The sequence below is a fragment of the Astyanax mexicanus genome, chromosome 6 (genome assembly GCF_023375975.1).
Source record: "Astyanax mexicanus isolate ESR-SI-001 chromosome 6, AstMex3_surface, whole genome shotgun sequence".
Lineage (NCBI taxonomy): Eukaryota > Metazoa > Chordata > Actinopteri > Characiformes > Acestrorhamphidae > Astyanax > Astyanax mexicanus.
Genome location: NC_064413.1, coordinates 40,545,498 through 40,777,524, shown reverse-complemented (window position 1 = coordinate 40,777,524; position 232,027 = coordinate 40,545,498). Strand labels below are relative to the sequence as shown.

The 232,027-nt window shown below is 38.2% G+C and overlaps 4 protein-coding genes across 20 annotated transcripts; 3 read left to right on the top strand and 1 right to left on the bottom strand.

The window, feature by feature from the left end:
- The first annotated feature begins 1,628 nt into the window (after window positions 1-1,628).
- Window positions 1,629-27,613, top strand: dennd3b (DENN/MADD domain containing 3b). The gene is made up of 24 exons (XM_007249717.4): window positions 1,629-1,737; window positions 4,909-5,107; window positions 5,879-6,149; window positions 6,448-6,563; window positions 6,791-6,918; window positions 9,393-9,504; window positions 9,713-9,832; window positions 10,620-10,838; window positions 12,105-12,208; window positions 12,598-12,753; window positions 13,065-13,161; window positions 13,249-13,352; window positions 13,465-13,646; window positions 15,301-15,819; window positions 17,009-17,268; window positions 19,045-19,215; window positions 19,941-20,070; window positions 20,393-20,500; window positions 20,750-20,889; window positions 21,977-22,137; window positions 22,813-22,952; window positions 23,154-23,272; window positions 24,751-24,888; window positions 25,797-27,613. Exons 2-24 carry the CDS (start codon window positions 5,024-5,026, stop codon window positions 26,001-26,003), a joined length of 3,786 nt encoding a protein of 1,261 aa, XP_007249779.3. The 5' UTR covers window positions 1,629-1,737; window positions 4,909-5,023; the 3' UTR covers window positions 26,004-27,613.
- Window positions 27,614-29,507: 1,894 nt separating this feature from the next.
- On the top strand, window positions 29,508-125,001 carry ptk2ab (protein tyrosine kinase 2ab). 14 transcript variants are annotated; one of them, XM_049480187.1, is made up of 35 exons: window positions 29,508-29,822; window positions 45,413-45,439; window positions 67,948-68,174; window positions 70,477-70,643; window positions 77,318-77,405; window positions 79,010-79,089; window positions 79,184-79,246; window positions 80,600-80,654; window positions 82,927-83,067; window positions 83,411-83,488; window positions 83,666-83,764; window positions 84,631-84,748; window positions 84,952-84,991; window positions 86,871-86,929; window positions 87,929-87,946; window positions 89,561-89,617; window positions 92,854-92,874; window positions 93,649-93,746; window positions 94,425-94,509; window positions 96,195-96,295; window positions 97,178-97,293; window positions 97,543-97,643; window positions 98,355-98,444; window positions 100,299-100,503; window positions 106,132-106,243; window positions 109,205-109,534; window positions 111,120-111,206; window positions 112,517-112,666; window positions 112,953-113,084; window positions 115,154-115,216; window positions 119,053-119,092; window positions 119,324-119,427; window positions 122,314-122,469; window positions 123,698-123,778; window positions 124,148-125,001. In XM_049480187.1, exons 3-35 carry the CDS (start codon window positions 67,980-67,982, stop codon window positions 124,358-124,360), a joined length of 3,543 nt encoding a protein of 1,180 aa, XP_049336144.1. In that variant the 5' UTR covers window positions 29,508-29,822; window positions 45,413-45,439; window positions 67,948-67,979; the 3' UTR covers window positions 124,361-125,001. The 14 variants fall into 14 exon arrangements, with proteins under 14 accessions (XP_049336144.1, XP_049336146.1, XP_049336145.1 ...); XM_049480189.1 differs by having other exon boundaries at window positions 29,508-29,849; XM_049480188.1 differs by having other exon boundaries at window positions 29,508-29,853.
- Window positions 125,002-127,212: 2,211 nt separating this feature from the next.
- On the top strand, window positions 127,213-214,761 carry ldlrad4b (low density lipoprotein receptor class A domain containing 4b). Of its 3 annotated transcripts, none has more exons than XM_022673552.2 (6): window positions 127,213-127,402; window positions 154,670-155,358; window positions 171,182-171,322; window positions 203,987-204,132; window positions 205,757-205,807; window positions 207,392-214,761. In XM_022673552.2, the coding sequence occupies exons 2-6, from the start codon at window positions 155,319-155,321 to the stop codon at window positions 207,929-207,931; spliced, it is 918 nt and encodes a 305-aa protein (XP_022529273.2). In that variant the 5' UTR covers window positions 127,213-127,402; window positions 154,670-155,318; the 3' UTR covers window positions 207,932-214,761. The 3 variants fall into 3 exon arrangements, with proteins under 3 accessions (XP_022529273.2, XP_049336286.1, XP_007249782.3); XM_049480329.1 differs by lacking the exon at window positions 127,213-127,402 and adding an exon at window positions 127,608-127,754; XM_007249720.4 differs by lacking the exons at window positions 127,213-127,402; window positions 154,670-155,358; window positions 171,182-171,322 and adding an exon at window positions 192,089-192,297.
- A 3,456-nt stretch (window positions 214,762-218,217) lies between these two features.
- Window positions 218,218-225,412, bottom strand: fam210ab (family with sequence similarity 210 member Ab). Of its 2 annotated transcripts, none has more exons than XM_007249728.4 (4): window positions 225,294-225,412; window positions 222,764-223,157; window positions 221,785-221,896; window positions 218,218-220,180 (listed from the first exon to the last, which is right to left on the bottom strand). In XM_007249728.4, exons 2-4 carry the CDS (start codon window positions 223,117-223,119, stop codon window positions 219,848-219,850), a joined length of 801 nt encoding a protein of 266 aa, XP_007249790.3. In that variant the 5' UTR covers window positions 223,120-223,157; window positions 225,294-225,412; the 3' UTR covers window positions 218,218-219,847. The 2 variants fall into 2 exon arrangements, with proteins under 2 accessions (XP_007249790.3, XP_049336508.1); XM_049480551.1 differs by having other exon boundaries at window positions 225,260-225,405.
- Window positions 225,413-232,027: the final 6,615 nt, after the last annotated feature.

Genomic DNA, 232,027 nt, shown 5'->3' with positions numbered 1-232,027 from the left:
CATTTCCAGGTCCTGAGAACAATGCTACTGTGACTTCACTTCAGTTTTGTTTCTTTCTGTAAATCACTAACGGTACATAAGACTTAATTTTCTGGAATTTAACATTTTGTTCAGTTTAGGAATGCTGTGTGTGGTACTGCGGTGACTTTGTTTTGTACCGTTGGACCAAATGGGCTGTTTTTACAGTTTTATTTTTGAATGTTTGTACAATTTGGATACAAAACAAAATTTTATGATAATCAGTAAAAATGCCTGTGTGTTTTTATTCTTTACCAATACACTGTTAACACACCAGTAAAAAAAACAGTTCTGGAGAAGCATTTTAAGTTACTTTATATCTAATGCCAGGCTTGGGCTAGAAACAGTGGAACTGTGTTCTCTGGAATGATGTTGCTCCATTCAATATCTTTGGGATAATTTGGGAAGTTGCAGGGGTGCTGATCATTTAACATTCTGACTCATGAGGAAAGCTCTTGAAACCCTACCTGGACATTAGAGACAGTTACTCCAACAAAAATATAAACTCTTTTAAGCTTTTTTTAACTCCAAACTGTTAAATAAATACCCTTTATTTTAGAAGAAATTATGAATAAGCAGGGGTCCCTATACTTTAGTCAATGTGGAGTATCAGATCTGGTCATGCATGGTTCTGAAGGACAAAATATTACCAAAATACATTCTTTGTATGCGTCACTATTTTAATATATGATTACATATTTACACTGTTTGCTTGTGTAACTCAAATCAACTTGTGTTTCAAATCAAACTACTCCCTGCTATGACCAGATGGTAATCCGAAGAAAAAAAAATCTAGTTCCTAACCAGCATAGGGTATTTTTTTTCCTAGATGACCAGCTGGCCTTGAGCTAGAGCAGGGCTCTCAGTGATAAATCCTAACTTTGGACTAAATCATTTTGATATAGTAAATAATTCCATTACATACCTATTCCTTAGAATTCCCATTTAATATCTGTACCAAATCCTGTACCAGATCACTAGATGGCGCTGTTTAACAAAGTAAAAAAAAAGTCAAGAAAACAAGGCATCAGCATTTAGTGGTGCCCATTATATAAAAAAAGATAAAATAATAAAAAATAATTCTTTAACTGCTGATTTTTTTACTACAAGTTATTTTAATGAAATCAATCAATCAACCTTTATTTAGAATAAGCTAAGGACAGCTAAAACAAACAAAAAACTTAACTAAAATTAAATAAGACCAGGAACAGCTCAAAAACATGCCATAAATAATAAATAAATGAACTATAGCAGTTGCTGGCTGTCTGAAGGTGATTAGAGACTAGGAATTTACAATTATTTACCACTCCATAGCTGAGTTTTTATTGTATACTATCATCTTTTTATCTGTATTTGTTTATGCGCCGTATTTTCTGTAAGCTGAAGCGCCGCTGCATACAGAGGACAAAAGAGTCGGTTCGGTGAATCACCGAAGTTTGGCCGTTATATTGTAGCTAAATTAAATAAAACGTCTAATAGACACGGGCAGCTCAAAAGATTCGGTTCGATGATTCAGGTTCATTTTGAAAATGGAACTTTGAAAGAATCGATTCTGCGAACTGAATCAAATTTGCCTGAAGCGCACAGTTCTGACGAATCGGCTCAGTGAACTAAATCAGACTTTCCTGTGCTGCTGCTGGTGCTGCTGTTCACAGGCATGTTTCAGATCCGGATATCAGACAGACTCCAGAGCTCAGACTCTTCCACAGCTCTCAGCAGGTATGTGTGCTCTTATTTCCACTTCTGGAGTTAAATGAAGTAAACATTGAGCTTTCTGTGAGCAGTTTTCTGTGGGTGAAAATGTCTCTTATTTAGCTAGGTTATGTGTCACGCGCTGGAGTTCAGGTGATATCATAAAAACTAGCTGTTACTCTGAGCAGTAGATACAGCTAAGTAACTCCAGATATACAGCTCTGAAAAAATGAAGAAATCACTTCAGTTTCTGCTCTTTATAGGTAAATGTTTGAGTAAAATGAACATTGTTGTTTTATTCTACGGACAGCATTTCTCCCAAATTCCAAATAAAAATATTGTCATTTAGAGCATTTATTTGCAGAAAATGAAAAATGGCTGAAATAACAAAAAATATAATGCAAAGAAAACAAGTTCATATTTATAAAGTTTTAATAGTTCAGAAATTTATATTTGGTGGAATAACCCTGGTTTCTTGGCATGTTCCCCTCCAGCAGTCTTACACACTGCTTTTGGATAATTTTATGCCACTCCTGGTGCAACAATTCATCCATCTTCCTCTTGATTATATTCCAGAGATTTTAAAATCTTGAAAAATAAAAGAAACTCATCATTTTTAAGTGGTCTCTTAATTTTTTCCAGCGCTGTAGTTTTTTTTAGCAGTTCAGTGTAGATAAAATTATTTATTTAGAGCAGGAACTTATGTAAATATGTTACCATTTCTTAAAATATATGGATGTTATGTTTCTGTTATGTGTTTGATAGGAAAAAGACTGAAGAAAAAAGTGTCATTTATTCATTCAGCTAAGATCCACTTCCTCCTCTGGTTTTCTTTGATCTGTGTTTTTCACATTCATATTGAGTTTTTAATCTTTGTCCTTACAATACACATGAGTCCAATTTAGAGCAGGAACTCCCAAAAGCAGGCTAATGTGATTACACACACACACGCACACACACACACCCCACCTCTGCTGCTCAGCTCTATAGTGTGAATAGTTACATATTTATATAGGCTACAAGTTGATCTTTATAACAGTGTCTTATACTTTGTTTTCAAACCTAAACAGTACATGTATTGCAGCTGTAACAAACTGCATTTAATGTAAATGCAGATTGTGTTTAGTTATAGCTGTAAGATGTTTAATTTGAAAGTCGCCCTGAGTGTTGATTTCTTCATGTTTTGAAGTTTAATACCCTGCAGGCCTTTACTTGTACAGACAAGCTACTTTCAGCCTTTCAAGCTTCAGGATTTCAACAGCACTTCAAAACACATGCTTCTTAAAGAGCCACTAAACCCTAAACCCTATTTTTTTCATTAATAGGTGTTATGTGTTCCTTAGAAATAATGAAACATACCACTTCTGCCCAAAATTTATATAAACCTTTACTAACTTAAAAAAAACTTTTATTGTGATCATTTCTGCCTCTGTTAGGGCAGTTAGGGTTAACTGTGCTATAGGCGCAGATGATAAATCTGTGTATTTTTTTGGTACGCAGACACTCACAATATACAGATCAGACAATCAATAATACCCTCACCCTGCTGATATCCAACCATCTTCATCAGAGACACACCTGCTGCTGCAGCTCAGCCAATCAGCTCTCCTTTCTGCCCTGCCTCTAAATCCATACATCACCCAGGTGAGGGTGGAGTCAGCTAAAAACAGGGGGTTTAGTCCCCCTTTAACCCTTTCAGACTTGAATTATATTCCAGTGATGGAAAAATATAAGAATATAAGAAAGCTCTTTTTTTCTGTGCTGGATATAAAACAGGACCATAATATTTGAACATAAATTCTATATTTAAAATTATACAATATTTAATTGCTTTATAATATCCATTGCATTTTGCATCCATTTGGCATTTTTATTTTGCAGAAAAATAAAAATTTTAAAAAGTGTTCTAAACCACATAAAATTAGTTAAAATTTACAGGTGGAGTAAATAACATTGATTATTATTGATGTATTGGCTGCAAATGTCTGTCATGATAACTGTTGTTTTGGACAATATTTTGTCCCAGAAATAATTGTGATAAATAAAATCATACCCATTTGTATTCCAATGATAAAATGAATTAGGGGTGTGCCATATCATATATCATATCATATCATATCATACACAAAAATATCACCAACATTTTTTAATATTGTCATCGCAAAAATAACATGAAATATTGCGAGATTATTTTAGGACCATATAGGTAATCAGGGTGCAACTTTTTTGCTGTTTGATGCAAAAGGAAAATTCACACTGTTCACATTTCCCATTAAATATCTACTAGATATTCAATGTTCACATTTGTTTTGCTTCAATATATATGGATATATGGAGTGCATTATTAGACTTGTGACATATTGGGTCAAGGACGTCTATTATAATCTGGTGAAAATCTCAATTACGGGTGTGCAATATCATATCACATGCAATAATTTCACAAAATAAAATTGAATGGTAATTTTATTTCAATACTGTTGTTTAGTCATATCGCCAAGAATATAGTTATCTCCAAAATACCCTGAGATATTGTGATGTTATTTGCGGCCAAATCACCCACCCCTATAATTAATATAATAGCATGATAAGGCAATAACAGAGAAGTAAACTTTATTATGATTAATAATATTCAGACATTCAGACAGGAATATGAAAAAGTCAACATTCTGGCTTGTTCTTGTTAATGGGCTCTCCTTGGCAAATTACTTTAACGTCATGTCTACATATTGTGCAAAGGTTAATAACTTAATTATGATAAAAAGCATAAAAGTATGTGCCACAGCTTGTAATGGCTAGATGGTATTTTCTTGTATGTAGTGGCCAGTTCCTTTCCAAAAGTACTCCAAGAAAGCACAAACAGTGAAAGAGAAACACGGTCATGGGCACCTGTGATTCATTGATGTGATCCATGGAGGCCTCACCTCTCATGTTACTGTAGGTAAATGATCTGCTGCTATCAATAGTCTTGGTGTGTATAAAAACAGGACACCTTTAGAGGTCTTGTGAAGTCATCTCTTTCACATTAGAGTTGTTTTGGTGAAACCTGGGATCCCACACATGATTAGACAGGTGGCTTTAATGTTATGGCTGATTGGTGTATAAGATACTGCAGTTCAGCATGGTGATGGATAGGCTGGTCATGTTTAAGGTTATCATTCTGAAAACAAACTGTTGTGTTTCCTTTTCTGTGTTTCACAGGTTTTGAACTGTATCAGCACAGCTGAGATGGAAGTATCTAAAGTGCTATCAGTGTATCAGTGAGGGCTACAGCTCTGTAGGATCTTATGTGGAGGAGAAATTGCATTGTGCTTCAATGGCAGAAAATCTACCCTCTGGTTTACTGGATGCATGTGTTGTAGTTGGCGCTTCAAATGACAAGCTGAAGGAGGTGTGTGAGGTAAGATGAGTTGGGTACGCAGTTTCATGTGTTAAGTACTGTGGTAAATTTACACAGTACATAGTAAGTGCAATAAAGCATATCAGTGAGTAGTGTCTTAAAAGTATTCATATAATTTAGATAAACAGTTCACATAAACAAACATACAGATCTGGAAAAATAATTAAGAGACTACTTCAATTTCTGAGTCAATCTCTGTTTGAGTAAAATGAACATTGTTGTTTTATTCTATAAACTACAGACAACATTTCCTCCAAATTTGAAATACAAATATTGTCATATAGAGCATTTATTTGCAGAAAATGAGAAATGGCTGAAATAACAGAAAAGATGCAGAGCTTTCAGACCTCAAATAATGCAAAATAAAACAAGTTCATATTCATAAAGTTTTAACAGTTCAGAAATCAATATTTGGTGGAATAACCCTGTTTTAATCACAGTTTTTATGCATCTTGGCATGTTCTCCTCCACCAGTCTTACACACTGCTTTTGGATAACTTTATGCCACTCCTGGTGCAAAAATTCAAGCAGTTACATCCTTGAAGGAGAGCCCTAACTGCCAGTTACATCAGATACCATGACGAGAGAGGGAGGGTGTCTTTTAGTCACACATTTTATTACCAAGTGTAAATGAACATGGATACAAACTACATACTACATAAAACCCAGATGATAGTAAGATGAAGTCACTAAGTGATTTTAGATTAAGTGATTTCAGAAAGACAGATGCCACTACTTATCCTACCATGTGTGTGTGGTGTGTGTTATCAGTTTCACCAGCAGGAGAATGGGGTTCCTTTTCCCATGCTTGACCCAGAGGTCTTACAGGTGCATGTGCCTCCCTTCGTGATGAAGGAGAATCATGCAGAACCTGGCATAGGAAACTTCAGCCGGGTCCAGCGGAGACGTTCTTTCATCAAGAAGAAGCATGACAGGCGAGCGGCTTCCTCTGGGAACGCGAGGACAAGTGTGAGCTCCACTGAGGATGTTTCTGTGCCCAAAGACCTGGACCTTGTAGCTCTGCCTCAACTGTGCTTTCCAGGTAAAACCTTCTTATAAACAGTTATCAATTAAAAACACATTCATAAATAGGCATGAAAAACGATAGTTCAGAAAAACGTCCACTTAGCAGTTTTTTTTCAAACCTTTAGTTGTTTTTTGCCATTGTTGCAAAGAACCATTTAAGCAGCTTAATTTAATGCATTATAAATAGTGTTGTGTGTAAAAAAATTAAAATATGTAAAAGTCACATGACCGAAAGCAAGTTGAGTACCGGTAAATGTAAAGAGCATGGTTTTGCAGTAATGATGTTCTTCTCAGTACTCTTTCTTTTTACCCAGGAGGGCTTCAGGTTTCCAAGGAACCAAAGGATGATCATTTCCACTTTCTGGTCTTCACCGATGTCTTTGGAAACCAGACACATGGAGTGGTTGTTCAGTATTACAGACCGATACAGGTTAGACTCCTCAGCAAATAACTTTAAATACAGCATTTAGGATCCAGAATCTGTGATTTTCACAATTTTTCTACAGTAGTATGATAAAAATAAGAAATATGTAATATTTTAAAATAGTGTCTGGATTATTAAAACCTTTTAAACATTTCTACTAAAATACACTTTGAATTTATTCTGTCATTACTCATTCATTACTGCTTATTTTATTATTCTTTCTAAAATATCAGTTATTCCAAGACGGATCAACGCACCAGAATGGCCATGTCTACAAACATTCTCGACTTTACTCACCTTATGGAGTTTGTATAATATCGAAACACCCCTATTACACGGCTCTGAGGGACTCGCTGTCCTGGTAAGGGTCACTTTTATTGACCGTGCTTACACACTGTATGTTGTTTTAGTCAGTTTATTCAACTCACAAGTAGAGAGTAGAATGATTCCAGTAATTTTGGTAAGAGTTGGGGTGGTGATCATCCATAATGCTGTTGTCTTGGGTGATCCGGCGGGCTGAGTGGTCCAACGGGCTAGGCGCTGCCACTATGATTAAGGGATCGCTGGTTCGAATCCTGTTCATGTAGCTTGCCATCGGCTGCCAGAGCCCTGAGAGAGCACTATTGGCCTTGCTCTCTCTGGGTGGGTAAGTGGCGCCCTCTTCCCACATCATTCCAGATTGGTGTTGTCTGCAGCACAAGGCGTCTTTGAGCTGATGGATTGCAACCAAGTCACTGCTCTTTCCTGCTGCTTTAGCAGCAGTTTAAAAAGAGGCGGAGTGATAGTGACTAGTGATAGGGGGAGTCCTAAGGAGTGGGTTGGGTATTTGGCTGTGTAAATTGGGGAGAAAATGGAAAAGAAATTTGAAATATAATTATAAAAAAAAGCTGTTGTCTCTGAACACAATCACATCCTCACAACAAAGCTCAATAATCTAGTAAAAAGCTTTTTATAGGCAACAAAACAGGATGAACAGGACCCTTGGTTTTGGAAGAAACAATGAAGTAGCAGCTGTCACAATATTCTTTTTAATATATATATACACTGCTCAAAAAAGTAAAGGGAACACTCAAATAACACAATATAACTCCAAGTAAATCAAACTTCTGTGAAATTAAACTGTCCACTTAGGAAGCAACACTGATTGACAATCAATTTCACCTGCTGTTGTGCAAATGGAATAGACAACAGGTGGAAATTATTGGCAATTAGCAAGACACACTCAATAAAGGAGTGGTTCTGCAGGTGGGGACCACAGACCACTTCTCAGAACCTATGCTGTCTGGCTGATGTTTTGGTCAGTTTTGAATGTTGGTGGTGCTTTCACACTCGTGGTAGCATGAGACGGACTCTACAACCCACACAAGTGGCTCAGGTAGTGCAGCTCATCCAGGATGGCACATCAATGCGAGCTGTGGCAAGAAGGTTTGCTGTGTCTGTCAGCGTAGTGTCTAGAGGCTGGAGGCGCTACCAGGAGACAGGCCAGTACACCAGGAGACGTGGAGGAGGCCGTAGGAGGGCAACAACCCAGCAACAGGACTGCTACCTCCGCCTTTGTGCAAGAAGGAACAGGAGGAGCACTGCCAGAGCCCTGCAAAATGACCTCCAGCAGGCCACAAATGTGCATGTGTCTGCACAAACGGTTAGAAACCGACTCCATGAGGATGGTATGAGGGCCCGACGTCCACAGATGGGGGTTGTGCTCACAGCCCAACACCGTGCAGGACGCTTGGCATTTGCCAGAGAACACCAGGATTGGCAAATTCGCCACTGGCGCCTTGTGCTCTTCACAGATGAAAGCAGGTTCACACTGAGCACATGACAGACGTGACAGAGTCTGGAGACGCCGTGGAGAGCGGTCTGCTGCCTGCAACATCCTTCAGCATGACCGGTTTGGCAGTGGGTCAGTAATGGTGTGGGGTGGCATTTCTTTGGAGGGCCGCACAGCCCTCCATGTGCTCACCAGAGGTAGCCTGACTGCCATTAGGTACCGAGATGAGATCCTCAGACCCCTTGTGAGACCGTATGCTGGTGCGGTTGGCCCTGGGTTCCTCCTAATGCAGGACAATGCTAGACCTCATGTGGCTGGAGTGTGTCAGCAGTTCCTGCAAGATGAAGGCATTGAAGCTATGGACTGGCCCGCCCGTTCCCCAGACCTGAATCCGATTGAGCACATCTGGGACATCATGTCTCGCTCCATCCACCAACGTCACGTTGCACCACAGACTGTCCAGGAGTTGGCAGATGCTTTAGTCCAGGTCTGGGAGGAGATCCCTCAGGAGACCATCCGCCACCTCATCAGGAGCATGCCCAGGCGTTGTAGGGAGGTCATACAGGCACGTGTAGGCCACACACAATACTGAGCCTCATTTTGACTTGTTTTAAGGACATTACATTAAAGTTGGATCAGCCTGTAGTATGTTTTTTCACTTTAATTTTGTGTGTGGCTCCAAATCCAGGCCTCCATTGGTTAATAAATTTGATTTCCATTGATGATTTTTGTGTGATTTTGTTGTCAGCACATTCAACTTTGTACAGAACAAAGTATTCAATGAGAATATTTCATTCATTCAGATCTAGGATGTGTTATTTGAGTGTTCCCTTTATTTTTTTGAGCAGTGTATATATATATATATATATATATATATATATATATATATATATATATATATATATATATTTTTTTTTTTTTTCTGTGGAGTTATTAAAAGGCTACAGATTTAAACACAAACACAAAAACAAATGGCATGCTTGGGATCTGGTCTATATGCATGTGATAAATTGTACTAGATGTGTAAAATTATCTGCTGTGTTTGCTTCCTTTTTCCTCTACAGCTTGCTGGGGCAGCTGAAAACCTGTCGTCTTGCAGACCTGGATGAGCGAGTGAAAGAGTTTTCAGCCAAACTGGCTCTGGTGCCCATTCCTCCCCCGGGATCACTGCATGTGGTGGGTTTAGTCTGTTTGCTGTCAGGGAAAAATATTATATTCAAGAATGTCTAAAAGAATCATAAACTTTCTGTAACCATTTAAACTGGAAGGCAGTTTTATTCTGTGTCAATTGTGTAATATATGAATATTTTGACAATTCTGTGCTGTGATTAAATTTACTGAAAAGAAATAGTTTTATAGTAAGGTTGTCTGGGTTTCCTGTCAGATGTTCACCTTGCGACCCCTGACAATCGTGCTTCCATCAAGAGAGGACAGAGACCGCCCTGTCATCGACCTAGACCTGCATCTCCCATTCCTGTGCTTCAGACCCAGAGTACTGCTGCAGGTCAGTCACACACACACAAACACAAAAGACATCCAAACAGTTCAACTGTAGACCTGGTTTTACTGTTTAGCTTTTTACCCTACATTTCTAGCCAGTCAGTCGCAAAAACAGAAGAAGTCAGTTAATTACTTATAGAAAATCCTGACCTGACTTATAGCTCTTGTGGCACTACCTGCTAGTCAGCACTGAGACTATGGAGGCTGTTTACGTAACAGGCACAATCAAGAAAAATAGACCATGGTATCAGGTAGAGAGTTGTGGATGAGGTGGAGTGGTAATTATTATCATTTAATATCACCCACCCCTTAAAATCACATCAGGGTAATACTTTTTTGCTGTTTTTAGCAAAAGAAAAATTCACACTGTTCTCATTTCCATTATATATCTACTAGAGACTATAGATTATATCTGTCCAGTATCACTTATTTTACTTTAATTCAGAATATATGGAGATATTTGGAGTGCATTTTTAGTATTATGATATTCTGGATCATTGACTTTTGTTACAAATCTGATATTGTTTTATCATATTGTATGCAATAATTTTTTTTTTTTGTATTATTTTGTTGCAGTTGTGTATTCTAAAAATATATATATTTTTTTTTAATTCATGTGTTTTGTCACAGCGTCAAGAGAATAGTTATTGCAAAAATACCATGAATATTGTGATATTATTTTAGGGCCATATCTCCCACACCTAGTAAGCACATTAAATGTATAGAAAAAGGTATAAAAATGTTGAACATTAATCCAGTTTGAAAAACAATTGATATTTCTCTGCCTCTAGATAATGACCAGTATCCTGACAGAGCAGCGGCTGGTATTCTTCTCCTCTGACTGGGCCAGGCTGACACTGATGGCCGAGTGCTTCATGCTGTATATCCACCCTCTGCGCTGGCAGCACCCACTGGTACCCACCCTCTCCCGTCAGATGCTGGACTTCCTCATGGCACCCACTGCTTTCCTCATGGGCTGCCATCTCAGCCACTTTAAGGAGGTTGCTATGGTAAATTCTGCTAAATGATACCTAAACAGACAGGGATTCAGATTCTTTTTATTTTAGTTACGTCACACACTACAGCTTTGTGCTGCAGGATGTGCATGCATAAAAAGGAGAGTCAGATTTCAGCACAACAATGGTTCTTTGTCTTCTTCTGTTGCTTTTGCTTTCTCAACTCCCTGTATTTAGTCAAAACATCAGAACCATCAGTGCCTTTGTACTGCAGACCAACCATGATTCAGTAAATCTGGACCAAAACCACCCCATTTGGTTAAACCAAACTTTGGTCTTGTAGTCTGGACTGTGGTTTGCAGCATATTTCACTCCTGCTATCAGTCCTTAAATGTCTGAAAGTGGGCTAAACAAGGTAAATATCAAAACACACTAAAATAAAATAGCATTATAAGACAGGCATGGCTCAACCCTGATGTATTGAGTTAGTGTGTTACAGATCTCATTTTTTGTCACATTTAATTTGTCCAAATTAGATTTGAGCCACTTTCATATGTGGTCCTAAATCAAATAGGGATCCAGTGTGACATTAATGTAAATCTTATACTCTATCTTTTTTCACAGATTTACTCACATTATAGACAGATACATGTTTACAAGCCAAATCCTATCTGAGTACAAAAATTAAATTGGGGTGTCAAGCGTTAAAAAAAGGTGCTGCCACTATTATCTGAGGATTGCTGGTTTGAATTCTGGTTCATGCTGCTTGCCATCAGCAGCCAGAGTCTGAGAGAGCACAATTGGCAATGCTCTCTCTGATTGGGTAAATTGTGCTCTCTCCCCACATCACTCCCAAGGTGATGTCGGTCAGCACAGGCGTCTCTGAGCTGATCTATTAGAGCTGGGATGCTGCATTTGCGGCTGAGTGTGCTGGCTAGCCAGTAATGCTACATCAGCAGAAGTTTAAATAATTAATATTCAGCCACAATATTAAAACCAGTGATGTCAAGTGAGAAACATTGGTTATCTCAATACTCTGGCACCGGTCCTGAGGTTGGAGGCAGAGGAAGCAATGAACAGTCAGTTCTTGAAGTTGATTTTATTGTTATTGATTTTTTTATAAATATAATTTCTGCCAGGTTTCCCATCCTTGGATTTACACTGTGGTTAGTGGGGTCTAACTATTATTACATAACTAACTATTACTATTATTTTAAACATTCCCACATTGGAAGTTTAAAGAAAATAGATAGTTTTCCTTCAGTTTCAGATTCTATTCATTCTTATCTTAATCTTAATTCACTTTTGCCTCTAAATCAGGAAACAGACGACTTGATATTAATCAATATTGATGAAGGGACGCTCTCATCTGATGTTACTATTCCAGAAGCTCCCCGTGCAGCTGCTGAGTGTTTCAAGAGACGGTAAGAAGAAAAACATGCAAAATAAAAAAACAATCATGATGGACTCTCTGTAAATACATCTACCGGTATATCTACAGGCTTTAGTAACATCTACTGTAGCACAATCAAAGCTACACAAAACCTGTGTATAAGAATATAAGTTAATGTGAATGAAGTGTTACCTTAAGTGTTGGCTTGGGAACACTCACATCTGTATAAGTTGTGAAGTGTTACCTTGTGAGTAAGGCTAAACACTGGCCAGTGTGCTCATGGCAAGGTGACAGAAAGTATAAGTATACGTTTAAGCGAGGTCTTGTAGTGGGTGCCAGGGTATGTTACAAAAGCCAAGCAACCACTGTTGATTTAGTTAGCTTGATAAGTTGAAGCTGTTTGCTGTGTTTTGTGAGCAGAAGTAATGGCCTTCAGTTACACTATGATGTAGAGACAGTTCATCATGCAGTCTGCATGGACATTAATGACCTGCGCACACAGAGGAAAAAGTGGCAGCAGAGCCTCAACTGGGAGATTCAGAAGGTCACTCTGGAGTTTATTGTGAATGCCTTCAGGTAAGTTAGAATTTAATTCTAATAATTTAGTGTAAAAGTAGCTCTAGAAATGCGAAAAGATTTCAGCACATATTTTCATAACGCTTCTCTATCTTTTGCTTTGTAATTTTTTCACATAATGTATTTTTTCTCTCCTAAGTTAATTTTGTCTTAATAGCATGTGCTCTGCGTTCTTGCCTGGTCTATGTAATGTATTATATGTCAGACAGATTCCTTGTATGTATAACATATGTGGTAAATAATAGTGATTATGATTCTGAAATGGTGCTAAACTGTGCTCTGTAAGTAAGACTCTCTGCTTCTTTTCTCAGGGATGTCAATGATCACCTCAATTATGAGCACAGGGTCTTCAACACTGAGGAGTTTCTTAAGACCAGACAACCTGAAGACCAGCCCTTTTATAAGAAGGTGACAGTCATTTCTGATAAGATGTGAAATGGGTCTAATCTCTGACCTGTGGATTCTCATTGCTGGTGGATTTGTTTTGTATGGCAGGTTTTGGAAACACACATTTTTCATTCCTTTTTAAAAGAACGCTTGAGCAGGAAGACTGATGCCTTCACACGCATGGAGATCAGCACTCGAACAGAAGCCCAAAGGTAATGTTTGGGGTTTATAGGGATCTTTTGGCACCCTACTGTGTTTTCCCCATTTACATGAGCTACTTTTACATAATTGCTAATAATTTAATAACGATATTTATTGCGGCAGAATGAAAGCTGGGACTGAGAACCCTCGGAGGCCCACCATGCAGGAGATGGCACGCAAATACAGCTGTCCAGAGAACCGCCTGAGTAAACGGCTAGGCAGGAGCCTTCCCAACCTGGGGGAGGAGAAGAACCTAAGCATCCCCAGACACACCTCTCTCAAAGACAAAGTCAGCCTCGACATCTGTAAGAGATCTTCACAGTTTCCATCACACAGCACTAGTTTATACACAGAGAGCATGCCAGAAATGAGCTGAAAATTCCATATTTAACTTGTTTGTTTCCTGTAGAGGATTTGTTCATAACAGTATGTGTCCACTGTATCCAACATGGGATTTGCTCATTGTCCATTTCCATCACTAGCACCACTGCCTTTTCTGTCTCAAACATTCTCATATATATACAGCCCCCTCTAAAAGAATTAGAACAGTGAGGTCAGTCCAATTACTTATACTGTAGACTGAAAACATTTGGGTTTAATATTAAAAGATGTTAAAAATAGGTGGGCCCAGGCAGAACGAGTGTATCAGATCCGGATGTAAATACCTGGAAATAAAAACTGAAAGAATGATCTTTTGACTCATATTCATCTTCTAAGGACAAACCAGAACGTTTTCATTATACAGCAGAAATAATGGGATCAGCATTACGTTTTTAATACTTTTGGAGGACACTGTAAATATGATGATCAAACACTCTGAATTAGCTACACCATACACTGGAGAAAGAAAAGGGTTGGAACCGACAGACAGATTGATTAATTGATTTCTGGAGAGGTTTAAATGCAGAGGTCTATATAGATTCACATCCATGGTGTGCAGACAGAACTGTGTAGGTACATACTGTTTGTGCAAGTGCAACTATATGTTGTCTTTATCGACTGGTCAGTCTTATGTGGCTGTAATGTGTAATTTGTATTGTAATATTTGCTTTCATCTTTTTTGCTAATACCCATTGAAAATAAATCCTGTCAAGAGATGAGGAATTTGAATGCAGTGGACAAGTTGGACCCTATTTTTTCGATCTTTAGATGAGTCATCAACTGTGCACGGTGCTGCTTAATTTAGGGCGTGTCAGTGTGTCTTTGCTATCGTTACAACAGGAAAAGTATGTGCTGCTAGAAATGAGCAAAAGGCATGTAAAAAATTTGCTTAATTAATCATCCGCTCTGACTTTGGTGGATTGCTATTTTAATGGTGCAGCTCTCTGGATTTGTCCAACACTTCCTAGCAGAGGAAACTGACCTGCTTGTTCATGCTGTGAAGGTGCGTGAGCAGGTAATTTATGGGAACAGCAAGGATGACAGTGACCTCTATTTTTGTTGATGTAGAATAATTTTATTTTATTTTCTGTTTATTGTTGATATAAAAGTTTGCTTCAACTTTGTAGGTTAGTGCACTGCTGTGTGTCCATGTGTGTGTGTAACAAGTGGAGGTGTAAGCACATTGACAATTCACTGACAAGATAGCAATGAACGTCTGATGCTTCGTTTCTCTAGGTTGTCAGTGGTGCACCTGTGTTTTCCATTGCAAAGATAGCAATATGCCAGAAATTTACCTGAACACTTCTCACTTCCAGACCACCACGCCCATTGGCGTAGAAATATTCACAAGCACCATTGTTATATCAGCAACATAGGTGCAATCCGTGAAAATAGACTGTTGGCGAGGTGTAAGATAGCAATTAGCATTGTAACCTAAAAAGAGTGTATAAGTTCCCTAAACTTTTGCATACAATTGTAAATTAACCATATATAACTTTCTTTCTGCCAAGTCTAAGTGACCCTATGCATAAAAAGATCCCTTGCATGATATTAATTAAGAAACTGTCTTCTCCACAGCTCTAAATATCCCAGCCACTCCGGTTAAAATCTTTAAGCTGCCAGACTTCCCTCCTCCTCTTGTCTACAACTATGTCCACCATTACTATGGTGAAGTGACCCATCAGCTAGGGAAAGCTATGGCTCTCTCCACTGGTGACTCTTCTCTGCTGGCCAGATATTACTACCTCCGCGGCCTCATCAACACCTTGAATTCCAAGCGAATAGAGGCTCTCAGTGATTTTCTGAACCTGTACAAAACGGACGTTGAGCTGTTCCCGGGGGAGCTGGTGCGGACCCTGGTGGACTCTCTGCAGAAGGAGGAGAGGGTGCAGGCAGAGAAGAGGCCTGACCTGAAGAAGCTGCTGTGTAAACTGAAGAGCGATGAGAATAGCGAGCTGGTGTCAGAAGTACACGTGAAGAAATTTGTGCTGCCTAAAAGCTCCATGCAGCTGGAGGAGTTTGTAAAGTGCATTCAGGAGTCGGGCATTGTCAGAGATATTGACACCATCCACAGACTGTTCACAGCCCTCACTGATGGTAAGTTTTTTAAGGTTCCCTGGCAGTATAGATTCACTAGGTGATCATCTTGTGTACACTACATTTCAAAAAGTATTTTAAAGGAGCACCATTTGATGGATTTATCAGTTTTCATTCCAATATTCAAAAGCTGCTGGTTAAATGTTCTGTGTGTAAGGTAACAGACAAATAGAATTTCTGAATATCTTGGAAATACACTCAGATGTTGTTTTTTTTCTACTTAATGCATCTAGCCATGTATGGGAAAACTATCACTCATAAGAATAAATTGGTTTAAATCAACACTAAGAACTACACTGATTACTAATGATGAAGTTGTGACATCATCATCCAGTGGATATAATGAGCACTATGCAGCATTTTGACTGTGTAAGGGTGTTTACAATGCCTGTTAAAAGGCAAAGTATTGTTAATTGTGTTTAGTTTTTTACCTTCTTATATTCTTATAGAAGTTTAAATATGAAATAAGTTAGATGAAAGCAGTTTTCTCCATGAAAGCAGTTTTCTCCAATGAAAGGACAATTTCTCCAATCTCGGTCTTGAAGACCTACTACCTGGCTCTAGGTGTGTTAGGTCAAGGATTCAGGGTACTCAGTTCTGCAGAGTTGATGGAGAGAGTTGATTGGCTCACTTTCGACATCCTAAAATTATTCCTGTTTTTGTGCAGAGGTCTTTTTGTATATATGATAAAGCATGTATTGGAAAAAGAGAGATGGAATGCATCTGCATGTTACAACATGTTTCTTGAGATGTTCCTGAATCCTTGCTGATATGCCGCTCTAAGAAACACAAGTTGTATTTATCTTACTCCACTTTATTCTGTGTTTAAGGTAACAGACAAATAGAATTTCTGAATGTGTTGGAAATACACTCAGATGTTTTTTTTTTTCTACTTAATGCTTCTAAGCTTATATGGGACCACTGTCACTCATAAAGATCTGAAGAACTGGTTTGAGTCCACACTAAAAATACACTATAATCAGAATTCCACAGCAATTTGACTGTGTATAAAGGATATATGTGGTTACAATGCCTGTTAAAAGGTTAACTAGTAGTTCAAATGTACTGTTGTGCTGTAATGTTTTACATATTTGCGAATGCTTATTATCAGTGAATTATAATGTAAATTCAAAGAACAATTAATGCTTTAACACAAAAAGTCAAGATCTTTTATATCATTATTTTCCAGGTCAGCATAAGGTAATAGATCCAGATACATTTCGAGTTTTTTATACGTTCTGGAAGGAGACGGAGGCAGAGGCCCAAGATGTTCACCTGCCGTCTGAAGTCATTGAGCATCTGGATAATAATGAGTGTGTGTACAAGCTGTCCAGCTCTGTTAAGACTAATCACGGTGTGGGGAAGATTGCCATGACACAGAAGAGGTTGTTCCTGCTGACCGAGGGCAGGCCAGGATATGTAGAGATCACCAAGTTCAGAGACATTGAGGTATGCTCTTCCATATCATTTGCATTTACATAATGCTGAACAGTAAATAAACTGATGCATATGCTGTATTCATTAACGTACAGTCCAATCAGCACTTTCGATGGTTTGAACTTTAAAGGATTTTAAGTTGGTTTAATCCAACTCATGCCCTGCTCTTTATATAGTGGTGTAACAGATCACTGAGAATCCATTCAGATCATGGTCTATGGTCCCACCAGTGAATCACTAATCACCAACGAATAACAGTGAATAAAGAATACAGTTTTACTGCTGTTAACTGCTGTGAAACATACAAACAGCTGTCTCACACCTGTAGTGACATTATTCTGCTGTGTGAGTGGAGAGTAGGGTTATACTAGTGTGAGGTATGGGAGTCTTATATAGACTCGAGTGAGGAAATCTTCAGGTATAACCATCTCAGAACAATAAACTGCACTATAAATTCTGTGTAACAGAATTTCTATACTCATCTGATGCATTATAAATAGCTTTTGTCTCAATAAATGTCATTAATACAAACAAACAAAACAGACACTTGTTGTGTTCCAAAGTCTATGCTGCAGTCAGTCTAGGACAGGTCCTTGGTAGGACTCTTCTATGAAGAGCCCTTCTCAGTAGCATTTTGGTCATACATTTGGAACAGTCTAATGAGGCTTCAAGGGGACATAATGTGTGAATGTCATGTGACTACACTGACTTTGTTTCTCGTAATTTTAACCCAATGTTCGTGCTGCTGTTTTTCTTTTTTTCCTTTGCATTGGAAGTGCACAGTGAATTGTGGGCAACCAAAGGCTGCAAAGGATACATAGTTTGCATCCTTCAAATCACTCTGAACTTTTGCAGCATTTCTCAGCCGCATGCGAGGCAAGGCAAATTAATTTTTATAGCACCTTTCATACCTTGGCAATTCAAAGTTCTTTACATGAGAAATAAAAGACAGTTAAAATAAATAAAACACTTGTTGAAATAAGATGCATTAAAAATAAAATGCATTAAAAAGAAAAATGCATTTTGAAACAACAATAATAATACAAATAAAGTTAAAAAATAAGATAAGGTAGAAAGTGCAGTGAAATAAAGTACTTTAGTTCAAAACACAAGAAAAAAGTAGTCTTTTACCTGATTTTGAACAATTCTACATTTGGGGCATTTCTAATATTTTCTGGTAGTCTGCTCTAGATTTATGCAGCATAATAACTAAAAGCTGCTTCTCTGTGTTTAGACAGGACTCGAGTCCATGAATCTAAGAGATTTAAGTGTAAGAAAGATTATTTACGTTAGAACAGCTTTCTGTGATGCAGCAGTGTAGAAATGCAGACCACATAGATAGACTGTAACTAATACAAAAACTGACTGTGTCAAAATAAAAGTCACCAATACATACAAACAAGCGAACTATTTGAAAATAAAACTTAATAAAAGAAGAAGCAGTAACAAAAATTCATAGAAATTCATAGAATTTTCGTATACAACCAAGAAATGCAGCAGATGTTTGGAATGATTTGAAGCAAGGAATTAATGTAATGTGGCCCTTGGTAACTGGAAATTTACTCTGTGCATTAACATTTTAACAAATGTTTCTGGGTCAGAATGTTAGAATGTTTTAATTTCTGAAATAAAACCCAATCTTAAAAAACTGATTCAATCTAAACAATGACTTTTATAATTTGTTATACCTCTAATATAACCAGTTCAGGTCAGGTTGCACCGATAACTGAATTAGACCCCCATCTATAACTAAGAACTTACCATTGACCAGTGTGACTGTCCCTAAAGGAAGTGAAGATCTCTGCAGCTCCGTTTCTCCTACTGAAGATCCCCTCTCTGAAGATTAAGAGCAGTCTGAGGAAGGAGTATTTCGAGGCCAATCTGAAGTCGGAGTGTGATCTCTGGAGCCTGATGATCAAAGAGATGTGGGCCGGCAGGAGAATGGCCGATGATCACAAGGTAGATAAAAGGATATGCTCACATTACCAGGTTAAAATGACACAAAAATCATATCTGAGGCTCTTTCTTATATTGTTCTACATCAGATACATATCCAATTTGTCTCCATTATCATCCATTGTTGGTTGACAGCAGCAGCTGGCTTGAGATTAGTGCTGCTTTGTGATGTAATGGTTGCTTTGTTTAGTGTAAATATGATTTGTTAATAATGCTTGTGATGTTGTGGATTAGGATGTGGGTTGTTTTAGGGCATTTCAGAGGTGTGTGTTTACACTAAAGACATGTAAGGCCTGTAATGTGAAATCAAGCTGATTACTCTTTTCAGTTTTGTAAAGCTGTGTGATTCTTGGTCAGATATTTGTGATATTACATGTAGAATAGATTCTCTTTTCACCCTAAAATGTCCGTCAAATCCTGACACTGCTGTGTTCATTTTCTCAGCCAGCAGCACTGTGTTTGGACTGCGTGTGTGTGTGGATATAGTCTGTTTTAGCACTGGAGGTGTCCACATACAAAAATGAAGGAAGTTTCCATTACCACATGAGGGTCCCTCCAGCCTCCATCCCATTTGTTATTTTCCACTGTAAAACCATCAGCAGAGATAGCACACACCCTGCTGCTTCCCTTTTGGCCCTGCCAACTTTTGGTTCTGCCTAAAAAGTTGAGAAAAAAAGGCTTAAAATTTGTGTTTTGTTTTGTAAGTTTGAACCACTGTGATTGTTCAGGATCCTCAGCATATGCAGCAAGCCTTGACTAACGTTCTCCTCATGGATGCTGTGGTGGGGTGTCTACAGTCAACGAAGGCCACACTGGCTGCCTCTGGTTTGGCCTACTATGATAAGATGAAAAGGGATGGTATGTACACCCTAAAATAATGCATTCATATGTGTAAATCATCATACATTGCAGGCAGTAACTACATAGTGAGGAATATAACACCAAGTAGGCTATATACAGACAGACAATTTTCAAGCTAAAAACACACAATCTTTAGTTGTGTGTACATGAATTTGAACAATATGAAATATCTAAATAAATCATACTCAGTAATGAAACCTATATATATATATATATATATATATATATATATATATATATATATATATATATATGTGGATATTGTTTCTGTTTGAGAAAGACTGCACCTTAAATATGTTCTTACTCTTATTTTCCTTAGCAACTGTGATTGTGCCTAAAACCACAGTGGAGACTCTGAAGCACCGGATAAACCCATCCCTGTGTATGACCACACCACAGACTGTACATGTGCTGCTGTACACTCCAGGTTTAAATACATTGCATTCATTTTATGCTTTGCTAGTGTAGCTGTTTAACTTTTGTTTGACTGTATTTGATTGTAGAATTGCAGTGGATTTTACTAATTAGCATTGATGACACATATGCACTCTAAAGCTAAACCTCTAAAGCAAAACTACACTTTTTAAATGATCTATGTTATTTTGTCCCATAGCTTCTTTGTGTATGTTTGTGTGCAAAGTTTAAAGCATTCAGTTATGTCTGTTTTCACTCCTAGGTCAGTTGTATTCCTCAGACTGTGACCTAGATGGGAATCCCAAGCTCTGGTGTGCTCTTGGGAATGGGACAGTTGTAGTGTTTGATGCTGCTAGCTGGTCCATGCAACAGAACTGCATACAAATAGGAACTAAACCACTGGTGAGAAAAAAAACAATAACTACATAATATACTTTTTTACAGCAATGTACATTTAGTCACAAAAGAAATGTAACTTTGCATCAATACATGCATCTGTATATAACAGCACACAAAATAAGAAAATTTGTGTTTGGTAGATTATTTCTTTGTTGTAACAATTTAAAGAACATGTAAGGAACATGCTTTTGTGGGATAAGCAGCAGAGCTGAGTATGTGTGCTGCGTCTATAAAACAAATTGCAAAATATTCTCTGCCAGTGCCAAACAGCTTATATTGCGGTTGCTATTGACACTTGTTTTGAGCTTCTGGGGCCTAAGTTGGACATGACTGGCAGTACCGGTGAGCATGGTCGCTGCTACAGTGGTCAGTAGGTGACTACTTAAAAAATTAGCATGCCACGTTTGACTGATCTGAATAGAGCCGATTTGATAGGGTAACTTTAAGCTGGTGTTCTGCAAAAAACACTACACCACAACACCACGTACTCAACTCTGCTGCTCATCCCACAAATGCATGTTCCTTACACATGCGGCAACTTTTGAAATGGAAATGAACAGGCTTTCCATCAGTTTAAGATTTATTGGCAAGAAGAATTGTTACAACAACAAAAAAAATCTACCAAACACCAATATCCTTACTTATTGTGCTATGTTTATTATGATCACAGATTTTGTATAGACGGCTTATGCGGCTGATTACATCTTGGCACGTAACCACTGGGATGGTCGTTTAAACATGTTGTGCTATGTTTATTATAATCACAGATTTTGTATAGACGGCTTATGCGGCTGATTACATCTTGGCACGTAACCACTGGGATGGTCGTTTAAACATGTTCAGACTAGTTTTCTAAAGAGTTACTTACATATCAAGCCTTGTTTGAACATCTTAGATTTTATCACTTTCCAGCAAGTGGAATACAGAGTTTAAAGTGCCCCCTGGTGGTGTGGTGTGTAATATTTCAGCATTTTTCTCTGTTCATTTGGATCCGAGACTGAGTTCCCGTTGAAATTAAGCAGAAGAGATTAAAGCAGGTCATAAGGAATTAGTTTGTTTTTTGTTTGTTTGTTTGTTTGTTTGTGTGCAGAACTGCATGCTGGGATTGGACCAGGAGCAGGTATGGATTGGCTCTCAGGATTCTGAGATTTATATCATCAACACTCGCAGCATGTCTTGTCATAAGCAGTTGACTGACCACAGGGCTGAGGTGATGGATTTTGCTCTAGAAGAGAAGACCAGTAGGTTCAGGTGACTGACCCGGAAGCTTATTTCTAATTATACTTGCCTTCTTTTAAGTAATTTATGTACTTTATATTCACAACTGACCATTATTAAAAACAAGTTGATCCAGTTTTTGTTGGAATAACTGTTTTAATTTCCAAAAAGTCTGCGAGGTATTAAATGGATTCAGAAACAAGAGCAGGTCAAGTGAGTCCATGTAGTTGGATAATTGCCACCCAACCTCATCCCTAAGTCCTTAACTCATTCAAAAGTATCGAGTAGAGCACCATCATTCCAAAGAACACAGTTCCACAGCTCCACAGCTCAGTGCAGGTGGCTCTATATAAATCTGGCTCACATCTGGCATCCTATAGCCAATGCTTCTCTAAAGGGACTAGACAAGATGTGTGTGTGCATTTGCACATCTGTGTCAGCAATAAGCAATGCGTGCAACTTAATTACTTTAATTGCAATCATAAGAAAGACTGTCAACTGTGCTTAGGGACTTCTCTCTCATGTCTTGTCCAACAAAGAAATTAGTTGTGTACAATGATACAGCAAAAAATGTGACAGTGTCAGTCAAGCTGTAAGTCCTGTCAGTCTGCAGCAGGTGGCAGTATTGCATATGTATCCCCATATCCTATAATTAAATGACCTGTATGGTTTCCTGTCTTTTTTTTTTCTTTTCTTTTTTTTTTTAAGTCAAACTCAGGTGTACTCCTGTAGCGCTGATGGCTTTGTGATAGTTTGGGATGTTCTTACTCTGAAGGTGAAGAAACAGTTTCATCTGGATTGTGAGGGACTGGCCTTTATTAACCTTCATAATGGAACGTTATGGTGCGGTAAGTTCTCACATGCTATGTGACACTAAAGCTTTAACAGTCATTACAGAGCATTCAAAGGCAATTAAGAATAGACCTAATTTTAAATAGTGTATTAATTATTTATTAAATAAACTCTAATTGCTATTTTACAATTATAAATGCTATGATATGTTATTGTGCAAATCAGTTATCTTAATTACTGTTTATCTGTATCACTAGGTGCCCGAGACTGTATCATGGAGGTGAAGAAGAATGGATCACTTCATCGTAAGCTGTCTATACCTGAAGCTGTGATGAGCACAAACACTTCTTTCAGTAGCTTCTTGCTGGTAGTTGAGGTTGGTATTGTGTTCAGAATTTGTGTAAAGACTCCCCATTTTTAGAGCTTTCATTAAATTAAGGTTTCATTAAGGTCTGAAATAATACGAAACCCTTGTATTTGCTTTTAAACAGCTTAATTCAGTTATTCCCAGTGTGTTATCACATACATATCAAATTTGCCATGTCAAACTGAATAAATGCAAAATTGCATTTATATTACCTTGCCGGGAAAGAATGCTATTAGTACCTCCTTCTGGCTCCGTCTTTTCACCAGTTCCCTCAGGTCATGTACAAGACACAAAATAAGTTATAAAAAAATTAAATGATTTAATATTTGAGGTGGTGTGTAATGGTTTTCCTATAAAAGTAAAAGTAAGTAAGGATCCTACAGACAAAAAATAAAAAGCTCAGACAGAATGTAACCTGTACTCTGATTGTCACAAAAATACTACAGTTTTACAGCTTCTGTTGTAGACTTCCTGTGCATGAGTCATTAAACTGAAGGCATATTCAATATAATCTGTCATTCATTATTAAGTAACAACCATCTGTACACTTCTGTGGTAAAATATTGCACACTCTAATCACTTTAATAACTGACTCAAATGACTCTAATAACTGACTTGTGATTCTACTGAATATTCACTCTAATAACTTTTATTACTTTAAGTATTTTTTTTATCATTAAGGGCACATACAATCCAATAAGTGCAAAAAATCTGATTTTGTCAGTAATCAGATCAATACATTTATGTGCACTTGGGTAAATAAACAACAGGAATTACATAATCTCACAAGGCATGTGGCATACATTTCCTGCCATGGATTTTGATAAATATGTAATACATTTTTTAAGGTTTCTAACAGCAGAAAACACTCCCTTTTTACAGCTTTCTCAAGACACAGATAATGTTTTGAAAATTCTGCGTCAAACAGGTTACATTTACATGTGTGCTTAGACTAAAAAAATTAAAGAAATTAAAGTGAAGATATACATGTGCTGAGAAGTCGGATTAGATTATTGAGCTAAAATCCTGCTCCTTTTATTATATTTCATATTCATTTTCTAGACCTTAATTTGATCTAAGAAACTGGAGTATGACGTTTACAGATAACTGTGGCATTGTGATTCTGATCAGAGTAGTGGGTGTAAGTAAATGTGTCCACACAAAAGCTTCATTATTTCAGTACTTTACATGCAGTATTTAATATATTTTTTTACATTAAAAGCATTTAAGGATTTTTTTTAAATATAGTACTTTTTATTTTGTATTTGTACAAAAGTAACATTTAAATAAATGCACATTATCTTTCTAGATCTAGTTTTTAATGTTTCTGCCCTTTCATCATTAATGGTACACCTTTCAGTAAGGCCCTTAAACTGCAGTTTTATAAGCTGTCAATAGAATAGCACAGCTTTCATTTTTCAGACATTTTTCATGTCTGTGTGCTGCTGTTCCCTGTTTAAATCCTGTCATGTTCTTACATTTTTCAGAGAGGGGACATTTGGACCAGCTTCACAGATTCAGGGGAGCTGTATGTGTGGACCGTAACAGACCTGACTACACCATCCAGCAGGGTCACACTCCCAGAATGCACTGGAGTGACATGCATGATAAGAGTTAAGGACCAGGTATGTGTGTGTGAAGCGTGGTAGTCTGCACAGCTGTTATTTGAGCCTTTTAGTACATTGTAGTGTATAAGACCTACAGTATCCTTTATCAGTTGGACCTACTGCAAAGTTACACATTATAGGGTGAACTTATACAGTACAACTACAAGGTGTAGCAACATACATATTTACATAGTGTACAAAGTTTTTAAAACTCCAGCTGAATAATACATTCATGCCTCTAACATGTTGGTGTCACTGCTACTCTTAGAATAGTCCACCACCCAAATTATAATATCAGCAGTGGTGGTCCTACAGTGTCCCCTGTCAAATGATGAATGGCATAGTGAAAACTTGGGTTGGGCAGTACATAAAAATTGTATCTTGAAATGTTAGTATGATACTTTATGATAAACATACAATATGATAAATGTTTTAAAGGTATAATGTTAAAATATCAAGATTTATTTGCAACACGAAAAGCAAAGCATTGCTTTAAATTTAAACAGTACATAGCTACTTTAACTTAACTGTGTATATAAGAGATATATACTTTTTTTTTAATAATACATTTAAAACAATTGCACTATTAGTGATATTTTATTGACTCTGCAAACTGTACTGTGTTATGTAACTCCTTTATTTGCTATATGTTAATGACATAATTGCTAAAGACTGTAATTAATGACCCATGAAGGAACTTTTCTGGAAAACAGTAACCCTGCAATATTATAATATGGTATTATTTATTTCCTGTCTAAAACAGTTTAGAACATATGGATGTTTATTAATTGCCTGTATGATATAGACCTAAAAATAACCTGTAAGGTTGGTGTTACCAATGATGAAGATACCGTGTTTATTTTCACCACATTAATTATTATGTCAGCTGATTAATTATCTTCTCTCCTCTTTATTTTTCTCTATAGATCTGGGTGGGCTGTCATAACAGTGGTCCCAAGCAGAGTGGTGCAAGAGGGAAGATTTTCGTGTTGGACTCTGAGAGCTGCAGTGTTCAGAAGGAGTTGCAGGCTCATACAGACAGCGTTCAAGCTCTGTGCTCTGCCGAGGACCGATACGTACTAAGTGGCTCCGCTAAACGTGATGGTAAAATTGCCATCTGGAAAGTGGAGTAGAGAGAAAGAGATCTAGTCTAAATGGCCTTGCTGTGAGACAATGAAGAGCCATTTTTCCCAGCTTAGCAGACACAGACACATTCGACATGCCTCAGTAGAAGGCAACAGGCTACAGGGTCTTAAACTCTGACGAAATGACAGAAGAAGACGGAGCCTTAATTAGGACCCTATGTTTAAATCTTTTTTATTATTTCCAAATTCTGTCCACCCATGTTTTCATTTTTTCTAGATCTTTTAAATTTTAAGCCTCAATTCTTCCACTGCGTCTGTGTTCCACAATGCAGTAATCATAGCGCCCTACTTGTTGTATGCTGCTAAGACGTTTAGAGAAACATTTAAAAAGCGTTTAAAAAGTAAAAACAAGTATTTGATGATGTAAAATTCTGTAAATATGTATATACTGTATATTATCATGGTACTTTGTTGATATATTTTTAAAAAGACATTATTCAATCAACAGATCATCTCCATTATCTGTAAATGTTGATTAACATAAACAAAAAATTGACTGTTTCTTGCTATTTAAGCAGGGTCAAAAACTGACCACTGTTGGAGAATCATCATTCTCAACATCCAGACTTACGTCAGGCCTTCAGGACCAAAAGCAGCCCAGGCAAGGCCAGTATGACACATTTGTCACTAGTTTGAACAGAGTTTTTGTATGTGCCGCCTCCTTATTTCTGTGGAAACTGTTGCTCTATTCATGTCCGAGTATGACTGCTGTTTCTGGATCTGGAATTATCCTTCAAACATCTTGAATAGAATCAGTATATTCAGAAAGAATCTAGTCCAATTTGGCATTGTGACTCATTATGAATTCAGGCTGCATTTCCCTCGCCCATGTGGAACGCACTGATTGGCCACTCTCGCAGTCGGGCGTGGGAGGCTGCCCGTAACACTAGAGACCCCCAGACCAGCACTTCAAAACTGACATGTCAATGGAAGGAATTTTTGGGATGTGTCCACTAGACAATGCAGACACACATCTGCATCTTCCCCCAGAGCTTACGGGTGTATAGATAATAGCCATGCTGTTACACTGCAGCATTTCGTGTTAATCAGAGTCTGAGAGACGTGGGGGGAGAAACAATGCTCTTTTAAGTGATGGATTTTATGGTCTTTGTTGAAAAAATGAGGACGTTTCTGAAAGGGACGCCATATTAAATGCCATACATTTCTTTATACATTATATTAGTTAAATATTGTGTGTTATATGGTAAAAAAAAAAAAAAAAAGTTCCTAGGGTTCTAAACATGATTAAGTTCTATGTATCTCTTGATCCTAGTCTACAAACTAGCTTTGGATATCTTAAGTAACTTTGAAGCACTGTTGTAAGTCGCTCTGGATAAGGGCATCTGCTAAATACCGTAAATGTAAATGTATACTGTATATGAATGTGTATATATAATATATGTACACTGTATTCCCTGAAGTTGTTTCCAATGTTTCTTCTCAAATCTAGAATAAAACACTATTCATTCAAATGGAGAAAATTTAACATAGCAAAAACATGGACCACTTGGAAAGCGACAGGAACACTTGGATGTGACAGAAAGAGAAAGCAATCATTGGCTGCCACCAGATTTCTGAAGAGGCAGGTGATCAGACATTTGAGATGCTGCAAAAAGACTGAAGTGTTTGCAGAAAAAAGAACACAGTGTCTATAGTAACGCATTGGTGATGCTCTAATGCTTATTTGCTTCTTCTGGCACTGGAAACCTGCAGTGTGTGGACCTGTATCAGTGGAGCAGTGAATCAGTATCAGTAAAGAAGATGGATCTTGGGTAGAAATAGACAATAATTAATTATCAATATTAGCAAACTGGAACCCACTGAGTAATAGGCTAAGATTTTTTAAGAATCCTTCCAGAAGATGTACGTCACATTTGCACAACAACAAAATTGTGCTGGGCAGACAATGTATTGTATGCTATTGTAAAATAAAAATAGTATAGTATTTTTATTGACATTATATAGGCATGTAACTGCCCAGAATACATTTGCAGGTGCATTAGTCCTTTAGGAAATTAAATAAAATGTCTATATTTACTGTACATTATAGACTTTGTGCCTTCTGCTTACTATAGACACAACTGGATCAACTGTAAATACACCGGAGCCACTATACAGTCAAGTCTGTCTACAATGAAAAAAGATCAAGATCAGCTATACTGCTAAGATAGGTGGCAAACAGCATTGTGCATTTGATTTTTGTCATACTGGTTGGTCAGTATGGTCTTGCTGGTTGACTATTGCGGTCCTCGTGGTCAACCGGTATGGTCATGCTGGATGTCTAGCTTGGTCAGGTCACCATGCATTTAGAGCATCTGATCCATCAAACTCAAAGAAATGAATGTTCCCCATATGCTAACCACCCACTAGACGACTTCAAAAAGACTCTGAAAATACTTTTGATAGACTATTAGACACTCTCACATCTAAGTCAGCACTAGATAGGACTATGAGCCCACCAGTTAATTCAGTTGTGCTTCCAATAGGGAAACACCTAAGAGTTATTTGTGGTAGTCGACTAATCTGTTCATTAGTCAACGCTTATTTCTGCCATGCTGTCTATCCATGTTTTCCTGTGGGTAAAGCTCTTGTTCCTTGCCTTCTCTTACGCTTTATAATAATAGAAAAGACTGAATGTTGGATTTAGATGCCCTTTAGAATATGTGTAACTGTAGAAAGTACTGATGTTTAATGTGAAACCTGTTGTGTTTGGGCATTTTGGCAGACATGGGCCAAGCCAAGTTGGGTGTAAACCATTATGTTTCCCTACCCAGCACTTTATGTAGTGCATTGCAGAAACAAATGAATGATTAGTTAAGTGAAATTTGGTGTGTTGTGTTGGGATGTTGCAGGAGTCTACCGCATATCAATAACGGCTCCATGATGCCCGCAAGTCAGATAAAATCTCCCGTAATCTAAAAAGGGTGGATCAAAAGTGAACGCAAATGCGGACATATGCAACCCAGACTTTTTTTTTTTTTACCTAATTGCACGAGGGAAAGAAGCGCATGCAAAACAGAGAGGGTTCTGATTGGCCTGTTCTATGCAAAGATTCTGTGAGTTAGCCAATCAGTTTTTAGTGTGAGCGGACAGTGTTTTTTTTTTTTTTTTTTTCCCCTCCTGGATGGGATGCGTTCAGGAGCATCATGGCTCCCATTAAAACTCATTTCACCTCTGACTACTCTAAAGTATATCCATGTCTGGTAAAAGTCTTGCCTGCTGTACAGTTTATAATAGTGATTTTAGCAATGCCCACGGGGGACTTAATGATTGCACAATGTGACTATTTATACAATATATAACAGCCAAAAGGTAAAGTTCTATTATACTTTAGGTATCCTTTGGTGTGTGTGCAAGTTTTTTTTTATTTATTTTGGGCAGGGGATTGGGGGTGGGTCCAAGTCCAGGTTCGGGGGTACCTCCTTGAAATTAATTTGTGCAACTTGGGATGTCTGTGTTGGAGAAAAGCCAGCAGGTTGTGAAGAGAAAGTGCTGTCTGTCCACTTAAGGTCACCTATAGGCAGAGGGGCAGCGCTGGGCCCGCTCACTCTGCGTCAGCCATGTTGGAGCCGTGATTGCAGGATGCAGCGCTGCATTGGTGGGAAACAAGAGAGGGAGAGGGAGCATTCCGGCTGTGGAGGCGAGAGACACAGACCCCACTGAGCTTTTAAAGGAAACAACACACGGATAAAGAACGGGACTAACACAGGACCACCACTGAGGGCGAAACGCTGCGGAGTAAAAGTGGCTAAAGCGTCTGTGAAACGTTAATGCTGCGGTTTAATAACCACTGATGAAACCTGCACGGTAAGAGAGAGGAGCAGCCCCTCTGGAGTGAGTGAGTGTGTGTATATCTGTATATAACTAATAGCTATATTTGTGTGTGTGTATGTTAACCTATAGCTCTGGCTAAGAAAAGCACTATGAAGCTAATGAACTTAGCTTTAGCTTAACTAGGTTAGTTAGCTATCTTTACTAGGTTAACTGTTATAGTGTGCCAGTTAAGAGCGCGGACCCAGCTTTAGTTAGCTCGGTTAACTGACGCTAGGCTAGCTTCTTCTTTGGGAGGGGGAAAAAGCTCCGGCAGACCCCCAATTTTGTTTGTTTGCGTTATAAAATAGCTACAAGACCCGGGTGTTAGTATTATTATACGCTTATATTTACGTTTGTAGGCTTTATTTTAAAAACAGGGATGTCGTGAAGTGAAATGAAGCATTCCCACTCATTTAACGCCGGCTAGGTTAACATGCTTAATCTATCCGAAAATCCAGATAACGTAGCTAGCGTTGGCTACCTATTATTGTTGGTGTTTTAATTCGTAGGGAATTAATGTGTATGGTTAACTGAAACAGGTTAGCTCTGTGTTTATCTGACAGTGTGTGTGTGTGTGTGTGTGTGTGTGTGTGTGTGTGTGTGTGTGTGTGTGTGTGTGTGTGTGTGTGTGTGTTGTTTACCGGCAGCATTGTTGTCAGTCAGAAGGCGGGGAGAGCGTAGGTTATGAATGCTGTAACGTTAGAGGTGGCTATAATCAGCATTACTAATATTAACTTCTAAAGTTAGACTGATTAAACACAGAAAACTAGAGAAATAGTCTAAACTAAAAACTGAAAACAGCTGATCTTAAATCTAGAACAGTCCAGCGTATTTTTGGAGTAGATTTGGTAGGACAAAGTTAGTGCTCACCTATTGTAACTTTTTTTTTTTAACTATAAGATGGCATTAACTAAGTTACTGATGTCAATATTACTGGTTTGGTGAGGATTAGCTATTAATTGTCTTCACTTGGTAAGTTAGGTAGCTAGTAAATTAAGCTAACTTGTGCTCCCTTTTCTCATTTCTCTCCAGCAAATAATAATTCACTTTTTTGAATAAAACACAGTTTAAGGTACTTTAACTTTAATTTTGATCAAATTGAAAACCTCTGGAATATAATCAAGAGGAAGATGGATGATCACAAGCCATCAAACCAAACTGAACTGCCTGAATCTTTACACCAGCATAAAGTTATCCAAAAGGAGTGTGTAAGACTGGTGGAGAAGAACATGCCAAGATGCATGAAAACTCTGATTAAAAACAGGGTTATTCCACTAAATATTGATTTCTGAACTCTTAAACCTTTCAGAATATGAACTTGTTTTCTTTGCACAATTTGAGGTCTGAAAGCTCTGCATCTTTTTTGTCCTTTCAGCCATTTCTCATTTTCTACTAAATGAGAATGAATGCAAATATTTGTATTTGGGAAAAATGTTGTCTGTAGTTTATAGAATAAAACAACAAAACAATGTTCATTTTACTCAAACACATACCTATAAATAGCAAAATCAGAAAAACTGATTCAGAAACTGAAGTGGTCTCCGTTCCCTCATCTCTCCAGTAAATAATGCACTTGATTCACTTTTTGCATAAAACACAGTTTAAAGTACTTCACCAAGGATACAATAAAAAAAAAAGAGAAACTGCTTAAGACATCAATAATTTCTAATTACTAATCTACGTGAAATGCAGTTAAATCTAGTTTATTTGGGGATAAAGTTATAAAAAGTAGTTCAGTAGTTCTTCTGTTAACAGATTCTATATCAAATCTAGCTCTTCACAGCATAACTAAGCTCTCAAACTCATTAAGAGGACAAGAAATTCAAGTAATTAACTCTTGACAAATTCGCACAGCTGTTATGTAAAAATTGAACGTAAATAATATAAAACATAATTTCTTTATAGTTTGGATGAATTTAGTATTAAGATAAAATCTACACCTTAACACCACTGGATTTAAGGTGGTTAAGCTGGTACTGTACATTTATACAATAAATAAGATAATAAAATTCAAAGTAAATTGTACTTAGTTTGAGAGGATGATTGATCTATTTTACAAAAAATGTTGAAAAAAAATATTATTTGTGGAGGCCATAGAATCTGGAAGAACATGTTGCAGTCATGTAGCTGTAATTTTATTCTTGGTAAAATGAAACACTAGAATAATATTTTATTAATTTTGGGCACGTATTACTGCAACACATTATGTGTTTATTTAATAGTTTCAAAAATCAACAGAAAAAACTGTAAACCATTTGTCTATTTTGAAACAACAGTAACTTGTCAGGAGATTTTATATTAAAAAAACGTTACAAAATAAATAATAGACTGCTATTATCATTATATGGTTTATTTTAATCACAATATTACTGTGTCACGATACATTGTGTGTGTATGATGCCTTACAACTCACTCATCGTGCTGATGCAGAGCTTTTACAGTATATTCTATAATAAAATGTAGTCTCGTTTGTCAAACCCTGAGAATAACGGTTTGTCTTGTTGATATCAGATGAAATACTTCTGGAGCTTCACCTGAGCACTGCCTAGGTAGTGGTTGTGGCAAGTCATAGCTGGTGTATGGAGAGGGAGGTGCTAGAAGTTCCATAGGTGTGTGTGCAGCAGCAGGAAGACCTGGTATGTTGATCTGCCACGAAAGGAACAGTACGCAGGTAGACAAAATAAAACAAGGAAAGAAAGAGCTTTACTTTTGGGATTATACATGGGAACACATCATGCAGTTCTGGAGCTTTCTGAGCTGCACCGGTGGAGGTGAGTGAAAGTTAACCTGGGTGATGGAAAGTCAATTTTAGTTTGGATTATTATAATTATGAGTTATGGATTGCAGCGTTGCTTCTTGTTTTTAGTAGAGTTAGCATGACTGACTGAAGTGGAGTTTCAGTTAAACAAGGCAGACAAGTGATCAGTCTGGAGATAAAGTATGAAATCTGCTTCTCTGTTTTAACATTTGTAAAATGTTTTATAATCTGTTGTGGCCATGTTGGTAAGAATGTTAAGCAATATGGAGAAAATGTAAGCTTAAGAATTCCTGGAGAGTTTCCATAGCCATGTCTCGCTGCAGGGCATGGTTTTGCTTCAGAGGTATGACTGTTGCAATAAAGACAGATTTTGAGGTTTACTAGTGTGACTGTGATAGCTCTGTAATGCTAACTTTAACAGGCCTATGATACAGTAAACATATACTTTATTCTTAAGTGAATTTCTGCAGTTGTTTTCAATATAATTCTTGGCTCTGTTCACAGTCCAGAATGATTTTTAAATGTTTTAGTCAAATATAGTTAAAATTGCCTGGTTAAATATCAGGTAATTTTATTTATATTGGGCCATTATATAGACTATTACATACTAACAGTCATTAGATTGGGGTAGGGGCATATGGCATGTTGTTGCTGTCAGGCATAAACCCTGTATCTCCAAAAAGGCAACTTTACAGGAAAAAAAGAAACTTCTTTTAGTGAAAGTAATTATTTTGTTTCACGTCTTTTTAAGCATTTCTATTGGTCAGTTCATTAAGAAACTGGGGCATGGGACAGTGGGTCATCAAAGACAAGGATGTGGGTTTAATAATTGGGTTTAGTGGGCCACATGTTTGCTGCATGCATTGGTTAAAAGCAGATGCTAAATTCTATGGCTAAAAGCTATGTGTTCAGCACATATGGTATATATGATTGTCTTGTCTTGAAACCCAACACAAAAAGTCACAAAAAATGACAACGAACATTTTTGTTTATTTTTGTGATTCATGTAAATGTTAATTTAACAGTTAACCTGTTAAGGGGTTTAAGATGTTTTAGAGCTGTGGGATTGATGGGAATCAGACATTGTCAGTCTATTTGTTAATGACTGAATGCATGTCTGTGTATCTGATTGGACTAAGAGGTAATGAAACTGACTAATGTGCTGCTTTTCATAGTGCATTATGATTTAATGCAAATGTAGCTATGTAGAAAAAGAAAGGTAAAATAAAAAAATGTTTTTCACATGTGTAAATGCTACTTCATTCAGTTATACAGATGCGATTTTGAAATTGATCTTCATAAATGTTCTGAATATATACAGTTTAAGAGCAGTTGTCTTGTGTGATTAGTAAACACCTCTTGTGCTTGCAGTCTTTGTGTACATTTGATGGATTTTCTCAGTTAAGTTGTTTTATTTCTTACTGTAGGCCCATTTGTATTAATGTGAGAGATTATTATATGATGTCCAGAAATATGCCTGTACAAGCTGAAGCAGTTCATTTACAGCTGAACCCACTTTGAAAGTAGTGCACATTGATATAAACTATCCACTTATATCAATATCCGATGAGTATTTTCAGGGTATCTTAGAATTTTAATGCAGAACCAATATATATTTATTTATAAAATGTTGAAACTGGGGCTATAGTTATCTGAATTAGTAGTACATAATTTGTAGAGTGATACCAAAGCAGTAGAAAGAGAAAATAGAGCTATATCTTAGTGCAATATCTTACAGAGAGAATTCATAATTAAACGTCGTTTTAAAATTACAGTTATTTAATGTCTTGCATGTTTTTTTTTTTCGTGGCTTCTGGGGGGATGACACTCAATAAAGTACAGTCTTTTAGAAATGTATTTAAGTTTACACTGCTAGAACAGTTGACTCAAATGTCCACCTCCTGAAGTGGTTTGATATGTGTCTAATCTGCATCTTCAAGACATTGAATTGACCAGGTGTAAACAGGGTCTCGAAATGCTCATTTTTAAAGTGTGCCTACAGCAAAACATAGGTATTCGGTATGTTGTATGTATCCTTATGCTTCGTACCTAAATATTACATCAGGTATGTTCAGACACGTCAGATAGATCACTTCTTCCAAACATGAGGAATGTAAGACATTAATACATGGGGAGGTTCATAAATGCAGTGAAATTATTGAAAGGCTGATATTTTAGTGTGTTGTGCATTGCTCTTTAGGGACACTGTAAAAACATAATTAAATACAAGTTTGACTTAGTTATCAAATTTAAGCATCTTCTTTTAGATCCCTACTTAAAAAAGGAAACTGGATAAATGCACCAAATGCACACAACTGATTTTTTTTTATTATTATTATTTTTAAGTTGATATATTTGATCTCATTTTAGACATGACCTCTAAGCTACATAGCATTATCTCTTCATTGGGTCAAATAATATTACAATTGAAACCTAATAAAGTGAATTGCCTTGGGATTTGAACCCTGGCTTTGTGTATAAAAGCTGAGGAATGTGGTGATTGATCAGTGAGATATGTCCGGGGTCTCTGAGTGAGCATGCCAGCTTTCTCTTCTGCACTATTTGTTTGGAAGAAATGATCTGTTTGACAAGTCTGAACATAACTGTGTTCAGCTGTAGGTATTGCTGGAATATACCAGACTATCTGATCAGAACAGCAACATTCAAATATAGTGAGTTAATGGAGGATAGAACAAAGTGAAGAGACACATAAAAAAAAATAGTGTGGGTTTCTTATAAAACATGCAAATATTTTTTTTGTTTTTAAATTTTATTCTATTTAAATACATATTTTTAATAACATTATTTTTGGGTGATTTTATAGGAATTCAGTCAACATTCCTCCAGTGTTCTCAGTATGAGCTGCTTGCTGTGGAGCCGTGTGCTGACTTGCTATCAGCTGGCTACATTTTTGAGGGTTAAATTAATTGTTCCCCTTCACTTCATTTTGATGAGGTTTAGATAAGGTTTGGGTGATGTAGCTAAAAAAAAAACACAAACGACAAATGGTTATATGTGATGCAATATGATAAAAACCTTAGTATTGAATCATCATGCTGGCTATGTATATAATTCATATCTAACAGTATTTCATTGTTACATAAGTGTTGTTTTTATATTGCAATCTTCATGATATTTATCTCCCAGTAAACTGCACTGGATTATGCTTCTTGTTATCTCTCCGGAAACCAAACCATTTCCACACAGACACCCACGTATATTCTTTCTTGGAATTAAAGGTGTTTTTTCTCCAGTCAAGCCAGGTTGATTTTTTTTTTTTGTTACATTACTCCCCTATGTGTCCTGCTGTCTCTCTATTTTACACTGATGGGTTTGTAGGGTGGTTTTAGCAGTGGAATTAGTGTATCAGATCCCTCTTGGATTTCTTCTGTTTAGGGTTAATCTTCAGTTACAGTAGATATAAAAACCACAAGCATAATGATTTGCACCCATACTGCTATGTGTCGCATGCACACACAAAGGGATGTTTTTTTGTTGTTGAATGGTTAATTGTAGCCTGTTTTTACTTTTATATAATTGGTCTAAAAGTCTGAACCATCTAGAACCATCTATTTACACTGCAAAAATACCGGATTACATCTCAGTTGATCTGGACTGAGACCACTTCTTTTAGTTGGAATAAATTTTGGTCCTTGGGTCAGGGCTTTGTTTCATGGAACCTTTTAAACCTACTATTTTGGTTCAGACCAAACTAAAAAGCACCCACACTCACAATCACACAGTTACAATCACACACAGGATGTATCTTTGTAGCAGGTGCAATATTACAAATATTAGGGCTGGCCCAAAAAGCGTTTTTCGAGCTCCGGACTTGTGACGCAATAATATTGTAATATTAAGTTATTGTTCTACTCTTCTGCTGAGTTTTTCGTGTTTGATCTTTTGAAATTCGTTAGATAAGATTTTATTGGGCTTTTGGTTGGTTATTTTCCAATTTCATATTTATTTTTCTTTTATAATTAATTTTGTTATAAATGTTCCATTATTTTAAAGAGCAGGCCTTATTTGCCTCACAGAGAAATACCTTGACATTTATTTCGCCAGAAGAGACTTGAGACTTGACTCGGACTCATGATCAAAGACTTCTGAGCATCTCTGGCTTCTCAGCATTTTGCCTATTTTATACCGCCATTAACCTGAACGGATGTGTGATGTTAGCGCGAGGTGGAGCTAAGAAAAGGAAAAAAACGAATATCTGAATATCCGAATATTCAGGTCCAGCCCTAACAAATATATATGTAAAATATTTGTTTAAAATATATTTTGTTTATCTTGTACAAAGTGGTTTTGCATATATCAATATTTGATATGTTTTGCCCAGACAAAATGTAGGTATTACAGATTGTAAACAAATTACTAAATCAGGTATCCCACTTTTAAAATTTTATTAAACTCAGTTTGGCGGTGTGTGTTTTTTCTATTTTTTCCTAACTAGAACCTTGTGGAACTCCAAAATATGCTAAACTGAACCAAATTATTCATAGTAGTTTCTGCATTAATCATAGGATAAAAAGCATAATACTAGACCTATGCTTCAGAAGATTAGTTTTATAACATAATGGATCATTGACTTTTGGCAATATTTGGTAAAAAATATTGCAGAACAACAAAATATTGTAAAGTTGCTTTTTGTAATATTTGCCAAATATTTCAGCCAGTGGTTTAAGAAAACAGATGGAAAACATAATCCCTGTTTTGTTCTGATGAGGTTATTACACTGTGTACTTTTTTTTTAATTCTAGCCTGTAATAAACAGCATCCTGCATTTAAAGGTGTAATGGCTGTAAAAATTATGTGTGTTATGTGGCCACACACATTCAAACTACATCTTTTGTTACTCCATTAATGCTTTAATTAAAAAGATTTCAATTTATGGGTCTTATTTTTTGTTGTCAGATTCAAAGGCTTTATCAATCCAGAAAATCAGTTTTCTTCTATCCTGCACCTCAAATAGTTGTTCATTATCTGTGCTTTCTGTCACGCATGCAGAGTTTACTGAGTTTATCAAGACCCAGTCTAATACTGAGTTTTAAAATGGGCTATTTTTAGTTGAAACACTTCACCTAAGACGAGCTATCTTAAGAGAGCTAAAAGTAGCATCATGCTCAAACTACACAAACCGTACACTACCTTTCAGAACAAACACACAGCTAAGATTTAAATAAATCAGATTAGATTCATGCTTTTCCCCTTTAATATTTAGTCCAATATTTTTGGATATTGACCCTGGAAAGAACTTTACTGCTGATATGTTACAATAGAGAAATCAGGAGGTTATCCAGTTTTTAACAGAACTAATGCCATGATATTATTAATGCATCCAGTGTGTCATGTATAGACTAAAATAAACAGTATGGAACAGATTGAACAGATATAATATATAGCTAGTGGATAAGTCATAGAACATGAGGTCATTGAATTTTAGGTCAGTATAGAGCAACTTTAAAAAGTGATAGAACTGGGCAATATTAAAATATTGTATCATATTGTGATGCAGTTTGTTATTGTAAAATTCAATGTAATTGTTTCAATATATCATGAATAGACTCTGTGAGAGTTTAGTTTGTCCAGTTTAACTGTATGAAGTCCAGTGTATTTTGTAAAATACAAATCAATGTAGTATATTGTTTTTTGAAAAAAATCTGCTGGTACTGGTGTATCTTGTTTATGTGTCCAGATATCTTGACTATCTATTACTAAATGTATCAACATGTCCTTTTTAAACGTTCAGAATTAATATTTATTTATCTTTGTCTTTTATTTAGTTGAATTTTCACCCTCCTTCAGAAGTTAAGTTAATGAATCATTTTAAGTTGAACTGGCTGTAGATTTAAATGCAAATCTTGTGTGTTTAAAATTGGGAACATGTGATTTGGTGCAGGCGTTGTGTAGAAGCTTTTTATAAGGTCAGCAGGCTTGAAGAAAAATGATTTGTGAGAGTTTATGTTGCGTCTGTGAATGTTTAGAGGAGAGGTGCTGAACTGGATGGCCACAGTCCAGCACAGTTCAGTCATTTTTCCAACACAGCAGATCAACTAAACCAGGCAGTGTGTGGAGGCAAAAAGTCTATTCTAAATGTTGATCATTTAGACATAAATTGCACTTACCTTGTTTAGAATATAACGTGGTTTATTATATGTGAAATGATTCACATTAATTAACTGGCTTCTCAAAGAGAGAATCTTGTTTAATCTTACTACTTCAACTTGTTTATCTTGTTTATCTAGGTGCTACAGGGCAAATCACTGCTAAGTTACACTATGTAAAAACATACTCTTAAAAACAAAGATGCTGTGTTACAGAAGTAACTTTTGGTCTTCCTTTCGTGGGGTGGTCCTGATAAGAGCCAGTTTCATCATAACGGGTTTTATGGTCTTTGAGACTGCACTTGAGGATACTTTCAAAGCTCTTGAATTCTTTCAGATTGACTGACCTTTATTTCTTAAAGTATATTTTTCTTAGCTTAGTTGAGTAGTTCTTGCCATAATATGGATTAGAACATTACTCAAATAGAGTTATTCACTGTATACAAACTGTACCTCTTCAACACACAACTGATGCTCTCAGATTCAGGAAAGAAATTCAAGTAATTAACTGTTGATAAGTTCAGCACAGCTATTAACTGAAAGCTATTCCAGGTGACTTTACCTCATAAAGCTGACTGAGTAATAAATATTTCCAAATGCTTTCTTCATAGCTTGGATGACTTTAGTATTAATCTACAATACAGAACATTTTTAAATAATTAACACTCTATTTAATATGTCTACATTTTTGACTGATTTAACGTATTAGAGATGTGTAAATTGTGTAAATACATCTCATTTATTAAACTTTTTTTTTTTACCAAAATAACTTGTTAATGTCCTGAAATCTGAAAGCAAAGTGGATAAAAGCCAGATTAAAAAGTTTAAAAGTTTCTTGGGTTGGTAAAAAAACATTTTGTAAATAATTTTACATGGAACATTTTAAAAAATGGGAGCACCAAATAGAGGTCCAATATTGTTATATATAATCCTTTTTGTTTAGAGTGTAACCTTCCTGAACACAGATATATTCTGAGCTCTTCATTTAGTAGAAACTGATCAAATCATACACATTCCTCTGAGTGTAAGTGAGCCTGTAAATGGTCTGTGATCTGTGCTCTATCTGTTTCTCTGACTGATCCATTGCCAGGAAAGCAAAGTCGATTAGGTAATTACTGGAGTAAATTGTGTAAATCGCAAAGCCACACAATTGAATTTTCCAGATTGATTTGGGTTATCTGGCTCTTCTCCTGGGTTGTTACTAGCAGAGAATAACAACTGAAATGTGATTAAATGTGCTGATCTAAAATCAGCTATCACTCTGCCAATCCAGTTCTCTAATTACGTAATGTAATTGTATGAAGAACACATATCTTTGTGAGGTGTAATTATATACAACATTGAAAGCAGGTTTAGGAAAGACAAGCAAATTAAATTAAAATTTGTCACACACATGGTACATGCAGTGAAAAACTTTGGTAAACTACAAATAGCATAAAATAAGATAAACTATGTATACACAGATAATAACTGCACAATATAATATAGCATTGTGCTTACACATACACACATTTTAGTAGTTTTGGTATAAATGTACTTAATAGATCAGCTATAAAAAATATAAAGAAGTTACACATATGGCTGTATATGAAAGATTTTCCCCCAAGTGTTTTAACCATAACCACATATGATCAACATCAAACATTTCTATAGGAGGCTGGTCCAGGTTGACATAATTACTTCATGCAATTTCTGCCTTTTTTGAGGAACAATTCTTCAGATCCAGTGACTGGGAAGGCCACAGACTTTGTGTTTTACTTGAACATAGGTAGAGGTGGTGAGATGTAAACTGATAGTATTGTTTATTGGTATATTTGCCACTTGCTGAGCTGGGCTGCAGAGGGGTAATACAAATCAGATGTTTTAGAGGTAAGCAAATGCCATCACAATTTGATAGAAGATCACAGGAAAACGAGCATTCCGTCTTTTATAAAGTGTAAAACCGAAATGTCTGTTCTGCTTAATATGAGAAAAGACTCATATTTGTTTTAAAAAGGTCAGTTTTTCCAATGTTGTACATTAAAACTGTAATATATTAGTGATTGCACAGGTCCTGCCTTTTTGATTTAGATTTTTGGGGCTTGAATGCTATGGTTAGTTGATTATTTGGGTACAGTCATTTAGAAGTAAAATATTGTGATACATTGACACTAAACTACATTGAAACTAAGCAGCATCATAACCCACAACCCAGACTATATGTAAATATCAATCAAATGTTATTTTTTTCCCCTTCTTTTTACCCTGTTAACCCTGGGTTAATGAATCAATTATGCCTTAGAGAAAAGTATCTGTAGAGAGTCACATTTCAGGGTGTATGAAAGTGATGTAAAGTGTGGGCCTGCATGCAGGGTTTAATGGCAGACGGCAGAAGTGCTGTATCTTACTGCTGTATTAATATTGAATTTTAAAAAGCTTGGCCCTAAACAGAGAGCATCACATTTCTTCAGATTTATTTGGCCTACATAGAAACCACTGGGACTGGGAAGCAAATGCTGGCCTGTCAGTAAAGAAAACTTTGCACAGGAAAGAGGAACTCTGCAGATGGTAAGATTGCCAGCATCTGGAAACACACATTTACTTCTGTAGATATTCAGACTACGCAGCGTTATTATCACGTTATCTTATAAAAGAGCAGCCAGATGTAAGTGCTGCTGTAGTGTGTGTGTGCTCAGGTGCTGGTTTTGTGTGGTCATGTGGGACATAATTATAGTTTAATTGTACTACTGATGAGATTTAGAGGTCTCTGATGCCAGATCCTTCAGATCCAATTCACCTAAGCTCCAGACATTATTGCAGGATTAGCAGTACCTGGAATCAGGATCACCCTCATTTTTTCAAGTGATTTGTGGTTCAGATGAGCAGCCAGTCATGTTTCATCTGTGTGAGTGTAAGCAGCTGTTTGGAGCCCTCAGGCTCAGTCCTTCTGTTCCACACTCCCTCAGGTAATCACACGTGTCAATAGAACTGACTGGCTTGGAGCTGGAGCAAGCAGAGTTCTGTGTTTCTGTGTCTCTGTCTTTTATGCTCATATTCTCTGTCTCCTGCTTAGCTTATGTATTTCTCTTTCTCTCTTTAAGTCTGTCTGTTATACTCTCTTCACTTTCTGCCTGTCTTTTTCTGTCTCTTTATTTATTGTTCTTCAGTTGCAGAAGTCTGTATGATGGATAGGAGAGAAGCTTGCATTTTCATTACATCTGTGCAAGAGAGAAGATAAGATACAAAATCGAGAGACTGTTCAAACAAGGGTAGTTGTATTATCATTAGCACCACTGCCGTTTTTTTTGTTTGTTTTTAAATCAGCAGTCTAGTTTTACCAATTCAGGGTCTGGGGTCATCCTCTGTGTGTGTGAGCTTGTTCTGTTGGTCAGTGCCTATATTTCCTGACTAAAGGTGAGGGTAGGAATGTAGATTGACTGGTACATTTAAGACATTTTATGCAGTAAAAAAGGGTTGGGCCTTGATACAGAGAAGCTCCAGAGAACATCCAGAAGTAGGAATGCACCAATATCCAATAGTATGCGTGTAAATCTGCTAATGCTGATATACACATTTTTAAGTTACAGAGAGACTAGACACCCCAGTATAACTTAATAACTTTAAAACTAAAAAAAAATTAAAAATAAATAAATACCGTAAATCAGGGATGGTCAATTTCCGGTATATAATAAATACGTCAGCAATTGCAGTATTGGTTTAAAATGTTGGCCATATCGGCAGATGCTTAAAAAAAATAAAAAAAAAACAATTATTGGCTGATTATTACCGATGTAATTCTGTCATACCATAATTGTGCATCCCTATCCAGAAGGCAATGATTGCAGAAATTCTTTTTTATGAAATGCTATGTCAGTATACACAGAGCTTTTCATTTTTCAAATAATAAGGTTGTAAACAGGTGTTTAAATGTAACCAAAGTAAAAATGCATTATGTCACTCCTTTAAATGCTTGCTAGCTAAGAAAGAATGATTTAAGTATTCCTCAGGTAGCATTCTGACTGCAGCGACCATGATTTCCATACATTCCATACATTCCATCCAGGCTGCATGTGTCAGGTTTTCTGCACTGGGTGTTGTGCAAACAGTTAAGGAAGAAACACCAAAGTTTGAAGTTTAGGCTGTGTGCTAGTAACAGATGAAGAAAATATTCCTTCAGCGCATCAGCTCTTTCTGCTCAGCTGCTGTGCTAGGCAGATTTTGTTATCCTCATTTAAACTGTGTATAGTAGACTGAATGGCTCAAATACATTAAGCTAAAGCCAGGAGAAAGACTGATCTGTAATGTGCATATTTTAAACATTTTTAAATATTTACATGCAGCACTTACCATAATATGGATATTAAATGAATCATGGCAAGAGAGTTACTAACAAATATTAAAAAAAAATACACAAAGACAGATTGACGGATATACACATCATCACTTGAGGCTTTGCATAGGGTGAATTGTGGGTTTATTAAATGTCATTATGTCTCCACACATTACTGTATCCATGTGGTGTTCTTTTTTTTATCCTAACAGTATTCAGTTACTTGCACCAGTACAAATAAATATCTTATAAATATTCCCCTGTTAGCATTTCAGATTTTGCAGGCTGAGCACTGCAGTCTGCTTTAAACAGCCCAAATGTGCTGCAGTTACACAAAGAGACTTAATGCGATTTCTTCAGCTGCAGAAGACCTCTCGTTCTCCTGCGTTCTGTTTGACCTCTTTCTGAACCTCTGATTTAGTAAGTGTTATGGATGATCTCATGTCTTTGGGTTTTGTGTTGTCTCTGCTCTGTCATCAGTGATCTGTGTGCACAGGATGTGTGTTTATTTAATGACAGGGATGTTTTCTCTTTAAAGATTTTGCTTCGGGTAATCTTCCTCACAGCCATTGTGAGCTTTGTGAGTGATGACTGGATTCATGTATTTATCATCTGCTTATCATACTGTCCAAACAGTAGTGCTTTTCCAAAACAAGCACCAATACCATGGGTCCATTTTTCGTTCTGATGCCGATATGAATACAGAGAATTGATGCTAATAGCAACTGTGCATAACCTAACTACACGATGAATGCTTATAAATCCTGATACTTAACCTAGTAACACTTTACAATAAAGATACATTAATTAACAGTAATTATGGTAGAATATCTCCAAATATAGAAAAAGGAAAAGAAACACTAGAAAAAACACTTTACAATAAGATTCACAAATAGCAGTACTAAAAACAGTAATAAACATAATTAAATTGTTAAATAATATAATTAATTGACTAATTATTAATGGACATTAGTTAAGACATTTATTAATCATTACAAATGTTTTTAACTAATGTCTCATATTTTTTTTTTGTTCATTCTTAAGCAAAATAATTTAGCAATGTTTATAAATGTCTTAACTATTGTCCTGCTACTTGTGACACATATTGTATAATGTTACCCTTAATCCATTTGTACCTTTTCTACATTTTGATAAATGCCATATGCCAAAAACATATATACTACAACTATAATAATAATTATTTTTTTTAGTGAATGTTTTAGATATATGAAAAAAAATGCCAGTGTAGAAACAAAACAACAGCAGTTTTAAGCTTGAATTTACAGTTTTACTTCAGAGTAGTAAAAATACAGAGTGATTTACTTTTAAAAACAACAAACATGTCAACAAGACATTATGAATAATAAATTGTGAATAAAAAAAACAGTCCCTAACATTATGGATGTTGCTGTAATGTAAATTGGCTAAAACTTTAAGCTGCGACCAACAATGATGTAACATTAAGTTAAGAAAGGTCAGTAGAGATGGCAAAATACCAAATTGTATTTTATTGGTCCCAATTCTGATATTGAAATCTTGAATGCTTTAAAGAGCTTTTGAAATAAGGCATTTCTTCATTGACATGATTCCATAATATGAGCATAACTGTATACTGCTCTACTACTCAACAACAAATAGGTAGCAACATCACAGAGTGTAATTAGTCAGGTTTGACTGGAAAAAACTTCAGCAAATACAATAAATCTTTAAAAAAATTAATTTCTGTACTAAGTATGGGGGATTGTTTGAATAACCATATTTAAAGAATCTAATGATGGACTTGGATGGAGTTGGCTGGATGGGTCTGATTTGGCTGGGTCTCAAACATGTGGGTATAGGGTACCCTCTAGTGGGTGCATGCTTTTAGACTGTACTGTTATAGAAATGGATCACATTCGTTCCACCCTCTGATATTATATTCAGCATTTCCTGCAGACTGCAGCAGCCCAATAATGATACCAATCAATACTTGATATGCTTTCTACAGGGACAGAGAGTTGACTGGGGCTGGGTTTTTAGGTTTTTATTTTCATTTCTTGTGGATGTTCAAGGTTGACACTGTAAATCAGTATCAGTTGTGCACCATGATCTGCACTTTATTTATGAAGTCCATCTGCCAAAACTGGTCTGTTTTACTCATTTAAGCTGATATTAATGATTAAACTAATATTTATTAGTCTGTTAATAATGCATTTGGTTATTCATTTTTATCCCATCATTAAACAGTTGTATTTGGTGTCTCGCTAGTCATTAGTGACAGTGTTACAGCTAGAGGGCTCTCTCTTCACAGGCACTTACAGCACTCACTGTTACTCTTCCCCAGCACACACTCACACACTGCCTTAAATGGATGCTGAGTGGCCCTTTGGATGAGTGTGTGACTGTATTCTTTCTCTCTCTTTGCTTTCAGATATTACAAGGATCTCCTACTACGCAGGTGAGTAGTCTTTAAATATATATCTGATCCATCTGCTTATGTTCGTTCTTATAGTAGTGAAGGAATTCTGCTCACATGAATGGTTTTAAAGATTGAACTGGTAACTTTAACTTGGATATATTCTTTCAAATACCAAAAGGAAGTTGTAGAGGAAGAGAAGAGAGTTTGGGGGGCTTTTCGGGTCTGTGCTATGCTCATAATGGCCGTTATTATCTATACAATAGGCGGCATATCGGCTGATATTTGAGCCTGGTAGATTCCCATGGGAGTGCAACACAACGGGAACCTTTCTATCTGCACTATCTGATCCATCTTCTTCTCTAGTATAGAATAACCTTCAGGACTAAAGAACAGAAGAAGCGAATGAGAGAAAGTGGGGATGAAAATTGCTGCTTAGGTGCGTTTCAATTACCTTGGTAAATGTTCTGTATTGAGGTATAGAGAGTCAAATCAAAATCAGACCTTTACACAGTTGTGTGCAAATGTGTAGGCCCCCAAATCATTCATGTTATGCAAAATTGAGGTCTTTTGGATTTTTGCCTTCAACCCCAGGATGACAACCGCTGAAATAATAGTTACAAAATACACAAAATGTAAAATCAAGATTGTTGAAATGTAATGAGTCTGAGAAAGTACAGTTAGCCATGCTCTCTTTGGGCAGGTAGATCGTACGCTCTCCCCACATCACTCCCCACCATTTAGATGCTGGCAGGCACAGGTATCTGTTGGCTGATGTGTCAGAGCTTGGCATCTGGCCCTTTCCTCAAAGTCTATTGGCTGCCTAGTAGGGGTGTCACGATCTCGATATTTTATCGAAATCGAATCGAAATGAGGTCACGATCTCGAGTATCGAAGTCAAAAAGAGGATCGACGATCCCTCCCGCGCGCGCTACGCAAATAGCGCAGCGCGCTACGCAAATGGCGCGGCACCAACACAGCGCATCCTATTCATTTAAATAGAGATAGCCACTGCATGAGCGCAGTCGGCGGGAGTGTGATCACTGTTTTTATCTGTCCAACGGGGGAGGGGGGGCGGGGGTTGGGCGCGCAGGTTTTGTATCTGTATCTAACGGAGGGGTGGGTGCGCGCAGGTGAGAGCGTGTGAACTCGCTGAAATGCGTGTGTCAGTGTGACTTGAGAACACTGACTATAGATCACAGTGAGGTGGATTAAAAATCTTAAACTTATAATTGACTACACCTGTTGCTTTCCATTGAATTAAAAAAAACATCTTTCTCTCAGATAAAGTAAACACAAGCGTGTTTCTGACTAAAATAAAAGCTTTTCAGGAGAGATATAAGTTATGTGTAAATATTTATAAGACAATACCCACATCACTTATCTAACCAGCCTGTACTGATTTCTGCCCCCCAATAATGCTTTCAATAACCTCTTGTAACCCCTGGGAGCCAGGGGTTACACTCTAATAGCCTTTAATAGTCTTCAGTAGCCTTTAAAAGACTTACCTGGCGGCCGTGGTGTGTCCACTAAACTCCGTAGTTATAAACATCCTGAGGTTAGCAGCGCGCTAACTGACCTGTTTATAATGTAATCCGAGCAGTGCCTCCGTGTCGGCTGTTCTAACCTGCTGCTGTTAGCTGCTTGGGCTGAAAGATGAACTGTAGTGAGCTGTATTATCCGGTTAGTGGGGTTAAAACCTTTATTTGTTTACAGAAACAGTAAAAACGGACTGGCTGAGCTCTGTAGCCCGTGGCTGGGCTGTACTGAAGTAGTGACTGAGTGAAGAGAGCGGGGCTTGTGCTGCTGCTGCTAGTGGTTGGATGAAGAACTGCAGCTTCATGTAATGAGCAGTTTCACCAGCCATCCACACACAGCTCTGATAAACTGCTTGTTTTAATAGTGCACACTGTTGCTACCAAAAAAAGTCACTAGATGGCATTACCATATATATCTTAATAAATAATAATAATAATATTTATAATATTTATAATAATAATAATAATAATAATAATAATAATAAATATATTATTTAAATTTTATGAGGCATAAAATAATAACAAGAAAAAAAAAACAAGAAAATCGAGAATCGAATCGAATCGTGACCCTCAAATCGAAAATGAAATCGAATCGAGGATTTAGAGAATCGTGACACCCCTACTGCCTAGTGATGCTGCATAGGCTGCAGTTAAAAAGAGGTAATGGCTGACTTTACATATATCAGATGATGTATATGCTTATCCTCACTTTTAGTGTCAGAAGCATTGTGATCGGAATGGTTGGAGGAGTCTTGTTGAGGGGCTAGGTTAATTGGCAAAACTAAAGTTGAAGTGAAAAATAGCTCAAAAATATGTTAGTCATATATTGATATTTGGAATGGAACTCAGGTTTAATTGTAAGCTTATTATATATCCACACCCCTGAGGAACATGTTATTTTATGTATGATATGATCAACATGAATGTGACTAGTTTAGGCACTGTAGGAAGCAGGCATTGTTTATTATTATTTTTTTTTTCATGTTGGTCCATCCCCACTTCCTTTCCGTTAAGCTTCAGTCCATTGTAGCCAGTTCCTTCCCGCTGGCCTAAACCTGTCATGTGTTATGGTGTTTTCTGTATAAGACAGGCCAGCATGAGCTTCTGCTGTTTCAGATCACTCTTCTAAATGATCATATTCTAGATTTTGCAGTACGTCTTGCTGTCTCTTTTTGGTGTTATTTTCTTTTCTCTTGCTGATCTGCCACATTCACTGGTCACTAAATTATGTAGCCTCTAAAACTGTAGCTGTTTTAGCTTGTTTTTGCTTTTTGACTGGAAAACTACTAAATCTAAGCGATACTTTAAAATCTATTTAGAATACCGGTATTTTTCCTCTGGTCTGTTGTTGTTATCGTATAACGCACCTTTAGTTAGTGGATTGTCTGTAGTCTGCAACATTCTTTCTCAGGTAAACTGTGCTCCTGTGGTAAACAGAATAGTGGGTTTAGTGTTTATGCATTCTTTGTGTTTTCCTGCCACAGTGATATACACTGACATGCTGCAAGTCATGAGACAGAAACTAGTGTGTTGTCCCATGACCTGTGGGATATGCATGTGCAGCCTCCTACTGAATGTGGATGTGATTTCTACCAGATGAACTTGTTTGTTCACATGGACAATTCTAGCCAGACCATTCTGGCTCACAGTGACAAGTCTAGTTACAATCATTACCACGGAATGCCTTCTATGGCGTATTCCAGAACACATATAACCCTGTGATTTCTGTGAATGGAATGTCCCATTCATCTGATCCCTGCTATCAGACTGTAACTTGCTTAATAATATATTGCCATGAGCACACTGACCATTGTTCAGCTTTACCCACAATATAACACCTCACAACTTATACAAGTGTGGCCGTTCCCATGTCAGTCAGTCTATATCATACATAGACTTAAGCATTTATAGTGAATAGTCACCAAAGCTCCAAACTGTATCCAATTAAATGCAATAGATCAGTACCTTTTACTAGTTTTGATGAAATGAGATGGAAAAGTCACACATGAAATCTTCACACACATCAGATTTTATCATTGATCATTATAATTATAAATTAATAAATATATTAGGGCAGTGTCTTTATTGATTTTAATATCATTGTAGTTTAATGTTGCTTGTTTTCTAAATCATGTTTGGGTAAATGGTTTGAAATTGTAATTTTTCTGGCAACTTTTGGACGTTTTTTTTCTTCTTCTTTCTTTAATGAGAGTTGCTCTTGAACATTCCTTTAGTATCGCATTGTGGGTTTAGAAGGCAGTTTAGATTATATTTATAAAAAAAAAATAAGGTAATTCTATTACAAACATGATTCTTTTTGGAATCAAAAGTTTAAGAAAATTTAGAATAGTCCATCAACCAAACTAACCTAGTGATAGTAATCCTGTGGTCAGAAACTGTCAAAAGCCTTGTTTTAGTGTGTCACTAAGTGTGGTGTATTGTGTCTAAATATGTTTGTTTGGAAAATTAAAAAAGGCTGAGTTTTCTGGGTAACATTTTTGGCATGTTGGCATGTTTGGCAGTCTGTATAGGTTTGTATTTGAATCAGGTTGGAATCCTGCAGACTGCCAGGGGCTTGGGTGGGGTGTCTCTCTGAGTGTGTCTCTGTGTATTTGTCTCTGTGTGTGTGTGTGTCTTTGTATATATATGTGTGTGTGTGTGTGTGTCTTTGTATATATATGTGTGTGTGTGTGTGTGTGTGTCTCTGTATGTGTGTGTGTGTCTGAGTGACACTAGTCAAACCTGATCTGCAGCCGGTTTTGACTCGGTCCTTATGTTTTGTCAACACAAGCAAAGCCAGCCAATAGCAGAGCAACTGGAATTAGCATATTGATAAGGTTGCTCCTCCTCCTTTTTTTTCCAGCTGCCCTGATTCTCCCTCTCACTCAGTCTCTCACTCTCACTCAGTCCCTCCCTCTCTCACTCGCGTTGTGTCCCTTGTCTTTTTCTCTTTCTCACATCAAGTCGCACACAAATCCTCTCGCAGTCTCCAGCCACGCGCCGGCTGCTTGTGACGACCTCGCTTTAACACACAGATACAGATACACACGGGTACAGACACACACTCACACAGATCCTGCAGCATTGCTCTCTGTGTTCTGGATATTACCTCTGACAGAACGCCAAGAGGAAGTGTTCTCCTGGAGCCAGCGATCAGTGTGGTGTTGGAGATTCCTGTGTTTTGGTTCCAGCGCTGTGTGTGTGCTGCACCTTTTTCCTGGATTAGTTTTTAAAGCTTCTCTTCTTCTCCATCACGCCGTCGCCCGCCTTCAGCAAAGCTGTTAGTGGATTTATCCCAGCACCAGTACAGCAGTGTGTGTGTGCGCGTAAGTGTGTGTACACAGGATCAGCGGATGGGTAACTTGGTTTGTGTGGCTCCAGCAGTATTGATTCCTCCATTCTGAGCATTCTGTCTGGTTGCTTGGACAACCACCACCTCGGATCCTGCCCATCTCTGCTCCAGCGTCTTCATCCCAGGCCCCTGAGGGCCAGCGGGCAGCACTGCGGTCATAGGGGGTCGCGGTGGTCCGGGGCGGCCGTCCGCTGCCCATGTGTGTGAGGGGGAGCCGGAGAGCCGCTGGGCCTGGGAGAGAGAGGCCGGCGGGGGTCAGCGCATGGAGAGCAGTGGCTGCAGCCCGTTCCCCCTGTGCTGGGCTCGGGGGGCCTGCGTCTACTCCTACCCACCACCTCTGCCAAGTATGTCACCTACATACATCGCTCCACTGGCCGTGACACACTTTTTAAAGCTTATCTGAAGCACGTTCCCTCCCTCTGGGATGTGCTGTGGTAGTTTAAGCTTGTGAGTGGGATTTGATTTTCATACACTTTATGATCAGATGTTTGATATCAGCCTTGCAGCTTGGTTAGGAAGCTTTATCATGGACATCTGGCACAGTATTTTGTGGGTTGGGTTGGCTTACTGGACCTTAAAGGGTACGTATGTTGGGAAACCCTGGGAAACAACACAATTAAGACAGTTATTTACAATACTACACGGCATAAATGTTGGCGAAGAGGATAAAAGACTCCTAAATAAGCAAATACCAGGAATTAAGTATTTATTGGCGTATTTGACAACCAGTATTTTTTACTGCAGATGTACCCTATTCATTTGATTAAGGAAGGATTGAGTAATGAAGAAGTAACTTTAACAAGTCAAATTGTGGGAGAGTGTTATATTGCTCGCATTTCCACAAAAAATGTTAAAAATTCACTCTACATGTCACAAATGTTATTTGGTCCCACCACTAGTTTACATGGTTATTTTATAGCATTTAAAGTATAGTTGTGCAGCATTTAAATAATTAACACACATACTCTACACTTAAATATAGCCATTAGTTCCCACTGAATATGTGTCATAAGGAGTGTTTCAGCCAAGAATTCTTTTTGAATGATACATAGCCAATCAGGAAAGGGTGTGTTTTTTTTTTTTTAAATATATAATGCTCCTCAAATGTCATATATACACCTGGTCACTTAATGCTTGTTGAGTGTCTGGATTATATCTGGATATGGATACGTACAAACAGATACAAATCTGTTCACTCAAACTGCTTCAGGAGGTAGTTTGGATACATTTAAGCCACATTTTCATCACTGTAAACATATTCATCTATCCAAGGCGATTTCAGCAACATAAAATCCCTCCTTGTTGAAACTCAATAAGAGGAATATGCATACATATATTATGTAAATCAAAAATGGGCCCTTAAAAATCAGTGTAAAGCCACTGAGCCCTTGGAGGATGGTACAGTCTAGTTCTTCTGCTTATTGCTTGTTATCCACCTCCTCTGCTGAGAATGTCACCTACATACGACCCTCAGCTGGCCATGACATACTTTTCACACATTCCTGAACCACACGCTTACTCTCCACTGGCTACGGTCAAGCAAAGCTTGCTAAAACATTTGTATGTAATTTTATTTAATTTCCTTTCTAAATTATTTTTTAAAATAAAAAATGGGATATGTTTGTTAGGGAAATTATATGTTTAATATAATTCGGACATATAATATAATAAGACAATGTAAAAAATGTTTAACATCATATTACGGTGTTACAGTATAGTGCATTTTAAGCAGCCCTTTTAAATAAATGAATAAGCTCTGTATTTGTTCAGTAAGTATTTATTTGGTCAGTAAAACTCTAATATTCATATATTTATATATGTTTGTCACGTCACAATTTGCAGGTGTAGACGAGTAAAAAAAAAACTCAGGTGCATTGTTCTTCACTATTAAATACACAAGATAAACACATTAACATGCACCATACATACAATATTGCACTGTGCCCATTTAAAACTATTAAATATGAAACATAAAATATTAATATAAATACTTTTGTACACATTTATACATACATGAGTTGGGCAAATAATTTTCATGGTGTTTGCACAGCTCGTACAGTACAAGTGTCGTACAGTGTGTTGTTGTTGGGGAAGGTCTGGTATTATTAGAATAAATGCCGATAATGTTTATATAAAAAGTGTAAGTTTTATGGCACTGTGTTTATGTAAAACCTCACCTCTTAGTTTTCATCTAATATTTTGTTGGACCGCCTTTAGCTTTTATTGCAGCATGCATTCACTGTAGCATTGTTTCGATAAGCTTCTGCAATCTCACAAGATTTATTTTAATCCAGTGTTTCATTAATTTTTCACCAAGATCTTGCAGCATTGAAGATGTTAGAGTCTGACCAACCGCTGCACAAAGCCTTCTCCAGCACATCCCAAACATTCTCAATGAGGTTAAGATCTGGACTCTGAGGGGAACAATCCATGTGTGAAAATGACGATCTCATGCTCCTTGAATCACTCTTTCACAATTCCAGCACCATCAATCCTGGGAATATCAGGGAAGAAAAAATCCATTGATGGAATAACCTGGTCTATATTCAGTATATTCAGGTAGTCAGCTAACCTCATTCTTTCAGCACATACTGTTGCTGAACCTAAACCTGACCAACTGCAGCATCAACCCCACATCATTTACTTAGTTAAATTCAGGTGACGACTTTTTTCTGTCCAGACAGTGTATTTATAGTTGTCAGGATGCTCCTGCGGAGAAATCTGGAACTAAAACATCTTTCTCATTTAACCATATTTGTTTATTCACATATTTTTAGGGGGCTTTCAGACCTGCCTTGTTTGGTTTAGATTTTCAGACTTTTTAGTTGGGTCCAAACTGAAATAACAGGTATGAAAAGTGCCACCAACCACAGTCCTGAACAAATAAGGAGCTATCAGTCTAGATCATGAGCTTAAATCCTGGGATTGCTGCTGCAACAACAACATTACTGAAACAGCATCAGCCTTCTCATTACATCAGTATGTACTAACATATTATCTACAAATCTGTATGTTCATCTGTCTCCAGTCTTTACCTTATCGAGGCAGTGCGGAGAGAGAACGGATTCTGAAGATTCTGCATTCTCCATCTCGAACCCTTTCTGTGAAATGGTTCACATTTCCTTAGCTGTATCCCCCTGCTGATACTGTCCTATGTAGGTCATTATACTCAAAGAGAATGTACTAAGTGGATAAATAAAGCTAATGAATAAATAAATAAAGACACACTGCTTTGATGCAGGTCTGTAAAGTACTGTATGTCTTACAGAATCGCTGTTCGCCCTCATTAAACCCTGTAATGAGTAATAAGAGGGAACAGGAGGGCTTATCGCTGAGATCTGCTTCATCATGCTGTTACATTATCACTTCATTAGTTTGTGTGTGTGAGAGAGACACAGAGAGGGAGAGAGATCGATAGAGACACTAATAGAGACACTAAGGAAAGTAAAATTATGAGTTTAGCTCACTTTGCTTGTGTATTATCTTTCATTGTTTGCGGGTTTGTTGGCCTAGTTAAATATTTGTCATAGCTCTTAATAGGGCAGTGTGAATTAAACCTGGTAGTGTGATGGAAAAGGATGAGCCTAGTGGGTTTCATTTTTCAGTTTAAGGACGACCGTCATGAAAACTAGTGGGTAAGGGTTAGGTTTACAGCACCCGCAGGGTTAGGAAAACAGTATTAGGGACAATTTCCTGGATGTGGGTCACTCGCAGGTTGCTGTCTAAATGCTGTCTTATCCAGATGTTTGCCAATGACCGATAAACTATTCAGGACTATTTAAGTTTGATTAGGTGTTTTAAGATTTTAACCTATCTAGCCATAGCCATTACAGCAGCCCAGGAAACACAAAAAAACAAATCACATTTTTGTAAATATAACCTGTCACTACTCGCTAGTGATGGGAGATTAATCAAATTATTTGCTTTCCTTAAATTACTGTCAAAATGAGGTAATAGAGATTATATATACGTACATATAGAACCTGCCAGAGAGCAGGTGGAAGACTTCTGCTTCTGTCAGAAACATGTAAAATATTATTATGGCAGTAATTTTTGTATTTTACTCTCTTTTTTAAACTAAAATATAATAAAATATAATAGTTTATTTTATGACTTTGTTAAAAATAGAAGATGATTTTAAAGTTGAAGGGAGCTGTTTGCTATTTATTATTAATAGCTTAATTTAATCTTTTTTAAATATATTGTTTTCATACAAGTTTTATTTTGTTTGATGGTTGACACTATTGTGTTTCAATGGTTGACTCCATTGAAAGTACATCCTTTGAATCTTAATGAGACATTAGTTTGTATATTAAATATCTCTAAATGGGGCTTTATTGTATGACTTACACCCAGTGCTCTAAAATAAGAAAAACACGGGTATTAAAAACTAAGCTTTTAATAAAATAAATATCTTTGTCATATCAGTAACAGGAAAAGAGCTGGGGTGATGAAATGGATAAACATTTGTAAGGTGTTTGGAAAGTGAAGAGACCTACAAATATTGGAAGAAACGAAAAGGGTCGAGGATGTTGTTCTACCTGCTAAATATGTGGAAAACATTTGACATTGTATTTTGTTGTTTCACTGGGAAAGGTCAGTATTGCTTTGTTCAGTTTGTGACAGGTAATCGTAACTGTAGTCATAATCATTGCATAACAGCAGCGATTGTAGAAGCACCTTGCTAACCCACCACATGCATAAATATAATTAAATGAAATGGTTGTTTAATAAAAATTTAAAATTGATAAAAAGTAAACAATGACTTCTAATCACATGCAGTCTCTGATCAGTAATTGCCTTTCATCTGTCTGTAAATTAATTGTTATTACATACAAATCTTAAGGTGTTAAAAATTAAATATAGCAGCAGTTGCAACATCTCATCTCATTTTTTTTCATAATGATTACAGTTAGGCTGTCATAGTTCTGCATGATTAAAGGTCAGTGCAGTGTTTCTGTACAGAGAGAGCTAAAGAGAGGGGAGACTGTGAGAATGTATTTATAACTCATGACATTTTAACTGAGTTTTCATCGTTGTTAAGTCATTGCCCTTTTTTGCTCCTTTTTTTTACAGTATAATTTTATTTTTATGAAATGATTCATTTTAATGTTGTCTAACTCAGCAAGTGGGGGATTTTTAGAACTTTCAGAATTTCCTCATCCTCTTCTGTATTAGACTATTTATATAAGACAATGGCAGGAAGATGATAATAATGTAAGTCGAGTTTGTACTGGGTGCTTGTGCCGTTTGTGAACACAGTGAAAGAATTAATGAGACTGTAAGCATTAGATTGTGTGTCTGTGTCTGTCTGTCTTTCTGTCTGTGCGTATGTGTGTGTGCATGTATGTGTTCCTCTCATTAAGAGTGCCAGTGTCCCTGATGCCCTTTATTGGAAGGACACAGACACACACACTCGCTTGCACACATTAAACTTGAGAGATTGCTGTGTATGACTCACTGTGTGTTAGTGCTGCTGTTGATAAGGCCAGATGTCTGAGTTCTGCTTCAGAGCCACTAATGAGTGAAACCCGGGGGTATGCATTTGATGACACTGATGAAGAGTCCCTTGGTGGAAAAACTGGAAACTGGCGATGCATGATGTATTGGAAATTTCAGTATTGATTTAGTATTGGAATTGCAGCTGTTGATTAATAAAGCAGTGGATAACGTAGTGGATAACCCTATAACAGAGTCAAAGTTGAAGAGTCAATCTCATTGTTAAAATGTTACAATCCCCTACTGTAGTCAGTCAATGTAGATTAGAGCATCTGCTGCTTAAAGATATCTTCACAATAACGGTCATGTCTAGTTTAAGTGTATTGCATAGGACACATGATTTTGTTAATCATGCAAAGCAGCACAACATGGTCCATCAGTCTACCACCAATCTTTACATGTAAACCATTAACTATAAATCAATACTGTGATCGTGAGAACCGATACGGAGTTGCAAAACAGAATTGTTGTACACTGACATGCCAAATATTGTGCTCCATGACTCCTGATATGTCCTCTGAAAGCTTTAGAATACTATATGTGATTGGATCTTTCTCTATTGCACATGGATGTGCTGTTGTTTCTGTTCTTACATGGTTCTTACAATTCACACAACGCCTTCTAGGATGTATTCCCAGTACAAAGTGACACAGTTAATTGAGGAATTTTGAGTGACCCGTCAATTTATTACCCACCACAAGGCCATCAAAAATACGACAAATACAGCAAAAAAAAAGACAGACCCTGAGGTAACACTTCATCTTCAAGTTACTGCTCTCCCATGACTTTTTGCATATTGGTGTATTTTGGTATATCAGTGTTTTTTTCCCATGTTATGTTAAAATAAGTAAGAATAAAGGAAAAACAGCATGGTTGATTAGTTGGTCTTGATGCAGGTATTTATTATTCAGAGTTATTAAAATATAGAGGGGTTGTATTTTAATGTAGAGCGAATGTGGCTCTGCAGCGCTCTGTAGCGCTCTGTAGCGCTCTGTAGCACTCTGTAGCACTGCTATCTGCAGAAACCTGAGATGATAAGGGCTGATCTGATCACAGAGTGTGAGGAAGAGGGGGAGGAGGTCTCTGCTGATGGACAGAAAGAGGAGGAGAGGAGGAAGAAGAGCCTGTTCCACAGCCACAGACCCCCCTTTCTTTTAATCCCCTCTTTCAGGCGGGGCTCATGCTGAAAAGGAGCCATTACCTAGTGAAAGGGCGGGTGTTTGAAAGAGAGCTTTTACTGCTAGCTGATATGTGACCGTGTATAACAATATGGAACCTTTGTTGTCAGGTCACAGCCTTTACTATGGCAGTGTTTTATATATGGCTGCTGTGTGGAACAAGTTTTGTATCTCTGAAATAGGACCTTTGTAAAAACAGTTTTAGAGCATTTAATTTTGTTACTTATGGTGCTTTTATCAGGAAATGTTTACACACTCTGAGGGGTAGCTGTGGTTTTTGAATGGTGTAAGAAAGAAGTAAACATCTTTTTCTCTTAGTAAGTTGTAAGAGCTAAGGGTTAAGCTGCATTTTTGTTCAGTTGCTAGTTACAGTAAGTGTTTAGAAGGCTGATTTTAACATTGCCTTAATAGCAGTTGCCTTATTTTTGACAACAGACAAAATGATGACTGACTGTGGTCCTAGTAACAGCATACTTTCTCTTCTAGAAGAAAGTACTATTTGATTTTGACTTTAACTAAAGGGTCTTTTTCAGTATGGAATACGAAATATTGGAGCAGTGGCCTGCTTAGCATCACCTAGGTAAAAAAATGCATGTTTTGTAGCCTCTTTATTGATGTAATGACAACTGCTAGATAAGGCAATAAGGACCTGACACACAGCTGCAGAACCCCATTAAAGTCGGGTTAAATAAAATTTAAAAAAGCAAGGACACTCTTAAACTCCACAGTACAGTTTTGTATGAGAATTCACAGACTCCTGCCGGTGTTGCTTGGTGTCCAACAGCGTTTTGGTTTTGCAGATTGAACTTTAGCTAAAAGACAATCTGTGATCATTTCCGGATCTTTAGGTTTAAAAACTGTATTGTCAGTAGTAATTTAGCTTGAAGGTAACATATTAGCTTGTGGCTAGAGCATAGCATAATTGATTATATTGAATTGTGTTCAGTGTTAACAAGTTCTACTTTCTCTGTGCTTTATGTGCTGTAGTTGAATGTGCTATATCCAGATTAAGTGATATGTATTTGTACTGCTCTTAAAAACTGAAGCAACATGATTTATTAGTGCAGGCTGGGGTGGTGAATTGCAGCTGATAGTCAAGCTGTTCAGTTTCTCCCTTCATTTAGCTTAAGTTTGCATCTTTTGCTTCTAAGGGAATAACTGAGCTAAATAAAACATTCTCAGTGTTTTATGCGGTATGGTGCTATTTTTAGCAGTATTATCTTTTAGTGCTATATGACAGCTCAGGCTTGAGTTATGGCTGGAGAGCTGCATTTTATTCCAGTTTAGTCCTGAGAGAGATGATACAGATGCTAGTTTTGCTTGTGTGTGTAGAGGGGAGATGAGTAGTGAGAGAGAAGTAGAGAGATCCGTGGTTGCTCAGTAGTGCTAATGAATAGCTCATGAATCTCATGCATATTGACAGCTTTCGCTGCAGCGGTGGTTTGGGACTCATGAGAGCCGTGAGTTCTGTCAATAATCTCCAAAGCAGGACCTGCAGCCTGGAGCCACAGTTAACACCCAGCAACACTGTAATCACTTCATCATTAAGCCACCAGTTAAACTGGGGCGGTGTAATGGGCGCTTTAGAGGGGATCCGTCAATGCTAGTGACATGACAGGACTTTAAGCTCTGCACTGTATTCAAACAGGGTTCATGTCAGGGTCTATATAGTACTGCAAAAGCGCTTATTTGACTCGTAACAATAACAATTTTTGTGTTCAAAACCAAATGGTATTGCAATATGATTTATAACGATATAAACACACAAAAAGAGCTCAGATAACAGTGAATAACAGCAAACTAACACTGCATTACACACATGTAGCAACAGTCGGCGCCTTTAATTGTGATTGTGCTCACATGAAATACAATAACTAGGCTGGATGTAGAGTGAGGAAGAGTTCTACACTTAACATACACAGCTACTTCTTTGCCTGGAAAAAAATTAGTGCTGTTTTTTTTTATAACTAATTAAAATAAATAAAATAGGATCTTATTTTTTTGCTTTCCACATCAATATTTGGATATTTTATTTTTTTGATGACTGGATGTAGCAAAAGTGTGGAACCAAAAATAAAACACTACCCTTGTTTTGGATTTTGATCCGGACTCTCAGCTATGAAAATGCACCAAAAAAAAAAAACAATGATGAAGCATATTTTTTAAGAATGTAGCCATATACCCCAATAATACTTCATCAGTCTTCTTATAGGCCCATATTCTGTTATATTTAAGCTGATGACAGAATCTATTTCTTAGTAATTCTCTTACATGTCCATTACTGCGCACCCTTATTGTCCGTAATTGCACTGCAGTCTATTTAGGAGGGATATTGATGCAGTTTGACAGACAGTGGAAGTGGCAGTATTGAATACTCTTAATGCAGCTGAGCAGAAGGAGCCTAAATTGATTGGTCAGTCATAATGCGTGTGCTTTTTCTGTCTCTTGCTCAGCGTCCAAAAAACTGATATCCAGTACAAACCAGGCATACAAGTCCCTGTTCAACAAATTAGTCAGACAGAAGGTTTCAGAAACATACAGGCTGTTATTTGCAGAGAATTAGAATAAAATAACTTTCCAAAAATATTATGCTGAAATCCTTCTCATTGGATCTTTCACTTAAATTGTTTGCCATTAAATTATCCTTGGTCTATTATAATAAACACATAAAGCTTCCAAAAAGTTTCCTTTTTTAAATTGGATATAGGACATAGACTAGGACAAATCTAATTCAGACTAATACTTTTACACAAGTAAAAGTGATATAGCATGAAATGGCTACTAAACATATCCACACATTTGTGTACCATGATTAGGCCAGATAATAATGTTTGTGCAGTATTTAAATGTGCTATATGGGATTTTAACATTGAAATTGATACAGCTGTTCAAACCAAGACTGCTTGGATTTCCGTTAGTCTATCTGTATAATTGGTGAGTTTAAGTAATTTAAAAATGCTAGTTTAGTGTATGCATTCTCTTTAAGAAATATTTGGCAACACAGTAGGACACTATGAACAATGAACCTTGGTTCACATAGTCCAATGCTGGAGTGTCAGCCAGAGGAGTATAAATCTCCCCAATATTGAGCAGTGGAGCAGTGGAACTGTGTTCTCTGGAGTGGTGTGTTTTTGGAATGAGTAGGAGTGTCATTTTTGATCCAGAACTAGGCCTGTCACGATAACCGCCATACAGTTATACAAACTATGTAGAAAAACTTATGAATTAGCAAACAAAAAGTGTTAAACAAACCAAAGTATGTTATCTCTTTCTTAGATGACAGTTTTGCACATCTTGGCTGAAATTTTTCAGTCAGCTTTATGAGGTAGTCACCTGGAATGTCGTTCAGTTAACAGCTGTGCTAAACTTGTCAAGAGTTAATTACTTGAGTTTCTTGCCTCTTAATGTGTTTGAGAGCATCAGTTGTAAAGTTATGAAGAGGTAGAGATGGTATACAGTGACTAGCACTATTTGAGTAATGTTCTAATCCATATTACAGCAAGAAGCACTCAACTAAGTAAAGACAAAAAAATACCTTAAGAAATGAAGGTCAGTCAGTCTGAAAAATTTCCAGTGTATCTTCAAGTACAGTCTTAAAAACCATAAAAAATTCTATGATAAAACTGGCTCTCATCAGGTCTGCCCCAGGAAAGGAAGACCAAGAGTTGCCTAGGTTGCACAGGATAAATTCATTACCACAGATAAAAGCCACCTAAATGCTTCACTTGTAAGTTTATCACTTGAATCCTGAGGTGTTCCTTCATAGTCTGAATTACTTCAGCATTCACTTATAATGTAGAAAACATATTTTAAAATAAAATCATTGAATGAGAAGGTGTGTCCAAACGTTTCAGTTTGTAGAGGCAGCAGATGTTTTCAGACAGGAACTGGATATCAGTAGTGATTTGCTGAACCTTCATACTGCCAGAGTGCATTGTGATAAGCAGGACGTGATGTCACTGTAGAGGAAACACTGGGAAGCTATTGCGTGTGTGCCTGAATGTGTGTGTGTGTTATTAGATGTGTGTTTTGTAGACATAGTGAGACAGTAGGAGGGCTAGCCCAGAGTGGACTTATTTAAGCAGCACTGTGTTTGTGTGTGAGTGTGAGAGTGTATACTGGGGTAGATGTGGACTCTGAGCTTTGGCACTCTGCTAAGCTCAGAGTGTTTGAATGTTTCTAGTGGTGGAGGAGTTCTGCACTGTTCACTGCAGCACTGGCGAGTACATGCTGGCCTTTCCGCAGAAAGAAAGGTAGGGAGAGGACTTTGAGCTGGACAGGAAGTCTCTGAGACAGCCTGAAAGCTGAACAGAAGCTGTTATAGTTATTGTTTAGTTATTATTTTTTATGCACATTTCTCTCGCTTTATTACGAGGCAGGTGACTGTGGGGATATTTAGTGTCAGTTTGGCATAAGACACACTCTTATTCTCTTCTCTCCTGCTTGTGTTTGTGATGTCAACCTTTTGCATTTGTGCGTGTGTGTGTGTTGTCAAACACTACTTTATATGCCTGGTTGAGAGCCTGGCTGAAAGGTGTGTAAGATTGTTTCTGTTTAGTACTGATGCTGTATCTAGTGTTTGTGGAGAAATTACCCATCATTTAATGAGTAAGAGTGGTCTAAATTTGTCACCTTTTGTCAGTCAGTTCTGTATTATTGATTGATCAGCTCTGAAAATTAGGATTTTGGTGCCGTTAGTTCCACATCCTGTATTCTGCTGTCAGTTTCAATAACAATGCTGTAAAGTCTTTAATTTAAGGCAAGGCTATGGATTCAGAATGCACAAGACATTGAGCAAGATAGTCAACTAACTGGAAAGTATTTCAACAGATGTGGATGCACTTAAATTATTCAGAATGTTTTGATATGATTAAGCGTTACGTTTTCCTTTAGTAAAACTAATGACTTTAGGCTAATCTCTGAAATATGTCCAATGAATTTAAGCCTCCTCCACCAAACTATACAGCCGGCACAGTGCATTTGAGTGGGTAATGTGTCAAAATGTAGTGTCAGTTGAGGAATTGTTCTTATTTTGTTCCCTCATGTCTGTGTTTGTGATGTCAATCTTTTGCGTGTGTGTGTGTGTGTTGTCAAACTACTTTACATGGCTGGTTGAGAGCCTGGCTGAAAGGTGTGTAAGATTGTATCTGTTCAGTATTGATGCTGTATCTAGAGTTTGTGGAGAAATTACTCATCATTTAATGAGTAAGAGTCGTCTAAATTTGTCAGCCTCTGTCAGTCAGTTCTGAATTATTGATTATTAGCTCTGAAAATGAGGACTTTGGTGCTTTTAGTTCCACATCCTGTATTCCTCTGTCAGTTTCAATAACAATGCTGTAAAGTGTTTGATTAATTTAAGGCAAGGCTATTGATTCAGAATGCACAAGACATTGAGCAAGACATTAAACAGACTGGAAATTGTTTCAACAGACTTGGAAGTATTTAAGTTGTGTTTCAGTGTTAATGTTCCCTTTATTGAAACAAATGACGCCAGACCAATCTCTGAAATATGTCCAATAACATTATCCCTCCTCCACCAAACTATACAGCCGGCACAGTGCATTCAAGTTTCTTATAAGTGGATATTTAATGTCAGTTTAGGACACGCTCTTATTCTTTTCCCTCATGCTTGTGTCTGTTGTGACCCTTCTGAGTGTGTGTTGTCAAACAACTTTTTTTGTGGCTAAGTGAGAGTCTGACTAAGAGGTGTGTAAGATTGTTTCAGTTCAGTATTGACGCTGTATGTAGTGTTTGTGGAGATATGGCTTATCATTAAGAGAAGAAGAGTCGTCTATTTTTTTATCAGCTTTTTTCAGTCAGTTTTGCATTATTGATTGCATAGCTCTGAAAATGAGGAATGTAGTGCTGTTAGTTCCACATCCTGTATTCCACTGTCAGTTCCAATAACAATGCAGTACGTGTTTTATTCATTCAGGGGAAAGCTCTGGATTCAGAATGCACAAGACATTGAGCAAGACATTCAGCAGACTGGAAGAAATCAAGTGTTCATTAAGGTTCATTTATCTTGTTCATTAAGTATGTACTGATGCGTGCAAATTGGAAGTAAATTTATCTGGATTAGCTTTATGGAGAACTATAAACACAGATCTAATTACAGATACAGTTCATTTAAGTTGTTCCCGTTTCTGACACAGATGTGCAAACACACACCCTTAGCTTGTCTAGTTGTAATGATGACACTCCATCCAAAAGGTTTTGGATAAGGTGGTTAGCGAGCTGGGGATAAGATGGGATGGTGATAACCCAACATCCTGACCTCACACTTTTCACTGCATGCAATCAAATCTTCAGTGATGCTACAGAATTTAGTAGAAATTGAATATTGTTAATTGTGGACAAAACAATAAATCATCATTAAGCAAACCAACTTGGGAGTTTTTAAAATATGTATTCCTTTAGTTGTGTCTCACTCTTTCTGCAGACCTGTTACCTTAAAGCGTTTAGGTTGTTTTTCACAAGTGCTTCAGGTTACTGGTGTATTTGATTGCAGTTAAAAATCACAGAGTACAATGACAAGACCAGTCCTCCAATGAGTGTTAAAAGTGTTTCAGATTGTCTGCTTCCCACTGTAATCTTTGCTAGATTTGATTTTGTGTGGATTCTGGCAGCACATCTGATGCTGGTGCCAAGTCTCAAGGCCACCCAGCTGTCCTGCTGGCAGGGGATTCCATTCTGATGGAGTGCTGCTGTCTCTGCACTCCCTCTCGTCTCCTTTCAGGGCTCTGAACCCACTCATTATGTTCCTGTTTCTGCAGCACCCAGCCCTCATTTCATACTGAGTGTCATTCTGTCATCTGAGTACTGACAAGTTATTCATAGTTTTTGGAAGAGTTATAGAGGGAATAAAGCAAATACAAAGTTAGAAAATATCCAAAGAGTTATTGGCAAAACCATTTAAATATGGCTCTCATTTATCTTTGTTTAATTTTCTCTCAAATTTGGAACCCCCCCCTTCCCTCTGGTCACTAGCAATGGCCCCATCTACACTGTGAGGTTAAAGACGAGCACTTGCCTCCTCCAATATACCATTAGTGATGCCAAATGTAGTGTCCTTGCCCTCTTGGACTCTAGCTGCATGATTTGATCCTTGGGACAATAGTGACAGCTCCTTGGTCTGCTGTATTACTTGGAGCACTCTTTGAAAGCTGCTAGGAGGATCAGTATCAGTTTCCTCATACTGTGGTCCCACATTTCAGATGCAACATTACCTGAAAAAAGTGTGTTACAATTGAAAACAAAAATAGCTTCTGATTCACCTGAATCTCTTACCAGTAAGGACCATAAGCTTATAAAATCTTAGAACATGTACTGATTGACTAATTGAACTCATTCACACTCCATTTATATGCAGTGGTGCTTGCAAGAGTGTGGTTTTACAAAAAACATTTAGTGTAAGTTTAATCTTTCAGCTCAAATCTGATTTTTGACATATCTAGATTGGATCCAGACTGAGTTTTGGTTGCATGGACAGCTAGAAGCCCTATGAAATCAGATTTTTGCAAATCAAATCCAGACCACATGTAGAGGTGCTCTGGAATGCAAAATGTGTCTCAGTCTGAATTCTCTGGCCTTTCAAATAGGATTTGAACATGTTTTTTACATTACTCACAAAGTGGCGAACAATGATCTCATCAAATCCAAAGGGACGGCAGTGTCTCAGAGACACCAACCTCAATACCACAGCAACCCACGCAGGTATGTCCAGACATGCAAATCTGATCTGGTCACTTGCAAATAAGTGCAAGTGTAGACAGTCATCTCAGCTGATCTTATCTGAGAAACAAAGCCTTTCCAACATTCCAACAAAATAATCTTCAGAATTCTTTAAGATCTGCTTATCTGGTGTTTTTCCTAAAACAAAAGTTAGTAACTGAAAGTTTGCATTCAGGGTTTTTTGAAGGATTGCTTTGAGGATCGGATTGCATTCGGTCATAAGAGTGAGTTCATTTGTCATTAGTTACTGGTGAAGTACTGTATAAGTCATGGTCTAACATGGAATGATTTTTTCAAGATGACAAATATGAGCTTCGTATCAACTTATCCGTGCCTGACAGGAGTTGTGCATGACTACCATAGGATCATGTGCATCACCATCAGCTAATTTCAGTGGAAATTATTCAAGACTGATGTTCACTGTCCTCAATTATCATTGTTTTTAGAACATCTTCCGTCACGGTGCTCCTGATTTCTTCCCATTTCGCTGAACCCGTAGCCAGTGGAGTAATGGTCTTAACAGAGCTGCACAGTAAAATTGCCATTGGTGTAGAAAGCAGAGTGTCCACTTTTCATAGATATAAAGCAGATATTTCCACTCAGTGAGGTTTGAAAGAGATTCAGTTTCAGTATTATCTTGACTGCCCGATGTTCCAGGTTATTTGCCTGCTTCTGTGTTTCGTCAGCTAAACTAAACACTCCTATTTCCAAGTATTGTCTTTGTAACTGCCTTTTTCATTTATGTCTTTATTTTTAAAATAAGAAATAGAGTGGCTTTTCCTGTACTGTGTGTTGTTTATTCCAAAGCACAGTCACTGTTGGTTTGTGAGGGTCATCGACTTCTAGATTCTCCTGGTTTGTAGAGCCTCCAAATAATGGTCCCTATCTCTCTATCAAGATGTAAATACATATCTTTGGAACTGTAATCTGAGAGGAAATTCGGCCCATTATCATATCGCTGTAATTTTTACAGCTCTCTTGTAAATAAGGAAATTATCTATTATGTAATGTGCTGCTGGGCATGCATACACATTCAGCAGACTCTCTCAGACTCTCTCTCTCTCTCTCAGAGTAACTGATGGGGCGAGTCGCGGAGTTAGAATTGAGGTGGAGTGGTAACAGTCCAACATCTTATTGTTAATTGCAATCAAATTTTCACAGCAATCCTCCAAAGTCTAGTAGAAATGTACAGGGGTTGAACAATGAAACTGAAACACCTGTCCTAATTGCACATTGCACCAGTAAGAGCAGAGTGTGAAGGTTTTAGCAGGGGAAGAGCACAGTTTTGCTCACAATATTGCAATGCACACAACATTATGGGTGACATACCAGAGTTCAAAAGAGGACAAATTGTTGGTGCACATCTTGCTGGCGCATCTCTGACCAAGACAGCAAGTCTTTGTGATGTATCAAGAGCCATGGTATCCAGGGTAATGTCAGCCTACCACCAAGAAGGACCAACCACATCCAACAGGATTAACTGTGGACGCAAGAGGAAGCTGTCTGAAAGGGATGTTCGGGTGCTAACCCGGATTGTATCCAAAAAACATAAAACCACGGCTGCTCAAATCATGGCAAAATTCAATGTGCACCTAAACTCTCCTGTTTCCACCAGAACTGTCCGTCGGGACATTAAATTATTGTGGTTTAAAACCAGGTGTTTCAGTTTCATTGTCCAAACCCTGTATATTTAAAACTCTTCTATTATGAAACCTGATACTCACTGATACTGATTCCCTGTACTTGATAACTGTATAGACACTAACCTGTAGTGCTCTGATTCTTGATAAATCTGCCCAGTCGTCGCCCATTTGGATTCAGTTTGCCTCACCCACTTTATCATTAAGATGGATCTGTCTCTTGAAGGAGCATCATTTGTCTTTTGTCTTTGTTTAATTGGGACAAAGTCTTCCCTCCTTCAGTCTGAAGTACCTTATTAAGAAGAACCTGTTCTTATTCTGTGCTCTTAGGTTACATTCTTCAATAAATCTGCCAAATGTATGGAAAGCTTATTAGCCTTTGCTCTAAAATCAGTGTTTCGCAATCCTGGTCAGGCCCACTGCCCTGCTTATTGTAGTGCTTTTCCTGCTTATACACACCCACTGAATAATATGCTGTTAATGAGCTGATTATTGGGATCAGGTGAAGTTAGTGTGAGCAGGAAAACAGTGGGCAATGCAGGACAGTGAGCTTCTAGGGCCAGGGATGATAATTATTCTCTAATCAACAGTATAAATAGATGAAGAGAAAAGATGAAGAAAAGCATAGTTTAATACATTAAATCTAAACATAGTACTTTTCTTTACTTCAGAATCAGATATTAGAATTTGTCCAAAGGACTGATGGAAGGTAATGTAAAACACCCTGTCAAAGTCCCTGTCCCCAGAGCACAACAAGGCTCTATGGCATTATTGTGATAAATTCTGATAGTTATTTTAAAACACTCAGAAAAGCATATTACAGTATCCACATGATGGATTTTGTCAGTATTCTAAGAACACAGACCAATTGCATGCTTCAGTTCATCATTCATGTACATTTATTTAAGTATATTTAGTGCAGATGAAAATATAAAGGCTTTTTGATAGCCTGGCTTTACAACTGGATTTAGTCTGTGTGTAAAATATTCCTATGCTGTAGATATTGTTTATCATAAATATGCTAAATACACCTAAAAGTGTATTATGTTTTTACGCAACATTATGCACCCCTACTTCAGTGCCTTTAGTACAATTTGATACTAAACCTCTTTATTATTCTGTTATGAATTCTAATGCAGAATATTGCTATGAATATTGAAAATCATCATTTCAGGGCTCCGTTTGAGGGCCCATAAGATTGATGTTAGTAATGCAGCAATGAGGGTGAATATCTGAAGTTTGGGACTGTACAGTGTTTCAGGAATAGACTTTGTGCTTTTTATTGACCTAAAGAGAATCTATCTGCCCTTAAAGAGTTTGGGCATGATTAAATATTTTCTGGTCTATGTTCAGATTTTTTCCTTTAACGCCTAAAGCTTACATACATATAAACTGTCCGGATAAGTCAGTGAATGGTAGTTCAGCCACCAGCATTTTTTAAAAAAGGGGTAATGTTGGGATATTCTAAGTGTTTCAATGTATTTTTGATCAGTTTGTTCTTGCTTACTTTTATTTAAAGGCTATAATACATTTTTGTCTAATTTATCCATATAGCGCTCTTCTTCTCAAAGTCATCCTGACTGTTGATTCCTCTTTATCTTCTCTGCAGAATATGACAGACACCTAGCACCCACCAAAGGCATGGCAGCAGCTTACCTGGACCCTAACCTGAATCATGCCCTAAACCAAGGGGTGAAGCCCCGCTTCAGTGGTGGGATGGAGCGGGCAGTGGGGGCTATGGAACGCGTGCTCAAGGTCTTCCACTATTTCGAGAGCAGCAGTGAACCCTGCACCTGGGGCAGCAACATCAGGCATGGGGACTCCACCGACATCAGGGTGAGCGGAGACTGCTCTGAGGAGATTACCATTAGTGTGAATAAAACAAGTTTAAAAAGAGTATATTATATTTTAGCCAACAATAACATTTTATATAACTCATAATTAGAGATTAAGGCCTGAATGAGATGCGACAAAGTAAAGTTCATATTGGGCCTCTGTGAACGCTTGATCTTTTTGTGTGGCAGTTAAACATTGTGGTTCAGGCTTTAGTAGGAAAGTGATTTCTACATATGACTCCTTCACTCACTGTCATTTTTCAGATCCTTGACAGACACGTGTTTGATGAATGTGACAGATATTAGCATATGCACAACAGACAGGGGTAATTTTTATGATTTATTGAGAATTAATATGCCGTAACAGTGAGTGATGTACCAGGGCTCATTCTAATGGAACATTAAAAAAATGCTTCACCTTTCAGTATTATAATGCAGAGACTAATAATGTAAGAACTATGATTATCTGTGATCCTGGCAAATGTGTCCTAGCAAATGTGCTAATTAATTACAGGAATGCAAATTATAGCTGTGAGCACATCGTTTTATGTTACAGACGACATTAGAAGTGATAATAGACTCTAATCAGCCTAATCAGTCTAAGGTGTCTATCTTAAGGAAAATGACTCTTATCATTAATTAAAACACTACCGCTGTGTTTTCACAGCAGATTATACTCTTATTACTGTTCACTTGCATTTTATGCATAACATGCAGTTTTAATATTATTTTGAATCTCTCTCACCCATTAAGCTAGATTTCCATTCAGGCATTTTGATGTTTTGTACAATCATTAAAAATATTGACAGAAAAAAAAGAAAAAGAAATGATTCTTGTTCCATATGCAACAGATATGTAAAGAAGCTGTAGATGATGTAGGCTACCCTGATTTGGAGCAGCATTAAAAGCTCGCAAAACAGAAAGATTCATGTAACTTACAGATTGCTTCATATATATTTTTTTATTATTTTCCATCACTCTTTTTTACAATTTGGCTCTAGTGATATTCTGACTTCGTCTTACCATAAAAATCTTATTTGAGTCTTTCATGTATTTAAAAATAAAAAAAAACCTTAGTGGTTAGAAGAAAATCCTCTCTATCGCTCACTTTGTCCATCAAACCTACTGGGAAAAGTGATGGACCATAGTATGTTTTTCTCTCTCTTCTACCTTCTTGCTTTCTTCCTCATCCCCTATCTTTCTTTGTCCCTCTTTTTTTCTATTTCTGTCTCATTTCTTTACTCTTTTTAACCCCCCCTACCCTACCTCTCTTTTTCATTCCTCCTCCTTTCCCTCTCTTGCTCCTTCTTCTTCCACTTTTCCTCCATAGTCTCCTTCCACCCCCCCCCCCCCCCCCCCAGTCTCTCTCTCTCTCTCTTTCTCTCCACTTGTCCACCTGACCTGTTGGGAAAGTGATGGGCAGTGACATGTTTTTTTCTGAATAATTTACAGAGCATTGTTTTTGCTGCTCATGAATTTTAAAGTGAGTTGTCTGTTGTCACTTCTCTTAAAATGCCTCTTTTTATCTTTTAAAAGTACTTTTAAAATCATCAGTATTAGACCCATATCAGAACGTTTTCCAGCTGTATGATCAAGTAATGCACCAAGCAGTTACTCTTAAGCTTATCAGGCTTTTACCTGCACTATTTCTTCATCACTGTATAAAACAGGCTGTTTATCGTTGCAGGTGATTTATAGGTGAAGGCTAATTTGGCTGATTCTGTAAAATCAATAGAGCTGTAATGTTCTCTGATGTATGTGTCTGACCCTAAAGCATAATGTGCAGCTTGCCTTTCTGTTGTACTTATCAGGACTTTCTCTCGTGTGCTCTCTCTCTTGCTTTTGCTCACTTTTAGTTTTACACACAGAAGGTGTGTTTGACAGTGCAGTCAGTCAGTGTGAAAGAGTAAATGGTTCTTTTGGAGAGAAAAGCATGAACATCATTAAAGGGTGTTCTCCTCAAACCTGAATGGGTTTTAAGTGAACGCAGGCAGCTACAGTGTTCTATAGAACTGTCTGTAGAGCTTTTAGACCTCATAATGTAATTACACTCTTTACAGAGCATTTTAAAGAGAATGAATATAGTCTATTTTAATCATATTAACACATTGGAATTGGAATTTGCTACATCCTAAAAGACCCTCCCAAGTAAAACAGTGGACAATATTAAGGTAAGTGAAAATGATTGTCATTAAGTGAAAATGATTAAGGTCAAGTTGATAATGTAATTATTGTGACAGAGGTTGAATTATACATATAAAAAAAATATATAAAAAAAGTGCCTTTTTTGTGTCCATTTCTAGGGTATCATCCAGAAGATCGTAGACATACATAAGGTGAGGTGTGTTGCATGCTTTGGTCTGCGGCTCAGCCACCTCAGGACCGGTGAGGTGCACTGGCTCCACCCGGACATGGGCGTGTCTCACGTGAGGGAGCGCTATGAACACAGTCATCCGCAGGACGAGTGGAGGTGAGTCAGCCTTATGCAGCCAGTGTCATGCTTGATTCTTCTTTGTTTCTGATTATCTGTGCAGCTGAGGTTTCTGATTTTCTACTGCATACAGTAAGAATATGAGAAGCATGGATTTGAGCTTTTTCTCTCTGGGATTCCCTTCACTTCCCTTCTGCAGACCTTTATGTTTAAAACATGTTTTGGGTAGAAACCATTGTAGCAATCTGGCAACCCTGGTATCAGAGTGCTGCTGTATACAGTGCTGTATAAATTGTAGGCTCACTCTACTCACGTACATTTAGTGGCACAAAGCATTTAGCATCACTATTGATTCCTCTTCTCAAACTGTCTGTTTTCCAGCTGAAAGCTACTGAAAGAGCTGTACAGGACTAGAATAGTAATGTCAACTAAACCAAGGCTTAGTATTTTGACTGGTCTTAATATGTCTTTTAAATTAAGGTACTACTTTAAAAATGCTTCATGGCATGTGTGGCACAGTGAGAAATCTAAACTGCCCGGAGTTTGAGTGTTGACCATACAGCACAGGTGTGCGATAGGGCTTTATGTTACATTGTGAAAATACTTTATTAATGTATTAATGTTTAGCTTAGTGTTAGCTAGTTTAATCCACCTTTCTGTCGTCTCCCTGCTCTCTGACTTCCTCCTATACCTGTTGTTTCATAGTAAAAGTCCTCTGCAGAGTTTTGTGCTTGCGATTTTACGACATTTCATAAAAATTGGAAGGAGCAGCAGAGGCTTTATTATTGGACATATGTAGCGGATTGGACATCCTTCTGCTGAAATGAGGCTGAAGGTCTATTCAGATCTGATGCTTGGTCCTAGCGCTGTTCTTAATTAGTTATAAATCCTGACTGCTTGTGATTGAGCATCACATTTACTTTTAAATTCAGCTGTAGTATGCTGTTGACTGTATAATGAATGAGGCTCTCATTGTGATTCAGATGCTCCGTCTTGTCTTTAGCATATCAGAGCTGGGCTGAGGAGAGCAGAACAGACTTTAGCCTTTGAAAGACACTAGCAGTCCTTTTGAAGAACACGATAACAAAGTGATTTATTATTTAGCAACCACGTCTGTCTCCATCCATCCACTCTTAGGGAAGTGATGTACTGTAGATTTCAGTATAAATAAAATATTAAATTACGGCTCCTGGGCGTAAAAGATGAGATGAGATAATATAAAACATGCGCATACTGTCAGAATTCTCTCTTTACCACGGCAGATTGATGATACATAAGTATAGCATGGCATTGTGTATAATAGTGCAGAGCAGTCGTCAGTGGGATCTATAAATACCATGGTGCTAGCAGGATGGACATGATACTGTTTCATTTCCTGATTGAGGTTGTGGATTCAATGAAGCTATTCTTAACTTCTGCTGCACAATTCATTTCTGAATCCCTCCAATAATTTCCAATCCAGAAGCAATGTGTGCTGTCGTTGTAGCAGTGCATTAGTGCATTATCCCATTAGTGCTTCTGTCTGTGTGAGCAGTGATTAAATAATGCAAAACCAACAGCTTCCTCTTTTGTTTTATCACGTTCAACAAGACTCAGATCCTAAAATAGACCTACAGTATGAAATATAGGCCTTAATATCTGGGTCATGCTTGTTCCTGTGGAAATAGAAGGGCGTGTTAGCATTGGGGCATGTGTGGTGATGTCTTTATTAAGGCTCATTTTTACTTGCTTTATGTGTGAAAATGAAGATGTCCGTATGAAACAATGTAACTTCCATTGCTCTTATGCGCATCTTTTAAATTGGCATGGATGTTTAGCGGCACATCCAGCACTCTGAGGGCTGTTTGAAGTCAATGGGCAGTTGGAAGATGTGGAGGTTGTGATTAATTATTATTCTTACTACAAAATAAAAAAGAGGCAGCAGTATAAATGGCTTAAACAATATAAAAAAGTTTATTTTCTGCTAGAGTTTTTAATTTATCATGTCTACTTGGTCATGTTCATAGTAGGGGTCATGTTTTGCTTGAGCTGATCCATAAGAGTTCATAGAATATGCACAAATATGATTGAAATAAATGCAGAAGGCCATCAGATGGCTCCATCTTTATTTTATTTGAGCCATATTGTTTTTGTAAAGAGAGGAAAGATTTGGAATTGTGGTTTTGAGTCATGAAAACAGATGAACTATATGAGCATATGTAGATTAATTAGATAAAAAAAACCCGTTAAATAGTGTCAAAAACTAAATTTAGTATTAAAGCACCTAAGCTTATTACTAGAGATGCTCAGTTTATTTGGCAACCGAAAAAGAAAAGAACAAAAACATGTTTATTTTAAGTCATATTTCAGTGTTTATGTTAGAATTGAATTTGTAGCAGATTCACTTAAGCTATTAAATGTTCTTAGAAACCTGCTGGAACAAAATGTGTTCAGTATTTGGCCTTTGTCCAAATGATTCAGTTTTGGTTTGGTTTAGCATTGTGCCTTAATAAGGCCTAAGATTACAGGTATACTAGATTTTTTTTTTCATGACATCCAAGCTGATAGTTATAACTAACCTAAAATCATTTATCCTATTCTGAAATACTACTTTAGATGGTGTCCCACAGTAAAGTGCTGGGATGAGAATTTGTTGTATAAGGAGATTTAGAGTGAGGGTGGCTCTTCATTCTAGGCCAAATGAAGCTAAATAAAACAATCTCTCCTAATTGCAGTATTGTTTATTCTCCATTCATTGTGCCGCGGGCATTCTATCTTCCTGCACAGTCTCTTCATTATGAATGAATGGGTGTTTTATTCATTTATGCCAAAGCTTTCAGTTCAAAGAGTGAGCCCAGTTCTGCTTAGCCTCCGGCACTTCCTAGCTCTGGAAAACCGCAGTGCTTTTGACAATAGATGCAGCATTTGCTCGGAATACAGTCTGCTGTAGCCGCAGCTCTGATCAAGGTGAAACAGCAGTTTATTAAGAAGCCCTTAGGTTCCCTATGATTAAGAAATTAATTGGCAAGAACAAAATTGCAAGCCCTTGAATGCCCTTAATTCCACCTAAAATGTGATCTGCAGTTTTTAATAAAAACACAACGGGCATGCTATAGTAGAGCTTCTGTTGTTTGTGTTGGGTTTAAAGTTTTTGCAGATACTTGATGAAAAAGTATATGTTGTCTTTTATTACATGCTCAACTCCTGAAACAAAGTTCCACTCTGCAACTACAACATGTCTCTCCAATGCCTTTCCTTTCCTTTTTTTCTTCTCAAAGAAATTGTCTGACAGTTTCAAGCCTACCTCTTCCCTCTGTCATTTTTGAGGCAGGCTTCAATTAGCTTGGAGTTCATTAATCATCAACACTCTAAGACAGCGGCGCTAACTTCTGATTGCGTCTGCTCAGGTGCTGTGGCAGATACAGCAGCTCGGCTGGCTTTGGCTCAGATTATGTGACTAATTGTGGGTAATTGGGAGCAGACAATAAGGCAGCTGTGAGAGAATGAGGAGTAATTTCACCGCACAGACAGACAGCTGCTCAGGACAGGCTCTGATGAAATAGTAATAACAGTGTCTGTCAGGCTACAGTGGAACATGTCTCACTAGAATCACTAATCTCTTCCATATGATTCTGAACACAAGCCGAGAACGCAGCCCTGAAGGCTGACATGTGCTGACTGTTCCACCCAACGACAGGAGAAAAGCTGGTCTCACTCATTGTCTTTCAAAAGTGAAGCCACAACAAACCCAGCACCTATGATGTGGCTCTCTGCCCACCCCCATTTGTTTCACTGACAGTCTCATTTTTCCTCAGTGTGTCATTCCAACAGTTAGTGCTTTTCTGTACTGATATTGGCACCTTTATTTTATTTCCCCCAGTAAACTAAACTTTATAGTTTTGTTTCATTGTGTACTTTTGGAACTTTTGATTTGTTTAAGTTGCAAGCTGCAGTTTAGTGAGTGCACAAATGAAATCTATGTTAATTCTGTCATCAACTACATATATGCATGTGTCTCCCTATATAACAGATTGATTACCCTCGGATTGCTTTTTGTCTATAAATAAGGGTTGATCTGCTGTTACAGTACGTACAGGAATCACCAGCACAATCTGTCATTCTCATTGTTTTTCTTCTATTTTATATATTAATGGATTAACCATCTAAAGGTTTTTTTTTTAACACTACAGACAAACTAAAGCATGTTCTGGACTGACGCTCAAGCATTCAATCACTTTAGGTCAGACTTTGGTTTACAGCACTTTTCATACTGGCTCATTTAGTTTTTGGCCAAACTAAAACGTCAAACTTGAGGCCAAACAAGGTAGATGTAAAAGCACTCTTTACAAAAAAAATTTTTTAATTTTTAATGATACAGATATGCAGAAAGACACCCAATAAAAGAAAAATATAGAGTAACAATGGTCAGTAAAGATGAATAGACAACAGACACTTTAGTCTAGTTTTTTAAGATATTTCCACAAAGGAGACCAATTTTGCCAAAATCTTTCAGATTTCTGGTGTAGGTCAGAAGTTTGTTTCTCAAGCGGAAGTAAGGACCCTAATTAAGAGAACCACACATTTAGTGATGGGCCTGTTGAAAGGACCAGAGAAGTAAAATACACTTATTTGCTATAAAAAAAACTACAGAATGAAAGCCTGTTTAGGCTGGTAGTCAAATGTATTTAAACATATACAGTACAGGGCACTTGGTAAACTGCGTATCAAAAATGTCTTCGAAAACAGCATATTTTTCCGTCCACAATGAGGGTTTATTTATTTATTTATTTTTTATACAGGCTCAAAAAGAATTAAGAATAGAACGTCTATTCCCCCCCCACACACACTGCAGACAAACCAAAGCATGGTCCATCTATCACAGCACTTCTCACACTAACTATTTTGGTTTTGTTCAGATTTAAAATGTCAAACTCTAGGTCAAACACAGTAGATGTAAAATCACTTTTAAATGCAACATTTAAACACCTTGCATATTGGCTAGTAGTGAACTGAATACGTGGATTATTAAATATGAATAAAGCTTTTAGGGCATTGATTAAAAATGTACAAAACGGGATTATGGGATTATCAGTAATACTGATAATTCCTGTGGGAAAATGTACATCAGATTCTGAACCAAACCTGAAGTCTAAAGCTGTATACAATACACTGAACATTCCTCAAATAATGTGCTCTGGAAAAACTTCCAGCAGAGACAGTATCGGATTGACTGCAGTGGCTTATTATTTCCTCACCGTTCTCTGTTTCTCCTTTGGTTCCCTTTTTGGTTTTTCACTTTTGAAACATGGTCGTAATGTTACATACGTTACACTATTGCCCACACCTACTGCTAACAGGGTCTCCCCTTCCTGGGCTGCAGCCTTTAATTAGTGAAACAGGCTTCCTGAAAACAGCTGATGAGCTGAATCAGATCTTCTTTAATGAGGAAGGATGGTGTGCAATATGCAGAACTGCGGCTAGAAAAGAACCCAGTTTGACCTTCCTGTTTTCACTTGTGGTCAGATTGACCCAGCTCTAGGTGGTCTATTTCTTGAACAGACTCCAGTAAAGTGTGTGTGCGCGAGTGTGTGCGCGAGTGTGTGCGCGAGTGTGTGCGCGAGTGTGTGCGCGAGTGTGTGTGTGCGAGTGTGTGTGTGCGAGTGTGTGTGTGCGAGTGTGTGTGTGTGCGAGTGTGTGTGTGTGTGCGAGTGTGTGTGTGTGTGCGAGTGTGTGTGTGTGTGCGAGTGTGTGTGTGTGTGCGAGTGTGTGTGTGTGTGCGAGTGTGTGTGTGTGCGAGTGTGTGTGTGTGCGAGTGTGTGTGTGTGCGAGTGTGTGTGCGAGTGTGTGTGTGTGAGAGAGAGCAGGGAGACTGTGGGGATAAGTGGGAATGGGCAGGGCTGTGAATGACTCATCCTCTAATATCAGCCATAACCACAGAGACACACGAGTAAAAAATCTAACTGCTCAGAGATGAATAAAACATGCTCCTCCACTGTAAATAAAGATCTGTCTGGGGATTCTCTTTGCTCGGTTGTTTGCATCTCAGTAACAGATGCCTTCAGTTTCTCATAGATAGGATGACAGTAAATAGTAAGTTTGGAACTGAATAAAATGAAAGCTGATTGTGTCCAGAAAGCATGTTCCTCGAAAAGGAGTCTGAGCTTTTTGTCAAAACGTAGGCTTTTCAAGCATTTTAATCATTTTAGATATACCAAATTATTATAAAAGAATATTCTTAAAAAGTTGGGAATTCTGATATATATATATATATATATATATATATATATATATATATATATATATATATATATATATATATATATATAAGATTCATTCTATATAACCTGGACAGCTCGACATCTTTTAGAAGTGAAGCCACCGCAGATGTAGAGCCTCTTCTATCTGGTTGCAGTGTGTATGATGCATAACTCTGCTCGTCGACATATGTTTCAATAACTAAACAGTCTGTTCTACATCTTATTTTCTTCCCTAATTTGTAAGAAACATTTGCCAGTGATTGTCAAGAAACAGTCCTTAAGGATAATCCATATTTTTGCTCCAATCAAATACTTGCAATGCATTGAATAGAACAAAAATTTACATTTTCTGGATGTACTGGAGGATCTATTAGAGAAGCACTGTATTATGCTGTACACTTTGTACTGCAGGAAAATTATTGTATCAATTTTTAACTAAGTTAACTCCTTCTGCTCTTTTCTTCTCTCACTCCTCAGGTATGAGCTGCGGATACGCTACCTGCCAAAGGGATTTTTAAAACAGTTTACAGAAGACCAGCCAACACTAAACTACTTTTACCATCAGGTGAGAACATATCTAAACCAGATCTACTGCTTTTGAATCCACTGAAATGTCTGTCAATGCTGAGTAATCACATACTCTGCAGTGGAGCTGATTAGTTCTAGAAAACTCCACAACATCAGTTTCAGTTTCAGGGAATAGTCAAAATAATCAGCATATTTAGTTAATGAGCTAATTATGTTACATTTTTTACTGCTATAATTCATACGTAGTGGCAAACAACTAAAATATCTCTGGATGTGTGGATGTGCATGTACACACACGCGCGTCTGTGTATGTGTACAGGCTCACATCTGTTGTTGTGTGCTGCAGGGTGTTTGTAGTAAAGCTAAACTGGGTCAGTTAGCTTAAGTTTAGCTCATCTCTCAGAGTGGACGCCTGTAGCGCGGAGCTTACCGATGCGCTGCCAGGTTGAGTGCACCTGAAAACTAAAGGCCGTCACAGAACAGAGACAGGCTATCAGACAGGTGCCTTCTTAACGACCCACGCACCCCTCTGCCTCCTGACACCAAGCCCACTGGGTGTGAGAGACACAGCAGCTTCAGTTATCAGATCATAGGCTGGTCTCAAAAGGGAAGCTGGGTTTAGTAGTTATCCATGTTTTGTGCTGTAGGTTTGAGATGCAGTGAACAGGGAAATATTGTAAATTGTGGTATTAATTTATCTATACACTACAGGTCATGAACATTGTGTTTTCTCCATCTCTATCTCCGCCCTTACTCGTCCAGTACTATACTGTACTTTTCTGTTTACATTTAGATCCTCTGGTGATGGCGAAAAGCAGCTCTCACTAATACTAAAGACATGGTTTTATTAGTTTAAATAAAATGGAGCTTTGTGTTCAAATTCACACACTCAGCTTTCATAGTGGCAATGACATGAAGACTATTTATAATGATTACATTTTATTTATGAAGCTCTTATCCAAAGCAGATTTAGATTAAGATAAGGACTTGCTGAAGTGTAGCGTGGGGTGCTTGCATGTCTGGGGAATTAAACTTTAGTTATTCTAAAAAACTGGTACCATTTTCACATTGTTAATTTTAGAATTTATTGAAAATCCTAGGCATGAAAGATCTTAATGAAATAAGTGAAGTGTATTGGTTTTCCCATCTCAGGCATAACATTCTTATTCATGTATTTAAAATAAGATTAAATCCTTATTATCAATACATTTCCGGAGAGTTGTAACGTATTACTAAAATGCCTGCAGTTCTTCATGTGTTAAAGTTATTGACCTATTACACATACCAGTATATTTTAAATATTTTTTTTTTCATTAAGAATTTAAAAATGGTAATAAATATATATCTTTTTTCTGCATTTTGCTTGGTAGAGTTCTTGTTTAAAATAAGCAGTACAGTTTTTAGAGGTAATCAAGAAAGGTTAATAAATAAATAATAAATAAATAAAATAAATAAATATTATTTATAATACTTTATTTTTATAATACTTTATTTATATACTTACAAATCTTATCTGGTAAACACAACTAATCTTTAGAATAGAGGATCATTACATTTTTGATTAAATGTTATACAAAATTGTGTGGGCCTTGCTGTGAGTATTGTGGGGCTGTTTATTGTTATGCTTCTCTTTCTAACCAGGTGAGAAATGATTATATGATGCAAGCAGCTGATCAAGTTGATCAAGACATTGCACTTAAACTGGGTTGCCTTGAAATCAGGTGAGTGGCATAAACTTCTGCAAACAGCGACTGCATCTTGTGTGTTTAAAACTGTGGAGGAGGGAGCTGATTGATATTTGCTTTTCTTTTTCAGGAGATTTTTCAGAGAGATGCCTGGAAATGCCCTTGATAAGAAATCAAATTATGAATTACTAGAGTAAGTCAGCCTTTCGGTACTGATAATTGAGTATTCATTTCCAATCTATGATTTAATGTGCTTGTTGATGAGATTAATGTGTGGCTAATTAACCACTGGTGTGCACACTGTATATGTGTACTGCTGTACACTCCAAGAAGGTCTTAGTGAAAGGAAGCTCGAGATTGTCTCACTCTCTCCTCCGTCTTGCTGTATATGGGTCAGAATAAATTGTGCTCTCCGAAAACCTGTCTGCCCTATTTATAGTGGAGAATAATTGATCCCTGTACATCTACTGCAGTGACGTAATGTGCACACTGGAGCAGTGTTTCTGCTGCATGGAAGCCCCGGTCAGCAGCTGGCAGACCGACCAGGCTTTATTAATGGAACAGCCGAGGATTTGAAATGGTGTTCTGAGCCCAAAAACCTTCTAGTGTGTACATTCACCACACAGTCAAACATCATAGATATACTGTTTTAAACATGAACTGACTGGAAGCTGGTGGGCCACAAATCAATTAATTTTATAATAATTTTAGAGCCATGCATAATCAGTATTTGTATTGGTATTTTGCTTATTTTTATGTCTATGCTTTTTTTAATGGTTTTATAATGAACCATTTTTTGTAAAAATTAGAAAAAAAGAGAGAGATAAAAATGTGAAGAACCTATTTTTAAGAAAAAAGATTTAACCCTTAAGACTCTGTATGTAAGCCCAAACTGGATGTCATATAAAATCTGTTTCATTGACCCTAAGATACAGCCTTGTGGCACACCACAAGTTTTGCTAATCCAAACAGTTACAACATGTATTGTTCTACCAGGAGTTTCTGTTCAGGATTAAAAACTGGAGAATAAATTTTAGGGTCAAAGGATTTAAGAAGTGGGCCACATACATTTGATTTTCCCTTTACATTCATAAGGCTTACTTGTGCTTTTACCTTAATGGCATATTTCTGCTAAAATGAAGGATTTCTGCGTTATACAAAGATGGCATTTTATCTCACAGTATTTTTACTCCAATATAATTACTTTAAGTGCATTACTAATAAGCTCTATTGGTGCAAATAAGCAGTGGTGGTTCCTAGATTTGATTTTACAATCAGTTTACATATAGTTTTGTATGTTTGGAGATAAATTGAACCCAACACAGTTTTTATACTGAAAACTTGGGTTCCCATTTTAAGTAGCTTTGAATGGAAACTTTAATATGTTTGTTTAATTTAAACCTTGCTCAGTTCCATGCTGTTGAAAGTTGAATCTAGCATTACTTTACTAGCTTCTGAAGCTCACTAAAACACAGAATGTAAAAAACAATTTTTACAGCTTCTTCTTCGTTCTGCTAATCATCTCCTCTATCTGCTTCTTTTCCAGGAAAGATGTCGGCCTGAGGAGGTTCTTCCCCAAGAGTTTGCTGGACTCGGTCAAGGTGAGGCCAGCAGATGTAGGGCTTGGCCATGTGCCCACGGCTCTGCATCCACACTGAACTAATCTGGACATAGTAACAGCCTCACTCTATTCCACAAAGACAGAACTCTGCTTGATCTGTCTCTGCTCCAGTGTTCTGTTTTTGAAGGCAAGTGTTGAGTAGTTTTATTCTGGTTTGAGATAAGGTAAGGATGCTATTGTCCATATAAAATCATTACCTGCTTGGCTGCCTCAGCTTTTGTATGCCCTGGAGAGCGAGTGGCCCAGTTCTGCCTTCCTGTCTTTTCCTGCTATTGAGGATCCAGTGCTAATATATTAGAGTGTGCCAGAGAGCCCGTTTCCTTTACTTTTTCTCTCAGCTTCCCCACTCGTCTCAATCCTCAGTGTGCTGGAACATACTGTTCATACGGTGGTGCAGCAGCTGCTGCCCTAGATCCCTAAATTAGGGAAGGTTTTGCCTGGCATATTGTTGAGTTGCTGCTGCTTTTTGAAATATCTCTGCCGGGGATTTCAGCTTCTCAGGTGATGGGTAAATAAAGTAAATAAAAACATTAGAACAGATCTTCTTGGTGTGGATTTTGGTGCTTGTCCCTTAATCACATATCAAATGCCATGATTTGCCATGTGGTCTAGACTTCTACCAACTTTATTAAAAATAAAAATTTCTATAGTAGATAGTAGAGTTTGTGAAAAAAACACCAGTTTTTAAATCGAGATGTGGGTGTGAATTACCTTTAAATCAGTGTATTACATTTACACTGACTTATTTTGAAAAAAAACATTTTTTTACATACAAATATGGTTAATCTTTGGTAATATATACTCATCAAAATGTGTTCTCTTTTACTGTTTTTACTATTAATTATTACATGACATTAGCGAGCTGCTAGGCAGCAGCAGAATCACATTCATATTGTTTGCACCTATTGTCCCATTGTCTTTCTTATTTCACATCAATTATTGTTATGTTTTATTACCTTACACACAATATAACAATCCTAAACAGTTCCTCACAAAGAGTAAATAAAATTTTCTGTTGCTGTTTCTCTATTGAACAGAATATCATGGATCATTATATTTTTCCAGTCCCATTATATTAGCTTACAGATTGTCCATTTGAGTGACTTATGAAATGTAATGCTTCACATAAAAAAAGCATAATTTATGGTTTTAAAAAGTGCATTTATGTAAACTCAAGTCAGAGCTGAAAGCAGGTGTAGGTGTTGCACTAGTCTAAACCATTCTAAACTCCCCTTCCCTTACATTAGCATATGCACATGTGTTTGCCACTCTGGCATGTCAACATGCAAGTGTGTGTGTTGGCTTGGTTTTGCATTACTACAAAGGGAAGTCTGTAGCTTTGTAGTTCTCTTTCCCTCTGGCCTCAGCTCTGCTGCACTCTCTGATAATCACTGTCACCTTACCCCACCTTAACACTGCCCTCAGTTACCCATGCTCTTCACTCCTTCATCAGGATGACTGACCAATAGAATCCTTTGAAGTGTAAATTCTAGACCTGATAATATTCATGCTATTTTTAACTATTTTATATATAACAATCTTTTATATACAGATTGAATGTTTAAATAACGGTTTACAGTTTACTATTTACTATTTGATGTAGTTAAACATTTTACAGATGAATTAGTGGGATCTGAGAAAATTCAATATTTAAGTAGCTATTTGTTTTCATTTTTGCTCTGAATAATTTTATAATGTATACAAATACCATTAATACATTCATACAATAAGTGGTAATTTCACGTGGCTGCTCTTCAGGTTTTTAGCTTTTGTTGTGCTATTAGTTTGATCAAAATAGGCTTAGATCCAAATCTCTGTAAATCAGCTTTTTGACTATGTCCATTGAGAAAAGTGCTTTACAATTGACCTGCAACTGATGTGTTGACCTGCACATAAATGTGTTGCCGTGCTCATTTAACCACTTGTCTCCTCAAGAAATCAATTTCTATATTATTTTCTAGTTTACTTGTTGTGTTTACCTATTCCTTAGATTGCCTAATCAGTGCTTTAAATCAGGGATTTTTTTACAGTCAAGGAAACATTCTTACTTACTGTATTTATGTTGGTATATATTATTATAATGTATTTATTATTATATTGGATACAATAGCTGTTCTGTCAGTGCAACACACTAAAGCAAATACTGTCAAAAAGACAAACTTTTTCTGCTTGTGGTTTATAAGTATATAATTTCTGCAAATTGAGATTCACTCACTGAATGTGACCAAATGTGATCTGATATGTTTTTGCAGGCTAAATCATTACGGAAGTCTATCCAGCAGACCTTTAAGCAGTTTGCCAACCTCAACGATGAGCAGAGCATTCTTAAGTTCTTTGAAGTCCTATCACCAGTTTGCAGATTTGATAAAGAATACTTCAAATGTGCTCTTGGGGTAAGTTTAGACTTTTTCTGTTGGAGGTTTAAGGATTGAGTCTTGTTGGTCCGTTTATTTTCAGTTATTGTAAAAATAAAGACTGAATTATAGTATTTTAGTCACTGAACTGACAGATGTGCAAATTTAAGTAGTGATTTGTGGTCTGTGATGACCTCTACAGGCTGAAAAAATAATTGTTAATGGGAGATGTTATGACAAATATTCTCAGACACCAGACTTGATGTGTGATCATTATTAGAATTGTTTGTATTAGTATTAAGTTAAATAAAGACGGTTAAAGACAGAACATTGCAGTAGTCTGAAATACATGACTAAGCACCTGCTGCTGTGTGTGTTACAGTCTAGCTGGGTAATAGCAGTGGAGCTGGCTATTGGTCCTGAGGAGGGAATCAGCTACCTTACAGACAAAGGCTCGGCTGTGAGTATCACTTCACTCAGACACATGACTGAATGTGTGAAGGGTTGACTGCATGAAATAAATGAGCTCATATTGCAGCAGGACTGTGCTCACAGTGCTCACAGTGCTCACAGGCTCATTGCACTGTGTTTATTTTAGGGAATAACTGAGTTTGTTCTTTTGTTTGTGTTTGTGCAGCCGACGCACCTGGCCAACTTTACCCAGGTGCAGAGCATCCATTTTGAGGAACAGGAGAAGAAGGGCATGCTACAGCTGGATGTAGCTGGAGCAGCAGAGGTACTGTTTAATCTCATACACCTGCATAGATATTTGTATTTACAGTTTAACACTTTAGTGTCATTTTCAGCTTGACCTAAATTAATTAAGCAAGCTTAAGACACCAGTCATGCATTAGCTGATTAACCATATATTGGAGGGAATGGTGAATGTGTATTATTTTTTTATATTCATTTATTTATTAAATTATTTTGCCAAAGAATCACTATAAAGAATAACAAAGGATGGGGGATACACTTCTGAGTCACTGTTTTGCATCCGCAACATGTGCTTGAATGCAGATACAGTACAAATACAATTTACTTGTGTATATCACACAAAACCTTAAATCTTTTTTTTTAATAACAAAAATATGCAGAGCTTTCAGACCTCAAATAATGCAGAGAAAACAAGTTCATATACAGAAAGATTTAAGAGTTCAGAAATCAAGATTTGGTGGAATAACCCTGGTTTTTAATCACAGTTTTCTTGCATCTTGGCATGTTCTCCTCCACCAGTCTTACACACTGCTTTTTGATAACTTATGCCACTCCTGGTGCAAAAATTCAAGCAGCTTGGTTTGATGGCTGTGATCATCCATCTCTTGATTATGTTCCAGAGGTTTCAATTTAGTAATATTTAAAGAAACACGTCATTTTTAAGTGGCCTCTTTTTTCCAGAGCTGTAGTATAATATAGTTTTAATATAATATAAAATAATTAAGAAGGTTTTTTTTTAAACTTTCTTTCAAAGTTTTTCATAACTCCCAACAGTATGTATGGTTTGCTGTGCTGTGCTGTGCTGTGCTGTGCTGTGCTGTGCTGTGCTGTGCATGTGTGTATATGCACATACTGCTGATTGAAACTCTCTGTATGTACACACTGCAGCCTCTAACAGTGAAGACTCCATGTCTGAGCACGGCGGAGAACATGGCTGACCTGATTGATGGATACTGCCGGCTTGTTAACGGAACCTCCTTGTCCTTCATCGTCCGCGTGCAGAAAGGTACACACCACAGAACTATATCCTGCTTCCTGTGTGCTCTCACGTTAACCACCTCTTCATAGCAGGGTCTGGATGGTAGTTTTGCCTGATGGTGGCTGGATTATATCAGCTGAATCAGTCTACAGTGCCACTCTTGATTAATGCATGCTGAGCTTGTCCATTACACAATCAGCTTAAAGTAAGTTATATCTTGTCTCCAACAGAGGGAGAGAGAGCGTTGCCATCAATACCAAAAGCTCCAAAGTAAGTGACCTTTACTTCAGCAACCTTTTTTAGCTGATATTTGCACTTTAAAGGGCACATATTTTTCATTTTCATGTATTTTTTTCCTATTTTAAAACTGCTCTTTATCTGCTCTAATCTTTAGCATTAAATAGTCTGTTGAGTCTGTTGTTTGGTTAAATGACCAGTATGAAAATTCTGATCCATTAAAAAAGTAATGTGGGCAGAAACACACTGCCTATAAATTTAGCTTGAATGGGCAGGACCAAACTGCTTTCAGCTAAACAGCTGGTTTACATTTAAATGCACACTTTTGCATAATTCTAAAGAGGCTACTTTATTTTTGTTCTATTTATTTGTGGACCATATGGACTGTTTTTTTGTGTACATACTAAATCAAACTCTTATATAAATAACAACAACAGATTAATTCGTTTTAATTCACTATTAGTTTTTTTTTGTTTTTATAGCTGTAAACACCCTCTATATAGCAAAGTCGGGTTATATCCATCATTTGGGATTAAATGTTGAATAGCAGATAGGCAGTATGCCAGGACTTTGATGTGGACGCAGGATGCAGTGACCTGTGTTAGTACAGACAGAGGGAAGGACATTGCAACCTTCCTTAATCCAGTCAATAATTGGTGTACCTGCAAGGACTGTAAATGAAATGCTTTACTGGCAGAATTAAACACTTGGCAAATCGCAAAGAAATGATGACTGGTAATTTTATATTACTTTTCATATTTAACTTAAATGTAATTTTTGACCTGATTGTTTGTGTAAAAAAGGAGCTGTATAAATTAATTTGATTGACTATTATTATTAAAATATAAAAAAGAAAATAGTCCCCAACTCTACAAAAAGTTCTGGATGGAGCACCATCATTACAGAGAACACATTTCTGCTTCTCCACAGCTCAGTACTGGGGGGGCTTTATATCCCTCTATTCCATGTCTGGCATGGTGCTAATAATAGATTCCTCTTTATTTGTTATTTATCACTCTATTTCTATTGGCAGTATGTCTCACTGAGGGTGGATTTTTTTTTTCTGGACCTGGACTACCCACCTCTGTGTGTAACCATAGATTTACATAAAATCTCCGGAGATTTTTCGTTTTAAGGAGACTCTAAGACTAGATCAGTGGCTGAACTGCACTTAGCAGGACATTACACATGTTGTAAAGTAACATATGACATTGCACAAACTTATATTAGTGTAAAAATGTCTTTATTTTATAAAACTGGTGTCTGTCTAGCTGCCTCGCAGTGCTATTAGTCAATCAGAGGCGATATGTTTGCATGTATGAATATTCATGAGCAAGAGCCGAAATCCTATAGTTTCTCCCTGTTCACTCCTCCTCCTAAAGTACTAAAGTGGCGTTATACTGGATCACCTAAGCACTTTTTTTTTCTTCCTCAAAAATAAACAAACAGCTCACAGAGCAGTCATTCATAATAGAGACCACAACTAGACATTTTAAAATGAATTAAAAAAACAATGGAGTGAGACCTTTTAAAGCTGAATTCATTCGTTAGAAGAGGTTTGCACAAACATTTTTATTAGGACATTAAAGGATAGTATTTTGTTTTGATCCTTTATCTTTCTTCATGCTGTTTTGAAGGGATTTCTTTTTTTGTTAATCTCCGCCAGTCTGTGGTCTACTTGCCCGAATCATGAGGAATTTCTCAGTTTGCTTCAATGACAGGTTCTGTCCTGATGTCACAGTCCCATCCCCCCTCTTTATCCCCCTCTCAGACCAGTGGAGCAGCCAGCCGTCCAGCAGCGTGTGCACTGAGCATAGCGCTCTAGCTGTTCTAGCTTGAGGAACGAGACAGTGTGTTGTGTGTGTGATTTAATAATGTATAGTATTCACCTGCTCCAACCTCTGATCCACAGAGCCTCCAATCATGAGAAACGGCTACAGGGGGTCAGGGCCAGAGCCATCTCCATCTCAGGTAAGACAAAACACGTTCTAGATTCTTGTCTTTCTAGAGGCTTTCCTAGAGGCTTTCTTTTAAATGGGAATGCAATGAAAATCAGAATTGGCCCAGTACAGCCCGTCCCTGTTTTAGTGCATATAAGTGAAAGGAACAGTGAAACATGGAAAAAAGGCTATTAACTATAAAAACACAGAATTGTTAATGTTATAGATTATTTAATCTTATTATTGTAATATAATTCACAGCATGTTTGAAAACTTGGAATTTCAATGGCTAAACCAGAAGGTCATGGTTTATAAATGCTTAATATGTCTATTTTATCATATTGTGATAAATGTTCTTCTTAAAGCATATCGTGGAAATTGTCAAATTCAAAAAACGTTTTCATTTTAAATTCCATTATGGAAAGTCGTATTTAACTGGTTGAAGTGTAGGATGTTTTGAATAAAAAAAAATCACTGTATTTAAATAACTATTTTTTTAATTATTATAATTTTTTATTACCTTTGTCTGCATTCCAAAATATAATAATAAATCTTGTGTATCGTGAAAATGTATTTATTAATTGTAATAAATTGTGTTTACAATATCGCCCAGCCCTAATTAACAGTCCCAAAAAGGGGCTGTTGGGGAATTTTTTTAAAAATCTTCTGATTATGCATTTTCAGACAAACAGCTTCAGTGGTGCTTAAAAACACTTTAGAATATTGGATAATGTATGTTAGTTTACCAAGTTACCAGGGTTCATTTTATCTACTTTTAGAAGAAAAATATTTTTAGTGTGAGAATTATGTTTTATGTCATATTTATGCACAAATATAGAAAATTCTAAGAGGTTCCTAGACTTTCAAGCACCGCTGTACTCCAGTCAGCTCTCCCACAACATGCACTCTAAAGTAGCCACTTTGAACTTGCTCGTTCTTGCACTGTTGCTTTTATCATGGCTGTAGATATGAGTATAATCTGTTTCTCTCTCTCTCACTCTAATCTTTTGCATGCTGCTTGGATCTGCAGATGAGATTAGTGGGGATGGTAAAGTCATGCTCTTCTACCTCATATGCCCAAATTCAGCCAGACTTTTAGTCAGCAAGACATCTGCACTAGATCTGTGTAAAAAAAGAACTGATGGGTTCAATTCTTATTTATGATGTGATAGAACATAATATATTTCATAATATATATATATATATATAAAAGTATGTCAATGCTAACAAAACATATTTTTAAATTTTGTTAAAGTGAAATTTCGAGGGCCCAAGAATCTTGTGTAAAACATAAAATATAGCATATTCAGAATACTTAGCCAAAATGGTATTAAATATATAAAGTGAGTAAGAGTACAGTATTTAATGAATGACTCGCAACTTTACGCAATATAGAAGTGTTGCTAAGGTTGTCAATGGATAAACATGTCAGATCTTGAGATTATTCAGTTTATTATCTTTTTATTACTAATTAGATTTTTAATTCTTAGAAACATGTAAACAGTAAACTATTTTTTTAAAGGTATAAATTTAACAAAAAATGATTCTCTATTCTCTCTAACTGACTCTCTCTATTCTATACACACACAATTAATAAATTAAGGGGCTGTCCACATTTATACATGTAGATGTATATACTGTAGATACACTGTGTCCTTATTGTATCCTTTTCGCAGCCCTTCTTTAAATGGGTCATCAGTAGCATTGTTAGCATAAGTTTGATAATGTAGTTTTAATGTTGGTATGTTGAACCACCCTGATAATAATAATCTGCTGTGGGACTTGGAGTCTTTTCTCTGCTTAGATTAGCCACACTGTGCTTGTTACAGATCCTTATCTGTTAAAAGCAGATGTTGCTTTCTTTCCTTGGTATCCACCCTAATATTTGGCTGCTCTCCTGAGCCCTGGATAGTTTGATAAAATGTTTTGTGTGTGTGTGTGTGTGTGTGTGTGTGTGTGTGTGTGTGTGTCTGTGTATTATATATATTTTTTATCATGTTTGCTGACACAAAGTCAGTGAATGCAGTCTCATAAACAGTGTTTTTATTTTTGCAACCATATTCAGGCTTTATGTCAGGGTGCAGCAGAGCAGAGAGAGATTCCCCTCCTACACTTGAATTCTTCTCTCTGCTGCTCTCACTTTCTTGGCAGCGAAACACTGGAACTTTTTCCTTAAAAGCAGACTAGAGAGAGACACAATGAGTGTTGATCTACCCATGACTTCATCTGCTTTTTCCAAAGCTGTGGAGAAAAAAAAAAGAGCCAGGCTCATCCTGCTCATCCCCCCAGTATAGACACACTAAATCTCTCTCTCTCTCTCTCTCTCTCTCTCTCTCTCTCTCTCTCCTTTGCTCTTTCTTGCTCTGTCACTCTTTTAAATACCACAGCTGTGCAGATCCTATTAGGCTGCCAAACCTGCTAAACATTTAGCTTGGCTGGAAGAGAATAAGACGGAGGCAGTCCTTATCCTAGCACTGAGGTGTTGTTGGTAGAGCAGTGATAGAAGGAGTCTACATGTGGAGAGCGTTTATGGAGGATTGTCTCTTTTAGCGCTGCTGTAGATTCCAAAAACACTGACCTTGCAGGGAGCTGGTTTGATGTTTCTACAAGTTGCTCTGGTCCTGCTTTGGCTTCATCCTGCCTTCTTCTTCCTATCCTACAGAGACGGACGACTATGCAGAGATCATAGATGAAGAGGACGCATACACCATGCCCTCCAGTAAGTACAATAAAGAGCTTTTACACTTGTGTCTGTGTACTGATCCAGTTATTGCAGTTGTTAAAGAAAGAAAGATAGATGCAGCTTTTGTTTTCAAACTCATTGTCAAAAAAAAATTGCAAAAATAGTTGCACCCAGAAGGAAGTGTCTTTTCAGAAAGAAATAAAATTTACTAGGTTACTAGGAACAGTAAACTAGAAAAAAATGTATTGAGCTGAACATACAGAAGTAGGTGGAATATGCTGGAATAGAGTTGTAGAGGTTCCTAATGGTGCATGATCCCATGCAGCTTTAATATTCCTGCAGTTCTTGCAGATTTAAGGGTAATAGTGAAATGCTAATAGTGTGTCCAAAAGCCTACTACAAATTTTCATCTGCGATTGGGAAGACAGCCGTATGTGGACAAGCATTGTTATGTTGGAATAGCATATCAGGACTTTATTACTGTTAAATTGAACCGTCAATAAAAGTGAAATGACTAATGAAAACCAAATGTGATTTGGGATCACATAGTATTGCACCCCACACCATGGGACACCTTTGGAATCCCTTCTGGATTCTTTGATCGCCTTTACCAAAACAAAAGCATGACTCATCACTGGAGATGCACTGGAGATGCACTGCAATTCTGAGTCACTCCATGGCAACTACCCACCAAGTTGTATTCCTGTCAGTTGATTTCTTCTGGGTGCACCTATTTTTTGACAATGAGTGTATTTTCATAAAAGACTTCTAAAAAGTAGAACCAGCTCAGGAACCAGTCAGAGGTGTTGCGGCTGTGCTGTGGTTAAGACCTCATCTGCACCAACTTTTCTCACCTTGCTGAGTTGCCGGAAGATGTTCCTGAAGCTTTTGATCATAGCTCATGCACACAGCACTAACCTAGTTTCTAGTGCTTTATGTGCTCCACTTTCTGTCCACTGTTTGTTTTTGCTGAGCTAGTCTCTTCAGCCCTGGGCTTTTCTGGCTGTTTCTTTCTATAAATGTTCACCTGTTTCAGACTAGTGTCCTTAAGTCATGTTTCTAGGTCTAAATTGTAGGTCAGAGACACCCACATCACTTTAAATGGTAAAATTAAAATCTAAAATTCCAACAGAGAACCAGTCGCTGTTGTATATTACATGTTTTAGCCCTGTAACTTCCTATTGCTAATTCAACTGCCAAAAACTAATCTGCACTGTTGTAAGAATTTGAATGATCTGAATTTCTGCATTAAATAGATGTAATAAAATATGTTCTGACCTTTATCCAAATTTAATGTACAGTGCATCTGGAAAGTATTCACAGCGCTTCACTTTGTCCACATTTTGTTACGTTACAGCCTTATTTCAAATTGTATTAAATTAATCTCTTTCCTCAAAAATCTACACAAAATACCCCATTATGATCATGTGAAAAAAGTTTTCTTGAGAGTTTTAAAAATTTATTAAAATTAAAAAAATAAGAAATCATATTAACATAAGTATTCACAGCCTTTGCTTAATACTTTGTAGAACCACCCTTAGCAGCAACTACAGCCTCAAGTATTTTTGAATATGATGCCACAAGCTTGGCACACCTCTCTTTAGGCAATTTTGCCCATTCTTCTTTGCAGTACCTCTGAAGCTCCATCAGGTTGGATGGGAGATTTTCAGATCTCTCCAGAGATGTTCAATCGGATTCAAGCAGGTGTGTGCCTTTCCAAGTCATGTCCAGTCAACTGGATTTACCACAGGTGGACTCCATTTAAGCTGTAGAAAAATCTCAAGGATGATCAGTGGAAACTCAATTTGGAGCTCAATTTCAAACTTCATGGCGAAGGCTGTGAATACTTACGTAAATGTGATTTCTTATTTTTTTATTTTTAATACATTTTCAGAACTCTCAAGAAAACTTTTTTACATGGTCATAATGGGGTATTTTGTGTAGATTTTTGAGGAAAGAGATCAATATAATACAAGTTGGAATAAAGCTGTAACGTAACAAAATGTGGAAAAAGTGAAGCGCTGCGAATACTTTCCGGATGCACTGTATGAAGACATTAACTAAAAACGACACAATGGCAATGTGTATTGTCATCTTTATTGAGCAAATTGAAAAAAGGTTGCCACATTTTGTACATGAATCTTGATCCAAAACTGAACAAAAGAGTAGCTGTTTGTTCTTCCTATTCGATCAAGACACAGACACTATGTTCTAAGGATCTCACAATCAGCTTAAATCAGCTGGAGATTGAGAATTGGCCATAGGTATCTGGTGGTTAATGTATCAGAGCTGGGGATCTGGCGCTTCTCTCTGTGCATTAATGCTGCATTGGTGGCAGTTTGAAAGAGGCCATGTCTAGCTTCACATGTATTAAAGGAGGCATACATGTGTCCTTACCTTCCTATAGATGAAAGCATTGTTTGAGGTGGTAGGAGTCCTAGTGAGTGGGTGGTTTAATTGACTAAGTTAAATTGGGGAGAAAATGTGAAAAAAATTGTTTACATGTGCTTACAGGCAGTTTTGCTTGACTGCCTACTGCTAATTGCCTATAGTACTCTGATATGTTATTCTAAAATATATACTTTTATATGGTTAAGTCATGAGCTATTTGGTGTTGATGATAGTGTATTTAGGATCTTTGCTATTTTGAAGGATGTTACATAAGTTTAAATGCACTATCCACTCTGAATCAAAGACTCTTAGCACTGCATAGCGTAGCCTCTTTAGCTGTCACTTTTTCCGCTTGTTTAGGATTTCACTGTGTCCTTGTGCTGACTGTTAGCGGACACTCACTCTTGGGGAGAGCATTTATGGTGCCAGATTTCTTCCATTTGTAAACTATCTGCCTGACTTTGGGCTAATGCAATCTAGAAGTCTTTTGTATCTCTTTCTATACTTTCTTTTTCAGAACTTTGAAGCTGTAAAAGCTCTAAAAGCTGTAAAAAACATAACCAAAACTCCTCTTTATATAAATTACCCTATATATATATATTTTTTTTCAGTACTTGTCTTCAGTCAAATTCCAAAGCCATTCATGCAGAAATTCAGATTATTTGCAAATATCTCACAAACAGTGCTATCTGGCCATGTGGCCGGCCGTATCTTCTATATTCTGTCAATGTGACCAAAAACACCTCACTCTTTTGAACCCTAATCCACATTATCATTATACAGAACATTACTGTCTAAGGGCTTAGCCATTAATGATGACCATGACGTTCTTCAGTGTTATATATCCAATTTTGTCTCCTCTCATATTAATCGCACTACAGAGTACTATGGACTAGATGAAGGTAAAGGTCTTTCTCCTGCTTTTTCCATTCTTTTGCTTGAGCTTGTGCAATGCTGAACCTCTATTATCTTGTTTGTGTGTGTGTGGTGAGAGTGTGTGTGTGTGTGTGTGTGTGTGTGTGTGTGCGCGCTTTTCCTTTGCCTCTCAGTTTGTGATTGTGTTTTTTCTGTAATCAAGAGTTATTTCTTATTTCTCGTGAACATACAAAAGTGTACATGGTGGCTGTTCTGGCCAATTAGAAGGAACAATTAGTTCTACAGAGTGTTTCGGTTGCTGTTCTTGTTCAGTCCTTTTTGTAATATCTCTTGGTTTTGGCTGATGGGCTGTTTTTCCTTACAGCTAACTCAACACCTGTTATTGTGGAGTGAACTGTTTTATCCTGATTTTACTGCATGTTTAAACTGCTTTTGTGTATGATAGGTACTGAATTGTACTGAAATATAGTGATTGCATTACATTAATTAAGCCTGTAGAGCTTCTGTTTTAAAGTTATTATCCAAGGTCTAGTGCTTTTGTAATTAACTGCCTCAACATTAGCCCCAAGTGTCGTCTAGAAGGTAATGTTATTGAATTTTTTTTGGTCAATATCGATCTCATGTAGGAGTAAGTGTACTAATATAGAGTCAGATACTATCATTTGTTTTCTAATCATTATGGTAAGAGTGGTCAAACTGACCCTTGATTCCTGGACTTCAAATGTGTGGCCCTCCAAGATGTATTTTTTTTTATTAAAATGTTTTTGTCCTAATAATTTTGATGTGGTTTGTCCTCTCAGCCAGGGACTATGAGATCCAGAGAGAGAGGATTGAGCTGGGCCGCTGTATAGGAGAAGGCCAGTTTGGAGATGTCCATCAGGGTCTCTACATTTGTCCGGTACTCTGCTTCCTGTCACTCTGATTTGAGAAAAATTGCAGACAAGCAATATTTTGGGAAGATTTTTTATGTATTTATTAAAAACCAGAAAGGCAGAGGTTTAAGTGATGCTTGAGTAAAATATTTATATTTTATTAACAATAATGTGTTTGTAATAATGTATTTAAATGTTGTGTAATGTAAATCCACAATAAAGTAAAGGTTTTCAATGTGAACATTGAAAAAAAAGTGCAAGCATCAGCAGATACTGTATAAACTCTGTCCATATGTTGGTTTACGTCCCTTTTAATGAATGCATTAAGCTACTTCAAGTTGCACCCATTGCTGACACAGATGTGCAAATACACACTCACTGTTGGTCTGCTCCCTGTTGAGAAGTATTGTCAAGAAAATATGTCTCTCTGGAACAGATAAACATGAATCTTTTGGTACTATGCCAAATACATGGAACTGTGGTGCAGTGAAACTCTGTTCTCATTATGTTGTGTTTTATGGTAAAACTGTCTTTGCATAATTGTATCAATAGTTTAATTTAGGCTTAAATAGTTTGAAAGTTCGAAAAATGTTTTAAAAATGTTGAACAAACAAATTTAGTGTATATATTAACATTTATCACTGCTCATCATTTGCATGGATTTTGATAAATAATCAGATGTTTTTGTTGTTGTTGATCTGTAGGAGAGCCCTCCCCTCTCTGTTGCCATAAAGACCTGTAAGAACAGCACATCAGATAGTGTGCGGGAGAAATTCCTCCAGGAAGCCTGTGAGTACCTAGCATTATAAATGCAGTATACTGTTGTATAATTTAATACATATAATTCAGTAATATCTCTTTACATGCATTTACATTTACATTAATGACATTTAGCAGACCTTCATATCCAGAGAAACTTACTGAAGTAGTTAGTCATTCACTCAGAGCATATAAAGCTAGTGTACAGAGACTCTAAATGCAAGATCATTTAAAGCTCTGATAGTACCAGAAATGAGCCACATAATAACCCCTTTGCTAGTGAAGCACAATTCCTACAATCTAGAGAATCTAGAGAAAAATAATGATATTGATTCAGGTAGCACAACTTCAATATTAACTTTTCTTTATGTTAGACTTTTTTGTAAATTGCTTGAACATTTCGATTGGCTTGGTTTGCTTAAAGAGACATAAACCCTAAACCATTTTTTTTCCATTAACAGCTGAAATGTGTTCCTTTGACGTGATGAAACATATCAGTTTTTGCTTAAAATGTTATAAACATTTCCTAACCTTTAAAAGCTTTCATTGTGATAATTTCTGCCTCTGCGGCACCCTGTTAGGTTTAACTGTGCTTCTATAAGTGAGGATAATGTGTCACAATATGCAGCTCAGTCAATCAATAATCCCCCCCCCCCCCCCCAAGCACACACACACAAATTTGGTGGGTTGCGTATATTGTTTTGTTGATTTAAGAAACACTGTACAGAGCGAAAATGTTGAGAGCAGTTACATTGAACAAACCTACCAGAGCACTCTGATTTAAAAAAAAAAAAGTATTTATTAGATGTTGCAGGCCTGGCTGTGCCAGGGCAGTGATATCGTTAATTAAAATATTTTGTCCCCACCCAACTCGGGAATACTACTGCTTTTAATTTAACTGCTACTTTAACAGACTTCAGTTTTCATTCTGCAGTGACTGTAAAGGTTTACTTGTTTAAACAGATGAGTTGTTGAAGGACATGCTGGTGCCTGTTCTTTATCCAGTGATTAATAGTTTGTATCCATGATACTGTCAATGGTTAAAAGTCTCTGGCATGGCCTGAACCATAAGAAACAGCCCTCTGTGTGTGTGTGTGTGTGTGTGTGTGTGTGTGCTCTCACTCATTCAGCAAGTGTTTGCATCAGGTTTCCATCACAGTAAGACATCAGTATGTAACTGAGTGAAGTAGAAGAACAGAGATAAGTGTAAACATTGTAGGAGAGCAGCTGTTGGACTGTCTGTAAGAGTCCTTACATAGACTCCTCAGGCCTTGTGTAAACTCTGCAGACAGTACCCATGTGTGTTAGATGTGTGTGTGAGTGTGGAGGTCTGTTTTGTGTCTCTAAGAACAAAGCTTTTTTTTATATGCTTTTTTATCTGGGTGTGGTTGTGAGTGTAGGAGTGTTGGAGGTTTTAATTTCTGAGTCTGGCGTCAGTTAGTGTTTTCTGCTTGTGCTTGTCTTTCACTAGCAGAGTGGGTGGTGTGTATGCTTATATCTGATAATTAAAAGCTAGAAGTGAAGTCATGACTCACACTTTAATGCTGTTTATTATGGAGTCTCATCTGATTCTCATACACAGGCTTTCATTCGTAGGCTAATATTCTTGTTCATATAATTAAGTCACAAATTGTGTTTGTATGGCTGCTACGATATTTAGAGTCTCTCGCTATCTGTCTCTCTCTCTCTCTTTTATCTTTCACACTCTTACGCAGTAACCATGCGGCAGTTTGATCACCCACACATTGTGAAGTTGATTGGTGTCATCACAGAAAATCCTGTTTGGATCATTATGGAGCTGTGCACTCTGGGAGAGGTGAGCTATTTTCAGATTGTATTATATCATTATTGTCATCAGTGTTTCCTCAGGCTCTTTTCAGCACTATTAGCATGCCCACATTCCCACAGACACGATTTCTATGTAAATAGTAAAAAAAAAAAAAAAAAAAGTGTGTACATGAAAATATATATTTTTAACTTGTGTAACGCAAATACGTAAAGGGATATTTTTTTTACATTTAGTCCTAATATAATGCATTTTGCCAAACATCATAGCAGGTTATCATACAGTATTATAAATCACATCACAGTCATATTTATGTATTTTTATAGCACTTTTTGCAACTCATGTTATAAAGCAGCTTTACTGAAATGTGGTAGCAAGACAGATAATAGAGAACCGGCCAAAATCTAGAACATACAACAACATAAAACACAGAACTGCTAGCGAGCAACGTAGGCAAGGAAAAGTCCCTCAGAGCTGGGGGTGGAGGAAACCTTCGGAGAAACCAAGGCTCACATGTACCTTGTAATATTACATTACATTTCATTTTGGCAGACTGCCTTTCTTGATCCCTTTCTCACACACATGTACTATCAAGGCTAACTTATAAGGGCGGGACCCATCCTCCTCTGGTCATACAACTTAAAAATGAATGTTAGTCATTATACATCCACAAATGAATAATATATTCATGTGAATATACACACCTAGTTAGAGTTTATTGTCATTTTTTATGTCCTTTAATGTCCTTTAGATTTTAGTAAGAGAATCAGTTTTATAAGTTAAAGTTTATATAAAAAATTGAAGAATTGAAGAAAATTAGATTTTTTTTCTGTTAAATTAGCAGAACATTTAAAATTTGACTTCCTTTCATATGCAGTGATGTTTTATCACATTTTTCACTTATTATTCCAGTTGCGGTCGTTCCTGCAAGTGCGGAAGTACGGCTTAGATTTAGCTTCATTGATCCTGTTCTCCTATCAGCTCAGCACAGCACTCGCCTACCTGGAGAGCAAACGCTTTGTGCACAGGTGAGTATATCCCTCGCATAGAAATCAGCTAGACCTGAACTTGTTTTCTCTACTTGTTTATTCTGTTGGACTCTGCCTGTCTGCTGTCTTCTAGTTAAGATTTGGCTCATGTCTCATCGCATTTCTTCTTTTTCACTATTGGTGTACTTTTTGTCATATAGCCTGTTCAAGACTGTAAAAACCTCTTATACTGTAAAAGTAGCACGCTTTGATTTCATCTTCTGTTATGTTATTTGCTGTGTTCTGCAGGGATATAGCTGCTAGGAACGTGCTGGTGTCGTCTATAGACTGTGTGAAACTGGGCGACTTTGGCCTTTCCAGATACATGGAGGACAGCTCCTATTATAAAGGTCTTACCTTAATAATTCAGTCAGAGTGCTGCTATTAGGGATTTATATAACATATACTGATGATGGTCTGCTAAAGATCAAAGTGAAGTGAGAAAAAAAAATCACTCACCTTACTCTCTATTTTACTCATTCACTACCACCTTCACTCATCCTCACTCCTTACTCACCCTCACGGTAACTTAATTAATTACTCTCACTCTTTTACCCCCATTCTTGCTTTCTTTTTTCTTTCATTCACTTTCCTCACTGCCTTTCTTGATCCTTTCTCATGCATTCACTCACTGCCACCTTATTTGTCTACTCTCTCAATTGCTCTCTCTCTTGATTCCCTCCCTCACTCACTCACTCCTTTTCTCACTCACTCACTTTTCCCGTCACTCCCTCACACACATTCATTTTTGGGGTTCTCCACAAGAGGGTGCTGTTAGTATTGAAATAGCCTTCAGTGCTTTGCATGGATGACAATGCATGGCTTTCTTTTTTGTATTTAAATATTATTATATATATTGTTATCGGCTATTAACTGTTTTTTTTTCCAGTTTGACATGGTCATAGGCCATTTTTTAGATTTGATACAACATTTACAGTAGCTGTTCCACTATCTGTTTCATACAGTCCTACTTATTATACATTTTAAACATGAGTTCACACTTTCTGTTTAAGTGTAAGTGACCTGATCCTACCCTCCTCTTTCTTTCAATCTCTCTCCAGCCTCTAAAGGGAAACTGCCCATTAAATGGATGGCGCCAGAGTCCATTAACTTCAGGCGCTTTACCTCATCCAGTGATGTGTGGATGTTTGGTAAGTGTGTGTGGTTTTGGGGTTGTCTAAAGAAGGGTATCTTATTGTGAAGCCCTGAGTTTTTCCTCTCTTTAGAAATGGAACTTGTGGAATTTCTGCGTTGTGTTTGTGCATGTGCGCGAGTGTGTGCTCTCATCACTGTGCGTGTCTGTGTTTGGCGTGGTTCCATAGATCCGCTGCACTGCAGACATTTGACACTGTGCGAATTTCCTCGTCTCTCATTCAGCTCACAATGGTGCACATCATCTCTTCCAGTCAGTCTGTGTCATAAGAGCTTATCAGTACATGAGCAGTGTGCAGCTGTTTCCTAGACCACCACGACTTTATCTTCAACAGGAATACACGCAGGCCCAGGGGTACATGCAGTGATGCTGGGGGTACATCACAAAATCCTCTTCATTTTATATTGTTACATTGACAGGCGGCGCTGAGGACACCACTATCTCTGAACTCCACTTAATAACTCATTCAAAATAGCCTTAGTGAAGTAACTACCAGCAGCATCACTACAAGCATCTCTGAGTTTCATCAAAAGTCATGTTCAGATTTATAGAAAATGTCAGCACTGACTAGCATGACAGTAAAAATATGTAGTGAATTATTCACCATTCACAGTGTACTCATGCTGACGTACATATTTTGCAATTATTATGAGTGAATAATTTTACATAGCTGAAAGTGTTACACATACATATTGTCTATATAACATTTAAAGACATGTGAAAGCAGTTCCTCTTAATAAACCAGACTCATGTGTGATGCAGTGACAACAAACAAGACAAGCAGTAAATATGGCTGGTAATATTTATTTGAAATTAATAATAAAGAGTAAATAATTAAGACTAGGGATTTTTCTGTATTATAAATTCTGTACTATAGTTAAGGTTCAGTCTGGAATAGAACTGTCATGATAACCAATAATGGTGAATGATATATTGTGTCAGAAGTAAACAATATAATTGTGTATAAAAATATTTCACGCTTTTGTTTAATGATAAAATAACATAAGAATAATTAATGAACAGTAAGCATTTATTAGTTTTGAAGTGTAGGCATTGGAACTAGAAAATAAAAATGTTCAAATCTTCTAAATAAATAAAAAAAAAACAAATTGAGATCACTGTTATTAAACAAACTGGCTCATCCAAATAGTTTCACTTAGTTGATCAAGTGAAACAAGTATGAATCCTCAACAGTTAACACGTTTAACTGTGCACATTTCCTCCTGAAGACTGTATAAAAAGTCAAATTTGCACATTTTCTATGCTTTATTTTCACACACATATATATTTATATATTATATATAAATATAAATTCAAGTAATAAAAAGAAAACATGCTCTAAATATGTCTTTCCAGTAGAGTAATTATATGTGGTGAATACATGTATGTTTTCAGTTGGAGAATCTCTCTTCTATAGAGATGCTGATGGGTGTTTAAACAAAGTAAACAAAGACTGCTTAGTACTTCTCATCTAGTCTGCTGTCTTCACATCACAAATAAGTCTTATATTTAAAATGTGCCAAAAAATACACACTTTTTAGTTGTTTTTGAATGCATCAATAGCAAATATGCGAATTTGTTTGGATGATTTGATTTTCTTTTTATTGGCGGACTAATGGAAACAGAAAAATATCTGTTATATAACAGTTTTGTAGTTTTAGAATTGGTCTAGTGGTTTTGATTATTATGGATTTTCTTTCCAGTACTGTCTGAGGTTTATGGTATATCACTTCAGTGTACTGAACTCTCATTATTCATATATCCCAAAATAAATATATCATCCTATAGTAGTGTACCTTTAAGAGGGATTGTTTTAAATAAATGTCTTTTTTTGTTTGTTTTGTGTTTGCAGGTGTGTGTATGTGGGAGATTCTGATGTATGGAGTGAAACCCTTTCAAGGTGTGAAAAACAATGATGTCATTGGCCGTATTGAGAACGGCGAGCGGCTGGCCATGCCTCCAAATTGCCCTCCAACCCTGTACAGCCTGATGACCAAGTGCTGGGCGTATGACCCCAGCAAGCGACCCTGCTTTAATGAACTCAAAGCACAGCTCAGGTCAGTACATAATGAATTACTTGCACAGAATGAGTCAGTTTGGTGTGTGCTAGTTTCGTCTGCGGATTTAGACGTTTGTTTTGTCTGCCTGGATACGCCTATCTCTGTGTGTGCTGGAACTGATGCACCATAGAGCACTGAAAAACATTAAAAAAAAAATACAATTTGAGGACTTTTTTTGGCCATTTGTGTCCTCAGACTACCTTTTAACAAATTCCTATCCTATATATATAAATATAGTCAACAAATCTTATTTAGGGTTGCAAAAAGGGCAGATCACCTAGCTATATCTGACTTTACACGAGGAAGCATGTCGGGGAAGTTCCCTCTCAAGCCCTGACTAACTCCTTGCAGGTCTGTGTCACTTCCTCTCTGTCAGTGCAAAAGAATAGACATCACACCCTGAGCCACATCCCCACAGCCTCTCTGCTTCTGCTTCTTATTCATTTACTGGCTCCCATATGCACACACCCTTTTTCTCACACAGGCATAGAACTGAAAGGTAGACGCTGCAGGCTATAACAAATGCTACAGACATCACTAATGATGCAAGAGTAAAGTCAGCTGAGCATTCTCGTTCATGTACACACACGTACCCAGTGCCAGTAATAGCTGAGAAATCTGCTTCCAGAGGGAATGTGTAAACGTTGTGACGTAAAACTCCCAGGAAACTGATAATAGACTGATGAGTTCTTCATATAATTCTTTGGTAACTATTTGAAAATGAAAACGAAAAGAAATGTAAAGTCTCTTTGTTGAGTCAGTAGTTGTTTTTTCACAGTAGGCCCCAAAGTTGAACCATAACTTAGGCTTCGCCCATCAATTCAGGCCAAAAATGCAATTTTTCATTTTGTTTTGCCATCCCCCAATGGACCCCTTTATCTGCCGCTCGAGAACCAGGGCTGGAGACCACAGTGTGAATATATAATAGCACTATACTGAGGGTTTAAAGGGTTGTTTGTTTGTTTATTTGTTTGTTGGGGACATTACACATTAAAGCAGCAATCTCTGAGATGTTTTCTTTAACTTAAAAAAGGAACAAAATGAACAAAACAGTATACTCAGATATACTAAAATTTCACACAGCAATTTATTTATATGTAACCTGCATAATTTATTTATATATATATAGATAATTCATATATAACACTCATCCACATACTCTGTGCACTCACAAATCCCCAAAACTGGCAGACTGTCGCTTTAAACAACATGTCAGTTGCCATATCAAAATAAATGTGCCTTGTGCCAAATGAGTTAGCTAATCATTTTTTTTACTGTAGTCTCTAGGTAAGTTATGGCTGACTAATGGCTCAATGTCAGCAGCTCAGTAAGCACAAAAAGTATGATTATTATTACCAGTGTTCTCTCTTAACTGTTAAGTAATGGGTTTTTAGTAATAGGCAGCTCTAACTGAGAGGGCTGTTTGCCCAAACTTACTACATTTATATTGTACTGTATATCTGGTCTCCTCGAGTGTTTGTTCTTGTTGTTTTGCCACTAATTATAATTCTGTAGTATGAACCAACTCAGTAGAGAGAGAGCAAGCCCATGTGTTTAAAAAAAAAAAAAACATGTATCTGCAAACTCTTTTATAGTGATATGAAAACAATTTGGGCACGCCTGATCATTTTAATGATATTCCTTAATAAATCATCGGTTGTTCGGATAAGCAATTTCAGTTAAATATATCATATAGCAGAAGAACACAGTGATATTTAAGAAGTGAAATGAAGTTTATAGGATTTACAGAAAGTGGGCAATAATTCATTAAACAAAATTAGGCAATGAACAACCAATGAAAATCATTAAAATTATCAGGGGTGCCCAGACTTTTTTTTTTATTATTTTTTTTTTTATGTTTGTTGTATATAGGGTTAATCGTGTCTCTTCCAGGTAATGACATTGCCACCAGTCTTATTCACAGACAGTGATGTGTTTAGAGCTTTCAGACAGACCAGAGTGATACATTTTAGACAAAACTCTTCCCACACATTGTAGCTGGAAACATGATTGATTCATTACAGTGCCATTACATCATCATATTGTTGCCTAATCTGACCTTCCATTCAACCAGTGAAGTCAACAAATGGCAGCAATGTTTAACTGTGTTTGCCAGAATAGGAAATTTACTGTTTAGCATTCCAGAAATGTAACCCTTTTGAAATCAAAAGTATTATGAAATGAGATCAGTACTGACTTCAGTCATTAGGCGTTTTCTGAAGGTTTTGAAGGCCCTGAGTGTTCCCCACTGCTGTACATGCTTTAAACCGTACCATTAGTGTCTTCCTGCATAAGGCTTGAAGCATTTCAGGAATTTATGGGATCATTTAAACCATTATGTAAGTAAACTAGGCATTGTTTTAAGGCTGCGTTACTTGGACCCCTTTAAGGTGTAATAAATTTGTGATGGTGCATATTTGAAACAGGGCAGCTGTCATTATAAGCTGTAACTCTAAATGCTGTATAGCTGAGCAGCAGGAAAAAATTACAGCCAGACGAGTTCTCATTGTACAGCACGCTCTCTCGCTCTTGCTCTCTGACTTACTCTATTGCACATCAGTCATTCTCTAGGTTTTCCTACTGTGCTGCCGTGTCCTGGAAACGCTGTAAATATTTGCACTGTTAACACTATTTATACCACAGAATCAGGCCCATAAAAGGCACTGGATACTGGGATCCAGGTGTGGCTGATATAATCATCAATTAGGGAAAAATGTCATTAAATGCTACTACGTGGTTTGTGTGTGTTTTATGCTCCTTTTGTGTTCTGCACTGTTGCTGAAGTAAGCAGTGCTTGGAGTTTGAAAAACATGCCTGTTAATGCTAAGGCTGTTGCACTAATAGTAAGGAATTTAGAGTTCATTTTCTTCACACAAGCAATTTCTGCTGTTTTGGAGTGATTTAGCCCTTACTTATCCCACTTTATCTAATGGAGACTTCTTAGAAGTCTCTCTAAACCAGCATTGTTCCTAGATGCTGATCACTGTTGTTAGAAAAGGGGAAAAACACTCATTCTGTCATGAGTGAGAGTCTTTAACCATGCTTTTTCATAGAATTTACCAGAACACTGGAGCTTTACAAATAAAAAGGAAAATGCAGTTGTGCCATTGTGATACTAATTGCCTCATTAAAGTAAAAATAATAGTTTATCATTTTACAGTGTCTACAGTTTTAAACAGCCTTTAACAACAAAAATAGGCTTTGTAAGAAAGAGAGATTTATTAAGGAGATAAAAAATTGAGATTGAGGTTTTCAACTTTAAGGCATGGCGAAAAAAACACAGATATGTACCCTGCCAAAAGGGGTGAAGGTATAGGGCTGTCACAATAATGGTTTATGGTTTATCAGTTTATTGTACGTTATATTATATACATGACGTTAGTACTTAGTTTCTTAAAGTAGGTAAACTCATCTAAAAAGTCGGTAAACTCATCTCAAAGTAGGTAAAGTCATCTAAAAAGTGGGTAAACTCATCTCAAAGTAGGTAAAATGAAAAAAAATAAATAAATAAATAAATACACCGCTCCTCACGTGTGATTGAACTCGGGTCATCAGGGGTTGTGGTCTCTTACACCAACGCTACCCCAGCTAGTGAATTGGGCCAGGAAAAAAAACGCCCTTATAAGGAGATAGGGAGCCCAAGAACGGGCGGATAAATAAGAACGGGCGGAAACTAAAGTCACACCGAGCACAAAAGAGAGACAGGGAGGGGTGTAAACAAAAGCTCGCCAGAGAAGCATTTTATTTTGTTTTATCTTTTTAATTCTATCTTTTTTAAATTATCGTTCATTATAGTTCAAACAACCTCACTGGCCAGATGTTTCATGCTTGCAGGTCACATCTGGATTTAAACAGCTATACTATATAGCTTTTTATTGAATGAGGGCTCCCATGTTCCATGAAATATGCTTTAACCTTTGCCATCAGGTAGGTTGTGGTTGGTCCATTTTTAGGTTTGCAGGCAACATTTATGTGCAGTAAATTATATTTTGGCATTTTAAGCCATGCTGTATAATTGACTTTATTGTCCCATTTCAAAGTAAACACACTGAACAATACAGAGGTCAGCAAATTAACAAAAATGCTAAATAATATAAATGTGATTTTAAGATGCATTAAAATGTTTACATATCTTAAATATATAATACAAATACACTATAAAGTAAAGTGAACTTATTGGGTCACTCTTGTTAATGGACTCTTCTCATTAAGTAAACTTAATGGGCAATTTCGAGGTCAGCAAATATAATTGATGTAATATAAACACGTATTATAGAATAAGACAATAACGTTATTGTTGTGACAGACCTAAGCTGATACAGGAATTTGACCAGAGAGCACCATCAGTACATTTGTGGCAATATTTAATGAGTTCAGCTATTAGATTCAGAACGGTTCTCTTTCTAAAGCTCTGCAGGGGGTCTCTGACCCGAGCAGTGAAGTTTCAGAATGATCTGCACAGGTGTTTTTCTCCTCTGTCTCGTCAGTCATTCTTCTGCTGTCAGCACACTTGCTGGGCCTGTCGGGGATGACAGTGCTTCTAAAAATATCTGCCGTGGAGCCGAGCTGTGGGCCCTTAGCCGTGTTCTCACTGTCGGGTCTGATTGTCCGTGCTTCTCACACCTCTTGCATCTTTTCACTTACTTCTTACTTTTCTCTGAAGGATAACTTACCAAGTTCAGGACAGGTATGAAGCTTAACTTGGTGTCAGATTCTGTCTGGACTAGACTTAAATAATGTGCTTATTGTTAAGAGTGTAGAACATGTTAGTAGAGCTTTTTAGAGGTCAATGGATGTAATGTTGTATGTTCTGTGTAATGTTGAGAGATAGAAAATTGCTTCTTGCTGTCTTCAATGGCTTTAAAAGTGTTTTTATTTTTGTGTGTTTATACCACTCTTGGGGAAAAAATCGATTAAGATCTTAGATTTTATATAGGCCTGTCATAGGCTTTACTAAGGATAGAAGTGTTTTATTTTGTTTTAATTTAATTCTTTTATTTTCCAGTTCCAGAATCTGACAAGTATTAATAGTTAAAATTAAATAAGTGAGTTCATCAAGTTCATTTCTCTATAAAAGTGTGTAATTACGTTACTATGGCATTATTTTTTATGATAGCAATGCTCCTAAAATGACAATGATATGATTTATCACAATTAATTCTTTCACAATATATTGTTTAAACAAAAGCAGTTATTGTGGCTGGCCTAATGTTGTACATGTTGTAGTTGTGTCTGAGCTAATATAGAGCATTGTCAGTGGTCTTTCCTGAGCTTGGCTTTGAGTCATGTATGTAATTACCACACTGTAGTGTTTTTTTTCTATTGTGTGAACTCCACCTCAACTGTTTCATGCATGAGTTGCTCTACGATACCAAGTGTGTATTAATACCACTTGCTGGACGTGGGTTATCTCATTCTTCTCTGGAAGTCGTCTGCTGCGGTCTGCCTGCTTAGACACGCCTGGATTAAAACTCCTGGATTCACTCAGTCTTAAACACACACAGCCTCAGTGTGCGGAGCTCTGGTCGTAGGAGCACGTGTGACTGGATTTGTTCCCACTGATTGAGTGCAGGCTTCAGCTGAGATGTTGTTGGCTCACCCTGGCACTTTCCTATTGTTCTCCAGCACCATCCTCGCAGAGGAGAAGGCGCAGCAGGAGGAGCGCAGTCGGATGGAGATGAGGCGACAGGTCAACGTGTCCTGGGATTCAGGGGGATCAGACGAGGCGCCGCCAAAAGTAAGCACCTAAGAATTTACTTCTAAAAAAGCAGTTAAGAGTTGAATAGATCCTAAGACGGGCTGTTTTAATAATAAATAATGTAAACAGTGTGGGATTATGATCTGGAGATATTTACAGCATTTTCACTGTATTTATTCACTAGTAGTTGTGTATTTTTACAGTGGTTTCAAGGAAATATCCAAGTAAATATATAGATTGTGTGTGTAAATAATGTGTAGAACTAGCAGTATGTAACTTAATCAAGAAGTCTTACCTCAGGGGATAGCTTGGGAACAGCTACACCTGTTTAAGTTGTGAGGTATTATCTTGTGTATTAGGCTGGACACTGGTCAGTGTGTTCATGGCAAGTTGTCTTGGTAAGCAAGGCCTAATAGTGGGTGCTGAAAAGATGGGAAATTCTGTTTCTAAAGTTGTATAAGGCATTTAACATTCGTTGATTCTTAGTGTCACCTGTTCACCTGTGTACCAGGACAAAAATGGCATTGAAGGCATTACTGCCCACAGTGGACAGCACAGTGGGTGGTAATGATTGTGAGTGGCAATGTCTGGCTAGAATTGTCCATGCAAACAGACAAGCAATTCTAGCAGAAATCACATCCACATTAAAATCAATTTAATGTCTGTTAATATCCTGTAGCCTCCAATAAGTATGCCAAAAGTCATGGGACACAATAGTTAGTAATAATTAATTCCTGACCTATGTCACGTTTCAGTGTAATTACGTATCACCTAATCTTTTAGTACATTTTTCACATATTTTAATAAAGTAACAAATATAAATCTGCTGTGAGAGATTAAGAATTTAGAATTTATGCAATATTTGGAAATCTCAGATCTTAATAGGATGAAATGTTGATATTTTGAGCCACATACATTTTTTTGATCACAGTTAGCTTGATCTAACTCAGCCAGACTCTTTACAAGACTTATAGATTAAATTTATTGGGGTCAAATGTGACGTGACCAAAATCTAATTAAAGCTGTGAAAGTTCCCACTCTCAGATCAGTGTGAAATCTCTTGGCTTAAAGTGATTCGCTACCAAAACATCAAACTTATCTTTTAATCTTAGACTTTCTCTACTTATCCTACCTTATCAGAGTTAGTGATTGTAATGCTAAGATCATGTAGAAACTGACAGATGCTTTCTAGGAGTCGATGCCCACATATTAATGTCTGTTTTATTCAGCTAAATACCAGGCTCTTTCTAAGATCAAGTGGGTGTGTTAACTTAAGGATCAAGATCAGTAACTGCTGTCCTGGCATTATGTCATCCTTGTTCTTCTTTCATGGATGTGCTCTCTATTACTAAATGAAGACTGTATGTAGTGTTACTGCTAGAAGCTTAGCATTTGTAACTGTTTTAAGCCTCTAGCAGTAACAGTAGTCATAATATGTATTTAACAATTCAATCTTTTTCATTCCATTAAACATTTTATAGTAAGTTGAATTTTTTTTTATTTAAAGATAAAAACTGCAGTAAGAGTTTTTAAAGTAGGGACATTGCTATTTAGATATGTTGTGATCGTGTTGCCTTTTTTAATTTCTTTTTCTTCATTCCTCTTTCTTTTTAACACATTAAATATCCTTTTTTTTACAGAGTAATACAGAATTAATGCATTTACCCCAAGTAGTAATAATACTTATAATTATTTTTATTATTTAAAATGTAAGTAAGTTGTTTTAAATGTAGGGTTCACGTATCAGCAATGTCCAATAAAAAAACAGGAATCTCCATTTAATCGATTTTTAGTCTACCACAGAATTTGAACACAAATTGACACAAATTCCTTGATAAATTGACCAATAGAAATTATCCAAAATTACCTGAAAAACTGCTTTTTACATTGACTTCAGTTGAAGGTTATTGGTTTATTTCTCTCTTTTAAGATTGGTCTTTTGGAGATTCGTGTTATTAATTGGACAGCAATTATGAAATTGTTTCAGGGTTTATAACTTAATAAGTGAAAATAAGGTAATATACACTACACTTAACATTTGTGTGCATTCTAAAGAATATCTACTGTATATTTTTGCTTTAACATAATGCAACAGTTATGAGACAAACAATTTTACATTTTATGATTTCCAAGATGCTAAATTTGGAAAATAGATAGGAATTCTGTTCTAAAATGTGCAAAAAATTAAATTTTTAAGGTTTCCTGTAGACTAGTTCACTTAGTTTCGCATAGAAAATGATCAAAATGTCAAATATTTAACCAGGAGTGCTTAAACCTTTCCAAAATGTGTTTGTTCTACTTATCACTCCTCTCAATCATAGCATAAATGTAAAACATCAGTGCAGACCTGTGTAAACTGTGCAAGTCTATATCAGTATCAGTTTACTGATTGCACTGGGTGTCTGGCTACTTTTGGACACATTGTGTGTCATAAATAGTTTGGAAACTACTGTATAACTAAATTGTGCAGTTAAGTAGTTATGTAAGATGAGGACAGAAGTGGCTCTTATAAAGCCTTATGTGCTTTTAGCACGTCTGTCTTAAGTATTTATTACAAATTCTTTCCACAAATCCTCCTGAAAGTCAGGCATAACTGCTAGCTAGCAGTGTTTGACTGCTGGTGATTGATCGGCCTGGCTGGTCACCTCTGTCTAACTCTTCAGCCTGAGCTCTTTCTGCTGCTCTGTGTGTGGTATAGAACTTCACTCCCTCGCTCCCTCCCTCACTCCCTCACTCACGCTTTCACTCCCTGCTGAGCTTATTCGTGACCATGCAGCCCTTCAGGTGTCCATGTCTGTCTTGTCACACTGGTGTAAATGCGAGCACATGTTTGCCGTTGTTGATGTATGTTTCCATGAGTGTATGTGCCCTTGTCATGCCTCTCTAAATATGTCCTCTTTTCATCCGTGTGTATGTGGTGTCCTTGTGTTGGTTGACTTTGTGTGCGCGTGCCTGTGTGTGTGTGTGCCTGGTTCTGTGTGTGTGTGTGTGTGTGTGTAGCCCTCTCGCAGACCCTCCCTGCAGCACAGTGTTAGCATGGACTGCTTGTCTGCTGCTTCTGCTTGTCCTTCTCAGCTTTTTGGGCTTTTTGGCTCTCAGCTCTCACTCCGCTTCTCTCAGCCCCCTGCTGTCCCTGCACTAGCGCTGCACTCCCCCTTGCAGACCCCCAGGCAACCTCATCAGGGGCCTAGGCTCCGGAGGAGGCCTTCTCTGCCCCCCATGGAGTCCCGAACTGCCCACTACTCTGACCGTGGCCTCGTGGGGCCACCCAGCACTTTTATGCGTCAGCCAAGCTTGAACCAACACCAACCTCACTGTTTTCTTCCACAGGCAGGTCTAATAGGTTTACAAATAAGCCCGAGAGGTGGTCTTATAATACACTAATATGGAATTCTCTGAGTTGCCAGTTCATTACATTCTTTTCCTACATTTCCCTACATGTTTTGGCTGTTTTAATAATCAGATTCAAGAACTATGGATAAGCTTTTTTTTTTTTTTTTTTTTTTTGAAGAAGAAGAAGAAGAAGAAAAAAAAAGGTTCTTGAACCCTCTAAACTTGTCTCATTCAGATTTTAAGATTTTACATAAAACTATACTTTGTGATAGGGCAGCACAATATTGGAAAATGTTAACATTGCAAATATATATCGCAATATTAAACAATGCAGGGCCCATGCCATCAACAGCCCCGCCCCCACCCAAGTGTTTCTTGCTTCCTGAGTTAAGTCAGCACCGAGCACTCAAAACACAAGGAAAACAGCAAAACAATAGTAATTGGCCCTTTAATAGCCTTTTAAATGGTAAAAAAGAGCGTTTTTCAGAGATTAAAAGCGTAAATTTACCTGTAACTGGAAATATCTGCGCAAAACACATGCATTTGCAAGCATGTGGCCAACCATGTGGATGTAGGCCATGTGGTTAGCTTGTGTTTACTCCTGACTCCCCCCTGGATTGGTTTATACTATTGGTATAAGATTGGTTCTTATTCCTTGTGTTTTTTATATCAACAAAAGATGTACATACTGGCAGCTCAGTGATTCTTGATTTGTCGTTAATGCATGTTATATTGATTAATCCAAACATTGCTTTTACACGAAAACCTTGCATCTCAATTTTATTTAACATTATTTGAACTGCTGTCATTTAAATAGTGACATTTTATGATGAATGAACCAGTAGAAATTCTCAAAATCTTGTTACATTGACTTCTACTGAAAGTTTTTTTTTGAAGATGGAAGGTTTTTGCGTAACAATTAAGCCAATAAGCTTTTGCGATTGCTGCTCACATGAATGTGCATGAACTATTATGATAAATTTGGTGCTCCAAAAAGAAATACTAAAAATGTTAGACGTTTTACCAAAATAGTTTGTTTATTCACCGAATCTTGACCTGTTTTAAGTTGATAATTTTTTTATATACTTGCTGCACTTTTTCACTCTTAATTTTCCTCTTTTCGGATCTTCCTTCCTTCCCTTGCTCCCCCGGAGGGGTGGTTGCGTGACTCTGTCTATGAGAGAGTGTATAAGGTAGATGTGCTTTTTAAACAGCTTTATCCATCCACAGCTGAATGTGGTGCAACATCTCAACCAATCAGAAGAGGACTTGCTGCCTTCCGTTTTGAATCCTGTCTTGTAATTTATAATATCCATCCCACCCCTTCCTCGTGTATAACCAGCAGCTAAATAACAGCTCTAATGAGGAGCATTTTTGCATTTTTGGATGTTTAACTAACTGCTTGCCTTTTAAAAGCCTGTTTTACTTTTCTTTTACCCTTCAACAGCCTGGACTCTACTCATTTACACAAAACCATTCCAGTTTTGTGTTTGCCTGGTTTATCTTTGCTAACTGCACCCCCTCGTGCAAAAGCATGTAGATGCATATAGTGACAAATGTATGTATGTGTGTGTGTTTGCAGCCAAGCAGGCCTGGTTATCCTAGTCCACGTTCCAGTGAAGGTTTCTACCCTAGTCCTCAGCACATGGGTCAGCACAATCATTATCAGGTATGATAACGATTGATAGCTACTTTTACATGGATTTAAAGGTTAAAGATGCAAAATAATGTGTTTTTAATTTGTTCAGTATTGTATACGTAAGTGTAGTTTGTGGCAAGACATGCCTAAATGCAGTTTTATTAGCCTATTTACAACCCTGTACACTCCAGCAGCTTCCACATGCCAATAACCACATTGACCCTTATTTTGTCGGCTAGTATTAACTTTTAGCCACTCCAGAGGCTCTTGTGCATCAGATAATTGCACTTATCCTTGCATTAGCTTTTGGTCACTTTAGTGGCCTCATAGTTACCTTAGCATAGCATACCTTTCTTTGTTTCGCTACCATCAGCTAGTGACTGTTCAAGCATCTCCCACACACTGAATAACTGTGTAAATCCTTGCTTTGGTCAGTAAATATTAGCTTTTATTTATTCAACAGGATCCCACATGCCAGATCACTACATCTTCCCTTGCTTCCTTCAGCTAGCATTAGCTTTTGGCTGCTCCAGTGGCTACTGCCCACCTGATAACTACATCAAACCTTGCTTTAGTCAACTAGTGTTAGCTTTTAGCAACCCTGCAGGCTCCAAGGGCTCCGGAGTGCTAGAAAACCACTGCAGCCCTTGATTTGGTCAGCTAGCGCTAGCGTTTAACCACTCTAACTGCATCAACCCCTGCTTCGTTCAGTTAGCAGTAGGCTTTACCCACTCCACAGGGTCCCACACACTGGATAACCACAACAGCCCTTTCTATGGTTGACTACTGTTAGCCTTTAGCCCCTCCACAGGCTCCAAAGACTCTCACAACAAATGATTTGCAGTTAAACAGTTGCCATCATTCCATATAGTTCATGAAACCTCTTTACCACCTGCTGTTTTGTGAGAGTAAAAGTTTCCCTAGTGTCTTCTTTATGTGCTTCTATTTCAACAGCTGCTGGAAGCAGAACAGTGTTCAGAGCTTTATCCCTTTTATGGATTTCACTTAATTTTAACTGAATCATGGGAAATAAGGTTTAGAGGAACGGTTGGGGCCGGAGAAAACTCGGTCACAGGCCGGATCTGGCCTGTGGGCTGCTATTTGCTGATTCTGGGCATATCCCAGATGTTATCTGTCTTGAGAGCATAGCCATAGCTTAATAGCATATTAAACCACATGCATGTAAGTAATCTCGGAACTGTGAAGTCAAGGGTAAAATAATTTCTCTCCCAGCTTTAAAAACAAACCACAGGCCTTAGGAATGGAAGGAAAAACACACGCTCTGCTACTTCACCAGTCAGGTATCTATAAGACTAAATATAGCTCTGCTGGTTCTCTAGGTTGGGGGCTACCCAGGTCCTCATGGCATGCCCTCGATGCCCAGTGGGATGTACCCTCCACAGGCTGCCGGGTTGGGCCTTGACCCCCACGACGGCTGGAACCACCACAGGGTCGCTCAGGACCACTCTTTGTGGAACCCCAACATGGAGGTGAGTGGAGAAGAACAGAGCAGTGAACTGATTGACTTTGTTGTGTTTATTTTTGTCTTAAAGTTCCAATTAGTAGATTTCTTGACTAGTTAGTAGGAGTGTAAATATCAGGCGTGCTTTGGTATTCATCGATCTGAAGATGTAAGATGAATAATCAAATTTGTTTAAGCATAATTTTTAAATTGTCCTAAATTATGTAAATTCATACAGCACTTTGGGATTTTAAGTGTAAAATATACTGTGTTTTAAGGCAGTGGTTATAAATGTGTGTTTATTTGTGTATCAGGATAGTGAGGCGCTGAGGACTGGTATGGGGGGTCCATCTCTCCCTCCTCACCTGGTGGAGGAGCAGCTGATGATGCAGCAGCAGCAGATGGAGGAGGACCAGCGCTGGTTAGAGCATGAAGAGCGCTTAATGGTACTTACTGTGTTTTTTAGTTTTATTATTCCCCTGTTGGGCTACACATTTTGTTTTTCTTTCATTTGCTCATTTCCGTCTTCAGCTCTTCAACAGGGTCTGTTTTGTTTGCATTAGTTTCACTTCCATGCTCTCTCGCTCACTTATGCACTTTCACACTCTTGCACTCTATCACTCTTATGCTTTCGTTAACATGTTCTCTGTCTTACACTCATGCTGACCTTTTTTTTTTTTTTAATAAAGCTGCCCTTGCTCTCTCATTTTCGTGGCTCTCTTTCTTTCTTGCGTTCTCACATTTGCACACTTTGCATTCGCATTCATGCTCTTTCTCTCTCTTACTTTCTTTCTCTCTCATGCTCTTCCACCTTCTTTCCCCTTACTCATCTTACTCCGTCCTCTCTCCTCCCTACTCTCAGCACTTCCCTTACAAGAGCTAGAGCTCCCTCTACCAGCTTCCCTGAAAATCTTTTTTCCTGTTTTAGCCTACAGTGTTTAGGACCTTGTGGGACCTTGCTTAAGGTTCCAAGAACGACTGCTCTGTTCCTAGAGCTGGGAAGCAGTTTGCTGCTCCCTGTAATCTTGGTTCTTTTGTCCAGGTCACTAAAGGCCAGTTGTAAACAGAAACATCACAGTTACAGAAACCACTACAGTCCTGGACCAGTGATGTACATATATGCAGCAGGATGTTAGGCTTAATCTAATTAGTAACACAAGACCATCAACTATGTAGCCGTCACCTTTTTAACTCCTTAAGTTACCTGGTGCAAATAATGCCTTCTTTTATAGGACTCTTTATATTTAAGTAAATGCAGGAGTCTTAATTCAAAGCTCGGCTCTACATAATGCAACCCCTAAAAAAACTCTTGTGATTGGCTCATGCTGGAGAGATATAATGTTCTTGAGCTCGAAAACACGCAGGAAGTGAGAGCTTGTGTAACACTGTCCGAGAGTTTGTGAGAAAAAGAGAGAGAGTGAGTGGCTAAGGCGAGCGAGCAGGATGTGGGGCTCTGGCTCGAACCCTCAAGTTATTTTTACTCGACTGTCATTATCTTCAGCCTGTCTCATAGAAAGCCTCATTCTGCTTCCAGTGCCCAGCTAAAACTAGCGCACAGCAAACAACAACACAGGATAAGAAACACTTAAAACAAAAGGAGCTGTGCTTGTTTATTTTTCATTACTTATTTTTATTGCTACTGTATTTTTTTTTTTATTTAACATGAAAAATTAAGTGTATTCCATTAGGACGCCCTCTGTTTGCTTTTCCATACGGAGCATACAGAGTGTATGGATGTTACAGGTGCAGTTTTGGAGAATTCCTGAGTAATGAGAGGGTTGTGTTAGCAGTGATGCGTGAAGCAGCTAAACTCACCCTGACCCGCCACTGATGAAAGTTAAATTGCTGTGGCTGGAAGGGTTTTCATTTCCACCATTCCCCTGCATCGCTCTAGCTGCGGGGGAAATGGCGGGCACATGCCAGCGGGCGAGGCTGGAGGAACGAAGAGAAAGGACGAGGACCACAAAGAAACAGGGAGGAGAGAAGGGGAGGGGGGAATAAGGAGAAGAGCAGGACAGTAGAAGTGGTAAAGAAAGAAAGATGAGAGGGGAAGAACAGGAGGGAGGAGAGACGGACGAGGGGGAAGTGAAGTCGTTGCAGCTAAGTTGAGGCTCGTTCGGCGGGAGTGACTCAGTGTGGGTGCATGCATGCCTCACCACAGGAGCCTCGCCACTCGGCACATACTTTTTTCTGTGAATGGAGCTAAATCGTGCTCTCAGCTGCCTACTTACAGCACGCTAGAGGGAAACGGCAAGGAAGAACCCATAGGATGCAGGTCTTCAAGTCCTGCTTTGGGAAACTGGTACAGTACAGCTGGGCAGGGATGGGGTTGTCAGGGGGGTTGCAGTATGTTTTGTGACCTGTTGTATTAATACTGGGATTATATTTTTGCTTATTGATTATGTATCAAAATTCACTGAAACTGTATGCTTCATATGCCTTTTCTTCACACTCTTTTATTCTTTTCCCTCCCTCTCTGTTTCTCTTTTTCTTTCTTTCTTTCTCCTTGTCTCAGAAACCAGACTTGAGGAATTCCAGAGGCAGTATAGAGAGGGAGGACTGCACTCTCCAGGGACCAGTAAGTTACTGTTTATTTGTTTGTTTGGTTTGTTTTCCAGAATTGACTTCCTCATTTTCTGAATAATAAACAGTCCTTTGTACAGTATTCACATGGATAAATATGAATAATTAGATACTGTGATATCTGATAGATGTGTATTATATGAATATTTTAAAAACTTAATACACCGACATGCCATACAAAAGTCATACAAAAGCAGTATCTTGATTTAAACAAAAAAAAAATTATGATGAAGTGCAACTTTACAATGTAAGAATTGGGACTGTACATGTTGTGAGGTGTTATCTTGTGAGTGAGGTTAAATACTGATCAGTATGCTCGTGGCTTGTGGTTTGATTGAGTGTTACATGTTTGTAGCACACGTTTAATTAACACCGTAGCTACGTCAACTTAGTTTCTAAGGGGAAAAGGGGAAAGTATCCCATAGATTTGACCTGTTTAATCTCAGGGAATGGACCAGTATAAATCTTGCTCTAGGTACGTTAAGGAGGGCTTGGACAGAATTTGCAACAGGACACAGTGTACGGGGTAAAAATTAACAATTTAGATTTATTAACAAATGATTTGTTGTTACTGTGTAAGTGTAGGTGTATTTGGTAAAATAAACAAATAAAATGTTTTAGAGTAGCAGAAGGGGGGTATGAAAATAAGAAAAATAGTTCAATGGGGCTCTGATCAGTTAAAAATAGAAAATAAACAATTAAGGAAAAAAACACAAAATGGCCAGTTTCAGTAATACAAAGGAAAAATAATAAATATCAAGGTGTTCTTTTAGTCACAGTCTTTGAGTTTAAACGATGTTCTGTCAGGCTTCCTCTTCTTTTCCCTTTGTGTGTGTAATTTTGTCCCAAAGTGTGTGAAATGTGTATTTAGATCTTCACTACCCGGGTAGACTAGTGATTGTGTGCGTGTGTATCAAGTGCTTGGCTCCTCTTATCTGTGGTCTGACTCGCTCTCTCTCTCAGCGGTGCAGTTTGCGTGCTCACGCTGCAGACGTCACTCGCACAGTATTCTGGGACATGTAGTCTTGGGTTGGCTCGCCATCTTGGACTCAAAAAGTTCGCGCGTTTTTCCCATCAATTAAAACAACCTGTTCGACATAGCACTAACATCAGTCAAACTGTAGAACACCATATGCATCAAGACTTGTCTCTGACTAAATTAACAGCAATATTTGACACTTAACATACATATTTACACATTTAAGCCGATCGCTATCGCTAATGCTAACCGCTATTGCTAATGCTAATCGCTATTAGTCTACACCTTTAGCAGGAAAAACGCGACACTTTAACTCGACAAAAACCTAACATATTTACACTTCGGTTGTTTTAATAACTTTTTAACTCTCTTTTTTTTTTTTTTTACATTTTAAGCTCTTTTTAACACAGAAACATCACTGAATCATTTACAATCTGTATTTATCTGGTGTTATTTGAACTCACCGAAGTTTCTCCACAAAATAGAACAGACAGACGAGGGTTTATCCAACTTGTGGCTTATATACACCAACAGAACAGAAACAAAGTATTTTAGGTCTCTTTTAGAAGATTTAACAGCGTTTTTAACTGAAAATCAGCACCCGAAAATGGCGACTCAGCACCTGCTCTAAACACACTCACTCTGGGAGAGTACAAGGTAGAGAGTGAAGGTAGGAGGGTGGGGAGAGGAGAAAGAGAGAAAGGTGGGAGGGGTCGGCTGACTCTACAGAATGGCTCAGCTACAGGATGATTATTTTAACAGGGTTACATGTTACTGGGAATACTTTATTAAAGACCATAGAAAACACAATGGAGCGTGCAGTGGGTGGTAATGATCGTGACCAGCGGCATCTGTCTAGAATTGTTGGTTCAATGACTTTGTCAGAATCACACCAACATTCAATGCAGGAGGCCTTACATGAACATCCGAGGTCAGTGCAGTGTTTATTAGCTTCTTTGGGACATGGTAAAAGTCACGGGACACTAGGTCCTGTCCTAAGACATATGGCATGTCAGAGTATTTTGATACATTCTCTAAAATAAAGTGTCTTTAAATGGTTCTTTGAGCAATACCATATAGTTGTCATGTTTGGCTCCATAAAGAAATATGTTTGTGAGTGTAAAGAATTTTAGCGAAATTTTGAGGTCCAAAGAACTCTCTTTTTTTTTTTACTTTATTACAGACATGGTGATGCTTAAAGAAACGTTCTTTTTCAAAAGTGTAGTCTCATATTAATGGTAGATATTTTTAATTGGGTGATTATCGCAATCTGATCACACAAGACAAGTTTGATGTCCCTATTTCTCCCTTTTGCTTTAGCATTGAACAAGAGCTGTAAAACTAATGTAGAAATTAAACATCAGAATTCGTTTCAAAGGAAAATCTCCATTCAAAATGCTACATAGTCTAAGACTAGGCTTAGTCCCTTTTTGGGAAATTAGAAGTACATACCTACACACATGCCCTCTTCTCAGCACACTCAAACTGCACACAGACTTGTCAGTGTGGTTTACACCACAATATGACATACTGTGAGCTATAAAGTCAAAACATAAACATGTTGCTGAATGCTGGGGACAGTTATTTTAGACAGCAGGAGGCGTGCTGAGCTTCGACCACTTCGCATGATGTGGTTCTCTATCGCATGCAAGCAGTACATGCCTTTACTTATTTTCTGCAGATGTCCGAATATCTGTTCATCCATTTTTGTAAATGAGCACAATCCTTCTGTCCTGCTGGTAATTTTTTTTTTGGCACATTCAGCTCAGTGTATCAGCTGTAAAATTAGGATATAGCTTGACTTTCTTCTTTCCCCTCTTCTCAAGCTCTCCTTCTCTCCAATACTCAGACTACATTGCGTAGGCCTTAAGGCACCATCTCCTCAACCACAAACAGCGCCCCCCTGTGTCTGAGAGGAGATATTGCAGCTCACAGATTGCACTAGCTTTAGCATTTACCCTCATCAAGATTGATGAAGTGATGAAGTTTGCTCCATTCTCGCAGGGTTTATCGGTTTTATAAGTATACACTCACCATCTCTGTTCACTGTTCACATCTGCTGATCCGAACTCATCAACCAGCATCAACCAGCATTACCAAAAATACAGCTTTTATTTGCCCGTTTATTAATATGTTCTTTCATCCCACTGGTCATGCCAAACGTACCAAATGTTGTTTTTTCACATGATACCACATAAAAAAGGCATGCCTGAATACTGGCAGACACCAATCTAATATTAATTTTTTTTTTAAAACTACTAAACTTTAAGCTGAAGTTTTGATTAAAGCACTTCTATTTAGATTAACATGTAAAAGTAGCCTTTCATGTTTAAACTTCTCAAACACAAAAGGAAAAAAAACACATCTAACATGATATCACACTGTGTGAGTGTGTGCTAATTTAAATTAGGGTTGTCACAGGATTTAACCAGGTTAATTCTACCCTCCAGTACATATTTACTATCTGTACTACTGCATCTGCTGTACTGTACATACCTGAACATACCTTCTGCTTCTGAGGAGAATTATGGATTTTTTTTGCCTTTTTTGTTTGTAATTTTGCTCAGCAGTAAATATATATTTTTAAGTGAAATGCAAATAAAAATGAGCCTTTTCTCATTAGTTCCTCTGTATCTAGTTGAAGCAGTTAGGCCTATCTGCTGGGCTGGCCCACTTTGCCACTTTTGGCTCTCCTCTGTGATGCTCTGTGGTGTGGTCACTGTGTGTGTGCATTCAAGCATGTCAGGCATCTGGATTGCTCTCCAGTCTGACCACAACAACACAGCTGGAGCTGCTACATTGTAACTTCTGCGTTTCACACTGACTGATGGTGTTTTTATTTCTGTACACAGGCAGGAAACCAGCACATCTACCAGCCTGTGGGGAAAGCAGGTACATTTCTGAGCTTGATATAATTTCTTCTGAATGCTATTCCAAACAGACATTCAACAAAAGAATTAAATGATTCATGTCTATGTTGTAACTTTTCACGTAGTTCCACTTCCTAGAAGCATGACCACACTTACGTAGTGTCTAATTAAGTCAGCTTTCTGTCTAACTATAATTATTGACAGTGGTTTTGATCTTTGTGCTAAGTCTGTCTACCAATGATGTTTGTTGCAGATCATGCTGTTCCTCCAAAGAAGCCTCCTCGACCTGGAGCCCCCACCCATCCAGCGAGTGCGGCCTGTCTGAACCCTGCTGACAGCTACAATGATGGAGTCAAGGTACAGTAACACGTTAGTGGACACAGGCCTGGCCAAAACAGCCTATCCTCAGCACACTTGTGTTACACAGTAGTTCTTTTTGTTTAGTTAGTGCTGTATTAATAGTTTATAAATGCATGATGTTTCATTTTTTCTTTGTTGCTTTTAACTTCCTAAAAAACAGCAGAAGGAAATTCTAATTTATCTGGTTAGCAAGTGTTTATTAGTCAAAAATCATAATATATTATCACATAACTATATTATCTCCACTGTTAACAAAGCTCTCAGTACCAAATCAGTCTAATCATTTTTAATCAGTCCATCATTACATTTAGACAAGCCAGGCTGAATTCAAATGACAAAATATCAAAGCTGTGTTTGGGGGAGGAGAGGAATGGCATTAGTGAAAAGAACACCATGCCAACTGTGAAGCTTGAAAGTGTGTAAGGTTGTGTGCCAGTAGCATTAGAAATACTACATGGCCTGGTGGAAAAATGGATTATAGAATGTGCCAGCAAATTCTGTATACAAATGAGAATCATCTGTTTAAAAGCTTTAGGCTGATAAACATGAGGCTACTTATTCAAAATATACCACATAGTTTACCTTCGACAGTCTGAAGAGACACAAACTGAATAATTTAGAAAGAAGTGTGGGATCAACAAGAAATAACAGACTTTTAACTGCTGCTTTTTTTAGCTGCTGTTTTTCAGTTATCCAATCAAGGCTTTTACATTTACTGTATTTTTTGCACTAAAAGGCGCACCTAAAATCCACTGTGTGCCTTATAATCCGTTGCGCCTTGTGTATGAAAACACCCACCAGGGAAGATTTTAAAGTTTTTATCGGATCTTAATCTTAAACATCAAATTTGACACATGTAGAGGCTTATGTAATATTTGAATCAACTGTGCATTTATATCTACGCATTTAAAACCAAGTGTATGCCACAAATAGCCAACTTTGTGCTGGAGTGGCAATAAAACCCCAACAACCAACCAACCAACCTTGTGTATGAATTTTACCAGTCAGGTTGTAAGGAGCAGTAAAGGCACTTCGCTGAAGTACAGCTTTAAAAAGGAGTTTTAGTTAAGTTTCTCCAGCACCAAGGGTGCAGCAGTATTAGCGTTAGCTGCTAACTGCAGCGCTAGCTCTTTTGCCATATACAGGCGAGTATATTGGACTGTAGTCTGCATGTTTACCATTTTAAAACAAGCTATGTGGGACGAACCCCTAGCTAATAGCGCCCCGGGTTACCAGGACACTCAGAAATCCTCATTTTAGTGCTGTCAGGCAGCATTTACTGGTGCTAAGCGCTGCTAACCATGGCTAGCGCTGCTGCTAATTGCGCTGTTGAAAATATTGGAAATTTCAGCTTACTGTAAATAAACGGAAGCATGGGAAAGAAGGGAAGCATGGAAACACCCTTGTTCCTGACTGTTGTCACTTAAAATGCACCTTATAATCTGGTGCGCCTTATAGTCAGTAAAATACGGTAGTCATGTACTAGTAATCAGATAATGGGAAAACTCAAGATAATAATCAGGTTTCTATTTTCAACCAGCCTATAATATCACAGATTCATGTGATGTTCGAGTGTAGATAACTGCATAAGTGCATGTAGACACACTTATATTGAGGATTTACACAGATAATGTTTATATAATGTTTGATTATCTACATAAGCTGTGTTTACTATTTTACCATTAAAGTTTTAGTATTATATTTGCCTCCTTCTCTATTTTTCTTGTTCACTCTCTCTTTATCTCTCGTAATGTAAAAGAAAATGATGCATTTGTATGTATCATTTGTACATTAATCTATATTTTTTCTCTTTCTTTTTTCCTTCTTTTTTTTCTTCTCTGTCTTCCTCTCTGTGCAACACTGCACTCGCTCTCTGCCTCACTGTTTTGCACTCCTAGCCATGGAGGGTAAGAGCACTGGGTGACTCTGTCTGTCTGTCTGTATGTCTGTCAACGTTGAGGAAAGAAATTCATTTCACCACCATTATCATGGTTTTAAACATTTATATTCAGTTTTATTCCCAAATGCTTTATTAAACCCACATCATGGGATCTGCAGAGTGTTTTGAAAGTTGAAAGACATGTCATAGAGTAAGTGTTCTGCTGGCAGCCAGTAAACCATTGTCTGACTGGTCTGACTGAGCTGTTAGACTCTGGTTTAAGCGGGGATGGTAATTAGACTTTAGTTTTTCTATGTAACACCACCATGGACCCCTTGCTAACAAGAGCTTACTAATGACCAGCTCAGCACTAAAGGTCTCTTTCCTTATACAACGCTGTGTGGTGTGAAAATGGTGCGTAACCATAGCTAGTTGTTGGGACCACTGATTGGGAGCCTGAGACTAAGCTATTCATTCTAACAAGAGGGCGGATCTGGGCTGGCACTCATGAAACATCTTGTGGTTGATGAGTTGTTTAACTAGAGAGTGCTCTCGAGAGTATTCTTATGGTTCTTCCATAAGAACCCTTGTGGAAACTTTAATGTGGAGAGTTTCTATTCAGAGACACTTTGTATTTTTTTTTTTTCAGTGCTAACTCAGATTTCCTTGTGGTTAGTCTGTGTTTTTATTGTGGGTTATGGCATTCTGTTGGCTTATACAGTGCTAATCCTAATTAGCTTGTGATTTACAAGACAATATCTAACCATACATTTTAGTATTTTAAATGATTTGAGATTGAATTAATAATAAGGTTGAAAGTGTCTCTCTGCTGCTGTATATCTAAAATCAGTACAATTTACTGACAGTTAAATATGTTCAGTTTATTACAAAGCAGACATAAGAGTAATAGGCAGAAATAAAGCTTTGTCAAATGTATTATCACTACATGCTTTTTTGTTATATGTTATATTAATATATCTGTCTTTCTCTGCTTATTCCATTAGATCCAGCCTCAGGAGATTAGCTCTCCCCCTACAGCTAACCTGGACCGCTCCAATGATAAAGTCTATGAGAATGTGACGGGGCTGGTGAAGGCTGTGATCGAGATGTCCAGTAAAATCCAGCCGGCTCCACCAGAGGAGTATGTGCCAATGGTGAAGGTATGACATATTTATCTTTGGAACATTATTATTACATTTATTAACTTTGAAAAAATCCTGCATCTGCTAATGCTGTAGCCAATGATTTGAGGTCTTTGTCTACCAGTGTGTGCATGACTATAAAAGAAACATTGGTTTCATCTTTGATAGTAACCTTAAATTTGACAAACAAGTCATCACAGTTGTTGAAGGATGTTTTGTTCTTTTTGCCACAGCTTTGGATCATAGCTAAGCTCTAAGAAAGGCCTGGGAATGGTTACCCATTCATTTATTTATTTATTTCCTCTCGTGTTGACTACTGCTACTCGCTGTATCTGTATCTGTCAGACAAGTCGGTCACGCTGCAGTTGTTCCAAAATGCAGCTGCATTTATCCCTAAAAAGGGGAAAGTATCACCTCTGTTCTGACTGCCTTTTCTGTAGCTGCTTCAAGATTTTGGAACAGTCTTCCATTTTCTTTATAAAGGAATGGGCCACAGCTGATATTTTAAGTCCAATTTAAACAAATCACGCAGTTAGTTTAGTTTAGTTTAGTTTCGTTTCGTTTCGTTTCGTTTCGTTTAGTTTCGTTTCGTTTCGTTTTGTCTTGGTCTACTTTGCTTTGTCATCAGGATCTTCCATACAATTTTTTTATTGCAAGTGTTTTTACTAGTTTTTACTAGTTTTTATTTTAAATTAGGTCTGTTACTTGATCATATTGTACAGCATTTTGGTTGGCACTCGTCTTTAAAATGTGCTGAAGAAATAAAGATAACTTGAGTTGACCTATATACACACACTACACTTGATATAATTATCCAATTGTTATTGTTTAACAATGATAATGTTATTTGTATCAGATGCTAATTGTTTCATTATTTGCACTCCAGTGTTAGTTAGCTGGCCATGTTTGCCAAGGTTATAGCCAAGGAATAGTTGTTGTAATGTAATTAATTTACTCTTAAAGAAAAAATGTGTATATATTATTAAAAAATAAATGTTAAAAGATACTTGCAGTATCACAATTTTCACAGTTGTGTCAGTTTTGTCTAGTGTCTCTAAATCACAAAATTAAACTGGTTCTTAGATAAGCTATTAAATGTTGCATTTAAAATAGATTTCACTACAAATGTTTTTGTTTTAAATGTAAAATAATCCTTCTATGTGCTTCTTCATCTAAATACTCTATGTACTATAAATAGTTGTCTATACTATTGTTTATTGACGTGTTAAAATGATTTGTCTTGCAGGAAGTAGGATTAGCACTGAGGAATCTACTGGCCACAGTGGACGAAACGATTCCCTTACTTCCAGCTCACACACACCGAGAGGTACTATTTACTGATAACTGTACACACACACACACACACACACACACACACACACCAGTAAAACCAAAAATATTTGATATTTTAAATTAAAACAAATTAGTTCTCACTGGACACTGAAGTGGTGCTGTAAAACATATGGACAATATGTGTTGAAAATAATATGATTTAAATAATTAAAATAGTAAAATGTTTATACACAATTCAATATCAAGAAAAAATACTTAATGGTGATTTAATTATTGTCAAAATTAACAGGTTGGAAAACAAGAACTTGAATCTGTTAAACCAAACATTTACATTACTTACATTTCTATATATGTAAGATTTTTCCTGTGTCTAATATCCACTACTGTATTTCCTCTGTTTCAGGTGGAGATGGCTCAAAAGCTGCTGAACTCTGACCTGGCTGAGCTGATTAATAAGATGAAGCTTGCACAGCAGTATGTGATGACCAGTCTCCAGCAGGACTATAAGAAGCAGATGCTAACAGCTGCTCACGCGCTGGCCGTCGACGCCAAGAACCTCCTGGACGTGATCGACCAGGCCAGACTGAAGATGCTGGGTCAGGCGCGGCCGCACTAGCCCCCATGCCTCAGCCTGGTGTCTCCCCCACAGCATGGAGGGGCTTCTGCTGGACTGAAGTGCACCCGCAGCAGGCAGGCGCCCCGCCACTCACCAGCACGGACTTCTGTACTAGAATTCACCGTACGCTCACAGGCTCCATGCTCTCACTCTAGCTTGCCTCCAGGTGCCAGGAGCTCTGAGGAGCTCGGCAGGGTCTGATGTGAAGGAGCGGCTGGATCGGTTCTGCCAGCACTGTCAGGAGTGCCCATAATGGGACTGTCTGCCTGGGACTGCTGTATTGTACTATGAGAAGAAGGCCTACATTGATGAAAAGCCACTGGAATGGAAATCCCGAGCTGTTGTACAGGTCTCTGGAGAACAGAAGACATCTTCACACTGTATCTACAATTCTGTATCTCGTCGGCAAGACTTTGCTCCACAGCTAGACTGAACAAAATCTAGAAACGCCTTCGCACAGGCTCTAGAACACTCAGCAGTGTTGCGTAACATTTAAGTATGTAACGTTTCACTGTGTTCTGTCTGGATGTGCAGCAAGGGCTTCCTCTGCCTCTCAAGGACTCAGAAAGAGAGGATTGTACAGTTTGGCCATGTGCCACCTAGGATTAAAATAAAGTTATGACTGAAAATAAAAGCAAAAACAGAGTCAATGTCTTTTATTTTTCAGTTTTAAGATTGTTATGAGTACAAAACAGTGTGAAACTTTGTTCTGTAGTTTTTACAGTCAGCCAAAATACAGATTACATAAAAGCTACTCTATTTAAAATATTTTATTACAGAAAGCTTTTTTTTTGCTTGTGTGCATACATGTGGGTCTCCGAAGCCTCTACAGGCCCAGAAAACTGTAAAAAAAAAAAACCTGTCTGTTTAACATCTTGTCGAAAAGTGCATTTTTAGAGCCACTTGCAAGTGCCCTTTGCCTGTGTACAATCCTTCTGCTTGCCAGCCATTCTGAACAGGGCTGTTTTAGGAAAGAGTGCCATGGTGTTAGATTTTTTAGGGGGAGGATGAGAGCATGTCATTATGGTAATTGCATTGACATTGCATTAAGGTAAGCAATGAAATTGTTTTGGAAAAGTGTCACATTTATGAATGGCTGACAAGGCAGCAATATAACATTATTATTCAATTTCAGGATACACATTATTCTGTATTTTATGGTATCTTAACATTGAGTACATTTTGATCTGCAAATAGGTTGAAAGCACATTCAAAATTGTAATACCACATTTAAAGAGATCATCTGGCCACTTCTGATTGTACATGAGTGTCACTAGAGGGCAGTATACGACTTCTCTCCATGCTTACTTTGAACCTAAAGACTTTTATTTTGTAGAGCTGCGGGTTATGAGCGTCCCCTGCTGTTTGCGTTCAGAGCCGAGCGTAGTCTGTTCTATGAACTTGAGGAGAAGCACAAACAGATCATTAGACGTAACATGCGGTTTCTTACCGTACACCGCTTACATTATACATTATAAACTGTTTGTTAATTTAAAATGCAGAAATACTGTTTTACCGGCGTTTACCTTAAACGGACTACAAAGTCTGTCGCACGAGTGACGTTACTAACGCTTATTTCAGTACAGAAAACCTTCGAAGACATGTGGGTGTTGTAGTCCATTTGTCAATTTTAATATTATAATAAATTATAATAATAATGAATATAATATAATGAATTATAATGATATAATGATATAATGAATTATAAATTCAGTTAACAGCTCATTCATGATGTTTTCTTACTGTGGGCACATGACTGTAAATTACATGCTTTAAAATAAGTCCAAGTGTAAGATTTTCTGGGAAAACACAGCACTGACTTTGGATTTGATATAACACAGTGGACCAACACCAGCAGATGGCATGTCTCTCCAAAGCATCTCTGATTGTGGAAACTTCCCACTAGACCTCAAGCTGCTTGGACTGTGTGTCTCTGAAGCCTTCCAAATGAAATGTAAAATTTAGTGATGGTTTGGAGAGACATGTCTTCTGCTGGTGTTGATCCACTGTGTTATACTGTATTAAGTGTTTTCCCAGAAAACCTTAGCAACCTTACATGCTTTCCTCTGCTGACAACTTTTATGCAGATGCTGATTTCATTTTCCAGCAGGACTTGGCACACCGTCCACACTGCCAAAATAACTAATTGGTAACTTTAGTTAATCATGAGTTTAAAATGACTGAGAAAGAGATTTCTACATCTGTGACAAATACAGCTCTGGAAAAAAAGTAAGAGACCACTTAAAAATGATGAGTTTCTTTGATTTTACCAAATTGAAAACCTCTGGAAGCCATGAGTGGCCGCACCAGGAGTGGCATACAGTTTTCCAAAAGCATAGTGTAAGACTGGTGGAGGAGAACATGCCAAGATGCATGGAAACTGTGATTAAAAACCAGGGTTATTCCACCAAATATTGATTTCTGAACTTTTAAAACTTTATGAATATGAACTTGTTTTCTTTGCATTATTTGAGGTCTGAAAGCTCTGCATCTTTTTTTGTTATTTCAGCCATTTCTCATTTTCTGCAAATAAATGCTCTAAATGACAATATTTATATTTGAAATTTGGGAGAAATATTGTCCGTAGTTTATAGAATAAAACACAATGTTTATTTTACACAAACATAAATACCTATAAATAGCAAAATCAGAGAAACTGATTCAGAAACTGAAGTGGCCTCTTAATTTTTTTTCCAGGGCTGTAAGTCACCATGGGCTGTAAGCGAGTTGTTTTAGAGAAGCCGCCAGATGGAGCTGTTTTACATGTTTTCTGTGGATAGATCTGCCTGATCATGGCACTGGGCCTCGCTTATTTTTTTTTTTAGACTCCCCCTCTCCTCCTCCTCCTCCACCATTCCACTCCGCCGTGTCGTGTCTGGCAGTGAAATCCAGGTCATCGCCACTGGATCATCACAGAGCCAGCAGCAGCGGCGGCGGATAGTCAGACAGACAGACAGACAGACAGACAGATATATAGATAAGATAAATATCTAGATTAATTTCTCTCCGCTGATTTGTGTGATTAACTCACTCCTGTAAGAGGTAAGTCAATGACATTTCTCAATGGCTGGCTTTGATACTTTAGGGCACATTAGACATGTAGTTAAATAGCTAGGTTAGCTGTGTACTTGTACTTGTGTCGGTTAGTTCTGTAATAGCAGCAGCGGAGCTGATATATGGAGCTAGTGTGTGGATATGACGAGCTGCTACAGACAGGCTGGAAAGTTAAAGTTAGCTAAGCTAGCGTTAATGGCACCGTCTTACTCTCCAGCCCCAGCTTCTGTTAGCCAGAAAAGCTAACGAACCGCTATCGATGCTCCCTCTGAACTGAGGGAGTGGAGACAGGATCAGTCTGACTGTGTGAAGAAGAGCAGATAAAGCAGAAACTAGTCGAGTGAGTCGGGTTTAAAGTGTTTGTTTTTTTTAGCTAATGCAGAAAACTAAAATATAAACAAACAGTCGGCTTGGTTTAATAACTAAATAACTTGTTTTTACATTAGCTAGCTAAGTTTATAAACATCCTCCTAAATCTGTAACAGCTCAGCTAGCCGAAAAAAAACTAACGTTACTGTTCATTTTTACTGGGGTTTCTCTCTAGTAATAAATATAAGTTAAATAGCTTGTTAGCTAGCTAGGTTAACGTTAGCTAAAAAGCTCCAACCTTTATGTTTATTATTAACGTTGCTGCGTAGCTGAATTAGCCATAGTTAATTAGATAGCCAAAAGCTACTTATAGCTAGCTAATCTATTAGTTACCGCTACCGTTATATATCTAGCTACATAATTAGTCAGTAGGGCTTGTTATGAACGTTGGTAGCTAACTAGGTTAGCTAGGTTTGAAGTAAGGTAGCTAACATTTGAGTTAGCTAAACCTATTAAATGTTCTTAGCTCTTTGCTCCTCTTCAATTATAGTTATTTCCCTACAAGTTCTTCTAAATGTTCAATTCCACCTTAAAGTATTACCCACAGCATTGGTTAACTACCTTAAAACTACAAGTAAGGACTACAGTTTTAAAGGTACATTAAGTAGTCTTACATTACATAATCTTACATTGTTGTGGGGGTAAAATGTTGAATATAGGGTATGTAACATGTCAGTAAATAGTAAAGTAAAGGGAACATACCTGTAGGAAAATACGAACTATATAACGTTATATTGTACCTTTAAACTCGTACCATGTGAGCTAGTTAACAAGCTCCAAAAGTGGTGCAGAAAATTAGTATGGTTAGGTTAGCTAGGTTTGAAGTAAAGTAACTAGCTATATGAATAGTTGAGTTAGCTAAACCTGGTAAATCATCTTATTGAATACTTTTGTTTCCAATTTCTTATGTTCACTATGGTGTCAGCATTCATTGTGGTCTGTCTGGTGCACTGAACATGAACTTGATCACAGTCTTGTTTACTTTGTCTCTTCTAATTTTGCAAATATAATTATAGTTATATATTTTGTGTGTGGTAAACCTTGTGAAAATAACTTTTATAGACAATAAGATTGTCCACTTACTTACCACTTACTGCTTATTTCTCTTATGTGCTATTAGCTTTCTATAAGTGATGTGTGTCTGGCTCATTGAACTGAAATCTGTCTTGGCATTGTTGCACGCTGAGTTTGGTGGCTAGCTAGATTTGTGTGTGTTGTGTTAATGTCTGACCACTTGTCCACCAACTCTAACAAGATAACTAGGCTTGGAGTAAGGTACTGTTAAGCTAGCTAAACCTAGTAAATCTTCATAGCTTTTTGCTCCTCTTCGTTCACAGCTATTTCCTCACAACTCCTTTGAATGTTCAGTTCCACCTAAATATTAATTACAGCATTAGTTTACATTAAAACTTCAAATAAGGATTACAGTATTAAAAGTACAAGTGTTTTTTTTTTCTTTAAAATGACTGTGTGGTAACTGTTAAACATGATTTAATGTTACCCCAAGTATAACCTATAAACCACAGAATCTTACATTGCTGTGTGGGTTAAATGTTAAATCTAGGGAATGTAAAGTCATAATAGGTAAACATAAAGTAAGCACATAGTTAGTAAGAAAATACTAACTATGTATTGTACCTTTAAACTCCTACAATGTGAGCTAGTTAACTAGCTAACTCCAAAATTGGTGCAGAAAATTATCATGGGAAGCTAAATTCCAAAAGCATGATTTGCAGTGATCTTAAAAAAGTCTGTTAAAGTTATATAACTAGTTACCCAGCTTAGTGTATAAAAGATGTAAGCATTAGACATAAACACATTGACTTATAATAACCTAGCCTCCCATGCCATCCAACAATATTAATAAGACCATGAAGTTCAAGTCCAAGGTGCTAAATTGTCATTATTGCAGCCTGGGATGGGGGACTAGTGGGTTAGTGTGTGTTGCGGTGACTCTAAGTCGTCATCTATTTGTTTTTACTAAAATAATGTGAAGTTTACGTCTATTGTTCAAACTCAGAGTTACATCTGTTTCTGTTTCCAGTTTCAAACACAGCCCATATAATTTCCTATGTCAAGTACAGCTCTGAAGCACCAATGAATACCTTTTAGGATGTTCACATAGTGTCTTCTGTATTGCCTATGCTATGCTACCAACATTCTGTGTTGTTGATTTTAGTCGAGTTCACCAATGGCATTTATTATCTCATTATATTTTTGCCTTTATAGAGTGAGGTTTTCAGATATTGTCCACAGTTAGAGTGATGTCTGTTTTCTGTGAGTTTCTTTAATCTACAGTGGTACTCGGGAATTCCATTATGAAACTGCTTGATTGTGATTGCACTTTACTTGCTTTATGTTCGTTGGTTTACGGTTGCATACATACAAAACGAGTCTTGATTAGTGTAGTTATGCACACTTTATACCCCACTGAATACTTTTGAAAGAAGTTGAAGTAGACAAGTTGCAATTTATGTTCACTATCAGCATTCATTGTGGTCTGTCTGGTGCGCTGAACATGAACTTGATCACAGTCTTGATGTTAACTTTGTGTCTTCTGTATTTGCAAATGTGTGTGTATTTATATATTGTGTGTGTTAATATTTGTAGTATGAGTTTTATAGTGGTAAACCTTGTGAAAATAACTTATATAGACAGTAAGATTGTCCACTTATGTTGCTTACATCTCTTCTATAAGTGGTGTCTGTCTGGTTAATTGAACTTGAACTTGATCACAGTCTTGTCATTGTTGCACAATGAGTTTGGTGTCTAGCTAGATTTGTGTTTGTTGTCCACCAACTCCTTCCAGTCTTGTCCACTGATGGCCCTCAATCTTTCACTAGGGGTCTTTTTTGTCTTTACTAATATATATATATATATATATTAGGGGTGTCACGATTCTCTAAATCCTCGATTCGATTTCATTTTCGATTTGAGGGTCACGATTCGATTCGATTCTCGATTTTCTTGTTTTTTTTTTCTTGTTATTATTTTATGCCTCATAAAATTTAAATAATATATTTATTATTATTATAAATATTATAAATATTATTATTATTATTATTTATTAAGATATATATGGTAATGCCATCTAGTGACTTTTTTTGGTAGCAACAGTGTGCACTATTAAAACAAGCAGTTTATCAGAGCTGTGTGTGGATGGCTGGTGAAACTGCTCACTTACATGAAGCTGCAGTTCTTCATCCAACCACTAGTCGGAGCTGCAGCAGCAGCACAAGCCCAGCCACGGGCTACAGAGCTCAGCCAGTCCGTTTTTACTGTTTCTGTAAACAAATAAAGGTTTTAACCCCACTAACCGGATAATACAGCTCACTACAGTTCATCTTTCAGCCCAAGCAGCTAACAGCAGCAGGTTAGAACAGCCGACACGGAGTCACTGCTCGGATTACATTATAAACAGGTCAGTTAGCGCGCTGCTAACCTCAGGATGTTTATAACTACGGAGTTTAGTGGACACACCACGGCCGCCAGGTAAGTCTTTTAAAGGCTACTGAAGACTATTAAAGGCTATTAGAGGTCATTGAAAGCATTATTGGGGGGCAGAAATCAGTACAGGCTGGTTAGATAAGTGATGTGGTGAAACTGTGACTAGCGCTGTCACAGTGATGTTTATTAACGTCATTAAAACAGATTTTGTCAGGTATTGTCTTATAAATATTTACACATAACTTATATCTCTCCTGAAAAGCTTTTATTTTAGTCAGAAACACGCTTGTGTTTACTTTATCTGAGAGAAAGATGTTTTTTTAATTCAATGGAAAGCAACAGGTGTAGTCAATTATAAGTTTAAGATTTTTAATCCACCTCACTGTGATCTATAGTCAGTGTTCTCAAGTCACACTGACACACGCATTTCAGCGAGTTCACACGCTCTCACCTGCGCGCACCCACCCCTCCGTTAGATACAGATACAAAACCTGCGCGCCCAACCCCCGCCCCCCCTCCCCCGTTGGACAGATAAAAAACAGTGATCACACTCAAAACTTGAGAGCCCTGTCTATATTTCTATAAATCCGTTTTCAGTTTCTCCTCCGTGGTTGAAAGGCAGCTGTCTCTCACACAGCAGAACTGAGGGCGGGGCTGCGCTCATGATGCGCTGTGTTGGTGCCGCGCCATTTGCGTAGCGCGCTGCGCTATTTGCGTAGCGCGCGCGGGAGGGATCGTCGATCCTCTTTTTGACTTCGATACTCGAGACCATGACCTCATTTTGATTCGATTTCGATAAAATATCGAGATCGTGACACCCCTAATATATATATATATATATATATATATATATATATATATATATATATATATATATATATATATATATATATATATATATATATATTTTTTTTTTTTTTTTTTTGTTTGTTTTGTATGCATAGAGTTTTTAATAGTTTTGTAGCTTCTTAAATTTGGATCCTGAAGTCCACACTCATCTGGCAATATGTCCAAAAGTCTCCAGAATCATCATATAAGTTGTGGTGTTGACAAGTTACCTGTGTCCTAACATCTCTACTATGATTTAAGCATTCAGTATGGTCTGTTTGGCACTTTGAACATGAACTTGCTCATGGTCTTTTTAGTGCTGCAGCCTGGGTTGTGAGGCTTGCTAAGTTGCATTAATGCAGGAGAAGACCACTTTTAAGGGATCCACTGATTCCTTCCAGTCGTGTCCACTGGTTGCTTTCACTCTCTTTCATTTATTCTGCTATTCAAAGTCACTTTGGTTTATCTTTTTATTTATTTATTTATTTATTTATTTATTTTTCGTAAACTATATTTGGGCTCAACACCATTTGGAATCTTCTGGAGTTGTCTCGTGTTTTAAGTAAGTTCTTTGTTTGCTTACTTACTTGTCCATTGGTTTACGTCTTTAGAAATGCAGTATGTCCAAAAGTGTCCACACTCTTGTAAGTTGTGCTGTTGACACAAGTATCCAGTTTCACACACAGCTCGTATAATTTCCACAGTAAAGCACAGCTCTGGAGCAGCCTGGAGCACCACTGAATTACCTTTGGGATGAGTTGGAGTGGCCAAGTTCCGATTCCTTATGTTTGCAGTGTACCTCGAACATGAACTTGATCACAGCCTTGTTAGCACTGCAGGCTGCGTTGGGTGGCTTAGGGTCCACTGACGGCTTTCACTCTCACATGAAGGGGCTCTTTCCTTTAGTAAAGTAAAGTTTTGGTTGAGGATGCACAGTCAAATAGACTTCTCCCTTATGTTAATTTTGTTGATTCTTTACTTTACAAATGAACTTCTCAGCTACTTGGTTAAGATTGTACTTTATAGCATACATATTGTTGTCCACTAATTTGCATTAGCTTCTCTGCTAATCTATAGGCGTTCAATGTGGTTTGTCTGGCACCTCGAACTTGAACTTTATTTTAGTAAGTCCAGCGCTGCAGGCTGGGTTGGGTGGCTAGCTAAGTTAAACCATTAAACTGGGTGAAAATCTATATGTTCCACTAGTAAACACTGGGTTAGCATTTATGTGCCATTTATAGGTTCTCACCTTGTAAATGCAAAATTTTTGGAATACCTTGAAAGGTGTGTTGTGGCTGCTGAAATGTGTAATTAAGAAGTCCATGACATCAAGCTCTTGTGGAGTGATATTGTGTGGTAAATGTAAAATAAAAAGTTTTTTTTTAATAATTGAAAACAGCTAAACAATAAAAGCTATGCTGTTTTCAATTGGTTTATTTAGTGTAGGCTATTATAATGCCTAGACCAATGCAAATTGAATTCCTATAAGTATGCTTTCATAAGTAAATGGTAAGTTCTGTCCTTTACATCATAAAAAGGTTGACATCACAGAGTTAGGTAGAGGTCCACAGTGAACACACACTCCACTCTACTTCTCATTCTGGGGAAAAATGCAGAAAAATCCTTTCAGAAGTTTAAACTAATGTAGGATCTTCATTTATTGTACTTTACATGTTATTGGGATGTCACTTTTTTGTCCATACTGTACCCTTCTGTTGTGAGTGCACGCAGAAGATGCAAAGCAAACACTGTGATCCTGTGGTTGGCTGATAACGCTCATTCCAAAGGTATGCAGTGGTGCTTCAGGCTTCTCTAGAGCTGGGTATACTGCGGAAATTATATAATCAGTGTGTGTGAAACTGGATACTTGTGTCAATAACACTACTTAGATGTGTCTGGACACTTTTAGATGTACTGCATCTCTACAAGCATTAAACCAAGTAAACCACATGCATTTACACTTGCATGAACACTAGACAAGTGCATCTCCTTTTTAATGTATATATGTATAAACACTAAAGTATAAGTAAACGTTAAGCTAAGCAAAGAAAACACTAAGTAGAGAAAGTTAAAGAGTACAATGGTATGAATGCATGTTCAAGGTGTGTGAGTAAAGTGAATGTGCATGTGTAAAGTGCGTTGTGCAGTACAAAAAAAGTAACAGTTAACATAATTGGCCAGGAAAAAAGAAATCTGAATATGTTTTGGCAATCATTTGTGTGACTGTGCATCCCTAATTTACATGCATTCTGGGTAATCCATTGATATTGGAATTATATTGGTATCATGTGACCACACTAATACAATTGGCCAAATGTGTACATGTAATTTCGGATATTGGCATCGGCCCAGAATTCCCACACTCACACGTGCCAAAGACTACATCCTGAAGTGGTATGAATTTGTACTTGTTTAAAATTGGCTTTGCTTTATACAGATATAATCCTGATACGCTAGATGCCTATAGTGATTAGATATAAATGGTGTCTAAAGTTTTGTGACAAGTGTCCAAACTTCCTATTAATACCGCTACCATTGAATTCAAAAGCAATGCATGAGCAATCTTGGATCCCATTGAAGTTCTTGTGGCCTCTAAAACAACTCTGTAACTCAGTCAAGAGACATCAAGACCAGGAAAATGAAAAGCAGCAGTGCAGTGATCTCCTCAGATTGGAGACCACTGGAGTTGAGAAATGCACATTTGCAGACCTGGCATGTCTGCTTACAAGAGGCAAACCCAGTCCACAGGGCTTTTATCTCAAGCTGCAGGATGTGTTTGTGTCTACCAAAGTGGAACTGCTCTGCCTCTTGAAGGTTGACTCCAAACAAAGCTTATATTATCAGTGCAGTTTCTCAATCTGTGCAGAGACAAATAGCCATTTTAATGTGTTTTTATGTGGCTTCTTGCTGTTAGGTAGGTCTAAAATTGAAATCAAGAAACTGTTCATGATTAAAAGACACAAACCTTTTGTTTGTATGCTTTAAACCAAAAGCAGTGGAAAATTTGGGGGGTGTTTCAATACTGGTGCATGTAGTTTCTTCTGACTGTGGTTCATACAAGACTCCAGGCAGAACTGCAAGTCACTGAGCCTTAGTGCGAGTCTGCTGTGAGTTTTGTGTGTGCGCATGTGTGTGTGTTAGGTGGGGGCCTGCCAGCTCACTCTATCCAAACTTGGACTGAGTGCGTTGCCTTGGGCTGTCGTGACCAGCATTCGCCATGGCTGCAGACACAGCTCGCTGTGCTCTTTCCTGTGCACTGCAGGCGTTGGCCTACTTGTGGTACATAGACATGGCCATGTCGGGTACTGCCAGACAGAATGCAACAGTGCTCTCCTTTTACAAGCTGCCGCTTTGGCCTGAGGTGCATGTACTACACCACCTGCTGCCTTCTTATATCATCTCTGGAGTTTAGATATTTAGATACCATCTGAATAGATGAAATGTTTCGGATGCCTTTTTTGAAATTCACCTGGCACAGTGTTTTGTTGGTGGAGCCCATAGAAAATAAATCTGCTAAAGGCACAGAGTTTATAGCGGTGGGCTAGTCTGTGCCATGGCTTTTTGGCATTGCTGTGGGTCATATTAAAGATGGTTTTGGAATGTTTGGAGTGTGTGTTAATGATTGTATTTTAAGCAAGACAAATGTGATTACTTTCCTCACTTAAAGGAGCACTCCATTGTAAAATTGACTTTGGGTGCAGTAAAACATGATAAGGAGTACTAATCTTTGTTGAATAGCCCACCAGCTTTCCGAGAGCTTTCCAAGTCTCCGGTACCAATATTCAATCAATACCTAATGCACGAACAGAGAGCTTCTTCTCCAAATTTTAAATATATAGTCCCATATCCCCAGCACAGGAGATGGCATGAGTGAGCAAGCCAGAGAACGCAACAGTCTTAACAGCAGCAGCTCAGCGAACCGTAATTTACGAAGCACCCTGTGAGCTTACTTCCAGTTTGTTCCCCAAAAATCTCATCCTATTGGCTGTTTAACATATGTCCATAGAGTAAAACTAATCTCTCTTTTTTTTTCTCTCTTTTTCTTATTTCTCGTTTGCTCATAGTTACTTTATTCTAAGTAAGTAGAAATTATAAGTATGTAACAGACATACTTTAGCGTTGATTACATAGCCATTGTAGCTCTGTAATCATTAACACAAACATGTATAAATTTAAAAGCTCACTATTAGCTCATGCAGGGGGTTACATGTCTTAATAATGAGGTTAATAAAGAATACTGTCTTAATTAAAGAGCACATAAAATGAATTCCAGGAGTTATCCCATCAGGTTTATTACTGTGAGTTGGAGTAAATGGAGTAGACGTCATTGCCTAGTTTAAGAGATAACTCTATGTGGCTCTTGTGACGTCCTTGTCTTCCACCAGGCTAAGGTGTTTTTTTTTTTTTGTGATGCCGCCTGGCACCTAGCCAAGTGTAACAGTGTACTGTAGTGGCACGTGGAGCACGGTGTCAGAAACATGATCAGTCTGCTGGGGGTTGAAATGGCTGGCTAAGGTTAGTGGCTCATCACCTTACCTGTCTACATAAAGCGCTGTGTGTGCTGTCTGAGCGTGCTCTGAAGCCGCCACGGCTGAACGAATGTTCGCTGCATGTTTAACTTGGGATCTTTATCCTACAGCTTGTGTACGATGTAAAGCATGCTTTGTTTGCTCACCCACGCTTCTAGATGAGTTATTTAGTCTGGAACGACAGACTAAATAGATAGGTGGGTACTGTTTGAGTTGGATTAGTATGAGTAGCAAACGGTTCTGAGCAAATGTTTATGTAATAATTCACTGTTAACACAAAACAGTCTAGGCCTCTGTTTCAACACCAGACAAGTCTAGTTCAGTTTTACAGTGGAAATTACAGACTAGAATCCATGCTACACACTGGTACAACCCAGTGCTATTGTTTTTTTTTCACACAAGAAAATTGTCATAAACGTGCATATCTTTGTTGTCACCCAAAAATGTAAAAATCTCCCAAATGCGTCTATACAGAAAATGGCCACAACTGCTATAGTTTCAACTGAAACCAACATATAAATATATAATATATTTTTTCCCTTTTCATATTGGATCTATTCTGTTTGTCCGTTCATCAGGAAGTTTGGACACAACAAAATAGGCAGGAACAACTTCCAGATGTACAGTACATCACATGATCACAGAGAAAAACATTTTGCGTAACAGCAGCTGTGTGTGTAATGCTGCCCACACCCAATGTAATTTGCTCCTCATAATTATTAGTGGCAGAAATACAGCCATACATGTTACTATGTTTGGTCAGTGTTTATGTTTGAAGTGCCATATGTGAGTCGTGCTGTACTATATTAGTTACCCTATATTTTGGTTTTGGTGGTGATGCAATTATCACAGTTACCTAATGGGTTACATTCCATTTTACTGAATCATTGCGGTTGGACATTGTAAATTAATGCAACCAACATGCAGCACCAAACTGGCTGTTTCGCAATACCATGACCATGCCTGTAATGATAATTGCATAACAAGCAATATATGACATCAGTATTGCCAATTTATTATGCATTTATTAGCCAGGAGAGCCTATTATAAGGGCAGCACGGTAAAAAGGTTATTTTTATATATTTTATTTTCTGAGTTACATTTATTTAGGATTAATAATTTGTAATTCATTTTAAATCCCAATGTGTAAATATGCATAAAAATGTAAAGTTTATTTTACATTTCTGGGACAATTGAGGACAATATTGTGCATGCATTTTTTTTTTTTTGACAGGCCAAATTATGACTACCACCTTGCAACACAACAGCAACATCATGACAATACATAGACCCTAGATTACATAGGAAACACCTAGCAAATCCATATGATTTATTTATTTATTTATGTATTTATGTATTTATTGCATTAATTTGGTGGTAAACCAAAATACTGCCAAATGGGTACTTTGGCAGTACAAGCTTGTCTATTTTAGTCTCTACTGATATTTGCTTTCCTCTTTATTAGAATGACTGTACAACACAGATGGTTAGCTAATGTCCAAAGCTCCTGTTCTTTGGGACACAAAAAGAACAAAATCGGCATTACGTCAGCACTTTATGATTTACTCTGCAGTCATTTTGAACAGAGCTGCTATTACTGAAGGACCTCTGGCTTCAGTGAATTGAAGAAGCACTAAAAGACAGAATAAAACAGCATTAAAATGAATAAATATAAATCTCTTAATTTATTTAAATTACAGTAAAAGTAATCCAGTATGAACTGGTGGACTAGAAATAACTAATGCTTGTTGGACGGGATGTGATTTTGTCGAGCTGCACATATTAATATTTGACTGCCTGACATTTGAGACCCAGCCATGGTGCACATTAGCTTCTAGTCTGTGCTCTTGGCATGAGAGGGAACTCTGCTGAGATTTCTACCCGCTCCCGACCGGAACACTCGCTGCTCATAGGGAGGAGCTTCCTGTCTCACAGAGATCCGTCTGTCCGTCTGACATCACATGCCAAGCAGCCCGTCTCCCTGACTCTGATGTCATCGTGCCCCTGGCACTGAAAATGTCCGATGCTGACTGTGAGAGGGCTGCAGGTGTAAAACCCTTAAGAAAGACTTAGAGACTGGACATCAGTGCCGTTATTTAGACCAGTTGTGTTAGTTGTTATGCTTTTCTGAGCATTTTGGCAATATTGGGTATTATGGTTTAATTGGATAAAATGCAGCAAATAGTGCACAAGAACTGTTGTAAGAGGTAATGACTAGCGTTTTTAATTTTGTTTGTGTATTTTTTTTGTGTCAAATATTGTGTACCATGGAAGTATCAAGATATATTTTTGCCATATTGTCGAATCCACTATTTCTCAACGTGGCAATTACTACACTATGGTAAAGCAGGCACAGCAGCATTCATGAAAACTGTGTAACATTGCCATGCCAGTCCACATGCTTATATCACTTTGAGTGATGGTTCTGTATTTCTTAGCTTGTCCAGAAAAGCATGTGTAAAGTGTGTCCCTTAGGAGTGGCTCAAAGTTCAGATTATACTTCTTGTCAGAGGAACCCAAAAACAAGAAATGAATACTAAGGCTGTGTACCAATTGCATATTACTCTCTAATAATATAAAACATTTACTTAGATATTAAGTGTTTATTGATTGATTTCTAGGCATCTTAAGCCATATTTGAAAGATATTAATCATACTTAGGAAAAGGGGATAATGGAATTTTACCACAGGGCATTTGTAATGTTAATGACTGACTTGCACAGGGTTAAGAAAACTCAATGTAAGTGACAACAGCAGCCACGGCTTATTGATTTCCACATCATGTAGAGCGAGAAAAAAAAAACATTTTGACTGCTCAGTACTATCTGTATTTCTAAGATTCTTATCACAGCTGCCAGAAGCAGCTCCTCTCAGAAGTTCTTTGGAGAGTCTTCAATATGATTGAATGTTGACATACAATACCTGAGGTTTTCCACATGTTCCACAGACCTGTGTGTGTGTGACCTGTTTGATTTGTGCTGAGTGATGCAGATTTCACCTTTTCTCACTGTACCAAATGCTATATTAGCACTGCCTTGCTTGGAAAAAAACACTTTTCCACAAGATATGATAGAATATTTAACAGTGCAGCAGTTCCACATACAATTATAACTAAGTAGCTATAATATACATAAACTAGTGGAAATGAAAACCAAATAAGATACATACATATAAAAAAGTTACTGGTGAATAAACTGGTGAAACCACTGACAACTGCATGCATAAGCTAAGGGTGTAAGAAAATATTGATATGTCGAAGTATGGCGATCATTTTTGAGGTACTGTTTTAAAACACATTCTCAAACACTCAAAATTAATAGTTTACATGTAAATTGATATCAGGCAGTGGTTTATTTAGATATTTGTTTAAACCCTGAAAATTAGATAGCATTGTTGTAGTTGGCATTTTACTTTTTTTTAATCAGATATGATTTCAAATGTACATGATGGTGCCTTTATACTCTGACAGTTTTTATGACTTATTTATTTTATTTTTTATTTTTTTTTTCTAATTTTTCCACATTTTCTCCCCAGTTTACATAGCCAATTACCCAGCTCACTCATTAGGACTCCCCCTATCACTAGTAGTGCCCCAACACAACAGGAGGGTGAAGACTAACACATGCATCCATGAACTTTGATCATAAAAATCCACAAATCATCTTGCTTACAGTATTTGTGTAATGCAATATATTGACTTGTAACCCCTGTATCATGAGTCATATCGTATTATCAGGTTCTTGCCTAACTCAAGTTTTATTTTGTGTGTTGGTGGAGTTGACTGTCCCTCAAAGGGAAATGTGCATACTACAAATAACTTATTATAAAAGAAGTTTATTATTGGAAAGGAAGTCTTGGTATTGTGCCATCTCTATAAAACAGACAGTCTGTGTTATGATGTGTTAAAAGTTTGTCTAAAGTTTAATTCAAATTTAAACTCATCAATCCCGAGATACTCTGTTCACAGGCCTTTTCCTCTCTTACTAGTGGACTGGGAGAGGCAGGCCATATGGCAGGGACATGCTCGTAGGGATAGGGCCCCTGCTCGGCCTCCTCTATGGGCTGACAGATGGAGACTCGCTGGGCCCTGAAGAGTGTTCTAATCCTGCTCTCTGGCAGTGCTGGAGACGAGACCGTGTGTTCGGGCTCTCTGCTGAGCTTCGAGTCGGGCTGCAGAGGCATGCTGTATCATACATTTGCTAGTAAAGGCGTAACTTGAATCACTGTGGAAGACTTACGCTGTTAACAGTGTCTGCCAGGCCGTAGGTTTTAATGATTATTTGTGCAGTAGGTGGGTGTGCACTCGCCTACTCACTTCAGATGTGGGCTTATCCTGGAGAAGGAAGCGGGCAGCTTTGGAGTTTCTGTCCTGAATAACTGTGAGCCACTAATCAAGCTTTTTGGTAGAATTAGTGTTCAGTTAAAAATACATATTTTGTATCATTAAAATAAATCACATAAAATAAGTACTACATTCAGATTTTTATTTGCATGGTTGATATTGTTCTCATTTCCTATTTACCTCACAGTGTTCACACTAGTGTCTGCATCTATTGTCCAGGGAAGCATTCAGGAACAATACTTTTAGTGCAGTCAGTGTGTTGAACCTACCCAACTCACCCCTATCTCATCCAAAACATTTTGAGTGGAGCAACATTTCAGAGAACACAGTTTTACTGCTCCGCAGCTCAGTGCTGGGGCATTATACCCCTCTGGCCCACACCTGGCATTAGATTTGGTGACAATAGGTTCATTCCTATCTGCTCTAGAGTGTCCTGTTCTATTGACAACATTTCTCTGCAGGGATAGTCAGCTTAATAATGATATAATTAATGTACATACTTATTATTAAGTATGTACATTGCTGTGTTGTTGCAGTGGAGTTGCTAGGTGGTCACTATGGTGTTTCTAGGTTGTAGCTATAATGTTGCTTGATGTTGACATGGTACCCCAAGTGGTTGCTTTGTTGTTGGCTTGTGTTGATTTGTGGTTTCTGGATGGATGCTGTGGTGTTGCTAGGTTGCAGCTATGATGTTGCTTGATGGTTGACATGGCACCCCAAGTGGTTGCTCTGTTGTTTTCCTGTGTTGACTTGTGGTATTGTGATGGGTGCTAAAGTGTTGCTAGGAAGTTACTAAAGTATATCCCAACTGGTTGCTCTGGTGTTACTAAACAGTTGCTGTAGAGTTGCTTATTGGTTGTTAGGTGGTCATTAGGCAGTTGCCAAATGGTTGCTGTAGTACTCCATGTAGTCGAATGGGTGTAAAAGCTGAAATTGCATCATAATGATGTAAGTGTGCACAGTTTTTTCCACCCCTATCAATTCCCTACCAGACTGAAACCATTCATCTGTTCAGAAAGGCCTTCAGCCTGAATGGCTCAACAGACCAAGCTCAAAACTGGGAGAGGAGTTTGAGTTAATTTTTCCTAAAAATGATTACTTGAAAAAAAAAAATGGAAGGCTATACAAATACATTGTACATGTTTATATGAAATATGTACATATAAGTTGTCATTTAAGTTTAACCCACCTGGTCTGGTTTAATGTTGTTCTGAATGTGGTACGTTCAGTACACATTTATTGTGTCAGGAATTACATTAGATCTTTGCTAGAAAGTGTTCAGAAGTTGTATATTATTAGCATTCTGAGTAGCACTCGAGCTCCTGTGAAGACTGTGAAGGCAACTGAAGTTGCCGATATGTCTAAATACTGCTTGGCATTGGTATTCATGGCACTTCGCAGACCCAGGCTAAGGACTCTCATCTGGTTTTAGTGCATGAACAAGGACTGCTTGGCTGTAATATAGTTGCAGCTTTGAGAAGCCTCTAAAGTAACCCCCACCCCAGAAGTGTGTGTAGACAGTGTATGTGTGTAGACAGTGTGTGTGTGTGTGTGTGTGTGTGTGTGTGTGTGTGTGTGTGATCCCTGGCCTGATGCTGGCCACTGCAGCACTCTGCAGTACTCTTCCTCCCCCTCTCCCTGCTGCCCCATGCAATGCAGTGTGTCTTTGACAACGGCTCAGCAAGAGGACACGGCAAGCGCTTTAACCATGTGATGTTTAGCAAAATTACGCTGACCCTTTCTCACCTTGTTTCCGGTCAGGAAGACGAACCAATAGTTTGCTAAATGGAGGTAAAACAGTTTAGTCAGTAGTAAAAAAAATTACCTTATATTCTGTAGCATGTGGCCTCAGAACCCCTGCAATGCAGCAGTGCAACACTTGTGCATTGTTGAAGTCAGTACTCTAAGCCTGAATGTGTCCGGGTAGGTGGGAATAGCAGTTGTTCAATGTGTGCAGCTTCAGCCAAACCAGAATGTTCTGGAACAAATTTGACTAAGACACTTTAAAAGCTAAAATAAAGCATCTGCAAAATCCTAGTGATGCACTGAAATTAATTGTTTTAAATAATTAATACATTTTGCCACCTTTTTTCACAAAATATATAGCTAAAATTTATTTAGTCTTTCTTTTCAAAGAAAACGTAATTACAAAACTACAGGTAAAAAAATCTATTGAACAATTTTCGCATACTAGCAGACATGCCAATACAATATGGGTTAAAAATATGGATTGTTCTTTATTAATTATTCAGTCTTTCCACTTATTTGTTCAAATACTGAAAATTCAATTCAGAAAGAGTTTTTTATGTGTTACATCTATATAAAATGTAACCCTCTTGAGAAAAGATAAAGAAAACCTCCTTTTCTGATTTAAAAAAAGCAGGCATTTAATCTAGATCCTGTGTATCAATTGCACTTGCCACAGTCAGACACCATCAGCTTAAATGGCCTGTTGCTAATTTTCTAATAGCATGCAGCTTGTGTAGTCTGGTTCTGAATTATGCTCATTTACTACATTTAACAGTCTTCACACACAGGTTAATATATATTCTCCATTTTGATCTTGTCCCAATTTCTATATAAGAGACTGGTGACTGGAGAGTCCTCAATTGCCAGTTTTGTTTCATTAACTAATTCCTGCACTACTAGCATTGCACTGAAAAGTTGGTGGTGGTGATTTTTGCCCACCCAGACAGAACAGGGGGATATGTTCTCTTGGGAGCTCCTTTACCCATATATGGGTGGGGCACCCCCGGTCTCCCAGTCAGAAACTCCAGGATTCTTCCTCCGATCACAGTCTTCTGATATGATTCACTCCTTGTTTTGCTTTCAATAAAAGAAGCGTTTGTTAGAAGTGACTTCATCAGTGTGATGGTTTAAATTTAGTTTGTTGTTTGTACACTATATACATAAAAGATAGTATTGGGAAACCAGCTCATTTGTTGTTTTTACTTATTTTAATTTAATTTAATAATGCATTTATTGGAAATGGGGGTCCATAAACAATATGGACATGATTTTTTTTTCTTTTTTTTTAAGGGACAATAGAAAACAATATTATTCATTGGTTATGACATTTAACATTAGAATTATTTTGTATTATTTTGTATATGTAGTTCAAAGCAGATTTCCAGTATTTTCCTTTAAATATTTCTGTGCAGAACATTGATCTCTCAGTCTTTGGTAGGTTCCAGCACTGGCAGTAAATTCCTCTTTGAGCACATTTCTCAGAGGCTAGGTCATGTGTTCTGGCCTTCACCTCCCTGACCTCTGCTGCGTGTGCCGGTCTGGCCGTCTAGACGCTGCGGGGAGGCATCCTGATGGGCTTGTCATTGATTTGTCTGGAGCTTCAACAGCTGATTTGAGATGATAGGAAAAAGCTGTCTGTGAGCATGTCTGTGTGTGTGTGTCTATGTAAGACAGAGAGACTGTGAGTAAGAAAAATGGGTTGATTTTCACAAGGAATTTAATTCTGTCTGACACAGAACAGTGGGAGCCTTCTCTATACTGTATGATGAATCGGGCTGTAATGGACCCTTCGCCAAATAATTTAGCTTTATCTTGTAGTCATTTATCACACTCACTTATTCACATGTGGGTAGAAAATAAAGCAGGGATCTGTTGTGTTTCAGCATTTTAGCTGAAGCCTGTGTGATCGGTTCTAAATGGGAACTCATACGTGGTTTGTAAGATAGTTTGCGATTTTAAGGTAGAAGCTTTGAGTTTACTGCATACATTAACTAGTTGCATTTAACAAGACATGTAATTTTTCGAGTATAATAACACACCCCTTACAGATTTGTTTCATAATCTTGGCAAAATCTTACAATTAAAATATGTATCCAATACAATACATTGGTCCCCAAAAGCATTGCAACAAACAATATTGTCAATTTAAGGCATGAAAGATGATACAATTGCATCCTGATACAGCTTTAAAGAGAAGTAATTCTTTAATTAGGACAGTTAGGCTTGTCGTGATTAGGGGTGGGCAATATTATATTGTATACAATATATTGTGACACAGAAATATCATGATATTAAAAATCCATATCGTGATAACAGGGCTGTTCTGTCTTAAAAGTAGTCTATTATTTACTGTGAAGCTTTAAGTGTATTTATTGTATAATTGTTTTAGTTTGCAGTTTATATGCATGCACTAAATATTCTGCAATATTATTTGCTGCATTATATTATTTTATGCTATATTATTTATTTAGCCACATTATGATTAATCTGTTATACTATTATACTATATTCCTGAAATAAATGAATTATTTTAGTTTTCCTATATCGCCAAGTATATCGTTATCGCAAAAATACCCTGAAATATCGTGATATTATTTCAGAGCCATATCGCCCACCCCTAGTCGTGATAATTACATTATTACAATTTTTTTGCTGACCCATTGTAATTGCCAGGCAAATAGACCCCATTAACATTAATGCACCGATATGTGGACTGTTTAAAAACAGTGATTTTATTTATGTCTAAATATTCTTAATAATTTAAACTTTTTTTTTCCCCTTTTATGGTTTCCTTTTATGGTTTAGGGTGTATTGGCATTACGATGCTCTTATTTTGTTATTACATCAGTTACAAAAACTGGCCTTTATTGTCAGTCTTTACAATTACTGTGAATTTTAAAGGCAAGATAAGCCTTTATTAATCCCACTGCGGTGGAATTTGTAATGTTATAGCAGTACAGAGGAAAGTAAATAAATAACATTTTTATGTGTGTTTTGTGTAGGATGTGTGGGCCATAAGTTTCAAAAGATTGTTATCCTCTTAATTGTGAAATTCATTCTTGACCGACCAACTTATTACTTGGTGGATTGCAGCGCTAGAGAGCTCCATTCCTCTGTGCAGTCGTCCTACACTGTTTATTACACAACCCAGCCAGAGTCTCAGCTTCATACTGCATGAGGAGGATCTGCTGGGGGAGCTGAGTGAATCAAGGTGCTGAACTGAAAGCAGCAGCAGCAGCGGAGAGTGAAGTACTCCCATCGTCTGGTACCAGGCTGTGAAGCAGTAGACCGTAAGGGTGTTTCTGATGTCATCGACTGAGGCAGAAACAATGCTGAAGCTTTCACAAGGCTGTTCCACGTGCTCTTACTGTACTGTCCCAGTTTGCTCATCTCTTGGAAAATTCTACATTTTTTTAGCCTCACCCAGAATCACATGGATCTGAGCAGAGGATCAACTTGTGCTGAGTGTTAATAGAGAGCCTTGAAGAGCCTCTTAAAACAAAAAAGTGAGGATTCCAATGACCTGCTTGGAAGATGGTGGTCTTTTGACTTTTGACAGCTTCTATAAGCAGTTACTCCAGTGACAGGAAAGATCGTATTTGATTTAGGCTGCGTATAAATCAGTTTACTATCCCTTTACAACCTGTTCTTTTTTCCAACTGAAAGACACAAGCTGTACTGGACTAGGATAGTAATGTTGAATGAGCTGGTTTAACTTTAAGACCTCTGCGAGTTGAAATTTGTGAGCAAGAAGCCAAATGCATCTTTTGTGAATTATAAGCTAGCATACTGGCTTTACTTGTGACCAGTCACAGGCTTTGTTGCGTATTGCCTTCTGCCATGGAGTTTACCTAGCTTCCATGTATACCACATTGCGGCTGTTCACTTTGTTTGCTAACGCTAAGCAAATGTATTTCTCAGTGTCCACATGTGACTTGTGTAGCACTACTGAGGTAAATTCCTGATTAGAATAGCATTAGGTTTGTTGGTTTGTAGCACAGTCTGCAGCATGAAGAGATCCTTCTGTTGCTGTACGCAGGTAATGCAGTTTTCGTTTGCTGTTCTTCACAATGTTACTGCAGCTCTTTTGATGAGTTTATCAAAACGAAATAAATCTTATCATACAGTTCTTGAGTATATGCACGTGCTATGAGGATATGAGGAGCTGGGATTTCTGCAGGCAGGGGAGAGGGCTCAGCAGGGTGCCTTCTTCACATTTTTCTCTCTCTCTCTCTACATTTTTCCCCTCTCTCTCTATCTCTCTCTGGTTGGCGTCCTTTCCTCCTCTCTTTTTTTCTGCTGGTGTTCTTTGTTCTCCCTCCAGTCTGGCAGCCAGCCACTCAGTCACGCCTCACCAAATCACCAGGACTCTCACGCTCTCTCCTCTCTCTGCTGCTGACCCACCTGTTCTTCACCACACACCGCACTTGCCACAGCCTCAGATGCTGTGTAGCATGGGGCCTAGAAATGGTAGAAGCAGCTCGCTGGTGATTGTAGTGTAACCTCAGCTGAAGTGCTTTCAGTGCAGAAAGACTACCGCTGCTATACATGTATCTTATGGGCTGATCAACAATTTTCCAGTTTCAATCTGATTTCGATACGCAACTGCTGATAACGATACAAATTCCAATACAATAACCCTGTTCACATTTAATATTGTTTTTATTTAATTATTTAACCAATTTTGGTTGGTATTGTGCTTATAGTTACATCATAAGGCTGAAATGGACCACATGGCACATCTTAATGGAGAACTCCAGTGTAAAACTGACTTTTGATGTAGTAAAACATGATAAAAAGTACTCACCTTTGATAAATAGCCAAAATCCAGAAATTTTAACAGTTTGTCCAAACACCCTTCAGACTGGGTGGCACGGGGCATAATTTGCCCTGCTAAATTGCTTTTGCACCATTATCCAGCTCAAAGTAGCTCCACACCTCCTTGCTAGAATCCGGAGAGCCATGACATTTAAAACAAAGTATTAATAACATAAAAAGTGCACAAGAAGCTTATTAAAAAACACTGGTTACATCCTATAATGCTAGCTTCAGCTCGGTGTTCAGCCATCACTTTACTGATAATGACACACACACACACACACACACACAAACATATATATATATATATATATATATATATATATATATATATGTATATATATATATATATATATATATATATATATACATATATATATATATATATATATATACACACACACATACACATACACATACACATACAGGTGCTGGTCAACGAATTAGAATAATTTGAAATAGTGCAATCATGAAATTCTTTGAATGCATTTTTTGTGCAGAAAGCAAATCAGGTGTTCACCGCACCTGTCCTACTCGTTAGACTTATCACAGAACTCGTTACCTGGAAAAAAATTTGCTCAGCTGAGCTTTCCAAAAGGCCCATTTAGGCCATTTAACTGTGACACTGTTGTTTTATTGAATTAGAATAATGGAGAAACCGTTTCATTGAATTAGAATAAATGCTCGAATTTTTGTTTTCTGTGAAGAGTGTTCACTGTGCAGTCTAAAGTCAGGGTTGAGTAGAATTTCTAAGTTGTAAAATCAGTCATGGGTAAGCAGCGCGACCTCTCAACCGGAATAGTGGCTCAAATTCAAGCCCTTCGCCAACAAGGCTTGATCCAAACTAAAATTGCTGAGCAGCTCGGCATCAGCCAGTCTTCCGTCTGCAAAGCTCTCAAGAAAAACTGCAGCAAGCGCACCAACTGTTCCGGCGTCCGAAAAACTTCTGCTCGCGACAACAAGCAGCTGAGAAAGATCGCAGTCAGCAACCGGTTCAAGTCCACTTCCGAGCTCACCGACTTGTGGAACAAGCAGACCGGCGCTGACGTCTCCAGATCAACCACTTACCGTCATCTGCGCGAACTCGGCTTCAAATCTCGCGTTCCAGCAGTAAAACCGATGCTGAACAAGAAACAAATGGAGAAACGGCTGAAGTGGGCCAAAGAACACGGCGAGTGGACTGCTGAAGACTGGCAGAAAGTGGTCTTCAGTGACGAATCACGCTTCTGCATCTCCTTCGGTGACCAAGGTCCTCGTGTCTGGCGTCGTGGTGGCGAAACCTACAACCACGAGTGCGTGAAAAGATCCGTCAAGTTTCCCCAGAGCGTTATGGTCTGGGGATGCATGTTCGCTCGAGGTGTAGGGAAACTCTGCTTCCTCAAGAAGACTGTCAATGCTGCCGTATATCAAGATGTTCTGGAAACGTTCCTGATTCCGACTGTTAAGGAACAGTTCGGCGAAAAAGACTTCATATTTCAACAGGATCTTGCACCGGCTCATGCGGCAAAGTCGACCAAAGATTGGTTCACTAAAAACAGCTTGAAGTTTTGGCATGGCCGGCCAACTCGCCTGACCTCAATGTCATTGAAAACCTTTGGGCCATCGTCAAGCGCAAAATTCGCGACAGAAAGCCTACTACGCTGGACCAACTGAAGCAGAACATTGCCACTGCCTGGGAAGCTGTGAGTGCGGAAACTTGCGACAAGCTGGTCAAATCGATGCCGCGGAGACTTCAGGCAGTCATACAAGCCAAGGGGGCAGCCACAAAATACTGAGAAAGTGATGATTGTAATTATAATAAAAATTATTCTAATTCAATGAAACGGTTTCTCCATTATTCTAATTCAATAAAACAACAGTGTCACAGTTAAATGGCCTAAATGGGCCTTTTGGAAAGCTCAGCTGAGCAAATTTTTTTCCAGGTAACGAGTTCTGTGATTAGTCTAACGAGTAGGACAGGTGCAGTGAACACCTGATTTGCTTTCTGCACAAAAAATGCATTCAAAGAATTTCATGATTGCACTATTTCAAATTATTCTAATTCGTTGACCAGCACCTGTAGACTCCACATAGCGTAGCAGCCGGCGCTAGTAGGCAGACTATGCGGAATCTATGTATATATGTCTTTACACACTGGGGGAAAGTTTGAGCTCACTCATTCAGTTTACACTAGGCTTGGTTACCAAAAGTGACAGACTCAAAAAAATCTCACTAAATATCAGAATTTATCAATTTAAATGTCTTCTGGGCTTATAACTACAGGAAGCACGAACAAATCGGCTTGTATTTGTATTAAATATGTAAAAGAAAAAAAATTCTTTTAAACCCTCCAAATATGGTCCAAATTGAAATCATGAATGTCATGGATTTCATGAAACACCTAGCAGTCCAGATGGTTAATGCCTGTTCACTCAGTTTGCCAGCTGAGCTAAATGTTTTGCCAGACAGGTTTGAGTGGCACAGCGTCTCAGCATGCCATTATTACCGATTTTATCTCCTCCACGGCTGAGCTGCAGGTGGAGCTGTGAAGGGAACACCTGGATGCTTCAGAGGTGTGAGCAAGCTGAGCGACACTTTAAACACTGCGCACGAAGCAGACATTACCACCCAAACTCGCATACCATGAACCCCTGTCGCAGCACATTGCCTGTTTTTAGTAGCGGGGGGTGGAGGGATTAACCAGAGGTTTACCCATGACTGCATAGGATTACTAACTGCAGGAACCTGTTGCAGGTAGCTCCCGGTGAGATGCGGCCTGGAGGCTTTTTTAGTTGGACGTTGATTAATGAGCAAACTGTGTCTGCTTTCAGTGCAAAACAAAGATTACCCTTTCTCCTGATGTCTCCAGCATTTTCCTTCCTTTTTTCTCTCCCCTCTGACTCCACCTCTCTCTCTCGCTCTCTCACTCGTTCTTTCCCATTCTCCCCCTCTCTCTCTCTTTCTCCCCCGGGGGCAAGCTGTTGTCTCACCTTGGCTGGCAGGCTGGCTGGTGCGATTGATTTGGAGTCTGGCTGGGTAAAGTCAGCTCAGTGCAGCGTTGCCTGCATTAGCTTCAGCCTGATTTCACCAGCCACGGGGAGACAGACAGACCCCCCGCTGAGATCACATCCACCACGGCAGCGTGCCTGTACACGGAGAGAATAGCGTAATCATCTTACTCCATGCGCGTCTTAGGCATGGGGCTGATGTTTTTTTTCCTCTGGAGGTTTCTACAGGAAGAGGAGAGGAGATGTAGAGAGGGAGGGAGTGAGGAAGGGTTTCTTAATCTAATGCTCTTTTGTCTGCTTCTCTAATGTGTTCCTCTGAAACCCGTATTTTATCTATTAGCTGTGTTTAATATTGATAGGAAATGCACAGATTCAGGGCCCAGACAGTTTGAACATTTATGATACATGTGCTGAAAATGCAAATTTTAGCCAATAAAAAAAATATATATATATTTTCCTAATGTACTTGGAATGCAAGGAATTTTATCCCCACTGTCCATGTAGGTACACTTTATAGTACCTTGTTTATAGTACTTTTGCATACTTTATTGGCCTTCTTCAATGTTTTGGTGTTGGTTTATTCTCACCACTTCAGAGACACACTAACATGGTGGTGTTGTGCTGCTGGAGTTTTTAAACACCTCAGTGTTGCTGTTGGACTAGGTATTAGTGTCTAATAAAGTGGACAGTGAATGGGTACAGTGTATAAAAACCTCAGCAGCACTTTTGTGTGGTTCGCCATGTCAGTTAACTTTGGAGCTTCAAAAGTAGCAATGGTAGTTTGTGAAATTGCAACACATGGAGGAACTGTGCTTTTATTAGCAGACGTTTTCTTACTGTTGTATTCTATGTCTTTATACTGCACCTAACTGCTCTCCGCACATGAGATACATGTTTTTTTTTTTGTAAATGAACAACTTCTTTCGAGGTGAACTGCATGTTAGTGTGTTTTCAGGACGCTGTATGGTTTCTGTTCCATATATGGTCCAGTGACCTCAAACCGCTCTAAACAGGACCTGCAATTGAACAAAACTTCCAGTGCCTCCGGTGGTGGTCTCAGAGTGGTTTGTTTGTGGTTCATATGGTGGTCTGATTGATTTGGGCGTTGTTAGAGGGGGAAAAAGCCCCGGTCCACAGTTCTGCTTTATAGTTAAAGAACGTTCAGGCTTACTGTACAAACACTGCCACAATCTTCTAGAGCTTAGTGGATAAAAACAAGCTCCTCAGGAGGACGGCTGCCCATGGGTCTGTTTGATCTTACAAAGGGACAGCAGCACTGTCATATTACAGTAACACACCATGAAAGCCTAACTATTACAGTGCAGTGATTTTATCTTGATTAAAGGGTGATGTAAGGCGCGCCAGGACACAGAGTTACACCCTCCTACCACAGTTGTGCACATACTCCAGTAGCTACTGCTTTTAGAAAATGCCAGCAAACAAAGTACGATGTACTGCACAACACAATTTTTAGTATCCTATTGGAGCTGTTGGAGGATTCCTACCTGAATCAGCCTATCAGAACTATCCCAGATGGTGTCTAAATTCTGAAGGAGTTTCAGAGCGAACTGAAATGTCTGTTTATTGGATAAATTAATCAAGTTTGTTGGCCTTAATCTGATCTTAAAAATATATATATATGTTGTTAAATGTGTGTATATGCTTGTAAGATTCTCTCCTTCACTTTTTTAATTAAAGATGCATATTGTGTGCTTCGTTCAAAGATACTGTGTCTTAGACGGCCCCTTGACCAATAGAATAATTGCAGAATTATGATTAAAATTGGATAATTGAGTGAAAGTAAGTACACTCAGTGTTGAAGGGCACTAGAAAGAGAACCAAGTGCACTTTGGGTCTTCTTAAACTTAAGCACTTTAAGTGATCTCAGACTGGGTTATGGTTTCTGTTGCTTATGTGAGGATGTCAGATGAACTTAGGTCAATTTTTTGTACACCCACAAATGACCCAAACTCCTGAGATGGGTCTCCATGAAAAATTGATTATCACAGGGTTTAAAGATTTCCAAAATGCTTTACATTTTTAATCCCAAAGCCAGCACAGTTCTTTTTTTCTAAAAGTCCAAGGTTTAGGTCAGTAGAGCTTTTGTTAGGAATAGTCGGATACCACAGTGGAGAGTTTTACTTACAAATCAAATTATTGTGATATATTGCAAAACTTGTATCAACTGCAATAAACCTTTAATCATTGATAGTTATCATTGATAGTTAGTTGATAGAGTTGTATAATCCTTTCAGCAAGTTCTACTGCCTGTCAAAGGCATGTATTTTCAAATACTCTTTAGGTGATTGTGAGCTTGAATTACATAATCAACCAGTAATATCAGTAGGCCTTACTTGAAACCATAAACTTTCAAATAATTAGTTCTGGATTCGTCTGGTATTTTTTACAATATTAAACATGCAAATAGATATTAGTGATTTATTGGCCAGAATACCCGACATTACTATTACCTGTATATTGATCAGTTTCTCTTACAGACAGACCAAATCATGTTATACCAAAACTATTTGTACATTTTGATCCACTTGTAGAGGCTGGAAATGGTTGATCCTAATTTGAGTGCTGTGGTCTCATAGTCTGCATTACCTTTGCTTGATAATTTCAGAATGTAGTGACAGTGTCCTTAAATGACATCTGTGTGTGTGTGTGTGTGTGTGTGTGTGTGTGTAAACGTGCGTCTGTTTGATTTGGACACTGTTGGATTGTTTCGCAGAGCGGGGCTCCGTGAGCTCCTCTGAGGCAGTGTCTGCGTGTTGGCCGAGTGTGTTTTCCTCGTGCAGCTGGGCGCCGTGGTTCATGTGAGGCGAGGGGACGTGCTCGGCAGGGCCGGGCCTATTGAGCACTCGCTGCTATGACGGAGCGGGTAGTCGGTTGCCTGCCAAGACCCCTAATTGCTCTCTGGGTCATCTCAGGCCAGGCAGCACATTGTGGTCGGGCCGGGCCGGCTCATATGCTTCGTTTTATTTGTTTAGGGACTGAATCATCAGCGTTAGCCTCAGAGCAGTTATTACAACTATCTCAAAAGACATATTTTAAGGACTTTTTAGGTGAGCATTGCATTGCGTGCTGCTCTTCAGCTTCGCCATTGTCTAAGGTTGGATGGGTACTCTAAAAAAACATTCCATTTTGTAGCAGAGAAACATCGGCCTTGAAATGTGATGTTCCTCGTGTGATGTCAGGTTATCTGTAGATTACCGTCTCTCTTCCAGATGACCCTTTGTTACCAGTTTAGACCCATCATCATCTGTCCTCCTGTCACTGTTTAATGACTTTATCTAATCAGGCACTTTTTGTGTGGTTTGTGTCACATTGTTTGTCTGATGAGTACCTGATGATGATGATGATGATGATGATGATGATGATGATGATGATGATGATGATGATGATGATGATGATAATGATGATTTTTTTTCTCTTTTGTTTCTTCTTTTCTTTTCCTTTCTCACTCCCCTTCTCTTTCTTCTTTTACTCTCTTCTCCCTCTATCTCTCTCTCTTCCTCTCTCTTCCATCTTTCTCCCTTGACTCCTTATCATGTCTCTCATTTGCTCCCTCTCCTCCACACTCTCTCTCCACACTCCCTGTGTCTATTTTTACTTCTCTCACACTTTACTTGTTTTCTCTTGTCTGTCTCTTTATTTGTATTTCTTTATTATCTCCTTGTTCTCTTAATCACCTTCACTCTCTCTTTTTTACTGTGTCTCTCTCTTTCTCTCTCTCTCTCTGTCTCACTCCTTTTCACACACACTTTCTCTTTTTTTTCTGTTTCACTTCACTCCTCTTCATCTCTCTCGCTTTCCATTTTTCTTTTTTTTCTCTTTTTTCTCACTCCCCCTTTTTTCATCTGTTACTATCTCTCCTCTCCCTCCATTTGTCTCTTTCTGTTTCCTCTCTTGTCTTCTCTCATACTCTCACTCACACTTTTTTGCTCACTCTCTTTCTTTTCCTCATTCTATTTTCTCATTTTCTCACTTTCATTCTTTTCTTTTTTCTTTTCTCCCTCCATGTTTTTCTCTCTTTATCTCTTGTTTGTCTTAATCTTGTTCTCTTGTTCTCTCCATCACCCTCACTCTCTCCTTTCATTCTCTTTTTCTGTTTTCTCTGATACTCTCACTTCCCCTTTCCCACTTTCTTCTCTCTCTGTCTCTCTCTCTCTGTGTGCTGCAGTGCTGTAAAGAGAGCGAGGGAGCGAGCGAGTGTATTGACGCTGCACTCTGAGGGATGAGCTGGCATGCTGATTAGAGCTCTGCTGAGCGGAGCGCATTCCCCTGAGAACTGCAACAACTCCACACCTGCCTCCCGTACCTGAGACCTTCACCACACCTGCAGCGGCTACCAGACCTACCTGACTGGATCTCTACTCCAATCTCCCCCTCTCTCTCTGTCTACTTTGTTGTTCTCTCTCTCTCTCTCTCTCTCTCTCTCTCTCTCTCTCACACACTCTATCTCCTCAAGGCAGCCATGACCTGTGTGCTCTGGCTAGGGGGGTAACTGTGTTAATTGGAGGAGAGGCGTGGTGGTTGCTGTGGCGACCCCACCCTGACCTCACAGGAATAGACTCGTCGCCTCTCTCCGGACTGCATAGTTCACACTGGTCCCAGTGCTCCGCTGGCCTTTCTGCACAGTGTAGCCTATGTGGGGGTCAGCGGCGGGAACATAGCCGGAGCTGGAAGTGGAGAAGCTGGAATTGGGAGAGAGCTATGGACTCTTGAGGTGAAGATGATGATGATGGGAGCGTGCTGGCTGTGTCGTCCCCAGCAGCCCTCACTGGATCGGACCGGTTAACGACGGACACGTGCTGTGCTGGAGGAGCAGTATGCAGGAGGCTGACCTACCGGCCACAAATGCTTTCACAGGTGAGGATTAGCTCTGCGGGGAATCACTCCGATTAATATCATATTTGTACAAAATCCTATGGTATCACTAGTTTAACTGACTGGTCAGTTCACATGTTCCCTTTTCTTTCAATGGTGTTTTTTTTTTTTTTTTTTCTCAGCTCGTCAGGAAATGCAAGTGTAAAGCATGTTCACTTCCCGAATGTAGGGGAGCACAGGAGAAAAAAACAAGTCTCAATAATGTTTAGGCTTTAGCTTCTTTAAGTTTGAGGCTTGCTGTTATGTAATCTTTTTTTTTTTTTAAGTCTTATCATTCATGCTACTGTTAGGGGTTTCTGTGTATAATCTATTCTAAATACTAAATACTAAAAATGTAGTATTTATTGCTTTAAACTAGAAGTACAGTATGGTAAAGTACAGTACTGTTATGGGCCTGTGTTTGATTTTGCAGTAAAGGCTGTGTACTGTAGCTGACATACTGAGCGTGACCGTGAAGCCAAGATGTGAGTTCAGGCCCTGGGGGAACTGGGGAGCAATCGATAACTGCAAAGTTTGTGTGTGTGTGTGTGTGTGTGAGAGAGAGAGAGAGACAGAGAGTGTGAGTTTACTACTCAGGGTTCAGGTCAGGTGGGCACTCTGTAGAAGACTGTAGAAGTCTTCTGATGTTATATATTTTGACCTATTGATCTGTAGCAAACACATGCAATCTGTTTATACAATCATTTGTGCACTACTACAATACACTTTCTGCACAATATACACAGTGTAGTGTTTCTATATAATGTTAATTAATAGTGCAGTATTGTCCTTTGAAGAAATGATATTGCTGAAGACTGCAATATGCAAATGAGCCCTCAAGCCAGCCTCAATTTCCCAATTAATGTCTGCGTTCTGCTTTCAGTTTTCAGTTTGCTCAGTGCTGTCTTTGCTTCAATTACAGCTCCCCAAGTTCTCTGACTGCTAACTGAGTACATGTTACACCCTTCAACTTTGTAGAGAACTGCCTGTCCACCTGACCTCACAGATAGTCAGTGTGTCACTAACATTGGTAAGACAAATCATAAGTGATGGAAACAGAAGGTGCAAGAAGAACAGTAATGGAAGTCAAGACCAATTATCAATTGTGGAATGTGAGACCCTGTTTACACCTGATTGCTTCATGTGACCAGTATCTGGATTGTAATCCGGATTTTTTGTTCTTTTTGCCAACTCATTTACACTTGCTAGACACTTTTGTCTCTGGTTGGTCAGACTGAAATCTGATTGGTCTCAGATAACGGGCTCAAACCTGAAGTGATTTGATCGCTCATAATCTATTTAAAATGCATCTTTGATGTGTATACACTTGTGTCTTTGCCATTCAGATTTAATCCTGATATTAAGGACCCTTAAAGTGACCAGGTATAAACAGGTAAAAGTGCTCAAATCCAGTATTTTCCGTAGTCCCAGGCTACAGGCTAAAACTTCAGACTGAAGATCAGCATTCTTTAAATAGGATAAAGTCTGTAGGCCTTGGACTAGAGTTTAGATTGTCTGCCCGAGCCCTACCCGATGCTCAACCCGAACTCGGGCCGAGTAGGGCCGAGATATACCACCATTTTTTGCAGGGAATGCACAGCTGTTGATGCAGGCAGCATAAACTAGCCTTTACATTTTACCTGCAGCGCTGTAACAGTTTTTTAAATAATAATCCTGTGCTTTCTCTGTGTTGCACTGTTCATTAACATATTTCTGAGCAGGTTTAAACTGGGCTCTAGCTCATAATGACAGAGCGTACACAGGCTCGGGTAGGGTCAGGCTAGATTTTTTTGACCGCAATCGAAGTTCTACCTTGGACTAGTCACCTTAAAGTACTGTCATCACCTTCTCATGGAACATTTCTCATGGAAATAAAGCCTTCCCTGAAACCCATAGTATGCCAGAATGGTGTGTGAGATGTTGGGAAAGGTAAATGACACACAGCGGCTCTCACAAATCACTCAGTTCAGAAAGCTGTGGTCACCTAGCGACGTACGCGCACACACACTGACTTGTATACTAATCTTGAAAAAGGCAGGCAAACCGATCACATGAGAGATAAACATAGACTTTATCACCTCGGGGATCAAAGCTGCTTTAGTCTCAAGGTTACTCCACCACTGTTGCCTAGCATAGAGTGCAACAGCCAGGAGCGAGGCCGGTTAAACTGAAAAGACATGCTTAGTCCCGTAGGTCAGGAGAAGTCCATACAGACTACCCGGAACACTGTCCTAGATTGAGGTGTAGAAATGCACCAGTGCATTATTAATTATCGTTTTAAATGGGAGTGTAGGACAACTTGTTTATGTTTATTGTAATATTGTACAATATTGTATCAATTCTAAAAAACACATTTAACTTCTAAATTTTCCTGTACTCTGATTTGTATTCATTGCATTGCTTACAGTATCACAGTATGTGGCCGTATTTTGGAATTGCTCTAGAATGATAAGTATCATATTACCAGGTTTTTGCCAAAGCGCGAGTCTTAAATATGGCACATCAGTATTTGAATGCTCTTCTAAACCTTCTTAACCTGTTCTCTGCTCCATGCAATTATTTAATCCACTGTTTAAAATCTATACAAATACATAACCTTCATCACTGTGGCCTATCAAATTGATTGATCAGGATGATTTGATTTGAAAGACTGTATTAGTTTTTTGTTGAAACTAATACAGTGAGACAACAATGTTTCACTTAGACTTGCACAAATATTCACATAACAAGCTTGCTGCTAATTCACCAGCTAATTCTGTTGGTCATGTGAATGTACTATCCCAGACTAATTAACAAACTTGAGTTTTATTTTAGCAAAAAATATTTTGCATTATGCAGAAAAATGTATTTAGTAAAAATGACACAAGCAAAACAGTATTTCCTCATTTGGTATTTAGTTGTAGCAATGCGAGACTTCATGATACATTGACGTGTATGGAGCAGATCATTAATAGGTCAGAGATGTCTGCCTCTAGTGGTGGTCTAGTCCCGTGATGACTGAATGCAGAAGTATACACTTCAGTGGATGATGCCGACCAGATTCCGTCAAGCTGACAGCAATTGAGTATGAATATGGCTTGTATTTCCACTGTGCATTCCAGCGAGTGCATACAGCCCTTATATAGACAGAATTTGGCAACCCGCATGTGCTTGGAGTGCAACATTTGAGAGACCAGGATATCTGGTGTCAAGCCATGGAGTGGGAATGGCACATCCACTTCCGTGCCGTAGACAAAAGGCTGCAGTGCATGGTTTTATTGACGGGCTTGCTAGCAACCTCAGCGAATACTGTCCTTTTCAGCTCGTGTGGCGCTATCAGAAGCAGCTGCAATCTCCCGACCTTCTCCACGCACCGGTTCATGAATAAGGAAGCACAGGCACATGGGCCAGGGGACTTATCTAAGCCATGACGAGAAAGCATGACGACGGGTTGTGTTCTCACAGGAAGCAACCAGATACATGAGAAGGAATTCGGGTGTGCTGATGCAAGATTTCTCCCAATTCACCTTGAGGACTAATCACATTATGTGTTCTATCAGCACACTCGAGTCAAGCCTAGCTGGCAATTAGCCAGCCACTGATGAAATGATACACACCTGAACGTCCGGATGCGGAAGAGGCGCTTGTGTGGTCTAGGTAGTTGATTGTGTTTTGATCGAGAGCATAGATTTCAAAACGAGCATGAGAGGAAAAAAAGGGAAAATAGTTTGTGCTGTTGTCTGATCACCAAGCTAAAGAGTTAGCGTGTTGAAGCAGGAAGTGCCTTGATGAATGCAGTAAAAGATGAGGCTGCTGTTATGGTCTGTCCTGAGTGTAGGAAGCTGGTGAAATATGTTTCTTCCTTTCATAAAAGAAAATGAAAGAAATTGCTTCTTTTACCTGCCATGAATCCATTTCCTACTTAAAGTCAATGCTGTTTTCTGGTAAAGATGGGAGAGAGCAAAACCTTAGAGCAGATTACTGAACATTATCTATGTAAGGCTGCCACTTAGGTGTTTTTGTCAAGAACTGCACAAAATATCTTGTAATTGTATTGCTATATACTCTTCTTGACTTTGTAGTATGTATGTATGTATATATGCATTATAGGCAATACCAGTGACTGTTGAAAAACATGGATGCAGTGGTTCCATTCCCTTCTGTTCTACAGAAATTAAGCCAAAACTGTCCAACATGTTATCGAATTTGCAACCCAAGTCTGGGCAGTAGACACAAGAGACAGAAACACACTCACCTACTCATAGGTAACTTAGTAGGGCTGTCCCCTTCTCCTAAAGTTGTGTAAAGTTTTTGCATATTTCCTGGTAAGTCTAATGTTAGTGTAAAATGGCCAGTGCCAGGTTATATTTTAAGGGCTTTTTTTTTACACCTGAAAGTCTGGACCAGAGTCTGCACCAAAGTTCATGTCTTTGTTACATTGTGAATATTGGTCCAGATAGTTTTGGTTTCACACTGTAGTTTAGTAAACGGACTAAAGAACTTTACTACATCCTCTCGTCAGCTGCTACGTGAACTGCACGTCTACATGTCATATTAATTTGTTTGCCAGGGGGAGTCAGATTTCATCACAACACCAGTTATTTTTTTCCTCTGGTTTGTTTACAGACTGTCGTAACTTCCTGTATTTGGTCCAAAAGTCCAAACTTTTAGAAAAGTGCTTTCACACTGCAGACGAACTAAACTATGGTTCAGTAGATCCAGACTGAGAACAACTCTTTTGTTTGGACCAAACTCTGGCCCTTTGGCCTCATGGTTCACCCCCCTTTCACACCTGCTACTTTGGTTCGGACCCAAACTGAAAAGTCTAAAAGTCTGGACCAATCAAAGTAGGTGTGAAAGCACCCTAAGTTTTTGTACTTGGTTTGAGACATTACATGTACATGTACATGTACTTGATATTTGTATGATTAAAAATGTATCATGTTAGCTTTGTTTCTTCAGGCCCGAGCTGCGGTACTATTATTTAATTGAAGTGTAAATCATTAAAAAAAAAAAAAAAAGACACAAACTGTACTTTTACTGTTGCTGGTGCTTTAGGCTGGACTGTAAAGCCAATGAAGGCAGTCCGAGATGCTTGGTCTGGGAGAAGAGGGTGGGTCTACCAAAGGATTCTGCAAACTTGGCTTTGCCTCTGGTCTCTAATGTGCAGAATCTGGTTGCAAATTCTACAAAATTCTTAGTTTAATTTTATAGAACAGAAAGAAATGGAACCATGTTTTTAAGCTATCATTGAAAAGCTAAAGATATTTGCATTAGTATCTTGCACTTTTTGCAGTCTAACAAACAATCCAATCCATGACTCAAAATCCCTGTTCCAAACAGTTTTGTAATCATTAATGTTGCTTAACAAAGAAAAAGAATTACAGTTCTGTTTTTACTTTGTTGTTGTTCTGTATTACAAGAGTGATGACCTTTTTATTGGTCTTTCTATCACAGATCACATAGCGTTGATAAATATTACTTGTTCATCACATGGATTTTTAATTTTAATACACTCCCATTGTGGATGAAGGAATGTAGCTCTTTTCCTTACTAAAGAGTTTATAAGCATTGTTGAGCACAGGTCTGTGAAGCAGAGCAGCCTGCTTCAGTGAATTATGAGGATGCTGATACTCATTTACATACCTTACTCTGACAGTGCTTCATTTTTATTGCTGCTAAAAGATTGCACAGAGCTAGATTGAATAAAGCCCATGTGAGCAGTTGGAGATTGAGTTGAGGCTTGGCTGTTCTCCATGCAGCAGAGATCAGTTTTATTGGGAGGAGCAGACAGAGAGCTGGGGAGCTGGCTGTTCTTGCAGTGGACAGGAGAGAGGGAGTGAGGTTTAGCCTTGGGAAATGAGAAACCAAGTTCATTTCAAGTTCCTGAACTGTTTATTGGCTATTCACTTTCACACTTTTCCCCCATTTAATAATTTGCTACCTGCTTTGTTATTCCTTTGCTGTTTTCACCAGAATTCCATGCAGGTCTCTGTTTTATTTGTTTTCGTCTGTCATGATTGTACAACCTGCATTTTTTTCTTTAGTCTCCTTCTCCTGCCCTCCTTTCCCATTCCGTTTCTCCAGTGAGCTGTGTGTGTTTTCTCCCCTGCCTGGAATGGAATGCAGGGGGAGAGGGAGGCAGATACAGACCAGCATACTAAACCACTCCTCTCAGTCTGCTGCACACACAGTAGAGGCCTTTTGCATCTATCTATCTGTCTGTCTGTCTGTCTATCTATATTCTCTTATCTGTTTATCCTATCGACTCTAAAGGGTTAAGGTGTTATCAATGCGCTTTGTAAATGCACGTCAATCATGAAAACACCTAGTGTTGCAATACAAAAAGACAAAAAAGCATTCTGTCTTTCGATCTGTCTGTCTGTATCTCTCTGTAACACAGTCAGAACTGTGTTCTCTGTTATGATGATGCTGCTGCTGATTTATGTAGCATCCTGACCTCACTAACACACTTATTGCTAAATGCAACTGTCCTCACAACAGTTCCCTAAAATCTAGTAAAAAGCCTTTCCTTTTAACTACTTTTAATTGATAAGCAAGTGGCTTAATACTTTTGTTGTGATAATGTATATTTCACAATTCCCTTTGGAATATAAATTGTAAAGTTAAAAAAATGACGTTGAGTGATAGGCCTGCCTCACAGCTGTCATTTCAATTTGACACAGAAGTGTTTGATGGGGGTAAAGTTAGGGCTCTGTGCTGGTTAGTCAAGTTTTCCACACAAAACTCAAACCATTTCATTTATTTCCTTTGATACGTGGACGTGTCATGCTTAAACAGTTGCTACAAAGCTGGGAACATTGTTTATTCTTGAATGCTAATGCTAGATGCTGTTGCACTTTAATGAGCGTTAATATTTAAGACAAAGATACACAAGGTACCTACTCAGCCTAGTATGAATTAGCTTTAGGTCATTATTTCTCTTCTTTAAAACGTGTTAGTTGGTACTGTACCATGGGCCTCCACCTTTAATCCATCCATGCAGTAAACAAGCATGCACACACTTATGTACAGTGATAACACATGCCTGGAGCAGTGGGCAGCCATCACTTTGGTACCCTGGGACCAGTGAGGGTTAAGGGCCTGGCTCAAGGGCTTCACAATGGGAGCTTGAACCCAGGTATTGAACCCATAGGCTGAGCAACTGGGCTTTTCATTACACATAGAGTAATGAACATGGGAGCATATTTAAATAGCGTTTTTTAAAAGTCTGCTACTACAGATGGATTTTGTGTGCAATTATGTGTATTGTGATAAATATTGTGTTTGCTCAAAATATCTTTGAATATCTTTCTATTAGATTTTTACTAGGGGTGTCACGATCTCGATATTTTATCGAAATCGAATCGAAATGAGGTCACGATCTCGAGTATCGAAGTCAAAAAGAGGATCGACGATCCCTCCCGCGCGCGCTACGCAAATAGCGCAGCGCGCTACGCAAATGGCGCGGCACCAACACAGCGCATCCTATTCATTTAAATAGAGATAGCCACTGCATGAGCGCAGTCGGCGGGAGTGTGATCACTGTTTTTATCTGTCCAACGGGGGAGGGGGGGCGGGGGTTGGGCGCGCAGGTTTTGTATCTGTATCTAACGGAGGGGTGGGTGCGCGCAGGTGAGAGCGTGTGAACTCGCTGAAATGCGTGTGTCAGTGTGACTTGAGAACACTGACTATAGATCACAGTGAGGTGGATTAAAAATCTTAAACTTATAATTGACTACACCTGTTGCTTTCCATTGAATTAAAAAAACATCTTTCTCTCAGATAAAGTAAACACAAGCGTGTTTCTGACTAAAATAAAAGCTTTTCAGGAGAGATATAAGTTATGTGTAAATATTTATAAGACAATACCCACATCACTTATCTAACCAGCCTGTACTGATTTCTGCCCCCCAATAATGCTTTCAATAACCTCTTGTAACCCCTGGGAGCCAGGGGTTACACTCTAATAGCCTTTAATAGTCTTCAGTAGCCTTTAAAAGACTTACCTGGCGGCCGTGGTGTGTCCACTAAACTCCGTAGTTATAAACATCCTGAGGTTAGCAGCGCGCTAACTGACCTGTTTATAATTTAATCCGAGCAGTGCCTCCGTGTCGGCTGTTCTAACCTGCTGCTGTTAGCTGCTTGGGCTGAAAGATGAACTGTAGTGAGCTGTATTATCCGGTTAGTGGGGTTAAAACCTTTATTTGTTTACAGAAACAGTAAAAACGGACTGGCTGAGCTCTGTAGCCCGTGGCTGGGCTGTACTGAAGTAGTGACTGAGTGAAGAGAGCGGGGTGCTGCTGCTGCTAGTGGTTGGATGAAGAACTGCAGCTTCATGTAATGAGCAGTTTCACCAGCCATCCACACACAGCTCTGATAAACTGCTTGTTTTAATAGTGCACACTGTTGCTACCAAAAAAAGTCACTAGATGGCATTACCATATATATCTTAATAAATAATAATAATAATATTTATAACAATAATAATAATAATAATAATAATAATAATAAATATATTATTTAAATTTTATGAGGCATAAAATAATAACAAGAAAAAAAAACAAGAAAATCGAGAATCGAATCGAATCGTGACCCTCAAATCGAAAATGAAATCGAATCGAGGATTTAGAGAATCGTGACACCCCTAATTTTTACCATCCTACATCCCTTTTGTGCCTTTGGGCATGTGGCAGTCTCTGGGCATCCTCCAAACCCAGATTTGTCTGTCAAATTACCTGATAGTGACACAAGATCCATCACCTTCTTGAAAGCATGTCTTTACTGCTCCAGAGTCCTTAGACATTGGGCTTTACACCACTCCAGATGATGCTCGCAGTTTTGCATGGTAATCTTAGGCCTATGTTTTGCTGCTCGGCTGTGGAAACTCAATCCACAAAAAATTGGCGAGCTGTTCTTCTGCTGATGCTTCATCTAGAGACAATTTGGAACACACTTGTGGGTGTTGTAACCGAGAACAGATGATCTACACTGCATGCTTTGGCTCGTGTGGCTTGCCACTTTGCTGCTGCACTGCTTTGCTTCTGGTTTGGTTCAGTTTGGTGCAATATGCCATGCAGGGGGACCTAAACCCTATAGAAGTGCTCCATTCCTAATGTAATAAGACTGGTTTTATTTGAGAAAAAGCTGAGAAATCAGCATTAAATGTATATGGACTGGCAGGTGAAATTAACTCCACACCTTAACTTAACAAATAATGCATTTGGTGTGAGACCATTGAATTTTGCTGAAGGTCTTTATTTAGTGCCACAGATTAATTAGTATATATAAGAAATAGTAGAAATAGCAATAGCAAAAATAGCCATGTTACCTCATTAAGTTTTAACAGCACTGCACTGCACAAATTGTTAGGACAGAAACGCAGTGGAAGAGGGGTAATGGGTTTCCTCACACAGTATACACTCAAGGCGATGGTATGACATGACGGAAGTAATCGTTGACCAATCAACTAATCGAAAAAATAATCAAATTAGTCAATTACCAAAATAACCATTAGTTAAAGCGCTGCTAAATAGTACTCATATTAGTTAAGAGTTTATTAGTAATATACACAGTCCCACACAGTACAACTAGCAGTAAAATGAGAAAAGGTTGTAGAAAAAAAAAACTATTCTTGTTCAAGAAGGAGACTAGAAAGTTGTAGAAACACCTATGACTAAAAATACAAGATTGCTTGTCAGTACTACGTTGTGTCTGCCCTGTTACAGCTGTTTACACATTAAACATTTAACGTTATTTACAATACTGTCATGTGCTACCATGTTTTTTTGCTGTGTTATGTCAGTCAGGATTCATTGCACCTTAAAAAAAGCAGTCTAGACTGGATGATTATCACTTTAATTAAAAGCATGTAGTCATGTAATACTGTACTGCACAGTGTTGTAAGAGTCTTTAAAATGACTGTTACTGCAGCATTATTTTGGTGAGTTTGAGATTGAATATTAGGGTTGGATGTTTTGCTTTCAGGACTGTAAAAAAAAAGGAGCTGGTTATTAACTGGGGTGCTATTCTGGATTTCTGAAAGCAGGTATTTGTATTATTCAGGTCATATTGCCTTGAACAGCAGGGCCATCTGAATGCTAAGCCGACATCACTCTGTTCACTTTCTTCTCCCTTTGAGTCTAGTTGGAAATTGCTTTTTTATTTTTATTTTTTTTAGGTATCTCCGTAAAATTCTTTAATGTTGAAATTCTAACTGTTTAAAACTAGCCATCAGTACTTTTATCTAACTAGCTCTGGACTCTGGAGTTTTTAACAAGGCCAAGACATAGTTATGGACTTCTGTACTTTACTTTTTCTTTTGTATATTTTTCTGTTTAGGTTCATTTTTAGGTGTGTTTCTGTCACATCCATTAAAACAGCATTCTTTTGCTGTCATACGTAAGAAGTTCTGCTGATCTGAGATGCTTGCTATTTTGGTAGAATGTCTTATGCTTATAAGAACTTTTAAATTGGAAGGTCACTGGGTACAAGACACTGTAATCGTGGGCATGATGGCAAGACACTGACAGAAGGAAGCACTAATGACTGACTGGTGTGCAGAGTATGTGACTTAATGCTAAAGATGACATCTGCTGTCTTATTACACCTCATGCCTGTCCTCCACAGCCAGCATCCACAGATTTAGGTGAAGATGATATTCTTAACCAGCCAAGTCTGTCTGATTCTGTGCCTAAGTCCACGCAGTTAGGTGCCAGCTTGAAGAATTATGTCTATATGTCAGTAAACAGCATTTGCTTCAGGGTTATGTGGTTGCGTGATAAAATCTTTTATATCTGGAAATCTTTTGCCTACTTTGGCTGAAGTAAAAAACAACAACTCTTCTAAACACAGTCTTGGATATAAATGAGTAAAGTTTTATTGAAGTGTTCTATTAGAAATAGAATTATAGAATTTACTAGTTTCAAGTAGGGAATGTTTACTGGAACACCCCTATATTTCAGATTTGCTAATAGGAAAGTTGTGTGGGCTTCACCAACCCTGAGTTTAGAATCCAATATGGCTGCACCACAAAACAGTACTGTGCAACTCTCAGTGATCTTTGGATACACAGAATTCTGTCAAATTCATTGTCATCACCAGGTATTGTTAGAAATGCAATGCTAAGCATAGTCAACTCTGGTGTGATGTCATTCCCAGCTTTGACATCTAAGGAAAGTGGAAAGCTCCATTAAACTCTCTAAAAGCTCCATTTTAACTTTGTTTGTAAGCAAACACTTAATTGCTGTTATAGTTTACATCAATTTAATAGGCCCTAAAATAAAGCCCTGTGTTACTTTAGAAAATCTGATTGATAAAACAGCTGTACAACAATTATTTGCTCCAGGATTAATAATGTAATCGTCACTGTAGGGTTTAAACGATTGAGCAGTTATCTCTTATGATATTTTACAGAATGAATAGAATATTTATTACATTTATTCATACAATGTTTAGATTCCACTCACTATAATGTAGCTCTTTTTTACGTATGTAACAGGTTAAGGTTCACTTTACTGTAGATTTATAAGAATAAAATGATTCAACTAAGACTGACATTTGTAGTGAACTGTCTATTATTGTACACTTTGAATAAACCCAGTCTTGAATCACAGCCTCTAGCTCGTATGCAAATGAGCACTTGTTGCTTTATGAATGACCCAGTAGCATCTGAATGCCTCTTCTATATCAACAGTATTATGTTCTGACAATATCATTGCAAACAGCAGTATCATGTTATCATACTGACATTGAATATCCACTTGACCCACTAGTAGTGATGTAAAACACTGAATGTTATATCATCAGTCTCATATTCCAGGGTATGTAGAGAAATGCTTTATTTAACGTAATCTTAATCACACTTGCATCTAGAGGCATTTTTTTCCCTCTAGAGCTTAATACATGACCATGCTTTCCGATTTGGCTAATTATTAATATGCAGAATTAAAATCCAGTATATATCCAATAAATGGCAGTGTGACTCAGTTCTAACATCCAGATTGGGAGGCATGAAACCTCTGTCAAAACGATTGATGTGGAGAATTGAAAATAGGGAACATAAGTAAGATTTTCAGTGGTGGAAATTTAAATTAAAGTAATAAACTTGATGTAAGATAGATGTGAAATTACATAACCCCTGTGTCTATATTTTGTGGTAAGCTAAATGAGCATAGTGTCGAACAGTACATGTCTTGGCTGACAGTCTGCAAGTGATAAACCGTGTTGAATTAGATGATAAAAAAATGCACATAGATAAGAAAATTCGGCACCACTTTAAAATAAGACTACCTTTTATGAAGGGTTTATAAATGGTTTACAATTAGTTTATTAATTAATATTAATATTTTAATATTTAATATTATTTGAAATCATTAATAATTAGTTATAACACATACGTAGAAAGGGCAACAATGACCTGTTGTTTGCCAAATAGTGAACCCACAGCTATCTATAGTGTGGCCCTTTCTACGTATGTGTTATAACTGATTATTAATGATTTTTAAGGCATTTACAACCTAATTAGTAACCATTAATAAACTAATTGTAAACCATTTATAAACCCTTTATAAAGGTAGTCTTATTTAAAAGTGGTACTGAAAATTCTATGTAATTTAATCTGCTTGCCTGTATTGCCATTGGTGATGTAAGGCTTGGATGCAGCTGCTCGGTAGTGGAAACCCATTCCATGAAGCTCTCTACACTCTACTGTTCTTGAGCTAATCTGAAACGACGTAAAGTTTGGAGGTCTGTAGTGATGTAGTGACTCTTCAGAAAGTTGGTGACCTCTGTACACTATTCGCCTCAGCATCCACTGACCCTTCCTCGTTATTTTACAATGAGTTGCTGAGATTTGCTCTTGTTTCTAGTTGCATCCATATCCTTTATTGTAATATCACTGACAGTTGACTGTGGAAATTTAGTAGTGAGTAAAGTTCATAACTGGACTGGTCCACTTTTTAAACAGGTGGCATCCTATCATGGTACCAGGCTGGAATTCCCTGAGCTACTGAGAGCGACCCATTCTTCAGTAATGTTTATAGAAGCAGTCTACATGACTAGGTTATTTTTTAATACACCTTTGGACATGAAAGTGATTGGAATCGGAGTTAAATTATTTGCATGGGTGAGCGGATACTTTTGCTAATATTGTATTTTAGTGTTATTCTATCATTAATAGTTCTGATTAGAGTTTTATAAAATGAAACCTCAGTAGAATAGAACTTCAGTCTTGGCCTTAGACGATAAAACTGTATCAAAAACAGAAACGATTCCTTTTATTTTGGAGCTGATGTGAGCTATAGATCCATGGCGTATCTGATTGTTGCTCCAGTCAGTAGGTAGAGAGAACAAGTGAAGTAGAGCAAAAATGGCAAAGCTAATCGAATGAAATGGAGAAGAAAAATGAATTATAGAGGGCGGCGAAGCAGGAGAGTGAAAAACCCAAGCAGGTAGGGAGTGACAGAGCAGAGCAGTGGAGCTTCACTTGTCATTTCCTCAAACACACAAACGGACGGACTGATGGACAAGCGGGCAGGCGGACAGGGAGGCACTGCCATGGGGAATGGTCATGCTACTTTGGTCTCTAAATAGGAGCTCTGTTTTCTTTCCTCCCTCTGTCTAGACGAGTGAAGAACAAGCTGTTGTGTTATGTGGAGGAGAAAAGGGCCATGTCATTAGGAGCTTGTCCCTGGAGCCAGGGTCAGGCGGATTATAAACAGCCTTCTGTGGTGAACACTGCTCATTTCAGACAAGATGAATGCTGTGGTTAAAGACTTAGAGGGAGCTTTACGTGATTTATACGTTATGAGCAATCCTCCTTATATCTATGCAGAGGTAGATTGTGTTGAATGACCATTTGTTTACAAAGCCCCATCAGTGATGTCCACCTTCAGTGTTTTTTTTTGTTGTATTTAACATGTAGTTTACCATAAATTATGAAATTGTTTCTTTATAACCAGTACAGCTGTCCTAACACCACTCTTGTTCTGATTTTTTCTTATGCAATATCAATTAGGACTGGACAATAATTCAATATTAATATGTATTGCAATATTTATTTTTAGTAGTTTTATGTTTTTTCAGTGTGAATTTATTATATATTATATGCGTCACATCTGACAGATTAAAGCATAAATTGTCATGTAAAAGTAATTTTTCAGTAGTTTGTAGTAGGGGTGGGCTATATGGCCCTAAAATAGTATCGCAATATTACATGGTATTTTCGCAGTAAAGATACTCTTGACATGACAAAAAATTTAATTTTATTATTGCATCGGATATGATGTGGCACACTCCTAACTGAGATATTTAAAAATACAAAACATTTATCAGATTTGTAACAGAAGTCAATGATCCAGAATGTCATGATACCAATAATGCACTCCATATATCTCCATATATTCAGGACTGAAGTAAAATAAATGGTACTGAATAGATATAATATGTCTCTAGTAGATATATAATAGGAAATGAAAACAGTGTGAATTTGTCTTTTGCTAAAAACATCAAAAAAGTATTACCATGCTGTGATAATTAGTGATATTGCACAATATTTAGGATATAACATTGTTCACAAAATTCAAAGGTGTTGGTAATATTAATGCGTATATGATATGATATGGCACACCCCTAGTTTGTAGGTGCAAACATCTGTTGTGGGCATTCTTGGATGTTTTTCTTTGTATTTTCTTTTGTTTACGTCGAAGTTGGGATTATATTATATGAACTGAAATAAAAAAAATTATTAGAATATAAATGTTGGCCATATTATCCCGTCTTAGTACCAATACTGAAATCATGTTTTTTCTACTGCTAAAAGGCCTGTCACAATAATTACATAATCGATTTATCATGCAATATTTGCTTTTTGTCTGTTGTCTTTTCTTGCATGTCTGTTTATATAAGAATGAATATATAAACTCTCTATTTTAGCCAGTCATGCAGTCAAGCAAATGCATCAATCGTGGCACCATCGTGGCACCTCCATACACACAGAGTGCACTGAAAAAAGCAAAGTTGTGTAACTCAAAACTAATTTAACCATAAAAAACATTTCACAACATATCCAGCATTTAAAACTATGTGTCAAACCTTTGACAGGCATAAGGAGCCACTTTGTGAAGGGCTTATATATATATATATATATATATATATATATATATATATATATATATATATATAAAATATATATTTTATAGCTGGGTCTGAGCATCTCCAAAACATCACACATATCTTATAGGGATTGTGTCACAGGCACCTAATGTTCATCGGTGGTTATGTAGACCCCCCCCCCTAACTTACTTATATATATGCTGCTAATGTCTTGTCTTTGTTCTAGATGGCACATAACACCTTAGGAGGACTTGTGATGTCCATGCCTTTTAAAGTTTAGATAAGGTGTGGCAACACAGAGAAAACCTATATATATATCAATCAATAATAGCCAGATAGGCTTATTGGTGTGTGTATTTTTCATCATTTAAATATCTTTATCCTGTGTATATTGACTAACGAAGTAACAAATAGACATTTTGTTTGAAATACATAAAATTTTTTGAAATACAAATTATTTGAAATACATTTGAAATACATATTTTTACATTTACTTTAATTGAAATGTATGCGTTTTTTTTTTCCTTCTCCTTTTATGTTATTTTGTAGATGTATAAGTTTTTTATAAAACCATACCCTTCAGCCCTGAGTGATCTAGATCTTTATTTAAAGTGTCAGAATAAATGTGAGAGAAGCTCTCTTTGCTTCTTTTGTTGTTTACAGATTGGTGTTTTCCCATGTTTTAAAATCAATAGTGTAGCTTTTAACCACACTCTGTATTCTTCTTCCTCAGAGTGCAAGTTCCTGTGCACTAATGGTCGGTGTCTGGACCTCGGCTCGCTGGTCTGCGATCAGCTCAACCACTGTGGCGACAACAGTGATGAGGAGAACTGCCCCCCGTCCACCCAGCACCCCCCACCTGCCATTCTCTACTGTAAGTTTCTGTCTTTGGTCAAATTCTCAGTTTTTCACACCCCTCTCTTTGCTGTTTATAGTGTTGTTCTGGCTTTTGTTTTGTTTTACTGCTGTGGAAGTCATACGACTCTTTAAAAATGTCTTTGCCGCTTGCTAATCATTAGTCAGCTCTCATTGGGATGCTTTGAGCACCCCGCTCCTGTACCCCTGCTGATCTGGGTGTTGGGATGAAGCTCAGCATCCACATGAGGCTCTCCATCCTTTACTTTTCTTGTTCTTAAATGCAGAGGAAAGAGAAAGAGTGAGAGTGCGTGTTTTTCCAGCTCAGCTACATCAATAGGCTGGGTGAAGGACACCAGGCAGAGGCAGTGGCAGCCAGCCAGTTCGCTGTGATGTGCACTATTCTTTTGTTACCACTAGTTTAAGGACACCAACAGAATAGGAAGGAGAGTGCAGAAGAAAAAAAACTTAAAAGCAGCACACTAGCACACTTATCTAGCCTCCAGAGAGGTGTGTCCTGAAGTACGTGCAACAAATTTGAAGTTTCACAGAGGTAAATGTCTTCACCTCACACTCCCGCTAATTAAAAGTGCGTGAACATAAAAAATTGAATATCATTGAAAAGTATCTTTATTTCAGTAATTCAGTTCAAAATGTGAAACTCATGTTATATAGATGTATTACACACAGAATGATCTAATTTAAGCGTTTATTTTTTTATTGCTGATAATCTATTCAAACTAGACCTCAAGCAGTTTGGACTGTGTGTCTCTCCCCTCTTCCTCCAGACTCTGATCCCTTGATTTCCAAATGAAATGCAAAATTTACTGATGGCCAGAGAAGGTTTGGAGAGCCATGTCATCTGCTGGAGTTGGTCCACTGTCTTATATCAAGTCTAAAGTCAGTGCAGTGCTTTTCCCGGAGCACTCTATGCTCTTCTCTGCTGACAGCAGGACTTGGCACACTGCCCACACTGCCAAAAGTACCAGTTTGTCATATATTCTAATTTTCTGAGATACTGATTTTTGGGTTTTCATAGGCTGTAAGCCATAATTATTAACAATATAAGAAATAAAGGTTTAAAATAGATCACTCTGTTTGTAATACATCTATATAATGAAGTAGAACACAGAAACAAAAACTCTATTTAATATGGATTAGTTTTACATGGGTAGGTGAAGTAGTGTAGTATGTGTCTGTGCTAAAAACAGGAAATGACAGAATATGTACCCACATTTTGATTCACACCGGATTAATATGACCAGAGGTTATATTTATGGCTCATTTTACAGAAGGTAAAACATGACGTGCCCATTAGGATGGTACTGGTAATCCTGTCTGAATAGGGCTTAAGATACATAAATGAATTATTTGGGATTAATATCACCTAAATTACATGTTATCTTTAAGTAAAAAAATGTTGTTTACTTAAAGCATGGAATTATAAATCAAATTTAGAATCATATCAAAATGCAAGTGCCCCAAGCTGACTGTTACAATAGAGCTCTAGGCAAAACTTGCCGTAGTTACACTGTACTTTAGTTTTCCACAAAATGTATTTTTCTCACTTTAAACAGATCTATACTGTTAAATTCAAGTTGTTATAATAATTCACAAATCCATAATTGTCACTGCTGGAATTTGAGTTATACAGTTTACAAAAACTTCATAATCCTGAAAATCTAAGCACCAAATGAACATAAAACTCAATTTCTACTTTTGTCCATAAAACCAGTATGTTATAATTGTATTACTGTTATCTAGAAATGTATAGTGAAATAGTTCCACAATACTTTTTACATGGGACTGATTTAGGAGAATTTAAATCACACTTCATTAAATTATGTGTACAAGACTTGAATGGTGGTACTGTTTACCAAAAACACCTGAACTAGTGCAGTCGAAACTGCTCACAGAGTGGAAAAAGAAAAAAGAAAAGATGACCAAAGATGTTTCTAGCTTCTAATTAAGTCATCTCTCCACTCCAGCAGTAGCATGCTGTGTTACTGTAAATACAGTCCAGTCATCTCTTTGAGTGTCTTTCATTCTGAGTTCACTGTTTTATTAGGCTTGAGTTTCTTTTGTCTGTCTCTTTCTTCCCCCCCCCCTTGATCATGCTCTGGGTCTCAACCCCTGTTAACCCCCTCCTGGTTACAGCCTTGACCTGGGCTTGACTCCCGTAAATCTTGAGGTTGACTCAGACGTAACTGTTGAATGAAAGACTGATGAATCAGGCCCAAGAACAAAAACAGTGCTTATCCAAGTTCTTTGTCAGAAGCCAGCTCATTATAGCTTCTTTCACTGTGCTCCCAAAAGAGCAACATATGAAGTCAGTAGATAAAAAGTGTGATTAGTGCTGTATAGGCTTCTATTGTGAGCTACACACAATGGAAGATTCTGTATACTATCATAATAAAAGATTCAATGGCTGTAGATGAGTCCTTTTAAAGCTATATTGAACCATTTTTAAATAAAGCTTTAAAGACATATTGTGTATATACAGCAGGTTTTCTATTATTAAAAAGAAAAATAACACTAAAGCATTTAGATGGTTCTTTGAGTTGTTGGTCATTTGAGTTGTGATATATACAAAAAAAATCTTTGCCAGCTGTATAATAACTTAGCTCATTTGGTTTGCTGAGTTGTTGGTCATTGGAGTTGCGGTATATACAGCAGTATATATATTTTTTGGAAATTAGAAACTGTGCTTTACCATATTTAAAATAACTAACTCCTTTAACTTGAACCAAAAAAAATGTTAAACAGTTTAGCAATTCCTGGTTCAAGGCAATGTAACACAGTGGAACAGGAGGGGTATGTGAGCAGTATAACTAGATTATATGACCAACATTTTATTACAATATATTTCTTAATTTTGTTCGATATGATATAATTTCAGTATCCATATTAATTTGATCATACAGGCAGATGTTCTCCTGCTCTGCTCAAGACACGTAGCACCTCCACTGTTGCCTTATTTACTATCTGCAGGGTCATTAGCTGGGGACCACCACTCTTAAATGTTTCGCCCATTAAACCAGAACATTTCCTGGTGGCGAGGCAGAGAACAGGGACATCTCCCTGACACCCCCTGCAGCTAGTCTTTTCAGAAAGTAGTTGTTTCTAATGCCAAGTCCCGTCATCTCAGCCAGAGCCAGAAGCTAGGTTTCTCTGCACATTAGGTTTCAGAATGCAGACATCGCACATCTGTACTTAACAACTTCTGAAAAAATAACTAGCAAAAATTATGTAATGCATTTTATATTGTTATGTTTATTGATATTGAAAATTTGACCTGCCCTAATGTGTAAAAGCTTTTTTCTGTTAGCGGTGTTTTTAAGGCCAGTAGTGATCTCCAGTTGTTTTTCTGTATGTTCTATATGCTGTAAGGCCTTTTTGTAGTTGTCTTAAACAAAATGTGCCTGGCAGCACAGCCAGCTGTTTACGTCTTCAGGCAAGATTGATTTTGCTCCTCTTATTCCAGTCAGATTAGGTCTCTGTCTCTCACACAGGTGAGGCTTGTAGGCTCATCCAACTTGCACACCACAGTTCTACCTCACATTTATCAGCTGACCACCACATTCATTAACCCCCAGCTCCCCCACAGACACTAATGACAATGATGTTCTACAGAGAGATACCTAATACTTCTAATACATCTGCCTTCAAATTTCCTTCAAACATCCTCAAAGATATTACAAAAAAAACCCCGCTATTGATTTGAATTAATCTCTGCAAAAATAAGTTGCTTGGTAACAAAAAGTATAAGAAAGATAGCAGATTCAAAATTTTGAATAGATTAAAGAGATAAAAGATAGAAGAAGCTGTCCTTGAAAAGTCCCCACATTAAACATGAATACCTAAACTAGTTATAAATTGCATTCATAGTGTCGATAGTGTCCCAAGTTCATTTCAGATCACTTTATTACGGTTTTCTTCACAAAAGAAAAATCTGTACTCGAAGGCTATAGTGGTGAACATTTTGTGTGAAACAAGGAGTTTGTTTTCTATGTTCTCCTCCTCATTTCTGTCCGAGCTCAGCTCAAACCTGCATAACCGTCGTCTGTGTGGATGAAGTGTGCTGTTGTGGAGCGTGACTGCGTTTGGCCACTACGAGGTTAATGGGCCTGAAAGCCACAGTCCTGTTTGGATCAAACGGCAGGGCCGGTCTGCAGCTGCTCTGCATGTTCTCCAGTGTGACTCTCCAGTCAATGAAGCGTAAAACGAGTGTGTTCAAGTGTCCAAGCTGAAAGGCGCGGCAGGAGACGGGCATGGGCTCCCCTGGGCTACGGTCACCCGTGGCTTTAAGCGGCGAGGACCCCGGCTCCGGAGGGCCACCATGGTTAAAGGAGCTTTTTCACCTCCGCGTGCCCAGACAGGGCTGTTTCGGTGTGGGGCTTCTCCATAGGGGGACTTGGGTGGACTGATGAGGGGAAGGCGCAATGATTATGGCCCCTCAGTGCCCCCATGCAGAGCTACAGGCTAGTGGCCATTCATATGCAGATCTGGGCTTCTGTTGTTCTATCTTGCACTGCTTTCAGATCAGTCTCTTTGTCTGTGTGATTTAAGGGATTATTTTAAGGAGACTATCTGAGTGGCACTGAATAAACATGACAACTTTTGTTCACCATTGGGAGTTGCGACGCTGATCCCGGGTCGGTGTTAAAAAGCCGCTGCGCTCTTTTCTAGAGGGATCTTTGGAGCCTCATTCCTCAGATGGGGCCTGAGAGTGGCACACTTTGAAGCATGTTTTAATGGCTCTCCAGGGTGGTGCAGAGTTTGAGGAGCTTGTTCCTCTACAGCTGGCCAGCTGGTCACTCTCAGAGCCCAGTACTTCAATAAGAGGCACGTACCGACGAGAGTTCTTCTGCTTTCCACTCTGTTTGCTTCTCCTTGTTTCTGTCTGCTTCAGGTTTTTGCTATGGAGTTTTTTCCGTTTCTAACATCACCAAATTGCCTGCGTTTTTAATATACTTTCATATCCTTCATATCTCTTGAAAGTTTCATTTCCAGGCTGTGCTGGCCTAGAAAACAAAAGAGAAATGAAAGAAGAACTTTGAGGCCTGTAAAGCTGTTGTGCCGAACCTTCCCCCCCCCCCCCCCCCCCAGAACCTATGAAGTGCAGCTGTTTTCAGACATTTACAACTGCTCACTGACTCAATTCATTGTCCCGCTGTTCTTCAAAAGACCCACCATTGTGCCGCTGCCAAAGAAATGTTAAGATGACTACCAACCGTGTGCCACTTACTTTTGTGGGTATGAAGTACACATAAATGGCACCATTCCTGTTGCCTTTGACCCCCCTGCACAAACATATCTGTGTGAGCTGCAGTCTCTCAAGCTCTTCACACTGCCCTTGGTCCATGGAATAAAGGGAACATTTGTGCCAGGATGTGGTCCATTGGCTGTAGCTTTGCCTGCATTGCAAATATTCCCAGTAAGCTGGTCAATGAACCCAGTGACCCAGGCATGTGGAGAAAATATTCCAGGCATATCCTGGGTTTCCTGGCAGGCAGGTGTACCAGGGAAGCTGGGAAAATGTGGAATAGAACCTTGTTTGTATGACCCCTGAACTCTGGCACATCTACACATGCAGATTACAACAGTATGCAATAAGGTTGCATTACTGTGGAAAAATATCTGCTCTTTATTTATGCTGCATGTGTAATCCTGTAGATACAAATCTATTAAGTGTTTCTTTTAATGGGAAGTCTTCATTTCTTCTTTTCAGAAGAATGTTTGTCTGAAAAATCTGAATAATCCAACTGAGAGAAACTTGATGCTTTTTAGCACAAGCCCAACTTTTTAACATTTTGTAACAAGCTCAGTATTAATTTTTAGATAATGTTTTTACATGCAACTTGGTGAGCTCCTCTCTCACCCTCATTCTTTCCACTTCTTATCTCTTTCTTCTCTTTCCTGCTCTCTTCTTTCTTCCACTTGTTCTCCCTCCCTCCTACTCTGTCCTCTCTCCTGCCAATCCTCCCTTTCTCTGCTAGAGTTTTTAACCAGGTTGACCAGGTCAGGAGGTCAGCCAGGTCACGTTCAGTGGCTTTGATTGAGTCTTGTCTGGAGTGAAGAGCACCGGCAGTTTGTTTGAGTTTGGGATTTCCATGCGTAATCCTCATCATCTCGTGCTAATCTGAGCCCAGCACAGCCCACCGTATTCTCATGCTAACGTTCTCATTGCCAAACCGACGTCACCCCTTCTCTATGCAGTCAACATTACTCTCAGGGAGGCAAAGTCAGGCACGGGGGCATTGAAGTTCCTGGAGAGAGAGAGAGGAGGACATGGCTGATGGAGTTGTTTTGCTCCCTGGAATGCTGGGCTGGAAAGACAAGGAGCTTAATGCGAATGAAAATGTCTTTGAGAGCTTTTTTTTTTTGGACTAGTGAAAAATGCGGCTTGAATGAGTCGCTTGTTTCGTCACTTTTCATGTATTTTCCTGTTTTTGAGACGTTTGAAGCACCTTTTCTTGTGATCTCCTCGATTCTCTTTATTGGTCATGGTCTCTTTGATGTTCAATAGAAGAGAAGTAATTCAGTTCTCTGAAGATGGCTGATGACTTGGAAGTTGTGGTGGCTTTCTGAAGGCATTCCAGACTTCAACACGAGTGATTTACATATTAACTAACCAACTGCGAATTGAATAGTCCAATGTATTTATGTGTGTTGAATTCAAGTGACCTTCAGTAGACACTGCTGTAATGACATTTTTGAGTTGGGAGCCTGTTTGCTGCTAGGGCTAGATAAGACTGACTGTTTAGCAAGTTATTGAGGTGTTTTGATAATGGTATATCATTTTTTTTCCTCACCTTATTCTTTTATACCAAATCACCAACTTATAGTACAAGTAGTTCTTGTTATACATCATTTACAAATTAGGTGGCATCTTAAGTAAGACTCCTAAGCCAACATCACAGTTGTGTGCTGACGTGTAGAGTAAATGCTATCAGAAACCTCTGAGTGTCACATAAAATCTGACCAAAGCAATACATAACTAAGCTCATGGGGTTATATCGTAATATTTAAAGACAATCTACCATGAGAGGTTGTTCCTTACCATCTCTTGCATAGCTTTCAGCTTTGCCAAGATTTAAAGCATGTCCATTGAGTGGGTTGCTACTTTTGATGCATTAATGTATATAATATGCAGCGCATGAATTTCTGCAAGCGGTCATTGACAGTGTACTGCGTTTTTTTTTTTATATATATATATCTGAAACTATTTAATCTAAAGGTGTTTTCATGCCAGCTCGCTTTAATCAGACTCTGGTTACATGTTTTTTGGTGACAGTATGATCCAACCTCAGTCTGCACCACCCATCAGATGTATGCCACATGTTTGAATTTAACCTTGAGTGCATTGCCCAGATAATTACTACAGCTATTAACAAATGCAGTTTCTGGACCAGTGTAAATGTGCAGAAGAAAAGAACACAAGACCTTCTTTTTGTATTTACCTTTTTTTGTGTGTGAAAACCAAACTAAGCCCAAGTAAAATATTCCAAATGGGCAAACTCATTACCTGATTCAAACCAGAGCAAGAGCTCAGTAGATTTGGCTTAATTTGGACTCTACAGAGAGGAGATTCTACATTCTGTTGTTTGGTTTGTTTAGAACTCCATGATGCCTTTTTGCTTTCAACGCATAATTTGGAAGTACAATATGATCACTTACTCAGGGAGTATACTTGTTGGTCTACATCAAAATGTGTAGAGCAGGGTTCTCATAGCTAAATACCCCCTGTAAACGAGGAGATAATTATACAGTTGCATCCATAAGCGTTGATGATCAACTGTTGTTACAATTGTAGATCATGGTAATACAAGAGTTATGTCATTTTAAATGTTTAATTTGGTATAGAATAAAGCATGTCTTTTTTTACTTTTGACGTTATTAGTATTTTTAAAAGGAAAAAAAAGGGGGAAACAAATGATGTCTCACAAGAAACAGCCAAAATGATCTTGATTGAAGTATTTTGTGGTGTCAGTGCATATCAAAACGGGAAAGAGTGACATTTGTTCTTAATCACGAGGCTCTCAAATTCATTCATCAGTCATTACAATCACAGAAATGGAGAACTGAGTAAGTAAACAAGCTCGATTCAAGAAGTAGCTACTGATGAAAGCTTTTGATGAAAACATTTCCTGCTGTGTTGTGTTGTTATGGGATGTTATGCCTTGAGGTGGGGATGAGATCACTATACAGAGCAAAGTTTCATTCCTCATTCTTTTCAATACACTGTAATTATCCTGACAATGATTAATGCTGTGTCATATCATAGATTTCATTAATTGATTGGATACATTTAATAGACTTACCTTCTCTTTCATCATCTAGAATTGGAATGTACAGATAGGATTTGGATTTGTTTTGTTTTTTTATGACATTATGACATGTTTCCTGCTTGCTGTCACCAGTCCAACCACCGTTGAAGTTTCACTATGATTTGTCTAATTTTTTTTTTTTTTTTTTAAAGGATCAAAGATTAGAGACTGTTTTATTTATTTTCGTAGGTTTCAGTGCTTGGTAATACTGGCAATATTCAGTCAGCGCTTTTGTGGGAATTTAAATTTGTTCCTGAGTAGAGACCGACCGATATGGGTTTTTCTAAGGCCGATGCCGATACCGATCATTAGTGGTCAGAGTCAGCCGATGGCCGATGTGACCTGCCGATTTTTAGGGCCGATATGCTATCGTATTATATTTATTTGGCATGCTTAAAATCATACTAGTAAGAGGAGGAACAACAGTTGTAAACTTCACACAATTTATTGAAAATAAATTAGCATTTTATAGTGACTTTAATGTTACTATATCACTATATGTTAATAAAAAAAATATTAATTTTATTTAGATTGTATTATCCATAACATTTTATTTTATTCATTATATAACATATGTTCTATATACACTATATATTCATGTTTATAGTAGAAATATTATGTTGGCTATTATATAAAATTTACTGTAGGGGCCTACTAATTAACAAATGTATGACTTGTTGCAGTCTGTTAGTCTATTAATTATTCATTTTAATATGTTTAACAGAGTGCAAGAAGACTTCCATAATGTGACAACTTTAGATAGTTACTCCAAAACGGCAAAGCTTATTTCTTCTTCAACTCCATGCAGTTGAAAACGAATGGACATGGGAGGACAATGTTATAAAATGTTCACATTAGGGCTGCAGCTATTATTTTACAAAAATGGGTGACGTTTAAATTAAGAATAAAATTATAAATAATGCAAAAACAGACAGGTGCTGTAATTTAAATATAGCTTTATCTGTTTTTTTTTTTCTTCTTCAAATGAGCTCCTTAGCCAGAGAAACGCGTCTCATCAGCTGTACTGGAGGTTCGGTGCGTGAGCGGAAAATGAGTTGAGAAAGCTGAAGAGCTTTATAGGTTCAGGATAAAATGAGCTTTTATCAGAAAAGTCTGGAGGGGGTTCTAAAGTAGAACCCGACAAAACAGAAAATTCTGCTCATCGTTTCATTTAATATCTAACAGCGCAAACCGCTTTAAACGGGTGAGTTTTACAGCAGAACAGCAGGAGGCGGCATGATTTAATGTCTGTTTGTAGTGAAGGAAAAAGAGATGTTTTATTTTAACTCCATTATTTTAGAAACTATTTGTTTTATTAATTCGTTTACAATAAAGCTTATTTATATATAAGGAGAAGTACAGTCCTCTAATAATCCTGACTAACCAGTAATTATTATTTCAGCGCAGCTGATGCTGCGAATATCCTTAAACAGTTTTAGTCCTGCCCTTTTTCATTTCGTCTAAAAATAATTTAAATACTGAAAATATCAAGTGTTAATTTGATTTTATTTACTTAGATTTTCGTTTCTGAAGAAGAGACGTCAGTTATTTTATACTAGAGCTTATAGATAGGGCTTGCCTTGCATAGTCAGGGCGCATTCCAAATGCACTCCTGCCATCAACGCTAAGCATAGTTTCGTTTGGAGAGAAATGCTACAACACCGATGCAGTTGAAATTCTATTCTTTTTCAGTAAATGAAGCAACATCACAGATTACTAATCATGAGAGAAAATATAGACTTTGGGACACTGGATTGTAAAAATGGATGCCTTACCCAAGTCTTGCTCACTCTTGAAACCTTGCGCTGCGTTCCAAGTAGCTGCCCGCAGATGTGCCGGATTAAAATCGGCGCGGCCAAATAAGAAAATCGGCCGATGCCGATTGATAAAAAAATAACAAAAATCGGCCGATTAAATCGGCTGGCCGATCGATCGGTCGGCCTCTATTCCTGAGATCTATTAGTGAACGGAGGAAAATGCTGTTTGTGTGAAAGGCCTCACTTTTCTCGTTGCCTCGTTTTTTGCGTCTCTGTGTCTGTCGCTTTAATCAGGGCACCTCACACATCGCAGTCCCATTAACGGTGTTGTTGGAGAGGTCTCTGCTGTGGTGTTCAGTAGATACTTGCCATCAGCATGGTTATGGATGGATATTGGGAAGTGTCAGCTGACAGGAGGCGCAGGGGGTCCGGGGTTGTTTATCACAGAGGTCTGCTGGGCTTCTTTCTTCGCCATTCTCTTTGTCATTTTGTCATTTTGTCCTTTGAGCCACCCACTACGAAGGATGATTCCCCCCCCCCCCCCACAACCCTCCCTCCACCCCCAAGCTTCATCTCTCTCTCCTTGTCTCTTTCCACAGTAAGTTTGACCCTGTGTGGGTATGGTGGCTAATGATGCCACTGGGACCATTAAAGGTGGGAAACTGACAGCTCTCCTCTCTGGATTTTCACCCCCTCAAAGAGTAGGAGAGCAACAGAGACGGAGGGAAAAGGGGAAAAGAAGAAAGCATAGCAGTAAATGGACTAGTCTTAGGCATTACTCTCTTTTTTGCCTCAAAGGCCAGAATGAAACCCAGTGAAACACAAGAAAAGCAAAGGAGGGAGGGGGGAGGCCACACAGAGAGGAAATGAACATGAAGGCAGTGTGTTTGAAGTCCAGCCGTTTGTCTGCGTATTGTCCCGGCGTGTCTGTATGTTGCCGTGTGTAAGCCTGGAATAAGAGATACAGTAGTGAATAGCCTACCCTATAGTAACCCGATGTGAAAAGACCCAGCTTTACCATCAAGCTGGCCAATTAGCCGCTGAGATGCAGATGATGTGGCTTGGCTAAAAGGACCCAGCTGTTAGCATTAGTATGCTGGCAGAGGCCCATTCTGTGGTCTGCAGCAGGTGATTGAGTTCTAGTCCATAGGGTCCTCTTCCTCAGCTCAGCACCAGGACCCTTCCTACTACTTCTCTGAGTAGATACATTGGGACTTATTCACCAAAACCTATGTAGACATTTTGTTAGATCTAGGTCTGTCACAATAATTATATACTTAACTTATTGTACAATATGTGGACATTATCCTAATCATTATTGCTGACCATAATATCATCTGATGTTTTTACTTTTACTCTCACATGTTTGTATACATGTGAATAAACCTTATTTTTTTTAAGGTCACTTGCACAATGACCAGTGCATTAATAATAGCGCTCATGCAAAATGGAATGCAGTAAATAAAGAAAAATGTATACTTTATCCTACATCTATTTCTCTGTAAAAGTTTACTGTTCTTTAAAAGGGTGAAATTGCATTATTGTGCTATTTTACTGTATCAGGATTACTAATGATTATATTAATATGACAAAAATATTTCTGGGGAATAAGACCTCAGTGTTGTTGTCATACATTGCCTAGAAACACTTTGGTGATAAATCTGTCAGTTGTGGAGATTTGTGAATTGTTTTATTTAGTGAGACCACTTGAATCGCATAGAATTAGAAAATATTAAAATATTTAACATTTTTTAAGTTTTAATTTCAAGGTTCATTTTCCTCACCCATTTACTCGGCCAGCCTCCCTCTCTTTTTTTTTCTTTTTATTATTGGCAACACGTTTGAATCCGTCTTGCATCTTCTGAGCTGCCCGTGTTACCATGGTTAGCAGTCTCTTCATCTGCCCACTGAACACCTCCTCCCACCCCTAACACACATTCTTCACACACTTTCCACTCTCAGCACCAGTAAACAGTGTGCGATTGCTAAAATGATAATGGCTCATGTCTCTCTGCTGGGCTTTCGCACTCTTGGGGTGGCTGGTGCCTCCCTCAGGGGTCTGTCCTGCTGTTCAAAGCTCTCCTCCTCAGAACCAAAGGTAGTATAGTATGTTTACTCATATGTAGCTGCTGCTAGTGCTGGGTGATATGCTGTGTACCATGTTATTCAGGTTACATCAAGGATTGGCATCTGAAAGACGTGCATAAATACTAAAAACAGTCAAAACTAATAATTAATTTTCTAGAAAAGGACTCTATGCTCCCTTTAATGCAAAATTAAGGAATCATATTATGAATGTGTACAGTACTAGTCAAACAGAAATCAAAGAAAATGTGTCTACTTTATTAAATCTAAAGTAAAAAAAAAAAAGAAGTCTGGTTTGTTTATTTAGTATGTAATTCCATATGTGTCCCTTCATACTTTTAAAGTGTCTTTAGCATTATTCTAACATGTTGAAAACAGGAGTGGTTTTCAACTTTTAACTGGTACCGTAGATTTCCAAATCATAGAATCAGTGCTTCCTTTCTTGTTCGATCCCCTCGACCAAAAAGAAGTGTGAGTGGGCGGAGCAAAGGATCAGCACCTGGGCTGTTTCTCAATGTCTCGTTCTTGTGTGCATCGCACCTTTATGTTCCTGCCTGACATTAACTTCTCTTGCTCAAGTGGCATTTTAATACTCAAGACCATATTCAACAATATTGGTTAAAATTCCTGAATATGTCTTTGTTCTTCCCTGTAAACCAAGAGTGCAGTGGTTGGTAGGTTGCTAAGGAAAGAAAACAAAAATACCCAGAATTCACTGTAAAGTCAGTACTGATGTGATGGTAAAAGATGAAGACCAGACCGGAATTACACGTTTTATTGCTCCTTGTTTTGTTTAAAAAAAAAGTCAAGAGATTTGTAGCAAAGCTATCAAATCTTAGGCTACGTTCACATTACAAGCCATATTCCTCAAATCCTGATTTTTTGCTCAGATCTGATTAAGCTATCTTGACGGTTCACATTCACAAATATAAGTGACCTGTATCTGTGTGTAATGTAAACGAATTGATCCCTGAACCACCTTACATGCTCACATTGATACATTGATACATTGATAGAGATGTGTGGGTACGAGAGAGAAGCACCTAGCGCATGAGTAAAAGCAAAAAGCTGCGTGAATTCCGACCCCTCAATTTGACCCCTCACATTTATGTTGCATGTCCATGAATAGGATACATATCTGATTTAGGATCATATATGAAAGTGACTTAAATCTAATTTGAAAAAATCAGATTTGGCATGTTCACACAGCCATGAAAAATCAGATCTGAGCCACATGAGCCTGGTAATGTGAACGTAACCTTAGTTAATTTAAAATGAACAGTGATTATCCTGTTATTTTGCAAGGATTGTATAACTTACCTTCATGTGTTAGCTTTAGCTAAGATTATATTTGGATAATAATGGCTGAAGGACAGATTTTAAAGATTTGAAGGTCTATAGTACTATAATAAATAAACAAGTACACAGCATCTTAATAGCTCTATTCTGTACTTGTATTTTGTGAGGTTTTTTTGCAGGGTAACTTTTCGAGAATGTTCTGCCCTAGAATGTAAGTACATTCTTTGCATTTGCATTATTAGTATTGAGAAACACCCCTTGTCCTTTGTCAAGCACCAAGCAATAAACTATTGCTTGCAGGGTGCTAAAGTGCTTGGCCACCATTCCAAACTTGCGTTACAAAGCCTAGGCTGCAATTGTGGTAGGGCAGGTCCTCAGTAGGGACCCTGTGCTGGAATCAGAAAGGTCCTGTCTATTGCATCCATATGCTTTCTCTGTTCAAAACAAGATTAATTATAATTATTAAAACATTTATTTTAAAACTAATTCTGCTTCCAATTTTTCCTTTTCACATTTAATACAACTTTCAGTCCTGTTTGAGGACACTGTAACATTTTCACATCACTGACTTGGTAGTAAGAGTATGAAATTTCATGTCAGAATTAAAGTGGGGAAATACTTTTCCTCAGTTTCCTCACCTCTCTCCCAACTGTATGCTTACCTCGCAGCCCGAGTTCTGCCTGTCACGGTCTGATCCTTGTATATTTCATGGCTGAGGGAAACCTGCAGTTTTCCTGCTGTTATTTCTGCTGTAATGAATATCCAGCTGGACAAAATCAAGTAAATTTCTAAATCACCTGCATAAATTGTTAATAATTCAGGCAGGGGGGTAGTTGAGGTGTGATTTTCCAGCAAGTTTAGAGTTTGTAAGTTATTTGAAGCCTTTACAGGTGGGTCTTTAGGCCGGAAAAGGTTGCTGAAGCAATACAGGGAGCTCGGCAGTGTTTCTGCTGTTGAGCACTTAAAAAGTGCTAAAGCCTAAAGCCTGAGTTTAGTCTCCAGTGGCTGTGTTCAGCCTGGCCCACTCAGCACGGCTCACCGGGCATGACTGGCCAACCGGGTTCTGCCTCTTCTCCTCTCTGAATAATTCGGGTTCATGTTTTTTGCGGCACAAAGACTGAGATGTTTTTCATTAAAGGAAGCTGGAAGCTGGAGAAAATGCCCAAATATGGATATGTGGATACACCTTCAGATCCTTTTTATTTTTTGAAACTCTGAGGTTTTTGGCTGTGTGTGTGTGTGTTTGTGTGTGTGTCTCAGCAGATTTGCCAAAACTGTGTTCTCTCTGCCTACCACTGGTTGTGTTTTGGGTCTAAAAAAGTAGGTCAACGTTGGTTTTCCACACAGAGAAATTGAGAGAGACAGAACAAGTTTTCCCTGCTCAGCTAAATAAAGTTAGTTCCTGTTCTAATGTTAAAGATCTCACACACTGCTTGTGCATCCTCTTTATAAGCAATCAAGACACAAATCATTCTAGGGAAGCACCTATATCATGCTTACATATATTTGTGGCACACATCATTGCAGTCATGCAAAAACAGCTATTTTGATATTTTGTTTCTGGTTTTAGGGTTTTTTGTTTGTTTGTTTTTCTACATGGCCTGAATTTAACAATTGTTCTGTAAAAAATTAATTTGAACAAGCAGTAGGAGTTTATTCTAATATTAATGTTTAAATGTGCTAATAAAGCATTCGTACACAAAATAGTGGCTTTACACTTGTGTTTACAAAAATTTCTCCAAACTTCTAATGTCACATTCATCTGTGATAATTTATCATATAACTATGATTATCAACACATGATTTGGTAAATCACTGTTTTTAGTGATGTTAAATTATGTGACCTGGTGGTGGAATTGAATGAATCTATGCAGGAGAATCTGGAACAAAGATTTGATCTTCAGTCACAGCCCACAATGCATGTATCAGCTCCAAAATTATAAATTACTGTCTGTGTATTTTACTCTTTTTCAGCTTGCCTGTGTCTGTTCTAACGTATCTGCAGTTTATTGCTGAGAGAAATGGTTTTAAATAATGTGCTAACATGCCTGAAACCTATGTATTGTACTGTGGATATCCAACATTCTCATTTCCCTCATTATGAAAGGCTTGTTTTCAGGTGGCAGCATTATTTGTTGTATTTGAATATTTACAATTGGATGAGCCTCATCATCCATCATTGACTATGATTGGCTGCCATAAGCAGTGAATGTTTGGTGCTCACTGAGTTCTGAAGCTCCAGCCGAGAGATTAGAATGAGTTCCAGATGAGTTCCAGCCTGTTGACTCTGTTCTCTCAAGTGAATAGATGGAAGCAATTAGTGATGTTGAGAGGAAAACATGCTGCTGCTGAGGTTGCTGAAGTAAATCTAGCTGTGAAGATATGATAAGTAGAATTTTCCATTAACCCTGTCTCACCTGATGTCTCAGACCTCACAGTCAGACATGTTGACGATGTGTCTTTGAACTCAAACAAATATGTTTTATACATGATACATCTTTCCCTCAACCGTAGTTAAAAAACAGCTTTTATGCATTCTATCACAACACAAATAAAGCCTTTTGCTGGATACAGTGTAATAATTCCTGTGTACACACTCAGAGCACTTTAGAATACTATTATGTTTCATCAGGATATGTAAAATGTATAAAAAAAAAAACTCTATTCATGGGAAACATACAACGTGTGTCACATGAACCAAGAAACACACTAGTGCTGGGTGGTATACCGGTTCATACCAATTGCCAATACCAACCAATTTCACATACCACCATTCCTACTGCTAGAGGCGCTGCGGAGCACCATGTAGAAGCACACAGTGTAGAATAGCACCACTAATGAAGCACACAGCTCGCTAGATAACACTAGCCAGTTAGCATAACAAGCTAACACACTGCAGTGACTGGAGTGAGAGGAATGGAATTGCACAACCGATCCACAGCTTAGACAAACGTTCCTCTCGTCCCCCAAAAGAGCCCAGAATAGGAGTCATTTGTTCATCATGAGATAAACTCCAAAAAAAATTGGACATGAGGAAGTAACTATAGCCCTTTTAAATACATTAATACCGTAGCTTGTAGGATAATTTAATAATGCACACTGAACTGAATTTATTTGTTAACTGGAGGAAGAAATAAATGGTGGCTGATTTTAATACTGTAATGCCTCTAATGGCTTCAGAGAAACGTTGTTAATTGATATTAAACTTTTGTCTTACTTGTGCAATAGAGCTTTTAAAAAATATCTCTTTTCAACATTGAGTATTTTAGTTCCATTAATAGTGTTTATGGAATTAAAGAAACTGTGTTAAAGTTGTTGGCGTATCTCTTTTTAAGGTGTATTGTTTACATTCTTCAGCTGTTTTTTGCTAATTAAGTCGGATTTCTTTTTTTTATTGTATCATTTTGTGAGACAAAGTAAACCCAATACTAATTAAATCCTTAATTTAAACCCTTCATGTTTTATATTATATATACTCCTAACAGTAGAGTAAGTCACAAACCTATATAAAAGCCCAGTCATGGAAAAAATAAATTGAATAAATAAATAAGATAAAATAAAAATAGCGTGATATACAGTGTCTGAAAACATGCTTCAAATATGTATTGGACTGAAAACAGAAATATTAAAATACCTACTTATTTTAGAATTGTCTCATCTTTATCTCTGTTTTAACCCACCTTGGGAAAGGTATTTAATGCTCAGTTCCTGGCAGAGCTCTGACATATACCTACAGTGTCTTGTGCTGATTTGATGTTTTTAGGAATCAGTGAGGTGCAGGCGTTGTCTATGCAGCATTACAGCATCGTCTGGAGCGACACAAGGAAGACTCTGCCATGTGGCTCGTTAGCAAAATGCTAATAATGTTGTCATAATCGTTAGGAGTCACAACAGCAGCCATTTTGGGAGTTGCTGTGCCTGCTGTTCTTCCTGTTGTGCTGGACTGTGAGTGTGTGTGTGTGTGCCCACTGTGTGCCGGTGAGGGAGGTTGGCATTAAACCTAGACATTACCTCACCCTACTGGGCAGACGGGCCATTACGATGCTCAGCAGGCTGCAGGAGAGAAGGGGGTGAAAAAAACTCAATACCTGGTGATTATCTATACACACACACCGCACACACACACACACACACTGCAGTACAAATCCTCAGACGTCACATTACAGATGGCAATCTTCACACACACATACACAGCCGCACACACACACACACACAAGTGCACGGACGTTCTCCTGGGATGAGTATCAAGATAATATGCCACAGCATGCTGGTTTTGGTGGTAGATGAGTCAGGTAATGGAGAGTGCTTAAGCTGGCCTCTCCCACATTAAAATTGCAGCTTATCAGTGGGCTGGCCCTGTCTGGCTGCCCCACTGCTGCTGAAACATTGTTCCTGCAGGCCATCTCCTACTAACACCTACAAAAAGTGCTATATATACCTATATATATATATAATACACATATGCACATGTACAATACATCATCGACTTTCATATCAGAATACGTTGGTTTGAAAAGTATCCATATCCCTTTTTGTCACCTGACAACCACAAACTTAAATGTGTTTTATGGAGGTTTTAATCAATATACCAACAAGTGGAACAAACATGATACATTTTCAAATTTGAATCAAATAGAAATCTGAAAAGTGTAATGTGCAGAAGTGTTCAGCCCCCCCTGTATCAATACACTGCAATTATAGCTGCAAGTCTTTGGGGTATATCTCTACCAGCTTTGTGCATCTAGAGACAGATTGGATGGAGTGTGTCTATGAACAGCAATTGTCATGTCTTGCCACAGAAGCTCAGTAGGATTTAGGTCAGGATTTGACTGGGCCATTCTAACACATGAGTATCCTTTGATCTAATCCATTCCTCTATAGCTCTGGCAATTTGTTTAGGGTCATTGTCTTGCTGGAAGGCAAATCTCCTTTAGCCTCCAACAGGTTTTCTTCCAGGATTTCCCTGTATTTAGTGTATTTAGCTCCATCCATCTTTCTATCAACTCTGACCAGTTTCCCTGTCCCTGCTGAAGAGAAGCTACCCCACAGCATGATGCTGCCACCACCATGTTTCACAGTTGGGATGGTATGTTCACAACTATGTACTACTTTTGTGTTGGTCTGTCACTTAAAATATCAATAAAACATGTTTAGATTTCTGATTGCAAGGTGACAACATGTAAAAAGGGGAATAGTTTACAAAATAGTATTACCATATATAATTCACCTGTTAATCCACAACAGTTCCTGCAATACTGTGCTGATGTAAACTTTACTTACTTTCTAAGGGCTTACAGCTTAAGGGAAACGTAATACTACTCTGCTATTCTGGTCTAGATAAGCCACTTCTGAAAACGCAGCATCTCCACCCAGAAGTATTATAAAAATGCATTAGGACGGTGATGCCAACCATCTGAAGTACTGTGGTTTGCCATGTGGCTGAAAACTGCAAACTACAGCTGTAAAAGCTCACTCTCTAGGTTGAGCACTAGGTGGTGCTTTGCTCTAAGCCACATAAACAGCAGTGAAAATGATTGGTAGGGGACATAATGCTTTGATGAAAATTTGCTCACTAAACCACACAATTAAATAAAGGCACTAATATACCTGTGTATATATTTATGTATACCAATAACAGATTGTCAGTGTTTCGGTGTTAAGATGCAGTGCAAAAATAAAAAAAGTCAATATAATAGAAATAAATGAATGAATAAACACAGACACTATTCCTAGTTGATACCCTACTACTATGCTATGCTTATATGCCTAGATTTTGTGATATAGTCAATATATTCACAGAAGAAGGCCAAATTTCCTTGCAGCATTTTAGAAAAGCCAATATTTAAGTACATGCTGTGAATTCTACAGGGACTGTCAAAGCCAGCCACAACAACATTAACATGCATAGTGTGTCCAACACTAGCGTCCCTCGGGATGTTGCTTCAGACACCCATTCAAACCCTGAGTCCTGACCCCTACCTCTTCCCCTCCCTCTTTGTCTACCCCCACGTCTGGTGTGTGCGCGCCTGCGTATGTGTGTGTTGGCGGGGGACATGACTTCCAGACAAGACGTCAGACAGATAAATGTCAGCTTGTCTCCTACTGGGATGAATTGGTAGCTGAGTGGGCAGAAGAGAAGGATTTTAATCGTTTAAATTTCATTCTGGCAACAGGGATTGGGCAAAGCTGACAGCCGAAGGGTGATGTTCTGCATTATGACATTAGAACCTGAAAGCAAATACAGGTGTAGAAGACTTAGTTCTGATAAATATGTTCTATTATTCTGTTGTGTAATGGATGACGATGGCCTGCTTTAACTTCCTGCAATAGGTCCAAAAATCCAATCCACCAAAAAAACGTGTTTTCACACTGCAAACAAACCAAACCATGGCTCAAGTAATCCAGACTGAGACCACCTATTTTGGACACACCAGATTTTTTAAATATGGCTATATCTAATTAATTCAAGTTTCTTTTTTTTTTTTTTTTGTCTGGTTGCTCCTGCTTTGGAGGGGGTTCTATGTCCCGCCACCTTCCCCTCCCCCCCTCCATTTCCTCAACACACTAATTCGTGTCCCTGCCATGGTACAAGCTAGACGACTGCAGCCTGAAAGGGGCCAGACAGTGGGGTCACCTCAAGGTTACCTACCACATTTCTCACCAAGGGTGTAAATCTCGGTCCCTGAGAGATTGATTCAATTCAATTACTTCAATTACATTCTTCGGTAAATGGTTCAGAGCATCATGTAATGCCAAACGGCAACCCAGTTTGAATTGAATGTGGTTAGACTTGTTTTGGCATGGCATTTTTGAGTTATATAATTAAAGTCCCCTGAATACACCAGTAAGACTATTGTAGGACTATTTACAGAGTAGCAGAATATAGACTATAAAAATATCTATTTAAAAACTTAAAAAATCAAGCTTGGAGCATTTAAATTACACAAGAAATAGCCTTATTTTTTATTTTTTTTGTCCGGAAATTGTGGACATATATTTAGCTAAACAATATGATAATAATTTCTGCTCAGATCTAATCTAATATTCCCCAGCAATCTTCAGACAGACACGCATTTATACCCCTGTTGTTCCCCTGCCAGCCTTGCCCGGTCTCGTCTGGTACAAACGTCTGGTATAAACGTCTGGTATGAACTGTAGGTGTAACTCACTGGGCTAGGCACCAGCCCTCTAGCTGCCTCTTCAGTATTCTTGTCTGCGAGAGCAGCGTGGCTGTGATGCGGGTGGGGGGCAGGGTAGCGGTGGTGGTAGTAGTGGGGGGAGTCACAGAGTCCGCCCCCTGTTCACACTGGGTGCAGCATTGTTGAGAGCAGCGGCAGAAGACGGCTGCATTAGCCTGAGTGTGCTAGACAGTGAGCCGTGGCTGGGCTGATGGAAAGCATGTGGTGAAAGCAATGTGCTTGACGGCGGTGCGGGCTCCACGCGCAAGCGCACGAGTCATCAGGGCGCCGATGCCACCTGCGCGTGAAACTGCACCGGACCCCACCTTCAGGGAATGGACATATGTGAGTGCTGCCTGTTTTTGCTTATATCAGATTTCCTGTTAGTGCTGGTGCAGTGGCAGGGTTCACTGGTGGTTTGTAGTCTTGGTTCTGGAGTATCTTGTCCTGCCCTGAGAAACCTGATTGAACTGATCAGCTAATTCAGTGTATAAAACTTTGAAATAATGTGGACAGCAGGATGTACTTCAAGAGTATGGGTGGGAAGTAGTGGATTTTGACAACTAATATAGCTTGTTTAAACTGAAAATAACTGTTGTAATTCAGGCTCTTGACTTAATGATAATATGAAGAGCATGTGCACTCTAAGATTCTTTACTTTCTGTTGACTTTCTTGTCAACTGCTACTTCTGTTGGCAGTGTCATGGTAGACTGGTGGTTTTTAGTCTTGGCCCAGGAGTATCCTGTACTTCTCTGACACCTAATTCAGCTAATAAGCTAATTCAGTTGTGGCAACTCCAAGGTTGAATAGACAGCAGAAACTTCAAGGTTATGGATAGGAAGCACTATATAGTTTGTTTGGAGTAAAAACAACTGTTCTTGACCAAAATAGCTATACTTTGGATTCGATTTGCTGTTTATTGTGCTACTACTTTTGGTCAGGCCAACTTTGTTCTGCTGTTGCTGTAGTGATGAGCATATTCAGTGCCTGCCTCCAGCAGCCCCATAACCTCAAGCTCTCTGTCTTACACTTTTACATCTCAAGCAGGGGGAAGTGCCTGGTGCACTATAAACAAAGGGCCTTGATGAATGAATAGACTGTCTGGAGTTGGGATTATTACCCATTTCTTATTCCTACTGCTAGCGTCTTTAACTAGAGCACTTTTGTTTCTCATGTCAGAATCAGACACAATAATTCCAGCCTCTGTTCTAAATTTGCCATTTTAATTGAGCTGATTTGGTTCATTAGAAGAAGTTTCCTCATGAGGCCCTGCTTATCTGTAGGACTTTCCTAAAGGAATGTGAAGAAGCTAGGATTTCTGCATATTAGTGAGAGGATACTGAACATATAGTCAGTGACTTCCATAGACAGATAGAGTTGACAGAGGCAATATGGCAATATTTTACTGCATCGTTATGGCTGATTAAGATGATATAGTAAACATATCGCATTACAATATTCACAGTACATATATTTATCAAACAAATTGACACGCAAACAAAATGTATCCATATTGGGAGATTCTTTAGTAACTGCTATTCAAATAATGTCATGTAGTGTACAGTATTTTTTTTCTAAATCTGTTAGTGCACTAATTTAGCTCTTTTTTAAGCAAAATTCAGTACATTAGGTATCAGGATAAATATCAGGACCTGAAATACTAGAGATCAGTTTCAGAAAATGTAAACACGGCCTTATTGTTATTGGATAATCAGAATGTCCCCACAGATCAGTAAGGCACACCAAAAACCTGTAATATTTTATAGTGGATTGATTCAGCAATGTCTCTAATTACACAACAAATCGAGTTTACAAGCATGCAATAGGATACAATACCCAACTGAAATAATATGCAGTACTTGATCCCTGTGATCGTTATTCAGTATTTTAGTCCTGCAATGGTGTCTCACAACTTACAACTTGAAAATGGGGAAAAATACTTTGCTGACAAGCAGAAATGTGCTTGCCTGCAAGCAGCAATGGTTGCCACTGACTGGTAGCAGTCTGCTATAAAAACAGCCTGAGGATCCAGTGTGAATTATTGATGGAGATCAAAGTCACCGTGCCTGTCGGCGTGCTCCATCACTAACCAAGCCATTCCTGCTGATCTCCACCCAGCTCAGTCGGAGGTCTTGCAGCAGAACATGGATGTTTTGGCCTTTTTTTAGAACTACAGCGTTTTTGATGAATGAATGATTGGTTGATAAAGATTGTATGAGATGGCATGGTGTCGACAGGAAACTCAGAAACAGGGTTTAAATATTTTTTGCTACCCCTTCACGTTGCTCATCTCCCTTTTTCTCCGCTGCACTTCCTTCTCCTGCGTCTGAACTCGCTCTTTGAAAATGTCACCGCTGAACTCTCTTCCAACCCTGTTCTAGCGTTCTCAAATGGAGGAGTGTGGTTTCCACCCACTGAGACTGTGCATGCAGGTTCAGCTAGCGGTCATGGACGAATGTTTTAGAAAACTGGAGTGCTTTTCTTTTTTTCCCCTGCTCCCATCCTTTCTCGCTTGCTCTCAGCTTTGTCTTTAAAAATCTTTTTAGGCTCTTTTCAATGCTAAGCATGCCCTCAGGCAAACTTTCACGCTTCTTGCACTTTTTAACTTAAAAAAAAGAGAGATAGAGAGAGAGAGAACATGGCCGTGCTTTTTTTTTTTTTTTTTTCCTCTCTAAAACTTCAGTGTTGGTTGTTTTACTCTGTGGACTTGGCAAGCTGTTGTGTAGGCCTACAAGTTGGTACAAGTAGCTTTGGCTGACATGAAAGCACCTTTTAGTTTTGGTTGAACACAACATGCCAAGGTATGCCTGCCAGCATGAAGGCTGTCCTGAAATAGAATTCAATTATGTGTGGATAAGCGAAAGGAATGGAGCCTAATTATAGTCTACACATTTTTCAGAAATAAGAATCCATACCAGAAAACTTAGACCATTAGTACGAAAACAGACAACTCCTTTCTCCTGACATGTCCTGCATATTTTGGAGAAATGGCACCCACTGAACTACTCTTTCTCAGAGTATCGGGTACTTTTTTATCCAAGTTCTGCTGACTGTGTAGGGAAATGACACATTCTGACAAGGATTGGAGGCTAACAGGCAGAATGTGCTGTCTGCAAATATACGCTTCAGCTTGGACAGCCTGGGGCAGTCGACTGAACGATGGTGCACATGTTCATTCATTAAAACTGAAGCCCAGCTAAAGAAACCATAATTGTTATTAGACTATATACTTACTCTACTCTCAGAACCTGACAAGGAAGACTGAAGTATCCTGGTGCCTGGTATCCTGGCACCAGAACTTAGTCGTATTTTAACCAGCCACTGACCTAAGTAAGCCATGTCTGACTAAACAAAGTCGTGTGATAAGAAAATCTATTGTGCTCCCTCGCTGTGATATGGAAATCTCCAGACTAAACAAATGCTTATTTGTTTCTGTCAGCCTTGAAGGAGTACGAAAATATGCTTGGGCAAATGTACCCTGATGCACAACATTGGAACTACTTAATTCTGTCGTTACCCTTGCTTTTCAGTGAATGAAGGAGCTTATTCAAGTCATCCAGTCTTATCTAGCAAAGATCTAGCATAGAGCTTCCAGCAAATACTCTGCAATATATCTCCCTGACACAGGTAAAACGTACGCAAAAAAAGCGCAATCCCTCAGGTTTCTTGGCAACTGGCCCAACAGGTTTCAGTATTTTGCAGGTTTATAGTTATGACCTGCAGCTGAGAGTCGTGAGAGTGCTAGGGATGGAACGGCATGAATGTTATGATTATTATGTCACTGATCACAGTTCATAAATATCACAGATATATATATTATTTTAGTAGAATTTCTGTTCAGTTTGAATTTAAAAGCATTACAAATTAAAGCTCCTACATTATTTTTGGTTTATTTTTGGTTTGGCAATATGGTTATAGAAGGTTTTGGTATATTTTTTATTTTGAGTAGGTTCTTTAACTTTGGTTCTTAAGGAAAAACTCTGTGTAGAGCTAAAAGTGGTTTTATTGCAGTTGTTGTGGATGTTTACAAAATGTATATGAGAATTTAAGATCATGCAATATCTGGAAAAGCATATTTGTTGCTAATTGTTTCATTTTCAGTTAGTCTGATCTGAGAAATAGCTGTTAAGATCTTAAAGCTGTGAAATTGACGTTCTCTGTCTAAAGAATCGTTTTTATTGTTAAAATTGTAAATCAATTTTATTGTTAAGAATGTTTACTATTAAATGTTAAATGTTCATTCTGTTCCCTTTAAATCATTTTGTTGCATGTGTAGTCATGTAACTGCGCTGTTCAGGCTGCAACATAAAGTTAACCAAATAAACAACTCAAGCACTACTAAATGTTTAGTAAACGTAATTGAGGTGAAATATTCTATTAATTGTGATATTAATTTTGAATGTAAATTGCATCTTGTGTGTTTGTAGAACTGCGCACACACCTGTCACACGCCAGATCCTTTCGGCTATAGTACAATTCAGGTGCATGACAGGCTCGACTCGCCTATCAGCAAGCGAGTGTACGGTTACTGACATTTCACTCGTAAGTACGCGAGACCCGTAAGACGCCTTTTATGCTCCGCGGTGCCTTTTCTCTCCTGATGGACAGAAACTCGGTTGGGCATCTTTACTGATGTCTGTGTTCCTTTCGCAGTGTTATTGATGTGAGAGCTCCTCTGTAGCATAGCCACGGAGCGGAGGCTGCAGCTTGGCGTGCTGGGTGGGATGGCCCCTTCCCACTGGCAGTGTTTGTGCCACAGCTGAACTGCAGGGCTTGAATCGGCTGCCTGCTCTTCTGATGCCCAGCGGGATGCCAGTCTGTCAGCATGTTGTGCTCTCCCCCATCCCTCTGTGCTGCAAGCCTTTGATTTTTTTTTTAGCACAAAGACCACCTGTGTGATCTAGCCATTTAAAACACCAGACAAGCCCCCCTCCCACCGATGAAAAATGCATGTTTATAGTTGGATGACAAAATGCTCGTCTTTAATATGGTGACATGCACATTCAGAGCAGCCTGTCAAAACACTTTGGTGTCTTGTCAGAGTGATGTGGCATCCATAGATGCCCTGACAAAACGAATAAGCGTCCACGTCAGGGTCTTTACAATCTGTAGTGTGGAGGAGCTTTCTGTAATGAGCATCACTCTGTGTATCACGTTTGTTTACCAAAAAACTTGACCCAGTCAGCGATCACTTTGATCCTCATAATCAATTAGTGTCAGCTTCCCCCAAATGCAGCTTCCCCCAAGTGTCTAGCTAAAAGGACTTGGGAAAGGAACAGGTTTAAAAAGGTTGATCTGTGGTGCATATATTGCTCGCTATATACACTGCGGATGCACAGTATGTTAGTGAATAGAGTGTGTTCCTAACTGCTAGAATGACATTATGTAAACTACATTGTTTAGATAAGCTACTATGGAACTTTTAACCATCTCAGATGTTCCATGTTTGTGAGTATATGGATAAACAATCATTAATATATTCGTTCACAGGCAGGCCAGTGTTTATATGTACACTGTAGTCACAAAATGTAAAGATTAATTGTCCCTATTCTTAATAATTGTCCCAATTTTTTCCAAAAGATTCAAAGAGTACATCCACTGTCACTGTCTTCCATTCTCTTGTACTATAAACATATTTAAAACAATGCATCTTAGAGTTCTAAAAAAACAAAAACAGGGCATAGACAGTTTAAAAGTATCAGAGCCAATCGGAGACTTTTCTGCTTCGTCCATGACCAAAGGGACCATCGAAATTTGAAAGGACACCACCCACTCTCATTTTTTGGATCAACTGAGAAGAACCCAAAAAAAATCTACCTTCTAGGTAGGAGGTCTGGAACAGCATTTATTGATATGAAATGGTTATTTTACACAGATGCAAGAAGCAGTATGTCTGAAAACATTTGCATCATGTTTTAATACTATGTAAATGGCTGATTCTGATCCAGTCTGACTGTTTCTTTAAAAAGTGCAGCTACACAATTTAGGTAAAAATGGCTAATGGCTAATTATTTAAAAATGTCTGTTTTGTAAGTTTTATATCCTATAATGTCAGCCTGAGTGATCACTCTGACCACTCTTCTTCTAGTTTCTTTAAAACACTGCAGTGAAATTACTTTATATGTGGTGCATGTGTGTAGTGGCACAGACCCTGATTTGATATTGAATGTGAATTAGGTATTTTATAATGTTTTTGAAGTGTTATGTTTTTTTTCTGTCCATTCTTTGGGGTATTCCTTCAGATTTTAAATGCAATATTCAGAGTTGCTTCAAAACCAACGAAATGTTGAGTGTTTCAGTGATACTTTTATTTCGAACACAGGCACAATAAAATCTCCAGAACCACTGATATTACTAACTGGCCTACTAACTGGCCTCCCGGCCTGCGTAGTAAAACCACTCCAAATGATCCAGAATGCAGCAGCACGTCTGGTCTTCAACCAACCAAAACGGGCACATGTCACCCCGCTGCTCATTGAGCTCCACTGGCTACCAGTTGATGCTCACATCAAATTCAAAACTCTTACAATCGCCTACAAGGTGATGCCAGAACAGGCTCCTTCCTACCTGAACTCACTCCTGAAGGCTTACGCTACCTCCCGGCCGCTGCGCTCCTCCAATGAACGTCGCCTCGCTTTGCCAAACACTCACACAAAGCAATCCAGACTGTTCTCAAACAGAGTTCCCCAATGGTGGAACAAACTACCTTCCACTACCAGATCAGGAGAATCTCTCGCTATCTTTAAGAGACTCCTGAAGACAGAGCTCTTCAAAGAGCACTTACTCTCCTAACACCTCTAACACACTAACTACTTCTAACCCCATTTCCTTCTTCCCCTCCTTCACTTCTCTATCCCTTTATTTCCCTTCGACCTCCTTTAAGCCCTATCTAAAAATGGGTTATCTTAATTCCTATTACTTTTGTACTTCATTATTGTAAGTCGCTTTGGACAAAAGCGTCTGCCAAATGTAATGTAATGTAATGTAATGTAATTATATTACTTAAAAACTGTAGGATTGGGTTGTACATTTGGAATGGTGGGTAAAGGAGTCCCAGTGAATAGAACTTTGAATAGTGGCAGATGTTTACCCCTAAACTGGTTCTGACAAAAGGTACAGACTCGTTGGTATTCCATTGTTTAAATGGAAGATGGTAAAGGCAGTCCGGGCAGCCTAACCTTCTCAAGACAGCCTGGGGCTGGCAGCTTGTCTTGGTCTACAGTGAGTCAGCAAAGCATCTGTCCTCAGCATGGCATGATGCAGCGTCTGAGACTTCTGTTCTGCCTTTGTTTTGGCTCTCTTAGTTCTGTGTGTGTGTTCTGCAGATGTTAATGGTTAGGTTTCTTCAAGGTGGTGTGTTTGTCTTACCGGAGACTGAATTATTGAGGGAAAGTGTGTGTTTGTTGTGTGAGGGTATGTAAATAAATCGAATGCACCAGAAAGTAACGCTGTTGTGCCTGTTGCTTGAGATGACCTGAAGAAATGTTCACATTTTTCAGGAATCCTAACATTTTAGTGTTGCACTATAAGTCACATATTTTAATTTAAAAGAGAAAACAAGCAAAAAAATCATTAGACTTGAATCACTACAGTATATCATTTGCAGTATCCCTTACTTGTTTTATTTCTGAAAAGAAATATGCAGAAGGAAACAGTATGAAGAAGTCACAGTTAGTTTCACATCACAGTTTGGATGGCACCCTTTGGTGTCACTCTTTTCTTTCTTCTTATTATATGTTAACCATTGCCATTGTAATCACATTGTCAGTTTCTACAACAAAATCATTTGCTGTCTCAGTCACATATGTGTGCTTTGTTAATTTATGGATGTTCCAAAGTGTCTGCTGCATTGTGTGTACTTGCTGTAGCTGTATTGTGTTGTATTTCTGAATCAGTAATGCGATAAGCATCTTGATTCATGGTGACATGACAGCTTTAGCAATTTGCCTTCACATTCCCAGGTTACCCTGCATATGTGAAATGAGTTGGTCTCTCACACTCTCACCACTCACACTCTCTCCTCTTTTTTTTTGTCTGTCTCTTTTTCTCACTCTCTCTCACACATACCCTCCTCATGTCTGGCACTCACTCCCTGTGAGTGTCCCGCTGTCTCGCGTCTCTCAGTCAGCTGTGTCATGCGCTGCTCTGTTCTGCCTGGTGACAGTAAAGCGGCTGATGGATCTGCAGCCTCTCACTCTCTTTCTCTCTCTCTCTCTCTCTCTGTCTGTCTGTCTGTCTCTCTCTCTCTCTCTCTCTCTCTCTCTCTCTGTGTTGGCTGCACTGAGCTCAGCTCTGGCTGCCTCCGGCGTTTTTTGGGCTAATGCTGTTCCTCGCACCCACTCTGTCTGCTTTTTACTCAGCTCTTTATCTCCCTGTCTCTATGTCTGGCCTGTACTTTTCTGCCTCTCTCTCTCTACCTTCCTCTCTATCTCTCTCCCTCTTTCTCTCTCTCTCCTCATTTCAGTCTCTCTCTATGCCTGGACGTGTGCGGGTCTGTGTGTGCCATGTCAGTGCTCGGTTTCTCTGTGGGTACGGATGCTGAGGGCTGTGTCTCCATGGCAATAATGGCAGCTGGATGGCCCAGAGAGAGAGAGAGAGAGAGAGAGAAAGGGAGAGAGGGAGAGAGAGAGGATGGCATTGCCAGTGGTATCTGGGGCAGAGTGTGTGTGCATGTCGCTAGGAGACCAGGACAGGAGATCCAGTATCCGGCAGTGCCACTCCATTGGAGAAGTGCTCGCTCCTTATTCATTCTGTCTATCTTCAAATGAAAGCCAGGGCTAAAGAGCCAGCCCCCCCTTTTTCCAGTGCTGACCCCTCGCTTTTATTTGCTCAGAGGGTTGCTCCAAAGCAGCCAGGCTTTGTTCATTTAACTGGACCTGTCCAAACAGGTCAGTTTTACCCTTTTAGAACCTTCGTCCATGGATAATGCGTTGTTTGCCCAGCGACTGCCTGGTCAAATAGACTAATAGAGCAAGTGCTGTGCTGCAAGTGCACATGCTGGGCTTTAACTTGAAAGGGTGGAAAATGGGGATGGAAATAACCAACATGTAGGGATATGGGAACGTGGTCAGCATGTTCACCTGGGCGAAGTTTTTGTTCTGGCTGCCGGGTCCAGTTGGGCCGGGAACAGCAAGTCCACTGTGTAATCAGCCTATGAGGGAGTAAGAGGATTTTCCAGTCTGAGCTGTGAATATGCACAGCCTGCTCAGTTGGATCACTGATGCTCCAGTTCATCTCAACTTCCCTTGCTATAAGAAATGTGATAGGCATGCTGGGTGAAATTCTGTACTTTTCTACCACCGACCAAAAGTGGTGGATTTTTTTTTTTTTTAAGTAAAAAAGGCCTAGTGATTTACACTGCTTCCGTGCACTTTGAGAGCCTTGTGAATGATACAGATGCTCATTTGTGGCCATCAATGATAAATGGGAAATTTGAGTTTGGAAGTATTATGACTAAATATTTCAGATTTGTTCTAAAATATGAGCTTTTATGAATAAGCATTACAAACATACAAACAAGGGTCCTTAGCCTATAAATTGGCCTATGTTTGGAGTGATTTGAAGGATGCAATTGATGCATCCTTGAAGGCCTTTGGCTACCTCCAGTTAAAGAAAATAGCACCACAAAAATGCCCACGTGTAGCAAACATAGGCTGCTTTTTTAGGCATTTCTTTTGAGGTGTCCTTTACTTTACTTAATACTGAAGTCATCCAGACTATAAAGGAACACATAAGGAATCATGTAATGAATTTAAGTGTTAAAAAAAAATAAAAAATACTCTGTGAAGCATTTAGGTAGCTCTTATCTGGGGATGATGTTAACTTGCTGTTTCTGAGGCTGGTAAAACTAAAGAACTTAAACCGTGCAACAGAGGTAACTCTTGGTCTTCCTTTTCTTGGGCCCATCCTGATGAGAGCCAGTTTCATCATAATGCGGATTTTTTTCAACTGCACTTGAGGATACTTTCAAAGTTCTGGAGATGTTTCAGAGTTGAGTAGTTCTTGTCATAATATGGATTACAACATTTCTCAAAAAGGGCTATTCACTGTATACCAACTCTACCTCTTCACAACACAACTGATGCTATCAAACACATTAAGAGGGCAAGAAAGTCAAGTAATTAACTCTTGAGTTCAGCACAGCTGTTAACTCAAAGCTATTCCATGTTGAGGCTGACTGACAAAATCCAGCCAAGATTATCAAAGCTGTCATCTAAGAAAGAGGTGTTTCTTTGAAGAATCAAAAATATTAAACATAGAGTGTGTCACCATGCGGCAAACCAACAGTTTGTTAAACTGTTTCATATGTGTGACTAATAATAATGGCTTAGAAGGAGTCTTCTTCTATTTTTATTTTTTATTTGTAGAGTTATTTTTATATATTAGTTGGCATAATGTGAGTTGGCTGAGCTGGTGTAAAGGTTTTTGAGTGAATCAACCATATATAGATCAGCCATAACATTAATACCACCTGCTTCACATTAAGTTGGTTCCACTTATGCCATCACAACAAATTTGATTGATCAGCAGATCCTTTAAGTCCTGTAAGTTGTAAATTGGGTCCTTCGTGGATCACGTCATTGAGCCTAAGGTACCCATGACTCCATTTTTGAAGCACTTTTGGTAGGAACTGGGCACTGCATACAGGTGATTTTTGAAAGAAGTAGACTCAGCTGGTGTTCCAGTACGTTTGTCCTTGTCGTGTATGTTCAGTACCCTCAATAATGGGTCAAAGTTATTCTGAAAAGTTTTCTTTTATTCCAACCCACCTTTGAGAAAGTGCTAATTCCCTTGCATCACACCCTGACTGACGTAATGCACTCGCCGCACAACATTCATGCAGACGGAGACTCCCTGATGATTTAATACATGAAGCTCACTCTTGAGTGTGTGTCAGTGCTTTACAGCCTTCAATGGTAGGTGAGTTTTATTGTATTTAGTTAGTCTTATTATCTGGAGATGGTGCTGGTTCTGTGCTGTACATGTTCCATACTGCTCACTTTTCCAGCACGTTCTCTGTCCTGTTTCTGTCTGATTTTCTTGTGCTTTTGCTCTAATCTCCTCTCTCCCTTTCCCCGGCTCTGCTCGGCTGTGCTCTGCTCTCATGGCCTAAATTCAGAGAAAAAGCGGTGTTTGTCTCCTCTGATGTGTGCTGCTGCACTGCGGGCAATTTTGTGGCGCGAGTTCCAGCCGTTCTGTTCCGACAGCACTCTCGGTCTGCTCCCGAAGATAATGCTCCTCTGTTTCGCACTTAAAAATGTGCACTCTGCAGACCCTACTGCTTCCAGAATCGTCTCTGTCTCAGCGAGCCGGAGGCCTGTCTGGCCCCTCCTGCAGCCTAATCAGATTGGGCCCGCAGTCTGGGGCTGGCTGGGATATCGCAGCTACCCGCTCTAATGCCGCGGGCTGTCTGGCTGCCGGAGATAGGCCAGCATTGTCTTGCTGTAGCAGACACTCTGCCTTTCTCTCTGTGTCTGTCTGTCTGTCTGTCTGACTAGGGTAATGGCTGACCATACCAGGGAGATTTCCCTTTATGTTGTTTTACATATTATAGGCTTGTCATCTTGTTTTTTTTTTTTTTTTTGGCCTGATTTTTGGTGTGAGAACAGTGGAGTCTTGTAAACAGTGTATTTGAAAGTCTGTGGAAGATTCTGAAGTTTCTTAAAGTTGGGGCTTTACCAAATTATAAACTTTCCAAACTGAATGGAACAGAAAGTGTTATTTGGTTTCCTGGCTACTGTTGTTTATGCTGCCTCCTGCTCTTCCGATATCCAAGCTAATGGATTCTATGGAGCTATTAGTGGGGGGAAAAAACTCCAGCTAGTTTTGTATTCTGAGACCTGTGGCTCCTGCTGACTCCAGTACGTTGTCGTCTGCTGCCACCCAGTGGTTTAAATGAGATGTGAGACTTCTCTCAGCCCTTGCTTCTCACAGTTTAAAGCAGATTTTTTTAGTGTGGGTGTGCTCCTGTAACCTTATTCTAAATCTTGTTCTCTCTTTCTCTGTGTGTTTCTGTCTTGCTCTCTCCTGCAGCTGAACTGGAGTTTGTGCAGATAATGATCATAATCGTGGTGATGATGGTGATGGTGGTGGTTATTATCTGTCTCCTGAACCACTACAAGCTCTCTACGTGGTCCTTCATGAGCAGGCCGGGCCAGGCCAGGAGGCAGGAGCAGCCGGTAAGATGCTGCCAGTGTTCTTCATATATGTAATTTATTGTGTGTTTTGTGTGATTTTGTGTTCTTGTACATGAAACTATGTAATGTTAGTTACTGTGTTTTGCAATCATTTTAGAAATCAACATGTTTTGCCAGGCATCTAAAAATGACTCTCAACTCTCTAGATTAATATTCTAAGTGTGTGTGTGAGTGTGGGGGAGTTTTATTGGGGCTGGGCAAATTATGGCAGTGTTTTGATTGGCCCGCTGTCTCAGTTGGTAGACGATGGCATCATTAAACAAACCCCATTAACACACACTTTAATTATACACTCTGCTCAAGGCTGTGCAGAGACTGTCTAGACTAGAGCCAAAGGAAAGTCAGGTTCGCAGATTCAATACCTGGCCAGCAAGCCAGCCTGACAAATATGCCGCCTCCAGCAATCAGATTTGTTTGGAGCGACTGTGCTGCTAGTCTTTCACTGACGCCCGAATGCGAGTTGTATATTGGTTGGGGGGTCCCGCTCGCCAGTTTCCTGATAAATATCCGCAGTGGTCTCGCTCTCGGACACTGTGGTAATTCACCCCAGCTCTGTCTAGACGCCAGCCTGAGCCAGACAGCCACGCAGCACACTGCACCGTGCGGCAGAGACAGATAAATGTCTGAGACCTTTTCATTTTTATTCATGAGGGGGAGGGATTGGGCCAAGACTGAGAACGTAGAGACGCAGTCTAGAGAGAGAGAGAGAGAGAGAGGGAGAGAGAAGAGGGGTATCTACTGGTTTCATTTACCCCAGACATGTTGTAATGCTGAGTGTTAGCATTACGACACACATGAGCGATTGCTGTTGTGTTTGATTGTTATTTCAAGCTCTGCCTGGATTATGGAGAGATTTGTTTGTTTGTTTGCTTCCTGTGATGCACACATTAACAGTGACATTGCACACAATAATTGATTCATGCTTGCTTGGCTATTTGCGGCGGCCAAATCCACTATGTGTCTTAATAATTATGGACGCTCCTTTTAATAAATGCATTCATCTTCATTAAGTTACACCTATTGCTGACACGGATGTGCAAATGTAGCACACAGCTTGCCTAGTACCTGTAGAGATGTATTGCAAGTATAATTGGACTTTTTAGAGCAGATTAACACAAACCTATTAGCACCATGCAAAAAGCTAGGCTTGGGCTAGAGGGATAGCTGTAAAGCACATGACCCCCAGCATTGATATACGGAGCAGTGCTCCCTACAGTATTTTCAGGAGGAGTTGGGAATGAGGTGGGGTGCTGATGGTCCTCACTTCTCAGTATCCACACTAAGACCTCATTAATGCTCTTGTCACCGAATGCAATCAAATCCTAAATAGATATATTTGAGCATTGAGCTGTGGTGCAGTGGAACTGTGTTCTCTGTAATAATGATCCGTTCAATGCTTTTGGGATGACTTGAGGAGTCATCCTAAGTTGAGGTAGTGATCATCAAGTATCTGGATCTCACTAATATTCTTGGTGCTGAATGCAATCAAATCCTCACAGCAAAGAAGAAAGAAGAAACAATTATTGAGTGTCTGTCCCAATACATTTGTCCATATGGATTATGTTATTAAATATTGTTCTAATTTTTCTAATTCCTCTGCTGATAGGAGGGATGTTTTTGGCCATCAGATAGTGGTTCCAGACAAGGAGCTTCAGAGGTGAGACCATTGACTTATTACCATTGTAGTGTGTGTGTGTTTGTGGGTGGGTGGATGTTTCATTGTCTGATCAGGGAGTCTGTGTTTGGTGAGGTCAGGGGGAGGAGAGAGGGTCAGTGTCTGTGGCAGGGCCTCTCTATTAATGATTGTCTGTGTGTGTGTGTGTGTGTGTGTGTGTGTGTGTGTGTGTGTGTCTGTGTGTTGTCTGTGTGTGTGTGTGTGTGTGTCTGTGAGAGGTTGTGTGTGGAACATTTCCCTGTGCGTATGTGTCTTTGAGAGTCCCTGTCTGCACGGCTGCATCTCTCACTGCGTCATTAATCACTCGCTCTCTCCTGTCTAGACAGCTGTCTGAGAGACTAGACATCCTGCCTCTCTCTCCCTTACTATCTTTCCCTCGCCCTCTCTCTCTCCCTCTCTCTCTCTCCTTTTCTCTCTCCCTCTCTCTCTAAATTGCCTCTCATTAGCCACCCTGACTCGAGCTAAAATGCATTCCCATAAAACAAAGCCTCCTCTATCACTGGGCAGCTAACATAAAGGTTTCCCTCTAAATGAGAGAGTTAGATTTAGGGTGAATTGAGGTCCTGTTTCTCCAGGTGATGCTTTATGATGTAGTAAATCTGATCAGTTATACAACATGTTGAATATATAAGGTTTAGATGGTACTACATCATCTAAGCATTTGTTTTTTTCCACTAATAACAGTAAATCACTGAGTGCATTTACATGTCCTCTATAATCTGATTACTATAGAACAGCATAGTTTGTAAGTAGTTTGGTCTGTGTGTTTACATAAACTTGGGTAATTCGATAATGGGAAAAAAAAACAATTTTACACAATAATTGGATTTTTGCTTTGAAACCAGCCAATAGCATCATAGAATAAGATACAACTTAAACATCACATAAAACCCACGGCATTCTCCAAAATTCATGACATTTAGTCGTAATATAAACATACAACAGCATGGAGTTGAAGATTATTTTTTAACCCTTTCTCATTAGTGTGGCGAATGAAAAATCAGAGAATATTTGAGTATACATACAGTGGTGCTAAAAGGTTTGTGAACCTGTTAGATTTGTCTATACTTCTGCATAAATATGATCTAAAACATCATCAATTGTCACACAAGTTCTATAAATGGATAAAGAGAACCCAGTTACACAGCTTCAGTTCTGGGATGTTGGTGGGTTTCTTCACACTAACTGCTCACTTCAGGTCCTTCCTCAACATTTCTATTGTATTAAGGTCAGGACTTTTTGACCTTTGGCCATCCCAAAACATTAACTTTATTTAACTTTGTTGTTGTCTTGCTGCATGACCCACCTTTCATTGAGATTCAGCTCATGAACAAATGTCCTGACCAATTTTTTATTAGAATTATCTTATATAATTAAGAATAATTATTACATTTCACCTTCAAGCTAACTGCTAATCCCATTTTAGGTCATATTGTTGCAGAAATGTTAAATTCTAAAGGATATATTTAATTATTTATTTATTTATTTATTTATTTATTTTTTCTACATTTATTGTAAGGACAGAAATGTGTGTCTGAGTGCTACTGCGTTTGTCTCCTCATGCAGGTGGTCTACGCCCCGCAGCCTCGGGAACGCTTCAGCGCACCCTCCTTCATGCAGCGTGAGCGCTTCAGTCGCTTCCAGCCCACCTACCCGTACCTGCAGCACCAGATCGACCTGCCGCCCACCATCTCCCTGTCAGACGGCGAGGAGCCGCCGCCCTACCAGGGCCCGTGCACCCTGCAGCTGAGGGACCCGGAGCAGCAGCTGGAGCTAAACCGCGAGTCAGTGCGCGCGCCGCCCAACCGCACCGTCTTCGACAGCGAACTCATAGACGCCCCGCGCCCTCCCAGCAGCAACTCGGGCATCAGTGCCGCCAACTCCAGCACCCACGGCCGCATGGAGGGTCCCCCACCCGCGTACAGCGAGGTCATGGGCCACTACCCGGGCGCGGCATATTTCCACCACCAGCACAGCAATAACCAGTCCTCCACCGTCAGCAGCATTCAGACTCCCCCGCCCACGGGCAGGACAGGCCAGGGCAGCCCGCAAAGCACAATAGTCCCGATCAAGGCCAAGGACATGCAGAGAGGAGAGCTAGTGTGAGATGTGTGCTTGTTTTTGTGTGAGTGTGTGAGCACGCACTGGTGTGTGTGTGTGTGTTGTGTGTGTGCAGGGCTGCCAAAACACACCCTTCCCTCTCCCCACCTTCATATAAAAGGTGTGGTTGCCCTCTTCACACTCCCATGCACAACAGAAAACAAGAAAAATCACTCTTGATTACAAAATAGAAAAAAAAAGCCACATTTACAAAACGTAACCAAGTGGAGCTAAGCTTACAAGATAACCTTCTACTTTCTCTCACTTAAACAAGACAACAGGACGTGGTAGAGCTTTGTAGCGCTGTTTTGTACTCTTGTATTACCTTCAAATCTTCAAATGAGAGAAAACGATACTAGCACATAAGCCTTTCTCTTTTTTGTTTTTTTTGTTGCGCAAAGCACCCCACACATCCAGAGGTGTCTGATGATACGATGGGACGTGGAGTCGTGGATCATTTTTCCAAGACCAGGATCTGTGCACAATTTCAGATTTTTCAAAATCGAAGCGTTAAAATCCAAATCCTAGTGCCAAGGTTTTCCTGTGGGGACTGGCGTGAGGGTATAGACTCACTATTATTATACATTCAAATCAAAAACACACACAGAAGTTGCACTATCTTTATTGTGGAAAGAGTTGAGGGAATCTGAGATACATGATTTTACTTGTTTGTTTTGTTTGTATTGTGTTATTATTATTCTTGTTCTTGTCTTTATTTCATTTTGAACAGAAGCTCCAAAATATGTCTGTGGGAGCGATCGATAGGGTCTTATCCTTCTTCTGACTTCTTGTGCACAACAGTTACTTGGATCCAGCCTAAATATTTTTTCTTACCCTTTCCGAAAACATGGGCCCTGCTTTTTCAGTCCTTCTCACAACCTCGCAGTGATGCTTTCAGACACTTTCATGCCTCTCCAGTTGGTCTTGAGGTCAGTTGGATGGCGACAGAATGTTAGTTTTATGTATAAAAACAAAAAAACGTCACTTTACTAACGGAGATGCTAGTTGCTTTTGTTACATGAGTAGATTTTCATTTTTTATGTTTCAGAGCAGGTCTAGAACACTTCTGATTTTTCTTACTTTACGTTTTAGTTTCTTTGTAATGTTTCAAATTGATCTCTTTCTCTCTTCCAGGCTTAAGATGTAGAAACTGAATGAAGAGCAGTAATTCAGTGAGCAGGGTCATGCTAATCTTAACGTTAATTAAAAAAAAGGTACATTGTAATCAAGAACCAGTGGAATATAATCAAAGTTCTAGCTGCAATCCTTTGTACCTTTTGCACTTGGCCCATGAGAGAAAAACCAAAATGGCAAACCATTTCTGTATGTGTGAGCTCTGGTCCTGTGCATCCTGTGTGTTCAGCTTGGACAGAAGCTTCTCTTGGCTTTTTTCTTTACTTGAAACAGCTGATGCTGCCCATTTGTGTGCACTCCTTCACTTTCAGCCCTTTTCTTACCATTGACCATGACGTGTTGATCAGTAGGCCATAGGATCATAGTAGCAGGAGTGAACAAGTAAGGTAGGGAAACAAACTGCTTTGTTTGAGAGTTGTATACACATATCTTCTAGGTTGTATTACCTGGTTTAAAGACACGGTAAAGATAAGGGCTAATGCGAGGGTTGCGTTTCTTGTTTTTATTTTTTTTTTCTTGTTTTTTTGTTCTGGATATCTGATCTTATTAACCCTGCCTTATTCTGCTCATGTTGCCTTTCTCACTCTCGCTGTCTTCAGGCAGTGTTAACCAGACCCCAGCACCTGCCACTGTTCAGTGCAGCACTTCCCTCCTTACTTGGCCCTAAAAGCACTTGTGGGAATGTTCCCCCGTAAGAAAGTGGTAATCTAACATCAGCTCTTTTTCATGATTCTTTATCCAATGTAATGGCACTCATTTATGTTATTATACTATTTTGTTCAAATACAATACAGAGATTGGCAGTTTTCAGACATTTAAAGACCCATAGACCTTCTGGCTCCTGTGCTAAACCAGGCTCGGTAGATCAGTGTCTCAGAACAACGCTAATCTACAATTTCTTTGTTTCTCTTGCTTATTGAATTAAAAAGCACTGAAGAGCAGAACTGATTCTGGAAATATAAGCCCTTATTTCTTTCACCAAAAGCTACTCTCTCAAATATTCAATCATTTTCTTCTTTTAATTCAGTAGATATTAGTGTATTTGACCTTGATCTGTTGGACATGGTGCTAAATTTAGCTTTAGAAAAGTTTACATTCTGAGAGACCATAGCTATTCTCTTTGAAACTCATCCAGTCTTTTCCAAACATTGATTATCGATCAGAACTAATGAGAAAAGGACATTTAAAGCTCAGAAAGGCCCATTGTGGAAAGGGGGCATTGCTTTACAGACTGCTGGCCTTTTGGAGAATTCCCTCTTGAACAGGATCCTTAGGTACTTATGCCTTCAAGTGCAGCATGCATCCCTTTAACATGGAAACTAAAGACTGAAAAACTATTTTTTAGCCCTGGTGATCATTTTCATGGACAAACATCACTAATCTGAAGCATCCATGATAATGTGTGTGTTCGCTTTTGCATTTATTATTGGAAAACAAAACAAAAAACAAACAGTTACTTCCTTGCTTAACAGCCGTCATTTTGATAATCACTGCCCACTGCTTCAGTCTAACCGCGTGACAGGCCGTCGTTGTGTGTGTGTGTGTGTGTGTGTGTGTGTGTGCGTGCGCACGTGTACATGTTTGTTTCTGCCGGTGTGTTAATGAAGATAACAGTACAGTAGATTCCGAAGCCTAGATTTACTCAATCTGTCTCTTGACCACAAGCCTTAACAGTAGAAGAGTAGAAGTACTCTTTGGAGACATGGTGTCTGTTCAGATGACACTAGACTGAGCCCAGATCTGGACTGTGATGTGGTGGGTGGATCCATGTTGAGTATGTAAGTTAGTATTTTTGTGTAAATGTTCACGGCTGGTTCCTTGAACAGAAATGAAGCTCACATAGATATGTACTATATCTCTATTGACTGTGTGGTTGAGTCCAGGACTAGGTCTGGTCAGTGTGCTGCAGTGTTGAGAGGGGATTCCTCTGATCAAGCATTTACGTAAATGGGCAGAGCCACCATCTGCACAATTTGAGAGTAGACTTGGGGCATTTTAGGGACAGATTTAAGGTAGATGTTGGGATTAGATTCACTAGTAAAAATAATAATTCACCATATACACTCTTAAACATGAAGGTGCTTCAGAAACGTATTCTTTCTGTGATTCATTGCACAAAGTTATTGATGATAATTTCCAGTGAGAACAAAATTTAAGATTGGAACTGGATTCAAGGTTCAGATCTGATTAACTGGACTGTAAAAGAAACACAATTTGTTATGGAATTAATTTTATTTGCAATAGAAATATGTAAAGAACCTGTGAATATATAAAGGTATATTACTTTAGAATTTTTTGGATTAAAGGTCCTTAACATTTCATCACCTATTCTCTGGGGAGCTCCAAGTGGCTCAGCAGACTCAGATGCTGACACTATAGCATAAGGATTGCAATTTCATTTGCCATCAGCAGCCAGAGTCTAAGAGAGCATGTGATGTTGGTCAGCACAGGTCTCTGTTGACTAATGAATCAAAGCTTGTGTCCGGCATTTTCCCCTGATCACATTGGCTGTCTAAAAATGACAGAATATTTTTCTCTAAAGAACCATTTGAAGCACCTGTATTTTTAAGAGTGTGGTCCATGTTAATCCAAAAATAGGATTTAATATGTGGCTAGATAACTGACCCTACACTGACCCTTCCACAGATTCTATGAATATAGATGTTCAATTTTTATACTGCAATGCCAGCATTTAGTAAGGGCTTACGCCAGCACCCCCACATTTCACACTTTACTTTATTGTTTGTGATTGTTCAGATTGGATGGAGGAATGGATGGGTTAGATGTGTAGAGATATATAGAATGACCACTTGCAGAGAGGAGGAGTGAAATGTGTTTAGTTTTTGTTTTTTTCCTCGTTGTTTTGGCACTGGCCAATCGGACGCTCAAGGCCGCACACCAATAGCGTTCTGGTCAGATCTTCTTCTCCCTTCATTTACTCTTCCAAAGAGCTCCCAGAGCTTTTCTTTCATCTCTGCTGTTTAATGCTGCTGCTATCACTACTGCTGCTTCCGCCAATTGATTTCGTTCTGGCCCGCGCTTGTCGGCATGACCCTTATTCTGGTAATGACCGTCATTTGGCTGTCTCCGCTCGGGCTTCTCCTGCCTCCTTCTCTTCATCTGATCATTGTCCTTGTTACAAAGAAGTGCTTGGTTTTTTGTTGGATTTTTTTTCTCCTTTTTGTACGGAATGAGGCGTTCTGCATGTTGTCCGTATGATGTGAGCTAACTCGGTGCCTATCGTTCACGTTTTGAGCAGACGTAGAAACCCACTTGCACTCTTCAAGCTCCCACCTTTGGTGTGCCTCACTTCCAACGGTGCTTTTTTCACTAGTCTGTCTTTCTTTTTTTTCTTTCGTTCTTTTTTGTTTGTTTGTTTTTCTTTCTTTTTTGTCGTTTCTGTTCTTTCTTTATTTTTTTTTGTACGGTGCTGTAAATAACTTGAATATGTTATGCACACATATCCTACCCAATGGGTAGAAAACCACAGAAAAAGACATTTGTTAATAATGTAATATAATGTATAGATGGTATAAAAATTTAACACAGTGGTATCAGGTTTGTAAATGCCTACATTTGTTAAGATGTGCTTTTTTGTCTTTTCTTTCTTATCTTTGTGTTTTTTTGGAAACAAGGAGAAGGTTTGCGAAACAATACTTAAATATGAATTACAGAATGATTACAAAGTACTACTTATTTTTTTTATGAATAATAACCATATTAACAGTATGAATGGCAGTTGTTCTAGGACGAGAAACATGCTTGAAATAGAATATAATATTTGTGTTTCTGTTTGTTTTTTTCTTTTGTAAATCCTACCCCAAATAACTCGTACTACATCGGAATGGGCAGTAGAATGGTAGAATCAGCGTACCAATAGGAATTTGTGCTACAGCATGGATCTGACCATACCGTTTACACCACCCAAACCTTTTCTACATGTTTACTACAACCACTGTACATCCATGGCTGTGTCTGAAACTGTGCCCTACTCAGTATGTAGTGCACTTGTTTGGGGTTTTCCATTTTATAGTAGTGTCTGAAAACAGAATTTTCAGTGTACCATAGTTTAATGCCTTGTCACATTCTGTTCACTATAATAGTGCACTATGTAGTGAACTCTGTTTCTCTATGTTGGGAATAGAGAATAGGGCACAGTTTCAGACTCTGCTCCAGTGAAGGCATTAAATTTGCTAATTAAGAATATCTACAAAATATTTTTTAATTTCTTACAATAATTTAACTAACAGCTCATAATGGAACATGTCAAACAAGTCTAGCTTGCAGCTTTGAGTTACATTGCCACAACAGCTGTATTCAGTAATGGGGAAAATACTGGAAATACAATAGAATTCTACATTACTGCTATAGCGGTGAATCAGGCAGGCATGGGCTGTCATAGTGAATTTATTTCTAGTTTAGTCAAAACTATCGTAGTATAATTTATTGTGATTAAAACAATCCCTGCATTCCCCAGGCACCAAAGTTGGTACGATGATTAGGATATGAATCAATCTAAAATTAAATAACATACAGAAAGTAATATTTCATACAAAAAGGTGTGAAACGTATATAATATAAAAAACATACTACAAAACATATGAATGCAAATACTTTGACTTTGCTTTGGGGATTGTTGGTTAATATGTATTGCACAAAAAAAAACGTCAGTGTCCGAAATTTCAAAAGGCCCGTAACTTTAGTTTTGAACCTTATGCGCTGCTTTCCCAGATCCAAATGAAGCCCTTACCTGGACTTAAAAGCTCAGTGATTGACCATCAGTTCTGCAGTTATATGTAAGAACAAGGCTAAATTCATCGAAGTCTGGGAAACTAGCTGTCAAATTCCATGCAATGCTATGCGTCCTTTCCTTTTAGTTATCACACAGTGGCTACAACCACAGTTCTACCATTCATAATTTTATAATATTTATTTGGGATGTTCTGTGTATGTTGGTATTCTGGAACAAAACCTGAAACAGAAAGTTACGCTGGGTCTCCACTGTAACTGAATCTGCATCTGAATCTATTGAGCATGTCCATCATTTATGTAACAGATGATAATGTACATAGCAATGCCATTCTGTTTCTCCAGTGACCAATGGCAGTTGCGTAGCCTTGAGAGGCCTATGGCGTGTGTGTATTTGGGAGGGTGGGGGTGTGTGTGTGTCTGTGTGTCCGAAACTCCAAAACGCTGTAGACGTTTGTTCCTCGCGAGTGTTTTGACTGAAGCTGATCAATTTGTGCATCAGTTTGTTTATTTAAAAGCATCAGATGCTTGTGCACACAACTGCTCCGCTCCACCGCTAACCATAGCTTTTCCAGCATTATTAGTCAACACAGGACTGCATCCATCACAGACTTTGCATCATTTGGTTTTTATTTACTAAATGTACCCTGGCAGTTTTTTTTCTTTATCTGTGTGTATGCATACATCTGTACTTGTATTTTTCTATATACACGTACATAAATATGCTCATATACACATTAAAAATGTGTATTTTGCCTATTTTTTATTTAAGCAATTGTGATGTACTAGGTTTTAGGCCTAAGGTCTGTTACTGCAATACTTTTTCAGAAAAAAAGTAAAAGAAAAAAAAATAGTCAAAAAAATGTTGCTCTAAATGCCGTTGTAGTCAAAGATTTTATGCTTGTACTGCTGTGGTCAAACCATAGCAAAACATTAAAACTTAAAAATACTAACCTGTGTCTATTCATTGAAATTAATTTTATTATTATTATTATTATTATTATTTTATTATGTTTATTTATTTATTTTTTTTTCCAGTTAAGAGAGACTGAACACTGGACAATTTGCTCATGGCAAGGTAATGTGAATTATTAAGTTGATTTAGGCAAAGCTTAATAGTGGGTTTGTGATAAATGGGACGTTTCACACTTTAAGGTTTTTCTTCATATAAAAATCGTATCTTAAACACCACTAAATGGTAAACCTTATATATTTTTTTCCAGTAACCTCTGAAATGTGTCCTTTGATGTAATGAAACATATCAGTGCAACTTACATTTTTAGAAACCTTACCTAACCTTTTATTGTGGTAATTTCTGCCTCTTCAGCACCCTGTCAGGTTCAACTGTGCTATAGGCGTAGATGATGTTACTGTGTCTTTTGGTACACAGACACATCACAATATGCAGATCAGTTAATTAATAATATCACCCACTGCTGACGTCCAACCATCTGCGTCTCACTGCTATCAGAGGCACACTGCTTCTGCTGCATCTCAGCCAATCAGCTCTCCCTCCTGCCCAGCCCCTAAACCCATACATCACCAAGTGCCCCTAATAAACTACCGCTCCCATTATCTTTTTTTTTTTTATATAGCACTTTTAAAATTTGAGGGTGGAGTCAGCAAAAAATCAGGGTGTTTAGTTCCCCTTTAAAGCTTCACCTAACAAAACTGCCCAACCTTCTGCATTATTTGTTTTATACTTAATTCGGCTCCAAACAAACTATTCAAAACTTTTTTTTTTTTTTAAGCATTTTTCATATTTGAACTGAGGGTGGAATTAGCAAAAATCAGGGGGTTTAATGGCCCTTTAAAGCATTTGAATTGGTAAAATATTTCAAACAGAGCTGTTGAAGCTAAAAATACATTTTTAAAATGGGCTGGGTTTATCTTCAGCACTTACCCAACATTTTTTAACTTCTGTTAATAAGGTCAAATGAATGATAACACATTTTACACACTGTCCTGTAGGGGTGTGCCATATTGTATTGTACGTGATAATATCATAAAATATTTTGAATATCGTGAACCATATTATACCCTGAAATATCTTGCCATATCACCTACCCCTAATTATCACAGCAGGGTACTACTTTTTGCCATTTTTAGCAAAAGAACAATTTACATGTTTCTTATTTCCCATTAAATATCTACTAGAGACAGATTATATCTGTCCAGTATCATTTATTTTACTTGCTTTACTTTACTTTACTTCCTGGATATATGGGGATATATGGAGTACGTTACTAGTATCATGACATTCTGGAACAAATAAAATTATTTTTTTTATATCTCAGTTAGCCATATCATATTGCATGCAAACACTTTAATTCAGTGTTGTGTCATATTGCCAAAAGTATCGTTGTCGTGAAAATACCATGAAATATCGTGATATTATTTTAGAGCCATATCGCCCACCCCTACTGTGCTGTGAGGATGGTCTCAGGATCAGTATATGAACCATATGGAGTTAAAGTAAAGGAACTTTACACAGCTTTTAAAGCTCTGTGACACATACTTCAGCCAAGGGTTAAACAAAATAACGTTACATGTTTATATTGTTATAAATTGAGCTAAACGACTCTCAGCTGCAGAGAATCAAGCTCCTATCACACTGAAGAGACCCCGCGGAGCTGTGCTCTCCCTGCAGCAGCTCCTCAGAGACAGGAGCGAGAAGAGGACCGAAGGAGGTGACTCTTCAGCGTGGACGGGATTCAGAGGAGGAGAGGGGCTGTAATCAGTTAAGTTTTTATCTCGTGTTAAATTTGTTAGTTGTGAGACAAGAGCCTGAAATGCTAGACGGAGCCCGAGAGTGAGTCTCAGTAAATGAGGGTAAATAAAGCTGAACGGCTTAAAAAAAGTATTTAGTAGTTTTAGTTATTTAACTACCTGCTCGGGATAACATTTTTCCTTTACTTTTAGAAATTGAGAAGTATTTCCCTAAAAATTATTTAAATTTTTTTACAGCAATCAGACAGGCAGTAAAAATGCTAACGAAGCTAACTTACCGTTACTAGCATTACTGCTAGTTAACTAACCTAGTTAGCCTTAGCAAAGCTAGCTCGAGTTTAAACGCTTTAAAATATTTGCATTTAAAAAAAAAATCCAGTATAACCTATTCAATAATTATTGTTTTCACTAGGGAACTAGCTAACGTTACTGTTTATGACTGGAAAAAATATGTTGTTGTTAAACAACTAAACAACCAAACAGCATTAGCATTTACTAGTTTATCTCCAAGAATTATTATTATATCATTAAACACTTGATGATTAAATATTAAAGATGATTATTGCTTAGAGCCAATGAAAACTCAAATTATAAAATGTTTGCAGTGTGCCAAGTCCTGCTGGAAAATGAAATTCGCAGCTCTATAAGTTGTCAGCAGAAGGAAGCATGAGGTGCTGCAAGATTTTCTGGGAAAACACTGCACAGACTTTAGTCCTGATATCGTTTAACACAGTGGACCAACACCAGCCGATGACATGTCTCTCCAAACCGTCACTGACCATCAGTAAATTTTACATTTCATTTGGAAATCAAGGGATCAGAGTCTGGAGGAAGAGTGGAGAGACACACAGTCCGAGCTGCTTGAGGTCTACTGTGGAATTTCCACAAACAGTGATTGTTTGCTGTTGTTGGTCCACTGTGTTATATCAAGTCTAATGTCACTCTTACAGCACTTCATGCTTCCCTCTGCTGACAACTTTTATGGAGATGCAGATTTCATTTCCAGCACACTGCCAAAAGGTATACTGAGATACTGAATTTTGGGTTTCCATTGGCTGTAAGGAATAATCATCAATAATAAAACAAATAAACGCTTAAAAAAAGATGATTGTGTTTCACATTTTGACCTGAATTACTGAAATAATGCAACTTATTAATGATATTTAATTTTTTTTTAGATGCACTAGTATGTGACAATTGTATCTTATTTATTTATGGTGATAAAGAGGGAACACAACTGTAAACACTTTAACATTAAAATCCCAATGTTGCATAAATAACAGCAATTTCATAAGTTGTATTTTGTTCATTTTCTTCTAGAAATGGAAATTATAACTAGTTCTATGCAATGTAAAATTTTATTCACAGTACCAAATCAGTAAATTGTTAAAATGAATGTAAAAAGTATGTGCTAATCTCATAATTCCAACATTACTGGTATGCATTGAAAGCACCCTTACTGTAGGACCTGTAGGTTATTTTAATGAATCAGGTGTAATTGAAATATCATTAAACGTGTGTTGTGGCTGCTGAAATGTGGAAATATCAAGTCTGTGCCAAATGAAAACATCATATCAGTCTTTTAAAACAGTGCACTTTTTGTTCATATCATACACTCCTACAGTTTATACTACTGCTCTGCTGAAGAAAACCACAGAATGCAACAAGAACAAAAAAACTGTCATGACAAACGCTGCAGTTTATTCTTTTTAACACAGTCTATACAAACATTTGAATTCTCACAAAATGCAGTCCACATGTTCACTTTAAAGGTAGCACAAATCACATTCTTTTCTGTCAAGAAAATATGGTTGCTCCATCTTGCATAAGAATATCATTTTATGGCTTTCATTTTACACATACTTCAGATTCAGCTGTTAACTAAAAACAGTAAGATACACAATATTGTATGTAGAGAAATTATTATGAAAATATACTGACTTGGCTGTCATGTAGAAATATACAACTTTCTCACTTAATGTACTAAAACCAAAAGTTCTGTTTTTTGAAATCACAATAAAAATCAGTATTTCAAGTGTCATATGAGCTGCATAATACTACATTCAGAACAAGGCCCTGCTTCAAATCAATCTGACCAGTGAGACAGGTTAAATATAACTTTCAAAACAATTACTTTCCACACAGCTTAAAAAAATTTACCAGTAGATGCTGTATGAAAAGTGGCAGACATGTTTCTAATACCCAGCAAATTTGCTATTGTCAGACTAGAGCTGGACGATACATCAATATTTTATGGTATCGTGATATATTTTCTTATTTTATCGACAATATCAATATATAAAGAACACAGACCAAATATGATAAATACTGTGTTTTGTTAAAATGTCTAAATATTTATATTTTTACCATATCACCCAGCTCTAACAGTGTTTTATACTGCTCATATCGATATCGGAATTGTATCGTATTGACAGAAAATTATCTTGATACATAACCAATATGTAATACAGGTTCTAAATATAAAGGTTGTGATATGTTTACATTTACATGTATGGCATTTGGCTGATGCTCAAATCAAGTGCAACATATATTTGATTCATGTTAAAGAAGTAGGTAAATAATGCCAAAATAAAAAAAAATTGGGATGTAGTGAACATTTTGAACAAATCACAATTATTCAATTGAAAATGGCAAAAAAGCACTTTGTGCCAGACAATCTCTTGATGAGCAATCAAAATTGCCACCAGTGTGGAGTTTTGTAATTTTGTAAATGCAGAAAACATAAGCTGTGTAAACGTATTTTAAAGGGTCAGAGAATGACCCAAGAATGACTAGTTTTGCTGGAAAAAGTGGCAAAATGAAAGATAAAACATGTTTGGTTTTCAGTTTTTAAATCTTCAGCCAAATATTCAATTTTGTTTACTTTTTGTTTTAGCCAAACATGTTTGTTGCCGGCCATCCCTATAAGTGTTCTTGCCCAAGGACTCATTTGTGTAGTGTGATGTGTTCTCCCCAGCCAAGGAACTAAACTCTCTTCTGCTGGTGTTATCCACTATGCTATTCACCATGTAACTGTGTTAAAGCGGACTCTTTTCCAGCAGATTCACCATTTAAACTGAATCAAGTTCTAAGTGTAAACAAGCTTGTCTGTATGCCAGACCATTAATATTTACTGATGTTTTTAGTTCTTTTAAATCATTTGAAGACACAGATGCCTTTAAACTAAATGAGGATTCAGGATCAGAACTCAGTGGATACAAGTGATTAAATTCCTAGAAAGGTACAACCCCGTGCATTTTCCTCATCTCTCAGCAGCTGCCTGGTCACACCACTGTGAGCACACCACCGTTAATCCATTTTCTTCCGGAAAGACACTTTGTCTTTCGTCTCATGCAGTCTCTCAGAGAGCTTGTCTTTCGTCTCTTCCATTTTTTCAGTGAAGCGCTCCTTAGTCTCTTCCATTCGCCCTGAGAAGAGCCCTTTGGTTTCTTCCATTTTCTCTGAAAATCGCCCCTTCGTCTCCTCCATCTTTTCAGAGAATCTCTCTCTGGTCTCCTCCATTTTGTCTTGCAGAAAGTCTTTAACAGGCGGGGGGGTGGATAAGTAGCCGTGCTTCCGGAGGTACTGCACTGACAGAGATGTGCCACCCAGAGTCACTGTGTACCTGGCTGGGGTAGCAAGCTTTAACACAGACAAAAGGCTGTTAAGACAAGTGGTGAACATGTATATAATGTGACTGCAAACAAAAACTACTGGAATAATTTAATGATTTATTCAAATTTAAAGCATTCCTTTAGCTTAAGGATATATTAACATGAAATGTTATATACACTCAAAGCACTTTATTATGAAGACCTGTATACCTACACATTCATAGTTATCTAATTAGCTAACTGTGTTGCAGCAACCATCAAAACAGGGAGAAAATGTGATTGTTGTTGCCCGACAAAATAGTTTAGAGTATTTCTACTTGCTGTAACTTCTGAGCTCTTGGAATGTTCTGCTATTTAGTCTCTAAAGTTTATTCAGAATGATGTATAAAAAACTGTTCTTAGAATTTACACCACATGCAACCTTGAGGCTACGACAGCAGAAGATCACGCCACGTTCCACTTCTGTCAGAAAGATACAGAAAGCTCAAGTTCAATAGGGTTTCATGTTGTTGCAACCATAAACATGTGCGCAGTGAGGCAGAATAAATAATATTCTTCCTGGAATGTGGTGCAAATCATAGGCTCAATAAACAGCACTCAGTACTGAGTAAGCATGGTAAACACAAAGCTGAGGTGATATGGAACATACTTTGCTGTATAACCTATTCCACAGTTATCTTACAGTAGACAGCTGTTACTAAAGGGAGACTACAGTATTTCTCTTAAATACAGTATTTAGCAAAAAATGCTGCCTGCGAGTCAGGCTGTTTGAGTCCAATCAACTGTCCCAGCTGGCAGAGGTGGTGTGATGGTGTTTACTGTTTCTTGTGGTTCTCTCTTATATGTAGTTTAATGTTGATTAACCCCATTTCTAATCTTCAAAAATGTAAAGTGTGTTTTATGACTAGGTCTTGATATTAGGAAGGAGTAATATAATCAGTTCTAGATCTAGATTTCTGTCCAAGCCTTTTTTTTGAGGTGCAAATAGTGTCTTGGAGAGTCATATGGACAACCTACATCCCACCAGAACAATAGAGTACAGGCACACACTGACCCTGTTAATACAAATTAATCTATAATCGCTTAAATGCACAATTATTACTGACCATGTGCACCTTGACTGCACATTACCCATTACTACAATATGCCATATTACTACAAACCAGTTTAGTCATCGTAAACTGGTTTTATGAACATGGCTGTGATTGGTCTTCCCACTCACTGGGTTTGAAACCAATGAAATCCTTAGGGGTGTAGCAGAAAAGGAGAGTTACAGCAGGAATGTTCTCCTTAAAAATCTGAAACTGTGTGAAGCAATTAAGTCAATATAGACCACAATCTTAAAGGAATGTTTTGAATTCTTGGCGTTCTTTTGGATTCCACAAGGAATTTTAAGGGCTTTTTTAAAAGCCCTACTTAGTATTCATGTCGTCCTAACAAAGTGCTCAGTGAGTATATGTATACAGATACAAAGCAGGAATATATGTATTTTTTTGTTTGTTTGTTTTTTTTTGTTGAGCAGCATTAAGTTTGGGTCAAGCAATTTTAGTGCTAAACACTAAACTATAAATGCAAAAGTTGAAAGTTAGTAGGATAACTGTTAGTCTGTAGTTGGGGTGGGTCAGCTAATACCTTGTACATGGCGTAGGCTGTTAGCGCATATCCACCCTGCGAGTCGCGCAGAATGCCCACCACTTTGTCAGGCAACCCGATGAACTCCAAAAATGGGACCAAGTTCACCCCTCTGAAAAAAATGTAGAACATAAACAGGATTCAGAAATGTTTTGATGGAAGATAAACTAATGGTAGACATATTATTTTATGGTACTTCTAATTCTACTGATTTCTATGGCATGCTAAAGTTGTGCTTTGGATTTGTTTACAGTCCTAATGACTGAAGTGCGTCTGAATTAGAGAGGCTCAGACAGTCTTTACACAGTAAAACTGTTCTGCCAAGTTGCCCTTAAAGCCATGTTGTCTTTAGCACATGTTCCTATTGCTATATGTGGATCCCTGTTGACTGCAGTTCAATGACCAACCTAATGAAACTCATTTCTCATTTTAATCCCAAACGTGGTGTTTGGATTAACAACATTGCTCCAAGAATTATGATTATTATAACACTGTTATTCAGCCATTTTATACTTTTCTGTTTACTTTTAATGACTGTGTACAAATGTGAGAATAATATAAACACTTTATCCTATAAAATAAGCCCACATTTCTGATGCCCAGAAGCTTTACCTAGCGGAAGCTTCCAAACCACACACTTATGTACTTCATTTACCAAACTATCACATTTCTAATAATTATTTTTATAATCATTATTTTTTAAAGACACTGATAGTGTGCAACAACATAGATTAAGAAGACATATCTTCCCAGCACTAGATGTAATCAGTTCATAAATCTGGATTTATAATAAGGCATTGTTGTCTGAGGTGCTGATAGTGGCTATAAGTGTCACAAGGGCAACATGTATCCCAACAGAAATATAGAGTAGACAACATGTGACAATTTAATACATTATGCTACACATAACGACAATACCATCATCTATTATAGTCACGCTAAACTAACTGTCGTATTACGAGGGAAACAAGCCACTTACTTCATTGCAGAGTAGTAAAAAGCCCCAAACCACACAGAGGAGGTGACAAGGTGTACAGGCACCATGACTTTCCCATACTGCTTAAAAGTCTTCTTAAACCGCTGGTAGAGGCTAATGGACTTGTCCTGCAGAGGATCGACCTCATGTTGTTGGGTAGTGTCTGACGGCACATCAGTTTTTGCTTCAGGTGGTGTCTTGTGGGACCCACTGGCCCGAGCAGTGGCAGAGGAGCTAAAGCAGCGAGGAGTAAAACACTTTATACGTATGACCTGTCCACTGACGGGCAGCTCCCTAATGTTCAGGTCCAGGCAGCCTGAGCGCAGCTGGATAGCTGCAAGGCACAGCACACGCTGCATCTCTGCTCCTCTAGCTCTCCGTCACTCACCTACAAAACCTACACAGAGACAACAGCAGCATTTTAAGCAGGGAATTGTTTTTCTTCATTTCTTCACATTTTTAACCTAATATATATTTTATCAAAACAGTAAATGTAAAAATGTCTATACATATTGAATTACAATTGTTGAAATAATCATGAAACTTTAAAATTAATTGCCCTTTAATTACTTCAGTTCATCTTTAATGCAAATCAGTGTCATGTCACAGTAGTAGGAAATTATAGCTGTCGAGCATTTTGGAACTGCAAAATGTGCATTACAAGTATGTTAAACAGAGTGTAGAGCTGGCTAATAATTCAGCATCAATATGCTTTATATTATGATGTTTTAAAAACAGTGTTATTCTAAGCACATTAATGTTATTTGGATGTACATTATCGTATAGCGTCCGTCACTAACTGGCATTGATTACAGGGGATATTAAAAAAAGTTTACAATTTTTTTCAGATGTTTTCAAGCTCAGAAATTGTTTTGTTAATATTGGTATTGTAACTTTCATATAAACCATTTTTTTAAATATATTGTGATACAAATCTTGGCCACAGCAGCTATGAAGGGAAATTGGTGCCAAATTGAAAAACAAACACTATCATGGAAAACTGTAAAATGCTATCCACAAGATGCGTTGCTTTTCCACAGCAACATGCAGAGTACATGCCAAAATGAAATGCAAAACCACTATCAAATTGGCTTCACTGCATTTGATCTCTTTATTGATAAACAATACACAAGAATTTGCATTTTCAAAACCAAATGCCAAATTTGTGTCAGAATTTAATACAAAAAAACAGATTATATCGGTCTAGCATCATTTACTTTACTTTAATCCTGGATATATGGAGAAATTTGGAGTGCATTATTAGTATCATGACAGTCTGGATCATTGACTTCTGTTACAAATCTAATCAATTTTTTTTTTAATATCTCAGTTAGGGGTGTGCCATATCATATCGTATGCAATAATAAAAAATAATTTTCATTTTGTTGCAGTAGTGCCTTCTCGACTTTTATTCAGTGTTTTTTCATATCACCAAGAAGAATGCCATCGCGAAAATACCATGAAATAAATAGTGGGTGCATATCACCCACCTCTAATTACATTCATGCTTATTTACGAACGCTAATAATTAGCCCTAATAACATATGTTCGAAACATTTTATGCAATTTAAAGTTGGGACCAAAAAAAAATTACATTTTATCAAGACCACGTTATCATAGCTAAATTGTGTCCCTTCACCATCTACATAACGCATACTACAACCTAGTTAAGTAGAAATCAAGTAATCACCTATTACAGTGTGATAAATCTGCTGTCACTGTTTACATTTTTCTTTTAGTAGTGGTTGCTTATACTGCTCAAACCTTGACCTCCCATGCCTTACCACACACACACACAAACACACATAGAGCTAGTTAATAAGCTAAGCTTTTTGAGCTTGTAATCTATAAAAACACATGTTAATGTACAAATATAGAACTTCTACAACTGTTCCAGCACTGAATGTGAGACTGCAGCTATTATTATTGCTTTAACGAAAGCATGACATGCAGTTCTATTAAAAGTCCTTCTATTGTGCTACATTCACCTTCAGGCCAAGGGGAGGAGCTTCTGAGGCAGTAAACAGCTACAGGAATACAGGAGCTGATGACAGCCTTCAAGTACTGCAAACAAATGTCTGACATACTACTGTATTCCTGTCTCTACTGATTATAGTATCAATATTCAATATCAAGGAGCCATCTCAATTAGAAAGGTACATACATAAATACATACAACGTACATTTACCTCCAGTCTGTAAACGTCTAAATGATTGTGTGTGTGTGTGTGTGTGTGTGTGTGTGTGTGTGTGTGTGTGTGTGTGTGTGTGTGTATAAATGTAAAGGAGCAATACAGTAATAGATCAGAGAGGCGTGTAACAGGAACAGACTGATATAAGGTGTTAGCCAGTGTTCAGTAAAGAGGACCGCACACACAGAGCTCTGTTAGCTAGTTAACCTAGCCCACTAAACACGTGTCCTATAAACACACACTGCTGCGCTGCAGAGCCCCCAAACGCGCTCAATAAAACAGACTGTGAACAAAAACGTGAACTCACGCCCAGCACAACTGAAGAGCTAAGCTGTGCTTACATTCAGACGGTGTTTCTACCGAAGCCTGCTGTCCGCGCCGCGCGACATGTCTCTCGCTGCTCCAGGCATGTAAACTTTTTCCACTTAGCTCCACATGGACTTTGCCCGCGCGGTCCATCATGGGAAGTGGAGTCTTTTTCAAAAGCTTAGCGCGTCACAGCTACGTGAGGTGTGACACGACGCACACAGCCTCTCCCATGTGTCAGACAATGTCAGACTGACTGTCTATAAAAGGTGTGAAAATTGTTCACACTCGTCACTTAAGTAGCTGTATAGATAAACCTACTAAGAGTTAAAAATACTTCTGTAGAAGTTGAAGTATCAACTCAAGCATGTGACTAAAGTAAAAGTGTAAAATAACTGGTTTCAAAACTACTTTAAAGCTCACCTTCCGTCGTTTTTTCTTTCATGTTAAAATGTCTAGTTGTGGTCTCTAGTATGAATGAATGACATGTGAGCCGTTTTTGTAAAAAAAAAAAGTGCTCAGGTGTCTCTGTATAGCTCTTTTTTAATGGACTGTTTTAGGGGTGTGTCCAAAATGACCGCATTCCAGCTTTGCTCATGAATATTCATACATGCAAACAGCATGCAAATATCTCTCCTCTGATTGGCTAGGAGCACTGCGACGCCCCTCCACCGCTCTGCCGCTCACTGCCTCCCACCTCCTAACTGATGAGCGGTGATGTTGCGTCGCTTCAGCTCCGCCTCTGGGAGTTTCTCGAGCCAAGGTGGGCTGGTCTGTGAGTTTCTGAACGATAATTCAAAATTCACCCGTTTTTCGGAGGTGGGGGGGGGGGGGGGGGGGGATTTCTTTGCTTAGCTCCTGCAGACAATGGGGGCTGCAAAACAGTTTAATGTGCAGGTGTACACATTCAACTCGGAGAGACCTACTGTATTCCACAAAAAACAAGAAAAATCGGATTTTCGCGGAAGGTGAGCTTTAAGTATAAAAGTCAAAGTTACGGTATGTAAGGCGAAAAAAGTCAGAAAGGACCAAAGCTTAGGCTGCACTGCAGGATCCTACAGTGCCAAAAACACAATTTTCTAAAAGTCATAATGACTTTAATGATAAATAATTTAAAAAATATATAATAATTATATGTTCATAATTTGGGATGCACTAGTCTGTCTGTTTCAGCTGCATATACAAGTGCATCTCAGAAAAAATTAAATACAATTGAAAAGTTACTTTATTTTAATAATTCAGATAAAAATGTGAAATTCATATTTTATAGATGTAATAAACACAGAGTGATCTATTCTAAGCATTTATTTATTTTATTGTTGATGATTATCAGTGTCTCAGAAAATTAGAATATTATATAAGACCAATTGGTACTTTTGGCAGTGTCCCAAATCCTGCTGGAAAATGACATCCGCATCTCTATAAAAAGTTGTCAGCAGAAGGACTTGATATAACACAGTGGACCAACACCAGCAGATGACATGTCTCTCCAAACCATCACTGATTGTGTTTCTCCACTCTTCCTCCAGACTCTGATCCCTTGATTTCCAAATGAAATGCAACATTTACTGATGGCCAGTGATTGTGTGGAGAGCCATGTCATCTGCTGGTGTTGTTTCACTGTGTTATTTAAAAATTTCGAAATTCAGTTCAGGGGTTTTTCCCAGAAAATCTTACACCACTTCATGCTGCTGACAACGTTTATAGAGATCTGGATTTAATTTTCCAGCAGGACAGCACACTGCCAAAAGTACCAAATGTTTTTTTACATTACATTACATTTGGCAGACGCTTTTGTCCAAAGCGACTTACAATAGTCAAGTACAAAAGTAATAGAAATTAAGTTAAACCATTTTTAGATAGGGCTTAAAGGAGGTCGAAGGGAAATAAAGGGATAGTGAAGTGAAGGAGGGGAAGAAGGAAATGAGGTTAGAAGTAGTTAGTTTGTTAGAGGTGTTAAGAGAGTAAGTGCTCTTTGAAGAGCTCTGTCTTCAGGAGTTTATTAAAGATAGCGAGAGATTCTCCTGATCTGGTAGTGGAAGGTAGTTTGTTCCACCATTGGGGAACTCTGTATGAGAACAGTCTGGATTGCTTTGTGTGAGTGTTTGGCAAAGCGAGGCGACGTTCATTGGAGGAGTGCAGCGGCCGGGAGGTAGCGTAAGCCTTCAGGAGTGAGTGCAGGTAGGAAGGAGCCTGTTCTGTCATCACCTTGTAGGCGATTGTAAGAGCTTTGAATTTGATGCGAGCATCAACTGGTAGCCAATGGAGCTCAATGAGCAGCGGGGTGACATGTGCCCGTTGTGGCTGGTTGAAGACCAGACTTGCTGCTGCATTCTGGATCATTTGGACTGGTTTTGGTTTTGTATAATCTAACTTTTTGAGACACTGATTTTTGGCTTTTCATTGGCTTGTAAGCCATAATCATCAACAATAAAATAAATAAAATTATATTAATTTTTTTTGAGATGCACTTGTATGTACCCACTGAAAAGGAATGCATTTTAGTACAATGCAAATATATTAAAGAAGCGTAGTTGCGACATTTCGCTTGAGTTTTCTTGAGTCTCTGCAAGGATCATCTTCATACTAGACTACATGAGTCATGCTATGTTCTTGCTGGAGTGTGAGGTGGCGTGTACAGGTGTGATGGATTGCATAGAAATAAATAGGGTGTAGGAATAGTATATATTTATACTTCTTATCCAACCACAAACAAATTCACTCTTTCTGAATGTAAAAAATTATCTAAATATGTTTTTTTTAACCATGACAAGCCTGAATGAACAAAAGCTGAAATTAAATAGGAATAACGAGAGTATTTTTAAATGTAATGAGAAGAAATGGCAGATAATTGTGTGAAAATGTATGGAGTAGTAAAAGTAGTGAAAAGTCACCTGAAAAATAATTATTTCAGTAAAGTATAGATAACCAACATTTCTACTTAAGTAACTAAGAAGTATTTGTGCTTCAGTACTTGACTCCTCTGCTATCTGTCTTTATTGGCGTGACTGTAATGACAACAATATTGCCTAAACAAAAACAAAAAAAAAACAGAGTAACAGTAAATGACAACAGTATTAAATAAAGATAATAATAATTAAAATTAATTTATACATAAAATATATGCATATTATATAATGAACTTTGAGCTTTTACCCGCTGATATGCTGATACAGACTGTGACCCTTTCTCAGAATGATCTGTGTACCTAAATATCTAAATATCTATACATATAGAAGGGTTTTCCACATCACAACAGTTCTGGTTGGAACATAAAAAAACTAATACATGGCTATTACTGTGTTATGCTGTTGCTTTATAATACATAGTTGAGTAAAATAATTTTTAAAAAATGGTTAACAGAATAAGCAATACTTCCATACTACCTAACTTTTACTTCATATTTAAGAAATGTCACTCTGCATGTAATTATTTGTTTCCACCAGAAGATGGTGATGTTTCTTCCAAGACCATTAAGCTCTTGGAAGTAAAACAGTATAATTGCACTGTAATTGTTGTGTTTGAATTGTATGTTGTGGTGTTTATTATTTTATTCATGTTTTAAATTAATACAATGCTTCATGACCTAAGCATGTGACAATCTGACAATGGGCTATAAATGATGGAATTGGGCTTCTAATGATTTGCTTTGATTATTGTAATCAGGGCTACCAAACAGCATAATGACTCCATCTGACTCCTATATCTAGTTCTAATTTTATTTTATTGCTTATTATAGTTTAGAACATTTGTTTGAGGCAATCTCACAAACTCAGATTTTTAAAGATTAGTAAAATATCATAAAAATTAGAGGTGTGCCAAAAAATCGATTCACATAAGAATCTTGATTCTCATTTACTACGATTCAGAATCGATTTAAAATGTCCCAAAATCGATTCTAAGGTCCAATCCCATTTCTTCCCTTGGCCCTACCCCTCACGGTAAGTTCACACTGCAGCGGCACGAAGCGTTTTTCGCTCCGCCTCCCACTGCCCAAAGCGACCGTGGCCGCTGCAGTTTGAACTTACCGTCAGACACACACAGAGCGTAGGTGTATGAGAATCACCGGTAAGATGGCAGAACAAGCACTATATTACCTTAGATTAACGTGTAGTTTTAATGTTTTATGGCAGAATGCTTCATAACAAGCATAAAAAAGATCGCTAGTAGTTTCAGTTTCTGTTAGCTAGCTAACTAGCTAACTTTCCAGTTCCACCTTAAATAACGCTACAGGTGGCAGCGGGCTGCAGCATTTAAGGCGGAACGGAAAAATAACAATAAGCTAATCAGAGCTAATTTCAGCTCCCCATCACAGAGGAATTAAGGAATGGACAATATGAATTAATTTCTCCACCTCCTGCCCCCTTTCTGAAGAAATACAACGGCCTAAAATTAACTAGTTAATCAGCAGCTGCTCCTGAACTTTAGCGCTCCACTGCTATCATCACATCAGCCCAGCAGCGTCACCTACACACCACCGCTAGTAGCCTTATAATAAAGCAGTGTTATTTATTATTTATTTATTGTTCATTAACGTCATTGTGATATCCCAGTGATTCCTCTGTCACTGAGGACCCACATTCCTGCACATTTTATTGTTTTTGTAACACATTACCTTCTCCAGGACCAGTGTATATTTTGGAGGCTTTTTTTTTCAATAAGTTTTCAATAAATTTTTATAAATCAAATCGTTTTGAATCAAAAATCGATTTTGAATCGAATCGTGGCCCCCAAAATCGGAATCGAATCGAATCGTGAGATAGTAAAAGATTCCCACCCCTAATAAAAATGATTTAGTACCATGTTCTAAATTAAGAAACCAACATGATTATACAGAGCTGGCAAAAGTAGGCCAGTACAGCAGACATGTTCGTTTAAATTCAGATTTTTCATTTATATTTTCCAGACATTCAAGGTTTAAAAACTGAATAAAGCATTTAAACTAGGTCAAAAGGAAATGTCCTTCACTGACTGGCTTAAAAAACCTATCTAATGAGAATAAAAGAAAGAGTTACTATATTTAAAAGAGTGATAAAATATTAAAGAGTTCAGAATGTTTGGGCCTTTTTATGAAATTCTGACACATTCTCTTTCACTGGCAAAATCATGTTTTTATGGCCATTTGGGTCAGGGTTACTGGCAGCCGAACTTTCAAATTCTAGGATTATGCTATAACCCCATAGTCCCTGTATTTAAAATCACATTTCAACATCCAAATATAAATCTATCTATCTATCTATCTATCTATCTATCTATCTATCTATCTATCTATCTATCTGTCTATCTGTCTATCTATCTATCTATCTATCTATCTATCTATCTATCTATCTATCTATCTAAACCCCAAACTAGAACCACACATTTTTTACTAAATTTAAGAAAAGTTTTTGCATAATGATTGACATATTGCATTGACTGATTATGTTTTATTGTCAGAGACATGCCATACATAATATAGTTAAATATATTAATTATATAACACAGAGCAGGTTTAAAAATAAATAAAGTCAACAAAACTAAACAACAAATCAAAAAGGGTCTAGGCTAAACAAACAATTGGTAAAAGAATGTTAACCCTCAGCATAACACTTAAATGTTGGCAATACTTCACAAAGTAAAGGCACAAACAGACAGGTACTTATACAATGGGATCTAATGGCTAACAAGTGAATGCAATATAATAGTCAGATATCTGGGAACATGAGAAACTGTGCCTAATTGGCTGAAGAAGAACATGTGACAGAAGTTTCAGGGGAAGATGGATTTGAATAGAATTTGCAGAGGCAGGATGGAGCTGGTTTATATTCTCTCAAATGAATCAACAAAGCAGGTGTTTTAGTATGAACAATTCCAGATCTTGTCCAGTCACCTTCATTACGGTTCCAGTCCTCTTAGTTAAGAATTAAATCAGTCCCTCGATATCCTCTTTCCAGTCCATGTCTAAGCAAAACACAACAGTAACTCCCCCACATTCCAGAAAATGTAGGATGCACAGGTCCAAGTTTGTGTGGGATTCATTTCCTTAACATGAACACAGGGGCCTTGGTCGTATCTGTTTAGAATCTAAGAGTCCCTTAGAAACAAGCCAGTAGATATCAGAGAGGTACTATAATCCAGCAGGCCTGAGACACACAGAAAACTTCTACCTCTGCTGCTGACACAGTACAGTAAAATCATAGAGCAGGAAGATACGTAGCTCTATGAACCTGTTTAATGTAATTTAGGTCAGAGTTATGAAAAGACTGAAGGTGATATAGGTTTGGGAGGTTAAAAACAAGAACAAATTGTTATGCTATGTTTTGTTTTGGTAGACATGCACAGATTAGCACTGACATTAGAACTAATACTGAGAAAATCCCCCATGTGTCACCACAACATATTTGGCCCCTTCAATGCATGGACCCCACAACATCCCTGAATGTGTTCTGTTATATCTGGTGCCAACTTTGCTCAGGTGGTTGCAGGAAATATTTCCAGTGTATGTCTTGTCACATATTTCATAAAATCCCTGGACACCTGCATGTAAACCTGCCTATTAATAATCCCAATTAAACTGAACTGATATTTCATTAGAAATGAATGACGTAAGAAAGATTCATATGACCGTTCTCATGACTTGTGTGAAATGAAGCCAGAATAATAGGATGAACATCAGAGTGAACATAAAAGTGTCCCATATTATCTCTTTTAGCAGATAAAGACGCCGTGGTGTGGATGAGTGCAGCTTTGCTCGCTGTCATAGTTCACAGCAGTTCACAGGGTCAGAACC

Coding starts and splice junctions, on each gene's coding strand:
- ldlrad4b (XM_022673552.2), top strand. CDS start 155,319: ATGCAGGAGGCTGACCTACCGGCCACAAATGCTTTCACAG. Junction 155,359..171,181: donor GGCCACAAATGCTTTCACAG/GTGAGGATTAGC, acceptor CTTCTTCCTCAG/AGTGCAAGTTCCTGTGCACT. Junction 205,808..207,391: donor CCAGACAAGGAGCTTCAGAG/GTGAGACCATTG, acceptor CTCCTCATGCAG/GTGGTCTACGCCCCGCAGCC.
- fam210ab (XM_007249728.4), bottom strand. CDS start 223,119: ATGCAGCGTGTGCTGTGCCTTGCAGCTATCCAGCTGCGCTCAGGCTGC. Junction 221,897..222,763: donor TTTTACTACTCTGCAATGAA/GTAAGTGGCTTG, acceptor CATTTTTTTCAG/AGGGGTGAACTTGGTCCCAT. Junction 220,181..221,784: donor CAGCCTACGCCATGTACAAG/GTATTAGCTGAC, acceptor TCTGTGTTAAAG/CTTGCTACCCCAGCCAGGTA.
- ptk2ab (XM_049480183.1), top strand. CDS start 50,550: ATGGAGAGCAGTGGCTGCAGCCCGTTCCCCCTGTGCTGGGCTCGGGGG. Junction 83,068..83,410: donor ACTTCAAATGTGCTCTTGGG/GTAAGTTTAGAC, acceptor TGTGTGTTACAG/TCTAGCTGGGTAATAGCAGT. Junction 83,765..84,630: donor ATGTAGCTGGAGCAGCAGAG/GTACTGTTTAAT, acceptor TACACACTGCAG/CCTCTAACAGTGAAGACTCC.
- dennd3b (XM_007249717.4), top strand. CDS start 5,024: ATGGCAGAAAATCTACCCTCTGGTTTACTGGATGCATGTGTTGTAGTT. Junction 6,919..9,392: donor CTGAGGGACTCGCTGTCCTG/GTAAGGGTCACT, acceptor TTTCCTCTACAG/CTTGCTGGGGCAGCTGAAAA. Junction 13,647..15,300: donor CAAAGTCAGCCTCGACATCT/GTAAGAGATCTT, acceptor TCTTCTCCACAG/CTCTAAATATCCCAGCCACT.